At 44.0% G+C, this 262,520-nt stretch overlaps 2 protein-coding genes and 1 long non-coding RNA gene across 4 annotated transcripts; 1 reads left to right on the top strand and 2 right to left on the bottom strand.

Annotated features, from left to right (window-relative positions):
- Positions 1-22,846: 22,846 nt before the first annotated feature.
- On the bottom strand, positions 22,847-24,054 carry LOC150060001 (uncharacterized). Its single transcript, XR_016536489.1, has 3 exons — positions 23,896-24,054; positions 23,121-23,282; positions 22,847-23,014 (listed from the first exon to the last, which is right to left on the bottom strand). It is a non-coding gene; the product is annotated as an uncharacterized LOC150060001 (long non-coding RNA).
- An 8,546-nt stretch (positions 24,055-32,600) lies between these two features.
- On the top strand, positions 32,601-192,092 carry Col19a1 (collagen type XIX alpha 1 chain). The gene is made up of 47 exons (XM_090337719.1): positions 32,601-32,659; positions 40,884-40,958; positions 41,502-41,601; positions 55,338-55,461; positions 57,876-58,151; positions 59,640-59,717; positions 64,866-64,928; positions 68,232-68,285; positions 69,656-69,700; positions 95,151-95,204; positions 99,859-99,912; positions 101,987-102,022; positions 115,789-115,842; positions 133,922-133,975; positions 141,751-141,804; positions 146,488-146,541; positions 148,336-148,371; positions 148,462-148,515; positions 149,554-149,607; positions 150,503-150,556; positions 151,216-151,305; positions 152,414-152,458; positions 152,537-152,614; positions 153,876-153,911; positions 154,021-154,074; positions 154,158-154,211; positions 155,807-155,848; positions 158,707-158,778; positions 158,856-158,909; positions 159,986-160,039; positions 167,121-167,174; positions 169,116-169,169; positions 171,234-171,278; positions 173,463-173,513; positions 173,600-173,644; positions 174,210-174,236; positions 175,976-176,029; positions 178,361-178,405; positions 179,700-179,744; positions 179,827-179,889; positions 181,562-181,597; positions 181,733-181,777; positions 183,400-183,561; positions 185,307-185,373; positions 188,296-188,424; positions 191,421-191,498; positions 191,622-192,092. Exons 1-47 carry the CDS (start codon positions 32,605-32,607, stop codon positions 191,756-191,758), a joined length of 3,144 nt encoding a protein of 1,047 aa, XP_090193845.1. The 5' UTR covers positions 32,601-32,604; the 3' UTR covers positions 191,759-192,092.
- A 10,470-nt stretch (positions 192,093-202,562) lies between these two features.
- On the bottom strand, positions 202,563-251,528 carry Col9a1 (collagen type IX alpha 1 chain). Of its 2 annotated transcripts, XM_090338492.1 has the most exons (35): positions 251,444-251,528; positions 247,707-248,103; positions 241,333-241,416; positions 240,377-240,397; positions 239,280-239,354; positions 238,821-238,856; positions 238,608-238,670; positions 235,124-235,177; positions 234,852-234,887; positions 232,837-232,860; positions 232,460-232,513; positions 231,035-231,088; positions 230,394-230,426; positions 229,512-229,568; positions 227,338-227,391; positions 225,982-226,035; positions 224,063-224,116; positions 222,773-222,826; positions 220,146-220,199; positions 220,009-220,062; positions 219,853-219,906; positions 219,256-219,309; positions 218,125-218,169; positions 216,702-216,755; positions 216,564-216,617; positions 214,525-214,578; positions 213,211-213,282; positions 212,530-212,565; positions 211,687-211,731; positions 210,601-210,633; positions 208,742-208,888; positions 208,466-208,520; positions 207,700-207,888; positions 205,405-205,482; positions 202,563-203,047 (listed from the first exon to the last, which is right to left on the bottom strand). In XM_090338492.1, the coding sequence occupies exons 2-35, from the start codon at positions 248,046-248,048 to the stop codon at positions 202,863-202,865; spliced, it is 2,412 nt and encodes an 803-aa protein (XP_090194618.1). In that variant the 5' UTR covers positions 248,049-248,103; positions 251,444-251,528; the 3' UTR covers positions 202,563-202,862. The 2 variants fall into 2 exon arrangements, with proteins under 2 accessions (XP_090194618.1, XP_090194620.1); XM_090338494.1 differs by lacking the exons at positions 240,377-240,397; positions 241,333-241,416; positions 247,707-248,103; positions 251,444-251,528 and adding an exon at positions 240,432-240,584.
- Positions 251,529-262,520: the final 10,992 nt, after the last annotated feature.

Genomic DNA, 262,520 nt, shown 5'->3' with positions numbered 1-262,520 from the left:
AAGACTTTGGGAAGATGAGAGACAAGATTGTAATAGAATGACATAGGCTGGAAGATAATGTCACTAAAATTAATCTGACATAGAAATTGGAAGAATAAAACATTGGAAGTGTTAAAGAAGAAAGAACAGGTGTATGGGAATTTTATGTCCAAAGTAATTTATGAGATCCGAAAAAGGAATTATTTTATCAAAAGCTACAAACAAGTCAGGCACTGGTGCCTCACACCTTTAATCCCAGGTACCCAGGAGGCTTGAGATCTGAGAATCACAGTTTCAAGCCAGTCCAGGCAGAAAAGTCCATCTTCCTCTTACTTCCAATTAACCACCAAAAAGCCAGACATGGATGTGTGGGCTTAATTAGAAGAGTTATGTGAGGGAAAACCCCACAAAATCACACAAAGGCACGGAGACTTCCCTGGAGTGGAGCTGAAGACTAGGAGGTGGGAGACTCAGGCTGGAGGGAGGGGCTGCAACTGGACCCACTCTGGGGGTTACATATGGCAGCCTTGAATACCAGGCCAGGCTCAACACACCATGGGAGAGATAGCATCAATTGGTGTCGCTTCTGTGAAATGGTATTTGCAGCACAGTTTCCTGTGCTTCCAAACTCACTCTATGCCATGCACCACTGGATATTGTTTCTTTTTTCATTTATTGCTGTTTGAACACTGAAAACATTAGACTGTGCAAGCTTCTGAATTTTATTTTTAGCTTCTGAATTTATTTTTAACCCATTCTGTCTCTACATATTGCTCCTTGAAAATCCTCCTCATTAACAAATTTCAAGCTCTTTTCTTTTGTTCCCTTCAGTACTGGGGCTTGAACTCAGGGCCGTGTGCTTTTATTGGTGTGTTTTTCTTTTGCTCAAGGTGAGCAAGTTAGATTATGATGAGGCCCTGAAATCAAGCCCCAGTACTGGTGCACGCACACACACAGCCCCAGTATGGAGATAAGAAAACCTCAAAAGAAGGGATAGAAGAATAGGGGATGCTGTACAGAAAAGGAAGAACTGATCCACATGCCAGAAGTCCCAGGCCACAGGCTCCTGGTGATACAGCCATTTTTTCCCAGATTCAATACACTTTCTAGCAGTAGAGGAAAAAGTGCTATTGTAATTTTTCTCGTAGTTAATGAGAAACTGACATTTTTAAATAAAAAAAGGTCTAGGGGCCTTGCTTATTTTTCATTGTAACAGCAACTAACGATATTTCTGATTTAGAGAAGATTCTGTAATACAGTTTTCTCATTTCAAAACTATGAATAAGTTAATGTTTTATATATATATATATATATATATATATATATGTATTCGACAATAGGCAGGGTGCTTTCTGGTGGCTCAAGCCTGGACTTGTGGCTCAAGTCGTAGAGTGCTAGCCTTGAGCAAAAAAAAAAAAAGCTCAGGGAAAGTTTCCAGGCCCTGAGTTCAAGACCAGGACTGGCACAAAAACAAACAAAAAAAAATTCTAGCATTGGTTAGATTTAGCCCTAAAAATATAAAAATATTAATCCATACCAAAGGAGATAGGCCAAGTTCAAAAATCAAAATATGGTATCTTTATATATGAAGCTAAGCCTAAAAGACACATTCATGGTACATACCTACACATATGTGTATGCGTAACTATACATGGACAAACAAAACAAGAGACTAAGGAAAGACTTGGACAAGGGGGAAGGAAACATGAAAAATAGAAAGTGAAGAATCCTGAAATGTATTTTGGAAGAGTATGAATATTGAAGTAGATTGTTTGCAGCTATGAAAATTAGTGAAAACTTGAAATTGCTTTGGGTAGGGGAAGAAGGGCAAGGGAGAGCAATAGAGGAGTGAGGTTGATTGGCTGTGTCTTAAATGTGGAAATGTAACAAAACCAGCTCTGTATTATAATGTTTAAAAAAAAAGGTTGTGTGTGTGTGTGTGTGTGTGTGTGTGTGTGTTACACACAAGTCCTGAGACTTGAATTCATGACCTTGTGCTCTTACTTGCCTTTTTTTGCTCAAGGTTGTATTCTACCACTTAAGCCATACCTCCAATTTGGCTTTCTATTGGTTAATTGGAGATAAGAGTCTCCCAGACTTGTTTTTGGGGATGGATTGAAATGCATTCCTGAGATCTCAGCCCTCTGAGTAGCTAAAATTACAGATGGGAGCCAGCTTTCCATTTGACTTTGAAAGGAAATATTTGTTCATTTAAATTTTAGAATATTCCTCTCTGATGTAATTAATCAAGGCTTGAGAATCTAAGTGAGCTTAGATAGACCAATTCTGTGTCTATTGCAATTCTTTTGGGTTGGTTGTGGGGCGTGAACTCTGGGCCTGGGCACTGTCCCTGAGCTCTTCAGCCCAAGGCTAGCACTCTACCACGTTGAGACATAGCACCACTTCCAATTTTCTGGTGCTTAATTGGAGATAAGAGTCTTATAGACTTTTCATAACCTGGCTTTGAACTATGATCATCAGATCTCAGCCTCCTGAGTAGCTAGGATTACAGGCATGAGCCACAGGCATCTGACTCTGGTGCATTTTTTTATTTTATTGCATTTTTTTTTGCCAGTCCTGGGGCTTGAGCTCAGGGCCTGAGCACTGTCCTTGGACTTTCTCAAGGCTAGAGCTCTACCTCTTGAGCCTCAGCACTACTTCCGGCTTTTTTCTATGTATGTGGTACTGAGGAATTGAACCTAGGCAAGCACTCTACCACTAGGCCAAACTCCTGGCCCTCTGGTACATTTTTAAAACTCCATTTCAGTAACCTTTAGCTAGTAGACATTAGGAAATGTACAAAAATGAAAGCTAATATATCTACAAACAAGACCTTAGGGAAGAGAATACATAACAGAATACCAAATTTGGGGTTTAAAAGTTACTTTCATCAATATATAATCATGTGAAACACATGTCCCTCTTCCCATTTTTTTTTGTTTTGTTTTTAGACAGTCTGTCTATATATCTCAAGTTGGCCTGAAACTCAGACTTCTCCTTCCTCAACCTTGCAAAACCTAAGATTACGGGGATGAACCATCATACCCTGCTTGGAAGATGACTTTGGATGTTAGAATTGATAGAAACCTTTTAGAAATATCCTTTGCATCTCTTATGATAAGAACCAAACAATAAACTTACTTTCCTTTGTTATCATACCAAGTAATATCTGACCAACGTTTATAATGCTAAAGTATATGTGGTATTGAAATACAGAGCTTTATACAAAATAGGGAACTTCTGATTGCTGACTTTTTCTCATCTGGAATCATCTGATAACTGTATGCAAAGTCTTCTTTGTTGTTGTTTTGGTCAGCCTTGTAGCTTGAACTCTGGGCCTGGGCGCTATCCCTGAGCTCTTCGGTTCAAGGCACAAATTTGTTTCCAGGACTATCTTTGTTGTAGGATTCTGGGGTTCCTCAGAACCTAGTCTTACTCAGATTCAGCAAAGCATAATTAGCGGCAAGTGAAATCTGTGTTCAGTCTGTTGAGAAATTATTTCAGGGTAATTTGGTTAATTAAGCTGCTTCAAAATCTTTCTACACTTTTCTCTTACTCGTTCTCACCTGTCTGCAAGGGCAGGCTTAATGGCATGCTGCTAACAAACCTCAGGTTTAATGACCCATGTATGCTTTGCCTTGATGTGTCACATGGTTCTAGGAGGTTTTGTTTCGTGTATGAATGCGCCAGTACCAGGGCTTGGTTTCAGGGCTTGGGCACTCTCTTAGCTTTCTTGTTCAAGGCTGGGGTCCTATAACTTGACATACCACTCCACACCTGGATTTTTGGTGGTTATTTGGAGATAAGAGTGTCTTGTAGCTTCCTGCCTTGGCTGGCTTTGAACTTTCACCAAACTCCTAAGTAGCAACGATTATTGACATAGGCCACCAATGCCTAGCTCCCCTTTCACCTTTTTTTCTAATCAAGAAATCACTTTTATATATTTGCCATCCAACTATATACTGCAAGCAACTGCTCAGATGGTGTTTTAAATGATTCCAATGATTCAACCTATGCCTACACAAAGTTAATTTACATAAACTTAATCATGTAAATTAATTATGTAAAATTACTTTGAGAACTCAACTATTACATATTATTTTGTTTTGCAAAATAGAATAATCACAGGACAGCATTAGTGGTTCATGCCTGTAATCCTAGCTACTCAGAAGATTGAGATCTGAGGATTGTAAGCCAAAGCAAACCCAGAAGAGAAAGACCATGAGACTCATCTCTCCATTGACCACCAAAAAGCTGGAAGTGGTGGCCTAGTGCTGGAACACCAGCCCTCAGTGAAAGCACGAGGCTCTGAGATCAAGCCCCCTTTCTGGAACAAAACAACAAAAAAGACAAAAGTGAGCCAAAATGTAATCAGCAAGAACAAACTGGACACCAGAGGAAGGTTGTAGGGGAGCCCTGGTGCACGTGCCCCGAGAATCTGAGCAACTCTCTCAAAGTCTAGGAAGTCAGGCCTCCCTGAGAAGAGCACAGGTCCTCTTGGAGGCCATGGCTAATGTTGCTGGACCCCGAATGAGCTCCACATGTGCTGTGCTCATTTCTACATAGAGCCTTTTGGTAACATCCGTATGACTTGAGGCAGTCTCCTGGCAACTGCCTTTGTGACAAGAACTAATTAATAGAGCCTTTAAAATAATTGCACAGTGCTGCATTGGCTCGGATGTGCCCTATTGTGTTCTATTACAAGAGTCCCATCACTTATCTGTTTCCTCCATATGCACCTCTAGGCCTGAGGCTATTTACTCATCATTTCTTACCAAGTGAACAAGGGAAATGATCATTCCATAAAAGCTAACATACACATGAAAGAGGTTTTTTTTGTTTTTGTTTTTTGTTTTTTTTAAAGGGGAATGGCTGGTACCAGGACCTGAAATCTGGGCCTAGGTGTGATTTGTCCCTTAGTTTTTTAGCTTAAGGCTATTCTACCACTTGAGCCATAGCCAGTTGACCATAAAAAAAGCCAGAAGTGGAGCTGTGGCTCACATAGTAGAGCACTAGCTCTGAGTAAAAAAGCTCAGGGACAGCGCCTAGGCCCTCAGTACAAGCCTCCCTCTCTCCACCCTCCCTCTCTCTTTCTCTTCTCTCTCTCTCTCTCTCTCTCTCTCTCTCTCTCTCTCTCTCTCTCTCTCTCTCTCTCCCTCTCTCCCTCTCTCCCTCTCTCCCTCTCTCCCTCTCTCCCTCCCTCCCTCCCTCCCTCCCTCCCTCCCTCCCTCCCTCCCTCCCTCCCTCCCTCCCTCCTCTCTCTCTCTCTCTCTCTCTCTCTCTCTCTCTCTCTCTCTCTCTCTCTCTCTCTCTCTCTCTCTCTCTCTCTCTCTCTCCAGAAAACAAAAAAGGGCACCATGTCTTTGGTTTTTGGTGGAACTCGGTTTTATGAGTTTATTTGATGTAGCTGGATTATTTTGGTTTGGTTTATCTCCTCATGAATGTATTTGGTCTTCCCTTTCCCTGCAGTCTCTTGTGCTGGTTGTCTTTCTTTCTGAGTGTATTATAGAAGAGAGCGTTATCTCTGGATGTGATATCTATCCAGCTTGTCACTCCCACACATCCTGGTTCTGAGCCAGCTCCCAGCTTTGGTGCCAAGCACCATACAGCCTCCCCCGCTATCCCATGCCATCTGCTAGGTTTGCCTTTTTGGGGTACTCCAGCTGCTGCCTTTCTTTTTTCTTTATTCTTTCTTTTTCTTTTTTTTGGCAGCATTTTAGGTTGAACTGAGGACCTCATACTTATTCAGCTTGCTCGCTTGGCTGGTGCTCTACCACTGAAACCACATCTCCAGCCAGGATTTTTGCTGATTGTTTTGAGGATGGAGTTTTGTAAACTCTTCTGCCCAAGTTGGCTTCCAACTGAGGTCCTCCAAGATCTCTTCTTCTTGAGTATCTATGATTAAAGGAGTGAACCCTGAACACCCAGATCCACTTTCAATTCTCTGGACCATAGTCTGCTTCCTGAGCTCCTCTGGTTACTACCAAGTGTGGTCCGGAACTTCTAAATTCCAAATCACAACACCTATGAATGAATCACTGCTTCCCATCTTTCCACTTCCCAATGTGGCACAAATGCGGTGCATTGGTTATAATCTTCAAGATTTTGAATTCCAGCCCCTTGTCTTGGTTTCCATCACAATGCATCTCTCCCAAGGCTCACACCTTCAGTCCTAGCAGCTCAGGATGCTGAGGTGGGATGGCAATTGTTTAAAGCCTACCTAGGCTTCAAATCTCCACTTAACTAGCAAAAAACTGGAAGTGGAAATGGGCTCAGGTGAAAACGTACCATTCTTGAGCAAATACACCAAGTGAGTGCAAGCCTCAGCACTGATGCAAAACAAAAGAACATTCACAGAAGTATACCTCCTAAAAAGCTCTAGCTTACCATTCCTCTGAAAAACCTCATGCTTTCCTTCTTGGAGCATGGTTGTAATGGCTGCTGTAAAGTTCTGTCAGATATTTCAAACATCTGAATTGCCTTAGAGTGTCCATTTCTTGAATTTTTCCCCTTGAAAATTCACTATGTTTTTGTATGTGAAGTAAGTTTGCATTAGAGATGATGCATTCTGGAACCTGGTGAAACTCTGTATAATGTTGATTTTGTTTGGTTCCACAAAGTTCAGCTCAACCTTTGTATGCAACCTTGGTACAAAGTTAGGGCAACAATTTTGTGGTCTTCTTTATGTCTGCTCCTTGTCTGAGCTACTTAGAGGTGAGACTTGTATTTCAGCTGTGACTCATGTTTGAATTGTCAGTCTTAGTCCTGCTTCTCTTTGGCTGAGACTTGTGTTGAACAATCTTTCTGCTCTCCAGAATGTATCCTTCAGTCTCTGGCTTCTAAAGATTCCCAGTTCTCCTGGCCAAACACTTTGGATTCTCCCAACATTTTTATGTCATCAGACATTAAGTCAAAACAACTTTGGCATGACATTTCAAGAAATTAACAGAAGCCAGGTGCTTGTAGCACTTACCTGCAATACTAGCTGCTCAAGAGGCCCAGATCTGACAATTGAGATTTGAAGCCAATCGAGAAAATCTGCATGACTCTTATCTACAATTAACCACCAAAGAGCCAGAAGTGGAGCTATGGCTCAAGTGGTAGAACACTAAGTTTGAGCCAAAAAGCTCAGGGACAGCATCCAGGCCCTGAGTTAAAGCCCCAGGACCAGCACATACATGAGTGTGTTGTGTGTGCAAACACACACACATACACACACACACACACACACACACTCAATTAACAGAAAATAACAGGGATTTCTACCCTTTATTTTTTGTAAATATGGTGGATTTTCACTTTTTCCCTAGTCTTTCTGCCCCAAATTCCTTATCTTTAGTGACCTGTTCTGTGATTTCACACATACAATGGATGTATTACTGTGTTATGCTATAAAGTTCATCACAAATTTCAGATGGATGCTGTTGAGTTCTGTAACTAGAGAGTCTTAGCAGGGCTCAGGTCAAAATAAGAAAACTAGAATTCCCTTCCATCTCTGGTGCAGAATGAAGCTCAATTTCGCTGCCCCCTGTTTAGAAATGTGGGTGCTCTTGAGCCAAAAATTGTTTCTTTATTCAAAATTTCAGACCTTAACAAGTGAAAAAGATGTGTGCAGAGTCTTGTCTGGACTCTGCACCTAAACCATGGGATAATGCAAGTTCAGTGTGGTGTGTGTATGTGTGCTTGTGTGTGCATGTGCCAGCATGTGCCATGCCTCTGCCCACTTGAACTCAAAGGTCCTGTGCTCTTTTTCAGTTTGCTTTCTTGCCTGGTATTTACCACTTACACCATGCCTCCAACCTAACCTTTTGCTGATTCATTGGAAGTAGAATCTCATGCATTTTTCTGCCTAGGCTACATTTGAACGATGACTCTCCACATCTCAGCCTTCTCAGTTAGTTAGAATGATAGTGTGGTGTCCATTGCTTCCTTATGTAACTTTTCCCTCACATGCTCTATTTAGAATTTCACACATGATGTACTTGGCAAGTGCCTGTGAGCCATTTGCATAATGCAGAGCCCAGATATTTCCTGCTTCCCATATTATTTCTGTGACTCTGTAGAGTTCATAGCGATATCAAGTTCCTTTTAATAGCTAACATTCTTCCTGCCATAGCTTATTTATGTAATTATTTCTTGGAACAATGCAGTAGAAATCTTTCTTGCTCTCACAGAATATGTTGAGAAATAACCACATTCTTTGACAATGTGGCAATACTGCAAAATAAATTCCAAACACATTTCTTAAAGATTTTAAATATGAAGCATAATCTTGTGACATTTTTGCATTTTAGAAGTCAGTGTAATTAACTTCTATTGTTTGGTTTCTTTCAGATAAAGTCTTTTACTTTGATAACATTTCATTACAGTTGACATATTGTGTATATTAAGAGATCTCTGCTTGTGAAGGAAATCGAAAGTATTCTCTTTTTTTACTGATATATTTTATTGTTATTGTAAAGGTGATTCATGAGTCAGGTAATGAGATCTTGAGCCATGTCCCCCCCTTCCTTTGCTCTCTCAAAATTTTTCCCTCTCATCCCCACCCACAAGTTGTATGAAATATTACCTCTAATGGAATTTCTATTTCTCACACTTCACATTCTTTTATACAACAAATGCTGTCAGGATAGGAGTATTTGTTTAACAAAGAGTAACTCACTTCATACATAGAAGAGATTTCATATTCATTCTGAATATTAGTCAGAGGTACTGGTCCAGCCAGAAAGGTCTAGGGATACAAATGCTCAAAAAAGCCTCTAATCATCTACCTGCTTTTTCTACATAGATTCATTGAAACGATTTAATTTGACTCCACCTGTATGGCCTGTATGCTCCCAGGGACTCCAGGGTGGGGATTCCTGCTGCTGGGGGAGAATAAGGTTTGGGAACGTTGAGTCTGGAAAGGCAGTGAGGGTGGAACAGAAGCGTGGGTCATGTCCAGGAGTAGCTGCAGGAGACAAGCTTGGACACCAACCCCAGAGAGCCGGATGGGTTGGCTCACTCTCCAGAAGGCTGGCGAAAAAAGCAAACGATGTTACAACAAAAGAGAGCCCAGTGTGGTGGCTCACGCCTGGAATCCTAGCTACTCAGGAGGCTGAGATCTGAGGATCAAGGTTCAAAGCCAGCCCAGGAACAAAAGGACCTGAGACTCTTATCTCCAATTAACCTCTAGAGAAGGGGAAGTGGGGCTTGGCTCCAGGGTAGGGCGGTAGCCTTGAGCTGAAGAGCGCAGGGACAGCGCCCAGGCCCAGAGGTCAAGCCCCACAACCACCAGCAACATCAGCAACAATCATAATCATAATAAGAGAACCACAATCACAGAAAAGCAGGCGCCTCCGGGAACTGCAGTGCAGAGGTTGGTCAGAGGCTGCGCCAGCCCCGGGGTCCCCACACTGCTAGCATGGGTGCTCACCGGCCAGCAGGCCGGGACCTTGGCTTAAGTGAGCTGAATCCCAAACCCCTCCACCTCAGGTTCCATGGTGCACAGCAGATGTGCACCCCTGAGAAAGACATGTGGAGATGCTTGGGAAGGGCCTGGACATGCGGGGTGCTGGTGCCTGCAGAAGCAACCGCTATGATTCCAAGAACATGGGCACAGGGCGCCATTGCAGAGGCGGCCGGGCCTCAGAGTAGCTGCAGTGACTTCTGCCCAGTCTTCCGGTGCTTCACAAGAACGTTAAGGAGCCAGAATCCTTCATACTTGAGAACCTTTCTGTTCTTTATTTTGTTTTCTTTGCAGAGGTACTGGATTGAACTCAGGACCTCTTGGTCTTGCTTGGCTGGTGCTCTGCCACTTGAGCTATGTCCCCAGCCCTGCTTTTCTCCAAGATGGAATCACATAGACTTTTTTCAGCTTGGGCTGGCCTCAAATCATAGTCCTTCAAGTCAGCCTCTGAGGAGCTAGGAGAGCCGCTAGAACCAGGCTGAGACCATGTTCTTCTCTGGCATTGGATTTATCAATCTGTTTCTTGTAACTTCTTCTGCACAGCCTCCAGAGACAGCAGCTTGAGCCCCGGGGCCTTCCACTGATCTGGCAAGTGACGAAGTCCTCTTTCCTACACAATACCGGGGACAGGGGTCAGCTAATGTCTGAAGCACACACCCAGTGAGACCCATCTTCCTGAGACACTGCCCTGTGTGGGGACAGTGCCCACTGGAGCGAGCTCCCCTCCCTGTAGTCTTGAAATGCTTTTCCGTACCTTGTTCCAACTTCATTATTTCACTCTGCTTTCTTTTTATTGTTTTCTTTTTAGCTGGGGTTGGGACTAAAACTTAGGGCCTTGGGTTTTTGCTTATCTTTGCTGCTCAAGGCTAGTACTTCAATGCTTGAGCCATACTTGCACTACAGCTTTTTGCTGGTTCATTGGAAACAAGAGTCTCCTGATTGTCTACTGGGGCTAACTTCAAACCTCAATCCTCAAATCTCAGCCACCCGAGGAGCTGGGATTACAGATGTGAGCTACCAGGGGCTGATTTCTTTTTCCTTCCTTCCCTTTCCTTCTTTCCTTCCCTCCTTCCTTCCTTTTTCTTTTTAATTTTTGTTGTTACTAGATAAACCTCAATTCTGGGACACTGAAGTTCTGATGGAAGATATATAAACCAAGCAGAAATTAAATTCCATTGGATAGATTTGGCTTTTTTTCTAAATCTCAGCATTTTGTGTCTTTTCTTTCACGAAATTTATTTTTATAGCAAAGATGAATATCATACAGAAAAAGGCTCAACTAGAATACTGAAGCTCACTGCCTGGGCTAGGGATGAGAAGAAAAGTCAGTGTAAAATGGGTCTCCCTCGGGTACTCCAGCACCCCCGCCCTGTGCCAACATTCCCTGCGTTTTGCACACTCTTTGTGGTGGAGGCTAATGTCAGAACTATGTCCCTTAGCAGATTCTTCTCTCCCACTTATGTCACTCTTCATCGTTGTTGGGTATGCCACCACACGATACATCCCACCAATTCACACTCGAATGGCTCTGTCATTGCAAGTATACACGCTTCCTTGCAGCAAATTCCATCTCCAGACACCACTGAGACAATGGCCACATGTGATGGTGATATACAGGCAGACTCAGTCATCATCATAAAACCCTACTAGGAAATTATTCAGGCAAAAGGGCTGGGGACATGGCTCAGGTGGTAGAGCCCCTGCCTTGCATGCACCAGAGCCTGACTTCAAATGTCCCCCACAATAAAGAACATTTTCTGTTTCAAAATATGTTCAGAGAATTACAACTAAGTTCTTTTTTACTAAAATCAAAAGATGCCTTTTAAATCTTAAGTCTCATTGTTAAGATGAATGAAATCTCATCCTTCTAATATTAATATCTTTATTAAAGTTTGTGTTTCTACACAAAGTGAGTTTATCCACGAAGATTACATGTACACGGTAAGGGTATGCAGGACTTAATGAAAGCAGAGCCTTGAATGCTGCCGTCCCCAAGTGTCTCAAGTGTGCATGAAGATCCTCATCTCTCCTGAGAAACTAAGTAATGTGTCAAATGGGAAACAGACTTTCATGGAATGTTTATTTTTCTCTGGGACCATGGATGCAGCAACTATAATTTAGAATTTTTAAAAGTTATAGAACTGAAAACACTAAAGCCACCCCCTCTCCCACTGACTTTCCCCTACATTAATCAGAAAACTCAGCTACAGTTCCAGCGCCCAGAACTAGATGGCGCCCAATAGCTGTCAATCTTCCCATCAGCCCTACAGCAATGAAGGACTCAATCAGGACTTGACTTTTCTCCCTTTCTTCCATAGACTGTGGAGGGGGAGGGAGGGGGGAGCACAAACACATGCATGTGCCCTATGTCTCAAGGGAGCCAGGGCCTCCCTTGGCTCTTGGCTGCTGCTGCACTGCTTCAGCCACACCTCTAGCTCTGGGTTTTTGCTGTTGAGTAGAGATTAGAGTTGTGCAGAGGTGTTTACTGGGGCTGGCTTCCGACCTCCATCCCCAGACCTCAGCCTCCTGCGGAGCTAGGACTGCGCTTGCCTAGCCAGAAAGCCTGATTTATTCCCTCCTGTTCTTAATAACTTACTGAGAAAGGCATGTACAAGGAGCTATTCACAGAAAATTTGTGTGTGAGAATGTGTAAAACTGTCCCAGGAACTGCAGGAGACTGAAGGAAAGCTAAAGGCAAGGCCACTGACCAGGACTGAGAAACCCTCACAGACCAGGCCCTGCAGAACCAGGCTGGGCTCTATGTGGACACTATCTGGTGAGTCCAGTGTGCTTGTGAAGGGACTTGCTTCCATACAAGGCACAGATGCAGAACACTGGGCAGCAATTCTGAGCTCACCACAAGAGGGGGCCTCACCACAAGAGGGGGCCTCACAGGATAATGTGAGCTGCATGGCTTCAGCATCTGCTGTGCTTTGCTCTCTCACCAGGCAAATGTGGAGGCCTGCACTCAACCCAGAAAGACAACACACATGGATTGAGGTAGGGTAGCCTCATGCAAAGATGTCCTGCATACACGCAAATAAATGCAGGGTGTCTGACATCTCAAGTTCTCAGCCAACATGGTGGATTGTTATTATTTATAGATTACAGAAAATGCAGTATATTTTGTTCTATTAAATCTTCCTCCTCCTCCTCCTCCTCCTTTTTCTTCTTCCTATTCTTCTCTTTTCTTTTTTCTGTACAGGCATTGAGGCTTAAACTCCACTTCTGTTCTGTTTGCTTAGATTTTGTTGTTGTTGTTACTTGGAGATGAGAATCTCACAGCCTTTTCTTCCTGGGCTTTTTTTTTTTTTTGGAGGGAGAGGTCATGGGACTTGAACTCTGGCCTGGGCGCTGTCCCTGAGCTCTTCAGCTCAAGGCTACCACCCTACCCTTGAGCCAAGCCCCACTTCCCTTTTTCTAATGATTAATAGGAGATAAGAGTCTCTCAGCTCTGTATTGCCTGGGCTGGCTTTGAACCTCGATCCTCAGATCTCAGCCTCCTAAGTAGCTTTATCTCCAATAAATTACCCAGAAAAAGCCAGAAGTGGCACTGTGTCTCAAATGGTAGAATGCTAGCCTTGAGCTCAAAGAGCCCCAGGGACAGCCCCCAGGCCCTGAGTTCAAGCCCTAGAACAGACAAAAAGCAAACAAAAAGAACCACATCTTTTCCCTTTAGATTCTTTAAACTTTCAAATTTCACTGAGATTAGTGTTTCTCTTCATATATATATATATATATATATGGTATATTGTCTCCAATATGTATATTGTCTCCAATATGTAGCAATATTTTTACATCAGGCTTTTTAGGAGGTTTAGTTCCAGCCTCATTCTGAATTCTGTCTGCTCTACCGGAGAAACTCATTTATTTTTGCTTTAGGAAGCAGCTCTGTCCATTTTACACTGGGGCTGCCTGTGCAGCTGCATGCTCATCCCAGGAATTTCAGCAATCTAAAGTTCCACAGAGGAGAATAAAAGCTGAAATAGTACTTAGTAATCAACGCTGTATTGTCCAGTCTGTCCAGCTCCCTGCTTCTCCCGAGCACTGCGTATCCTCTGTAGAAAGAGCTGAAGGGCCCTTTACAGAGCAAGTCTCAGTTTCCTTATTGTGCCTGAGAACCTTGTGGCTCTGCTGCATGCATGAAGGCGTGATTGTCTGCAGGAACGTGGCTTGGTTGTCATGCTGTATGAGCACATGGCTCTCATCAGAGTCTACAAGACTCGTATGGCTGATAAAAGACCTCTATCCACATTCACGTCTAATTTCATTTCCTTCCCTTCTTGCCATTGTGTACTCTGAAATAATTAGCACTGGTGCTCACCACTTAGTCATCAGAGGCCACATGGGTATACCTGCATGCATACATACGCACATACATACACATGCATACATACTGTTTGTAGTGTGTGTGTGTGTGTGTGTGTGTGTGTGTGTGCGCGCGTGCGCATGCACGCTGGTATTGGGGCTTGGATTCAAGGCCTGGAAACTTTCCTAGCACTGGAATTTTCCCAGTTGAGGCACATCTCCTTGTCTGGCTTTTTTGGATAATTGGAGGTAGTCCAAACGACGTTGCTGCCTGGATGTTGAACTGTGATCCTCAGACCTCAGCCTCCTGAATGGTTAGGTTAATAGGCATGAGCCACTGGCCCTTGGTTGTAAAATGATATGTTTTAGTCCTCTGTACTAATAAGGAATCTTGGTTTGCAGAGATACTGAAGAGGTCATTCTTAGATAGCTTGGCAAATGTCACCATAAGTCTGGGCAATGCAGGAATAAGTTCCAAAAAAGGAAAAAAAAACCTATTCCTTAGATATCTACCACCTCTATTAAAAGCATAAATCATACATAGATGTATTCCCTAATCCCAGCCGTATCCATTAAGGATAAAGATTTATAGTCCTTGTAATTTTATCTCAGGTCTAGAACTGCTAGTTCTATTTTTGGCTATATAAATGTGTTACCATTTTTTTCTTACTGCCACAGAAGTATTTGCTTCAATGTCTTCCAGCCACTGAACTCCACCTGTGAATTTTGAGATTTAAAACACAAGAAAACTGCATAGTTTGTTTTCTTTACTGACCTTTTAGGGTTTTTTTTCATCATACTATCATCATTTCCCCCACTGTTCATTTTTAAAATTTTTTTGTTATATATTTGAACCTGTTTCCTTTTTTTTTCCTTCCATTTTTTTGTAATGCCAGTACTAGGGCTCAAACTGAGGGCCTCAAGTTCTTGCGTGGTTATTTTCACTCTAGGCTGGTGCTCTAACATGTGAGCTATACCTCCACTTCCAGGGTTTTCATTGTTAAGTGGAAATAAAAGTCTCTCAGACTTGTCTGCCCACACTGGCTTCAAACTGACGTCCTCTCAGATCTCAGCCTCAGTAACTAGGATGACAGGCCTTAACCATTGGTACCCACTGTAGCATGTTTTGAGGGGGGAGCGGGCTCACTGGGGCTTGGGGGTCGGGGAGCTGCTGGGTTTTGGAGGGACCAGGGCCTGCTTCCTGCCCCAGCTCAGTCCTGAGCCTGGAACCACCTACTCCCGGCCTCCAATGTCACAATAGGATATATGTGTCTTTAGATACTTAAGCTACATAAAGAAAGGTTCTGTTTTCTCTCATACCTCTAATTAAAACAGAAAGCCAAATGTTCGACTCTTGCTAATGACCAAGGTATTAAGAAAGCCAGAGGCACCCTACAAATGCCCCTTGTTATACCTGCCAGCCTAGGCATGTTTTCTTCCTGTATTATATAGATTCTGAGCACTCTTATTCCACCTCTCCTGTGTTTTATAGTATTCGATCTCTAGGAGGGTTCCAAGCCAAGGCAGAATGCATTCAACATTCTCCACAGAACACACATGCTCACACACACATATTCATGCACAGATGAATTACTTCATAGAGATTTCTTCTCATGTAGCATGTGGTAAATAATGCAATTTGAGGTCTCTGTGTTATAAAGTACCTGTAGCAGAGATTGGAGATTTAGCTCAGCGGAAGAGCCCTTGCCCGGCAAGTGCAAGGTCCTGAATTCGGTGCTCAGCCCCAGAAAAAAAGAAGTACCTGTAATTGGGCATCAGCTGCTCACACCTGAAACCCTAGTTACTCAGGAGGCTGAGATCTAAGGATAGAGGCTCAAAGCCAACCTGGGCAGAGAAGGCTGTGAAACTCTTATCTTCAAATAACCAGAAAAAGGAGCTGTGGCTCAAGAGGTAGAGTGCCTGCCTTAAGAGAAAAGTTAAGAGCCAGGGTTCAGGCTTTGAGTTCAAGACCCCAGTACCAGCACTGGCATAAAACAGCACCAAAACCCAAACCAACCAAAGTCATTTATATGGGAGCCAGAAGAGAACCATGGATACATTTGGTAATATTATTGAGTAAGACACATGTGAGCGAGGTTGCCTCTAGATGAAGCGGCGAAGAGGGAAATTAGCAAATCGGCAGGAGTTGCCCCTAAACGTAGAGGATGCTGGATTGCTGGTCAGCGGTCCCTGGTCCTTTGGCTCGGATCCCAAGCAGGCCGGTGGCTGCCTGCGGCCCTGTCTTTGCTGGTCTGTGGGTCCACTGCAGCTGCGTGTGGGGCTGTGACGCAGGAGTTTGGCTGCCTGTCTGTAGTGGCGTCCCGTAGGCTGGCTTTCGTTCCTGAGGGATCTGTGTGGAAAGGAAGGGTCTGTGCTGCCCTCTTGCTCCTCCATGAAAGCCTTTTTGTGTCTGGGACAGAGGTCAGCTCAGATCTTTCTCCTTGCCAACCGCACCCATAGAGTTCCATGGGGATCAAAGACTTGAGCACGGATTGGCTTTTGTGATCACGTCAAAAGCAAATGAATTAGCTTTTGATCACATCTTGCTATTTGGAAATAAGTATAGAATTATGTTTTTCTGTGTCTATATAAAGATGCTAAAATGTGAACATATTTTTGGTTAAATTCTTCTTATTTCCAGAGTTTTAAAAAATATACTAGATCCTGGCCAGGCTCTGAAATCATCTCAGTGACTCAGGAAGCCGAGGTCTGAGGATCAAAGGTCCAAGCCAGAGGGGCAGAAAAGTCTTCCAGACTCTAGTCTCCAGATTAACCATCAAAAACCTTGAAGTGGAACTGTGTGGCTTAAGTGGTAAAGAATAAAAGCTCAGGGATAGTGCCCAGGCCCCGAGTTCAAGCATAAGGACTGGCACACACACACACACACACACACACACACACACACACACACGTACTCATGCACGCGTGTGTGCTACCCTACATGTATAATATATTCTACCTACACACTACATGCATAATACGTAATATACACAATATGTTTATAACAATTTATATACACACTGCATGTACAATATACAGTGTATGAGTGTGTGTAGTATATACATATATATTACATGAAGTACTCATTGCTCATAGCTAGTTGAATATAACTCTCCCTTCTCCCCCCTCAAAGCTTTGCACATGCTACTCAGGTGCTCTACTTCTTCAGCCATGCCTCCAACAGTTTTCTTACACTTTGCTCTGGCTATTTTTTTAAACTATTTTTGTGCCAGTGTTAGGGCTTGAGCTTGTGGCTTTGCACTTTTCCTTAGCTTTTCTGTTCCAGGCTTGCACTCTGCCTTTTGAGCCACAGCTGTGCTTCTGTTTTGTTTTGTTTGCTAGTTTACCAGAGGCAAGAATACCATGTACTCTACTGCCTTGGCTGGCCTCACACTGGAATCCTCCAATCTGAGCCTCTTGAGTGGGGAGGATTACAGGTGTGAGCCATGGTGCCTGGCCAATTCTGTTAGTTTTGAAATAGGCATGGCTTTCTGCTGGCTTTCCCAGCTGGAGCCATGGCCCTTCTGTTTCTACTCTCCACCCTAGCTGAGGGGTGGGAAGTGTGAGCTACCATACCTACCCTTTTCTGTTGAGAATGGGTCGATCTCTCAAATGTCTCCTGGAATGGGCTGAATGCCTCTTGCCTGGCTCAGGGAAGCTATTTTGGAACTGTAAAATATCCAGCCATCAGTGCCCAGATTTCCTTTTGTATTATAGGTAAAATTAATTTATTGAGTTAAACCAATAGCTTACCTTCTGCACTTTAATTCATGTAAACCCCGATATTTTGAAACAAAATATTTACAAACAAACCCTCAATCTCTTAAACATTGAGGGATTATTTAATATACAAATGCATGATGGGAAAATGTCTATTTTCCTAGCAGTTGCCAGGTCCCAAGAGTACTCCTGCAACACTGAAGGTGTTCCAGTGAGTTTAGGTGAGCCCGTGAAGACTTAATCACTGCGCTACTAAAACTGATTTTTTTTTTTGCCAAGTCCTATGCAAATAGGTTTAGTCTAAAAATCCCTTCCCACTGGAACAACAGGCCTTTTTAAGTTGGATGTATTTTCCAAGCTCCTAACTCTCTTGTCACATCTGAAATGTGAGTTGAATTTGTTTCCTTCTTACCTCCTTTTGCTACCATTCTCCTCACAGCCCAGACACAGTAGCCTCATACGTAGACTATTTCTGTGCTTGTCTTTCCCCAGTCCATCAGCAAGACAGAGATTTTTTTAAATGAGTCCAAAGTATTTGATTAGTGAAACTCCCAATACTCACTTTCCTTCCTTCCTTCCTCCCTTCTTCACTGCCTTGTTTCCTTCCTTTCTCTTTTCCTTTTTCTTCTCTTTTCTTTTCTTTTACCTGTCCCAAGGTTTGAACTCAGGGCTTCACACTTGCACAGCTGGAGCTCTACTGCTTGAGCCATACCTCTAACCTGGCTTTTTGATGGTGATCTTTTTAGGTGGAATCTCTGACTTTCTTCCTAGGATAGCCTCAAACTGTGATCTTCAGATCTCAGCCTCCTGAGTAGCTAGGATTACAAGGAGGGAGCCACCAGTGCCCAGACAGTGAAGTAATTTTCAATGAAAGGATATGGACTTATAAAATGTTAATGTGGTTCTTGAAACACTAGTAGTTCTTATGAAGATTTTATTAAACATCCAACGGCTCTAGAAAGGAAAAGAGAAAAATTCTGTAGTATTTAGCTATCATGTGAAATGATTTCAAGTATGTGTAGATTTATGATCTGTCCCTATTTTCTTTCCTTTCTTTATTTTATGGCTTCTCATAATTACTTGAAAGGAGTTTTCATAAACATAGACTTTTATATTTCAGATGGGTTAAAAATGCCTTTGGTAAAAGAATTCAGAGCAAGAATGTTCTCAAAAGCCAGAAGGACAGGTAGATTTGACAGCAGACAGGGAGCCAAGTCTGGACAAGTTCATATTACTTTGCCTTCTTTGAATATTTAGCTAAGCAAAACTCTTTGTCCAGTTTTCTCCCTTGTATTTTTTTTTCTTAAAAATCAGTACGAACAAAGGCATTGTTGGGGCACAACACTGGACTAAATAAAAGTTTTAGGCTTAAGAAATCCATGTCATAACATTAATTTCTGTCTTGAAAGAGGGTTTTATATCCAAATTTACTGTATCTATTTTCTAATTTTTTTGTGTGCTGTGACTGGGGCCTCATCTCATGCTCCTGCTTGGCTTTTTTGTTCAAGTCTGGTGCTCTATCTCTTGAACCATCCTCCTCTTCTGGCTTCTTTCCTGGTTCACCAGATGTCAGAATCTTGTGGAATTCCCTGTCCAAGCTGGTTCTGTTGTACTGAATGCCCTGGGTGTGTTACTGAAAGTGAAAAGACAAAATTCTAATCCTGGAGGAGCCCCAGCCGAAGCAGGGAGATATCATGGGCCACGTGGAGGGCAGGTGGTCCCCTGTGGGGTTTCAGGGGTCTCTCCCCATTTCAGCAGGAGGCAGCCTGCCTCAGTGGGCCTCCTGCACCACTGGCAGTGGCATGGTGATGGGAAAAGTCAACTGTAAGGTGGGTTGAAATGACCTTGCTTAATAGGCCTAGGGTTCCAGGAAAAGAATTTAATTCTGCCGGAAATGAGAAAGCTTCTGTCTTCATCATTCTTCATTGGCATTTTCAATAACTATTTCACAAATCATTATTTCCAACCTTCAGCCTCGCTATTGGGTTCTGTGAGGTGGCCTTTATGTACATTGACTTGCAGTGACAGGACATAGATGTATTGGACTACTGAGGTTTTTTATTAGTATACATTAGTGGTGCAAATGAGGTTCACAGGACTTTTCCACAGCTGCATACAACATAACCCCATCAAATTCACTCCCTATTGCTCTTCTTTAGCCCCTACCCTCTCTTAATATAATTTCAACAGATTCATTTGCTTTATTTTCATATGTGTGAACAAAGCACATTCATCTCCTGCTGAAAATTTTGTTCCAGATGCTACAAGTTTGAATATGATCTCTTACTTTCAACTCTCTTAGTATTTTATATCTACCTTGCCTATTGTAGTGTTGCATTTTCTTTTTATATTATAGTTATGTGTATTATCGTATGATTTTTTTCGATTACCAAACATGAAAGGTACCGTATTGAACTATTTCAGTGTACTTCACTATAGAAGCACTTGATATTAAATTGATGGTTTACTCTCTACTTAGTAAAATCACTAGATTCTATAAAAATAGCTTAAGTTGCATCGTGCTTTTTGCCATCCAACTAGTATTCTAGTTGGATGGCCAATTTCTTTTCTCACTTAAGACCAACCAACATTTTTCTTTATGCCAGGTAAAACCCCCAGGTGTCATATGTGTTACATTTTTATTACAATCATGATACATATTTGCTGTAGAAACTTTGTGCTATGGATAAATAAATTGAAGAAATCATGATCTCTATAGCCCTAACAATTACAGTGTGAAGAAATTTATGATTTAGAGTTTATATGCATCTTTAAACTTTTAATACACAGGGCTTAATATCCAAGTTGGCTTTTCAAGATTGAATTATTTTATGCCTGCAAGTCTGTGAAGAATGGTTTTTTTATGAACGTGCATTTTGCATACTGATTAAATCAAGTAGGTTCTCATGCATTTATTGACCTTTAATTTCCTCTGTAAATGAATTATATCTCTACTTTCTAGTGTACCTATTTTTCTACCAGTGAGTTTTCCTCTCGCTGTTTTTCAAGTGTGTTAGCAATAGAACTACCTCCACTCCCCGCCTGGCAGTCATCAGCTTTCCTTCTCTGAGTGTTCTCCAGTGTCCTGGGAGGCCAGGAGAGGGGCCTCGCGTGGATCGACGTCATGAGCATGGGAACGTGTGGGGTGAAGTCACGGGTATGGGAGGGCTGCTGAGTGACATCATACACGCGGAAGACACATCAAGTGACGTCCTATACCTGGACAACACCTGGAGTGACATCACAGAGGTAGGGTGACACAAGTGACGTTACTGACCCGGGTGACACGCAGTGACACTGCAGACATGGGGGTGACATGCGAGGTGGCCTCACACACCTGGGTGACCTGCAGAGTGAGGTCATACACCTGGATGACACACTAAGTGATGCCACAGACCTGGACGACACGCGGGGCTGGGAGATGTCACAGACGTGGAATGACGCACGAATGATGTCACCGGCCTGGGGGACCTGCAGGGTGACCCCCGCGCACGCCCCGTGCCCGTCCTGTGTCCGGGAAGGCTGTCCTCCCTTGGCCAAGCACGTGGAAGGAGGGCGGAGACGCTGCACGGATTCCAGTGCCAGGCGCTCACACAAGGATTTGGTGACCTCGTCTCCACAGGCACCCGTGTCAGTGTGAGCCTTGGCATCTCAAAAGATGTAAGTATTCAGGCGCACACACGCATGCACATGCGCAATAACACATGCGCGCACACACACGTGCACACACGCACATGCACAACGGCATATGCGCACACACACGTGCACACGCCAGTGCGCAACCGCAGAGGCGCGCACACATGCACACATGCACTCTCAAACACACATGCCTGTCCGTGGTAAGGTAAGTACAGATGGTCAGTGAATGGCTCTTTCTACTTCAGATCACTTTAAAATTCAATGAAAAGAACTTGATAGAGCACCAAGACCTGAAGAGAACAATAATTGATTACAAAAATAGCCAAGATTGGGGCCAGGAGTTTAGCCTAGTGGTAGAGTGCTTGCCTAGCATGCACGAAGACCTGGGTTCAATTCCTCGGTACCACATATATATATAGAAAAAAGCTGGAAGTGGTGCTGAGGCTCAAGTGGTAGAGCTGTAGCCTTGAGAAAGTCCAAGGACAGTAAGGACAGTGCTCAGGCCCTGAGCTCAAGCCCAAGACTGGCAAAAAAAAAAAAAATAGCCAAGATTCAAACGCTTTCCTAAAAGCGGTGGAAAGATACCTTTATTGGCCCACAGATTTTGGGTATTCAGAATCAGAGAAAGCAACAGATACTATATATATATACTATATATGTACTATATATATATATACTATATATGTACTATATATATATATTATATATGTATATAGTGGGTCATGGGGCTTGGACTTGGCCTGGGCTCTGTCCTTGAGCTCTTCAGCTCAAGGCTACTACCCTACCCTTGAGCCAAGCCCCACTTCCATTTTCTAGAGGTTAATGGGAGATAAGAGTCTCAGGTCCTTTGGTGCCCGGGCTGGCTTTGAATCTTGATCCTCAAATCTCAGCCTTCTGAGTAGCTAGGATGACAGGCATGAGCCACAGGTGCCTGGATAATAATTTTACTTTATTAATTTTTCATTCTCTTCTGAAACATTACCGGGCTTAGGAAAATTTTGCCAAATAGGAAAAAAGAGGGGCATCTCAAGCTGAAAACAAAAAGTATGCATTTATTTTTTTTAAATGCACGTCTTAAAGATTATGAAATTTTTTAAAATGGGAAAATAAGCTAGAATGGGCCACTTTCCTTATATTAAAAGCACAAAGTAAAGGCAAAAAGGTCGACTTCTGATGAGGTGTTTTTTGAAAGCCATACTTTAAATAGCATTGATTATAAACGCAAAAAAAATACATGCAATAGAAAAATAAACCTCGGATCCTCTTAGTTCAACTGAGTTTTATTTTTTTAATTCAGCAATTTAAAAAGTAGATAAAGCTTCACTGCTTGGTGAGAAAATCGGAAACAGAGGCAATATTTGAGAACCCGGTAATGATGGCTCTCAGTGTCACGAAGGGCTGTGATTCATGGTTTTCAGAAGGTGTCCAATGACTCATTGGACAACCTCCCTCTCCCCTTCCCCTCCTTCTCAGGCCCCTGCCTTCCCCCTCCACTCTCCCCTCTCTTCTCTCTCCTCCCTCCTTGGCCTCTCTCCTAGGCCAACAACAAGAACAAAATCAGTGATGGGAGTCCTCTGAGAGGAAGCACACCAGCTTGTTTGGAAACCTGATGAGAAGGCAGAACTCTGGAGCTGCGGGGCGGTCATGAGAAGTCAGGGCGACCCCGCGTCCGCCCCGCGTCCACCCCGCGACCGCCCCGCGCCCGCCCCGTGTCTACCCCGTGTCCACCCCGAATCCACCCCCGCGTCCACCCCCGAGTCCACCCGGTGTCCGCCCTGCGCCCGCCCTGGCTCCTATTCAAAGTCCCCTGGACTTCCATTATTGCAGAGCCTGATTTGATTTATGCCTAGTGGCTGACGCCGAGACCCCAAACTTCCTCCCGAGGTTCTAAGTTCATGGTGCAGGGAACGGGCTTCACCACTGTGAATCAAAGACGCGATTTAGCTTTTGCTCTTTTTCCACTAAGGACGGCAAACGTGAACTCGAAAACACTAAACGGAATTAGGTTTTCTAGTGATTGGCTTACTTTCTGAATTCTACAGTCGTTTATCCCATTTTACAACGCGGGTCTGCACACGCACACGTGTGTGCATGCATCGGTCACGCGTGCCTGCGCACGCACACACATCTATCACAACCCATGGACGTACGCATTCTCTCACTCTGCACACGCCTCGTAAGCAGAGATCTGTAGGAAAATATCTGTAGAAAGTGTCTTTCATAATGGAAGAATCCTGAGATCCGCCCCAGACGTGCAGCCCCATCCCCGGGAAAAGTATTTTAAACATCACACACACTCCTTTGCAGCGAAGCCGAGTCGCTGGCCCTGGCTCGCGGGGAGCGCTGGCTCCAGTGGGGAGGAGGGCGCAGGAGGGGCGGACACCGCCCCCCCCCCCGCCCAGTTGTCCACCTGCGGGGCCCAGGGCGCGCGGGGCTGGGGACGCGGTCAGAGCCGAAGGACGCGCCTGCCCCCCCCCCCCCGCCCCGCCCGCGCCGCCGCGCACCCGCCAGCGCTCCAGACCCGGACCCGAGCCGCCTCCCGCCAGACCCGACCCCGGCCGGCCCCGACCGCAGCCGCCTGCCGCCAGCTCCAGCAACCTCGCGGTCACCGAGAACCGAGCCGGGCGACCCCGCGGGCTCCGCTCCGCGGCTCAGGTAGGCGCGCGCCCCGCGCTCCCCGCCGAGCCCGGGACCGCGGTTCTCGCCGCTGCGGCTCTCCCGGAGGCTGCGAGAACCGACCGCTCGCCCCGGCCTCCGCCCCGGGCCCGGGCAGCTCCAGGTGAGGGTGGACGGAGCCTTACTTGGAGGGATCTGGATGGGTCCGGTAGATCTGAACCCTGCACTGCGCCGCGGCTCGCGGACTCGGGGTCCGCAGGTCCCCGCGGCGTGGTGCTGTGTGGTGCGGGCGGCGCGCGCCCGGCTTTAGTCCTGGTGCTGCGCTGTGCACCAGGGGCCGAAGTCACCGCGGCGCCGGGCAGTGAGGACTCAGGGCGGGGGCGGGGGGAGGACGCGGGACGGGGGTGGTGGGGACGCCAAATCCGGCGATGGGGAGGGCGCGGGACGAGGCGGTGGAGGACGCGGGGCACTGGGGACTCACCTATACCCAGATCCCGCATCGCGGGTCCGGAGCAACTCAAAACTCAGCCAAGCGCGCCGGGGCCTTGCTCCTGGGCTCCGGGAGGCCGCCGGGGGACCCGGGTGGAAGCCGGGATGCAAGCCAGGGTCGGGGCCAGGATCGGATTCGAGGTCCCGGGGCTAACGCCCCCGCCCCCACGGTCCCTGGACGTCCACCCCGCACCTTCATTACCCGGAGCCGCGCTGCGGTCCCGGCCTGGAGACCCCGCCAGCCATCCTAGCCCGCTCCCCTGCCGCAGCTCCCTGCGGGGTCCCGAGGAAGTTTGAGGGTCAGGAAGACCACGTTTCCTCAGAGGGAGAAGGCACGCACGGGGGTTTTGAGGGACGGTGGGCTCAGAGCCCAGGGGGCAGTTTCGGTGGAGGGGGCAGCTATGGGGGAAAAGTAAAACCACCCAGAAACTGAGGTGAGGGGCTTGGAGCCACGCTTGAGGTTCTGTAAAAGGAAAGTGATGAGAGCCCCCAGTTAACCCCTACCCTATGTACCCCTACTGCACCCCAACCCGGCCTGCCTGGTGCACACTTTACCCTACATACCCCATTGTTCCCGCTAACCCTGCATACCCCCACTGTACCCTCAACCTTTCCTGCCCCGTTACACCCCAACCCCACCTGCCCCTGTTGCGCACCTAACCCTGAGAACCCCGCTGCACCCCTTTACCCCCAGTTCCAAGCTCCTTTGTCCCATCTCCTCCAGGGAGGGAGGAAGGTGGCAGCCAGGGTGGTGGGGTGGTCTCAGGGGGTTTGCACCTCAGCTTGAGTTTGGAGGGGCTGAAATAAATGTACTGTACCTCTGATCTGCACTCCACCAAGCTCGGACAGCCAAGGAACAGCCACAGCGCGTTCTATTCGCTCTCTGCTCCCATGCTGGGCTTTGGGAGCCTTGGTTGCTGGGGACCCCTGTGTGGGTGAGGCAGGCCTAGCACGTGCAGGTGCTGTGGAAGCAGATGCAGCTCCCTGGGTGACAGCTGTGTTCCTTGGGTAGCAATGGTGGCCTAGAGTGGAAAGGGAAAGCAGAACCAGCAGAGGAAATCAAGATCCTCCCTAGGGGAGCAGAGGTGGAGAAAGAGATGGATGGCAAAGCACAGGCCTGTAATTAATCCTTGCTACTCATGGGCTGTGATCTGGGGGTCGCAACTGGAAAGCCAGACCAGTCAGGAGAATTTGTGAAACTCCAATTAGCCAGCCAAAACCTGAAAAATCAAGCTGTGACTCAAGTGGTAGAGCACTAGCCTTGACGGAAGAAGCTCAAGGAGAGCACCCAGACCCTAAGTTCAAGCCTCAGTACCAGCACATGCAGGTGCTTGCAATTGCGCACATGCACGTGCACGCACAGACACACGGGCACACACACACACACACACACACATACCAAGTAAGAACATAACACATACACACATAGAAGACAAAGAAACTGCCAGGCACTTCTATGAGATTTTGTGCAGGCTCAGCTATAAGTGGAAGGGTTCTAAGTGCAGTTTCCTGGCAGGGTTCTAAGGCAGTACACAGGAGAGCAGGCTTGGCCTGGACAGGTAAAGGAAAGCCAAACACGATTGTATTTGTATCTGAAGTCTTGTTACCCTAGGAAACCCTCCAGAACAGATGGAACCCTGTGGAATTCCCTAGAAATAGAGATTTTCCCATCTACATCTTTTTGGCTTCACAGTTTAAATCTCTCTTGCTGCAATGGTAATTCAGTTTCAGGGTGGGCAGAAATGTCCAGTACACCTGAATAGATATAGGGAGATGGAGACCATGAAGGAGAGGTAATTGGCATGAGTGGAATTCAAGTGAAGGATGAAAAGTTAACAGGAATGTAAAGCTGTAGACTGGAGAGACGCTAATACAGAACTGGAAAAGTGTTCTGGAAAAAGGACAAGAGGCAGCCGGGTGAGGACAGGGGCCTGGCAGAACAGAAGCAGGGGAAGCCTTCCTGCCAGAAGCAGCAGTGAGAGAAGCCCTAACAGTGACTGGCCTGTAAGACAGAGACCAAGCACAAGCATAAGGGGGATTGAGGGGTCATCTGAGCTGCGGTCAGCAGATATCCTCTGTCAGGGATAGACTATGGAGAAGACACTGAGGGACAATGAATCAGTGTGTGTGTGTGTGTGTGTGTGTGTGTGTGTGTGTGTGTGTGTGTGTGTGTGGTGTGTGTACTGGGACTTGAACTTGGGGCCTTGCCACTATCCTTGAGCATTTTTCCACAAAGCTGGAGCTGAACCAATTGAGCAATGCCTCCACTTCCACCTTTTTGGTTGTTAACTGGAGATAAGAGACTCACAGACTTTCTGGCCTGGGCTGTCTTTGACCTGGAATCCTCTGACCTCAGCTACCTTTGTAGCTAAGATTGTAGGTGTGACCATTAGATTCATGCTTTTCTGAGTTGCAGAAGACCTCTGCACTCTTCCCATCAGTGATGAAATGCTCAGCTTGCCTGCCATCTACATGTGAGCTCCTCTGTACAGTTGTCCGATTCTCGGCTTAGGTTTTAATCTGCGTGTTTGTCTTCTCAGCTGTGTTTTTCTAATTGTGTGTAATCTATTGTAGCTTCTCTAAAGATGGCATCAAGGTGGGTGAGGAGCAGATGAGCAGGCCCTTATGCTTTCCTTATTGATGGTTTTACTTTGTAAAGTGTCACAAGCTGGTCCTGGTGGGCTTCCTATCCCCCTGGAGTGCAGTCAAAGGTGAAGTGAAAATCAACTCATCCACTCATGCAGCTTTTATTTTCATAAAGAATGCCAGCACACAAGGCTTCCTTCAGCCAGTGCACAGGCCACTTCTGCTTTCCTGAAAGCTGAGAGACTACTCACATGTGGCTACGTTCCCATCCATCTCTTCCTTCTCTTCTCCCACATATAGTTCTCTCACAAGCTTCCACTTTGGTGTTAGTGCTAATCCTCCAGCCCTGCACATGTTGTGCAGTGTAAGACAACTGTTATATCCCATGAGACGACTGTTACACAGTGCGAAGTGACTTATATAGTGTGAGATCACCTCTATGCACCATGAGACAACTGTATATAATGTGAGATGACTTATACAGTGTGAGATGACTGAATACAGTGTGAGATGACTATTATGCATTGTAAGACGGCTGTTATACCGTGTGAGATGACTTAGACGGTGTGAGACCACCTCTATACACTACTAGACAACTGTATACACTGTGAGATGACTTATACAGTTTGCAATGACTGAATACAGTGTTAGAGGACTGAATAAACTGTGAGATGATTATTATACATTGTGAGATGGCTGTTATACAGTGTGAGACCACCTCTATACACCATAAGACAACTGTGTACAATGTGAAATGACTGTATACAGTGTTAGATTACTGAATATAGTCTGGGATGACTGATAGTGTGAGATGAGTATTATACAGTGTGAGATGACTGTAATATAGTGTAGATGAGATAAATGAGACTGTGTAAGATGGCCATTACACAGTGATAGATGACTATGACATAGTGTATAATGAGCTCTATACAACGTGTGATGACCATTATACTGTGTACATTTCTTCATATTCCAAAGATAGATTTGATTGGGTTCACTTGAATCTTGCACTGACAGACCTCTGGTGGTTTTATCTAGAAAGCCCACCATTCTTTATATTGTCTTTTTTCCCTGCTCTCCTGCTCCTCCCACTGTCTCTGGGTCAGAGTTTGAGTGCTGGCATCTGCTCATTTTGCTCAGAGCTGTCATAGAAACCTCTACTCCATACATCTACTGTTCTGACTCGGGTGCCCAGCGCACTAGAAGACTTTCCTGTTTAGGAAAGAAAAATTAAATTGCCGATTACCTTTTGTGTTTCCTGCTCCTAAGCATAAACTTAAGAGGAATATTTAAGCTGGGCACTGGCAGTTCATGTGTGTAAACCTCACTACTCAGGAGGCTGAGATCTGAAGACTGAAGTTCAAAGGCAGCCCAGGTAGGAAAGGCTGGAAGGCTCTTATCTCCAGTTATTCACCAAAAATGTCAGAAGTAGAACTTTGGCTGAGTGGTAGAGCACTAGCCTTGAGCAGAAAACCCTAAGGAAAAGCACCCAGGCCCCGAGTTCAAGTCCCAGTGCCAGCACATACAAAAAGGAGGATTTTTAAAAAACATATATCTTAATTCATAGCTTCAATGGTAGCCTTGATTTTGAGAGGTTGATTATGGAAGCTTAAGGTGAAAGTGGCTTTTCTCTTTTTCCTTAACTCATCAATATCCAAAACTACTCTGTTTAACAAAGCACACTGAGAATTGTGGGTCAGGGCCAGACACAGTTTGAATCTTGGTTGTCATGGCAATAAGAAGTCCCTCACAGGCAGGGTGACCGTAGGTCTAGAAGCTTCCTGGGCTCTGTCAGGGGCTCTGTGGGCTCTCTCACACTCACACTCTTCACCTGCTGGGAAGGAATAAAGAACTGATTAGGACCAGGTCAGGACTTCCACTGGTGAGGACACACTAGTCTCTTGTCTCAGTAAACACCACAGTTCAGTGTCACAGACTTTAGTCATAAACACCTGGACCTAGATCTCAAGATCTGGGATCTCTGCATGGGCTTTAGTGACCATGTCCACAGAATTGGGGCTGGGTTCCTTCCAGAGCACTTTGAGGCCTGGGGAAGAAGGCATGCATTCTGAATCGCACCTTTGAAGGGACACGGAAGTGGCTTGCACCGGTGCACCTGCTCTTGTGGTCAGGACCCGTGGTGGGCTGGGTACAAGACCAGACACAGCCCATGCTCTGAGGCGTGTTCTGGATCCCCAATACCCTGGAATTTCCTGGCCAGTGACCGCTTGCCCAGCAGGGGCCAGGCAGCATCTTCTTCCCTTCATCACTAAAAAGACAAGGCTAACATTGCCAGCAGAGGACAAGTGCTCTACCCTTGAGCCAAAGCTCCACTTCTGACTTTTGGGTAGATTATTGGAGATAAGAGTCTCAAGGACTTTCCTGCTCAGGCTGGCTTTGAACCATGATCCTCAGATCTAGGCCTCCTGAGGAGCTAGGATTACAGATGTGTGCTTCCAGCTTTCAGCCTAAAGCATATATTTTACTATGAAGAATAACACACTGAATTGTGATAACATTGGCTTAGGTGTGTCACTAAAACTATATTGATTACCATTTAACTCAACATGAGAGGAATTGGCCCAATCAGGATAGAGGAAGTTTGTGGAAAGCTAAGAATGGGGCGGGGGGACATCTATGGAAGGTGGCGGGCATCCAGGGTGACAAAACACCACCCGAGGTTGGCATGTGTCTGAGGAGCATGAGAAGAATCAGGAAAGGAGAGTTCAGAAAGACTGGGTTGCTGGGCACTGGTGGCAAACGCCTGTAATCCTAGCTATGTGAGAATATGAATCTGAGGACCTAATTCAAAGCCAGTTTGGACTGGAAAGTCAGAGACTCTTATCTCCAACAACAAAGCTAGAAGTAGAGGTGTGGTTCAAAGGGTAGAGGTCCAGCCTTGAGGGAAAAAGCTAAGGGACAGTGCCCAGGCCCTGAGTTCAAGTCCCAATACAGAAAAAAGAATGTAAGGAAAGCAGGAAAGAAGGGAGGGAGAGAGGGAGGGATGGAAGGAAGAGAAGTAAAAGAGACTTCAAGGGAAGTCATGCATTTGGCAGTTTCGCTGGGGTTGATTTTGAGAACACAACAGAGACTAAGGATTATGGCATGTGTTCTCATACATGTTTTACATAATGGGATTTACAGGAGACTTCAGTGAAGACTTTCACATGTCCCCAGATTAGCAGTGTAAGTTGTCATTTGATTCGAGCCTGAGAAAGTGAAACAGTAAAAAAGTCCAGAACTGTGTAGAAAGAATGTTTATGCTACAGACCTGCCATGATTTAAGAATTATAAAAGAAATATTAAATATCACTAGTATATTTTGGTGTGTCCTAAGATTTATAGATTGGCAGTCTTTTACTATTTCCAAGTTGAAACCAGTAATATATAACTGTATTCCTAGAGATCTGAGGATTGTGGTTTGAAGCCCACCTGGCAGGAAAGCCTCTGAGAGACTGGAAAAAAAGCAATGTAGATCTGTGGTTCAGATGGTAGAGCTCCAGCCTTGAGGGAAAGAGGTAAGGACAGTATCCAGGCCCTGAGTTTCTCTCTCTCTCTCTCTCTCTCTCTCTCTCTCTCTCTCTCTCTCTCTCTCTCACACACACACACACACACACACACACACACACACACACCTGCTCACATGTTTGACAAGTGTTTCTGTTAGTTTCCATTTTTATAGGTACTGCCTGCTAGGCATGGCAGTAGAAAAGACAGCCAGAATCTCTGATCCCCGGGCTCAGAGTTGAGTATGCACAAAAATGCATGTACACAGGCAAGACTAGGTTCAACTAGGGAGGAGAGGGGTGAGGCACCTCTGAGGGGGGTGAAGGGTGTTGACAGATGAGGGGTGAGCAGGTCCCAGGTCCCTCCCGCAGGCTGGAGGGAGACACAGATGCTCACATTTAGGCAAATTATTGTTCGCTAATATGGTAACCAAGCTGTTATAACACAATGTCAAGGCAACATCATCTGCTCTCTCTATGCATTAGAAAATGTGCATTTGTAGATCAACAAATTGAGTTTCAAAAAAGCTCTATCATGTGTGTTCATAAGTGACTGAGCCTAGGATGAAGCCCTGATTTTGCAGAGGCTGTTATGGTGATGATTTATTAACTAATAGAAATAATCTCAGTTAAAAATATAACTACAGATTTCTCAGAAAAATGCATGTATTTTCTGTGTGTGTGTGTGTGTGTGTGTGTGTGTGTGTGTGTGCGTGTGTGTGTGTGTGTGTGTGTGTGCGCGCGCGCGCATGCCAGTACTAGGGTTTAAACTCAGGGCCTGAGTGCTGTTCCTTATCTTTTCTATCAACGTTGGTGCTGTGCCACTTGTGCCACAGTTATACTTTTGCCTTGTTTGCTGGCTAACCGGAGTTAAGAATCTCATGGACTTTCCTGCCAAGGCTGGCTTGAACCATGATTCTCAGTTCCAGCCTCTGGAGCAGCTAGTATTGGCATGAACCACCAGTGCAGTTAGAGCACTAGACTACTATTTGTCAGTTCGTGTATTTGAAATGGAATTGATATGTTAACAGTTACCAGCTGACAAGGGATAATAGCTCAGGTACGGTTTGCCAGGTCACACGAGGACCAGGATTCTCTCAGGACGAGGAAGCTCAGAAGGAAACCATGAAAGCAGCTGTTTGGTATTTAGAACCACACATACAGTTTTAATATTGCAATTGCTGCTGCTAGCTATTTATCCAGAAATATCTAAAATCTTGAATTAATTTTAAAATGCTGACCTTCAGGAATTTGGCACATGAAGCATATGAAAGATGGTGGCTTAGTGGTTTAGTTTTCTTCAAAGAGAAAGAGTCTGTTTTGACACTAGTGTACAGAATTCTTTCATATTTGATTCTCCACTAAATTGTGGGTAATGGAAAGACTGGTATGACAGTTACTTGCAAGTTTAGAACTCTCTCCCTCTCCCTCTCTCTCTCTCTCTTTTTTGCCTGTCCTGGGGTTGGACTTTCTCAAGGCTAGAGCTCTACCACTTGAGCCACACAGTATCACTTCCAGCTTTTCTATGTATGTGGTTCTGAGGAATCAAACCTGGTCTTCGTGCATGCTAGGCAAGCACTCTACCACTAGGCCAAACTCCCAGCCCGAGGTTTCAAACTCTTGAATAGCTCTTCTTATAACAGTAAAAGATACTGAGGACTTAAGATATTTTGGTTGCAATTGATTTCTATTTTGGTTACCTTACTACAATGAAGTTAAACTGTGTGCTTTCTTTTTATTATTATAGAAACGTAGTCTTTTGAGTTTTTCATGACAGTACTTGTAGAAGGAGAATGTACAGTAGAAAGAGTTATGTAACACGTTTAGGTTATGATGGGACATGTTAATGTTACAGTGATGTTAAGTACGGTGTGGAGTGATACAGCATTACACATGGGTGTATGGATGCATGATTCGAATGCATTGCATGGATCCATGTTTCTCTCTACATAGAAGGCATGATGTGTGTGTGTGTGTGTGTGTGTGTACACACACATATATATGCTAGTACTGGGGCTTCAACTCAGGGCCTGGACACTCTCCTTGAGCTTTTTCACTCAAAGCTGGTGCTCTACCATGGCAACCACATCTGGCTTTTTGCTTTGTTAATTGGAGACAAGAGTTTCTTGGATTTTTCTGCCTGGGCTGGCTTTGAGCTGTGATCCTCAGATCTCAGCTTCCTGAGATGATGACAGGCTTGAGTTTGGATGTGGTTGGACAGAAAACAATATATTCAACTTGTCTTTTTTCTCATGCAGGCCCAAGGCTGCGAGCACCATGATGCTCACTGGCTCCTGGAAATTCTGGCCTTGGATGGTGATGCTTCTGCTCCAGGCCTCCACCCCTGAGATGGTCAGAGAGGAACCAGGTATCAGGTCACCCCAGTCAGTCTGGTTGCAAAATGTAACCACAGTCCTTAATATACTGATACAACCAATCGATCAAATCTTGTTCAGACTGCCATGGTGCAGATGGAATCCCCCATGCAGAACAAGCAACCTTCCTCATCAGCAACCTTCACAAACAGTGAATTGAGAATTCCTGGAATGACCTCGTTGTCATATGTGCATTGTGTGTGACTAGCCTTCCCTTTGTGTCCTTGGTGTTTGTAATTGCATACGTGCCCGCTGTGTTGTGGATGTGTGATATTGTCTTGCCTTTTTCCCTTTAAAAGTGGCTTGCTCAAGTTGTAAGTATAGCAATTCAGTACTAATTAGGATGAATGAGAACATGTCTCATCTTAATTAGGGAAGGTGAAAATGGAATGGGAAGTGTAAGGAACATGCGGCTTAATTGTGTGTCAGCTTTTTAGTGTCTCCAGTGAGGAAAACAAAAGGTGACATGTTTCTGAAGGACCTTTTGAGTGAAGCTGACATTATTTATTTGCAGCTGTTCATAGTCTCCTCATATACATTTCCAAAGCAGACGATGTCAGTGTGAGACAGCTACATTTTGCCTGTATGTGCGGGAAGGTTCTGGGGCTTGCACACAGGGCCTGGGCTCTGTCCCTGAGCTTTTGTGCTGGAGGCAGTGCTCTATCACTTGAGCCACAGCTGCACTTCTGGTGATTAATTGGAGATGAATCTCATGGACTTTCCTACCCAGCCTGGCATTGACTCTCCTCCGTTCTCAGCCTCTGGAGTAGCCAGGATCTCCAGTGCATCCTAAACAGTCTCCCTTTCTCCTCATGCTCGTGTCCACCTCTCCCTCCTCCAGCACATATGCACACTGAGTGCTCAGGTGCTGATGCTCCTTGTCCCCTTTTCCTTCTCGAGGACGCACGCATGAGGGAGAATATGCAGCAGCGGTCTGTCAGGGTCTGGCTTACATAAATTGCTTAGTGTGATTTTTCTAGAGCTTGTGCTATAGTATCTGGAAGGTGAATCAGGTTTTACTAAGTGCAGAATCACTATCAAAATGTCTGGCTCTTGGTTCAGTTTACCAAATCAACCCCTCTGAAATGTGAGTTCCAAATCACAGACTGTTGCCTGTAATCCTACCTTCCCAGGAGGCTGAGACCTGAGGATCACAGTTGAACGCTGGTCCAGCAGGAAAGTCCATGAGACTCTCATCTACAATTAAACACCAAAAAGCTGGAGGTAGAGCTGTGGCCCAAGGGGCAGAGCACCAGCCCTGAGCAATGAAGCTCAGAGACAACACCCAGGCCCTGACTTCCAGTCCCAGGACTGGCACACACCTAAGATGATTGGAAATGGTATTCACAGCACCAAGCCACACTGAAGGACATGCATGAAGAAGACATTTCTGTTGACTTCTAGCTCCCGTTGGCACTCAGGGTGTGGGAGAATAGGCTCTGAATGTCCCCCAAGGACACCACCCCCAATGCTGGCATGTTGTCTGCATTGTTGGTGATGTCAGCATGGTGGCACAGGCCCAGGAACCCCAGAGGACATGAGGCTGGGTGGATGGAAGGCCCTGTCTCCATCCCATGTCTGTGCACAGGGCAAGGCGCCCGTTTCAGTTTCCTCATGTGCAGACCTGCCCTGTGGTCACTCACATTTACCGGAGGGAAGCGATTACATCTAAAAATAAAATATAGCAAATCTGAGGGAGAGGCTAGGGTTTCAGCTCTGCACGCTGAGTTTGTCAAGAGTGTCCTGCTAAAACTTCATGTGCAGAAGATAACCGAGCCTTCCACCTGTTTCAGGAGTAATGAGGGATGATTCACTTGTCACGTGAGTTTTCAAACACTGAAGGGTAATATTTAATTGTTCTTGTTATTTTAACAAGTTTCCTTTAATATTGACATTATGCAGTAAAGCATAATGTTTCTGTACTGCCAATAAAAATTCAATTTGAATGTCATGGTTTTAGTTCAATTATTTGTCCAAGAAAAGTGAGGAAGAAAATTGTATTAAAATCCATATAGAGCCTGTATCAATGGCTCACATCTGTAAATCATGGTTCAAAGCCAGCCCAGACAAAAAATTCCAAGAGATTTTATCTCTACATAACCAGAAAAATACTGGTCTGGAGGTGTGGCTCAAGTGGTAGAGCTCTAGCAAAGCAAGCAAGCTGAACAAGCTCAGGGAACTGGGTTCAAGCCCTGGTACTGGCACCAAATGTGTACATGGGTGCTTGTGCAAGAGCACGCACATACTCATGCATGCACACCCCCCCCACACACACAATGCTACCTAGAAAGTCTGTTTTTAAAATATAGTTTTATCATTATTTTTAAGGTGTTGTACAGAGAGGTTACCATTTCACAAGTCAGGCAATGAGTACATTTTTTTCTTTTTTCATTTCCCTTGTTCCTCTTGCTTGTCCCTGCCCACAAAGCTGTGCAGTTTGTTTCCACATAGTGTTCACTGCTATGATACTGAATTTTTCATCCCTCTCCTCCCTTTCTGTGCCTCCCTGTTGCCCTCACCCCCCAAAGACAAGAAAGAGAAAGAACAAAAACACCACAACCACCACTACCAATAAAAAAATGCTAGAGAATCTCAAAACTTGATGTAGTTTCTTGATAGTTTTCTATATGACAGAAATCACATGAAATAATAATTATTTTCCTGAATGGGTCTTTTTTTTTTGCCAGTCCTGGGCTTGAGCTCAGGGCCTGAACACTGTCCTTGGACTTTCACAAGGCTAGAGCTCTACCACTTGAGCCTCAGCACCACTTCCGCCTTTTTCTATGTATGTGGTACCAAGGAATCGAACCTGGGTCTTCGTGCATGCTAGGCAGGCACTTTAACCACTAGGCCAAACTCCCAGCCTGAATGGGTCTTTAAGTAGAAGTATTAAATGATCATGTTAAAATACAGAAAACCAGCATAAAATACTAAAATGATGCGATACAAGAATTAAAATAATGAAAATCAGTGTGAAATATTAAAGTGATGAACATTAAAATGATTTTTTTCTTTCTTTTCTTTTTCTGGTCCTGAGGCTTGAACTTAGGTTCTGGGCATTGTCCCTGAGTTGCTGCTCGAGCCTAGCACTCTACCCTATGAGCCACAGCTCCACTTCTGGCTTTTTCTGTGGTTAATTGGAGATAAGAGGCTCACAGATTTTCCTGCCTGGGCTGGCTTCGAACCTCTTCAGATATCAGCCTCCTGCCTGAGTATCTAGGATTACAGGCATGTGCCACTGGTGCTTACATATATATGTGTGTGTGTGTGTGTGTGTGTGTGTGTGTGTGTATACACATATATATATATATATATCTTAAAGCAATGTCTTATGTAGACTACCTAGTTGAAATGATTATCAGCTCAATATATGATAGGAGGGAGAGGTTAACTAGGCATTTGAGTCTGGTGCTGAAAGGAGGCAGATGATTATTAGATATTTGGAGCAAAGCCAGGCACTAAAGTTGCTTTCCTGAACTTTTGTGACCCCATTCTTAAAATAGCTGGGCTCCCTTTTTTTTCTCTGTCCTTTGGTGACTTTTTCATGTAATTTTCATCATATTCTGGTGCAGAGCCCTTTGTCTATCTGAGAAACCCTGTCTTCCTTCAGCACAGCATTGTACCCTTTTGTCTGAGGTGCTGGATAGGTGTGCTCGGGCTGGAGGAGCAGGGACCCAAGGGCCCTCCATTCAGTGGGAAAAGTCCGTTGTAGTCATTGGAGGTTCTTCCTTTTTTCTTTCAGGGCCAGGACTTGAGCTCAGGGTCGGACACTTTTGCTCACAAGCAGGCATACTACCAGCCTAGCCATGCCTCCAATCCCTGTCCCTCTATTAGCTTTTTTTTTTTTTTGCCAGTCCTGGGCTTGGGCTCAGGGCCTGAGCACTGTCCCTGGATTTTCTTAAGGCTGGGGCTCTACCACTTGAGCCACAGCACGACTTCTGGCTTTTTGCTATGTATGTGGTACTGAGGAATTGAACCTGGGCCTTCGTGCATGCTAGGCAAGCACTCTACCACTAGGCCAAACTCCCGGCCCTCTGTTAGCTTTTGAAAAGGCAGAACACAGGCCAATTCCTCAGTACAACATACAGAAAAAGCTGCAAGTGGTGCTCAAGTGGCAGAGCACTAGCCTTGAGAAAGCTCAAAGACGGTGCCCAGGCCAAGTTCAAGTCCCAGGAGTGGCAAAAAATTCATTCAACTATAGATCCAAGTGGTATTTTCCTTTGCCTCCTTGCATGCTATAATAAATTGAGGGCTCTCATGTGAGTGGCATAGAAGATACCAGACAATGACATGGAAAACTGGGGTCAACAAATGTAGGGCCTCCTGCCTGTGATGCCAAACTGTTTGTCTATTTTGGATTTTGTTTCCTCTGTTTTGGAGATCATCTCCAAAATGTCCCTGCTGCTCCCTATTTATACATATAATTTTTACATATTTATGTAGCATTTGGAAATATACTTAAGGCGACCTTACTGGCAGACATAGAGGGTAAAGGACTAAGAGATTCAGACAAAAGGTGATATGTGTGTGTGCCTGTGTATGTGCAGATTTAACTTTAAGCACATGTTTAGAATAGACTGGGAGCAAATTTATATCTGCCAAAGGATGATGAGTTGGATGTTGGTGGAACATACCAGTAATCCTGCCTACTCAGAAGACTGAAATCTGAGGATCACAGTTCAAAGCCAGCCTGAGCAGGAATGTCCATCAGACTCATCTCCAATGAACATCAGAAAGCCAGAAGTGGCACTGTGGCTCAAGTGGTAGAGCACCAGCCTTGAGTGGGAAAAGTCAAGTGAGAGCTAGATGCCTTGAGTTCAAGCTCCAGGACTGGCACCAAAACATACATGAATTTCAGAATATGCTACTGCTTAATTAAAAACAGGTCTTTGAGAAGAAATGATGAACACAGAGGGGGAAGCAGGTTTCTAGGAACCTTGTATCACCCTGACTTTGTCCTGGGCAGCTGTTACGAGGAACCTTGTCTCTCCTGACTATCCCTGAGCAGCCATTTCAATGAACCCCATCTTCCCTGACTGTCCCAACCGGCTATTTGGTCCCCCTTTCGTGGACTGTTCTCTTGCTCATGAGTCTGAAGTATTGAAGGAGTGAGGGGTCAAAATCTTGAAAGAAGAATGAGTTTCCTTTGTGTGTGTACCAGGCTCACTCAAAGCCCAGCTGCCTGTCCATTTCCTGTGCCTCTTCCAGTACCATTCAGCCTGCTAAGCTGCCAGCCAGGCCCTTGAAGTCAAAGGGTACAGGCCTGCCATGCCACCAGCATCTGCATCTCGGCATGGGTTTATTAGGGACATTTCTATGTGCTTTGAACATAACCTGATCCGTAAATCTTCAGGATATGTTAATATTAAACTGCATATTAATAGGCTTAATTTAAATAAATTAGTATAACCTGCACTTCTACTGCAAACGATTTAAAAAATCTGTGCATTCAGATCCTTGTGGCTCCAATCTTGCTGCCCAGAGAATTAACATTTAAGTTGCTCAGCTTTTCAAACAAAGCATGTGCTCTAATGATGGAAAATGACATTTGATTTTCCTGAATAAAATACTTAGTGTACAAACGCATGGATGTTGCTGCAAGAGCTGAGTTTCCATCATTTCAAAGTGACGGGTTTGTTACTTTGGTATTACTGGGTATTCCATAAGTCCTTGGAAGAATTTAAGTAACTTGGAAAGCAGGCAGCAGACTTTCCTACGTTCCTTCTTGCTGCCTTGAGACTTGTTTGATCTTTATCTACTGAGATACAGACAGACGGACAGTTGATAGGTGAGAGATGATAGATGATTGACAGCTAGATGATACACAGATGACAGCTGATAAGACATATACTATATGAATGTACAATTGATCTTTTAGCCATGCATGGTTCATAGCCCTAGTAAAAAGGTAGATAGGCTTTGGGTTCGGGGAGGGTTTCCTCAGGGAGGGGCCCTTGTCTCTCTCAGTAGAGCTGGGCTGCAGGTCCACCACAGTCAGCAAAGGTTAAAGCATCTGGCCATGGCCCACCTGTGTGCTCATCTGTCCTGTGCTCACTCAGATCAAAGTGAGGATTCCATAGGATGCATGCAGTCTTCCATTCCAGCCCTTCCTCACCCAGCAGTGGAACCACTGCGCATGTAGATTGGTTACCTAGGCTTTTATAAAGGGAATAGAGCTGGGTGACTTGGAGGAAATAATATTTATCAACTGGATGTATGTGATTGACATCCATCCACTTGCTGATATACCCTTAGTTCACTCTTTCTTTGTTCATTGTATTCAACAAAACTTAATCTCTTGTTGATAAACATTCTTGGTTGTTGGTCTTGGGGCTTGAACTCAGGGCCTGGGCGCTGCCCCTTAGCTTTTTCACTCAAGTCTAGCACTCTACCACTTAAGCTCTACTTCTGGCTTTATGCTGGTTCACTGGAGTTAAGAATCCCATAATCTTTCCTGCTCAGACTGGCTTTGAACTGAGATCCCCAAATCTCAGCTGTTGGGTGGCTAGAATTACAGCCAGGAGGCATCCATGGCTGGCATTAATTTTTTAGGTGGTTTCCAGGTTTAGACCACTGATGAGGGATGCTGTCATGAAAACGCTTATCTTACAGGGTCAGTTACATTCATCCTTCGGCTATCATTTTTCTGGAGTGGTTTAGTTTCCAAGTCATGGTGTTTGCGTGTACTTAGCTTTGGCCCTGGTTTCCGGCAGCCTAGCCATCCAGGACAGCTGTCCTCTTGGGGACCCTTCCACAGCTGCAGAGAGCTTTCCTTCTAATGTGCTAGCACCACCTCCACACCTGGCTCTCACATGGTCTTTGGACGTGGTCAGTGGCTGCCGTGATGTCTCTTTGTGGTTTACTCTTGCATTTCTGAGATTTCCAAGTGATATTGAACATTTTTTAATATATAGGTTGGATATTTGGATATCCTCTTCTGTGGAGTGCTTTTTTCCCGCAACACATACATTTAAAGCAAGATTTCCAATCTTTTTTTCCCTGTTGAGTTTGGGAGCTCATCTTACACTGTGGATGCAGTTCACTGTTTGGGGTACACACGTTATAAATATCTCCTAATCTTCCATTTTCCTTTCAGAGCTGAGTGTTATGAAAGCCTTCTCCCATGCTGCCATTTTTACTCCATTGATATCTTTTGATTAACATTTTAATCTTAATAGACTACCTTTTGTCAACATGTTACTTTTGGAATAATGCTTTCTCTGTCCTTTTCACAAAAACCTTCAGTGCTTTAAGTACGTGAAGATTTTAAACTTTTTTACTTTTTATATTTGTGAAAACTTGTAATTCACTTTTGTGCAAAATGTGAAGTATGAGTCTAAATGTAGCTGGGAGCTGCTGGCTCACGCCTGTAATACTAGTTACTCAGGAAGCTGAGCTCTGAGGATCCCGGTTCAAAACCAGCTCGGGCACTAAAGTCGGTGAGACTCTTATCTCCAGTTAACCACCAGAAACCGGAAGTGGCACTGTGGCTCCAAGTGATAGGAGCCATCCTTGAGCATAAATTGCTCAGGGGCCATGCCCAGGCCTTGAGTTCAAGCCCTATGATAGACAAAAAATAGAGCAAATGTTCACTTGTTTCTCCTCTGTCAGAACAGATGTGGAAAGTTTAATGATCTGTTAAAGTTAGCTGCATTCCTAATTAACTTCAAATATGTAGGAATAAACAGTGTGTTGGAATAATGGTGACCATAGCCAAGATAGCTAACGCTACAAGTGTGTGGCCTCATGCCAGCCACACTATAAACTGGATAAGTAAATGCATGAAGTCCTGTGAAGGCAGGCCACAGCTATGTCACACCTGCAGAAATTTAGTAAACTTATTAAATTCATTTTTATTTTTATTTTAATCTTAAGTTCCTTCCCTCCCTCACTCCCTTGTTTCCTTCCTTCATTTTTTCCTTCCTTCCTGGTTTTGTGCTTACTCAGAGCCTAGGCATTCTCTCTTAGCTTTTGTGCTCAAGGCTACTATGCTACAATTTGAGCCACATCTCTACTTCTGGCTTTTTGTTGGTTAGAGATGATGTGATGGACTTCAAACTGTGATCCTCAGATCTCAGACTCCTGAGTAGTTAGGATTATAGGTGTGAGTCACTAGTGCCCTGCTAATCCTAAATGACTGATTGATTATATGATAAGATTTTGTTTATGAAAATGTTGGCAGAAAATATGCAAATAATTAATCTTCTTTTCAAACAGAAAAGACATGTCCTGTACTGAAAACGGAGGGATATCAGTTTATACAAGTCAGCAGAGAGGAACTTAACACTTCAGGTAAACATTAAGATCTTTGCAAAGTAGCATTTCATGTAAAATTATCACTAAGTATGCAACACACTGTAAGTGATTCTTTGGCATTGCAAAATGAGAGAATAATATCATCATAAAAATAAAAACACAAGTCAAGCCCTGGGGACCCATACCTGTAATTCCAGCCAATAAGAGCTGAGATCTACAGATTGTGGTTCTAGCCAGGCTAGCCAGGAAAGTTCCTGAGGCTTTTGACTCCAGCAAAACCACCCAAACGGCCTGAAGTGGAGCTGTCAAGGTGTAAAGTACTAGTCTTGAGCGCAAAAGCTCAGAGAAAGCATCCAGACCCTAAATTCAAGCCCTAGAAGACCTAAAAAGGGGGGGGGGAGCGAAGGGAGGGATTGAGAGAGACAGACAGAGAGGTGGGGGAGAGAGGAATTTTGCTAATCTCAAGCAGCAGGGGTTCATTTGAAACCATCAGTTTATATATAAGGACAAAAACAATGTTGTTAAGATAGTCAGTCTTTCTGTGCAATTTCCACACTTTGAAAACTCGGTGTATTGCAGGTTTTGATATGGGGGAACGCTTTTCCCTTCGGAGGGCTTCTTGTGAAGGGGGAAAAACCTGCTTCAGATTGGGGCGTGCACCGCTGATTAGAGAGACCATGTAAGTAAAATACTTGCTTCTAATTACATATTTTAAAGTACTATAAAACTATTTCTTTTATAATGCATTTTATTGTTGTTGCAAGAGTGGTTACGGTTATATAAATCAGGTAATGAGTACATTTCTTTTTGAAAAACCTCAACCCTTCCCTCACTCTCTCTCAGCTTTTCTCCCTGCTCCCAAGTTGTATAGTTGTTTCAACGTGGTATCTGGTGAGGGCCACTGCTGCATTTCTTACCTGTATACAAAGACAGTAGTTGGATTATTTTCTAACCATACTCTCATCTCGTTTGGACTCCCCAGAAACAAATTTCCAAAGCAACAGGAAAGTTTCTGGTTGGCAATGTCTTTGTGTGGCGAATCACTGTGTATCTCTGGCATGGTCCAGGGTCTGGATACTGGGGACATTGGGAAGCTGAGCTATGGTGGTCACAGGGTGGGCAGAGGCACTGGCAGCCATTCACCATGTTGTGAGGACCCCGTATCCCTCCTGGATGTTCTGCCACTCTGTGTTAACCCAGTGTCCAGGAGGCTTGCAGTGCCTGTGTTGTTTCTCCACGGTGAACTCACGCTCCTGCACACAGAAGCCGCTGTGAGCTTGGTCTGCCTGGCTCAGGGTGGGTTAGAGCTGGCAATGACCTCCACTCTGGCCTCCAGGCTGGCCTTCTCCCTCAGTTGCTTTCTAGCCTGGCCATGGGCTGTGCTGCCATGGACCTAGCTATGGACCTGGCTGTGGGCTGCACTGCCGTAGACCTGGCTGTGGACCTGGCCATGGACCTGGCCATGGAACTGGCCGTAGACCTGGCTGTAGACTGCGCTGTCGTGGACTTGGCCTCCATGCACCGAGTTTGAGGTCGGGCTTTTCTGCCCTGCTGAAGACAGGGCGCAGAAACTTGGTCTCTCCTCTGGCAGCGGTGGGGGGCATTTGGCACAAACCCAGTGGACTGCTCTGCCTGGTTCTGGGGAGGATGCAGGACTTGGCCGGAAGCTCCTGCCCGTTCTCTGGCCTGGGTGGCCCTTATGCATCACTCTGGTCACATTCCATTTCCGTGAGTCTCTGTGTCCCTCAGAGAAAACCCGGCTAGGGTCCCCACCACAGAATTCTCTCATTCAGGAAAACTACAAAACTATAGCTCTTAGATACAACAGAATTTCAAGATTATCCTTACTTTAGGTTTTAAAAAATTGTATAGAAACATGATTCCATAATTCACAAAACGTACCTTTCATTTTTCTAGAAAATGCAGCCATGTGCCCTGGTACCAGTAACAAGTTGCTTGGTTCAGAAATGGCTACTAAAACATGAAAGTATTTTTTGTTAAGGTATATCTCATAACTTGCCCTGCATTGAAGCACGTTGCAATTTAAGGTTTCACATAACCCCAATTATTTTGAGAAAAGTAGACAGTATCCACATTTGATTATAAGTTTATAAATTCTATCACTATTGATACTTTACTTAAGGACTTTGTCTTGAGTTTGAACATTTGTTCTGCTGCCTAAAAAAAAAAAGGAATAATTTTGTTTTAAAAGTGTAGAGATACTTTTTGTATCTGTGAAAACTAGTAGAGAAAAATCTTGCAAAGCTAAAATATTTTAGTTTTACCTGAGTTGTAAATAGAGAAGCTGAAAACGGATTTCTTGGCCTAATATAGACTTATTCTTAGTATTTGCTAGTAAGTACATTAGCACTAAAGTTAACATTTAAAGCTAATGTAATGTTAATTACATTAGCAGTGATTAATAATGTTATATCAATATAACATTTAAAATATATTGCTACTATAGTTAATATATTTAATATTACGATTTATATACAGTATCAACTACTAAATATAATACTATTAAATCAAGAAACAATTATGCCTTCATCATTGCCTTCAAGGAGTCAATTTCAGCAATTTAATTACCAGAAAATCCAGATAACTGCTAATGGCTTATGCATGTAACCTTAGCTACTCAAGATGCATAGCTCAGAGGATTGTGATTTGAAGCAAGCTCAGAGAGGAAAGTCCCTGAGACTTATATCCAATTAACCAGGCAAAAGCCAGAAGCAGAGCAGTGGCTGAAGTGGTAGAATACTAGCCTCAAGAGAAAAGGCTTAGGGACAGATATCAGGTTCTGAGTTCCAGCCTTAGCAGAGTCTCTCTCTCTGTCTCTCTCTCTCTCTCTCTCTCTCTCTCTCTCTCTCTCTCTCTCTCTCTCTCTCTCTCTCTCTCTCTCTCCCTCCCTCCCTCCCTCCTTCCCTTCCCTCTGATGCACACACACACACAAACACACACAGAGAAACTAGAAAGAAACAGACAGCAAACTTAGTCTTCATTCATCTTCAATTGCATTTGGCCCATTAAAATACTGTGAGGATTGACTAGTAAGTAACCTGGTTGCTTTTTTTTATAATGGCTGCAAACCTACAGAGAAATAAGCATGTCCTTAAGCTTAGGAAACAGCCCGAAAATGTATCACAATCATACATGATTATTGTACTAGTGATTCATGGCAACTTGATAATTCCATAGAACTGTTTTGGTAGGTTGCTATAACCCAAAATAGTCAGAAAATGTCATAATTTCAATAATACACTTAGAAACTTATGCTGACCAAGAAGGAGAAATTGTGCCACCTAATATCATGGATTAGGGCTCTGAGGGCTATTGCCTGGGAGTTCACGTGGAAAGCCAGTAATCTGTGGCTGGAGATGGAGCTGGCAACAGAGCCCTGCCTGTGCAGGGCCCACCATCAGCACGCAGAACTGAGGCAGGAAATATATATATATATATATATATATATATATATACACACACACACATTTCTGGTGTTAATAGTTGATTGGTGTGTGTGTGTGTGTGTGTGTGTGTGCATGTGCTTGTGTGTGTGTGTGTGTGTGCACATGCACAGGCACCTAGACCAGTACGAGGACTTGAATCCAGGGTGCTCCATGCTCTTGTGTGGCTTCTTCACTCAAGTCTGGTGCTCTATCACTTGGTCCAGCCACATCCAGCCCTTTACCAGTTAACTGGAAATAATATCTCACACACTTGCCTGCCTGGGCTGGCTGCAAACTTCCATTGTTGGGCCTCAAACTGTAATTTGTACTTCCTGAGAAATTGGGATTGCAGGTGTACCCCACCAGTACTTGGCTTGCTATTGTTTTCAAATCGCTTCATCCAATTACTTCTCTGCCTTGCTGAGAGTCCTTTCCATAAAAACAGATCCAGCCAATTTCATCTTCAGTCATCAGCTGTCAGAGATGCACTTGTTCCTGCTCACCAGGAAGTGTGTGTGCATGCAAACACACACATGCAGACACATGTACACACGTGTATGTGTACACACAGGCTTAGTGGCAAGGTCCTAACATCCACTGCTGCAGCCCTGCCTGGCTGCAGACCCCTGCAGTTTCTGGCCTGCTTCCTCTTATGGGGCTCAAGAGCCATAAGATGTGGATGCCAGGAAGTTCCCTGTATTGCTCTCCTGTCCCTGGCTCCCTGGGTTTACTGGCGATAGGACAGAATATTTCCTTTACTGAAAAGAGGGCTGTGGTCTGGAGCAGGACTCCAGGTGTTCAGCAGGTGGAGAGCAGCAGGATGCTGTTGACCCATGTCAACAAAAAGTGACCATGGGGGCTGCACTTTCACCCCACTATGCAGGGTGAAGAAATAAGAGAGTCGTAGTCCTGGCCAGTTCTAGCAAACATTGAAAGCCATATCTCAAAAATAGCTGGAGGAATGTGACTCAGGCAGTGTAGTGCCCTGCCTAGCAAACCCCTCGTGAAGAATTCAGACCCAACCAGAGAAAAAGGGCTACAAAGAATATTATATGACATATTGTCACCTTGAATTCACTTTGATTTAGGAGTTTTTAACATTCAAGCCTTATTTATATCATTTGCCTTTGATTAGTCGAACAAGGGGTGTCAATTCAACATGTCACTATTGTTATAAGTTCAACTTTGACACCAGTGAAAAAGAAGCATTTCATTCCATTTCCAGAGGAAGGCACACTCACTGTGAACTCAAGGGCTGGGATACACAAGGCTAAGGTTCCTGTGGGGTGCTGAGGAGTCACAGGGTCTCCTGGAGGAGGAGGGGGAGGCTGGTGGAGACCAGAGGAGGCCAGGGAAGGCCGGGGGAGGCCGGGGGAGACTGGGGGAAGCAGAGGTGTGCTGCAGACTGCCTGTGTCTGAGGGCTGCTGCATGTGTTGTGGCTGTTTGAGGGAGTCTGCTGGAAGCTCTTGAAGACAAGGCCATTTGGGAGACCTGGGGAAGTCCCGTGTGGTTAGTGGACCCCAGTTTGGGAGTGTCTGGAGGCAGTGGTGTTTGCATAGGGTCCTCGGCGGGGCCTGTATGCTGGCCACGGATTGAACTTTGTGTATGCAAGTGAAGGCCTGGGAGGCAGATCTAGCAAATGTTCAGAACCAATGCCCACTGACTGTGTGCCATGTCATCAGCTTCCCCTGGGCCTCCCCTGACTTCCCAGAGTAGGGCTGGCCTCCCCGACATCTCAGAACTCAAAGGTGCCCCTGGAGCCGGGCCTGGGGGGGGTCTGAACGGGTCCTTTGGTCTCCTTACATTGAGGATCATAGAACCACACACTTCCAAGAGGCCCTGGTTTGTGAAAAGCAGGCTTTCTGATGCCCCAGGCAGGCTCTGCATTCTGAACAGCATAAATCGGTCTGAGGGCTGGTTTTGGTAGGACTGTTGAGATTCGGCAATGAATGTGCTGAATGGAGACCTGAGACATCCCAGCAAGGCCCCACCTTGCATTCCCTAAGCCCAGCCACCTGTCTGCCAGACCCCCAGCACCCACACAGGCTAGGCTGTGAGGGTCTTACTGGTGGTACCCACATCCCAGCTGGGCAGGGGACATTGCAGCCCCAGCCAGCCCCAGCCAGCCCCAGCCAGCCCGCCAGGCCACTGGGTCCTGACAGGTGGTGGAGATGTCATCTGGGAAGGAAGCCACTGGCCACCAACCCCGAGCGTGTCCATTTCACTCCCAGGAAATGTGGCTGATATCGCGTTCCTCCCTGGAAGGCCTTCAGCCAGCCGGGGCGCCGGGCACTCGCAGGTGCAGAGTCTTTCGCACGCTGGCCACACTCACTCGGAGGGGAGGGCGAACTTGGAACCCGGCTCTCGATATTTAAAAATAGACTCTTTCCATGCTACCATCAATTTTAAAAGCAAAAAGATAAACAAATGTCTGTCTTGTTAAATAGGGTCTGGGAAACTCACTCTAGCTCTACCAAAATAGAACTCCTCCCCGCCTTTTTAAAAAGGGCTTTGCTTTTCAGACTTGTGCTAGAACCACACTGAAGAATTGCCTTTGGGCTCTTGAATCCACAATTCAACTTTTGAACACTCTGCTATCAAATACATATTGCAACTGATTTATGAACCATTCTTTACAGCAGGAGACTTCTCTGGAGTAACCATACGCTGTGGTTTATGTTAGTGTTCTCTCTCCCCCCCCCACACCCTGCCTGACTCCCTCTATATTTCTCCCCTCTACTCTCTCCTATTTTACTGCCTTGCCTTATTATAGCATGAAGTAAAAGACCAAAGAAGAATAGATGGCTTGTGTGGCACCTTCTGTGACAGCTTGTAGAGTGCTCACTGGTTTCTCAAAGCTAGAAACATACATTTGTTCTTAGAATTTCTTTAAGACGCTTGCTCTTGGATTTTTTTTTGGGGGGGGCAGTAACATTTCAGACCTTGTCATTAACCTGCTTTAGAATTGCTTGGCTCTGAATGAGTCTACATCCTCTGCTTCCTGAGGAGTGGCCAGACACAGTGCTGTGGCCTAGGCCAGGCAAACTGGCCCCACATTTACTCCCCATACAAGTGCTTCACACCCGGCCAACCAGCTGCTGCAGCAGGTGATTCCTGTGAATATAACCTAGATGGTGGACTTCAGACCACGAGTCTGCTAGGGCCCAGTTTTCAGAAATCATTTTATAGTAGTTGCAAAGAGGCAATAAATATATCAGTTCATCAATTCCTGCAAAATCATGTAGTTACAAGCCTATGAAGAAAATTGAGCAAGGTAATGTGGGGCAGTGACTGGGCAAAGACAACTTTAGACTGTGGAGAGGATATGACATTCGAGCTGAGCAGTAGGAGATGAGGACACGGGAAAGACACTCCAGGAGACAGGGCAGGAAGCACAAAGCTCCAGCCTCAGGGAGTGTGTTGTGCTCTGGACAAAACCCTCATCACTGTACCTGGGTCCGCGCCACCCAGAGACTAGGATGGCTCAGGCTATGTGGGAGGCCTACGGGTTATCCGGGACAAGGTAGACAGGCTGTATGGGAGGCCAGCCTTGCCAGGCATGATCAAGGCAAGTGTTTTATCCCAGGAACCTTGTAACGCCTTTAAAAGGTCAGAGGTAGACGGCACCAGTAGATCAGTCCTGTAACCCCAGCTACTCAGGAGGTTGAAATCTGAGGACTGGGGCACAAAGCCAGCCCTAGCAGGAAAGTCTATGAGACTCTTATCTCCAATAAACCATCAGAAAATAGGAAGTGGTGCTATGGCTCAAGTGATAGAGCATTAGCCTTGAGCAAAAGAGCTCAGACAGTGCTCCAGCCCCAACTTCATTATCCACGACTGACAAAAAAAAAAAAAAAAGATTGGAGGCATGGTCTGGTTTAAAAAGTCCATGTAGCTGTTGTGTGCTGGCTGTGCTGGGAAGGGGAGGAGAGGGACCCAAGGACACTGAACTCTGGAGCCCTGGGGGAGAAGGGCAGAGGGGGAGACTCGCCAGCCAGCAGCAGCAGGCAGGACAGGAAAGGTGGCTGTCAAGTGGGACCCCTTCTCGAGACCCATGCTTGGGTGTGGGGACATTACACTCAGGTCCGGTTTCCATAATGTTGGAAGCAAGGTTTATCTTGGTGGCTTCCCCTCTCCGACGCCTGCCCAGAAGATCTCTCTCACACTTCCCAGCCTCCCCTGCCCGGTCCTGCGGTCATGCATTGTGGCCTTTCAGCTTGGCCCAGCCACTCGAGTGTTTCCTGCTTTCAGTTTATTTCTATCTCCTCCATTTATACTTCCTTCCTTTTTGATAATCCAAGCAGAACTCTGCCCAGGGTTTTCCATAAGAACTAATTATTGGATGATTTGTTAGTCATCTATGTCTTAGCTTTTGGAGATGATTTTAAGGTTAGCAGAGCCTGCATTTCATAAGCATAACCATTTTCTGGAGAGGAAGAAAAATCTCCCAGTGGACTGTTAGGTGTTCCTGCTCTTAGTGGAAGCACATCATAACCAGGGGAATGCTGGCATTGGTGACACTTTCTGAGTGCAACCCACAAACCCACAAGACTCAGGATACACAATCTTACTTAATAACAACTAAGATTACACAGAGTGATTAAATACTTCCTCTATCTCATGCCAAGGTCTGAAACCTTTCAGAGTTCACTTTATTTGCACTTGTTAATGGTTTTAAATAATTTTGATTAAGAAAGATGTTTTCATTAATCAGGTGTGGGGAAAAACACCTAGAATATTCAGTCAATATAAAAATTTGGCAAATATCATTTATTCTTACAGTCCCAGCCACTGAATTCCTCTATGGCTAGTAAAATGTTGATTTTTATACAGCTTCACAAATTTTGTAACAAAGACTTTATAAATAGCTATTCCATTTGAAGTGTATGGAGAATATACTGAAATAAGTAAATTTTCATTTTAAGTGCTTCACACCTTTTCTTAGTGATTCAGCATTAAGCTGTGTTGGTGAGACTTACAGATTCCAGTCACTTTTGTATTTTGTGTCTGTGATGATGGAAAAGAGTCTTTGTGAGTCTTTCCTAGCGTTTCAAAGCTCAGCTTGACAATTGGTATGGAGGAAGATGGTCTGTGGGGGCAGAGGGGGGCCAGGTCTGTGCAATTCTTCCTCACGTAGCTCCTAGAAAAACACAGGGCCAACTTCTAGGTTATTTTGGAGATAAGGGTTGTTTCTCCCCCCTCCTCCCAAATTGAACCAGGATACTTCTCTTTGTTTTTGGAACTGGGGTTTGAACTCTAGGGTTCACAGATGCTTGCTGGGCAGGCTTTCTACCACTTGAGTCACACCTCTGAACCCTTTTGCTTTAACTTTGCAGGTAGACTCTTTGCCTTTCCCCTCAAGGCTGGCCGAGACCCAGATCTTTCTACCTGTGTTTCCTGTGTAGTGGGATTTATAGACATGGCCACAGGCCCTTGAAGTTTTATTACTTGTTTTAAATGATCAGTAACAATCCGTTTTCCTTATGAAAATTGAGAAGTATGGAAAACATAAAACAATATGAATATAATATAAAGAAGTTGGGAGCGTGGCCTAGTGATAAAGAGCTTGCCTAGCATGCATGAAGCCCTGGATTCAATTCCTCAGTACCGCACACACAGAAAAAGCCGGAAGTAGCACTGTGGCTCAAGTGATAGAATGCTAGCCTTGAGTAAAAGAAGCTCAGAGATAGTACCTAGGCCTTGCATTCAAGCCCCAGGACTGGCCAAAAAAAAAAAGATAATATAAAAAATATAAAGAAGAAAGTGAAACAACTCCAACATAGAGAGAGAATATTCCCCTGTTAACCTCTGTAGAACATGTCTCTGATTTGAACATTGCATTCTGCCCATAGCCATTTTAGTGCAGGGAGGTCCAGTTTTGATCCTCAACCACTTCCCCAATGGTTGGCACCTCTTCCTTCTTGCAGTGGGATCGTAGAGCCTTTGGAATAATAATTAGGAAAGACTTTTACAGTGTGCGTGCGTGTGTGTGTGTGTGTGTGTGTGTGTGTGTGTGTAACAATGTATATATGCACTAGGGCTTTCTCCCTTGGTGCTTGGCCACTTGAGTCACAATTCCACCTCCAACTTTTTGTTGATTAATTGAAGAGGTTCATAGACTTCCCTGACTGGGTCGGCTTTGACTTGCCATTCTTAGTTATTAGCCTCCTGAGTAGCTGAGTGTGTGAACCACCAGCACGGGGCCTCATTTTAAAATATTGATCTTTATATTGATAGTTGTCACTTTTATATATTTATGCCTTCACATGTCCACGAATATTTAGGAAACTCTTATTAATATATAGAAAGTAGACATTTAAGTTTCACTGAGCCTAACTGCTTCAAATATAGGTTAACAATAATGTAAGTAGATAGTTGCATTTTAAGACATTGAACTAGAATTAATGTGTTTAAAATTGAATGGAGGCAAAAAATATTTCATTGGGAACTCCCAACTCTGTGTGTGTGTGTGTGTGTGTGTGTGTGTGTGTGTGTGTGTGTGTAAGTGTACACGTGCCTACATGAATTTGCAGAGTACAGATGAACTGTATTTTTCTTAATGGGAGTATCACTGATGAAGTGATGGATACAGTTTCTTGTAGGAAATTACAGTCCATTCAGAAATATTCAAGCATGGTCATCCTGGACAGAGCCAGCTGTCATTCTATCTCTCTGGTAACAGACGCCTCTTCCATTCTGGAAACGTTGGCAAGACCTAGAAAAATCACTGTGCCACATCATGGTGTACGGAATAAACAAGCATGGTCAATGGGAGAAGTGTTGTTTTACATGGTATTTTTAGAACTCAGAAATGGTTCTTTAAAAATTAACCTGCCAGTGTGTGTGTGTGTGGGGGGGGGGAAACGACAAAAAAAATTAGCCTACCTAGGAAAGGAAAATATTTTTAAATTGAAAGCAAAATATAAATCTCTGAAATGAAAATTGGAAGTTATAAGAAATTTCAACCACAAACTTGGCTGAAAAATTACTCTCAATCTAGACTAGTTAAGTAATTTCGATGTATATTTTAAGAGCAAAATTATTACTTGTAAGTATTGACTCTATAACTACATTTACTTTGGAGGGTATTTTAAGAGTAGAATTGGTACATATTGATATTAATTATGTCATTTTGTCATAGAAGTATTCATGAGCTACAAAATATTTTAAATGGTAAATGAGAAAGTACCTCAGAGAAGGAGATTTGATTGTGAAGTGTTAAGTTTGACTTTAAATCAATTATCTTTAGAGTCAGGATATCTTTCTCTGAGCTTTTAAGTATGGATAGTGGGCTCTGTGCCATGGTCACTCTGGCCCTCAGGGGACTCTGTGGCCCACAAGGGATGCAGTCACCCCAGCGGGGGGCCTTCAAGGCTTCTGTGGAGGAGTTGGGGTTGAGCATGGCTGTCTCCAGGCAGAGAAGGATGAGTGCAGGGCTATGTTCCTGCATCCCGCTTTGCTACACATCAGTGCAAAATCAAGTGAGTAAAAGTGATCCAAGGGTTTCAGAAAAGCTTTTCCGCAATGGGAACTAGAGGCGAATGTTGTTGAAATCGTACTTCCCGAAATCTCTGGGAGAGTCAGATTTTTGTTGATCTGAGGAGCATATTCAGGAGCTTTGTGCTGCAGGTTGACCAGCAGGTGTGGTGGCATTTCAGAGGGTTTCCATTAGCCTCACAGCCCAGTACCCGGGTGGTCTTGAGAACTCCAGCCGGGCCTCGTCTAGGGTCTCAGGGCCAGGGCCGGGAGTCGTTGAACGCCCCATTCCCCACAGGATCCTCACTATGTTATCTGACTAAGCTCCCTGGTCTCCCTTTTCCTGCAGCTGGATGGAAACCCAGGTGAAACTGCAGGTGGACACATCAGGGTCAGGGGTCTAACACCTGGTGCAGGGCTGGAGGAAAGGCAAGGGACGAAGCCTTCCACAGGCACAGGGGCTTGTCACACTCTCCTCCTTTTCCCTTCCCTTTTCCCCTCCCTCCTTTCCTTTCCCCTCTCTCTCTTCCTCCTCCCCTTTCTCTCCCTCCTCCTCTTCTTCCTCCTCTTTCTCCCTGGTCCTCTTCTCTCCTGTTCCTCCTCTTCCCTCCTTTTTCTTGTATTGAGGACAGAGCTCAGGGTCTCTACCCCTTGTCACCTTGGTTATTTTCAAGTCAGGCTTTCACTTTAGGCTCAGACCAGCCTGGGTAGTGACTGTCCTGTCTGTGTGACCTTACATTGCTGGGGTAGCCAGTGTGTATCACCCCACCTGTCACCATCCCAGCCTCAGCCAGGATGGCAGGTATGCACAATCAGGCTTAGCTGCTGGTGCAGACAGTTCCTTACTCATGACCCCTGATCACCCTCCCGAGTGGCTGATTCACGTCTGGAAACCCCAGGGCCCCTTGCACAGCTCTCCTGTTAGACCGAAGGCTCTTCAGAGGGTCAGCGGGTACAGAGGCTCTAGAGTTCCTCACGTGTAGAGATGTGGTCGGTCAATCCCTGTGATACGAACGGAAATAAAGTTCAGGAAATAACCCATGAAGAGGAAAGGTGGTCACAGCCAAGAGGGAAGAAATTCTGGGGAAAGGATTGGTTGTGGAAATCCAGGCAGCACTGGGGCTCGAGAGGAGGAGGACATCCAGACATAGAGCTTCTGGGAAGTCTGCATTCTGGGCATTTCAAAGCTTATCTGTCCCATGCCTCTTTGAGTGGCTTCTATCCTTTCCTCAGGCCTATGCAGTGTGTGTGTGTGTGTGTGTGTGTGTGTGTGTGTGTGTGTGTGTGTGTGTGCATGTGCCAGTACTGTGACTTGAACTCTGAGCCTTGTGCTTTCACTTTCTCACACGAGGCTGGTACTCTATCACTTGAGCCACATGTCCAGTTCTGTGATTTTGCTGGTTAATGAGATAAAAACCTCACAATTTTTCTGTCTGGGTTAGTTTTGAACTATAATTCTCAGATCTTGACCTCCCACGTAGCTAGAACTACCCGCGAGAGCACCAGGGCTGGCTATGCAGGATTCTTGTTAAATTATTCGTTAATTGAAAGATCTCCTCCATGGAGTTCACTCTGGTGCACTGTGTGCTTTAATCAGTGAAACGTGTTGAGCATGCTCCTCCACATGGGCTTATAGGGGAGGCTGTGATTTGTCTCTAAGTCCATATATGACAGAGAACACATGTCCTTTGTTTGCCTGGGCCTGGCTTACTTCTCTCACTGGTATTTTCCAGAGTCATTTATTTTCTTGCAAATAATATGATTTCATTCTTCCCCTGGCTACATAAAAATCTATCTATCTATCTATCTATCTATCTATCTATCTATCTATCTCATCTATCTACCTATCATCTATCTATGTAGAGACAGAACTGTTTCTGTCTAGATACCTCCATCTCTTTACCCCCATCTCCATCTCTGTCTCTGTCACTGTGTCCCCACACTATAGTGAGTGTGTATTTGGCCTCCTGATTCCACAGCCAGCAGGGCCTGGGCTCCCTACTGTCCCTGTGCACTGAGAAGTGTAGCATATTGTGTATTATGAGTCCAGAATACAGCAAAGTTCAAAGTAGTATTGCTGTGATCTAAGTTCAAAGTAGTGGTGTTTCTTCTAAGCTACTATAATTTATACCATGTGACACCAAACTACCATGAAGTCAGATCAGAAGTGGGGTGTGCCGTTTTCCTCTACAGACACATGCACACATATGCACACATGTGTGTATAAGCATACAACTCGTGTGTGTGTGTGTGTGTGTGTGTGTGTGTGTGTGTTTGTCCTGTCTAAGTAAGTAAAAAACTGGCACCTCAGGCCCACCCTGCCTTCCTGCATCTCCTGAGTGTGACTGTAGCTGGCACAGAGAGCAGAGCAAAGTCCCTTGGGCTTGTGGCTGCTGGTTCCAATGGCTCACAGTATCTGCAGAGTTTAGAGCAACATTCAAGCTTAGAAGTTACCATCTCAGTGCATACTGGGTTTGGTGTATATATGACATCTTCTAGCTCATTGTTATCCAAAGAAAAGCAGGAGTTTTACTTTATCAAAGTATTTAATGAAAATAAATTTGAAAGTCAGCTTAAAGATATGTCAATGAAGGTTAGATTTAATGTATGAATGTCATGGACTCTTTTCTTGAGTTTCTTTATGTTTATACAGAGATCAGTACTGAAAAATGAGACTGTGGGCCGGGTATTTGGATTGCCTTTTGCATTATATCTATTAACCAGAAATATCCTTTTTTTTTTTTAAAGAATCTGTAGGAGTGACAGATCGAGCTAAAATCTCTTTATTAATCTTGGTGTCATCATGAATTAGTACTAAGAAATCTTGTTTGCAAGAGTTTCATATGATAAACTTTGAAATATTTACATTATTTTTAAATCAGCAGTGTGTTTCAACATTCAAATCCAGAGGGACTCTTTCTGTCCAGGTGATCTCTACTGTGTGTGAGGCAGAGTGAAGGCTGAGCTTTCTCCTGCTGGAATGTCCCCTGAAGGAATAAACATAACCATGTAGACTGTAGTCTCACCATTTAGTAGTCCTGGGGCTTGAACTTAGGTTCTGGGCCCTGTCACTTAGCTGTTTTGCTCAAAGCGAGTGCCCTACAATTTGAGCTACTGCTCCACTTCTGGCTTTTTGGTGATTGATTAGAGTTTCAGGAATTCTCCTGTCTAGGCTGGCTCTGAACCACGATCTTCAGATCACAGCCTCCTGAGTCACTAGGATTACTGGTGTGAGCCACCAGCACCTGGTTTCTGCCCCTTATTTTTATGTGTGTCAAACTTCAACTCCACACCAGATGATTACACAAAGGGAGAGGGAGAGAATAAACCTTGCCTAAGATACAGACACAGCTGCTTCCATATATCTGTTGGCTGCACTATACAGTCATAGAGAACTACTATGGCCGAGGCACTGTCTTGCATGTTGCATCACAGCTTGATTCTCTCCTGGTCATGCTTGGGCCTTCACAGTAACTCCTGGTTTCTCCCCAGGGAGATATTCCCCCACGGCCTCCCCAAGGAATTCACGGTGGCAGCCGTGTTTCGAGTGCGGAGGAGTGCCAGGAAGGAGCGGTGGTTCCTCTGGAAGAGTTTGACCCAGCAGCACGCACCGCAGGTAAGAGCCCGAGGGCTGCTCGCATGCCTCTGTGTCCAGTCTGGGAGCTCTAGGGCAGATGTTGTATGTCCGAGAGGACTCAGAAGGACATGGCTGTCTAAACATGGGGTGGGAAGCTGGTGGATGGGACAGGTGAGATGCCTCCTCGCTCTTCTGAACACTGAGCTTCCCTTCCCTTCTAAGCACTGCCATTTCTCACTAACAGTGCCAGTCATATTACTTTGTGAGTGACTGTCAGTCCTTGATAAATTAGATACTCTTAATGCTTAATTAAACATTTATTTCACTACCTACACATGCTATTTCTTAGGTCATGACAAGAATAAGAAACACAGAAACCAGAATCCCTGCCTTCAGGGAGCAAAGAGTGTAAGGGGCAGGTGTCTAGGAGAGGTGGGATATGAGGGACGGGGCTGGCAGGGGTGGGGTGTAAGAGGCAGGCCTGACAGGGGTGGAGTGTGAGGGGCAGGGCTGGCAGGGGTGGGGTGTGAGGGGCAGGCCTGACAGGGGTGGAGTGTGAGGGGTAGGGCAGACAGGGTGGGGTCTCTAAGGAGGGATCAGAAGAGAGCTCACAAGCAGGGTTAGTCTCTGGAAGCTTGTGGGAGGGGGGAGGCCCGGAGGGAGGAGGCCCAGTTGCATCTTGCAAGTGTATCACTCCTGTGCAGTCACAGAGACTCTCTTAATGCTGCAGGGTTGTTTTTCTGTTTGTTCATTTTGTTGTTTGTTTTTTTGGCTTTTAATACAGGTACAGTTTTATAAAGGGAAGGTTTAACTGAGGCTCTGTTCACTTACATTAAATGTATTCTTTTTTTTATTAAAGAATTTATTAACATTTTTTGTGCCAGTCCTGGGCTTGAGCTCAGGGCCTAAGCACTGTCCTTGGACATTCTCAAGGCTAGAGCTCTACCACTTGAGCCTCAGCACCACTTCTGGCTTTTTTCTATGTATGTGGTACCGAGGAATCGAACCCAGGTCTTCGTGCAGGCTAGGCAAAGCACTCTACCACTAGGCCAAACTCCCGGCCCATTAACATTGATTTTTTACATCGTATTTCAAATGTCATGTTTAATAAACAAGTATTTAAGAAAAGGAATCTGTGTATACAATCACTGGCACTTAGGTTTTATAGCATAATTAAAATGAAGCTGAGGGTTTGTATGTCATAGATACATATTAATCTATGTAATAAAACATTATGTCTATAGAGTATACAGCCTATCATATATTTTATGTCTATGTAGTTATGTTTATATCTCCAAGACCATGTCCATAACCTTGGGTACCCAAATATTGAGTCAGTGCTCTTGTACTGTTTGGATTTAATATCCACATATTAAGGATACCATGTGCCTTTTGTTCCTTTGGTCTGGACTTATCTCACTCAACATGATTCACTCTAATGTCATCCACTTCCCAGAGAATGCCAGTATTTTGTCTTGTCTTTTGTCTATGTAGAATTCCATTGTATATATATATATATATATATATATATATATATATATACCACATTTTTTGTATCCATTCATCTGCAGTAGGGCATCTGGGTTGTTTCCGTCGCTTAGCTATTGTGAATAGTGCAGAGATGAACATAGCTGAGCAGGTGTCCTTATCATATCCTGGGTTATGATGCTCAGGGTAGATGCCCAGGAGTGATATGGTGGAATTGTAGGGAAGGTCTATTTTCAGTTCTTTAAGACACCTCCAAACTGCTTTCTATAGTGGCTGAATTTGTTTAAAATGTATTCTTTTTACCAGGCAAATTATCAAAAGATCAAAGAAGATGATGTCAGTTTCCAGGCAAAATAAAATTGTATCTTTAATCTATTTATTTATTTTTGTACCACATTTTCAGCCCTGCATCTTTATTCTTAAGTCAGTAGACTTGACTCCTTACATAAAAGAATAATTTATGTATAAGTGAATGTGTGTGCATGTACATTATATCACTTAAGCAGTATAGCCTGAAGTAGTGGATTTTATTTTATTTTATTTATTTTTTTTGCCAGTCTTGGGCTTGGGCTCATGGCCTGAGCACCGTCCTTGGGCTTTCTCAAGGCTAGAGCTCTACCACTTGAGCCTCAGCACCACTTTCGGCTTTTTTTCTATGTATGTGGTACGGAGGAATCGAACCCAGGTATTCGTGCATGCTAGGCAAGCACTCTACCACTAGGCCAAACTCCCAGCTCTGGATTTTATTTTTATTTAAATTTGCATTTTTATTTCACAAAGGAATAGGCTGACCTTCACCTAACTACCACACTTCTGAGCCATTTATGGGTTTGTTACCAAACTCAATGAATGCCCTAAAACATTCCTCAGTGATTCAGTTCATGCATCTGAGCTTTTATTTGGGTGTGTCAATAATTTTGAAACTTGACTCTTAAAACATGGACAGATAATCTTCCCTTTTACAGATTTCTATTGCGGTTGATGGAGGGAAGAAGGTTCTAGAGTTTATGCTCCGGGCCCCTGAAGGAGACATGTTGATCTACGTGTTTAAGAACCGGGAGCTTCGCCCTCTGTTTGATGGCCGCTGGCACAGGCTGGGCATCGATGTGCAGCTCCGTGCATTGTCTGTCCACCTGGACTGCAGCCTGATTGCAAGCCGGCAAACCCGAGTCCAGGCCACAGTGGATGCACAGGGAAGGACAGCCATTGCCTCCCGTGCATCGGACGGCAGACCCGTGGACGTAAGTGGTGGTGGAGCTGTAAGCTAGGGCCCGGCGTCTCGTCCCATGGTGGCTCATCACTGCCCTTGCCGCCCAGCACGCCTGCCCACGGGGGAGGAACTGTTTTCTGGCATGGTGGAACCCAGGCTGGAATCTGGGCTCCAAGTTCCCTTAGCTTTTGTGCTCAAGGCTGGTGCTTCACTTCTGGCTTTTTGCTGGTCGATTGGAGATAAATGTCTGGGATTTTCTGGGCTGGCTTTTGAACTACAGTCCTCCGATCTCAGCCTCCTAAGTAGCTGGGAGGACAGGTGTTAAGCCTCCGGTGCAGCCCAGATAACCATTTCCAACCACATGACAACCTGTTGTCTTCTATTTTATTTATTTCTCTTCTCTAGGGACAAAGCAGAACTCAATGTGATCATTGTTTTCCATAAAAATAAGATTATTAAATGTAACATAGTAAAAATTACAAATATAACTCAAAAAATAAGTGTCTAAAATGCCGTATGTTTCAAATACACAGGACTAGACAAAGATGAAATTAAAGGGTTCCAGATTATCTGCTGTTTTCATTTAAGAACAATCAGCTATTTATATTCAAAGTAGCAATTGTGTTGTGTGGCAGGCCATTTTCCATGCCTGACAGTAGTTTTTGGGGTCCTGTTGAACAGAAACAGTCACTAAGTGTCAGTAGTCATTTGAATGAGAAAAAATGGCTTGAAAGAACTCAGATGAGACTTTTTCTAGAAAACAAATGAGATTATCTAAGTTAAAAAGCCTGATGTTGCCAGGTGCCAGTGGCTCACGCCTGTAATCCTAGCTACTCGGGAGGCTGAAATCTGAGGATCTCAATTCAAAGCCAGCCTGGGCACAAAAGTCAGTGAGACTCTTACCTCCAATTAGTATCAGAAAGCTGGAAGTGGCGCTGTGGCTCAAGTGGTAGAGTGCTAGCTTTGAGCTGAAGAGTTCAAGGACAAGGCCCAGACCCAGAGTTCAAGCCCCCACTACAGAGAGAGAGAAAAGGAGAGAGGGAGAGAGGGAGAGAGAGAGAGAGAGAGAGAGAGAGAGAGAGAGAGAGAGAGAGAGAGAGAGAGAGAGAGAGAGAGAGAGAGAGAGAGAGAGACAGACAGAGAGACAGACAGACAGAGAGACAGAGAGAGACGGGGGGGGGGGGGAGGGAGGGAGGAAGGGAGGGGGAGAGGATGTTTTCCTTAAGCAACAGCTCCACTTCTGGCTTTGTGCTGGTTAATTGGACATGAGAGGCTCATCAGCTTTTCTCCCCAAGCTGGCTTGAAACCCTGGTCCTCAGGTCTCAGCCTCCTGCACAGTTAGGATGGCAGGTGTGAGCTACCTGCACCCAGCTTTCCAGTCATTACTTTCAAAGACTCTCTTCTGAAGGGGTCTTTACATATACAGTGAGATATTTTCCCTTAGAGATGAGGCTGGGCTTTCTGCCTAACTGTGACTCGTGGGGAAATTGACATGTGTATTACAATTATTTTTTAATAGATAGAACTTCACCAACTTGTAGTCCAGTGTGACACAGACTTCTCAGCTGGAGACCCGCGCTGTGAGGCTAATGCTGTGGTGAGTTCACTCTGTGGAGTGTGTGTGAGTTCACTCTGTGGAGTGTGTGTGAGTTCACTGTGGAGTGTCCATGAGTTCACTGTGGAGTGTGTGTGTTGGGGGGGTGTGCAGGGCCATAGTCTTTGGCTTGGATGGTCTGTGGACTCCTCCCGTGGCATCTGAAGAGTGAATTCTTACATGTAAGGAGGCACTCTTCCCACCTTCCCGTAGTTCTTGTGAGTTTAGTCCCAGTGAATTCCAGGGATACCATTTCTCTCTTTGGACTCGGCAATATGGAAGGGTGGTCTTAGTCTTCCTACCCCTTGTTCCCTCTGCCCCAGACACAGGCTGTCTGTTTAGGCCAGGCCATATCCTCATGCACTTCCCTTCCCAGGCCTGTCACACATGGCTGGGGCTCTTCAGATAGAAACAGATGAACAATATGTCTGTGTGCGCATATGCTTGTGTGTATCCTACCATAATATGCACATGTATGTAATTCCTGTGACTGTCGAATGGGGTTTCCTAGGCAGGCCTACGTAATTGAATCTGGCTGGTCCAGCCCTGCATTGTACACACCAGCCAGCTAGAGATCCAGAAGCTGGAAAGCTTGAGATTGGCTTGAGACCAGCTGGAGGCTGGAGGCCCCTGCATTGAAGTCTCAGTGGAAAGGCTGAGGAAGCTGGGGTCTGACGCCAGGGACTGTGGCAGGCCAGGGGCCGAGTGACACCAGGGCCATGGCAGAGGTGGTGGCAGCACACATCCCCGGTGGGGTGGCAGCAACCAGTTGTCTGTCTTCCCATCAGTTTTATTCCATCTGGGACTGGGCTGGCTGGACAGAGCTGCCACGGTCAGAGCCCACCTTTCCCCTGGCTGTCCCTGTGTTGTGTTCCATCTGGGACTTGCTGGCTGGACAGGGATTCCACGGTCAGAGCCCACCTTTCCCCCTGGCTATCCCTGTGTCAGTCACTTCCAGAACCTGCAGGCATAGTGTCGCTCAGCCTATTCAAGGTTCATGGCTTCATGGCACTCCCATCCAGCTGGTTTTCCTTTGTGACAGGTTCTTCTTTTGTATTTTTATCTTTTTTCTTTTCCTCTTATTGCCGAAGTCCACTCTACATTATGCCTAGACTTGTGTGTCATCTACCACTGTCCTTTCCAGCTTCCACCATTTTCTTTGGCAGCATCACCAGGGCAGGTCTCTGCACCAGAGCTCTGGGCCTCCATCTACCATCTTCCAGCAAATATTATTCAAAAGCACTGCCATCGTAGAGCTCATGCCAGTGGGCAGAGCCAGGAAGCACGGACACATGGAATTTCTCCTTCATGCCTTTGGTCAGCTCTGAAGGCAACAAAACATAAGGCTAGCTCCTGAGCCTCCTTTGAAATATTCTCAACTCAGCTATACAACTTGTACTTTCTTGTGTCTATATTTTGTTCCAAGCAAAGTAATGATTCTGTACTTTCTATAGCTCTCACAGTGTGCTCTGATATTACTATTTATAATTACATATTTTAAGTGCAATTTAGAGGAGGTAAGGGAGGCTTTATATTTATCCTCCTTTTGTTTTGTTTTGGTTTGTTTTTTTTTTTCATTTCTAGTGCTTCATTTTTAGCAAGTAGCCAGAACACTGTTTCTTGTTCTGTTGGTTCATCAACAATTGAAGGCAGGGTGTTTGGAAGGGAGTAAGTCTTAGAAATCTACCAAGAAGAACTGAGGAAAGCTATGAAGGAGTGAGAGGATGAGTTCTTATTTGGACCTTAGATTTCCTAGAAATTTTGCACCTGCCAGGAAATTACATGCAAAATGTAATCAACAACTTATAATTCAAAAAATGGAAAACTTCTGTCCTGTACTTTGGGTTGAAGAACAGCATAGACCAGCTGACACAAAGTGGGGCCAAGTGTTTCAGATACGATAACTTTTGTTTAAGTGACTTAGCTGAATGGGGCACTGCCTTCCCCGTTTATGCCTCCCATTCCAAGCAAAATGAAAGTCAGCCAAATGCCTTTCCAAAAATACCCAAAAAGATGACTCAGGATGCCAATCTACAGACTTGAAATACCAAGACTTCCTGGAGCCATACATTTCAGTGTTGGGGGTATTATCATTCCAAAACTTTCTCTTAATTTACTATGCTTGTGTGATACAAGGGCTCATAATATTTTTCTTTGATTGGAAGATGATAAGATGGTTGATATATTTAAGCAGTATAATTTTTGACTGACTACACCCTGGATCGTTACATAATAGACGTTTCCAGCCTGATTTATGCCGAGCTATTTATGGTATTGGGTGACAGATAGGAGGAAGCAGTTCAGTAATTAAAAGCTGTCGCATGACCTTACACGTTGTACATAACATTTAAAAAATAATATTTGTGGAGGATGATTACAATTAAAATAGATAGTTTGTAATGATGAAAACTGAGCAAGGAAACATGCTGACTGGCTTTAGAAAAGCATGGAATGGGAAGGAGGGAGATGGTGAGACTGAGCTAGCATCTTGATGCCTGGAATGTCACACCCCCTCCCTTACCACAAAGGCAAGCTAGGTGAGACTGGAAGAAGACTTGGGAGTTAGTTGTAGAGCAGGATGTAAATTAGGACATTATCCCAGTGGTGGGACAAAGTAACCAAAGGCTATATTTTTCCTGCTGACAGTTTCATTCTGTGGGGGTAGGAAGTACACACAGGCTGCGCTTCACAAACAGAAGTGTAAGCAGGAGAAAGACGGGTCAGAACCCATCATACCTCTGACACCAACCACGTGACGGTTTTGCTGTTTTGCTAAATGTTGAGAAAAATTTACTGTGTGATTAAAATTCTAACTTTATCCTGGAGTTTCAAGTCACATGCACTGTGGTGTTCACATTTAGAACAGAAAGCAAATTAGGACTTTATCTTCAGGGTAGAATAAAGGTGGATTTATTTGAGATAACCTGTGTGTGTGTGTGTGTGTGTGTGTGTGTGTGTGTGTGTGTGCAGTGGAACTTGAACTCAGGGCCCCCTGAGTTTCACTCAAGACTAGAGCTCTGCCACTTGAGCCACGGCTCCACCTCCAGCTTTTTGCTGGTTAACTGGAGATGAGAGTGTCAGGCACTTCTCTGCCTGGGCTGGCTTTGAACCTGGCTCCTCAGATCTCAGCTCCCCAAGGATCACAGGGATGACCCACCAGTGCTCCATTTTTTATCATGTCTTTAGATGTAATTCTTCAGGTATATTAAATATCGTTTCAGTCTCTTAAGCAGTCAGGGGCTCTTTTTTGAAATTTTTTTTAATTGTCAAGGTTACAGTTACATTCGTCAGGTAGTGGGTGCATTACTTCTTGAACACTGATACCCCTTCTCATGTTTTGTCTTTGTATTCATAGTAGGTTTCAAACTCAGGGCCTGAGCTCGTTCCCTTAGCTTTTCCCCTTCAGGCTTGAGCTGTATACCACTTGAGCCACAGGTCCATTTTCTGTCTTTTGGCTTCTAATTGGTGATAAGAATCTCATCTCACAATTCTCCTGCCTTGGCTGGTTTTGAACCATGACCCTCAGATCTCAGGCTCCTGAGTGACTAGGATGACAGGTTGGGTTGCATATGACAAAGATGTGGGCATTCTCACACACCAATGGTGGCTTCTCCAGCCAGAGGAGGCCTGGCAGGCTGTATCCATCATGGGTGGGGTGGGACCCAGTGCCGGAAATGGACCCCATTCCTCCAATTCCTTCCTTCCAGCTTTAGTGCTCAGAGCAGGCAGGCTTGGGAAACCCTGTTGCATCATCAGTAATGGCTCATGCCAGCAAAACTCCTCCAAATCTCCTGCCAACTCAGGAGCAGAAAGACCTGTGCCACTGTTTGCCAGCTCTCAGACCAGGCATGTGGCTCTCACACCAGGTGTGGGGCTCTCAGATCAAGTGTGTGATCTCTTAGGCCAGGCATGGGACTCTCAGGCCCAGCATGAGGGTCTCAGATCAGGTGTGTGGCTCTCAGATCAGGTTTGTGGCTCTCAGGCCACAAACTGGCTTTGCTTCACACTGAGGATGGCTCAGGCCGAGGTTTTCTTGACCTCACCTTGGCTCCCTTGTCCTTGGGTTTGAGGGATCAGGTCTTCCATCTCCTGTCTCCACTGGTCATGGAAAGGCAGATGAAGATGAGGTTTTTGGGCTTTTATTGGGGTGTGTGTGTGTGTGCGCGCCCCTACTGGGGCTGAATTCATGTGTTTTTGTTCAAGGCTGGTGCTTTATCACCTGAGCCAAAGCTTTACTGGGATATTGTCAGTCTCTCAGACCTAGGTATGTGAGAACCATCCAACACATAGAGAACACTGTGCAGTATTTCTCTCTCGCATGATGAGTCTGTGTCCAGGATCCCCAGCTTCTCTGCTGGATATCTCTTCCAATGATGTGTGTGTGTGTGTGTGTGTGTGTGTGTGTGTGTGTGTGTGTGCATGTGCGCGCGTACAGGTGTGTTTGTATGTGTGAATGTGCATACGTATTATGCATGTATGTGTACAAGACTATCTGTGTATGTTGTGTATGTACGGGTATGAACATATGTGTATATGCATATATGTAAGTGTATATGTGTGTTAATGCGGATGTGTAGATGTGCAATGTATTATTCATGTATGTGTATATGTGTACATATATCTATGTGCATGCATTGGATATAGGTGTGTATACGTGTATGCACGAATGGGTGTATGTATTATGCCTGTGTCATATGCATATGTGTATGTGCACACATGTATGTAGATGTTGGGGTATTATGAACATATGCATCGGTGTACATGTTTTATGCCTGTGTGTGTATGTGTGTATATATATCTGTGCGTGTGTGGATGCATATGTGTTTGAGTGTATGTTGGTTCTGATCCCCTTACTGGCAATCATGTAGCTCCTCTCATGAACAGCACCAGAAAACACGCTTACTTGTAAGTTCCAGCACAGGTGAGGGAGGGAACCAAAGCCAAGGGGCAGCTGGGTCCCTCAAGGAAGCGGCCTGAGGAGAATGGCTGTGGCTCCGGATGGGCCTGTGGAGAGGGAAGGGAAGCCCAGAGGATGGTGTGTGTGGCTGGGATGGTGGGGCACTAGCTTCATGTGGGGCTGCAGATCTGGCCCCGACGCCTTGGAGCAAGGAGACATGACATCTGCTAACGCTGATGCTCATCTCTGCTCAGGGAGAAGCAGGACTGCCAGCAACTCCGAGTTCTCCCAGGCAGAAAGGAGAGAAAGGAGAGCCGGTAAGTGGAGCCATGTCCTGTGGGGACCACGGGGACATGTGACTGCAGGTCCTGGGCCTCGTTTTCCTGCCTGCATTGTGTACGAGTGCCTGTCTACAAGATGATAGTAAGATGCCCGTTCCCATTGCTGACAGACAAGAGCCAATCTCCTCATCTCTTCTGAACTCATACTAGAAGGCTTACTTCACATGGAAAAGATCTAGAACTTTCAGCATGCACACTGCCTGCTTTCTAAGCCACCATCTCCTTGTCCCCATCCTGAAGGAGGCCTCCTAGGGTGAGGGTGGTCTCAGGGCATCCAGCGCTCAGGGCACAGAGGTCCTGGTGCTCTAATCTGCTGCGTGACCACCAGGATTGAACAGCAGCGTCTTGGGTCCAAGGAATTTTGAATCTTGAACTCTGAATTTGCGCTCAGTGTCTACCCCCTCCACAGGATGCTAGCCTTTGAAAATTTCTGCCAGTATTAACTCAGATGAGTGAACTGACCCAGGGGTTGAGATCCGAGGATCGCAGTTCAAAACCACCCTTGGTAGGAAAGTCCAAGAGACTTCAACTAACAGCAAAAAATTGCAAGCGGAGCATCACCTTTGAACAAAAAAAGGTCAGGGACAATGCCCAGGCCTTAAATTCAAGCCTCAGGACTGGCAGAAAAACAATTACCATCCCATTGCCATTTTTATTTTAGCATTTATATTGCTGCTTGATGCATTATTATTATATATTCCCATCACTGATATGATTTGGATAAATTCCACACAGAGAACAACATATAATAGGAACTAAAAAATATTGCGAGAATAAAAGAATGAATGCTATACCTAAAGGAAAGTCTAAGTCATTAAGTCAGCTGTTTCTAGAAACTGTAATTTTATTTCCTCATTGCCTGGGAGACTTTTCACAGGACAGAATCATTGTACAAGGAGCACAGAAAGCTCACAGGTGGCTCTAACCTCTTCTATATGGATTGAATAATGAAGAACCAGAAATGGACAGAAGCAGTTCCAGCTGGGTGCTGCTGGCTCCTGTCTGTAATGGCAGCCACACAGGAGACAGAGGCCTGAGGATATAGGTTTGATCCTGTATCTTCTCTCTCTGCTCTCTCTCTCTCTCTCTGATTAACCAGCAAAAAGCTGGACATAGAAGCGTGGTTCCAGTGGTGGAGTGACAGCCTTGAATGGAATAGTCACATGAGAGTATGAGAGAAAAATATCCTCAGGTGTTCATTTATTCTTTATTATTTATATACAATGTGATATTTTCTTAGTATGATTTTTCTGGTTTTGTTCTTTTTTTTTTTGCTTTTTTCATTAAACTGATGACTGCTTGCCATAGAGTCATACCACTACGTGCATTTAAACACACAAATGTGATAAGCAGTCTCTATCAGGACTCCTAATCAAACTCCTACTGCTCTGCCCTCTGCCCAAAACTAAACTATGGCATTACTTGAAATAATAATGAATACCTTTCTTTCATCCAGACTCAATTGTTATTGTTTCCTGAATTTTGAATTCCTTTACTGGCAAATACAGTTTGCATCTTAACTACTTAGTAACCACATTCTATTGTGTTTCTTAAAACCTCATCCACTCCAGAGTTGAACTTCTCTGAGTTTAAGTATCAGCTTTTTAATGCCCGTACATGTAAGGGAGACTATTAGCATCTCCAGTTAATTTCCCCAAGTGCACTGGCTTCATGAAGTAATTGCTTGCAGCAAAGTAGTTATATACTTTGAGAGAAACAAAAACACACTAAAATTTGTTAACTTGTGGGCAAATAAGTATTGGCTTCTTTTCTTTCCACTGCCCGTTGCCATTAGGGGTCTCTAGTACAGCGAATGTGCTAACCCAGAAGCTCTGAGTGATCTTCTCTTATTTTCTTTCCCACCTTACAGCAGTTGTGAGCCACTTTTGAGCCATACCACACTCATAACAAATTAAAGTACAGCCCCAGTAAAGAAGAAGCACCCGCTAAACTCACAGATCTGGGTTGGGAATGCACTTCTGGCATCTTTGCATGGTGAATGCAAGAATGGAAAAGTCTCATCACTCTTTCTCCTTCTGTACTAAATTTGCATGATTGGTTGGCAGGTCTTTCTCTATCTATTTAATCCAATCTGATAGAATCTCATCTAATCTACAGGGATTTGAGGGTGAAAGGTGCTCCGTATCTTAAATCTGAAATGAGCAAACAATGCTATCTTAAGGATAGATTCATAGGCTCCAATAATTTTATTACTTGATCTCTGCCTGGCATAGTGACAGAGAACTTCATTCCAGATGTTTGTCCTGTTTCCACTCATCTCTCTGCTATCCAGAGTGACCTAGAGTCCCATGGCTTCCCTGGGGAGACTTCCCCCCTGTCTTGGCAGTGCGATGGGAGAGGAGGGAAGGGGTGGGCAGATGGGAGAGGAGGTCAGAGCAGATCACCACAGGATTTTCCCAGAGCACAGGCAGAGCAGTCAGGCTAGCCAAAGGCTGCTGATAACATTGGTGCTTTCCAGCTGAAAGTATGCAATGGATGGGACTTGAGAGAGGAACTGAAAGGGCAGTCAAATCATTTCTAGTGCTAATTGAAGTAATAATAGAATCATCCCTCACTGATAACCAAAAAGAAACCACCAAGCTGAAGGATAGGAGTGCATGTGTACATAATACCTTGCTTTTAAGTTCTGATTATTTCATTCATCTTGACATTCATAAATGGTGTTTTCACATTTTATTGTCAAAAGTCTAACGAATGGTGCGCAATCTGAGAAAAATAAAAACTTGAAGTATAGATTTTCATAAGGAAAGGCAATTCAGGTATGAAATGACATTTCCTCCTAATACTATGGCTTGAACTCAGGGCCTGAGTGCTGCCTGGTGCATTATTTTGCTCAAGGCTGGTTGACTAGTACTTGAGCCACAGTTTAGTATCCATTAGAACTAAGAGTTTCAAGGACCTTCTTGCCTGGGCTGGTTGCAAACCTCGATCCTCAGATCTCAGCTTCCTGAGTAGCTAGGATTACAGGTGTGAGCCTCTGGCGCCCAGTGAGAGATCTCAAAAATTTTAATGAGGCAAGGACTGGTGCTCACACCTATAATCGTAGTTACTCAGGAGGATGAAATCTAGAGGATTCCAGTTCAAAGCCAGTCTAAGCAGAAACGTCAATGAGACGTCTCCAAAATAACCAGCCAACAGGCAGGCGGCTCAAGTACTGGAGTGCTGGCTGAGTAAGCAAGCTGGCAACTGCAAGCCCCAAGCTCTAACCCCTTACAGCACAGTAAGAAAAATCCCTAATAGACAATGTATATATTTCAGGGTACGGCCGGTGCTAAAGGAGAGCTCGGGGCTCCTGGAGCTCCTGGGGAAAAGGTAGGTTGGTTTGGAATTTGATTGTGTGCTGTGGCTGTTTTATATAAAATTGTATCAGACAGAATGAGGGGAATGAACGGAATGAGTTTATAGTGCAGAGGTTGGTAGGCTGTGGTCCTGCATGGGCATGCAGAGGCACCACTGTGTGATCGTGTAAATCACAATGTCATGTATCTCTGCATTTCTCTATGTGTTCTGAGACGGTGCCTCATAGCAGGGCACTGTGTGACTCTGTACATCACAATGTCACACATCTCCATGTGTTCTGAGACTGAGACACACAGCAGGACTGTGTAACTATGGCAGTAACAATAGGTCCAGCTAGCATTTAAAAATTAAATTTTTTGAATAACTGAATAATTCAGTATACTTTCTTTTTCTCTTTCTTTCCCCTCCCCTCCCCTTCACTCCACTTCCCTTCCCTTTCCTTCCTTCCTTCCTTCCTTCCTTCCTTCCTTCCTTCCTTCCTGCCTTCCTTCCTTTTTGAATCCAAAGCCTTGTACTCTCACTCAACTTTGGCCTTCTATTACTTGAGCCACATGCCTACTTCTTATTTTTGTTGATTAACTGAAGATAGGATTTTAATTTTTTTTTAATTTTTAATTTAAATTTTTTTCATTCATGGAATTTCTTAAATTTGTTTGCCTGTGCTGGCTTTGACCTTGATCCTCAGATTTCATTTTCCTGAGTTGCTAGGATGACCAGGGTAACCCACCAATGCCTGGCTCAGTATAATCTTTATTTAACTAATTTGGAAAAAGATTGCCAACCCTTGGGGAAGGCATGGTGGTGGTGGTGGTCAGTGCCAGGCCTCGGGGAAGGCATGGTGGTGATGGTGGTGGTAGAGGGCAGTGCCAGGCCTCGGGGAAGGCATGGTGGTGGTGGGCAGCGCTAGGCCTTGGAGAGTGCATGGCCAAGTTAGGAATATGTGGTAGCAATAAGGAAATGGTGGATGCAAAGCCATAGCAGCCTCACTTTCCAGCTCAGGAAATCCTACATGCTGGGTGCCCAGCCAGGTCTGGAACAGCTCCAAGCCTCAATGTCTTTATTTTTAGAGGGACAGTGATGGAGGGAGGAGACCTGCTTCATGTACCCCATGCACACCTGAGACACAAGGCCGGGGCATGTACGGAGGGGTCTGGGAGAGAGGGGAGAGCAGGCAGCATGGCATTGACCCAGAAGCTCATAGACTCACATGTGGAATTCAAACCCCTTTATGCAACTATTTAAGGATAATTTATTTTGGAGACGTGAGCCCCAGAATAGATTGTGTTTAGTTCCCTTTTCCAGTGATGCTAGATCATACAAATATTGTGTCTATTTATTTTCTGTTGTAGCTAATAAAATAGATGTTATGTATTTCTTTTTAGGGTGAAAATGGTTTACAAGGTGTCCCTGGCTTACCTGGCCAAAAGGTAAAGTGCGTTTAAACACTTTGCATGAACCAAGAATGTTAATGTCTTGACAATCTCATTTGCACACATAATGAAGTAGAGACTCAGAGACTATTTTGGCAAAACTGAATTCCATACAAGGCTTGGAGAAAGCTGTGACCCAGTTTTGCTTTGTTTTGTATTTCCTCTAAGAAAGCTTTGTCATGGGCTGGGACTGTCGTATAAAACACGATGGGCCTCTGTTCCTAGTGGCAGCTTCCTGTGCTTGGCCCAAAAAAGGCAATGAGGCTGCCCTGGAAGCTTCTGGATTCCTCTACATGGTTCTAGACAAAAACCTGCAGAGCCCGCAAGCTCTATCTGTAGAGGAGATGGCAGCCAGGGATGAGCAGATTTATGTGCTAGGAAACTGCTTTGGACATTCCAGCTGCCTCTGGCGGTGGCTGGATCAGGCTGGCACTAGGACTGATATGCTGGAGGCTTGAGCAGCTTCAGCATCAGCTTGAATGAACAGATGGAGTTAAGGCCTCTAATTTTAGAGGAAAAAAAATGGTAGAATGGTAGATGCATGGTCTCATGCATTCAGTGACAAAAATCCTCCCTACAAACTTCTTTCTTTTGTTGGTAATATTTTTGACAATAAATAAAGCAAAACTGTATTATTTAATCATATGAATGTATATATACTGTACATATGTATTTTATTCTGTGTATATATAAAACTATATTTACAGTGAATATGTGTACATGCATTAAAATATGACATTTTCATTAATTTGAATTTTAATTATACCAAGGGTCACCTTGGTGAAGTATTACAGGAAAATCTGGAGACTAAAAAATGTCTCTCATCTGGGTACCAGTGCTCAGGCCAATAATCCTAGATACTCAGGAGGCAAGATCTGTGGATTGAGGTTCAAAACCACCTTGGACAAAAAAAGTCCATAAGACTCTTCCAAGGAATCAGCAAAAAGCCAAATGTGGAGCTGTGGCTGAAATGGTAGAGTGTGGAAAAGCTAAGGGACAGTGCCCAGGCCCTGAGTTCAAGTCTCAAGACCAGCACAAAAAAGGAAAGAAAAGGTGGGGGAAGGAAGGGAGGATAGGAGGAAGGAAAGGATGGAGGGAGGGAGAGAGGAAGGAAGGAAATAAGTCTTATTCCTTTGAATTCAGGAAATGTTTGCTGTTACCTTTTATGCAAAGGCTCTCCTCAGGTACTGGCTGACTCTTATCACTTGCTCTCTGCCCCTACCACTCCCTCTCTGCCCCCACCACTCCCTCTTTGTCCCCACCACTCTCTCTTGGGTGCTGACCTCCCAGGATTAGCCTTGATTCAGACCAGTGGAGCAGGGATTCACATTCAGCTAGGTGGCCAGGTTAGTGCCAAGGCCCCCTTTTTCCCAGTGCAGTTCCTCTGCAGGGACAGCCAGGAGCCCCTGGAGGTGGGGGAAACCAGAGGAAAAGTATATCTCCCTCCTAGGGCACTGGTGAAGGTAGATCATGTTTGTTAGACTTTATTAGACTTTGCCAGAAAACTATATGGACATCCAGGCATAAAGAACAAAGGAAAGTTAATTGCCAGCAAAGGGACGGAAAGACCCCCTCTCACAAGAGACAAGTGCTGGCTATTGTCTGAGGTAACCTAGGAGGCTAGGAGGCAGAGACTCAGATGTGGACCTGTGGACCAGGGCCTTCATAGACTTTATGGATTCTGCCCACGTGGCAGATAAAGGGCCCCCAGCTGCCCCCGACCTGAAGGTCACCTGTGAGTGTCTTGTTGCCTTACATGGTTGCAGCTGCCCAAAAGGCTACCAGCTCCAGGTGGAGCCTGAGGAGGCTTGTGATTTTCTGCCTATAAAATAGGGGCCTAGTGTTGCCTGGGAGAAGAGCATGTTAAGCTAGGGAGAGGAGGCTGTTGGGCTAACAGTATTCTTGGAAATATCTAATATCTTCAAAGACCATATTAGCCTATTTTGATATCCTATCCTATCCTAGAAGTCAACAACTTTATAGAAAAACTAAAAAGATTTGCTTTAATCACAGAGAATTTATTGGTGATTGTCAGAAGTCCTTCAACATTTACTCGGTGGTAGTTTGGCACCGTCACAGTCATCCCCTTGCTGTATGAAAGATGCAGATGTTTATTAAACAGGATCTCATTATGATGCCACCATACCTCTGGGGCTGAGTCTTCAAATGCACACAATTGGCTGATTGGTCGAGTTTTTCCCTAAAGGAATAAACAAGCACTTGCTGTGCTAGGAAAGAGTTTAATAAAAGGAGGATTTAGAAGGTATGACCAGAGAATGTAAGAAATGCAGAAGCATCTGTGGGGTTCTGAGTCTAGTGGACTGGTGTTTACAGATGGAACAAGAGAAACCACACCCAGGAAGCTGAGGAATAATAAACCCCTCCCTCTCTTCTTCCCCTCCTGCCCCCCCAGTCCTGAACCCCAAGCCACTCCCCCTCTCCTTCTCCCTTTCCCCCCAGCCCTGAGCCTCACTGCCTGAAACAAACCCAGAGCCAGACAGGGCCACACAGAAGCTTCCAGGCCAGAGCAGGAGGACAGTGGGGACCAAGGGCGTAATCCAGCTCCTGACCAGTGTGTCACCTTGGGTCACCTTTTGGTACAATGGAATCCTGGGTTAATTTTATATCTTAAGGTGGTACTTTATTGTAATAAATAACCTCAAATCATTTGCTAGCTCTTGAAAAACATCATTGCTTCACCAACGTACAGCTTATTGAAAGTGCCAAGAATAGAAGTGCCTAGACATTCAGAACTGCCCTTTATACCCCATGTAAGTCTGTCTGCATCTCAACTCCATCACTGTGTTTTAAAATAAGTCAGACGCAATTCCATTCCCTTGTGTCATAATTCTTATGTATGTCAACCGTCAGGCAATCAGCAGGAAGGAAGGCTGGGAATATAACAAGATCATCTCAGATTAGACAGGATTGCTTGCTTAGCTTTCTTGGCAGTCATTAGTTATTCACCTCTTCGTTAAGTATTTCTAGAGACAATGAACATCTACTGCAATAATATGATGAAATACACTGTTGTGAGCTACATGGTAATTATTTTTCTCACTGAACTGTGAGAAAGAAAAAAAAGAGCCCAGTAATAGCTATGCCATGGAAAAATTCCATGGAATTAGAATTATTTTAAAAGTAGATCTCTTTTCTTAGAAGTCCTCAACAGTTCTGCTTTGGAGTAATAGTTGTTGTAAGAGCATATTTTAAAAATGAATATTTATGCATGTAATAATAATGAGATTATATCTTTTGGCTAAGTGGAACCACATAAGGCATGTACACTTCTGTCTGTTATTCAGCCTCTGACCTCTGACGCACTTGAAGTTTAAGAATTTATTTCTTCAGAGTTAAACTGGCCCTGCTGAACTTCACAGAGAAAGAGAGGGAGGGGAGAGAGGGAGGAGGGGAGGAGGCTAAGGGAGGGGATGAGGGGAGAAGAGGAGATGAGGGGAGGGGAGGGAGAGGGACAGAGAGAAAGGGAGAAGGGGAGGGGGAGAGAGAGAGGTAGAGAAGGGGAGGAGGGGAGGGCGAGATACAGAGAGCCCAGGAGATACATTTGCAAGCCCAGTGATATCATGTGTTCCTGACTCATGGCCACGTGGTGTGGCTCCACCCACGAGTGACATTTACACCCGACACACACGTGGCCACACATTTGTGTGGGATCTCAGCTGTGGATTTTTCCACATGGAGAACTAAAGTGATCTTGACTATGAAGGTCTTTTTAGGGCTTAGTGAGCTTAGAAATCTGTCCAGTGAGCTTTGCCCAGTGCTGTGGGGCCTGAGGGCCTCAGGGGCAGCCGAGGGCAGCGCAGGACATGCATCCTTTCATGGGAGCGGTTGTGGCTGGTGGGTGGCAGCTGCACCCAGGAGGTCCAGGCCAGGTGACCAGTGTTCCCTCACCTCCACCTTCATCTTCACCGCTTTTGCTCCCACTCAAGGTTAGACCAACAGCCATGACCACAAAACCACGCAAGCATTCAGTGACCCCTTAACTGGTCTCTTAAACTACTACTAAAATATTAATCAAGTGAGAAACCAGCACCAGCCCTGCTTTTAATTAATTAATTAATTTATTTATTTATTAATTAATTTTATTTTATTTTTTTGCCAGTCCTGGGCTTGAGCTCAAGGCCTGAGCACTGTCTTTGGACTTTCTCAAGGCTAGAGCTCTACCACTTGAGCCTTAGCACCACTTCCGGCTTTTTTCTATATGTGGTACTGAGGAATCGAACCCGGGTCTTCATGCATGCTAAGCAAGCACTTTAACCACTAGGCCAAACTCCCGGCCCCCTTGCTTTTAATTTATTTAAAAACACATTATTTAATTTGGTTTAAAATGTGATATTCAAATGAGTAGGAATTTACAGCTAGATTATAACCTAAAGTGTGTGTCTGCATTACTAAGCCATGTACACACACTTTCCTATTTTTTTTCTCAGAAATCATCATCAGGTGACATTCAAATGACACAATTCACATGTTCATGTGCCATACGCATACAAGATCTACTTAGGTTTAGTGATGTTATTGACATGGAGGGTGTTGGCATTAAGTTTGTGGGCAGTCTTTGCCTCTGGAGGCTGCTCTAGAAGACAGAGCAGCAGGAATGGAGATGCCTCTGGGAGCCGTACTCAGGGCGTCCTGTGTCCTGTGCACATGTCCTGTGGTGGACAGATGCCAAGCATCCTGAGTCCCGTGCATGTGTCCTGTGATGGACAGATGCCAGGCCAATATGCACCATGGGTAACTTCCTTGGTAGCATTTTGTTCATTTATTTCAAATAAATTCAAATTTTATGTTTAGCTCATGACCAAAGTGATATGACCTCATCTTTCCACCAGTACTAAAACACTCTGCTACTTCCCAGTAGGGCACTTAAGTTCTGGCTCCCAGAATGGGATATCATGAGACTATATCCCATCCCTAAATATCATGAGGTTATACCCATCACTAGATGTCACAAGATAACACCCCATCAGTAGATGTCACAAGGTTACAGCCATCACTAGTAATGATTCACCCTGGGGAGGAGGAATTCTGGGTTCAAATCCATCAGGACCTATTGTGTAGGGAAATTCTCTCCTACTAATCAGCTTCTCATGTGATTGGTGTTCTGGTGATGACACCTAGAACTGGAGATGGGAAAGCTAGACTGTGGTCTTGCCACGTCAGACTAAGTGAAAAGAGGAGGTTGAGCGAGCAGTTTTTCAGGGTGTTCTAGACCATCACTTACTCCATTCCCTGGGTGGTTCTAGAGCATCATTTACACCTTTCCCTGGGTGGCTTTCCTTCTCTAGATCCTGTAAGAGTCGGTTAGTATGTCTCCATGCCAGCGGGGGGAGGGAGGGGGTCGTTGCCACACTCAAACCACAAAATCCGGATCCATTGGAGCCTCAGTTCTAATCCACGCAGCGTACGTGGGTTTAGCTGTCTTACAGAACTGCAGTGACCCACACCATCCGTGGACTCACATATTCTGTGTTCTAAGCCAGCCCCACTGAGAAGGTATAAATCCAGGCACATTCCTGGCCTTCTTTATCCTGGTCTTCTCTTATATAAGATCAACTCCTACTTGTCAAACTATGAAAAACAATATAAAGTATGAATATGCTGAGAAATTAGATTTGATGTCATGATTGTATTTCAACTAGAAGAAAACACATGGGCTATTCTGGATGCAACAAAGTATCTTAAAACAAATAATCTTAAAGCAGCACTGGCTCACTGTCACTCTCTCTCTGGCTTGAAGATTTATGTTGGCTTGGCTCAGTGCTGCTTTGATCGGGGCTTGCTCACTCAGCTGTCTCCTCTTGCAGGCAGATTGGTTGAGATGGCTTCTACCTGGCAGGGGGTGCCTTGTGTCACCCTCCCTCCCCAGGGGCAGGGAGCTCCAGGTGATCTCTCCCAAGAGTTCTCCAGACCTCTCCTCTGGGTGAAAGCTCAATGCAGATAGTGCACAGGGTGCAGAAGGCCTCTGTGGCCTGGCTCAGAACAAGCAGACCATTGCTTTCTCCATCCTAACCCAGCCTACATTCAAGGGCTGGGCCAAGAGACCTCCACTTCTGACAAGAGACTCCTCATTCAGCCTCATGGAGGAGACAGAGCAGACTAGAAATGAGAAGACTTTTGTAACAAATGAGCCAAGAACTGGTGGCCCACACCTGAAACCCTAGCTACTCAGAAGGCTGAGATCTAAGGATCATAATTTGAAGCCAGCCTGGGCAGAAAAGTCCATGATAGTCTCATCTCTAATTAACCCAGAGAAAAGCTGTATGCAGAGGCATGTCTAAGGTACAGTGCTATTCTGGGAAGGTTGGGTTGACATACCAACTCTTCCTCATTCTCTTGCCACCTGAGTATAATTGTGTAACTCGTAGTTATGTTCACTTAGTGAGATTAGGAGAGCATGTCAAAAATATTTGCGAATTTGAGTGATAGAATGGCTTTTTATATGAAAGGCAAATACCATAAAAGAACAAAAGTTGTTCCTGTAATAATAATTGAGAATTTCAACCTGTCCAACAAACAGAAGCAAGGCGATGTAATTTTCTCGTGTTTCTTCATTTTGGCCAAAATAAAATGGAGATGACAGTGAGTGGGAAACGCAGGCCAGAGCTGCCATGCATTTTGAGGACTTCACCATTAAAGCTTGCGTGGCGTGAAGCCTAGGTCTCAAAACCCCCACAAGCCTGTAACTGCTGTTGCGCCACGCCTGCATGGTCCCCTTGGACCCTGTAGCAGTGGCCGTGCGTCCTCCCTCCATCTACCATTAGTGTTGCCAGGACCTGCTTTTATGTCCCACCAACAGGAGGAAAACCTCAGCAACTTTTAGAAGGACTTCCATGCTTGATTTGACAGCCAAGTTTAAGCAGAACTGGAAAGAACAGATGGAGTGCGTGTGATCATCACTATGATTTCAAATATCAGGGCGATTGATCCAGGGCCACTGAAAATTGGCATGGAGTCACCATTGGCCCGTGGTGTCAGGCAATAGAAAAAAGCAAGAGTAATGCCAACCCAGAAATGTAGTGTCACCCGCTCCAGGTCCTGTGGTTTGCTTGGTTCTTTGCAGTGCTAGTTAACAACTAATTATTGTGAAACATGTTTAACCATCCGTGATTGCTGTCCTTCCTAGTAATTATAGAAAATGTCATATATTGACAAAAGACACAAATAGGAGAATAATGATCAAGAACTACAATGTCAGGAATATTAGCCAAAGTATTTTTTTTGGTGGTCGAATTATATTTCCTATATAACATCTCATTCTTCAGTTCCCTTGGAAATTTAAGCTTTTTCCTGTGTAGCCTTGGTCACTTTGGCTAAGGAATTTTGGTGTAACAAGAGGGGTAGAAGCTGCAGAGAGTAGGCGCTGGGCCCTGCTGTTTATGCCTGTAATTCTAGCTATTCAGGAAGCTGAGATCTGAGGCTTCATGTTGGAAACTAGCCTGGGCAGGAATGTCTTGTCTCCATTTAACCAGCCAAAAGCTGGAAGTGGAGCTGTGACTCAAGTGATAGAGCGCCAGCCTTGAGCATCAAAGCTAAGGGACAGCGCCCAGGCCCTGAGTTCAAGCCCCAGAACTGGCAACATATTAAGCATTACAACAAAAAGTACATTTAAAAAGACTGAACTGTGCAGCGTTGATGCTTGAGGCACATTTTCTGTGATGTTATTTGAAACATTTGCCCTAACTTGGCCTATGCAACTTGGGGCTTCGGCTGAGTTTGCCAAGGCCATGTGTGGTTTCCTGTGCACAGATGAATATGTTGGATTTGGTGTCTTAGGGAGAGCTACAGGACTGGGTGTAGCCACACAGGTTATGTCCTTGTTGGTGAGGGGTGAGTGGAGTGTAGGGAGGAGCACGCAGCTTAGCTATGGTTTTAGCAGGAGATCTCTGGTGGGACCCCAACGGCTGTGCTGCTGTCCTCACTGGGAAACAGGTGCTCAGGAGTCCTGGGGTGCCTGTGGGGTGCCGGGGGAGCCTTGAGATGCAGGTCTTCCCTTCCACTGTGTCAGGCAGACGCTTCCTTGAACTAGATTGCAGGTGTTGGAACTCCTAGGTGCTAACTTTTATTTTGAAACCCTTAGCTGAGCAGTCTTTTCTCTCCATTTCCCTTTCTTGCCTTTCTCCTTTCTGCTTCTTCTTCTGAGGGTCCTGGGGTTTGAACCTTGGCCTGGTGCTCTCCACCCACCTCCACTTCCATGGTAGGTGGGTGTGGCACACTTTGTGTGTGCCGGCCTCAGGCTGCTCCTTTGTCACCTATGCCTGCCCTGCATTCGTCCTTGTCTTTGCCTCAAGGGCCACAGAACTGTAGCAGCCATGGTCCCATACTTGGCACCCTGGGTCCTAGGAAGGAGTTGGAGAGATGAAGCTGGGTGAGGACTGACCCCATCCAGGGCGCACCTGCCACCGCAGGCTGGGCTGCAAGGATTGAAGGGCTCCCGCTGCCTTCTCCCTCATGCCCCTTGCAGCATCACCATGTTCCAGGGACTTGAGTTCAGCTTTTAGCTTGGCATGTTCCAGAATTTGTTAGGCTTCCTGTTTTATTCCTTCTGGAAGTTTATAGAACAAGGCATGTCAATCTGATAAGAAAAGTGAATTGGGTGTCTCGTCTAAGCTGGTTCTTCTAGCAAGGCCCCAAAACAACTTAATCCAAGCTATGTTACCATTTTGTTCCTTAGGAAAGGAAAAGAAAGCTGCTTCTTTTATGAGCCAAATAGGAATTGAAAGTGGTAAATTCTGGCTTTACCCAGTAAAAATAACAACATAACAACCATAACCATCTGACATTAAAAAAGACTATGGATCTAAATTCTAATATTCACTAGATGGACAGGCGTTTTCTGTGGTCTTGCTGCTCTGATTGTCCCAAGAATGCTCAGGGACACCTGTGCCAGTGCCCTTGCCAGCGCCAGCACCAGCGCTCTGCACGGTGCCATTCCCTCTTGGTCCTTGAGGAGAAAGAACTTTCAGGTATATGTTGAGCTGGAAAGCTAGGCTACTACCGCATGTCCACTGAGGGTGAGTGCAACTGCGGAAAAATGACCAGAGAAACAGAGAAAGAGAGTGAGCAAGAGAGAGACAGAGTTTGATATTTTGACTAATAAATAATTTCTTTTGGTACTTATGATTCCTTGACAAAAAAATAATTAAATTCAAAAAAGCTGACATTTGGACAGATGCCAGTGTCTCAAACCTGTCACCCTGGCCTCTCAGAGGGCTGAGACTTGAGGACTGAGGCTTCAGGCCCAACCCAGGCAGGAAAGTCCCTGATTATCTCCAGTTCACCAGCACAAATCCCAAAGAAAAGGTGAAGCTCAAGTGGCAGAGCCTTAAGTGAAAAAGCCAAGCAAGTCTTGCTTGGCTTCAACTCAGGGGGCCCTGAGTTCAAGCCCTAGGACTGGGACACACACACAGACACACACACACACACACACACACACACAGACACTTTGCAAGAGGCATTCCTGGATCACAACAGAGATAAATTCAGAAAACACTAAGTAACTCCTAACCAAAAACTAAATGAAAGAGCTCAAAGTGCAGGAAAATCACAAAGCACATGGAACATATCAAAAGCCAAGCACTGAAATATAAAAATAAAGCAAGTTTTATATTATATAAGACATAATAGCCCTGAATGAACTATTAAAGGGAATTAGTAAACATGTTCATTAAAATCTATGAAGTAGAACACTTAAAAGGCTATAAAAAGGAAAAATGATAAATGAGTAATAACATGAACAAATAAAAACTAGCTAAGGAGGCATAAAGTAGTCAACAGAAAGAAGACAAACTAGGAACAAGAAAATATGACTGCACAAGTGGATGGGAGAAAGAATCCCAGGAAACTAGGGTGTGTAACTGTCAAGTACACATTTGACAGCCTAAGGACTGTGTGCCACTGCCTCTGGACAGCAACAGAGCCTGGAGCCCTCACTGCTCTGCGCAGTGCAAGGAGCCAGGGTCTGCCAGCAAAGAAACCAGCAGAACGAATTGGTTTTCAGCAGGGCTTTCTCCAGCCAGTGTTAGCCAGACTATCTTAGGCCAAAGAAAAGATGGACAGCTTCCAATACATTGGGACGCTTTCGTACCAAACCTCATAAAATTAAAAATAAACTGCAACTGCCTCTTTTTGTGAGTGTAGACACAAATATACATAAATAAAATGTCAACCAATAAAATTCAACTACTTAACAAAAGACCCAATATAGCAATGCTACAAACTCAAGGGGAATTCAACTAGTTAAGGTCTAAATATTTTGTTTAGTTGACAAAATATTTTAATAAATTCAACAGTAAATTTTATCCAAAAAGGGTACAACTTGATTAGAAACAAGATGTAGGGAGGCATCTTGCCACCTCTACTCTTTCACAAGAAAATTAAAGGACATATAGTATTGGAAGAAGAATCCTAACTAATACTTGCATTTGCTGAAGATTTCTCACCATGGGCAAGAAACTCAAGAGAATTTAATAAAAAATATAGTAATTGATAAGAGCATTTGATCACCTTGATTCAGAGACATGATGAAAAATAACAGATGTTCTTTGTTAGTCACGACTCTCTAGAGATGCAAACGGAAAATCATCTATTAAGTGTAAATTGTAAAAGCAGTGAGAAATCTGGGAAAAGTCAAATGACATACAAAAACCAAATTAAAAAATGTGAAATAATATCAAAAGAATCCGTGTTGATGTAGTTTTCTTAAAATGAAAATAAACTGTTTTAATCATTCAAAATTAATAGAGAATATAATATAAATAAGAATTCCAAAATGGTTGAAATTTATTGAAAGTTGGATATTTCCCAAAGCTTCAAAAGATGAATAAAAATTTGAACATTTTTTAAAAAGTAGAGAAAAAATACAAAAGATTGGTTTCCAGACATTACAATGTTCTATGGCATTGCGTGATAGTAAAAATATTATACAGTTTAAGATTGGGAGAATCAAATGGAGAGTTTGCTGAGAATTTTCATGAGCTCAATGATCTCCGCACCCCACACAGTCAGTGGGGAGCGGGGATTAGTTCAAAAATGTTCTGACCATGTACAAATAATACTGTGTCAACACAAGAATAAATTCAGCCGGATGAAGACCCAGGCAAAAACCCAGCCAGCCACTTGTATGTTTTGCCAACCAGAAGGCTGAGATCAGCTCAAAGCCAGCCCAGAGAGAAAAGCTCTTGAGACTCCATATCCAATTAATTAGCACAAAATAAGGGTAGAGGTGTGGCCCAAGTAATAGAGCGCCGGCCATTCAAGTAAGCCAGTGATGTGTGAGGCAAGCTATGGTACCAGCAAAAAAATAAATAAAATAAAATAAACTCAATATAAATTAGTGCTTTATATGTACAAAATCTAAGGACAATTCAAAGATTTGAAATGCAAAACCTATAAAGTAAAAGATGTCTTTAATACGTTAAAAAAAATGGAAGCCTGGTGCTGCTGCCTCATGCCTGTAATCCCAGCAACTCAGGAAGCTAAGATCTGAGGATCTCAGTTCACAGCTAGTCTGGGCAAGAAAGTGATCTCCAATTAACCACCAGAAAACCAGATGTGGAACTGTGGCTCAACACTGTAGAGGGAGAGCACTGAGCAAAAGAGCTCAGGGACAGCATCCAGGCCCTGATTCAAGCCCCACGACTGACTAACTAAATAGATAAAATGGAGCATTCCGTTGGTTTAAAGAACCATAATCAACTTGAAAATGATAGTTTGGATGCAATTATAATGAACAGAAAACCAGTTAACATTTGTGCTTTTCAGGTTTCAAAAAGGTGTTGATACAAGTCAACTTTTCAAATGAACCAAATGTACAGATAAGCATTTCCCCGAAGAGCAAACTCAGCAGGTTAGGGAGCACACAGAGGCCTTGGGTTACCACAGTGGTATGTAATTGAAAGCAATTATGAGCTGTGGCCCCAGCCCCACCCTGCACCTGTCGCTGGATGTCACCCGGCAGAAGCATGCCTACACGTCCCTCCGCTATGAGCAATTTGGCAGTGTCTGTCCAGAAACAGATAAAACTGTGTAATCCTCTTAACAGCTAATCACCTTCTTTTCCCCATGCAGGGGCTGGGCTTGAACTCAGGCCTGGGGACTGCCCTTTGGCTCTTTGCTCAAGGTTGGAACCCTACCACTTGAGCCCTACTTCCACGTCCTTATTTTTAGTGAATATCTAGAAATAAGAGTCTTGTGAACTGTCCTGCCTGGGCTGGTTAGAACCACAGTCCTTCAGCCCTTCAGCTCTCAGCTTCCTGTTTAGCAAGGATCACAGGTGAGCCATCAGTGCCTGGCCTGGTCATGTCATGAAAATTTTACCCATGAAGGGGTCACTATAAATTACACGATGGTGGGGGCTTTTGGTAAATAACATAAAACCTTAATCCAGCTCCTAACACAAATACAATCACATTTAAACACTGAGTTCCTGAGACAGCTGTGGTGAAGCTGGCACACAGACAAGGTCACACTAGCCGGCAGACACAGAGGGCAGGCCTGGGGAGGGGTCTGGGGGATGCCAGCCTGTTTATCACTGCAGTGAAGACTGGAAATTGCTAATGTCATGATCAAAAAATGATAAGGGAATTGTGATCTGTAGCACTGAGTACTGTGGAAATATTTAAGGAAATAAATTAGGACTATAAAAGCATAATCCAAATTGATACCTTATAGAAGGTAACATGGAGGGAGAAAACAGAACTTCAGATCTATGTACACTGTTTGAAAAGCCAAAAATCCAGATGATTGGGGACAGGGAGGGAAATGGGGAAAAATATGAGAATGGGTATCAGTGTGTGAGAAGTAATGCACCTACTATCTGTCGAATGCAACTATAATCCCTCTATGCATTACAATAAAAAAATTTAAAAAAGAAAAGAAAGAAAAGCCAAGAATCTGCCAGACGCTGACGGCTCACATCTGTCATCGTAACTAGTCAAAAGGCCAGGATCCGGGGCTTGCAGTTTGGAAAGTCCATGAGATTCTTAACTGCAATTAACCACTGCACATTAACTTTTGACAGCTTTGAGCAAAAGTTATGGGGTTGCCTAAATCCTGAGTTTAAGCCCTAGCATGTGTGTTCACACACACACACACACACACACACACACACACACACACGAATGTATATTGTACATGTGTCTAGTTATGGTTATGAGTTTAGAGAGAAAAAAAGGAAGAAGGTATACAAATGTTACATAACGTCAATACAAACTTAAATAGTGAAGACTATGGATGTGGCTCAGGGGTATGGTGTTTGCCTGGGGAGAATGCACCGTCAGACAAGTGCTCTGCCACTGCATTGTGTCCCCAACTAATACTTTAGTTTTTTTTTAATATTTTTTATTGTAATTAGTAAAAGGGTTACATGATATTTGCCAGATAGAAGGTGCATTAATTCACATACATTGATACCCTTTCACATGTCTTGGTACCCATTTCCCTCCCCCCCACACCCCCCATCCGTCTTGGTTTTCCCCCCTTCCCTATCAAATTTCAAATAACCAAGTACAACTAAATTCAATATATAAGATAACAAAGTGAGATACTGTAACAATATGAGATGACCAAGTGACAGCAAAGGAGATGAGAGACAACATAGTACATTAAGGACAACAATCGTTCGTTATATGGCTTTTGTTTCAATATCCTGGAGGTCCTTTCAATTAGCTTCACATTATATGGCCTTATGTATCAGGATTTTGCTCTTTTGCAGATCTCTGGTAGTAGAGCCCAAGGTTTCTACTGATTATGACAAATGAGGGAAACCATTGAGCCTAAGTTCCTTTGAGTCTGGCTTACTTCACTTAACATGATTTTTTCTAAGTCTTTCCATTTCCTAACAAATGGGGCGATGTCATTCTTTCTGACAGCAGCATAGAATTGCATTGTGTACATATACCACAACTTGTTGATCCACTCATCAACTGAGGGACATCTAGGTGGTTCCATATCTTTGCTATGGTGAATAGTGCTGCAATGAACATTGTTGTGCTAGTATAAGTTTTAAAAATGGCACCAAAGGGTGATATGCACTAACACAAGGCTGTAATCCTGCTACTCCGGAGAGGAGGTAGGAGATTCATGAGTCTGAAGCCCTAAACACCAAGTTACTTGACAACCACCACAAATTCAAAAAAGCCAGATGCTGCAGGGCCTGCCTCAGTGGTGGGACATGGCCAGCACATGAGGCCTGGCTCAGTTACCAGTACTGGAAGAAAAGAAATTGCCCAGAAAAGCCAACAGAACCCCAAGGATTCTTGTGAAATTATTAATTATTTTGCCTAATTGGTTTGTTTGGGTTCTTCCTGAAAATGTGAAAATGTTTGTTCTAGGAATGATATTAATGGCTGGAGTCCATTAAATTTTGATTCTTTTTTGACAGTATCCATTGAGTTCCTTCTCAGAAATGGTGCATTTAGGGTATTTCTAGTTCCATATCATAGCCAACTTCAGTGAATTATTAATATGCTCATCGCTGTTACACAATTTGGTTTTACAAACCAGTTTAAATTGGTTTTAAAGATAATCTTTTCACGGCTCGTTGCAAGCTATAAAGAACCTATTGTATGTGCATTGCAATCTTCTGCTGGAAAATATATACTTTCAACATTTCTCAAAATTTTTATTTGTATTTTCTCTTTTACCTAATTTATATATCTTAATTTTAGTCCTACAACTAAATGCAATCTATGCTTATTTATTGCATTATTCTCTTGAGTGGCTATTTGTACTTGTTACTTCCCCCAAAATTCATGCAAAATATAAATGCAAAATACATTGTGCCTCTTAGCCTGTGCGGGTGGTTTACATCTGTAATCTTAGCTATTCAAGAGGACAAGATCTGAGGATTGTGTTTTGAAGCCAAACTGAGAAGGAAATCCATGAGATTATTATCTCCAGCTAACCATCAAAATAATCCAGAAGTGCCATTGTGGCTCAGGGCCCAGAGCACCAGCCTTGAATGAGACCCTCACAGGGGCAGTGTCCAGGCCCTGAGTTCATGCTCCTGCAGGAAAAGCAGAGTCCACCTGGCTGGAAACTGGGAACCCCGGCTCCAGTCACCATTACTGAACGTTTTCAGAAGCTCCTCAAACTTTTTATTTTTTGTCCAACTTGTGAAATTGATTTCAAAGCATTCACTCAAAAATTCTCTCCAGAGAATGTTTGAATGTTCAGATCATTTAAAATGCATATTACTAATTTTACTGAATTAATTGCATTTATTAAGGGATATCTTAAAATGCATATTATCATAAAATGATTATTTAGGGGCTTTTGATCTACATGAATTGGATTTAATGGATTATAAGGACTCCAGGGGCTAGTAGGGTTTTTGGAAAACACAGTTCAAGACTTGTTAAAGCCTACCTTCCCATCGTGGCTTATTCTACTTAGATACTCAGAGCTGCAATGCTTCTGTCTTACTTAGCTGTTAAAACTAAAATTAGGAAAGGGATTTTTCCGGTAATGTAACTCACTGGATCAAGAAAACACATTTTAAGTTAATTGTATTTTTTTTATTGTTTTTAAGTTATAGAAAAGAGTCACCTAAAAATAATAGCTGCCAGTAGAAACATACATGAATAACTGGTTCTGCTACGATGTTGACTCCTCCTTTTCTTGCAGGTGGGAGAAAGGAGGGCATGCCTGGGGCAGGGGGTACAGGAGGCATTGTTAACTGGCAGTGGTTATCTTTAATAAGAAGTGATAGCTACAACCACAGGCTACATCAGACTGCTTTGGGTTTATGAGCTCTGCCAGCAATCTGTTAGATTGGAAATCCAGAAACTTGTGATGTAACCAATACCCTGAAGATCCTGGTATAAGAAAAGCTAAAGACAAGTTTTCACTTTGACCAATCAATCTCTCCATCTCTTCTTATCTCTCGCTCTATCTCTCTCTATATGTATCATCTATCTTTCGATCTATATGTTTACCATTTATCATCCATACATACACACCGAGCAGCAATCTTTGGAATTGTAATATGAAATAAACACTGCACCCTGGCTGTACACATTCTTACAGTGAAGTGTGTACAAGAAGTAAGTGTTTCGCAGGCAGTCCTGCACCCCATAGCCTGCCTGGGCTTAGGCCTTGGCTTAGGAGGCATCACACAGATTATGGAGCTGACTCTCCGCCATGCAGTGTTGAGGTTCCAGCTCATCAGGAAGAGACACTGGGTTCAGAAGTTCTCTCCACTTATGAGGTTCCTGGTATTTTCTGAACTCCGTGCTATTGGGTGGGAAGCAGAGCCTTGGCTTGCTTGGAGCCCCCTCCCAGGGAACTGTGCACCAGGGCATGGCTGCCATGCCCACACGGCACTCCTTTCTAAAATGTGGACCCATGCTTTCTAAATTCCTTTTCCTTGTTTTATCTTAGAGAGGCAAACCACAACTCCTTATTCCAATGAACATTGTACATATCTCTGGCTAGACACTATACTGGAGGAAAGTGCACAGTATTCTACTGAGAAACCTCTGCATTCTCACAGTGGAAATACGTTGAGGATGAGTTGCACACTGCACTCTGCACTCTGGTTTTTGCTGCCTCGCCTAGAGCTTTGCGTGCTCCTGGTTTGCAGAAGTTTGGGATCCCCTGGTCTCTGCTCCTCTACTTCCTGGCTGCAGGGTCTGGAGTCTTCTGCCACAGCTCTCAGCCATTGTAGTTGGTGGTGGCAGGCAGTGTGTGGGGCTCCCCAGCTGTGCTCTCTGAGCCTCGGCATCTGCCTCCTCTTGAACAGGGCTGTTAATTCCACAGAAGTGCCCTGAAAATCTCTCAAGTGCCAGACTTCTCAGCCCCAGAGTGTGGAGGACAAGGGAAAGGCGGAGAGTTTGACACTAAGGACAAACACCCAGCACTGATACGGAAAGAAAAGCCCAGCCTGGAAAAGAGAGGAGCACTCAGATCCTTACACTTAAAATCATCTGGTTCACAAAGGCTCTGGGAAAATCTCAGAGAAACAGAGGTCATTTGGAAGTTGTAAATTTAAGTGAGAATCATTTAAATACATAAAAATACACTCTACTGGAGTCTTTCCTCTCCGTCTCTGCAAGGTCATTAACGACAGCACTATTAGAAGTTGTAGAATGAAGGAAGCAGAAATCATATCATTTCCCTCGTATCTGTCATCTCACCTGCTCAAGAGGCTGAGTTCTGAGGACTGAGGACCAAAGCCAGCCTGCTCAGGAAAGTCTGTGAGACTCTTGTTTCGTCCACTGGAAGTGGACCTGTGGTTAAAATAGTAAAGTGTTAGCCTTGAGTGGATTAGAGTAAAATAGATGACAGATGATAGACAAAGAAATGAGAATTCCTCAGTAAGTCATGACACCACCTCTATGAAAATAATATAAGCCAGAAGACAGATAAATATGTGGAAGAAAAGTGTTTAAAGTTAGAGCAAACAACAAGACTCAGAGACAGGAGCTATCTCAAAGACAAAGGCTATGTTACAGAACGTGCGCGTGGATCATCTCGCCCGGCCACCTCTTACAGAGCCTCCCTGTCTTGCTCAACTTATTTGCTCAAAGCCAATGCTCTACCACTTGAGTTGCAGCTCCACTTCTAGTTTTTTCCAGTTAATAGAGACTAGTCTCAGGAGTTCCTGCTTGGCTGACTTCAAGCAATGATCCTCAGATACCAGCCTCCTGAGTAGCCAGGATTACAGGCACGAGCCACCAGCACTGGCTAAGGAATACCCAGCAGCTTCTGCTCTGCCTGTTTGCTCTAATCGACTACAGCTTGAGAGACCCAACCACAGCCACCTACAGTGCCATCCTTGTCTCTGTGTGTGAGGCTGTAGGTATGTGGGGTCCTTTGGAACTTACCAAGTACTTTCTACTCCCTGGCCCAGTGCATGGCATAAAGCCTGGCATTAAGTTGTCTGGAATCAGCTGATTGCCCAGCACTGAATTATTCAGGGGATTTAAAATTCTATGAACTTTCAAGAATGTGATGGGAGTAACTGCTTATTATGGGGTGTGTGAGTCTAAGATAGTTTCTGGTGTTTCTGGTCTCACATGTACAGCTGAATGAGTTTCTTCAGTTACTATATGGTTAGCTGTTAGTCACAAAATTTATAATAATAATAATACTGAAAAATAGTCCTTTAGAACATTATATTAACAATGATTTTTAAATGTCAAAAGACTGTAAAAACAAAAATAGAAGTTTACACATTTAGGATAGAAAAAGTACCCATGCTTTCTCACTCTGACTGTAGCTTAAATGATCTGAGCATGTTTTTACAATGTATATTTCTCATTGTTACTGTACTGGTGATGTACAGAGGGGCTCCAGGCCTACAGGTCAGGCAGTATGTACAGTTCTCCTGTGAGTATTTCCCATGACGAAGGAGCTCTCTCAGCAGGACTCCCACATAGTTTTCAGCCTACATCAGATGAGATTTCATTAGTTAAAACATGGCTCAACTTCTACAAGAACAGGTGATTTGGGGAGATTAGTAAAAGCCTTTCACAGGTAACAGCTCAAACAAATGCCAGGGGATAGAGTATATGATTCACCCAATTTATGTAGAGAAGGGAGCTATAGCTCAGAAAAGTTGAGGTTTAACTGATGGGAAATTCTTGGTTCTTACTATCTGGACAGCTGTAATTGAATGAAAATGCATGGGAAAGGTTTTAGACTTACTTCCAGAATAAGCAAAGGAAAAAAAATGTTCTCTAAGCCATCCACCTTGGTTTATCAAGGAGCAGGTTGGAAAGCGCCTCAGGGAGCTGGTGGCTTCCACCTGTAATCCTCGGCTTGCACATTGAAAGGGCTGTGGCTCAGAGCCAGCCAACTCTTCCAGCCAGCCAGGGGAGGCAAGGCTGGAAGTGTGGCTGAGTGCTGGAGGATGAGCCCTAGTACTGGAGAGAGAAGGAAGAGAGGAGCCCGAGGCTTGGGTGACACTGTGCTGGATCCCACAGATGAGGCCACTGAATGGCCTCAGAGGGGTAACACCTTGTCCCTTTCCTCCTTAGGAGGGAAGGCCTACACGTCCTTGCTGCACAGCATGGTTCACATGCAGTCACGGTTCACTGACCTCACGTGATGTGGGCAGACATTGGTTAGAGAGTGAAGGTCACACATGGAATTCTTGGGGAGAATGAGGTCATCTCCCATGGTGGTGGCAGGGGTGAGGGGGAGGTACAGGTGTGACAGCTCAGGATGTGTGCATCATTTCCTGTGACACCAGCCAAGCCTTGCTGGGGTGTCACCAACCCTGGAGGACCCAACCAACATCCCCCACTCCATCTTACTAGCCAATGCTTAGCACTCAGTCATCACCCCATCCTCCATCTTCTCAACCAACGCTTAGTACTGGTTTACCCATTCTCTCCTCCACCCCTTTCTGGAAGTAACCCTGTGTCATTGCTTGTTCTTGGAATGTGGCAGCAGCATGGCAGCTCCTGGGCAGGAGTTCTGCTGGCTGTGTATGTGTATGTGTGCACCCCTGCAGCCTCTGGAGGGCTCATCACAGTTGCTCCATGAAAATCACTCTTCTAGGCAGCTGAGTCCACTTTTCAGAGGCCGGGTGTTGTAAGCCTGGCTGTCAAAGGTGAGCGGCCCTGCCAGCCACTTTCCAAAGGGAGCCTGGAACTCTAGGGCTGTCCAGGCAGTCACCAGGGAATGAAACAATTAAGAATTGGAGTTTCACTAAAGCTGCACATCTGTAACTAGATTGATGCCCCAAGCAAGGTCTAAACCAAGGCAAAGATGGCATCTCCCTGGAGTGCAGTGGCCACAGGAACGTGCAGGTACACAGACATTCGCAGGTAACACAGTGGGTAGGGTGCTCCGATTGGATCCAGGAAATACTTTATGGTACAGCCTGCTTCTCTCTCCTTTTCTGTGCCAGTACTGTAGCTTGAACCCTGGGCTTGGTCGCTGTCCATGAGCATGTCCCCTGGGACGCTACCATTTGAGCCACAGCTCCACTTCCATTATTTTGGCGATTAATTGGAGATAAGAGTTTCTTGGACTTTGGATCTCAGCCTCCTGAATAGCTAGAGTTATAGGCGTGAGCCACCATCAACTGGTACATTGTATTTCTGGAGGGAAGATGCATTCTTCATATACAAAATATGGCTGAAGTTAAATCTGTACTACAGCATCTAAAATTCCAGTAGCCGTATGTGAAGCTGATTTTCTAGACATTCTTCTAGTTTTCCCCCTTTGGAGAAAGAACTTAATTAGTTCATGCTGGAGATATACTTAGGTGAGTATCTTGACTCAAACCAACGATGGATAAAAGAATGACAGCTTGTGCTAGAATGAAGGATACCATACAGTCTGGGATAAGCCCCTCCACGGCAGGGTGCTGTGGGTCCCTGGTACGCTGGGACAGCAGCACAGGTGTTCTGCATGGGGGCCCCTGGTGTTCGTCCTCAGAAGGCCATGGTTTGCAAGCAAGGAAGTGCATGTGACTCAGACTGCAACCCTTTACATCTAAATTCTATTTTTAAAATCCTGGCATTTCAGCAATACTCTTTGGATATGCTCAGGAGTTATTTATAGCAATTAAAGATCACAAGACCAAAGCCAGACACTGGTGGCTCACACCTGTAATGGTATTGACTCTGGAGGCTGAGACCTGGGATTGCAGTTCAAAACCAGCCTGGGCAGGAAACTCGGTGAGACCCTTCTTTCCAATGAAAAGCCAGAAGCAGAGGTGTGGATCAAGTGGTAGAGTGCCAGCCTTGAGTGGAGAAAAGCTAAATTAGATCTGAGACCCTGAGTTCAAGCCCCAGTAGAAACACCAAAGGTGTACAAATGCACAGACCTAATGAGGCCATTGCTAGCAAGACAACTCGAGGTGCTGTGGGCTGACAAGACTGGAGTCAGCTCTTCCACTCTCAAGCACAGGGACTCTGCTCTCAGTATCACACTACATCTGGATGCCTGGGGCATATCAGCCCTCGGCCAACTTTCTGGGTATCTGCAACCCGGGCACAGAGATCCACACACGTGAGCCATGTTCAGGTGCTGACAGGCGTCACGCACTTAGAAAATGACTTCTTGCTTGGAAAAGGAGAGTTCTGCTCATAAATTCCCCTGGATGCACCAGCTGGTATGTGAGGGTAAGCACACTACATACTGTCCATGTGGTCATAGTTACAGCATTTGGGAAAAGACGTTCTGCTTAAACTGTACTCCCTGCTGTACTGACTTCTTTTCTTCTTCGAGTTCTGGGGCTTGAATTCAGGGACTTGAGGCTGGGGAACTCTTATGTAGTTCTTTTTCGCTCAAAGCTGGTACTCTACCATTTGAGCCACACCTTGATTTCCAGTTTTTCCAGCGTCTCGTGGATGGTGCTGTCAGGGCTGGCTTAAACCACAATCCCAGATCTCAGCCTTCAGCGTAGCTGAGATTACAGGCATGAGCCACATGCCTGTAGCCACATGCCATGTAGCCACATACCACTGAATAGTGGTTTCAAGCCGCATCGTTTATTAGAAGGATCTTAAGATACAGGAGTGATGGGGGAATAAGGTAGGAAACCAGAGAAAATGAATTCAAGGTTACGTTCATTCTTTCTTTTGGCTGTTTATCTTTGTGCCCAGTTGAGGCTCAGGCCTTTTGGGGATAGAGAACTTTCCCCTGTGGACCTGGGCCCAGCCCTGCTCACCCTTCCTCGTGGAGTGGGTCCTGGCCTTAGTCACGGCCCCCCATGGAGCGGTGCCCAGCTCTGGGTACCCTCCCTCTTAGATTGGGCCCCTGCCCTGGTCACTTGGGTTGGGTGAAGGAATGCAGCCTGTAACACCAACTCCTCTCTTCCTCCTTGGCCACCGTGCCAGAGCTGGAACAAATTCCTTGGCTGAAAAGAGAACACTATGGACAGAAAGTTTCTGGTATTCAAGATACCATAGAGAATGTCCACCACATTTCAGCTCCACTGGAAACCAAAGCAGGCCAGGGCACGGGAAGCAGGGACGCTGATGGAGGGTTGTGTGTCCTTACTTTAACTGGCGGTCACCTGGTGAGAGGCTTTCACTGGGAGAGTTTCAGCATCCTCGCACCTTGTCAGCAAGCACAGGTCGGGCATCGCGTCACATTGCCACCGCTGGACTGCAAAGGAACCCTGGCTCCACGGACCATTGGAGACAGAGTTAAGTGTCTCACATGGGGCACACAAAACAGTGCTCCCGGGCTATCACAATACCTGGTATGACTGACTGTCCGTCAACACTGCCTTTGGGAAATAAGGGATTTCACTCCCCGCCTGAATGCAACATTCTGAAGGCCAAGGCCCTGCTGCTTTGTTTGGAAAGTCATTAAATCTTTCACAGTTTTAAAAATTAGTTTCATGAATGATGGATACTGGGGGAAATCTTTAGGTCTTTTTGTTTTGTTTGTGCTGGTCTTGGATTTGGGATCTACGCACTGTTCCTTAGCTTTGTTTGCTCCAAACTGGAGCTCTGCTACCTGAGCGACAGCTCCAATCCTTGTGTTTCAGTGCTTAACTGGAGAAAAGAGTCTCATGGATTTATCTTTGGTTGGGTTCGGAGTAAGATTCGAGGTTCTGGGCCTCCTGGATAGCCCTGATTACAAGGAGGAGATGCTAGTGCCTGGCTGGGAAGATCTTAAATCTAATCTAGTCCCCACGTGTCCTGTAGTCTTTGTATTTAGGTTTCTACCAGACTAGAATAATTCATATTTCTGAAGAAACCTCCTCAAATGGTCTATTGGTTTTATTTTTTAACTATTTCCATCACTTGAATTTGCACAAATATCAAGAAACAATCTAAGTACATAGTTGGACATCATCTGTCAAGCAAGTTTTCTCTAACTCAGAGTAAATCCTTAGTGCTGCAGTTTGTTTTCACACAGCTTCTTTTCTGTGCACGGAAATAAGCAGCTGGTTACTATTGTAAAATTTCTTTTGTTCTGGATTTATTAAGTATGCAACATGAATATACTTATTTTCTGGCCTGAATAAAGAACCCTCCACTTTTCTCTCAAAGACTTTTTATTATTATCTATTAGTTGCATGTGGAGTGGTTTCATTGTGACATTTCCAAACGCACATACAAAGCACCCCATTAAATTGATCCACCTAGCTCCCTGTCCCTCCTGAAACAGCAGCCGACTAACACTTGTCTATAGAGTATTGCAGCCGAATTCACCTGTAGGAGAGAAAAAAAATAGAGAGGCAGACACGGGGGAGTGGGGGGAAGAGAAAGAGAGACAGAGAGACAGAGAGACCAGGTTATCGCTTTACTGGTATTAATTCATTAGGATATTTCTTGGTTAATTAATATCAGTAAAGATAACACAGACTGTCATCTGTGGAATATTGCCAGACATCTCTATATCTCTATTGCTCAACTACCAGATGGATCTTTTCCTTCCTTCCTTCCTTCCTTCCTTCCTTCCTATCTCTTTTTCTTTCTTTTTTTTTTTTGCCAGTTCTGGGACTTGAACTCAGGGTCTGGGCATTGACCCTGAGCTTCTTTTGCTCAAAGCTAGCACTCTACCTATCACTTGAGTCACAGTATTACTTCTGGCCTTTTTTGTTTATGTGGTACTGAGGAATCATACGTGCAAGGCAAGCACTCCACCACTAAGCCACGTCCCCAGCCCAACCTTTTCTTTATAAATGTTAAAAAATAACTCACTAAATATTAGCTATCTTAAGTCATTAATTGATATATTCTCAATTTGATATTTGTCTTTTAATTTCATTTACAATATATCTGTATTGATAGTATTTTTCATTCATATAATTATTTCCTTTGTTTCATGCTGATAGAGGCAATATGAATTCTTAGCTATACTCATCTGTAGTTTCTTCTAATTATTTGATATTTTACAAGTTGATTCATCCATTCAGAATTAACTAACATGAAATTTGCATGTTTTATTTTATGTTATTTAGTGTATTGTTCCAAGTGACAGAATAGTCCATAAGTGTGTTACATGAGTGTTCATGAGATCAATCTGTATTCTCAGCTCAGGGTAAATCTATACCAATAAGTTTGTCATTATGGAAGATGTTTTTGCCTGCCAGCACTGGGGACTGCAGGGAGGGTGATGGGAGGCTGTGGTCCTGCCGAGGTTGGGTGGCCTGGAGCTGGTGATGGATAGTGTGTCCAGCCCCAATAAACAGCAGCCAGCCAGGCCCTGAACCTCAGAGCCTATAATCCCAGCTGCTTAGGAGCTGAGATCTGAGGGTCATGGTTTGAAGCCAGCCCAAGCAGGAAAGTCAGGGAGACTCGAATCTCCAATTATGTTACTAGAAGCCTGAAACAAGGGTGCAGCTCAAGCAGTAGAGCACCAGCATTGAGCAAAAAAGCCAAGTGAGAGCACAAGGCTCTAAGTTCAAGCCCCGGGAGGTCAGCCACATTACTTAGGCCCAGTCTTCAGTTTCCTCACCTGTAAAATGAAGATAGCCCTGAAATACTTATCCTAGCTCACCAAAGAATTTCAAAATGCTTATATAGTGCCTGGAAAATGTCAACATTATACAAGTGTTTGATAGGAATTACGACGGTAGAGCAAATCACTTGTTTTTCAGTGAATTGCATTTATTCCTAAAATACATTAAAAGCTATTTTAATATCCCACTGCATACTTTTGTGAGGTATTACTTGTTATTGTTTTATTATAATAAAAAGTTATTATTAGTTGTTACTAATAATGCTACTATTTACCTTTAAGAAAAGCCAGCCAAGCTCACAGATTTCCTCACAGGAACATATCCCTTTAGCCTAGAGGATGCTTATTTTTTCTATTTACTGGGGCTGCCATTTTTATTTAATTCTATTTTGGAGTGTGCTGGAATTGAACCCATGGCTTTACACATCCTAAGCACATCCACTGAACTCTGACTTTGACCCACTAACCATTCTGAGAGTTAATCAGCATTGATGGAATCAATTTTGTCTTCATGTGCAAACAAATCTTAATTCATTTCATTAACTTGTGCAGTCTCTAAGCACTGATTTTTGAGAGCCAGAGAAACATTTTCTTCTGTGGCTTTATGGATCATCCATTCTCTGCATCTCCATGACTGCCTATCAGCTCCCCATTCCTCTGCCCCCATGCCGGGCCTGTGGCGTCCATCTTCATTGCTTCCCCCAGATTCATTCCTACAGGGACCCCACCGCCTGAGAAACAAACAGACTCAAGATCCTTGATACGGATTGCCAGATTACCCTCCAGAAAGTTCTCTGTTGCTTACAGAAGAATATAAATAATCTTTGTTCTACTTTAATTCCTTAATCCCTCTTAAGCGGCCTTTATTGGAACCATTCTATTTCTCTCTGGTTTTAAGACTCAAAAGTGTTTTTCAATAAATGTTTCTTTCAAGGGATTAACAAAGCAATGGCAATGTTATAAATATTCAAACAATATAGCTCTCTTGATCTTCCTTGGCGAAGGTTTTCAGTCAACATTTTTCGCTAAATAAATGGTTTCTTTCTAGGGTGAACTTGGAGCAAAAGGAGACCCAGGTCTGCCTGGCTTTAATGGGCAAGAGGTAAGCCACTCTTCTTTTCTTGAACATTCGGTTTACACTTGCTGCTGAAATATGCTATCCAGTCTTAGGAGGGCTGGGCTGTCCTTGGCAGAATCAGCTACAATCAGACACACTTTCGCACCAGGCTGGCTCTTCCATGGTCCTTGGCGCAGTAGAGTGCTCGGCCTCCGGACTGGCCGCTCAGTGGCTCTGGATCCTCATTCGTGTGTGGCCCCCAGCAACTCCTGGAAGTTTCTGGCTTATAGAGAAGATCCCTGCTCAGGAGACTAGGAATGGCCAGGCTCATAGCTGCCACCCAGCTGCATGGGAGGATGAGATCTGAGGACTACAGTTCAAAGCCCATGTAGAAAAGTACAGCTACCTTCAGTTAAGACACCTAACTTAACTATCAAAAGATGAGAAGTGGAGCTGTGGCTCAAGTGGTAAATTGCCAGCCTTGAGGGGAAAAGCCAAGCAAAAGTTCAAGAACCCAATTTCAAATCGAAGTATCAGCACAAAACCTCTTCCTTTCTCCTGTTCTCCTTACTTCCTCTAGTAACCCCACATTGCCTTCTGGCCCAGTCCTGTGTGACAGGGCCGCAGCCTTGCAGAGGAGTGGAGGGACAGAGTGGGTGCTGTCTGGATGCCCTCTCCTGTCCTCCTGTTCAGCCTCAGAACCTGCAGCCTGTGGCCCCCAGGTGTCTAGCCCATCTCTTCCTGGGCCCTGGGCCCATGCCATTCCAGCTCTTAGGGTCTTTTTGATCTGAGCCTGAAGCTGTGCTTTCCCACAGCGCAGTCCCATGCACAGCCACTGCCCCTCTGTGGACTCCAGATACATGGACTTCACCAGGGAACAGCCCAAACATGGGGACTACGCTTTCTTCATTTGTAGAAATGCAGTTTTGCTATGAGTTGAAAGCCACAGGACTTGCTCTGTGGATACAAGAATAGCCTCATGCAGTGACATAGGACTGTACTGTTTCTAACGGCAGTTAGGCAGTGGCTGGAGCTCTTCTACTTGAGCCACAGCACCTCTTTCAGCTTTTTGGTGATTATTTGGAAACCTGTCTGGGCAGGTTTTGAACTGCAGTCCTCAACTCTTGGCCACCTAACTAGTTGGGATTACAGGCTTGAGACACCAGTGCTCAACTATGCCCATTATTAACATGTGAAAAATGCAAACACCTTGAAATAGGGCCAATGATCTCTGGAGAGGGAAGCCTAGGGCAGAGGGAAGTGTGCAGCTTGCAGTCTCCAGGCCAGCGCTGCTGGGGTCCCAGTAGCACCATTTTCTCCTCAGGGGCTGGCCAGGGCAGATAGCACATTAATGGTAAGCTGATCACTAAGCATACGCTAAATGTCAACAAAGCCCAGTTCACCAGATAACACAGAGAAATAGACACTTCTATAAACACATCCTGACTCTGTGTGGTGTGTGTGTATGTCTGTGAATGCATCTGCAGCTGTATTCAGGTGTGCATGTGTGTGCGTGCATGTATGGGCTATTGAATGTGTGCGTGTGTGCATGTTTACGAGTGTGAGTGCATGTGTGTGCACGCTTTTGGTTGATCTCCACAGTATTAATAAGCATAATCCCCTTGAAGGTGAAACAGTGGACAGCCATCAGGCACTGTCATTGCTGCAAGCTTGGGGATGTCGAGCCTGGTCTTCCATTTACACCTTGCAGTGTGCTATTCAGTTGTCCTGCTGGTGGTCTGCCCGCGGGCATCTCTCTCTGGTGGTCTGCCCACAGGGGTCTCTCTTTGGTGGTCTATCTGGGCCTGGCAGGGGCTAACACCTGACTGCCCGCAGGTGCCTCTGGGGTGTGGAGAATGCGTGCCCAGGCTGCGGGAGGGAGCCAGGCACCCACAGGGACTGTGTGGAGTCCAGGGGTGGGCAGACGCCTGTGGTCAGGGTGGGCATAGGGGGTACATGGACAAGGTTGGGGCAGGTGGGGTGTGGGTGTGTGTGGCCAGGACAGGGGTTCCCCCTGTGGGGACTGCGGGAGGTGTGGCCCCGGTATGGAGGTGCTAGCGTGGAGGACCTCCCCCAACCCACACCATGCAGGGAGAGTGGCACCCACGCTCCCCGGGATGCACAGGGCTGAAGACATTGAGCGCAGGCGCAGCTCTCCCCGCTTGTTTTCGTAGGGTTATGCAATCTTAGACAAGTGGGTTTTAATCACTGAGCTTAGTCCTCCCTGCGTTTGTATTAGGGTCTTTCAAATCAAAATCATGGCATGTGATGTTTCTAAAATAACCGTCTTAATCTCCTTACCCAGTGCTGTCTGTGGGGAGGGATAAAAATACTGAACTCTTTGGAACAGAGTATCTGACAGCTGTCACACTGCTCAGAAACAAACACAGTCACAGAACTGGAAGAGAAATTAATTGATAGGTTAAACATCTTTAACAAATATCATTATTTTTTCATCAGCTGATTTAGAAAACTTTTACTAGCATAAATTAATTCTATAAGGCCAGGTACTGGTGACTCATACCTATCTATAATCCTAGCTACTCTAGAGGCCGAGATCTGAGGATCACGGCTCAAAGTCAGCCCAAGCCGACAAATCTGAAAGACTATTGTCCCCAGTTGACCTGCAATGCCCGCAAGTAGAGATGTGGCTAGTAGAGCACCAACGTCAATTGAAAATGCTTGAACACAGTGCCCAGGCCCTTAGTTCACGCTTCAATATGAGCAAGAGAAAAAAAGAACTCTAATTATGTATATATGTATACGTGTACGTATATGTATATATGAGGAGCAGCAGTGTAATGTTTCCATACACATGCAAAATGACTTGATCAAATTCATTCCATCTAGATTACTCTCTCTTATCTCCTGTTTCCTCCTCCCCCTTGGGAACAGTTTTCAGTGGCAGTCATTTTTCTATTTTTATAATGTTCTTTTATCATCTTCACCCCCATCACCCTCTCCTTTCCAGTCCCTCTGCTTCCTCCCAAGTAATCTCCCTTCTGTAATCATATAAGCATACCTATGGTTTTTGTTTGGTCCTGGGGTTTGAACCCAGGGTCTTGTACTAACCAGGTGGGAACTCATCCACGGAGCTACGATTAAACCCAAATCATCTGGTTTTGAAGGAAACTGCATTCTGTGAGTGCTAACTCTTGCAATAAAACTGTTGAGGTCTACTTGCTTTTCTTACAATTCTCATTGTGACATTCTTCCTCCATTTCCCTTTGTCCTTGGATAAGACTTCCTGTCTCCAAATTACTTGCAGACTCAATGTTTGGGATCTTTTTATGCATAAACTTCATTGAAGAATCTTAATTCTAGATATGTCACTCACAGTTCAGGGTCTCTCCCATTGGGGTGAGCACTGAGCCTTTCTCCCCAGCACCCACTGGCCACTGAGACTGTCACTAGTGGGACAGGAGAAGGAAGCACGACATGCCAGTGGGGTGGTTTGGAGCCTGCACATGACTGGCAAGGCACGGCTGCTCCTAACTCAGCATCTGAGTAGGAAGCAGAGCAGAGGACAGACGATGACCACCCCTGCCCCTGTGCTTGAGAAACAGAGCAGTGGTTTCCACGTGCCTGCCTGGTGCTGGATGTCTTCAACCACACGAGTATCAGGATGACTCATTAACCTGTTACTTAGAATGGTGGTATGGGGGTGCTTAACCCACCCCAGATTATACATGGAATGTCCTTCTGCACCATTTAGTACTCAGGGACTCAGTGCTCAGAGGTATTTAGTACTCTTAGGGCTGAGTAGTCAGAGAACTCAACACTCATAGGACTCAGTACTCACAGGGACTCTGCTTACAGGACTCGATTCTCATTCACTCAGTGGAGAAATAGCTGGATTCGTCCTCTGGGTGCAGTCAGAGCCTAGACCCTGTTCATGACCTGGCTCAGCCACCCTTCACTCCATTATTGTTCCATTCTTTCCTATTGGCTGCCTGGCCAGGACGTGTCTGTCTGCTTCTCTCTGCCTGTGCTATGAGTTTGACTGCAGACAGCATGCCTCCTCCATGGAGGCTACCTGGTGTTCTGAAAGCTCTCATTCTGGGCTCAGAATGAAACAAACACCCAAGGGTACAGGGGATTGGGAGAATCCCCCAAGCTTCTGTCTGCTTCTCAAATCCACATCTTCAAGGAGGTGAATTAGAAAACTAAAATATATTCGAGAGCAGGAAAGGTACTATGTTTCAGCACTCACATTGAAGCTGATTTTTCTCCCACTCTCTGGACTAATCGGAAAAGAATGCGTCTTCTGTGCCATCTCCCACAATTGCATTTCTTGATAAAAAAAATATCAAAATGTTTTTGATTTAACTCTTGATCTTCTTGGCAAGCTTTATAAAGGCCAAATCAATTACCAATCAGAGTTATTTACAACATCCACAAAGTTATTCTAAAGTGGCTATGTAACGCTCCTATAAATCTACATGCTGCTCTCCCAGGTGGTGAGTCAATGCGATTTCAGCAGGATGCAAAGGTGTGCTACTGAGGATTGGTGCTGATTTACTTTATCTGAGCCCCGCACAGATGTTGCTTGTGTTTGAGAGCCAGGCATCTTTATTTTTTTTCAAATGACAATGAGAGAAGGCAGGATTTGAGGGTTCAGGGAGTTAGGGTGTGCTGTCATTAATAGGGTGTTGGGGAGTGGAGTATGTGTGTATTCATGGCCGTGTTTCTTCTGCAGGGTTTGAAAGGTGACGTGGGTCCTGCCGGGCCACCTGGACCCAAAGGAGAAAAGGTACTGTGTCTGTGTTGTGTCTTCCACACCACGTTAGCCTCCCCTGGACTTCCTTGTGGGTCTAATTGTCAACGAAACATTGTGGGGATTGGGAGTTTTGCCTACTGGTCAAGTGCTTGCCTAGCATGCATAAAACCCTGGGTTCAATTCCTCAGTACCACATACACAGAAAAAGCTGGAAGTGGTGCTGTGGCTCAAGTGGTAGAGCTCTTGGGCTTTCTTGAGAAAGCCCAAGGACAGTGCCCAGGCCCTGAGTTCAAGTTCCGTGACTGGCAAACAAACAAATATTGTGAAACAAGCTGGGCACTCTTGTCATTCAGACTACTGAGAAGGCTGAGATCTGAGAATCATGGTTCAAAACTAACTGAAGAAGGCAAATCTGAGAGAGTATTGTCATCAATTAGCCATCAAAACGCTAGAAGTGGAGCTGTGGATCAAGTGGTAGAGCGCCAGCATTGAGTAAAGAAGCTCAGGGGCAGTGCTTGGTTCTGAATTTAAGCCCTAGAACTGGCACAATGTTTTAATGAATCAAATCCTTTTCCATTGAACACATTAGAACCAAGTTTAAATTTAATTAGTCTGCAAGATGTAGAGGCAAGTTGTCATTAGCACGTTTGTAAGATTTCCCCTTCCAGATCTCACTCTTCCCTGATAGTGTGAAGAACTCAACCCCCAACTTAGCAAAGGTGTCAGGGGACTCAGCCAACAGCACCAAGCAGCTAGCTTCCTGGTGACGCAGGGGTGTAGGGAGGGGCTGCCTTTATGTCTCCATCTTGTTGTGAAGGCCCCATCCCTGGCATTCCTTGGCAGGAGAGAATTAAGGCATAGCGGAGCCAGGGTTGTGTGCATACTCATGACCTGCTCTCATTTCGAGGAAAATTGGGGCTGTGATTTTCACAGTGCTTTGCTTTCCACTCATAACACACACACAAATTCTTGTCTTTCTTCAACATTTATTTCTTCATGAAAGAGACAGGGTAAATTGATCTTTCATGATTGATTTCAGCTACACCAATGTTCCTTTATCAATTATTGATTACTTTAATTAATTGTTCCACAAATAACACATGCATAGTGCTAAATCTTAACTTTAAAGATAGTTACATTGGGAAAGAACAGAGGTAATTCTAAAGACAGTGTGGCCATGCCACTCAGGCCAGATGGGCCAGAGAAGGAGGGCTTGCCCACAGGGAGGGATCAGTGGTTTCTTTTCTTTTCTTTATTTCTTTTTTTCTTTTCTTTTCATTTATGTCTGTCGTAGGGCTTGAACTCTGGGCCTGGGCGCTGCTTCTGAGTGTTTCAGCTCAAGGCTACTTCTTGACTACTTGAGCCACAGTGCCACTTCCAGTGTTCTGATAGTTAAATGGAGAGAAAAGTCTCAAGGACTTTAGTGCCCTGGATAGCTTTGAACCGAGATCCTCATATCTCACCCTCCTAAGTAGCTAGGATTACAGTTGTGAGCCACCGATGCCCAGCTGATCAGTGCAGTTTCTAAGCAGAGGAGCGCACAGCTCTTTAAGAGAGCTTGAACATTTGGCGTATAACCTGGGCATTTGTCTTCACATAGACCAGCATAGCAGTGGTATCATTGGGGAATAGACAAACGCAGGCAAAGCCTCTCTCTGATGGTGACAGCACGTGGCTGGCTCTGTGGGACTAGGCAGTGGGATGGGGCCTGGCAGCTGGAAGCAGCTCTGGAGAGACCCACTTATTTGCTTTCCAGTCCTCATTTGAACATCAGTAAAAAATTATCTGTCACCACCATACTTTCCAGCTGCCACCTTGGCAAATAACCATATTTGAGAAGAAATTACTTCTTCTAATTTTGGATGTCAAAAGAATAGAAAATTAGGCAATTTTAGTTTTTCCAAACAAGTTCTCTACTGAAAAATTGCATTTTTCTATTATTAGAATACTAGAATAAGGTTTTTCATTGTGCCCAGACTTAAGACGAACTCTGTATTGGTGCCCTTCAAACTTTATCTATTTATATTGTTTCTATAGACTCCAAAATCGATAACTACTGTACGAAGCAGGGTTCCTGGAAATTGTCACTTTTTTCTTCTTCCTTTAGGGTGACAGAGGGCCTCCAGGACTCCCAGCCTTAACTGTAAGTATTTCTGGAATAAAGCTTCAAAACTGAAATCTGTTCTTCATGCCATAGAATGGCTGAGTGAGGACTTAAATCCTACAGACTTTCAGGCTGAGCCCCAGCACCTCACCCTGTAATCGTTGTTGCTCAAGAGGTTGAGATCTGAGGATTGCAGGTTGAAGTCAGCCCAGGCAGACAAATCCAAGTCCTCCTTATCTCCAACTAGCCTAAAACAATTAGAAGCTGAGGTGTGGCCTACGTTGTGGTAGGGAGGACCAACCTTGCTGAGTTCAAACCGTAGTTCTAAACACACCATAGGAATACACACACACATCACATGCACACACATACACATACATCACACACGTGCACACACATTACATGCACATACATGCCTTTGGCTGTGGTACTGGTGATCAGGGTCCTCTAAAGCTGCTTTCTCATAGAAGCCTTCACAGGCTTCATTCTGTGTCCCTTCAGTGTTTGGTACATGTTCTTCTCCTTCAGAAGATGACAAATGACAGTGGTTTTATTTCTTGCAAAACTATAAACAAAACCGCCACCATGCTCATCCATTGGGTACAGGACTTCCTACCATGATCCGCTCCTGCTCTTCCCGAACCAGCCCAGCTCCTTGCCATTCTCCTTTGACTTGTAAGTGACAATATGACAGTGTTTCCATAATGAATTTATGAGAAAAGTTCCTAGTGTGCAAGCACTGGGGTTGTTCCCAATTAAATGGTAAATCATTTATTAAGCATTTAATCATGAATATACAATGGTTTTGTGTTTAGATGCAATTTACTTTTACATATTTTTTCTTGTCCCATTAAAGTTTCTCATTAAGTTAAAAATTTGGTCTGGGATTCTAAGCTTAATAGACAGGATACTCATTTCTTTAAAAAAATATCATTTGTAGCCTGAGGTCTCTCAAATTTTACCTAAGGACACACATTAAGCATTGAACATCGTCAGAGTCAAGCATCCTTAAAGCTCTCACTCACCAGAAGCACAAATGTTGCCAGGCAGGAATCCCATCGGTGAAGGTGATAGGAAATGCAGGTCTGAGGTCTGAGGACATTCCAGCAGAACAACTCTCACGCCCTGCCAGCCTCTTACCCCCAGCTCCAATGCCCGGTATCGGGGCTCCAGTGCTCAACTGGTGTGGGCAGAGAACTTGTCTTCCTGTTTCTGTTAGTCAGGGGCTTTATCTAGACTAGAAGTTGAAGGTCTGCATTCTTTTGCTGTGTGTGCCAAAGCATTCACACTCTTTCTTCCTCAGTACCCTCCTGTGGTTTGGAGTTGTGGTGTACAGTATGCTAGTATGGAAAACTTTTTTTCATATATAGGTTTTATTCTAGTTAAAAGAAGGGTTACATTATATTCACCAGATAGAAGGTGCATTACTTCACAGACATTGATACCCTTTCTCATATTTTTGGTCCTCATTTCCCTCCCCTCACCCCAGCCCCTCATTTTGTTTTCCTCCCATCCCTCTTGGACTTCAAATAACCAAATACACACACACACACACACACACATATATATATATATATATATATATATATATATATATATATACAATATATCAGATAATCAGATGAAATACTGTAACTATATGAGATAACCAAGGGACAGCAAAAGAGATGAGTGACAACATAGTACATTAAGAGCAACAATCACTCATTATATGGTCCTTTCATTTACCTCATTCTATATGGCCTTATGAATCTAGGTTTTGTTCTACTGTAAATCTCTGCTAGGAGAGCCCAAGGTTTCTACTGATTATGACAAATGAGGGAAACCATTGAGCCTAAGTTCCTTTGAGTCTAGCTTACTTCACTTAATATGATTTTTTCTAAGTCTTCCCATTTCCTTACAAATGGGGCAATGTCATTCTTTCTGACAGCAGCATAGAATTCCATTAAGTATAAATACCACAAATTGTTGATCCACTCATCAACTGAGGGGCATCTGTGTTGGTTCCATATCTTTGCTATGGTAAATAGTGCTGCAATGAACATTGTTGTGCTGGTGGATTTAGTATGTCCTTGTTTCTGGATGATTGGGTAAATGCCAAGTAGTGGAATTGCTGGGTCAAAGGGGAGTTCTATGTTTAGCCTTTTGAGGCACTGCCATACTGCTTTCCATAGTGGTTGAACGAGTTTGCACTCCCACCAACAGTGTAGTAGTGATCCCTCCTGGCCATATCCCCTCCAGCATCTGTTGTTATTAGTTTTCTTGATCCTGGCCATTCTAACTGGAGTGAGGTGGAATCTTAGAGTTGTTTTGAGTTGCATTTCTTTTATGACCAGAGATGTTGAGCATTTCTTCATGTGTCTATAGGCCATTTTTGTTTCTTCTTCAGAGAAGACTCTCTTTAAGTCTTTGGCCCATCTTTTAATGGGATGGTTGTTTCTTTGGAGATTAGTCTTGGAGTGATTCAATTTTTTGAGCTGTTGATATATTTTAGATATGAGGCCTTTGTCCATTGTATGGTTGGTGAAGATCTTCTCCCACTCTAGGCTTTCTATTTAATTTGCTAGCTATGTCCTTTGCCGTACAGAAGCTCTGCAGTTTAATGCAGTCCCACTTATCCAGACTTTCTCTGATTTGTTGTGTTTCTTTGTCCTTATTGAGAAAGTTTCAACCTGTGCCAAGGAGACCTTGTATATCTTCTGTTCCTTCTTGTAAAGATTTCAGTGTACCTGCTTTTACCTCCAGGTCTTTGACCCATTTGGAGTTAATCTTGATGCAGGGTGACAAAGAAGGATCCAAATTTAGTTTCCTGCAGGTGCTTAACCAGTTCTGCCAGCACCACTTGTTAAAGAGGCTGTCTTTCTTCCATTCTATTTTTTTTTGCTCCCTTATCAAAGATTAGGTGGCCATAGGTCTGTGGGTTAATATCTGGGTCTTCAGTTCTATTCCATTTGTCTTTAGGCCTGTTCTTGTGCCGGTGCTAAGCTGTTTTGGTTACTATAGCTGTGTAAGAGAGTCTAAAGTTTGGTATTGAAATTCCTCTTGTGTTGTAATTTCTGCTAAGAAGTGTTTTTGCTATATGGGGTCTTTTATTATTCCATATGAAATTTTGGATCGCCTCTTCCATTTCTTTAAAGGATGACAATGGGATATTGATGGGTATTGCGTTGAATTTGTGGATAGCCCTTGGCAAGATTGCCATTTTCACAATGTTAATGCTTTCAATCCAGGAGGATGGGAGGTTTTTCCATTTCCTCAGTTATGCTTAAATTTTCTTTTTCAGGGTTTTAAAGTTTTCATCAAAAAGGTCCTTTACATTCTTAGTTAAGTTAATTCCAAGGTACTTTATTTTCTTTGAGGCTATTGCAAAAGGAGTTGCTTTCCTGATTGTTGCCTCGTTCCTCTCATTGTTGGCATAGAGGAAGGTAGTATGGCAAACTTTTATGGCAACTTTTATGTTTCTGACTATGAACCCTGCTGACCCGGGATAAACTTCCCTGGGTTGTAAGGAACACCTTTACTACATGCTGCCCAGATGGGTTCTTTGTGCTATAGAGGTTCCTCACTCTTCTGGCCCACAAGAAATGCGATGAAGGCAGTGGTCATTCACTATGCCCTGTAAGCAACAGGCCATTCTTCATAGGCAGCTTTCAATGTTCGTGTGTGTGCATTTGCGAGTGTGTGCACATGGGTGTGCGCGTGCACGTACATGCCAGGACTTCAGCTTGAATTCAGGGTCAGGGCACAGTCCTTTAACTTTTCAAGACTGGCACTCTATCATTTGAGCTACATTGGCTCTTGGGTAAATTGACTAGAGATAAGAATCTCATGGACTTTTCTTTCCAGGCTGGCTTAGAACTAAGATCCTCAGATCTCAGCCTCCTGAGTAGCTAGGCTTATAGATGTGAGCTACCAGTACTGGCTGAAGTTTATTTTTAAAAAGTAAGTAGTGCCTGTTTCATTGTTGCTGCTTTCTGTTTCTTCAATTCATCAAGCATAGTTTTCTTCTTGATTTTGACAATACTTTTTTTTTTTTGCCAGTCCTGGGCTTGAGTTCAGGGCCTGAACACTGTCCTTGGACTCTCTCAAGGCTAGAGCTCTACCACTTGAGCCTCAGCCCCATTTCCGGCTTTTTTCTATGTATGTGGTTCCGAGGAATCAAACCCGGGTCTTCATGCATGCTAGACAAGCTCTCTACCATTAGGCCAAACTCCTAGGCCACTATCCCTTTTTAATAAAATTTAACCCAAACTCCCTGACTAGAGGCCAGTCATAAATCTGGACAGTTTACATGCTGAATACGGGACTCTACATAATGTGATGCTATTTAAAGTCCCAATTCCAGAAAGTTTCAGTGAATCAGAATTTCCCAAAAGCTAGTAGGCTGCACCGTCACTGACATTGTTAAGTACTGAGACACAGTCGTGACAAAATAGAAGATCTACTTCTGAGTGACCTGTTACAGCATGAAGATTTTCTTGTTTTTACTTTGTGTTATCTTTAAATGGTTGTACAAAGGGGTTTGCATTCCGTATGTGAGCTGATGAGTGCAGGGCATCTAGATCAACATCCCCCTTCCACCGTTCTCCATCCCTCCGAGCCCTGCCTCTCCCCTGCAGTCACCTGCACTTGTGTTCTGCTTGTGCACTGAGTGCTATGACAGCTTTCTCCCTTCTTTCCTCTTTCCATTCCTTATTCCCCCTCCACTTGACCTCATGCCCCTCTGACAAAAACACATTTTAACTTCCTGGGAAATGGTTTGGGCGGGGTGGGGGGTGATGGTCATGGGGCTTGAACTTGGCCTGGGTGCTGTCCCTGAGCTTTCAGCTCAAGACTACCACCCTACCCCTGGGCCTTGGCGCTGTCCGGAAGCTCTTCAACTCAAGATTACCATCCTTCCCTTGAGCCAAGCCTCACTTCCCATTTTCTAGAGGTTAATTGGAGATGAGTCTTGTCGTTTTGTGCCTAGGCTAGCTTTGAACCTTGATCCTCAGATCTCAGCCTCTTGAGTAGCTAGGATGACAGGCGTGAGCCACCATGTCCTGCTTTTATATAAATTATTTTAAATAATGTAAATAGTAGTTTTCCTGACATACTGTATTCTGATTGCTAGAAAACTATGTTATTAATGGTAAGATGACACTGAGCCAGTAAATTTCTGGTGAATTTCAAGCATTTGTGTACTGACATTTATAAGCTGCAAAGCATATTTACATGCACAAAACCAAAGCAGCATTTGGGCCTGGTGCAAAGTGCAAGGTGGCAGGCAGCTGGCCCTGTGGCCTGTTTGCTCCTCCTAGGGGGTCCTGTGAACTGTGTCAGAGGGCACAGGTGATTGAGGGGGTGATGGAATAGATCCACTAATTTTAATTCTCAGGAAGATGGCTGCATTGTCTGGCTCTGGCTTTTCAGGGAGTTAAGAAGTCATTGTCCAGATGGCCCACATGCTTTCACTGCAGCCACAGGTTGGTTGAGTCCGCCAGTGGCTGCAGTGCCTGAGACAAAATGACAGAGGAGACCTAATGTCAGCTCCAGGGACCCCAGCTAATTCAGTTTAAGAGAAAACAAGGTGCAGAGACAGAGCACAGTTTTCTTCCTAAGAAAACTCTCTTAAATACCCAGAGCAAATGAGAGAAAGTCTCAGCTGTTCATTTATGAATCAAGTGACAATTCACAGCTGGCCCTAGTGCAGGGAAGACCATACCATGTTCCACATGTGCAAGAGAGGCTGGGTAAATGGCTCTGGGAAAGACAGTGGCCAGGAACTGGGCCAAGCACTGAGAACTCAGAAATGAACCCTCCCCAGGGCCACTGACTTCCACTGAGTTAAGCAACCAATGAGTTCATCTTGCTCATTTCAAAACATATTACTCACAATTAGTATATAAATAGTTTACAAATATTTGTACAACTCCATGTATGTTGACTTCTCAAACATCTACTTATTTTAAAGAAAACCACCCTGCTGGAACTTTGTATTTCAACATAGTTATTTACATTAGAGTCATAGATTAACCAATAAATAATCCTTTTATAAAGTTTCTAAGGAATCCATTGCCAGTTTTTTTAAGGTAGATAGAAATGTTCATGTTATTTGCTCACAAAGATAATTCCTATTTTGTCCTGTGTATAATAAATTATGAAATGAGCTGTACATATTTGTAAGTGCATATCATACATATTTATTGGAACATATAAGTATAAGTACATGTTGTACCATGATAATTAGGAGACAATTCAATCTAATATAATTTTAAATTCCTCTCATATCAATATCTGAGCTATTTGTATATTCTGTCTGTGAGTTGCCTAAATTTAAACCAATGCTACTACCTTTAAAGCACTGCATGATTCATATTTAAGTCATTAACCTTCTGCAATGAATCATCCAACCACATATTGGCACTGGATCAACAGGAAAACAAGCAGTCATAACACTTTGACAAAATTGTCCTTTTCTTTACTTGTGAGCCAAAGACTTAAATAAGTGTGTTGATAAAATCAGGAGCTGCTTTTTCAATGTAAGGAAATAGAGGCAAGTTGATGCTTATGGCCTTAGAAGATTCATGTTTTATCCTCAGAGAAGATAGATGTTTTGGAAATATCACAGTCAGCTCATTCAACTTGGATATGATTTATATATTTTTCACTAGATGACTGCTCTTCTTTTTATAGTTTGCTTCTGTTTTAAAAGTCATTTCAAACTGATTTCATCCAGTGTCTAAATTATACATTTTAAACCTCAGGAGTGTACTTACTTTCCTAAAAGTACAATTCATGGGCTCTGTGAGACATTTAAGATATAGTTATTTATTTTGTGTTGATGTACTTAGAAATCCAGAAATAAAATATATCTCAAATGCCATTAGAAAATTGCAAAAATGGTAAACCTTTTTAAAATTTTACATGCACCAGCCTGACACTGGTGGCTCACGCCTGTAATCCTAGCTACTCAGAGGGCTGAGATCTGAAGATCGAGATTCAAAGCCAGCCCAGGCACTAAAGTCCATGAGACTCTTATCTCCAATTAACCAACAGAAAACTAGAAGTAGTGCTGTGGCTGAAGTGGTAGAGTACTAGCCTTGAGCTAAAGAGCTCAGGGACAGAGTTCAAGCCCGAGTTCAGACTGGAAAAAATTATATACACCAAAGCATGTTTTTATTTACACCATAAAGCTGCAATAAAATTAGTTCAATTCCATTTTACAAATCTTTGTGGTGAGCTCTATATTAATCTATAAAGTGATCCTGCCCCCAATGGCCATTTTCTAACAAGGAATCGAGTCATACCTATGCCAGTTAACTTTCTAGTCCTAACACACCCCAAACAGATTCACCCAGTGCTTGGCTGCTCAGGTTTGAACCTGGGTGTCTTGCTGTGTTTCCTGATCTACAAAATGCAGCAATAATGTCATCTATGGTCCAGTGTAGTGGGTAGACTACCTCCAGCCTCAGAACGCAGCAGGTATAAGGTGAATTGTGGGGATTTTCCTTTCTTCATCCAGGATTCTCTCCAGAGGACAGGGGCCTTGTCTGCCATGATTAGCATAGCATCCCAGAGACGAAACCCACTTGATGAGATAGAGAGTCTCAGTATGAATTTCTTCTTGTTGTTTGAGTCTCCCTTCTCCTTTTTTTGATTAATCTTGACAGGGGTCTGTCAATTTTGACTCTTTCAAAGAATCAACTTTTTGATTTATTAATTTTTTGTGTAATAGATCTTATTTCAATCTCTGATATTTCTGATTTTGTTTTTGTTATTTCTTCCTTCTGGTTGTTTTAGAGTTAACGTTTTCTTGCTCTTCTATGTGCTTCAATTGCTTCCTTAGGTTGTTTACATGAATTTCTTCTGTTTTTTTTTTGTTTGTTTGTTTTGCCAGTCCTGGGCTTTAGCTCAGGGCCTGAGCACTGTCCTTGGACTTTCTTAAGGCTAGAGCTCTACCGCTTGAGCCACACAGCACCATTTCTGGCTTTTTTCAATGTATGTGGTACCGAGGAATCAAACCAGGTTCTTCATGAATACTAGGCAAGCACTCTACCACTAGGCCAAACTTCCCTCTTCTGTTTTTTTAATGTGGGCTCCCATGCGATAAATTTTCCTCTTAAAACTGTTTTTGCTGTGTCCCATAAGTTCCTTTGGAATGTATCTTGTCATTACATTCAAGAAAGTTTTGAATTTCTTCTTTGACTTGTTCTGTAACCCAGGAGTTATTCAGACGTGTGTTATTCAGCTTCCAAGTGTTTGAATATTACTATGTTGTTTAGAACTAGTCTGATTCCAATGTGATAAGATGGAATGCTTAAGTTCTTTGTGTGAACTGTTATATGATCTACTTTGGAGTATGTTCCATTGGCTGCTGAGAAAAATGTAAAGTGTTTTGCTGTTGGGTGGAAGACTCTGTGTGTATCTGCTAAGCCCATCTGGGCTATGGTGTCATTTAACTCAGAGGTGTCTTTGCTTATATTTTGCTGAATTGATCTGTCTTTTGGTGAGAGTGGCATATTGAAGTCTCCCACTATGACTGTGTTTGAGTCTATCTTGTCCTGTAACTCTAAGAGAGTTTGCTTGACTTACTTAGGTGCTTTCATGTTGGAGGAGTAAATGTTTATAACTGTAATATTCTGGTTATGAATCGTACCCTTTACTATTATGTAGTGGCCACCTTTATCTTTATGTACTGATTTTACTGAGAAGTTAATTTTGTAAGAGATTAAGATTGCTACTCCTACTTTTTTGCACTGTGCGTTGGAGTGGAAAATTCCAGAGTTGTAAAAAATAAATAAATAAAAATGAAAAAAGAGAAAGAAAAAACTCAAATTTTCCTATGAAATGCTGAAAATAAAAACATATTTATCTGGCCCTTGTGGCGTATGGCTGTTATCTAGCTGCTTACGAGGCTCAGATCTGGAGAACCATATTGCAAGGCCAACTTGGACAGAACACATGTAATTGAAGTTAATGGGCTTAACTTCCTGGGTTGGCTTCAGATCATGACCCTCCAAACTCAGCCTCCTAAGTCCTAAGTCCTAAGTCCTCAGTGTTTTGGGAATTTACCTTGGTGTTTACTGCCCACCTTTTTCTTATCTTCTCGCTGTCTCTTGTTTACTGTTAGGACCCTTACTCTGTTCATGGTTTCTAGGCAAACTGAAAATGACTCTTTTTCAGAAGTCTTGCGAATTCTTGTTTGTAGTAGTTTCCTCACAAGAGGAAATGATGACAGTCTGCCATCACTGCTTCCTCTTCATTCAAGTAAGCAGAAGGAAAGGACATCTTCTATGACAACTTTCTGACTGAGCAAAACTTCCATTAAGTCATCTCTGTGCCTCTTGATTAGAAGATGCACTTTATGATCAGAGGCAACTTCTCTGCACTCTGATTGGGTAGAGCTACCATTACATCACCTCTTCTGTGTCTACTGATTGGTGGATACTCTTTATGATCATTGGTGGCATCTCTGCTTGCTGATTGGGTAGGACTGCCATTGCATCACCTCCTCTGTGCCTCCTGGTCAGTGGAAACAGTTTATAGTCAATGAGCCATCTCCTGATATGTAGGGATGAAGCAAGTGATACTGGAACCCTCACAATGCTGTCTCAGAAAAACAAAAACAGGGGCTAGGAGAATGGCCCAGTGGTAGAGTGCTTGCCTAGCATGCACGAAGACCTGGGTTCAATTCATCAGTACCACATACATATAATATACAAAGCTAGAAGTAGTATTGTGGCTCAAGTGGTAGGGTTCTAGCCTTGAGGAAAAAAAAAACCTAAGGACAGTGCTCAGGCCCTGAGCTCAAGCCCAGGACTGGCCAAAAAAATAGAAAGAAAAAAATCTCTGATCTGTTACATATGTCATGTCATTAAATGACATATGTAAAGTTGACATATATGGTTTTCCCACTTTTTATTTCTCAACAGAATTTCAAATGAGCATGGAAATGGAACTTTTCCATTCAATAGGCTAAAGTTAAAATTAAACAAATCGATACAGAGCTTTCCATAGCCAAAAATAATTACAACAGTGAAATTATCAAAATATGAAGTGTTTATGATACATAAAGGAGAGCAAATTAGAAAGAACCAAATGTGAAACTACATTATTTAAAGTAATATAAGCGTGGCCGGGAGTTTGGCCTAGTGGTAGAGTGCTTGCCTAGCATGCACGAAGACCCAGGTTCGATTCCTCGGTACCAGATACATAGAAAAAAGCTGGAAGTGGTGCTGAGGCTCAAGTGGTAGAGCTCTAGCCTTGAGAACGTCCAAGGACAGCGCTCTGGCCCTGAGCCCAAGCCCAAGACTGGCAAAAAAAAAAATAATAAAATAAAGTAATATAAGCATTTCTTGGTTCTATTTCTTACTATTGATTTTTATAGATACTTTAACTCTTTAGTTTATGTTATCTTTTATTTTAAAAAGTAAATACTTAATGCTTAATCTTTGCCAATGTGAGATAAACTTGAGAATGCAAGCTTCGTTTTTTCCTCTAATGTTTCCCAGCGTCAATGTTTTGGAGACATGACATCTATTTTACAGTACTGCTCATAACAAGTAAAAATACCTTGAATTAGTTTGGTGCCAAGTGGGATTTATGGATGAAGAATATAATGATCTAAATTGAATTTTTTGTAGTTATGGCAATTACTCTCTCAGGACTGCAGAAATATCAAGCAAAGTGTGAATGGTCAGAATCTTAGTACTCATCCACCCACTCAGTGCCTAGCAAATACAAAACAATGTGCTAGTTAATGTGCAGAGTGAAAAAGAACGGAGGATTCATAAACAAAGGATATGTAAGCTGGGCCGGTGGCTCATGCCTGTGCACCTAGTACTCAGGCAGCTGAGGTCTGAAAACCATGGTTCAAAGTCAACCTAAGCAGATTAGTCATTAGATTCTTCTCCAATTAACCACCAAAAAAGATGGAAGTACAAGCCAGGCACGGTGGCCCACTCCTGTAATCCTAGCTACTCAGGAGGCTAAAATCTGAGGATCAAGGTTCAAATCCAGCCCAGGCACAAAAGGACCTGAGACTCTTATATCCAATTAACCTCTAGAAAGCAAGAAGAGGGTCTTGGCTCAAGGGTAGGGTGGTAACCTTGAGCTGAAGAGCTCAAGGACAACGCCCAGGCTGAGTTCAAGCCCCATGACCCACCAAAAAAAAAACCCAACAAATAAACAAACAAAAACCCTCAAATGAGAACAAATGAGTTCAATCAAATGTATTTCTTGTTCTCAATGTTAAAAAATTTACTGACTCTGGAGGGTGTGTGTGTGTGTGTGTGTGTGTGTGTGTGTGTGTGTGTGTGTGTGTGTTATATTTGTAAAACAAACCATAGAAAACCACATAGTAGTATTATATACATTCATGTCAATTCAGCTTAATCATAGGTTTCAAATCTAGGAAGCACATTCTAAAGTAATAATTATAATACTTAAAATGTACTTTCTGAATAATACTTTTGGGAATTAGGTTTTGTATGGATTGCAGCATTCCTGGAGAGAGTGCAAATAAATTAAAATGAAACTTCTCTATTTCACTTTAGCTTGTTCCCTGGAATGAGAAGTTATGAATATATTTGCATCTTTTCAGAAATGAAAGTGTTTCCAAATTCAATTTATCTACCTTACCAACCCTATTAAACCTCCTTGCTCTATTTTTTAAACAGTTCAAAATTCTGCTTGGAGCCAGTTAATTCTAAGTAAATTTTCAGTTAAATATTTACATTGGTTTCCATAATGATAAATCCAACTTTTCTTAAATAATCAGCATATTGTTCTTGGAGAGCTATATGAAATGTAACACATTGTAGTAGCTATCACTCAGGAGAACTTAAAATGATTTAGGTGCCTTACACTTTTATTTGCATACTTTAACCTCACCAAGAGAAGCAAAATCCTCATGAATTCACTTTATAACTCTTTCTGGGCAGTTCTTGGATCTCAAATCAGGGTTTCAGCCTGCTGGCTATTACTCTGTCACTTGAGCAATGCCTCCCGCTGTACTTTTTGCTGGTCATTTTGCAGATGAAGTCTAGGAGAATATTCTGCTTATAGCTGGCTTTGAATCATGATCCTTCAAGTCTCTGCCTCCTGAGTAGCTAGGATTTCAAGCATAAGCCCTCAGTATCCAGATTCTTCATCAACATTTTTAATATTCAGAATTAAAATGGAACAATATTAATGCTAGTATAGATGTATGCAGATGTTTATATCATGAAAATTTTGAGTATATTCTCAAACTTCAAACTTCTCTTTCACAGAAGTGATAAGTCAATAGGTTTGTAAAATTTAAGAAATAATCTAGTTTAGTTACTTTTACTAAATAAAGGGTAACAGGGAAAAAAACCCAATAGCGATCCTTTGGCAAATTAAGTCAAAAAGAAAATGCACAGAACACATGTGGCCAGCTTTCTCTTACTTGGAGGACCAAGTCTGCTTTATAATGACCCCACGACCAGCAGAGCAGCCATACCCATTGTCGTCCCCACTGGATGCCCAGGCACCCACTGGGACCCTGTTGGATGCGAGGCCAAGGAGGAAGGCATTGGGCTCGCCTGGGGCGGTCACCTGTAGCGGGCCAGTAGACCATGGGCCAGTCCAGGCTCTCAAGCCAAGGAAGAGCTGAGCCTCAAATTTCACTCCTCCACCTTGAAGTGAGGTGCAGGGCCGCTTGCCTGCATCTGTAGTTTGCGTGGCTGGAGACAAATCAACCCACCACCTGACCTTAGGAGAGAGGCATCACACTGCAGCAGGGCCAGGGAGCCGGGGTGGCTGCAGGTTCTGGGTGAGCCCTGCAGCAAATGATCCCATCAGGATTTTAAACTATTGCCGTTTTTTTAATCTAACTCCCAGCCAGGTCCTCCATTCAGCAAAAGTAATGGGATTCGCCCTGTGCACAGGCAGAATGAATGAACGCTAGCTGTTTTATGCAAGAAAATGAGTTCCCTGAGGATACACAGAAAAGGTCTTCACAAATGGGTTGTTTGTGTGTATTCCAGTACTACTGAGACTTGAACCTGGGTGCTGTGATCTTGCTCGAATTTTTCCCTCAAAAAGCTGGCAAACTTCCATTTTGAGCCACATCTCCAGTTCTGGCTTTTTGCTGATGAATTCAAAATAATTTTTAGCCTGTTGAATACATTCCAAATAAAATTGACCATTTTTGCATTCTATCAACTTTTGTTACCTTTTTATGTGCTTTGGAACAACTTCACGGTACCAAAACACATGGAGTCTGTGTTTTACTAGATGAACGCAGGAATACAAACAGTGGGATGAAAAAATGGACATCATATCTGTAAAGAAATCATGTGGCAAGATGTATAATCCAGGAAAAGTTGGCTAATTAGGCCAACTTTAGGATGTGCCTAGTGTTTATCAGAGAAACAAATGGCTAAGTCCAAATACACTGTTCGTTATAATGCAATGGCAGAGACTGCCATTTTTTGTAAGACAGACGTGTTCTTGGCTGGAGATTAAACTCTTCTTTCTTGCCCTTAGGCAGACGATGATCATTTCACAAATAGTCAAATAGCACGTGCCACGTCTGATATTCGTCCAAACGCTGACAGCTCTTTACGTGTTTTTAAACACGAGTTACTAAAACACACACACACCAAATGTCCCCAGAGGGGCTCCGTTCTGAGGAGCAGGGGGGCTCCGTTCTGAGGAACAGAGCACCACAATTCCCACAGCGCCTGGGCTAGCCTGTCAGCACCAGCTGGCTCACCCAGTCGGGTTTAACCAGGGACATTCTTTCTGAGGCAGGGGCACCTGAGCAGTCCGCTAATCATGTCTTCTCTTCCTCCTAGGGTTCCGAGGTACTTCAAGGTCCCCAAGGCCCCCCTGGGAAGGAAGGTCAGAGGGTAAGTGTATCTGAAACAACTCATAAGCATAATCAACTACTCAGGACCTGGCTATTTCCGAACACTAAGAATTAAATAAACCCAAAATGTAGTGAGCATATGGGCCTAATGAGAACACAGCTGCTCAAAGGCAGGAATTTCCACTGAAGAGTTTGACAGGTATCTTTCCAAGGTTGACAGCTGGAATGTGGAGGTGGCTCTCTTGGTAGAGTCAGTCAGCCTGAATTTGGTCAAGGACACTCAGGTCATGGTTTCCATTTCTGACCTTATGTTAATATGTGTCTTTGTGGACGTCCAGCCTGCTTATGGATTCTGTAAGACTTGAGGATATTAAAGAAAAAAGAATTGAGGATATTAACCAACTTGGTGGACAAATTAAATTCCTGATGTTAGTGACTCTCAGTAATGGCTCCTGTACTACTGTGAGTGGCCTTTAACCAGGATAAACCTGAATTTGTGTGAGCTTTCCACGCTTGGTATTGGCCACGGCTCCATGTGAGCTCTGCACGTCCTCTTCCTGCAGCTGACCATTATCACTGCTTTTCAAGTCTCTACAATCTTGGGATAATTTTAAATACTTCCTCATATGATCACTCATAAAACTCTTGTGATGATAGCAGGACTTAAACTTGGGGCCTAGGTGGTGTCCCTGTGCTTTTTGTTCAAGGTTGATACTCAACTGCTTGAGCCACTGCTCCAGCCACAACTCGCTCTTTGGTGGTTCAGTGGAGATGAGAGTCTCATGGACTTTCCTCTCCAGGCTGGCTTCAAATTGCTTCCCAGATGTTAGCCTCCTGAGTAGCTGGGATGGCAGGCATGAGCATTTGTACCTGGCTCAGTGGTCCCAGCTCTGGAGCAGCAGAGATGGGGGTTCTAGAATTTACCTAATCTGGCCTTCTGACCCTTGGGCATTGGTTTCCTCTCTCTCTGCTCGTATGTTAACCCAAGCTCCATTTTGGAGGTATTCATCATCTTCAATTAGTTCCTGGTTACATATGCACATTCCTTCCAATACATCAGAGTCTTTCCAATACTGGAAAAGTAGTCTCACTGAAGTGTGGTTTTACCAGGTTAACCACATCCCAATTTTCTCAGGTCTCTATGCTGTCCTGTGGCCTTCCACAGCCTCTGAGGGGATGTCACCCAGCTTTGAAGGGTCAGGATTGGGCTTGGCTCAGTGTTCTCACAGAGGACATGATAATAAAATATGCAGAGTCTCCCCCCACCCAACAATGAACTGCTACTGTGCCTGAGGCTGAGTGGCTGGGCTGGTGTCCCAAGGGTTGAAGACTGACATGTGGTCGCCAAAATAAGTCCTTCCCTGTGCTTGTGCCAAGTCCTCCTGTGTGCTTGAACCAAGTCTCCTGTGTGATGTAGGGAGCGCTCTTCCCCTCCACACCACCGCTTCTGCTGCCCCTTCTTCAGTCTAGGAGTAGGAAGAGACCAGGTGAGACTTTACCTTCTGGATGTCTCTGGGTCACCTCAGTTATCCCTTGGGCATTATTCTGCCATTGTAAAGAACTTGAATTCTGTTGTCCAGTGAAATAGCGCCCAGCTTTCTGCCACTTTAGAATTGGATGGTCTTACCCATGTTCTCGTTCAGATTAGTAGTGCAACTCGGCAGCGTGGAGGAGGACAGCCCGGTGTGGACACCCGGTACACACTCCTCGTGTGGTAACCAAGTCTGGCCCAAGCGCCTGGGGATTCACTGCTCTACTCACACATCTTAATGTGGTTGGGAAGGCAAGTGTGAGAGATTTGTCAGATTCTAGCTAAAATGAAAACTTATTCAAATGAAGGTTTTTTCTTATAATTTTTATTGTAATTAATAGAAGGGTTACATTATATTTGCCAGATAGAAGATACCTTAATTCACGTACATTGATACCCTTTCTCATGTCTTGGTCCCCATTTCCCTCCCCCCCACCCCCACCCCTCATCTTGTTTTCCCCTCTTCCCTATCCAATTTCAAATAACCAAATACAAATATAGCCAATATATCAGATAACAAAGTAAGATACTGTAACAATATGAGATGAAGTTTTTTTAAATAATTACTATGCTTCAAATGAAAATTGTACCCCATCAAAACATGCATTTCAGAAGATAGGTTCAGGAGTAAATAAGGGTTATGTAGTTTTTCTACCATGGGGGCAATCATTTAAATTATAAAGCTGTGTTGCTATTTTATACAAACATATTCTGCTGACACATGTGTAGGGTCCAGAGATTTTCATCTTCCTCTATTTTCTTTTGTGTCAAGTGGAGAAGTGTCAGGCAGTGGAAGTTTGTTACACATGCATCTTCCTTGTCTCCTCTCCCTCACCACATTTGGAGAAGGCTTTGTAGACATGAGCCACGTTCTTGGAGGGTCGCTAGATGTTCTGGATGACTAGTTTTACTGCATACACTATGTGAATGAGAAGGACGTTGACTCGGGAATGGCCATTTGTATCCAACACAATAGGATCAGTGCCACCCCTCCGTCATTCTTCCCTACTGCCCAACCCATCCACCCCTGTGTATATTAAAATTTTAACTCCAAGTTTTTCTGTTTATAACTATTGTAGTTAACTGCAAACCTCAATAAAAGGAGACTTTTATGCCTGAGACTATGCAGATTTGTACATGTGTGCATCTACCCATTTGGAGGTGCACCCACACAAATGGGTCTTCTAAAGAGTTTGGCATCACCCAGTGGGTACCCTTCCCTCTCCTTAAGGGTCAAGCCACACTCAGCCTTCCAGGCCTGGGTGCTGCCTGGCTGCTCTTGCTACTCAGGGCTGGTACACCACCCCTTGAGCAACAGCTCCAGTTCTGGCTTGTGGGTGGATAACTGGAAATAAGAGTCTCACAGACTTGCCTGCCTGTGCTACTTCAGACTACAGTCTTCAGTAGCTAGAATGACAGGCAAGAACCACAGGCTGCTGGCAGGAGAAGCTTTAATTAAACCCAAGAAGAGCTGGAAGATGGGGTACAGGCACTGAGATGATATGTATACAGTATAGGTCAAGCATTGGTTCAAGCTCAGCCACATTTCTTCCTAAAACTCAAGCATCACTGGGCACTGAGCATGTTCTAGAAGCAAACATGAACCATCTCATGGAAACTTCCCTCTGAAGTCAGGTGACAGTGGCTCGCTCACACATGTAATCCTACCCACTCAGGAGGCTGAGATCTGAGGATCACAGGTCAAAACCAGTCCAGATAGAATTTTTTTTTGTGGGTCATGAGGCTTGAACTCTGGCTTGGGTGCTGTCCCTGAGCTCTTCAGCTCAAGGCTACCACCCTACCCTTGAGCCAAGCCCCACTTCCCATTTTCTAGAGGTTAACTGGAGAGAAGAGTCTCAGGTCCTTTTCTGCCTGGGCTGGCTTTGAGCCTTGATCCTCAGATCTCAGCCTCCTGAGTAGTTAGGATTACAGGAGTGAGCCACCCCGCACCTGGCTCCAAAGAGAAAATTTTGTGAGACTCTATCTCAAGTGAACCCACAAAAAGCCAAAAGTGGAGCTGTGGCTCAATAGGTAGAGCACTAGCCTCAAGTGGAAAAAGCTAAGAGACATCACGCAGGCTTCAGTACTGGTGCGAATGTGCAAGCGTGCAAGCATACACACACACACACACACACACACACACACACACACACACACACACACACCCACCCCAGAATAAACAAGTAGCAATAGCCCAGCATGCCTTTCTCACTGCTGGCCCATTTGGGAGGTCCCCCTTTTTGGGAGGTCCCCACAGCTGGATTAGACACAGCTGCTGAAGCATTGGCCAGGACATGGAGGAGGGAGTGAGCCCCTGTGTTAATGTGGAGCAAATGTCTCCCATGCAGCAGCAGAGGCTGAGAACCCTGTGTGCTTGTCTCTTGTGCTTTTCCTGGAGGGAACTGTGCATTGAAAAGACAGATACTGGGAGATGACTTCTCACACAAGCTAACTAAAATCAGATGAGAAAGAGACAGAGCACGATGTGGCCCAGACTGTGTGAGACCGGAGGAGTGGGACTGGAGGAGTGAGGTCGCAGCCAGCCAGGGCTGTGCACCTGGACTGCTCAGGGACCTGTCACTACCGAGTGAATCTTCAGTGTATCTAATGCAGAAGAGCCCAAGCCACCAGGAAACACTCTCAGTGAGGAACAGGAAGACAGATTGCCCGCTACACTTTGTCCCAATGACTCTTCTAGAGAAACCACAATGGTCTGAGCTTAGGACCTTATTAAACAGAACACCAAATGACATTATTTATATTAGAACAATATAATTTTACAGATTATTAGGATGAGCCAAGCAGAAATGTGTCATAGCCTTCTTCGTGCTAACAGATAGAAGAGCTGGACAAGAGGTTCAGAGTCCCTGGGCTTCTTCAAGCAGGACATCCCTGGTGTCTGGGATCCAGAGAAGCCTGAGCTTCCATGGATGGGATGGAAATCCCAAACTGCCACATTTCACAGCACAAAGGGAGGTGAGGTGTCATTCCAGTCCATAAGATAAGGAACCTGAGGCGCCCAAATTCAGTAGTTCTCCAAGGTCATTGAGGGCCTTTCCTGTATGTAATAAGAAAAATTATCTGCTCTACAGTCTCACACTAAAACCGGAGTTGTTTATCTTAAAATTGGAAAATATGTTAGGCACTCAAGCTTATAATCTTAGCTACTCAGGAGGCTGAGGTCTGAGGATCTCAGTTCAAAACTGGCCCAGGGAAGACAGTCTAGCACTGGAGACTTATCTACAGTTAACCAGAAAAAAAAGCCAAAGGGAGAGGTGTGGCTTAGGTGGTGGAAATCTTGAGCAAAAAAGCTAAGGAATAGCACTTATGCCCTGAGTGCAAGCTCCAGTCCTAGTGTATGGGCCCACACAAAGAGAGAGAGAGAAAGAGAGAGAGAGTGAGAGAGAGAGAGAGAGAGACAGAGAGAGAGACAGAGAGAGAGACAGAGAGAGAGAGACAGAGAGAGAGAGACAGAGACAGAGACAGAGAGAGAGACAGAGACAGAGAGAGACAGAGAGAGAGATAGAGAGACAGAGAGACAGAGAAAGAGAGAGAGAGAGAGAGGAAAGAGATGGATAGAGGAGGAAAACCAAAACCAAAACCAACAACATTTCTATTTTGAGGACAGCTGCTGACATTAATTTGGGGGAAAGTAGGCCAGGAGTCTAGCCCAGTGGTAGAATGCTCACCTAGTATGCACAAAGCCTTGGGTTCAATTCCTTGGTACCACATACACAGAAAAGGCCAGAAGTGGTACTGTGGCTCAAGTGGCAGGGCACTATCCTCAGGCAAAAATTATCCAAGGACAGTGTCCTGAGTTCAAGCCCCATGACTGGCAAAAAAAAAAGTACATGCAGACCCACCAAAACATACTGTGCACAAATGTAGAAAGTGGTGAGGAAATGCCCAGCCACACAGCCTGTGTGTACCAGTGGAGATGCATACCGCCTTTGTATAGGCATCTTGTACAGAAAGAACATTTTCAGAGCAGTACGCTTTATAAAACCCCTTGCTGTTTGCAAGAGGCCTTGTTCTGGGGAATCAGGTTGAGCTTGGCTATCCAAAGAATAAATGTGTAGCTACTGATTTTTTTCTTTCTTGAATGGCAAGCCCAAGTCAGAAAGGAAAAAGCAAAGAACAATATACAAGTTTAGAATGCCAGACTAAGAAAAAATAGAAACAGGCAGAGAACTGGAGACAGAAGTGTCCCTTGAAGTGGAGAACTAGAGAAGGAAGTATCCCTTGAAGCCGAGAACTGAAGGAGTGTCCCCCAAGGGACACAGAACTGGAGAAGGAAGTGTGCTTTGTGCAGAGAACTAGAGGAGGAAGGGCCCTTGGGGTGGAGAAATGTGTCCCTTAGTGCAAGCTGGCAGTTCTGGTTTCTTCATGCTTTCAGTAGACATTTGGCCTTTCATTTTACCTCGCTTAGCTGTGTATCCTTTCTGTTAGAAATATCCAGTGGTATCTGAGGAGAGCATTTCTGGTTCAGCTGATAGTTTGAATTAATTTCTTTGCTTTTGTAAATGTACTTTTTCTAGAATATAAATCTAATTTCTTAGAAAACTTTATTGGTATAATAGAAGTCATGTCAGAAAAAATATTGTTGAAATTAAATTGTCCTTATCTTCATTGCTTTGGGCAATCTCACATTTTGTATCTCTGTACACATTCTACAAAATATCATTTATTTTTTTTCTCAAGTGATATAACATTTCTGAAGCATACTAATTGTGTTCTCCAATCTCAGAAGTGTCAGTGGTCTGGCTTTCCACAGAAGTGACTACCTGTCATGAGTCCTCATGGCTGTAGTTATGAATCTTTCCATTGTATTCAGGAGCCAAATATGGTCAGCTTCTTTGTAATTATTGCCATGGAAATTAAAAAAAAACCTTCCAAATTAAAATGAGGATGACATAAAATAACTAACACAAAGGTTATACTCCTAATTTAATCTTGACTATGGTAATATGTTTTATTTCTTTCCATTTTAGATTCTGTTCAAATTACCTAACTTGAGTGTGTCAGATTTAGTTTTATTAGATACTTTCTCATTTATGAAAATCAGAAGCAAAATTTTAAAAAGCAGTGGGTTAATTCCCTACAGCACTTAGTCAGCTCCGGCTTTCATTTTAATTTCTTATTCTTAAAATTTAAAACATTCCTCATTATCTCCCCCACACCCCATCTCCATAATCTATCTTTACATTTTTCTATTCCATTTCAAGCCTAATCACTTACGAGTCTTCTTACAATCAATTCATTTGCCTTGTTTTTTTACTGTATTATTTCTATTAAACATGAATCCTAATAGAAATAGGAACAATGCCAAGAAACTTTTTCAGACCTTATCATTCATGTTTACAGTTTGTTTGGTAGTTTTCCTTTGAAAACTCAAATTAGTACAGGCTCAGAAAAAAAATCTGTGAGTAAAGATTATTTTCCTTAATAATCTGTTTGATTCTATTTTTTGAAATAATGTCACCTGTGTCACTTTCTAGAGACAGCTACATGCGCTGAGCCACCAGAAAGAGGAAAGGTAGTGGGAAGGGAAGGGCTAGCCCTGAGAGCGCTCTGACATCCCAGCACTGAGTCCTGACAGGGATTCAGGGAGGATTATTCCCTTTCAGTCTTTAGTCCTTGGCTTCTTTGATGCTGAGGCCTTTTGGGGAAATCTCCTCCATACTGACTTCCATAGTGGTAGTACTAGCTTACATTCCCACCTGGAGGGCTTTTGTTTTTCTACCAGTCCTGGGCTTGAGCTCAACGCCTGGGCACTGTCCTTGAACTTTCTCAAGACTAGAGCTCTATCACTTGAGCCTCAGCACCATTTCTGGCTTTTTTCTGTGTATGTGGTACTGAGGAATCGAACCCAGGTCTTTGTGCATGCTAGGCAAGCACTCTATCACTAGGCCAAACTCCCAGCCCCTTGGAGGGCTTCTTCACTGACTGAGGTGTGGTAGAATCATAATGCAGTTTTGATTTGCATTTCCTTTACAACGAAGGATGTTGAGCATTTATTCTTCCTGTCCCTAACAGTCATTTGTATTTCTTTTTTTTTAACAAAATACCATTTAATAGATTGTAGAGTCATTATCAGGATATTCATCTGTGATATTTTATAAATAGTTTTAGTATAAAATATATGCCTCAAGAACTGAGTGTTCATTTGCTTTTTTCCCATTTACTAACTGGATTATTTATTGTTTGATTTTTACATTCTTTGCGATTCTGGACATGAATGTTTTATTTGTTGAAAAGCTAGTGAAGATTTTCTCACATTCTGTGGGTTGTCTCTTGGGTTTCACACTAATTTATGACAAAGTACTTCCAGTGAAGTTTTTCACTTATCATCATAGCAGATGGAAGCTGATGGGAGATAGCCTAGGTAAAAAGCCCAAGGAAGACCGACATTGTTGATTCTAGTTTGTTGGGGAGGTCTGATTGCTCATACGCTGACTTCAGTTAATGCATGGAAACATATGACATCATAGCATTTGGTTTTAGCATTCTTTTGTGTACTGGATAATAAATTAATGACACCATGAAAATGCAAGGAACATGCATACACAAAATTGAGGTAAATTCGAAACCAAAAAAGTGTGTGTGTGTGTGTGTGTGTGCTGGTACCAGGGTCTGAACTCAGGACCTCCTGACCTCCTCTTAGCTTTTTCACTCAAAGCTAGCATAACTCCACCGAGCTTTCTGCTAGTTAATTGGAGATTGGTCTGACAGACTTTTCTTCCCAGGCTGGCTTTAAACTTCAGTTCTCATATCTCAGCCTCCTGCATAGATAGGATTATAGGTGTGAACCACCAAAGCCTATTTGAGAGTAATTTCCTTGATGATTTAATTAGTGCTACAAAACTCAGAGGACACGACTTCTGAAATCTTGCAGACATGGATGAACCTGCATCTGTGATTCAGGAAATGTTACCCAGTCTCTCAGGGTCTCTAATTCTTCAACAGAACCAGAGCCCAATGTCATGACTGGGGATATATAAGTGCCACATAGCTAGCTAGAGTCTACATACAGCATTTGGAGTTACTATAATAACTTATCATATCTGAGATCAATTTAGCCCTCAAACCATGGAAAGATTGAGCGGTGTTTAGAACTCCAGAGGCTTTGTGGATCTGTCACCCAGCACAAGAGTGCAGGTGTGTGGCCAGCCAGCAGCCCCTGAGCAGTTGCTGCCCATCCTGCATCCTCCACCCAACCCTGGTGCCAGCGCGGGGATGCAGCAGCCGGGGCCAGCCTTCTCATTTTGTACATGAGTACAAGATCTGCTACCTGGTAGCCCAGGCTCCTGGCCACAGAAGTTGCACTGTGTCTTGGCAGTTGGGAGATAAAGGTAGTAAAGTTAGTAAAGTTCCATACAAATAAAAGTACGTAACTGGCTCCCCTGAAAGTATTGGTGTATCGAGGGGCATGCTATTATAGTTTGTACCTTTCTTCTGTTTGACTTCAGATAAATGTCCACAAAGCCAGTGACACCTTAGGACTGAGCTATTTATAACAGGATGACAAGATACTTCTGGAAATGTTCTGTGGTTTCCAAATGCTCCATGAAGAGGCTTTATTCTTTCTCCTTCCATTCCTTGACACTGAAAAATGTCAGGTCACCATATATCCAGGCTCTATTTTAAGCCCAGAGAAAGCGACCCTTTGAATCAGTAGACCCAGATTCAATTTCACTTCTTCGTGTGTATTTCCAATTCCCTTTAAAAGTATTTGCCCTTGTGCTATTAGGGAGAAGTCTAACATAAGACAAGATTTTACATCTTAAAAATTGGAAAGAAGGAAGCTTTGCTGCTCTAACACCACATGTTAATAAATGGAGTCGACATTTTTGTCGGGTAAGATTTACCTAGCCAAGAAAAATGTGACAATGCTCAGATTTTTGATTCCTTAGTAGTTCTTTATTGGGTAAAATACTTGAGCGATACTGGAACTCACAATGGACCACCTCAAAAAATAATTGACACTTTGTTATCTAGTAAGATGAAAAATTGTAATTTTTGTATATGTGTTTTTCTTCTTGGGCATATTTCTCTTCCTTTTTTTATGCCATTACTGGGGCCTGAAATCAGGGCCTAAATACTGTTTCTTAGCTTTTTTACTGAAAGCTGGTGTTCTACTGCTTGAACCACAGCTCTACTCACAGTTTTTTGTTGGTGAATTGAGAAGTCTCAGGACTTTCCTGGTTTCAAATCACAGTCCTCAGATCTCAGCCTCCTGTGTAGCTGGAATTACAGGTGTGAGCCACTGGCACCAAGCTCAGAAATGACCTTGGTGAAAGCGGACCTGTGGAAACCTGGCAGAGTTCTTTCTCAGAAAAGGGTGGAGACAATGCAGAGCTCTATGCAGGAGTTTTCAGGTGGGTGTAGAGAGGGACGTGGCTGGAGTGGATGAATGGAGGAGGGCGAAGGCCTGGGAGGGGCGGGGCCTGGCGGCCAGTCAGGGGTCAGCTTTCACTAGAAGGGCCTTCCTTGTCCATTGTGAAATACACATGATTTGGATCATGTGTGAACAAGTCAACTTCTGCCCCTGCCAGCGTCCTGCCATCCACCAGACCCTGCTCCTGGAAAGTCATCTCTGGGGCCCTTTCCCCCCAAGTTTCCATGTTGATCCTAGTGCTAAATTCCAGGCCAAGCACTTCGGGTTGGTCTTGCAGAAGCATAATCAAGCCAGGGGACTGTGCACAGATGGATGGCCCCTCCTCCAGGCCTTCCAAAGCCAGAGGCCTGTGCTGGAAGAGCAGATGGACTTTTACAGACACTCGCTCGTTGCTGGGCCCTTCCTGCAATCAAGGGAAGATAGTCGAGACCCCTTCAGGCATGAAGCCCTCTCAGGTACCATGCCAGCCCACTGCTTTAGGCTGGTATGGTTTTATTCTTTGTTGTTGTTGTTGTTGTTAGTCATGAGGCTTGAGTTCAAGAACAGTGTGTGGTTTGCCCTTCATACAGGGTGTGGTCTTTGCTATATTATGGGGTTTTTTTTAATTGTTCAACTAATGATAAATTGTTTTGCCTATTTGCCTCAATGTATTTCTTTCTAAAATATAAATGATAACCAAAACAATAGGAATACCACTTATTAAAGTATGCCCAAATAGGAACATAGAGACTGTAACCCTTCGGGTATGTCTTTAAAAGTGAATGTCTCCTAGACATCCCTGCTCAGACTGGCATGACCCATGATCCTCAGCGCTGAGTCTCCTGAGTAGCTAGGAAGAAAGGCATTAGCTGGCCAGCCTTAACTTTTGTGTAAAACAGATATTCAAATGCTTATCGGCCCTTCAGTGGCAAGAACTATATACATTCTCTCTTTAGTCCCCAGTAACCAGCATACAGTCTGCACTTAACAGACGCTCAGGTATTTGTCACCAGCAGGAGTTTCTATTGTCTATTTCCCAACTCTTTGTGAACCTTTCTGGCAGATGTTTCCTCACTAAAGCTGTTTAAACTGTGGACCCAAGGATTCTATTGACTGATCATAATACAAATGATACTACAATCTGTATTCGCATCTTTCTCTGAATGGGTGCCACCATCCTTCCCTCTTGTAAGGTCTTTGGTGTGAGTTCAGCCAACAGACACACTTCTCATTAGTTGTACATCTTACCTGGAGCGGTTCATATTCAAAACCTAGCCTATCACTCTGTCTATAAGGAATGGTTCTTGTCTTCTCAGTGTGATGGCTTGTGCCTCAGACAGTGCTAATAAGGTCTTTCTCTGGAAAACTCATCCTGACAGGTTCCAAGAACATTTTCTCCACTGAGTACAAGTATGCTGAATTATTAATGTCCTGTATAGGTTTTGTAGGGTTACTTATACAATGCATCTTTCTCTATGAAAGATGAAATAGCTCTTACTTCTCCCTTTTTTCTCTCCAAGGAAATATAATTGATTTTTCTCTAATAAAAATCAATATTATATTCAGTCACATTATAAAATGTAAGATGAAAAATAGTTTTGCACATAAGTAGATAAAGACAGGTGGTGGCTCATTCCTGTCATCCTAGCTACTTGGAAGGCTGGCTGAGATCTGACAATCAGGTGGAAAAAAATCTGTGAGACTTTTATCTCCAGTTAACCAGCAAAATCCAGAGGCAGAGGTATGGGTCAAGGGTAGAGCATCAACCTTGTCGAAAAAAGTTCTCTTAAAACAACACCCAGACTTTGGGTCTGAGTTCATTCCAGGACTGGCACGTGTACACGTGCATGTGTGTGTGTGTGTCCACACACACACACTCACACAATCTGACTTTGAGAAACCAGTATACCACTTGCTTTTACTCACTATGGAAGCTAAAACTTAGATTTAAAAAAAACTATAATAGTGATTCCTATTGGCTAGCACAGGTAGAGGTGCAGGGAGACAGGCTGGGTGACTTGAGGGGCATTGGCCTACAGCAATTCATTTCAGATTCTGAATAACCTGAAGACTAGAACTTAAGAGCCTGGAAAAAAAAACACTTGATAAATAGACATGCTAATAACCCCGACCTGATCATTGCATGCTGCATCTATGGATCGTATTACCACACTAGGCCCACAGCTACGCACTGATGTTAGGTCAGCTAAAAAAAATTATGGTTGGGGAAAACAAATGAAGAGAGGAAGGAGGGAGGGTGCAGTTGTGATACTCAAAGCACACATGTGTGAACCCAAAGCCTGTCATTCTGTATTAATGAAGTAACATCATTTATTTAGTTGTAGCTGAGTGGATGGGAAGTTAGGTGGTAATATCATAAATACCTGTTCTGAACAGCCATATTGGTGACTTTGAGAGTCCATGTAAAGAAAAGATGGGAACAAAAAAGGGAAAAAGGAAAGAAAAGAAAATGAATCAGAAGGAAGAGAAAGGAAAAATCAAATGATGCAAGGAAAGGGTAGAGAAAGATGATTTGAGAATGTTAATTGCCTAACCGGGCCACAGGAGGCAGCGTGTAGATTCCTGCTCCCATCTCCGCAGGTGTTTTCCGGGGCTAGTGGGGAGTATGTCCTCCCCTCTCTCTCATAGGGCTGGGAGGCTCACCCTCCACGCTTGCTGGCCTTCTGCTGTTCAGCCCTCTTAGATATCCATTAAGACATAAACACTCACTTAGGAAATTATGAGTTCCTATGTAGGTCACTGATTCCTCACATAGATCATTGATTTCAAAATAAGGTAAGCCTGGACAACATCAGAAATCTTATTTCCGTTTCATGATGTAAGAAAAGAGCCCTAAATTTCCCAGATCATCTGTCCCATGTTCCTGTGTAATGAACACCCAGGGCCCAGCTGTGGGTGCCAGTCAAGGCCAGTCTCCTCTTCCCTGTGGTTTCCTTGTGGCCTGGCTCAGCTGGGAGTGTGTGAGGGCCGGGAGGCGGTGAGATGGAGCCAGCGGTGTCCGCAGGCCCAGACCACAGAGACTGACTCCTCAGATGCTTGCTTCAGTCTGTGGTTTGGGGCCGCATTCCATCCATTCCTTGAGTCTTGTTACAGCTGCGGCCTCTTCCACACCCTCGTGGCCACTCACAGCAGCAAGCAGACCATCTGTCAGATAAGTAGTACCCAGCCACAGCATGGGCCTTCTCTGCTTGACGATCAGGGGCCACGTGTTGATGATGAATCATGTCTACATGAAGACACTCGTGCAAAGCCCTCTCGGAGGGGCCAGGTCTTTGTCACTGTGGAAGCTCGTGAGTGGCAGTTCCTGAAATAGGTCTTCCTCCGTTTCTTCTTCCTGATAACCACGCTGTGGCCTTGAACACAGCAAAGGTGGTGTGGGAGAAATCACTGACTGGCTTAAATAAAATGACTCTATGGTAAGGACCTCATGGTTTCATTTTTAAAGTTTTATTGAATACAATATACCGCAGAAAAACACATGTACCACAGGGTACTGATGATGCTGCAGACAAAATGAACACACTTGTAACCAGTACCCCATTCAACACATGAAGCATCAGGAGACTTCTTGGCAAGGAACAGTAGTAACCCTGGCCACGCAGGAGACTGAGATCTGAAGTCCACAGTTCAAAGCCAGCCTGGGCAACGACGTCCATGAAACTGCCATCTCCCAATAACCAGCAGAAATCCAGAAGAGGCTCAAGTGCTAGAGCACTGCTCTTGAGCAGTACAGCTCAGGAGCAGCACCTAGGCCTGAGTTCAAGCCCCAGGACTGGCACAAATCACCATGAATTGATGAAATGGACTTTTTCAAAGGATGCACAGTATACATTTCAGAAGGTTTCATAAGACATTACCAAATATGGAAAATCAGAGAGACATGGGAGAAGGAGGAGAGGGAAGAGTAAGTGGGAGAATGTGGGGAGGGAAGGGGAAGTGGGGAAGGTGGGAGGGAAGGGGAAGTGGGGGAAGGTGGGAGGGAAGGGGAAGTGGGGGAAGGTGGGAGAGAAAGAATTGATGCTTCTTGCTGTCACCAAGTACCAGCCATTGTGGTGGATTACAGCTGTGCACACAGCTGTGGTATCTATGTTTAACTGTGCAGTTTAGCTGTGCTAGGTGCTCACACTTTATGTCACATACCAGAAGCAAACATTCTGTGTCTGACTCTGAACTCAAAAACAGTGGATATGGAACATGGTGCATTTTATATAATGTCCTCAGGCATCCTCCATGCTGCACCATGAGACGACAGCCCTTAAGCTGCTGCCATGTGTGGACAGGATTTTATAGCAGAGAAATCTTGTAGATAAAAGCAGGGATTCAAAATGGTTTCCCTCATTTGTCATAATCAGTAGAAACCTTGGGCTCTCCTAGCAGACTTGCAATAGAACAAAACCTGGATACATATGGCCATATAGTATGAGCTAAATGAAAGGACCTCTAGGATATAGAAACAAACACCATATAATGAGTGATTGTTGTCCTTAATGTACTATGTTATCTCTCATCTCTTTTGCTTTCCCTTGTTATCTCATATTGTTACAGTATCGCAATTTGTTACCTGATATATCAGATATATTTGTACTTGGTTATTTGAAATTGCATAGAGAATGGGGGAAAACAAGGTGAGGGGTGGGGGTGGGAGGGAGGGAAATGAGGACCAAGACATGAGAAAGGGTATCAATGTATGTGAATTAATGCACCTTCTATCTGGCAAATATCATGTAACCTTTCTATTAATTACAATAAAAACATATGGGAAAAAAAGCAGGGATTCAGAGCCAGGTGCTTCTGGATTTGACAGCGAATATTTTTGGAAAGTTTCACATCATCGCACACCAGTTGAATTCTTTAGTTCTGAGCCACGTTTTCGAGGCACAGAAGCCTTGCAGGATTTTCTGACTTGCTGGAAATGCTGATTCCAGGTCTCACCCCAGACTTTTTCAACCAGAAGCTCCAGAGGGGTTCCCATGCAGGCCAGGCCGGGGACTGGGCTGAGGTCAAACTGTTGTGCACCATCTTTTCACTGGTACCAGACAGGAAACTCTGGTGTTGAGGGAAACTTACCAGGGTCAGTCAGTTCCTTGCACCGCACCCATTTTAGGAAAGTGTCGATCTAGCCAGTGCTTCCCTTTGGGGCTTTGTGTCCATTAATTCATCAGAGATGCTTTAAAATAGGAGAAGAGCCTGTCCCAGATTAGCCGTGTTCCTGGCTCTGGGCCTTCCGCGTTCCACAAGTGTATGAGACACACCACAGAGGTGCACAGATTACTCCCCGGAATGAGGTGACTTGATCTGAGTCACAGAATGAAGACCATGAACAAGAGCAGGGTCCTAGAATAAGCTCTTGCCTGTTCCCTGGGTGTCACTATTAAAAATAATATACTCCTCAAGTTATGCTGCTTCAGTAAGAAAACACCCAGCCAGACATTAACAAGTACTGTTAGGCTGCCTTTTTCTTTGCGGCAATGTTTTTACATGAAAAGATCCTGTTCAACGTTTTTAAATGCCAGTCCTGGAGCTTGAACTCAGAGCATGGCTGAGCATTTCTGCTCACGGCTAGCACTGTGCCTGCCTTGTGACAAGTGGCTCCACTCACAAGTGAGAAGATCCTCTGGAGGAAGGGAAGATTACACAGATAAGACAGTTCACAGCGGGCAGGGTGGAGGGGGGTGGGATGTTCCAGGGGGAGGCCACACTACTGGGGTGAGCTGTGGCCCCAGCCCCCCTGGAATGCTCTGGGGATCTGGTCTCAGTGCTCCTCAAGTGGCCTTCCTTGTGAGGCTGTGGTCCACCCCCCAAGCTCCAGAACCCTCCCCCAGGCTCCAGGGCTGTACCTGCACTTGCAGTCCCCCACCCAGCTCCAGGACATTGCTGAGGAGGGGGCCACTGTGCACTCTGCAATGCACATTTTGAAATATGTTCAAGTCTGCTTCAGGGAAACCAAATTTAAACTGAAAACTGGTGCTGGCTAAATCAGTCTAATATAAATACACTACATTAAAGTAACAACCCAAGCCTTCTACTTGCTTATCTGTTCATAGGCCGGGCACTGGTGGCTGACATCTGCAATCCTAACTATGCAAGAGACTGAGATTTGAGGATGGAGGTTCAAAGCCAGCCAACTCAGATAAATCCAAGAACCTTTATTTCCAATTAACTAGCAGCAAGCCAGAAGTGGAGATGTGGCACCACAGGTGGTGAAATGCCAGCCTTGAGCAAATAGCTGAATGAACGTTCAAGTCCCTGAGTTCAAGTCTCAGTATTGGCATAAAAAGAAAATAGGGGGCCAGGAGCTTGGCCTAGTGGTAGAGGACGCCAGCTCGCCAGCGAGAGAGTGTGGGAAATAAATCATGTGCTTCCAGTAGTGTCCATAAAAGACTGCCACCGGCCAAACCTGGCCTCAAAGATCCTACCATGCACAAAGCCTTGGGTTCAATTCCCTGGTACCAAATACATAGAAAAAGACAAAAGTGGTACTGAGGCCCGAGTGGTAGAGCGCTAACCTTGAGAAAGCTCAAGGACAGTGCCCAGGCCCCAGGACTGGCCAAAAAAAAAAAAAAAAGGAAAAAGAAAAAAAAACAAAAGGGAAAAGGTGAAGGAACAGCACGCCCTGTCTGCAGCAGCCTCTGACGGCAGTGAGGCTGGCCCGGCTGGCGTGCACCAAGGGAAAGGCAGGAGTACCTGGGGCTCTGCCTTCACGCTTTGTTCTTCCTTCCAACATAGCTCCATGGATTCTTGCCATATTTGACCCCTGGTCTGTTGTAAGCATTAACTCTGTGATAGAAATGGACCCACAGTCAGCCTGCTTATTTTCCTCCACTTCTCACCTAAGTCAATATCTGTCTACGTATCTTTTGCTGGTTATGAGCTTGGAATAGCTGTGTGTGTGTGTGTGTGTGTGTGTGTGTGTGTGTGTGTGTGTGTGTGTCCTTTGAAGACAGGGGAACTTATATAAACCGGACTTAACCCTCCAGTTCTACCTCAGCCTGACACAAACCTAAAGGAAGAACCATCCCTTCTTAGACACATTGATTTTGTTCGCCTGTGAATTGATAAATTACAGTTCTTCTACCTTTTGAGTAAACCTCTATCACTGATTAGGCCTCAAAGGCTAACAGAATTTCACATTTACTAAAAGATCCAGAGATTGAGATTTCAGAAAATGTAGACTGTAAGACTAGAAATGAGCATGTGTATAACTTCAAAAATACATTATTATTATTAGTCATTTTAAGTAGCTATAAGAAGGGGTTTCAGTTCATTATGTCACTTTGTGAATACAGTGTCTCTTGGTCAGTGTTACCCAGTTGTGTAACTTGCAGCTTTGCCTGGCACTTTAAGAGCAAGGAAATCATCGAATAAAGGGAACCTTTCTACATTTATATTTGTACTTCTTGAAGGAAAAAAAACATGGAAAAGACCAACCTGATGTGTTTTCTATCTAAGCATCACTGAGCCTAACTGTGTATAAATGTTCTATCAAAATGGTAAGCAAGTGTGATTACTAACCAGAAAGTAAAATGACAATATTTAGAAAGCATGTGCACAGATATAAAGGCTTTTCATTCAAAAGATATGCTTTTGAGCATAAGCTTAGCTTCCAACTTTGGAAAAAGACTTTATAAAAAATAACTAAACAAAATGTTTTTAAATAACATTAGACCCCCATTACTTAAGCAGGTTGCCACCAGTCTACTTCCTGGCCTCGCAAATGGGATGTAGCTAGTGGTAAACTGGGAACCTCCAGTGAGTTAAGGTCCAGAGTGCTTATCACACAACAACAGGCTCAGCTAACACCTACAACACATAAGTGCACATCCCTCTGTGAGAAATGATATTATTTGTTTAATCCATATTGTTTGTCTTATTTCGTCTGAAGCCACAGATTTAGCAGCTAACATGCTAATCTTGGGTCATTGATCCATAGGCTTTGTAATGGACAGAACTTGCCTCAGAAGAGCAGATCTGTTTATTCTTCATTATAGATGTGAATATCTGGTCCAAGCTTGTACAGTTCATTGATGGTCAGAGTCCTATAGCCTTTGAAATGTTATTTAACTTGTGTGTGTGTGTGTGTGTGTGTGTGTGTGTGTGTGTGTCTGTCTTCCATAGTACCACTTATATTGTTGTGCTTTTTAAAATGAAATTAAACCACTGGATTTATTTTGTTTTCTTTTTTGTTTCAAGGGAAGACGAGGCAAAACAGGACCCCCGGGAAAGCCAGGACCCCCAGGACCCCCCGTGAGTAAAGTGGGAGTGCCATGCCCTGTGTTCCCCAAGGGTGAGCATGAACTATCCACAAGATAGCTTTCAGTGCTTGGTGGAGAGCCTACCTTGTCCCTACAGATAGTAATTACATGCTGTCTGACTCCAATGAGGGAACATTTCCCTAATTTTAACACTATGTCTGGAGCCATTCATGCCCCGGAATACTAAGAGAGATAAGAGTTGGAAAAGTTGGAAGGGACCAAGGAAAGGCAGCTACTTGGAGCCTCAGAGGCTTTGCCCCCTCCAGGGCCTCAGAAAAATGCTCTTCTGTTCCTCCCTCAGGGATTGGGGACATTGTCTAAATCAAAGGTGTGCTGTCCTTTAGAGGAGTGTGGATAAAGATGAAAAGAAATGGAACTGAGCTGGAAAAATCTCTCAGGGCCTAAAGCAATTTAAAGCAATTAAAAGGCTTTAACAATTTTGTAATTCTTTGTTCCAAGGCCAAATATTTAACTTCCACTTTCTTAAATTTCTGTACCAAAAAGTCAAGTTGTTTGCAAAAAATAACTTTCTACAACTTTCCATTTAGCTTATAAGGGGTGTGTGTGAGAGAGAAAGAGAGAGGACAATTGCATGAAACATTAAATGGTTATGTAGCAAAAATAAGAGAATGTTTACCCAAAATAAATTAATGTTATTAAATTGTCTTTGACTCAGAGTTTCATAAAAGGTTTTATATATATAACTATATTGCAATTATGCATATATAACTACATAACTGATAGAAATACATTTATATTACTCAAACTAGCTCTCCATTATTCAACAGAAACACCATTTTTAGGGAAGATTTTTGGACTTAGGAAAGCTTAGATGGTGTTTATACACATATAATCTGCATATAATAAAATCATTCTTAATCAGAATGCTTGGAATTAAGGAACAAGCTGAAGTGGCAGCTGTAACTGGCAGGTTATAACCCCCAGTTTCGAATGTATTTTCATGGAATGTCGATCCACTTTTCTGTTTAAAAGTAGAATTGGTCTATACAGGAGGAAAGCCTCCTAAATTCTCCCCAGTGCCTCCTGCCATCTCGTCCTGCAAATATTCTTTGTTGCACAGTGCATTTTCTGTGTATATGGCTGATTGCCCAAGAGAGGGTAATTTATAGAAATAGTTCTATATTCACCTGGCAGATCCCAAAGTCCAGGGGGCCGGTGCCCACCTGTGAGCCCCTGGTGGGCTGCGATGCAGGGGGTGCGGGGCTGGACTGGCAGAGTGGGCTCAGGTCTTGGCCTACTTGGGGAAACACAAGTTGTGTCATGGAACCTCATTCCCGGGGAACCCTCTAACCTCAGTCATTTCCCAGAGCCCCTCCAAGCATCTGTCCCATGAATTTGGGGATTTCACCTCCAACACAGAATCTGGGAGGAAAGTTGAAAAGAGATATCTTAGGTTAGTGAGGCCTCTGAAAACACACCATGATTGAGAGCAGAAAAGCAACTTGCTCAGCAAGGACATAGATTCAGAAGAAAGAGGGATGGACTTAAAGCTGGTTGCCTTTACTATAGGCCTCACTCTATGTTAGGTACTTCAGTGGTTCATGGAACCCTCAGAACTCTCTGAAGAAGCAGAAATTGTTCTCATTTGTGTGTGTGTGTGTGTGTGTGTGTGTGTGCCAGTCCTAGAGCTTGAACTCAGGGCCTGGATACTTTTTGCTCAAGGCTAGCGTCCTGCCAGTTGAGCCACAGCACCCATTCTGGCTTTTTCTGAGTATGTGCTACCGAGGAATCAAACCCAGGGCTTTGTGCATGCTAGGCGAGCACTCTACCACTAGGCTAAGCTCCTGGCTCCCAGAAATTGTTCTCATTTTGTATTTGGGTGCTTAGAAATACCGCATGACTAAGGATTCTAGAAATAAGACCCTGATCCCTAAGTTTAGCTGACTGTCTGCATCTCCAAAGCAACTTCTGTGCTTTGCACTCTAATAAAAATTCTTTTCTAAAAAGTTTTCCATTGACTTCTGTATTATGACAAAGGGAGTTAGAAAGTCTCCAGGCTTGGAAGGCCTTAGTACTTACCCAAGTACTTTCTTCAGAAAGGGGGAGCAGCTGGTGTGGATTACGTTAGCCGCCTTACAGGGGGCAGCGCTGCCCAGGCGTTCTTTCACTCTCATCCATCATGCCTTTAAGATGTGTTGTTATTCCCTCCTATTGCAGGTGAGGCATGAGGCTTTTGGTGGTCTTTTGCTAGTGTTTATTTTGTGCATCCTCTCCTGGTTGCCACGTGAGTGTCACAAATCAGGTTGAAAAGATTCCAGTGCTGCAGCTCGGGGCGGCAGCACCCCCTGGTGCCATCTTGGATATCTGCAGGGCAGAGAAGGAACTTCAGCAATACTGCTGATTCTGTGTTTGAGACTTAATTGGTATATATCGACAATATTTTCAAACTTGATTTTTTGGGGTTGTGGTATTTTCTGTTTGTCTTGTGGTCAAAATGCACATAGCATCTCTTCGAGTTCTTTTCTTTTGTGGGGGGAGGGGAGTGGTGTCATGAGGCTTGAACGCAGCCTGGGCATTGTCCCTGAGCTCTTCAGCTCAAGGCTACCTTTCTACCCTTGAGCCAAGCTCCACTTCCTCTTCTAGACATTAACTGGAGATAAGAGTCTCAGGTCCTTTTGTGCCCAGGCTGGCTTTGAACCTTGATCCTCAGATCTCAGCTTCCTGTGTAGCTAGGATTACAGGCGTGAGCCATCCTGCCAAGCTCGAGCTCTTTTTGCCACCAGCTTGGAAGGTGGTTGAGGAAGAATTTCTTGGTGAGCTTCAGCCTAATGCCAGGAGTCATAATATGGGACAGTACTCCACAGCGTGGATGCACAGCGACATGGGCACACATTCTGTGGAAATATGCACAGTCCTATTAATCCCCTCTCATCTCCCTCTTTGTGCCACCACTGGGCTTGTACTCAGGATCTGAGCACCATCCCCGAGCTTTTCTGCTCAAGGTGAGTGCTCTACAACTTGAGCCACAGCGCTATTTCTGGCTTTGTGGTGGTTGGTTGGAGACAAGTCTCAAATCTTGTCCTGGCTGGATTTGAACCTCAATCCTCAGATCTCATCCTCCTGAAAGGGTAGGATTACAAGAATGAGTCACCACTTCCCAGTACAAGCCAGTATTCTAAAACACAGTTTAGACTAAAAAAATAAGGCAACTAACCTCTACCAAGGTATCCTAAGTGCATGTGTGAGGCTAATCGTGTCTTGATGGGAACCCAACACATACTCCGGGCTTCCTTTCATGATGTGATTAGAGCTTTTGTTTCTAGTTTTCCTTTAAGTAGAACCCTAAGTTTATTAAATGACAAAAGGCTATGCCCCTTAAAGATAATACCCTGCCATTGACTTGAGTCAGGGAGTAGAAATTTCGTTTCTTATTAAAAACAAGATAACACCCTCAGATTTTAAATTATAAACACTAAAGACTTAAGAAGTAGGGACATGACCAGCTAATTATTTTTATTGCCACTTGTCCCCTCTTGGGGTTATAGCCCCAGACAAAGCAGCTGTTGTCAACATAGCTGAGATTCCAGCTCCCCTGTGACCACCGAACGCACGCTGGGACGTGCGTGGGAGGCAGAGGCTGAGATGCCATTTCGTAATGACATCTCATGATCTCCATGAACAGAAGCAATGAACAATTATAGGCATTTTCTGGCTTCCTGAGATTTTTGTCCATTCTGGCTCCACAGCAGGACTTTTATCTTCATTCAGCCACAGACCATGGTTGCACCTAAATGATGTTTTTAAAAGCAATGATGGAAGCTGGCATGGATGGCTCATGCCTGCCTTCCCAGCTATCGGGAAGCTGAGATCTGAGGGTCATGGTTCTAAGCCAGCCTTGGCAAACAACAACAACAATAACAAGCCTCCTGGCCCCCAGTTCTCCTCTCTCACTTCCCACCGTAACTGGGGCAGCAGGTGCCCACCAGCATTCCCAGCCTCTGTGCAAGCGATGTCTCCTGAGCTCACCTCGCCCAGGTTGGCCTCAAACTGAGACCTTCCTCATCTCCATCTCTGGAGTCACTGCCACTATGGGCATAAACTGCATCTCCAGGCAAGTGCAACTGAAGCCCCCTGACACTGTTTCTGAGGGCTGGGCTTCCTATGCCAGGCACAGCTCACATTCACTCCAGCATGCCAGGGTGCTTGGGCAGTAGAAACATCCCAGGATCCCACACTGGGCTACAGGCACACCAATCAAATGAGAGACTACAGAGCCTTGTCACTCATAGACTTGTACAACTGTGATTTCTGTGCAACATGTTGTGGGCCATGTTCAGAGGAAGCCACTGGGACATTTTTCCATTCTAAAAGGATGCTTTCAGTGCAAACTTAAGAGAATGTGGTAGCCAGAGTCAGGTATACCTCATACTTTGTGGCCCAGGAACCTGTCACCAACTGCACATATATTTTTTGCCAGTCCTGGGGTTGAACTCAGGGCCTGGGCACTGTCCTTGGGCTTTCTCATGGCTAGCGCTCTACTATTTGAGCCACAGCACCATTTCTAGCTTTTTCTGTGTATATGGTACTGAGGACTTGAACCTGGGTCTTTGTGCATGCTAGGCAAGCACTACCATTAGGCTGCATTCCCATCCTCACAACACACTTTTAACTTCTCCTTTCTCAGAGTTGATTCGTGGAATATGAGATGGGCAGCTTTTACTAAACCTGGAAACAAATGGCCCTCTGAGTCTTATCCAGACATGGAACAGAAAACAGGAAAGGACGGGATGTGTATAAACAAACGTATGCATGTGTATAACTACCACAATGAAATCCTTTTGTTCATTTAATTTATGCTAATAGAAATGTAAAATGGAAATGCATAAAAAGGAAACTTTAAAGTAAAAAGGAATATAAACTAGAAAACAAAGTGATTGTATAGGAAGCCACCAATTTTAAAACTCCAATGTCTACATTGTTTTACAACCTTAAACAGAGCATATAAACACAAGTAATTTTATCCATACCCACTGTCTCCTGCTTTGATTGATACTGTCTCTTTCTGATAGTTTTTAACCAATCGAGGACTGTTGCTTTGATTTCAGAACCCAGTTAGACACAGACCTCGCCAGCTCTCTGCCAGTGTCTCCTTGTAGGGTTCCTGAGGTCTCTGAGAGTTTGTATCCAGAACTACCTGAAGTAAATTCTGAGCTGTCACTTTCCATTGCATTCATCTTGGGATTTATGGCACTGGAAGTATCTAAAACAGAATGAAGATGTCATCATACAAACTGATCACCTCACCAGGGAGCACCCACTTCAGACGAAGCCTTTCTGAGCACTATCTTGTAACACACAGAACAGAGCTTACTAAGTCTAAAGGTCCCTTTTTCCAGTGTCTCCTGGGAGACCGAGTAACACTGCCCAAACTCCCCTATTATCTCCCGGCTCTGCAGAGTAGGTTGTGTGCCTGGGCCGGCTGCACTGAGCCAGCCAGACTGTCCCTTCAGCCCCCAGGGTTCAACTCAAGACCAGGCTCCTGGTGACGAGGGGATTCATCCCCACCTCTGCAGCGTGTACCAGCGCCACGGCTCTTCCTCACATCCCCATGGATGGGCCATGAGATGTCATCGCGTTTCTCCTTGTCCCCATTGCCACACAGGGTCCCTTTGGGAAGCCCCCATCCACCCCTGGTGCTATCAGGCTACTGCTCTCTCCATGTGCACACACAGCTGCATCGTGAACACCACAGTGCTGTGGAAATGTTCAGGCCCAGCCCTGACTGTGGGCTGAGAGAAGACATGATGCCAAGAGATGAGAGGTCCGCAAAAGTGGACCGCTTCCATCAGCTGCACAGTTCACTCGAAAGCAACATGCTCATTTCTTCCCTCCTGTCCCAAGTACAGTACTGGCTTGTTAGAGTACTCAGTACACAGGCTGTGGATGGGAAAGCTTTTGGCATGGTGAGTAGACCATGAAACACATAACTGTGTGTCTCCTACAGCCTTCCTGCTAACCTGGTGGAACCAACACTGACAGTGCTATCATTCCATTCGGCCCACGGTAGAACCTTGGCCCATTAATTGTTAAACTCCATTCTCTTCATCTTGGAGTCAGAAATAATGATTCCTATGGAATCACTACAAGGACTTAATAAGTCCACACGAATAAAGCCATGCTATCATGTCTGCTGCCCGCACCACAGCACATTGCTATTGGTATGTGATTGATTTCTCTGCTCTACTCTGGATTATGGAATGTTCTGCCACATTTAGGGGCCCAACAATTAAAGCTCTCATGTTCACTAGAAAAAATGTCTGTGACGCTAAAGTGGCATGCCCCATCACAGCTCTTTGTCTGAGCACCCTTGATGCTCAGAGAGGGCCTGCTAGACACAGATGCCTCTTTGACTAACTCCTGACACTCCCTATCATGCTGTCAACATTCCTCTAACTCCCGTGTATTTGCACAGGGATCAAGACACAGGAGCCTCACAACTCCTGAGTTCACGAGAGAGTTCCTCACTTCCATGCTCTTGGCTATAAGCTATACCACTATTGCCATCTCAATAGCTGTTCTTCTCATTCGTTCATCCAAATGAGCCTAGAATGCTTTATAGGAAGCTAGCTGATGGGAAAGGAACATGAAAAATATATAAAATCTGAAATACTGAGAGACTTCTTTTCTGACATCAGCTGTTTTTATTTCACCATCGATTGTCTTTCTAATAACATCCAACTCCACTACCCCAAAAAACCTGATTTACTTGCCCAGAAGTTACATTGGCCAAAGCTAGGCATCGTCCCCTCCTGCCTGGCACCCTCCCCTCACCCTGGGTCCCCTGTGCCCGTGGCACAATGCCAAGGCTTCCTCTAACAAGAGCTGGTTAGCCACAGTCTTCCATGAAAAACACCTGTCTAAATGTGGGCCCGTGTTTTTTGCTTTCTGTGTGCCTAGGGATTGCCTGCAGCAAGGAATGAAGCTAGCAATTGCTTCTTCCATTTTCTTCAAACCTGTAACTCCCTTTTCAAAAAGAGTAATCTTGCATAATGATGTTATTTGATTTGTTCATCCACCCTCTTGTCTTCCAAGAGAAAAGGTGGGGGACTTTGCCTCTCTACCATGTTCTCTCTTTGGTGCTACTCTCTCTCCTCCTCCAGTCCTGGATGAAGTTTTCTCTCTGTTTTCTGAGACAGCTCAGTGAATCTTGGCTCAGTCTACTTGATCTAAAGTAACGCTAAGCTCTGTTTCCTTGTGGCTCTCTTCCCAACATGTCACCCTGGAAACTGGAACACTTCTCTGTATCCCTTCCCAAGGCCTCGGTGCCCAGAGCCCTCAGGTCTCTCCTCTCTTCTCTCCCAAGAGCCTCTCTGCACAATGCCCTGGTGGTACCAGGGCAGTGATAGCCCACCATACTGAAATGTTAATGTCTGTGTTTTCAGAGCAGACACCATTATTCTGCCCCAGAATCCACACACAAGTCACTTTCATATACCGGATTCAAGGGTAAATAGAAAAAAATCTCCCCGTAGCCTCTAAGTTCCACATTTCTGTAATGCGTTCATCAGAGTCCACCCTTCTCCTCCCAAGGCTCCTCTTTGGAGTCATGCAAGATTTGTTCTAGAAAAGCTTCTATGAACCTGACTGTATGTGGATGTCTAGTGATTAGTGTTTGACTAAATAGACTCCTCTTTTATCTGGGTTTTCTGTTTTCTTTTTGTCTCTTTGACTTGTAGAATACTTAGATACACTGTTTAAACAGATGTCTGATGTATGCTTGTCTGCGTGTCTTTGTCTCTGTCACAGGGACCTCCTGGTTTACAAGGGCAGCAGCAGACCTTTGGCGACTATTTTAACAAGGTTTGACATCTTTATTTCCTACTTCTTGTATGCAGAGAGATTGTAAGTGATTCTGTTTTTGAAGGGCGAAAACTTTTATATTAATGCCTAATTTCTCAGACCTCAAGACATGATCCTATATACTCAAATGTCTTTCCATATTAAAAGCTGTTTCTGGATATACATTTTTTCTTTTGCCAGTGCCTGAGCACTGTCCTTGAGCTTTTGTAAAACTAGCACTCTACCACTGAAGCCACAGCACCACTTCTGGCTTTTTCTGTAATAGCAGTACTGAGGAATCAAACCAGGGCTTCATGCACGCTAGGCAGACATTGTACCAGTAGGCTATATTCAGGCCCTGGATATAAATATTTTAAAATATTTTAACATGTCATTATAAACTTGGAGTTTTATTTCTATTTTTGTTGTTATGTTATTTATTTGTTGCTGGCACTGAGGCTTAAATACTATTGCTTAGCTTTTTTGCACAAGGCTGATGCTCTACCACTTAAGCAGTATATCTGATTCTGGTATTTTACTGGTTGCTTGGAGATGAGACTCTTACAGCCTTTTCTGCCTGGGTTGGCTCCAAACCATGATCCTCAGATCTCAGCATCCTGAATAGCTAGGATTACGAATGTGAGACACTGGTGCTCATTGATGGGCAAAACCAAAATGTATTTGCATATTTGCTAATGTAAATAAAATTGCTTCCATCCCTAAAAATGGCTTTATCTAGGTTCTCTAAGGACAGAAAAAAAAAACCCGCTGGCTACCATGAAGCTCTGAGTGAGAGTCAGGAGGTAGATTTCTTATCAAAGCTACTCGCAAAGGCTCCCATGCCAGCTGATCAGGGCAAGAGCAGTGTCAGCTCCCAGGCCTTTATCTGGAGTAGTGGACAGCTGACATGGAAAGCACCCTGAATGGCAGAGGTTGAGTCCCATCCGCCTCGTGGACCTCAGTGTGTCATTGAGAGGTTTATCAACCAGTGCCCAGTGCATGGGGGCTGACCTGAGGGGACCCTGGGAACTGACCTGAGGGGATCCTGGGGACTGACCTGAGGGGACCCTGGGGACTGACCTGAGGGGATACTGGGGCTGACCTGAGGAGATAGTAGGGGATGACCTGAGGGGACAGTGGGGGATGACCCAAGGGGACACTGGTCAGTGAACAGACACACAGCTGGGCATCTTTGACACCTTGTACCATGGGGAAAACTGGAGACAGCCTCCTCTCACTCTCCCTTTGGCTCCACGCCAGTCCCCCTTTCTCTGTTTTGCTTCCGGTCACTACTGTTGCATGTGTATTTATGAATCACAAGGGAACTAAAGACTCCCAAACTATTCAATAGTAAGATCATTAACACAAAATCTCAGTTCTTTGTTCACCGAATTAACATCAATACCACAATGTATGTAATTAGAGATGCATCCATTTAAAATCAGCCAGGAACTGGTGGGTCATGCCTGCAATCCTAGCTACTCAGGAGGCTGAACTCTGAGGATCATGGTTGGAAGACAGTTTGGAAAAAAAGCCCATAAAATTCTTATCTTCAGTTAGCTACCAAAACGCTGGAAGTGGAGCTGTGACTCAAATGGTAGCGTGCTAGTCTTGAGCACAAAATCTAAAAAATAGTGTCCAGGCTCAGAGTTCAAGCCCCAATACTGTACACGTGTGTGTGTGTGTGTGTGTGTGTGCACACACATGCACATACACACAATCTTGCAAAGCAAGTGAATAAAAGCTTGCTTTGACATTCTGAAAGAAAATCTAAAAGTGACTGCATAGCACTGTCAGTCACTTCTGTGTGTTAGATTTTGCTGCCATTGTATGTAGACAAAGTTCTGGGACCCAGCACTTTTGGTGGCGCCCCACCCTCAGGCACACATTGTGTAGCATCCTGAGCCATCACTCCTGTACACTTGCACTCTGGGGGAGGGAGGGAGGGAAGAGAAATGGCATGGCCCACCCCACAGGCTGGTGGGGCACATGTCCCATGGCACAGCTGAGCCCGGGAGAGTGTGATGATACATTCAAGGCATTTAAATGACGATGCATTTCTCGAAACAAAACAGCTGGCTCCTGCTTGTGCTCTTCCTCAGGAAGCACGTGCTACTTAGGAATTCTCAAGACCTCACCCCTGAGAAATCTGATTCCCAGAAACAGGTGTTCATCAGGCACTGAGGGCCTTCTCAATTGCTCCAAATCTTCTCTAATTGCTTCAGAATCTTAAGTGGAATTAGAAAAAGCCAGTGGCATGGCTGTTTCTTCCTCCCACCCAAATACATAGCTCAGAAGAATCTATGGAGAGCATGTAGGAAGGAAGGCTCTAAAAGTTCATATTAAACAAGGAAAAGACTGCATGCATAAAATAAAACTATAAATATAGAAATTGCCAGAAGAGTGAAACCACCTTACTTAACCATATCAACTTTGTATCTATTCTGTATTAAAGTAATTGTTTTCAAAAATACATTTTTTTATGAGTCATCAAGTCATCACATCTCAAGTTCTCTTGCACTGTCTCACAGATTCTTGCTGGAACCTGTGTGTTTTCCCAGCTGTCAAAATCCCAACTGTGTAGTACAATTACATGGAAGCTTTTAGAAAATAAATCTGGATGCTGATGGTTCACAACTGTAACCCTGGCTACTTCAGAGACTGAGATCTGTGGTCTGTGGTTCAAAGCCAGCCTACTGAGCACAAAGCTAGAGGCAGAGCTTTGGCTCAAGTGGTAGTTTCAGCCTTAAGCACCAACACTAAGCAAAAGAACAAGGTCCTGAGTTCAAATCCTAGTGCTGGCATACAGAAATAAGGGGGTAAGGCCAGGAGTTTGGCCTAGTGACAGAGAGCTTGCCTACCATGCACAAATTCCTGGGTTCAATTCCTCAGTACCACTTACATGGAAAAAGCCAGAAGTGGTGCTGTGGCTCAAGTGGTAGAGCTCTAGCCTTGAGAAAGCCTGAGGATAGTGCTCAGGCCCTGAGCTCAAGCCCCAAGACTGGCAAAAAAAATTAAAAAACAAAGAAAATGGGGGAAAAAGAAGGGAAGAAGGAAGAAAAGAAAATGATGTTGAGCAAAAAAAAAACCCAATTCACAGAATGTTAGAGATTTGAGTAAAAAGTATGCATTATATAGAATATATTCTATATAATACATATTATATAGCATAATGAAACACATCAAAAGAAATAGCCTTAAAAGAGAAGCAGATGACAGAATAAGAAAAAATAATAAGATGGGTAAGTTTGATTTCAGTCCATATATGCATGTGTGGCAATATCTTTTGGTATAATTAATGCTAATTTTACAAAGATAAATTTCTTTATGGATATTGTGTTAAATACTTAGATTAACATATTGTTTATAATTCCCCATGCCCAGGAAAAGTATAAATATGTGGACTGAGCGGTACATACTAAATTCACAAGAATGGGAGAATAGTGGGAAACATAGAATGTTTCCTCTGTAAATTTGCTAATCTCTTTCACTTTAAGCACCTTGTTATGAAGGCTTGGTTCCATCTTTGTATCTATTGATACAAAGATGTCTGTGCAGAAATGTAAAGGAGAAGGTCACTTTGCAAACACTCCTGCAGCTGGGAAGTTGTCCTGTGTGTCTTAACCGTCACATTCTGCCATTTGGTTCCTGGAAGGCTCTGAGAGGAAGCTGGGCCCCAGTCCATTGTGGCAGAATTCCTTTCTGGGGGGATCCCACTCAAACTGTTTTCTGAAAATGCTGCCTCTGTGCCACATACAGACCCCTCTGTCCCATGTTTGAACAGAACTCAGAAGACATTTCAGACACCTGCTGCCCTCCATTGGCTAGAATGCCTTCCTAGTTGGTCTGAGGTCCTCCAAGCAGGGATGTGGGGCTTCAAGAGGCTCATTTTCTCCTTCCCTGTAATAAAAAGAAAGAAGCGGGGCCAGGAGAGTGGCCTGGGGGTAGTGTGCTTGCCTAGCATGCACAAAACCCTAGTAACTTGGTACCAGATACACAGGAAAAGCTGGAAGTGGTGCTGTGGCTCAAGTGGTAGAGTGCTAGCCTTGAAAAAGCCCAAGGACAGTTCCTAGGTCCTGAGTTCAAGCCCCAGGACTCCGCAAAACAAACAAACAAGCAAACATTTTTAAAAAGAAAGAAGGCTATGAAAGAAAAGATCACAAAAAGATCTTCATTGTATTTGATTTACCAAAAGTATACTTTGTTCCTACACTAAGATGTAGGAACATGGAGTTTCGTGTATCATGGAATGTTCAGGTCTGGGAAGAGCCAAAGGCACTGGGGAGTGCCCATAGCACATTTTGATGGCCTGGCCCAATTATCAGATGATTTTGTGTGGGGAGGACGTGACAGCCGAGCAGTGTCAGTCTGATGGCATGTAAACATCTCCTGCAATCTTAGCTACTCAGGAGGCTGAGATCTGAGAGCTGAGGTTCAAAGCCAGCCTGGGAAGGAAAGTCTCTGACATCCAACTCACCAGCAGAAAGCCAGTAGTGGAGATGAGGAGTTGTAGCTTATGTCACAGAGTGCCAGCCTTGAGCACAAAAGCCAAGTGAGAGCTAGAGGCTCTGAGTTTAAGCCCCATATTGGTATGGGTGCTTGTATGTGTGTGGACACACACACACACACACACACACACACACACACACACACACACACACACACACACACTTAAAGATTATGTTTCCTCTTGCTTCCTCTTAGGGTGAAACTGAACTGCCAGGGTTCCTGGGGCTTAAAGGACAAAAAGGAGAACCTGTGAGTATTTTAACTTTGAGCACAGAGAAAAAAAGGAAAAAATATTTTTCTAGATCAACTACAATTTTATAGTCTGTGTTGTCCCTTCTATTTGACCAGTCTGATCAGAAAAAAAGACAATCTTTGCTCCTGACCTGCTGGCCAGTGCACAGGTAGACTACCAGAGAGTTCAGAGCCACAGAGCAGCCTGGGTCCTCAGGCTGGACCTTCACACTGGTGGAGATGGAAGAGAGCCCACGGCTTGCAGGGGTGGGGGTGTGCTGCCCTCCCAGCAGACTTCTGGGGTCTGAGCCAGGCCATTCCAGGCCCAGGGCAGTGAAGGCCCTTCCTTAGCCCCCACCATGCCTCCACCATGCCCCGCTGTTGCATGGAAGGCCATCACAGCTGGTGGAAACACTGGCCACCTTTGCTGGCATAAGCTCACCCTGCCATTGCCGCCCTAGGATGGGGACACAAGATCCAAGAATGGCTTCTCCTGGGCAGGGAGAAAATCCACCACATCTGAATTCTGCCTTCCCAGGGGTCCCTTTAACCCCAGGTAGAACGAGTGAGAGAAGAGCAACATCTGTGCCACCACCACTCATCTGGGCCTTTCTGCTCCTCACCTTCTCCTTGATCTCTGTTAGAGTCTATTTAGAGTATAACAGATTTGATATTCTTTTTATAAACAGGCTTTAGGGGCCGGGAGTTTGGCCTGGTGGTAGAGTGCTTGCCTAGCATGCTCGAAGACCTGGGTTCAATTCCTTGGTACCACAAATGTAGCAAAAAGCCAGAAATGGTACTGTGGCTCCAGTGGTAGAGCTCTACCCTTGAGAAAATCCATAGGCAGTGCTCAGGCCCTGGGCTCAAGCCCAGGACTGGCAAAAAAAAATTTAAAAAAACAGGCTTTAGGAATATTTTGCCTTTTCTTTCTTCTTTTATTGTAAAATGTGTTAGGCGATATTATGGGACACCTCTTTAAGCCTTGGTTGTGTGAGGCAGGGATTTTTAGCCATTGGTATGAGTGACAAGGTGTGAATGTTCCACTCTGAAACATTACACTACAAACTTAAAATAGTTGATGCCTTTTGTCAAAATTCTGATAGGGATACAAATTATGTTTATCAAATGGGTGAATGTGCAATGGAAAATAAGAAATGCAATATTGTGTTCTTGGATTATCTTACTATTGTTCTATGTACTTACAATTAAGCATCTATTCCTGACAGAAGGACCACCAGCAAACATTACCTTAGCACCTCTTCCCCAACCCCAATCTGAAGCTTTGATTCTCTAGGAGGTGTAATTAGATGGAGGTCAATTGTCATGATATCAGCTAAGCCAAGAATACAATGATTGCTACTCAACCATGGCAGCTGTGTGTGGTGGCTCACGCCTATAGTATTGGCTACTTAAGAGGCAGAACTCAGGAGGACTGTGATTTGAGGCCAGCGTTGACAAAAAGTTACCGAGACCTTATCTCAATCAATAAGCCAGACACAGTGCTGTGAGTCTGTGGTCCTGGCTGCCATATGCAGGAGCTTGAAGTCTGGGCCGGCCCTGGGGGGCAAGGGGTTATGGGAGTGACTTGAGTGGTACAGTGTGGTGCCAAGTATACTTAGGGCTATAAATTCAAATCCTAGCATCAAAAACAAAACAGAAAATGTCCCTGGGGCAGGTAGAAAAAGTAAAATAAAGAATGGCTTGTTTGTTGGCCCTAAAAGTTTTGAATCAGGTCCTACAGCCCCCCCTCCTTGAGGGAGCCTGGGAGCTGTCAAGAACACACAGTGCTCAAGGCTGTCCCTTCCTTTACAGGGGGAGCCTGGGGCAGGCCCATCCCCAGGAATGAAGGTAAGCACCTGGCCTCCTCCCTGTGGCCTCACCCAGAGAGCCCTGGAAAGCAGCAGTAACTCTTGACTTTTCCTCCCACTGGCATTTTAGGGAGACCCCGGTGATGCTGGCCCCCCTGGCTGGCCAGGAAGCCCAGGACTGAAGGTATGGGGTCGCTGAGAGGGCTCACAGCCGGGGAATGGCAGCCGCTCCCTCTCCAGCTTTAAAGGAACCAGTAGGGTATAGGTCCTTTCCAGGCCGATTTCCCTATCAGGCTTTATTCATCACACATATCGTAACCTAGCCTTTTGGGTCACCACAAGATTTAAAATTTCCCTTTTCAGAACATATTCACAACAACATCCATAAAAGGCTTCATAAGTAAATAATGTCCGCTAAATGACGACCCTGAGAAGCATTCATGGAAGGAGCAGGATTCAGGATTCTGTCTCTAAATCACAGTTAGGCAGCATCCTGAGATGCTGAGGTGTCCCGAGCTCCCCCTACAGGACGACCTGAGGCAAAGCTGTGAGAGGGAGGGGCAGGGGAGATTTGTGCTGTGGCTCCCAGCTATCCCTGCTGGTAAATCCAGAGCCACTAAGTGAAACATTTAGATCCATCTTAGTTATGTCCCCTGAGGAGATGCCAGCATTGGGCACAGAATATGAGGTTCTGAGAAGCCTATAAAGATCCTGTTCTACAGATACTCAGGTATACAGAATGGGCGTGATGGTAGATGACTGTGATTCCCATCCATTCAGAAGACAGATAGGAGAGTCCCACATGTGAGACAATTCTGGGCATACTTTGTAAGACCCTCCCTTCAAAACAAAACAAAGGGCTTGGGATGTGGCTCAGTGTTAGAGTGCTTGTCTAGCGTATATGAAGCCCTGGGTTCAATTCCTCGGTATCATATAAACCAAAAAAAGTCAGAAGCAATGCTGTGGCTCAAGTGGTAAGAGTGTTAGCCATGTGCAAAAGAAGCTCAGGGACAGTGCTCAGGGCCTGAGCTCAAGCCTCAGGACTGGTAAAAAATAAATAAAAACAAAAAATAAAATAAAAGAATAAGGGGCATAGCTCAATTGGTAGAGTACTTAGCAAGTATGAGGCCCTAATTTCAATTCCCTGCACCCCACCCTCCAAAAATTCAGGAATAGTCCCTATCTATACAACAAAGTTAAATCATGTCACTTTCTATTTCAGGGCCACCAAGGACCACCGGGTGCTATGGGGCCTCAAGGGCCACCCGGAGATTCTGTAAGTACAGTTGTTAATACTTGAAATAAGACTGAAATTAAGATGGGGGTGTAGGCAGTCATGTAGCCAGCTTGTGCTACATTGCTCAAGGCAACCCTGGGGAGCCCCAGCACACCCAGTGTCCAGGGCTGCTCGCATTGCCCCACAGAGTTCCTGGGGAGTCAGCCTGGTAAAGTGGTTAACTGAATGACAACCTTGGCTGTTCTTACAGTAGACAAACAGAACCACCAGCGTATAAGGAAAAGGCAGGAAAGAGCAAGTGTTCCCAGTATGTGTGCTTCTTGCATGAATCCTCACCTACCAAAAACACTGGCAGCTTCTACTGTCTTCTGCCCTCCCCACCAGAGACCCCCACTCCATGAGAACAAGTGTGAGGGCTTAGAGATTTCCTGTAAGGGCACCAGAGTGACCTGGGTCTCTGTCTCTCTTCCCTCTGCCTCCCTTCCTTTTCTGCTACTCCCCTCTTCTCCTCCCCTTCCACTCCTTTTCTTTCTTTTCCTTCTCTTTGTTTGTGTGTACATTGGAGAGAAAAACAGGCTTGAACTCAAGGCCTGGGTGCTGTCCCTGAACTTTTATGCTCAAAGCTGGAATTCTACTACTTGAGCCACAGCTCCAATTCCAGCTTCTTGGTGGTTAATGGAATGGACATAATTCTCTGTTTCTGTCTCTGTGTCTTTCTCTCCTCGCCCCATTCACCCCCCCCTCTCGTCCCATTATATCCAGTCAGCTTCACTTAGAACAAATATCCTATTTCAACTGTATTTTTCCTACCAGGCCAAAACAAACCCATCTCTCAGAGAGTGTTAAAATTCTGCTTTGGAGCCAAGTGATGATCAAGAGAATAGATGTTCCCTTGCATGCTGACTGCATGTCCCTTGAATTCTGAATTTTCTAGGGACTGCCAGGGGAGCAGGGGACTCCAGGAAAGCAAGGCGATAAAGGAGAGAAGGTACAATCCACACTTCACTCTGCGTGTGAAGCATGCAGTCACACAGTGGGGAGGAGAGGCACATCCCCAGGTCAGGGAGGGTCCAGGATGGTGGAGGGGACAGGTCTGGGGTCCAGGGGAGACATCTATACCTAGTATGACCTAGACAAGTGTGCTGCAACCATATACCATGGCTGTCCTGGTTCTGCCCAACCTTCATGTGCCAAGAAGAACAAAGCCAGAGATGAAGACATAGGTCAGGAGGTGTCATGTAGGATGAGGACACAGGACAGGAGATGTCACTTAGGGGTGAGGACACAGACAGGAGCTGTTATCCAGAGGTGAGGACAGAATACACAAGGTCTGTCCTCTCAGGCATCAACTCTGTAAAGAAGTAAAACTCTCAAACTCTAGGATTCATTGTTGTCTGTGTTGTTGCAGCATGTCCACCCTGACTGACTGTATGCACACCACAGTAGACAGTCTAAATCTGTGCCATGTTTGTGCATGGACTGTTTCATAATTCTGCTGACCTTATGTCTGGTAACTCAGTATGAATCTGAAGATGATGAATCTGAGAGATGGGTGCCTGAACTGACCAGCCTTGGCTAGCGTGTGAGGAGCGAGTCGCCTGGCCACTCTTCTTTATGACCCTGAGTAAGGTTGTCTTGTTTCCTCAGGGGGATCCAGGTGGGATCACAGGCCCCCCCGGGCTTCCAGGTCCGAAAGGAGAGGTCGGACCTCCAGGGAGAAGCCTGCCTGGGGAACCGGTAAGGCCAGCCTTCTCCTAAGAGCCCCTGCCAAGTTCCCTGGCTGCAGTTGGGGGGGTCTGGTTTTGAGCATGAGATCAAGTGTCAGCCTGCTAAGAAATGGCTGGAAACAGCTCTGAAGGTGTGCTGGAGAAGAAAGTAACACACAGGACATCTCAAATATGATTCAGAGAGGAATTAGGGTCCTTTGAATCCTGTGCATTGATTCCCCCTACCTTTATGCCAATAATGAAGTTTGGACTCAATCTTGTTCTGTTTGCTGGTTCACCTGGTGCTCTATCACATGAGCCATGCCTCCAGTCTATACTTTTGCTGATTAATTAGAGTGTGAAGGATATTTCTGCCTTGTAACCTTGATGATCTGGATCTCATCCCCTAAAAAGGTAGCATTACAAGTGTGAGACACTTGTGTAAAACCCCAAACCTTCTTTCACTGCCTTGAAACAAAGATGAGACTTTCCCCTGGGGTAATGCAAGGAAGGCACTGAAATCTTGTTGTCACACTTGCCATGCCAGGCATTGTCCCACAAACCCACTTGTACTTATTTTATGATTTATTTTGGTAGTACTAGTGTTGAGATTCGGGGCCTCAACCATGCTAGGCTGGTGCTTGCCCGGGGGTTGTACCCGCAGTCCTAGTTTTTGATGGCTGTTTTTAGGATAGGCTCTTGCTTTCTGCCCTGGGGTGCAGTGAGCTACAGTCCGCCCTCTGTGAGCATCCAACATTGCTGGAGCCACAGGTGTGTGCCAACATGTACCCTTTTAGACTTCTCCCAGGACTGGCCTGGAACTGTGATTCCTCCCAGCCTCATCTTCCACATAGCCTTGAGGTGAAGTGAACTTTCCTGCCTAGACAAAAGCAGCCTTGAACCCAATCCCAGCCTCCCAGACATCTAGGCCTACAGGTGTGAGCTGGCCTCCAGCGCCTTTGAAAGGAGCTATATGAAAACCTCTGACCTATGGAGATTGGTCTTCTAGTCCTCAATTCTTTTTGCAGAAGGGGGCTTACTCAAGTGAGATGAACCACAATGAAACCTGGTTTGGGATTTGGTATGCTAGGCTGTTTTTAATGAGAAGTTATCTGTCTCTTTTGTTCCCTCTCTTTTAGGGATTAGATGGACACCCTGGAGTGCCTGGGCCACGTGGGCCAAAGGTAGAAAGCTCTCATAGCTGTATAAGGAGCATTAATGATGTGACAGGCCTTGTACTGACACCCCTCCTCTCCCCACAGGGTGAGCGAGGGCTTCCTGGGGCCCACGGCACCCCAGGGGACACGGGGCCCCCAGGGGTAGGAATTCCTGGCAGAATGGTAAGTGTGATCCACTCAAGTATGTTTATTTATTTATTTTTGTGACAGTACTAAGGCTTGAGTTCAGGGTCTCGTGCTGTCACTAGATTTTGTCTCTCAAGTCTGGCGCTCTACCCCTTGAGCCACAGCTCTGTTTCTGGCTTTTTGCTGGTTCACTGGAGATAAGAGTCTCACAGACCTTTCTGCCCAGGCTGGGTGTGAGCCATGGCCCTCAGATCTCAGCCTCTTGAGCAGCTAGGGTGACAGGCGTGAGCCTCTGGTGGGCCTCTTCAGGAACCTGCAAGGCTGACTCGGAAGCCCCCCCCCGCCCCCTGCTGGACTGCTCCTCACAAGGCATTCACACAGTAGTTTAGGGATTCATTTGCAGCTCCAGAACTTTAAGGGGACACCTCCAACCATGACAGCAAAGCCAGAAGCAACAATTGAAGATGGGAAATTGCTAAACAAAGAAACTCACTAATACATTTAAAGAAAGCAATCTAGTAGGGTCACAGGGTAAATAGGAAGGGAGCAAAAGGCTTTGACAATAATAATAGCAGAAAATTAAAAAAAAAAAAAGGAAAGAAAAAGAAAAATCAGGGACTGGGAGTATGGCCTAGTGGTAATTGCTTGCCTAGCATGTATGAATCCCTGGGTTCAATTCCTTGGTGCCACATATACAGAAAAAGCTGGAAGTGGTCCTGTGGCTCAAGTGGTAGAACACTAGCCTTGAAAAAGCCCAAGGACAGTACCCAGGCCCTGAGTTCAAGCCCCATGACTGGCAAAAGAAAAAAGAAAAGAAAAAGAAAATCTATGCTGAGGTATTTCCTTGGCATAGGCTACGAATTCCTAACTCCCTCATCTTTCAATGAAATGAAGACAGAATCAATGTTGTTATAGTCTCTCATGATCTCAGCTTCATTTAAGTTTGCCCAAATTTTAGTTTTCTAAAAGTAGGAAATAAGAACAGATACATTTTAACTCATGTCCTGTGATTTCCTCAGTGAGAAAGAACACAGGAAAGGATATGCAGGGTCAGGTCAGGTCAGGTCCCCACTGGCAGTTTGTGACCAGATAGAACTCAGCCTCTGTCCCAAAGCCCGGGAGTTGCCCCAGAGATCTGAGCAAATCCAGGATGCCTCCAGCCACAGGTGTGTGGTGGAGTGCTCACCTGCAAGGGGAGACAGGGCTGAGGGACAGTCAGATGTTTCACCAGATAAATGACAGGTGATGGGTTGAGAGTCCTGGGAGAATTCTCATAACTGTGGCTCCTTTCACACAGGGTTCCCGGGGACCTGCTGGAGAGCCAGGTGTTCAGGTAGGCCACTCCAGCAAATTGGCAGCACAGCATAGCTGACATTCTTATTCAGAGCAAATATATGAAGGATGGTCCTCTTAAGAGACTCTTTATTTTCTTCCATCTCCAGGGCCCACGAGGTCTCCCCGGGCTGCCAGGAGCCCCAGGGACACCCGGGAGTCATGTAAGGCTCTTTTTTTACTGGCCTCATGCAGTACGCTGCCACCAGCCAGCACACAGGTCTGACCTCCATGCCTCTGTTTGCAGGGAGCCCCAGGGAGAGACGGGAGCCCAGGCCTGCCAGGCCCGCCAGGAGATCCGGTACGCAGACCTCTGATTTGTTTATCTTTCATGCATCAGGAGCCAAAGGACCTACCTATACAGCAGGTTGTGCCGTCCAAACTAATTAGAACGCTCCATGACTGTACTGTCCAATTTTGCCTAGGGCTAAGCCTTAAAGTCTAATGCCTTAGATGCATGGAAAACAAAGATATAATATATGCCCCAACTTCTCTTCTTCCTAATGCTTGTACATGAATTTCATTCTTCTAAATGAAAGTTTGTGGGTCCATTTTCTATGGTAAGGTACATGTCCATTGGCTCTGTGACTTTAAACTTCTGAGATGGCTACACTATGAAACTGGCTCAGACACCAAACATGTGTTCCCAGGTTTCATTTTAAATGAAGCCTTGTTTTGAGTGACAGTACAAGCCTTTAAATAGCCTCAGAGTGTGCCAGGATCACTTGGGAGGCTGCGTGACCACGAGGTTACTTCAAAGTTTTGTTTGGGTTGGTTTTTTTTTTTTTTTGCCAGTCCTGGGCTTGAGCTCAGGGCCTGAGCACTGTCCTTGGACTTTCTCAAAGCTAGAGCTCTACCACTTGAGCCTCAGCACCACTTCTGGCTTTTTTCTATATGTGGTACCGAGGAATCGAACCTGGGTCTTCATGCATGCTAGGCAAGCACTTTAACCAGTAGGCCAAACTCCCGGCGACTTCGAAGTTTTGTATACTAAAATCCACCCTGGCCTCTGGGTTCTAGGCCTCCCCAGCCCTTCCCTAGGCTGGGCCTGTGTGGGTACGCAGCACAGGGCCCACTGTCACCAGCACCGCCTCCAGGCCCAGGGAGGCCCCAGCAGGGCTGTCTGGGCACCGAGAGTCTTGGTGTCATTTAGACACAGAGGCCAATCGCAAGCCACACTAGCTGTGTTGGTGTTCTCCCACATGCAAGCCATTTAAATTTCTTTGAACATCTATGAGAAGCAGCTAGAAGGCAAGTTCCTTCATCCCATCGTCTTTACATTCCTCCATAGCCCAGCAATAGACTTGGCAAAGGACAGCACTCATTGTTTTGATGAGTTATTTATTATTCTTTTGATGTGTGCTGGTCCCAGGGCATGAATGCAGATTGTGCTCCGGGCCTGGCTGCTTTCTCTGCTCAAGGCTGGTGCTCCATCATTTGAGCCACAGGTCCATCCCTGGCTTTTACCTGGTTAACTGGAGAATCACATGGACTTTCCTGCCCTGGCTATCTCTGAACATCCATCTTCAGATCTCAACCCCCTGTCTGGCTAGGGGTATAGGCATGAGCCACTGGTGTTTCGTGGATTTATCTTTATACATTACTGAAGGGCAGTAATATGGTTGGAAAGCATACAGGTTGCTCTGTCATGAAGCTATAAAATGATGATACAGAGTAGAAGCAATGTATAAGCTTACTTGTACATGTACAAGAAAGGGAATATTTCTCAGAAAGTTCTGAGTCTTGGTATTGCACGTGTCATTTCTTGACATGGAACTGTGCTAAGCCGGCGATCTGGAATGATGTCCGGTGACAACCACCTATGTCATCTGTAGCATGTGCTGTGTGCACATACATCCCCACACTCTCTCACTCTCTGCTCCTCCCTAACCACAGGTTGCACTGCCTCTCCTGGGAGACATCGGAGCCTTGCTCAAGGTATTCTGCAACTGTGGAAGAAATATTAGTTAATGTAGGAAAAGGAAGGAAGGAAAAGTTTACCAGAAATTGAGACTTAATTGCTTAGCTTCAACAAGAGAGTTACATTGTTAAATGGCAGAACATTAAGACAGAAAAAGGCCCATAGATTTCTGTAAATTGTGCCATTCTTTCTCTTCAGTCTCCTCCTTCTCAGTCTCTCTTACTGGGCTTGGAGGTGGGGGGTGGTGAGCCACGGGAAAGTAGTAAGACATACTATCACAGTACCCCAGTAGGTCTGTGCCTCTCGGAACAATGGCCATTTGCCCACATGTTTCTGCCATGAAGCTCCAAACCTCTGGAAAGGAGAGGGAGAGGGACAGAAGAGGAAGAGGAAGAGGGAAAAGAGAGGAGGGAGGTAAAGAGGTGAAGGAAAGGAAGAAGAAGAGGAGAAAGAGGGAGGAGCAAAGGAATGGAAGAGGGAGAGGGAGGGGAGAAGGAGAGGAGAGGGGAAGAGGTATGGGAGAGGAGAGGGATTTCATTTTTATGATTTTATTTATCAATGTTATGCCAACGCTGGGGCTTGAATTCAGGGTCTGGGCACTGTCCCTGAGCTCTTTTTCTCAAGGCTGGTGCTCTTCCTATTAAGCCATAGTTCCACTTCTGGTTTTTGGCTGTTAATTGGAGACAAGAGTCTCGCAGACATTTCTGTGGGAGCTGGCTTTGAACTGTGATCCTCAGGTCCCGCCTCCTGAGTGGCTGGGATTACAGATATGAACACAGGCACCCATCTTATGTACTCTGACTTTAAGAAGTGTCTTCATGAAGAGCTGGTTTCAGCTGACAGTTCTGGGCTGTTTGCTGAAGTATCTTCTCTACATCATGAACACTTGTGCCCCCAAGTGGACTGTTCTGTGAATTAAAAATATTAGATTGCAAATAGCCTAGGGTTTTCTAGCTGGCTTCCTCTCAAGGGCCAATTTCAATGCCCTTTTCATGTTTAAAAATTATTCCCTTTATTGAAAAAGTTGGAAAAATAGGAATCCCTAGTCTCAGCCTTCTGTCTCCTTGACTTAGTGGCCCTAATTATATGTCTTTGCCTTTGTGATCACAAACTTATTACAAGCAAGCCTTTATCAGGGCTTTTCCCTCCTGCTGTTTTCCTTGGAGAGAAGTGATAAGATTGAAGTTTATCTGAAGAGCTCAGGCACTTAAGTCTCAGAAAATCTGCTAAAAGTTATGGAGAAGATCCTAGAAAGGCAATTCCACTTATATTTTCTATCTCCTGGATCTGACATAAGGGTCAAGTTCTGGTCCCTGATGACAAAACGTTTAGAACTTTGAAGAACATCACAATTTTGCTTCCAAAGGAAAAATCTTTTCCTACCAGTTTTTTTTCTTTCTATGACATTTTCTGTCTTATTTTATTGTAGTATAAGCTCTTTCATAGCTGTTTATCTCAACCTCCAATATTAGCTCCCCCACCTTTTGGGGGATTTTTCTTGGCAGGGCAGTTGTTCCTAGGGCTTGAACACAAGGCTTGGGTGTTGTTCCTGAGCTTTTTCACTCAAGGTTGGTGCTCTACCACTTGATCTGAAGCTCCATTGTAGGCTTTTTTTTAATTGGAAATAAGAGTTTCACAGACTTTCCTGTCCAGACTGATTTTAAACCATGATCCTCAGATTTCAACCTCTTGAGTTACTAGGATTCCAGGCCTGAGCCATTAGCACCTGCTATTTCTTAAAAATGTTTTACTGCCAGTCATAGGACTTGATCTCAAGCCTGACTCTCTTGCTTAGATTTTTTTGTTTAAGACCACCTGGTTCTCCACCATTTGAGCCATGGCTCCACTTCCAGATTTTCAGTGGTTAACTGGAGAATCTCATGGACTTTGATGCCTTGAGCTGACTTTGAACCATAGTCCTCAGATCTCAGCTGCCTGAGAAGTTGGATTACAGGCATGAGCCATAGGCATCCAACTAGTAGCTCCTGTTTTAAATGTTACTCAGCAATAGAAATTTAGTTTATATTTTTTGAGGCACAGGGTTTTTTCTTTGGAAATCTATCTTTTTTAATATATTTTTATTGTAATTAATAGAAGGGTTACATGATATTTGCCAGATAAATGGTGCCTTAATTCCCACACATTGATACCCTTTCACATGTCTTGGTCCCCATTTCCCTTCCCCCCTCCCCCGCCCCTCATCTTGTTTTCTCCCGTTCCCTATCCAATTTCAGATAACCAAATACAAATATATCCGATATATCAGGTAACAAAGTGAGATACTGTAACAATATGAGATAACCAAGGGACAGTAGAAGTGATGAGAGATAACATAGTATAGTACCTTAAGAAAATCTATCTTTTAAATGTCATCTGAGATATATTTGAATAAGACTTCATAAATTCATAAGGATATATTATTGATGAACTTTGTAAAACTAAAATTCCTCAAAGTGTCGTTCTTGTCAGATAAATACATGTGAGAACAGAGACCTCAAAATTGCTCAAGCCTCATGGGCAAGCCACACTAGTGGTTCTCACCTATAATCCCGGCTGCTACTCAGGAGGCTGAGCTATGAAGAAGTTCATATAGGAAGCTCATAGCTACCCCAGGCAAAAACTTTTTGAAACACTTTTTCTTCACTTAACCACCAGAACTTCAGAAGTGGAGGTATGGCACTAGTGGTAGAGCACTAGTATTGAGTGGAAAGAGACAAATGAGAGCATAAGGACCTAAGTTCAAGCCCCAGTACTGGTATGCATGTAGATGCACACACACATGCACACACACAAATACACCCACATAAATCCCCAAACCCAAACCCCATTTATAATTTGTCTGTGAATCTCTCATAACTGACTTTATTCTCACTAGAACTTCTGTGGTAACTGCCAAGCCACGGTCCCTGCTGGAGAACCTGGGCAGGATATGTCTGCGGCCAGGCAGGTAAGGGACTGACCCAGCTGAGGACCCCTCCCCTCATAGACCACCTGCTCTCAGTTCTTCCCTGCTCTTTCCTCCAGGACCACATTGGGCCAAGAGGGCTTCCTGGAATCCCCGGCCGGGAAGGGCCACAGGTAATAAAGCTGCGCTGGCCTCCCAGGGTGTGTGGAAGCTTCTGTGGAAGTCTCTGTGGACTTTCAGTGTGTGGGGACACCTCTGTGGACCCTCACTGCATATGTGGAAGCCTCTGTGGACAATCAGTGTGTGTGTGTAAATCTCTGTGGATTCTCACAGTGTGTGTGGAAGTCTCTGTTGACTCTCATACGTGCGTGTAAGTCTCTGTGGACTCTCACTGTGAAGCCTCTGTAGAATCTCAGTGCATGTGTGTGTGTGTGTGTGTGTGTGTGTGTGTGTGTGTGTGTGTGTGTGTGTGTAAGTCTCTGTGGATACTCACTGTGTGCGTGTAAGTCTTTGTGGACTCTCAGTGTGTGTGCGTGGAGCGCCATATGTGTGGACACTTCTGTGGATACTCACTGTGGGTGGAAGAAAAGGAGAAATGTACTATTTTATAGTGTTTAAAATACAGTCTTATTTTGCCAGTCCTGGTGCTTGAACTCAGGGCCTGGGCACTGTGCTTGAGCTTTTTCAAGGCTAATGATCTACCACTTGAGCCACAGGGCCACTTCCAGCTTTTTCTGTATATGTGGTGCCGGGGAATTAAACCCAGAGCTTCATGCATGCTAGGCAAGCACTTTACCACTGGGTCATGCTTCTGGGCCCCCTAAAATACTCTTTTAAGCTGAGTGCCAGTGGCTCATGCTGGTAATCTTAACTACTCAGGAGGCTGAGATCTGAGGCTCGTGGTTCAATGTTGGCCCAGGCAGGCAAGTCCATGACATTTTTATCTCCAATTAACTACCAAAGAGGCAGGAGTGGGGCTGTGGCTGAAGTGGTAGGGCATCAGCCTTGAATGCAAAAGGTCAAGGACAGTGCCCAGACCCAAGTGCTGGCACAAAAATCATTATATATACATATATATGATATTGTGTGAAATGCAAGGTAGAGATTTGCAAAGATTATTATTGGTTTGCTCCTGGACTCTGTCCATATTACCTTGCCACAGGGTTCTGATGGAGGATTTTTTTATATCATTTCAAAAAGTGAAAACTGGGGTTATTGGAGCTTCTAGCTGAACTACCTGCCTTTTCAGGGAATCAAAGGAGAGCGAGGCTACCCTGGAACACCGGGGGAGAAAGGTGATGAGGTAAGAGGCCCCCGCCCAGCAGACGCCTCACTTGAACAACTTCCATTTCTTTACAGCTCATGTCAAGTGCCCAAACCAATACAAACAGAGGCTACATGGGTCTTTGTTTCCATATTAACATACTTAACATAAGTATATGTCCAGGCTTGTCACCAATGATCCAAATCTGCTGACAAGTGAACTAACGCAGAGAGGTGACACGTCCAGGATGCCTTCGCAGCGTCACACAGCAGACAGTTCTAGCATTGCCACAAGCAAGTGAGAGAGTGGAGGGAGAGGAGCTCCACCACAGGGGACTCTGGGCTAGCTCTGAGGGGTGGCAGGCAGACCTGTCACTCAATAGGCTTCCCTAAGACCAGGTACCAGGCTGCCGCCTACGTGGCCTTGGGCTGCATGTCCACTCAGGAGAGCTGAGAAGGCCCTGTCTGGATGGGCTCAGAGGAGCTGCTCCACATGGGATGCAGGACCCATGCCACACATGCTTCTGAGATCACGGAATCATCCCCCTTCTCTAAGCTGCAGAATGTTCTCCTGCGTAATTCATGTGAACTCCTAGAAAAACCAGTTAGAAGGATGGATTGTTAGTTTACCTGTTTTTAGAAGCAGGTACTGGAAAGGGCAGGATGAGGTCGGCAGGGGAGGAGAGGGGGAGAAGACAGCGGAGAATCCAGTGTACACACACCATACAGAATTGAGAGTGGGGGAGGGGTGGATTGGGAAGGATGGATGAGAATATGGGAAGGAGGACGTTGATCAAGACACACTATTCATAAACTGCTTTGTTAAATGGCAACTCCTTTAAGATAACAAAATAGTTATTAATGAAAGTCAGCCATCTGGCATATGCTAACCTTGGTGTTAGTGTATACAATTATGACAGCATAACGTAGATTTAATTTTCTAGCTAGATTTACATTTCACTTTACAAATTGCCATCATGTGCTATTGTTTTTAATTAATATGATTGCGTTCTAGAAAACTAAGGTCTGGCTTTTTTTCCAGTTTAAATATGAAGGAATGAGAACATTTATTTTCATCTCTAAATAAAGCATTAAGACATTTTTCCTTTGAAAGTGAGCATGAATAAGCTACTGCTTTCTGCTGAGGGTTTCACCAACACCCAGCAGTGGTGGACTTCAGTAGTCCAGCAGCTTTCAGCTGCCTACATCCAAGACATCTTCAGAAGCCACTGAGAGGCCAGAGCAGAGAGGTCAGGAAGTGACTGGAGGTCAGGCAATAGTGGAGAGGTCAGTAAGTAACTGGAGGTCAGACATTCTGATAACTGACTTAGTTAAATTCACTAGCAGTTACTTTTCATTGATTCTGACCAATGCTTTGCTCTCTGGCAGAACAGAAATTCATTGTTTATATTCTCTATGGTTTTAGGGTGCTTATTCAGTAGTCTATATGACAAAGAATATCCTTGTCCCCAAGCTTCTGGAAAATAGTTAAAAGGGAATGATCATCTGCAACAGGATTTCCTGTCTCTTGATTTTTTTAAAAAGCTGTTACAAAGACCAAAAAAAGTGTTCAGTCCAGAAAGCAATTTAACAAGTGTCAGTTTGATAATTTTATTCAGTGGAATGTGTGGCATCACTTTATATGTGTGTGTGTACACATATGTGTACCTACATAGGTGTGTGTGTGTGTGTGTGTGTGTGTGTGTGTGTGTGTGTGTGTGTGTGTGTGTGTGTGATGGTCCTGAGACTTGAACTCAGGGCCTGGGCACTGTCCCTAAGATTTTATGTGTTTAAGTCTGATGCTCTACCACTTTGAGCCCCAGCTTCACTTTGGGCTTTTTGGTGGTCCTATGGAGATTGGAGTCTCACAGACTTTCCTGTCTGGGCTGGCTTCAAACCCTGATCCAGCTCCTGAGCAGCTAGGATGACAGGTGTGAGCTAGGAGTGCTTAGCCCATACAGATACTTTGGTGTGGAATACCCAAAAATGTACACAAAACTCATTATATGGCGAGGTCCACCAGTTTCGGAAGGTTCTTTTTCTTTGTCTTTTTTTTTTTTGTCAGTGTGGGCCTTGAACTCAAGGCCTAGATGCTTTTTTGTGCTCAAGGCTAACACCCTACCACGTGAGCCACAGTGTCATTTCTGGTGTGTGTGGGGGTGGTAGGGGAGTGGAGGGGTGTGTTTTGAGCAGTTAACTGGAGATAAGAGTCTCATGGGGACTTTTATGCCAGAGCTGACTTGAAACCACTATCCTCAAATCTCAGCCTCCTGAGTACCTAGGATTATAGGTGTGAGCCCAGCACCTGGCTTTGTCCTTGTTTTGACAAAACAGAAGGAATATGGATATGGAAGGACTGACATATTGACCGAGTTTCAATATTCAGTGTCAACTCATGTTGACACCAGTCCTTCAGATTTTGAAACAAGAAAAATTAAAGCAGAAAGCAAATGTATCCAAGGTAGTTTCTCAATTTTCATGTGGCAGATAACAAGTCTAGCTTTATCATGATCAAAGAGAGGGGGAGGAAGAAGAAGAAATTCATCAAAGAAAGTCCCAGATTCTAAGAGAATTGAAGGACTAGTTGACCCTATGCCTAGAAATAAGAAAGAAGAGAGGGTGATAAATATTTTGTGTCTCAGACAATTCAATGCAATATCAACAATCATGTATTCTCCTTGGGTTCCAATATTCCATGATTGTGAATTTAAGTGAATAAAACTTAACACAGGCATTCTTAGGTATATTATCAAGAGCATATGCATTTCCAACTGGCCAGCCAGCTGTGTTGTTGACACATGCATGGCTTTCATCTCAAGAAAGCACCCATGTCTGTTCTTCGTGAACACATGCAGAGATGGCTGCCTCTTTGAAGACTCTTCTTTATTTAAAATCCTTTAAAGTCAGCACCAGTGGCTCACACCTGTAATCCTAGCTACTGGGGAAGCTGAGATCTGAGGATCACAGTGAAAAACCACACCAGGCAGAAAAGTCCCCTTCAGACTCTTACCTCCAATTAACCAGAAGTGGAACTATTATGGCTCAAAGTGTAGGATGGTAGTCTTGAACAAAAGCACTCGGGGACAGTGCCCAGGCTCTAAGACCTATCTCCTGCCCCACACAAAAAATCAATTTAATGTTTCAGAATTTAGAAGGATCAACTGTCTTCTTAGAGAAGTTGCTGCCCATGTTTTTTTCACAGACTTAGTTGTACAGTTCCAGGTAGAATGTACAAGATGCTATCACTCCTGGTCAGAGAAAATTCTTGCTTGAAATGGAAGTCTTCTGACAGTATTTAAGGATACTAATTGATAAGCAAGATGTGAAAAATGTTGTTAGTCATAAATTACAGTAATAGAAAAATTAAGCATTCTTAGCTATGATTTGCAAGATCAAAATAACAAAGTAGGGAAATAATTGGGTCGAATCATTTTGAGTACACACACACTTATACCTTTCATTTATATTTTATTTGACACTGTACACTGAAATGACTGCCCTGGATTCATATTTATCCTCTCTAAGGACCATCTTTCTTCTAGAATTACCTCCTTGCAGTTTTTTGCATCTGGAGTAATTTTATCCTTACTATAGAATTTTGCTTATTCAGAGAAAGACTGATAAGATTTTTTTTAATTTGTGGACTAGGGCTTATTTAAAAGTTTAATGTGGTCATCATAAGTTAATAAGTTATAAATTAGACTGCATAAAAACTCACTCAGGGGCCGGGACTTTGGCCTAGGGGTAGAGTGCTTGCCTAGCATGCACAAAGACCCGGGTTCAATTCCTTGGTACCACATACATAGAAAAAAGCCGGAAGTGGTGCTGAGGCTCAAGTGGCAGAGCTCTAGCCTTGAGAAAGTCCAAGGACAGTGCTCAGGCCCTGAGTTCAAGCCCAGGATTGGAAAAAAAAAAAACAACTCACTCAGCATCTCTAAACTGACACAGTATAGACTAAAAGTAATTTTTAAAGTGCATATGCATTTGTATATGTTACACATGTATATATGGAAACAACTTTTTGAAATTTATAGTATAACATGTATAATATGCATTTATTGAAAATTACCATTCTCCACAGAAAATTTTTCCTTTCCATTTACAAAGTTATAAACTCATAAAATTAATGAATATGAAATACAAAGTCCCTTTCTCACACACAGAGTATACCAATGAAATTTATATAATCCTAAGGAAAAATAAGCCTACTCATTTTCTGTAAGTACCAGAGTTTGAACTAAGGGTTTTGCACATTTACTCAGCATGCTTCCTCAGTTGGTGCTTTGCCACTTGACCTACACCTCCAGCCCAGATTTTTGCTGATTAGTTGGAGATGAGGTCTCATAGACTTTTCTGTCCAGGATAGCCTTGAGCCACAATCCTCTGGATATCACACTCCTGAGTAGCGAGGACTACAGGCATGGGCCCCTGGTGTCCAGCAATGTTTTTGTTCTTTAACACAGCGCACATGTGCTTTAGCACAATACTTATTACATGAGAAACAGCATCTCAGCATGTTCACAGAGATTCTTCTTGTATGTCTCCATAACCTATTGCACAAATAAACCTGAAATAACATCTCATTTTATTGGATGGACAGGCTGAGGTTTGTCTTTGATCCTGCTCACAATCCTCTAGAACTCTTAGAAACAATTATTGCAGTAATGTCACTCTGGCCACTTCAACTAACTGTGTATAATGTGTATAGAAACTCATATTGCATAACAGTAAGGCACACAGACATTCCATTATAAAAATATCTGGACAATGTAAGAAAGATCTTTTCTCAATAAGAAAAGAAATTTTGGAAGAGCAAAGCTCTTCACTTGAGAGCATGGCATGTTTTTGGCCATGCATGACATTGAACCCAAAGCCTTTGGTATGATAGGGCAGGGCTATGTCCCTGAGCCAGGAGAAGAAATCCACTCATTTTCATGTATTCCTATCTCTTCAGCCTAGAACTTGATGAATTTCAGATTTGTGTGGAACAGCTAACAGGGTACTCACTTTATCCTGATTGTAGACATAACCTAACTTTACTACATAAATTTGGAAATACACAAAAATGCCAAATAAGACTGGAATTTTTCCTCCTCCAGTGCACTGCCCAGGGTGGATTGTGGTGTATAGTAACAGAACCTTTCAGCCAGGCTACAAATCCAAAGAGCCTCTGGAAACGAAGAAAACAACCCACATTTACCGAAAATCATCTGACAGCAAATTCTGACCTAAACTTCCATGGGATGGCTCTATCAGAAAATCACATTTTTGTTACAGAAATATTTATGTTTATTTTTAAAATGCTGCTATTATTTCTGGGAATATTATATAATACTCAAAATGTGCAGCTTCTTCTTTAATAGAGATGTGGCTCAAGTGGTCGAATGCTAGCCTTGAGCAAAAATGCAAAGCCAGATTGCAAGACCCTGAGTTCAAGCTCCCAAACCTGCGCACGCACACACACACACACACACACACACGCGCGCGCGCGCACACACACATGCACACTCACACACACACAGAGCTAGTCACAAAAAAAAGAAATCTGAAAATTAAAAATTCTGAAGCTTAGTGGACACCAAAGTTCCCAAAGAAAACCTTGATTTGCTTGTCATGACAAGACAAGAAAAATCACCACCACTCTTGTATATTAGGAAATGAATTTGTAATTGCTTAAAAAACTCGGATTGTGCTGTATAATGTCTGTGACTTTTATTTGTCTGAATTATATCCATGATTTCATAGCTGCAAAACCTGCCATCACCCCAGCTCCAGGGAGGGCATATGTTGGCAGTCCTGAGCAACCTGGGAAGGAGAAGAAGGGCTGGGGTGTGGCTCATGTAGGGCCTGTCAACAAATAGAGGCCCTGAGTTCAAACCCCAGTGCACAAAGAAGGAACAAGTTGTAAATGCTTTACATTATGGATTTTATGTAATTTATTTAACTAATCTGTTCTTTGTACACTTGGTAAAGAAACTAAGTTAACTTCATAAATTGACTAATTTACAAATTCTTCATGAATATATATATTAATTTTACCTGTTATAATTTTAAAATGTATCTCTTATAATTATCCTACAAATACAGAAAGGAGGAGAAACCTATTTTTATGCTTAAGCCATAAAAGGCATTCTACTGGCCTGAATTGCATGTTTGTATGTTGTGTATGTTGATGTATGTTGGCATGGGCATTTTGTATATTCTCAGGGACAGAAGGCAAAGTGAGCCACAGCACAGCCTGGGTAATGTTTGTCACAGACTCCAGAAAGACATAGACTTGACTGGACAAGCACCCTGTTTCTTGATTAGCTAGTGTATACGTTTAAGTCTTAGTAATGAACATATTTCCTATTTATTTATTTATCTATTTATTTTTGCCAGTCCCAGGGCTTAAATTTAGAGCCTGGGCACTGTCCTTGGGCTTTCTCAAGGCTAGTGCTCTACACTTGAGCCATGGCAGAACTTCCAGCTTTTTCTCTTTTTGTGGTACCTGGGCATCAAACTTAGGGCTTTATGCTAAGCAAGCACTCTATCATTAGGCCTTGCTCCAGGCCCCTTCCCATTTATTTTTACTTAGTAACTTTAGGTGGTTGCACAAAGGGATTTTTAAATCAACATGTGAGTTTGAATGCAAATGCATTCTGATCAGCTCAGCCCCTTCTGCCTCTCTCCTGTGTCTCCCAGCCCATCCCAGATCCTGTGGCATGGACCTCTGCTCACATGTGTGTGCATGGCGTGTCTTGACTGCCTTCTCCCCCTCCTCCCTCCACTTTTCACTCATCTGCCCCCTCCTCCACCTCACTGATTCCTAACAACACTGTCCCCACTTCCTGGTACTCATTGTGTTAGGCTGTAGGCTAGTTGTTCAAAGGAGTCCCACTACTGGCATCTGGCCTTATGTGGACCATCCATCCTTTTGTCAGTTGATGTGCATATAAGTGCATGTGACCCTGGTGTGTTTTCATGGATGTGCATAATTTAGATTTTCCACACGTGAGTGTCCTTTGTCATTCTAAGCCTGACTTACTTCACTTAACACTCCATCAACACTAAAAAATACCTGATTCACTAAAATTCCAGTGCCTGTAAGGGGTTTTTATGGTGGCATCTGTCTCTCCTAGGGACTCCAGGGAAGTCCGGGCGACCCTGGCATGCCAGGCCCAGCTGGACCTCCAGTAAGTACTGTCTGACCATGGTCCTCCTCTGACCATGGCTGCCTCTCCCTCCATCCCCACCCCATCTCCACTTCCACCTCCAACTGAATCTCCAGCCCCACTCACCTTCACCCCCACGCTATCTCCACTTCCACCTCCTACCTGCACCTTCACCCCCACCCCACCTCCACCCCAACCCCACCTCCACTTCCACCTCCACCTGCATCTCCAGCCCCACCCACCTTCACCCCCCACCCCATCAACCACTTCCACCTCCACCTGCACCTTCACCCCCACCCCACCTCCACCCCTGCCCCCACTTCCAGCCCTTATGCAGTCACCTCAGACCCAAGCTGCAGAGAGACCAATGAGACAAGGAAGACAGAATATAAAATTTGGTATTTCTTGACATTAGCCTTCAGAAGTGATGTTCTGATGGCAAACAGGCTGAGAATTTATTTTGTAAGAGAAAAAAAATGGAACAAAGATGATTGAACTTATTTGTTCCTGTATGTAAACTGTAAAACTATTTTGATCAAAGCTCTGCTGCTCCCCAAAACATATCATTGTGGCTGCTGTCTTTGGTTATCCATTTTTATCCTTTTCTGTTTACTTGTCTCTTCTGGGGTTTGAACTCAGGGCCTCACTCTCTCACTGGGAGTTTTCATTCAAGGATGGTGGTCTACCACTTGAGCCATATTTCTGCTTTCGTCTTTTTGCTGATTAGTTGAAAATAAGAGCCTCAAGAATGTTTCCTCCCTGGGTGGTTTTGAATTATGGTCCTCAGATCTCAGTCTCCAGAGTTCCTAGGATTATAGGTATGAGCCATTGGCACTTGACTTTTTCTTTTCTTTTCTTTTTGTTCCAGTTCCAGAGCCTGAACTCAGAACCTCAGGCTTCCACTCGACTAGTGAACTATCTGAGCCACACCTCCGGCCATGCCATTCTGTCTTTCTATAAGGATTTTTCTTTCTTTTTTTTTTTCACCTGCCAAACTTAGCCATTTACTCAGAATTTATTCTAGGTAATTATCCAGTCCAACACAAATAACATACAGTTACATTTCAATTTCACATTAGCAAATTCATTTTTTAGTTTGTTTCTTGCAAATAATGTTTTATTGGCTAAATCTAGCCATCTAATCATGACTCAAACTTTGATCCTTTCCCTCCTGTTTCTTAAACTTCTGAATGATAAAATTATTTTTGTGCCAGTAGGAGGGCTGGTACTCAGTGTCTTGCTCTCTTTGCATGGCTTTTAGTCCCAGGACTGGAGCTCTACTACCTGAGCAACAGCTCCATTCCTAGGTTTTGGTGGTAATTGAAAACTCACAGGCTTTCTGCTTGTCCTGGCTTACAACCCCAGTCCTCATCCCAGCCTGTAGAGTAGCTGTGATTACGGGAGTGAGCCATCGGTGCTGGCATAAAATCACATGTTTATCATTCATGTTTTCACTCAAGATACACAGGAAATCTAGCTTTAAATTAATTGTTACGAAAAGGAGTTGTGATAAGAAGCAGGAAAATCATGGCCAACTCTATTTTCAAAGAATTCAAATTCAATTTTATTTCCCAATGGCTAAAGTGCGGATCACATAACTCAATATGCACACTGTTAACGCTACAGTATCTTGGCGTATTTAACATGTTTATTCCTAGTGAAGTCTTAGCGCATTTAGAAAGGCAGGACGTTATGCAAACGACGAGCTAACAGCAAGGCTAGCTTCTTCCATGCACCCAAGGGCTCCAATTAGGATCACGAAGGCAGCCGGCTGGGGGGAAGAAGTGTCTACCAGGGCAGGCGTCCCCCTCTGGGCTGCGCCTCAGGGGTGGCTGCCCGGGCGCCTAGCGGTTCCATTAGAACCAAATGGCCTTCAGAGGAGTCAGAAACCCAATTCCAAGACCCCTTGGCCGTTTTCTGCGTTTAAATGCACAAAACAACACTTGTTTTTCTTCCTGCCAGGGCTTGCCGGGGAGAAGTGGACATCCCGGTGCCCCCGGAACCAAAGGCGACAAGGTGCGGAGCCGGCTCAGGGCGCGGGGCGCGGGGCCGGCAGTGTGGGGCTCCGGGCATCCGAGCCCCGCGGGAAGGAGTGCTGGGTGGGGACTCTAACCGGCCTTACTCGGGTCTTGGCCTCCCCAGGGCTGGGTCTCCCGGGGAAGCGGGAGGTGGTGGGGCTGAGCTGATCTGGGCACAGTGAGTGGTTCCTGGATGCGGAGCCTGGGCGGAGGCCCTGGTGCAGATCGGCCAGCACGGAGATCCAGGCTGGGTCTTGGGATCTCAGACTCCGGCCTCTGTCAGCGAGGTGGGGCCCTGCGGAGGAGCCTCCAGGCTCCCATCCCATGTGGCCTGGGATGCTTAGGTGGTGGGAGGACAGAAGCTCCAGCCTGGCCTCAGCAGGAACGCCTCGCTGGTCCAGGCCCAGGCACGGCCAGGCAGGGGTCAGGCGGGGCCAGGCAGGGTGCAGGCCCCTACATGCCAAACACCTGAGAGCGCAGCCTGGCTGTGGCCCAAGGGTCCTCCTGGCCAGCACAGATTCCAAACACCACTTCCAGAGCAACAAGACATTACTGGAATGTGAAGCAAGCAGTGTGCCTGTCGCCCCCTCTCCCCACCTCTCGCCAGCCTGGCCTTGTCCCCACGGGCAGAGGCTTGCACAGTCAAGAGCCTGTTCTCCGTGGAAACGCTCAGTCACGCTGGCCTGGCCTTTGAAGCTATTGGGGCACAAACGGGAAGGAAACTGGTTTCTTGTATGCAGAATCAAAGGCTTCTTCTCAGTGGGTACACAGGGTCTGGTGCCTCAGAGACATGACAGAACCCCTGCAATCCCAGTGGTGACAGGCCTGGGAGGGCCTGCCTTGTCAAAGCACTTTACCCTGAGCCTGGTGGCCTGCCCTCGTGGAGGCAAAGCAGAGGAAACTCCAGAGTTTCTTCTTCCTGTTAAGCATACCCTTTTATCCTGCCTTGTTTTCTCTTTTTGTGTCAGTACTGGGGCTTGAACTCTGGGCTTAAGCCCTATCATTTAGCTTTTCTGCTCATGGCTAGTCCTTTACCACTTGAGCCATAGCCCCACTTTGCACTTCTTGGTGGTTAATTGGAGATAAAAATCTTATGTACCTTCCTGCCTGAACTGGCTTTGGACCACTATCCTCAGTTCTTATCCTTCTGCCTGGCTAGGATCACAACATGAGCTGCTGGAGTCCAGCTATCTTGATTTCTTGTGTTAATAGAAAATGAGTGGGTATTGACATGAAGCCCTTCATCAAATTTTGGAAGCGGACTGTGTGTTTTACTGACACTATTTTTTTTCATAAACCATTTCTTGCATTGAGACTGAAATAGACTTAAAAGACTTTGTGAGGCTATTTATCAAAAACAATGCAAGTATGTACACAACTGGCTAAAGACTGAAAAGGCCACAATAACCCCATCAGTGCTGATGGACCTTCTGGACTCCGAAAAACATTTTTCAGGTTTCAACTGCATTTTGCAGAATGCTAGTTGCAGCTTTTCTTTTCTCTCGAGGAAGGCTAATGCCATGTGCACTGTGGGGACTGCTACTCTTCCCGCGGTCCCGCGGTTTGCAGAATGTGTCTGATAGGGTCAGAAAGTCTGGCACTAAGGAGGGAACACAGCAGTGTTCCTCCCACCGACCCAGGTGGGCTGCGATTTTCTACTCCAGTCAGATCACATGGCTGGTGCTGCTGGTTTCCAAGAGATGACAAGGGCAGAGATTAGGCCCCTGGCGCTGGCAATCCAGACAGCACTGCAGAGCCACCATCTCTCCACCTGCAGTGCTCACTGGGCTTCCCAGGCTCTCCAGAGGCCAGAGACTCCTCTGGCAATGTTGAAATCGAACCTTGTCCTGGAGCTCACAGAGTGCTGACGTGCCAGGGTATAGGATGGGCACGGTCGGGTACCTGGAAACCATTGCCAGGCTGAGGAAGGAACTGCACTGCTCCAGTGTGCGGGCCTGAAAGGAAAGTGGGCAATCACATTGGGCTTCAGCTATGACACTCTGAGCAAGCAGTGCTAACCTACAATCCCAGTGGAGTGATCTGGGCCTTTGTTTCCTTTCAGGGAAGTGAAGGCCCCCCTGGGAACCCTGGACCTCCTGGACCACCTGTGAGTTCTCTCAAGGTTAAAATGTAACAATTATGTGTTTACTCCAGATCTCTCAGCGCTAAGTCTCCAGAGACCTGTGCCTGTATGTAAGTGGCAGCTACAGCGAGACCTCCTCTGGCCTCTGTAGCTCAGCCCCAAGCTTCAATGCTCACATTCACCTTCTCTGGCCTTCCCAGAGTTGCCTTGGGTCTGGGGGACTTGGGAGAGCATCAAGCCTCCCTTTCGTGAAGGGAGCTTAAAAAGTAGAGATCCTCTCTGACAAGATGAGTTGGCTCTTAAATACGGCATTATTAATTGCAATTAGAAATCCAACATTATGGTGTATGTGTTTGGCCCTGCATGGTGTCAGAGGCGAGAGCCAAATCTACCTACACAGCACCCAGAGGATGGATCAAAGGCACCCTGATGGCTGCAGCAGGCCTGGGGGCCACAGCAAGCATTGGGACAGTGTCTGAGGGCTGGAAGGAGGAAGGAGCTACTCTGTGAGCCATGTCTGCCCCCTCGTGGGGTCACACTGGGATGGTAGCCCAGCAGAGGTAGAGGTCAAACATTGCTCCTTTCCATTCCTGGGGGATTTCCAAGGGAGAAAGGGAGTTGTTTTCTCGACATGGCAGGGTGCGTTAGGAGCCTGTGCGCACTTGCACATTTTTACACACGAAGAGATGAGATCTCCACTTCACCAAATTTGTTCTGGTACGTCTTCCTCCTTTGTCTAAAAAAATCAAGGCAGAACGTGCTTGGAGTGCAAGCTCTAATATACTCTGGAAGATCAGTGAAACAAATCAGGGGCTCATGGAAGGGCCCCAGGAGTTTATAATGTCTTACAAAACGTACATTTGTCTTATTATCAATTTTTTCCAAGATGTATATTAAGTACAACCTCGGGAAAAGGTAGGTCCTCTGCAATCACAGAAGTATCCTTCCTTTAGGGAATAGCAGGTGTCTAGTAATTTTCAGAGGAAGGAAAATAACAGAATACGTGAGGATTTTTTACTCTGACTAATGTTTTGAAGATGTGCAAACTGTAGTGCCTGAGCACGAGTGTGTGTCATCAACCAGAACGGTGACATGACAGCTCCGCCAATTTTACAATAGAGTGGGAAAATTATGACAAGGATAATAGTTTCCTGAATGTTCCAAAGATCCTTTATCCCTTTTAAACAGTTCAAAACTAGCATTGTTATATGCCATACTGGGTGCCATGGCTGCTGTCCTGGAGGTTACCCCGGAGGCTGAGATCTAAGGATCTCATTTTAAACGCAGCCCAGACAGAAAAATCTGTGAGAGTCTCATCGCTACTGGACCAGCAAAAACCTGCAAGTGGAGGCATGGGTCAAGTGGTAGAGTTTGGCCTTAAGTGAAAAAGTCAAGCAATAACATAAAGCCCTGAGATCAAACCCCAGTACCAGCACACAAATAAAACCATTTCCAAATGCCATATTTTCCCTAAATGTTGAAATGTAGGATCATTTAAACTGAAGAATGAATTGTTATTTAAGTGTGTTGATTACTTGGGGATTTTATTTTCATGTGTCTCTTCTCTGAGGAAGTCCTAAACCTGTTTTTGTAGAAACAGCCTCACAGGGTTGTGAATTTGCCTCATTTCCTATTTGATGTGAGGAGAAAGAGAGAAACCTTGGTCCCTAGGGCATCCCCCTCCCATGCACCAGCCAGTCCCAGCAACAAGACTGCAGGCTGTGGACACATAGCATGCACTGATGATCTGAAGCTGAATTTTAATGAGCAAATAATATTTTCCCCAAACGTGGCTTAGAGTCTCCTCTGTCTGTCAGGGATGACCGCTGTTCAAGCTGTGGCTGGAAGCATGTCTGCGCCAGGCACTGTTCTCTCTTTCCCTACACCAGCTTTGTAGCAGCTAATAAAAGTGTATCCAATCCACTTCAAAAATAGAATAAAATAAAATAGGAAACAAACTTTAAATGAAGAATTCCAGGTTGAGGTGGTGGGTGGGCTAGGAGTGGAGGAGAGCCATGGAAGGGCGACATGGATCAAAATGCATGGCACTCACAAACATCCAAATCTTGTTGCTCAACTATTTAAAGGTGATAAAATAATTTTCTATGGAAAATAAGTGACTTGTGCTATGAGAAATGAGAATAGGAGACACCATTCTGTGCTGGGAGGTGGGACTGCTACAATAACCTGCCTCTCCTTTCTCCCTAGGGCATGTACCTGAGTGACAGCAAGGGCATGGGAAGCTTGTATAAAATCCAGGTATTGACTCGAGTGAGCCTGGCCTGAGATCATTTCCCAGGCAAGATGCCACACTTTCTTACCCTCTTCCTCCTCCTCTTTTTAAGGGAGGTGTGAATGTTCCCAGTTTTCCAGGTCCACCCGGCCCCCCGGTGAGTCTTGCCTTTTCTCTCCTAGCACACATTATTATTATTATTATTATTATTATTATTATTATTATTATTATTATTTTCTGTTCCTGTAGCTTGAATTCAGGGTCTGAATTCCTTGGGTTTTCTCAATGCTAGAGCTCTATCACTTGAGCCTCAGCACTACTTCTGGCTTTTTCCTATGTATATGGTACTGAGGAATCGAACCTGGGTCTTTATGCATAGTAGGCAAACACTCTACCCCTAGGCCAAATTCCTGGTCCAGCATACCTCTTATGTTCACTGAAAAATACAAGTAACAAGGACCAAATGTTACCAAAGGAGGAAAGGAGTAAAAGGACTGGTAATAAAATGGGGAAAATAACGCAGTCAAAATGATGGACACAACTTAGTATAGTGTCTCTCCTTGTAAGACAGTGTCAGGCAGTCTTGTTAAGTGGTTTCTTAACCTTCACTTTCAAATCCAAACTAGCAAAAGCAAACCTTGGCAAATTGGACAAAAATGCCTTGTATTCTTGTCATTTTGCTTGACATTATTTAAAAATGACTTTACATATATTTCTTACAGGGTCCAAAAGGAGATCTTGGCCCAGTGGTATGTATGCTCCCATGCTTTGTGTCATTTACAAAATAGATCCTTACATGTTGAAAGATGAGCATCAGGCAGAGGGGCCCTGCCACTGTGACTCCTGTGAGAAACAGCATACCAGCAACCACAGATGAGCCAGCTGTGTTCCATTGTCCATCCTTCCTTCCTTCCTTCCTTTCTCTTTCCTTCCTTCCTCTTTCTTTTATTATCTTTAAGTAGCTGTACAAATGAATTGACACTTAGCCAAGCAGCTTGTGAACACACTGCATCTTTTTTCATATAGTTTTATTGTAATTAATAAAAGGGTTACATTATATTTGCCAGATAGAAGGTACATTAATTCACATACATTGATACCCTTTCCCATGTCTTGGTCCCCATTTCCCTCCCCCTACCCCCACCCCTCATCTTGTTTTCCCCCCTTCCCTATCCAATTTCAAATAACCAAATACAAATATATCCAATATATCAGATAACAAAGTAAGATACTGTAACAATATGAGATAATCAAGGGATAGCAAAAGAGATGAGAGATAGCATAGTACGTTAAGGACAACAATCACTCATTATTTGGCTTTTGTTTCTATATCCTAGAGGTCCTTTCATTTAATGTCATACTACATGTCCTTATGTATCTAGGTTTTGCTCTATTGAAAATCTCTGCTAGGAGAGCCCAAGGTTTCTACTGATTATGACAAATGAGGGAAACCATTGAGCCTATCTTCCTTTGAGTCTGGCTTACTTCACTTAATATGATTTTTTCTAAGTCTTTCCATTTCCTAACAAATGGGGCGATGTCATTCTTTCTGACAGCAGCACAGAATTCCATTGTGTACAAATATCACATCTTGTTGATCCACTCATCAACTGAGGGACATCTGGGTTGGTTCCATATCTTTGCTATGGTAAATAGTGCTGCAATGAACATCATTGTGCTAGTGGATTTAGTATGTCCTTGTTTCTGGACAATTGGGTAAATGCCTAGTGGAATTGCTGGGTCGTAGGGGAGCTCTATGTTTAGTCTTTTGAGGAACTACCATACTGCTTTCCATAGTGGTTGAACAAGTTTGCACTCTCACCAGCACACACTGCATCTTGATCAATATCATCCCTTTCAATTTCTCTCCCAGCCCTCTAAACACATCCTTTCCCTCTCTCTTCTTGACCTTGCGTGCACTGAGTTCTTGATTATGTGTTCTTTATTGTTGATTTTGCAGACCATACATTGAGTCTTGACTGTGTGTTCTTTATTGTTAAGATGAGTCAGCTGCAATATTACTATTGTTGAGCTTTGTCTCTTTATCAATGTGTTTGTAAAGCCACCATGCGCATATAAGAACAGATTTTATTCTCAGACTACCTTCAAACTATATCAAACTATCCTATACCAAATGTAGTAAAGCATTGCTTGAAAATAGGTCATACCACCAGGCACTGGTGACTCGTTCTTGTAATCTTTCTACCTCAGAATCTGAGATCTAGAGGATTGAGGTTTGAAGCCAGCCTGGACAGAAAGTCTATGAGACCCTGTCACCAAAATCACTAGACTAGAACAAGTGTGGAAGCATGGCTCACATAGGAGTGTACCAGTTGAGTATGAGGCCTTGAGTTCAAACTCCAATATCGCCAAAAGGGGAGGGAGGGAGGAAACAGAGAAAACCATTTATTTGTTAAATTATCAATTAACATGTAGCCAGTGTTAGAATGAATTAAGAAAAAAAAATGCTTCTGATTTTATTGAACAGGGAGAGCCGGGTGTCATGGGGCTGCCAGGACTGGAAGGGTTTCCAGGTGCAAAGGTAAGCACAGAGGTTAGAAATGATCCCATTCAGCATTTAGGGGGGAGGGAGTGCGGAGGGAGGGAGAGAGGTAGAGGCAGAGACATACAGACAGGGAGGGTGGGAGAGAAGTAGGAAGGAGAAAGAGGGAATTGAAGTGCTACAATAATGTCTTTCAATAGCCAAGAGGAAAGGAGGTGAAGGCAGCATGTTCAATAGCTCCTGGGAAAGCAGCATGTTGGAGAAGAGATGATATGTGGAAAGACAGAGTGGGATACTGGGGGCTGAACGCATGGCCTAGAAGTACAACTTTAGTATGGTCAGTTCTGAAATATTATTTCTCTTCCTTATTCTTTTATTTCACATTTGTACAGAAAATGTTTACTTTGGTTTGGACTGACAGATTGCCACAAGCAGAGCTAGCACTTTTATAGTTTTTATTTATTTGTTTAGTGCTGGTACTGGGGCCTGAACACTGTCTCCTAGCCTTTTTGTTCAAGTCTGGTTCCCATCACTTAAGCCACAGTGCTACTTCCAGATTTTTTGATGGTTCATTGGAGGTAAGAATCTCATTGAACTGCAATCCTCAGACCTCAGCCTCCTAAGTAACTAGAATTACAGATGTGAGCCACCAGTGCCAGAATTTAAAAAAAAATATTTTATATCATTTTGTTTTTATCTTTTATGTCATGTGGAATTTGTATGAGATATGATGCAAAGAGAGAAATTAGATACTTTCAAAGAAGTTATCCAATTATTAATCTATCCATTGAGTGATACAAGTCTTTCTTTACTAAAATCTTATTATGAATGCCAGCTTCTTTCTGAGATTTATATTCTATGAAGGCGATACACTGGTTATTCTTCTGCCAGTATGTCATTTTAATTATTAATTATGTAATTATTAAATTATTATTAATTATATTATATTATATATATTATATAATTATTACATGTTTATATATTAATAATACTGCTTTTTATTATTTTTCTTTTTATTATTTCATTTATTATCCCAATAAATTTTTATATCTTTGGCTCCAACTGCAATTGTGTAACCATTTTTTTATTAAAGAATTTATTAACGTTGATTTTTACATCATATTTTAAATGAAAAATTTAACAAACAAGTGTTCAAAGAGGGAATCTCTATTTACAATCACTGGGACTTAGTATTTAGAACTTAATCAAAATTAGGCTAAGGGTTTGTATGTCATAGAAACATATTAATTTATGAAATAAAACATTATGTCTGTAGAGTCATAGGTTTTTATGTCTATATAGTTATGTTTATATTTCCATTACCATGTCCATAGCTTTGGGTATGCAGTTATTGAGTCCTCGCTCTTGTACTCTTTGGATTTAATAGCCACATATTAAGGATACCATGCACCTTAGGTCTTGACTTGTCTCACTCAACATGATTTGCTCTAGATTCATCCACTTCCCTGCGAATGCCATTATTTTATCTTGTCTGTTGGCTATGTAGAATTCCATTGTGTATATATACCACATTTTCTGTATCCATTCATCTGCAGTAGGGTATCTGGATTGTTTCCATCGCCTGGCTATTGTGAATAGTGCAGAGATGAACATAGCTGAGCAGGTGTCCTTATCATATCTTGGGTCATGATATTTAAGATAGATGCCCAGAAGTGGTATGGCGGGATCGTAGGGAAGGTCTATTTTTTTGTAACCATTTTTACTAGCTTTATAAGTTATTCAGACAGCGGTGACACGTTCACAAACCGTCTTTTCTCCAAGAGCAAAGCATCTTTCCATCCAATCAGATCTCCTTCCAGACTCTCGGTGAAGCCCTGAAGTTTCTTTTTGGTGTGGGTCTGCCCCAGCAAGGTTGCATTTCGTTGATCAGCAGTATCAGCCATCTCTACAAGGCTCTACTGCTTGAAAAGGAATCTGCTTTTCCACAATTGAACGCTCCAGAAGAGGGGACCAAGAAAGTCTGATTCTAACTTTTATTCTCATCCTACACAGAAACAGTTTCAGTTGGCTCCCATGTACTGAACTCTCCAACTGATGATTTGTTTGAATTGCTTTATAGAATAAAAATAGTGACTAATTCAGCAGATCTTATTGAATATAGGTCACAGAATTATCATGATTTTTTCACTCCAACTATTATTTGATTTCAGTGGAGACAATGAAAAGACATCCAGCAGAGTGGGACGCTTACTTTGTCAAGTTCCTACCTACACTCTATCTTCATGTCAGCTCATATTATAGTATTTATCAAATTCAAACAAAAACTTAACCAAACAAAAAACTGTATCTGGACATTGACTTTATAAGAGATACCATTATGAGTGGTGTTTTATACTTTTAATCCCACAGGGAGATCGAGGCCCAGTTGGGCCCCCAGGAGCAGCCGGGGTATCGGTGAGTTCACACAAGGATGTGTTACATTACAGCTAAATCTCTGCTTGCACAATTCACCCTCCACCATCCATCACCACAACTCCACTGGCAACAGATTGCTAGTACCTCCAATTTTAAAACTGCAGGCCTCTCCCAGGTTAAGAGTGCGGTCTGTGCGTGTGCATATGTGGTGTGTGTGTGTGTGTGTGTGTGTGTGTGTGTGTGTGTGTATGTTGCATGTGTGTACATTTGTGTTTGTATGTGTGTGTGTACATGTGTTCATATGCAAACATTCAGGCCAGTACTAGGACTTGAATGCAGAGCCTCACACTGTAGCTTGATTTTTTTCACACAAAGCTTCTACTTCCTGCTTTTTGCTGTTAATTGAAGATGCGTCTCAGGGATTTTTCTTCTTGGTTAGAATTCGAACCTCCATCACCAGGGGTCTTAGCTTCCTGAGCAGCTAGGATTACAGGGGTGAGCCACCAGTGCCAGCAAGACTGCTGCTCTTTGTTTTCACCTTTAAAAACAGTTTTTGGATGGGGCCGGGAGTTTGGCCTAGTGGTTAAAGTGCTTGCCTAGCATGCATGAAGACCCTGGTTCGATTCCTCTGTACCACATACATAGAAAAAAGCCAGAAGTGGTGCTGAGGCTCAAGTGGTAGAGCTGTAGCCTTGAGAAAGTCCAAGGACAGTGCTCAGGTCCTGAGCTCAAGCCCAGGACTGGCAAAAAAAAAAAAAAAAAAAAACAGTTTTTGGGCCGGGAGTTTGGTCTAGTGGTAGAGTGCTTGCATAGCATGCACAAAGACCTGGGTTCAATTCCTCAGTACCACATAACATAGAAATAGAAAAAAAATAGCCAGAAGTGGTGTTGAGGCTCAAGTGGTAGAGCTCTAGCCTTTAGAAAGTCCAAGGACAGTGCTCAGGCCCTAAGCTTAAGCCCAAGACTGGAAAAAAAAAACAAAACACACACATAGTTTTCTTGCCTCAGGTTACTTGCCTGGAGCAGGAGGTATCCACAACTCAGGACCATACCTCAGAGTGAGCTCCAGCTCCAAACACTCCTGCCCTCTAGTCTGATCGAATTTTCAAGGCTTCTGCCATCTGGGGCAAGCGTCACGGGATTGTAGGGTACATGGTGGGCCCCACAGCTTTCACCTGCAGCCCCAGCCACTGATAACTGAGCAGCACAGCACGGTTCCAAGCCAGCCAGTGTAAGAAGCCCGTGTGGCCTGTACCTCCCGTGAACCAGCAGAGGGCAGGAGGTGGAAGTGCAGGAAGCAGTCTCCTGACATGTCTCTGCTTTGCTTCACCAGGGAAAGCCTGGCAGCCCTGGTCCTCCAGGAGTCCCCGGCGAGCCGGTGAGTGGCCACGACCTCTGTTGTAGGCATGCCATATCAGAGCACTGCTGGCCATTGATGTTTTCTGGGGACACCCTTGCAGGGCCAGAGAGGACCCGTGGGAGACGTGGGCTTCCCTGGACCTGAGGGACCTGCGGGAAAGCCAGTGAGTATGGCAGCCTGCTGCATGGATTCTAGCACTGCCTCCCCGGACCCCTTGTGCCCCACCCCCTTGGAAATCATGAGGCTTAGGAAGAAGAGTGCCTCGGACAAATGAATGGGCAAGGGGGTCTCTGGAGTGGCTGGAGTTCTGTGCTGTGTCTTTATGTCTCACTCTGTGGTGGACAAGGTGATAGATTTAAGTGCAGAGAAGTTGGCTCATTCCTTCAGTCGCAGTGTTATCAGCAGAGTTAAAAAAAATAAGATAAAACATAACAATCCCCAAACCCAAAGACAACAGCCCTGGGACTCTGCGGGGGAAGCAGAAGCTCTTCTCTCCAGTCCCTTCCCACACACCCAGCCTGCTCCACTTCGTGGTCAACATCACCCAGGTGGCCATTCCTGGCTGGGCATCCTGACATGAAGGCTGAGGGCAGTCAAGTTCTGCTCTGTGCTGTGCACCTGCTCTGCGGTGTGCATCTGTTCTGTGTGTGCACCTGCTCTGCGGTGTGCATCTGTTCTGTGTGTGCACCTACTCTGTGGTGTGCATCTGTTCTGTGTGTGCACCTACTCTGTGGTGTGCATCTGTGTGGGTGTGCATTTGCTCTGTGGTGTGCATCTGCCCGCCCCCCCAGATGCACTGAGGGAAGAGCACTGAGCCCGGGTGGGCGCCAGGAGTACAGTTGGGGGGAGTTCAGTGGAGGGGCCGAGGACCTGAGGTGGGGAGCATGCTAACCAGGTGTCTGTAAGTCCTCTGTATACCAAGTCTACAGTAACAATAAGAATAAAAATAAATTTAAAAAATTAGGGTCAGGGAATTGGGAGAGAGCTAAATGGGGCCAGGCACTGTGGTTTATGCTGTAATTCTGGCTACACTGGAGACTGTGCTCTGAGGGCCTTGATTTGAAGCCAGGCTAGGTAGAAAGAGGGAGAGAGAGAGACTAGATGGAGACTGTCTAGTAAAGAACAGAAATTGGTCTCACCTCAGCAGAGCCACAGCCCTTTCTTCCTGATACAGAGTGAGGGGCAGAAATGCAGAAAATGGGCTAAAAATGGTTGTGGGAGCTGGAAAAGAAAAGACGAGAATATTCTTCCCTATTTATTTTCCCTAAAGAAAAGAGCTGATATTTTCTGGCAAAATGTGAGGAAGGGGGAGTTTCTTGGCAGGAATTTGAAGCAATAGGACAACCTGTAAACTTCTTTCTCCATCTCCGTCTCTATCTCTGACTTTCTCGTTCTCTCTCTGTGTGATGTGTCTGCCTCTCTCTCTTTTCTGCTGGTATTGGGGCTTGAACTCAGGGTTATATTCTTGTTTGGCTCTTCTGCTCAAGGCTGGTGCTCCACCACACCTCCACCTTCAATGTTTTGTTGGTTAATTGGAGAGAGGAGCCTTCTTTCTTTTGCTTGAGCTGGCTTTGAACCCCGTTCCTTAGCCCTCGGCCTCCTTATTAGCTGGTGTTATAGGTGTGAGTTGCTGGTGCTACTGAGATTTGGTGTATGTGCCCAAGTGTGGAACTAGCAGATGACAGTCAGGCTTGAACTCAGAGCCCTTTTATTGTACTGACTTGTCAGACCCTCATAAACAGTACAAGGAAGGAACTGTCCTTAAGATGACACCCTTGTGAACTCATGTCTGTCAGTGCAGAATTAGAAATACAAATCACTTTTGTCTTTTATAGGGAATGAATGGAAAAGATGGATTACCAGGTTCTCAGGTATGGAAAACTCATTTAAACTGTGAAGTACAAAATCTCTTCTGGATAAGCTTTTCTAGAACATCTGCCAACAGCATGGTAAGACTGACAAGAAACCTGGCTAGGCGTGACTTTCCCTGTCCATGTCTTTTCCAGGGTATCGCAGGAAGGCCTGGAGACAGAGGCCCCAAAGGAGAGCGTGTATGTATTTTACTGCTGTGGTTGCCATGCATGTCTGTGTCTCACCCCGCTGTCTGGGTGCCACCATTGTGCACACCCTCCAGTGACTGGGATGGCAGCGCCACTATCTGGGCCATCCATTTCATTTCTACATGGCTTCTTTTTCTCCTCATCCCAAGATCCCTAATGGTCCCCTAATTTCCATTGTTTTTAATTCAAGACAAACACAAAAGTAATCACAGTGAAAAATACTGGGCCGAAACAAGCAGGGTTTATGCTTGCTGAGGCCCTCACCTCCTGGGCCTTTGCAGCTGGTCAAACACTCCGGGCTACACAGCAAACCCTGCCCTTACCACCACCTCCTGTGCCACTCCACAGGGACACATTGCAGCATAGAGGCTACAGGAAGCTGAGTGCTGGTGGCCCATACCTGCAACCCTGGCCACTTGGGAGGGGGCTGAGGTCTGAGGACCAGGGTTCAAAGCCAGCTGAGGCAAGAAAGCCCCTGAGACTCTTGTCTCCAATTAGCCAGCAGAAAGCAGAAGTAGAGCTGTGGTTCAAGTGGTAGAGTGCTAGCCTTGAGAAAAAAGCTAAGAGAAAGTGCCCAGGCCCTGAGTTCAAGCCCCAAAACCACATACACATACCACCACCAACAACAACATTAAAGAAATTGTGCTGTCAGATACAGACACATGCAATGTGGCTTAATTCCTAGATTCTTCTGACATCTTACTCCACAGACACAATAGTTCATTTATACGATTATAAATAACAATCTTATGCTATTAGTAGAGAGTATACTATTATACTAGTAAAATACTATATTCAATCACTCTATATACTATATACTATAATATATATACTATATACTAATAAACCAATATACTAGTATTCTAATGTATTATTTTACTAATATACTAGTATACTATTAGTGGGCATTATTATTATAATATTTAATAGTATAAATGAATGATAATATATTAATTTATAGTGTTAATTATAACTTAGAAATAGTATAGTTTGTTTGCACCTGTTATATACTATCTAGTACTATTGATAACTAGATAGTAAAATGGGCCACTATCAACAGATCTTAGGTTATTTTAAGATCGCCATCTTTGTATCGATGCTATTGCTAATTGTCTCAGACACCTGCATTGGCCTTAACACTGCCTCTCCTTCCTCCTTAGGATTGTCTGTATAGGACCCACATGGATGGGTAAACAACAGCATGTGCACGCCCATGTGAACATGAGTTCAGGAAACGAAACCTAGGGGCCCAACAAGGCCCACTCCAGGGTTAGGAGAGGTGTCCCCAGTGATTCTGTACAAGGAAGCCGCCCAGGAGGCCCCTTCATGACCAAGTAGAGGCCCAGGCCTGCGGGTGGATGCTGGTAGAGGCAGCAAACATCTGCTCCCCAAGGGAAATGGCACTGCGCTCACTGTCAATGACACGTACACCGAAAATGACTCCACGGCGCCTGGCATTTCCTAAGCATTTTACTTGAGTTCATTCATTCATTTCTCAACATTGTGCTACATAGTTTAAGTCAGTATCCAATGCCCCACAGTGAAGAAAGACTAGGATGCATGCAGACACTTCCCAGAAAAGGTCATTGATTGCTTCTTCTCCCCCAAAACAGGGTGACCAAGGGATCCCAGGAGACCGAGGGCTCCAAGGCGAGCGAGGAAAGCCAGGCCTTGCAGGCACGAAGGGGGCCCAGGGGCCCATGGGGCCACCTGGAGACAAGGGCTCCACAGGACCCCCCGGCCACCAAGGTCCCCCAGGGGCCCCCGGCACTCCGGTAAGTGGTGCCAGCAGCCTCAGTGAGCCTGGCTTCCATTGGCCATGCAGAGATGTATCACCCAGCTGCAAATGTATTGCTCCAGATGTATCACACCTGCTTCTGCACCTCATTGTTTCACTGTCCACGGGCAGATAGTCAGCTGTGCACTGCAGGCATTGTATTGAGAATGATCATGTTGCTTGTATACTTAAAGCACACCGAAACTGGTGGTTGAAGTTCTTTGCCACACTGGCTTTACCTCATTTGATCTCGTTCCTCCCTGCTTTTATAAAGGCAGAAAGTGCTGACTTGTCCAATGTCAGCAACTGACTAAGCAGGTGAACCAAGGTCTAGCTAACTCTAAAACCCACTTACACGGTGCTGTGCACACAGTCTCTCTGTCCTACAGGAAGCCAAGTGTGTTTGTTGCTCATGTTAGAATACATCCACCCTGATGGCGCTTAGAGAGAGAAAGCATGTAGTCAAAGCTAGTGTGTTTGGATCCAGCAGCCTGGAGCATTGTTTATATACAACTCTCCAGATTCAAGGTTGTAGCCCTTGCTCAGAGGAGTTCAATCTGAAAAATGCAGGAGAAGATAGGAACATACCCTGATCCGATCTGATATATAAACAGCAAAACCCCTTCCCATCATTTTTGTGGTTTATTTTTTAAATTTTTTATTGTAATTAATAGGAGGGTTACATTATATTCGCCAGATAGAAGGGGCATTACTTCACTAACATTGATACCCCTTCTCATGTTTTTGTCCCCATTTCCCTCCCCCCTTCCCTGTGGTTTATTTTTAAACAGTTTCCTTATCTCCGCTCACATAAAGCTTTACACACTGCACATTCGGGCCAACAGTTAGTATGAAATGCATGTACTCATGCTCATTTTTCCCAAGAGCAGGGAAAAGGCAGGCTTTCAGTAGGGCATTCTTGGAGCCATGCTGTCCACCACACCATCTTGTTTAGATTCTTGCATTCCAAGTGAACTGGCTGCTGCAAATAGATCAGCATCATCCTGTGAGGAACGGTCATGAGATTATGGTCCAGCTTCACCATCATGTTAGGAAGGCCATAAAACTATCATCACAGTAACACACTCAGTGTGGAAACCAAGGGAGGAATTTGCAGTGAAGAATGGTAGAGAATCTACCAAGATATCAACTTTTATTGTTTTAATTTAATTTATTTTGTTGCCGGTCCTGGGGCTTGATCTCAGGGCCTTGGCACTGTCCTTGGGCTTTTTCAAGGCTAGCACTTTACCACTTGAGCTACAGCTCCACTTCCACCTTTTTCTGTATATGTGGTACAGAAGAATCGAACCAGGATCTTCGTGCATGCTAAGCAAGCACTCTACCACTAGGTCACACTCCTGGCCAAAGAACGTTTATTAGAAGTTGATTTGTGATCATGATGCTAACTTTTGGATAGTGCCAGATGGGTTCTAGAACATTCTAAAGTGAAATAGCAGAAATGTCTTTCCTAACTACATGAAGCTGTCCTGCTTAGTTAGCAGGAAAAATGTTCATATAGCTGGTCCAGACTCCAGGCCAAAGCTTTTAAAGAGATTATGCCCTTCAACTTACTCCCAATATCCTTGGCAAAAGATATTTGACTTCACCTTAGAGCCCAGTGACAAAAGCATTTTGCTGGCTAACTGTGTTTCTACAATAGTTAAGTATATAGATTTTGATATTTCTGGTCTTTATTCCTTTGTGCTCTACGCTTTCTTGTAACACTATTCTTTCCTTCCTTAGGCTGATGCTCTATCATATGAAGAAATAAAAAAGTATATTAATCAAGAGGTCCTGAGGATTTTTGAAGGTTAGCTTTGCTTTGTAACATTTCTGGGTCCCCATCTCCTCTCTATGGTGTCCACCTCAGTCATGTGCTGGAAAGGTGACCTAGGAGCAACCTTTCGAGAAAGCACCCTTAGGTCCTCTGGGAAGAATTTTTCCTTACCCCAAGTTAAGTTCACTCCCTGAAACTTCCTCTCCTCATGCTTGAACTGCATAGGGCAGTGTCTCTGAGTCTTATGACTATCCTTCAAGTTCTCTCCAAGATCCCTAAGACCCCTAATTTTCTCTCATCTGTGGAGTGAATGTATCTGAATCCTCACCTGATCCTTGTGAGAAGCTTGATTTGTAAGTTCCTTCCTTTATCATGATTTCATGACTAAAATGGACTGTGATCTGGTCCTAAATCTGCAGATGATGGCCTGATAGCTGTGCCACCAACCACAGGTGGAGAAATATATGCCTATACGTATACATACATACATACATACAAACATACATACATACATACATATTTACATGGTGCTGGAGAGTCCTTCTGCAGGGCAGCCTCACCGTGGACTCACTGGTTAGAATGATGGCTGTGATTTTTGCCTGGGCAGGTGGAATGTGAGTGTCTGGTATATACATACTTGAATATGAAATTTAATTTGCTGTCTCATTAAAAAGCATAGCTAAAAGGAGATTAATTGACTAAACATCCCTGAAAAAGGAAGCACAACTAGGACTTCTGAATTTCATGTGGCTGCTCAGACACTTTCCACGCTGGAGGATTAGGGATAGGCCTCAGAGGGAGGTAATTAGCCTTATACAAAATGACTATTTCTTAGAGTATCCTAAAGCCGTTTACAGCTTTAAAATAATTTAACTTTGCTAAAAACACCTTTTTTTGTTTTTATTTTTTGCCAGTCCTGGGCTTGAGCGCAGGGCCTGAGCACTGTCCTTGGACTTTCTCAAGGCTAGAGCTCTACCACTTGAGCCTCAGCACCATTTCCGGCTTTTTTCTATGTATGTGGTACTTAGGAATCGAACCCGGGTCTTCATGCATGCTAGGCAAGCACTTTAACCACTAGGCCAAACTCCCAGCCCGCTAAAAACATTTTTAAACAGCACAAAGAGTGCCAATAAATTCTCACATTGGAAAGAAAACACTAGTAATGTGAATCTTTGTGTTTAGACAGTGAAGTATTCAAGGTATTCAAATGAATAGAACTTGTATGGAAATAGCTTCTCAAGAGCTATGCAAAGTTTCAAATTGTGATTACTGCATTTTATATATTTAAATCAAGTACTACTTTAATATCCTGTATGGAGGATGTGTTTACAGTCACTGTGATGGTGTGACAGCCCTGGCTCCCCGAGGGTTACACAACTGCTCTGTCTGTTAACTTGCTGAAGCAAGGGTATTCACTCCCACTGTGTCCAGGCAGATGGGGGAGAGGTGTGTCACTTCCTCACTCTGTCTCTTCATCCCTTCATGGCTGTGGTGATTAAGGCATCCATGGACACCCCCACATGGCCCAGTCTGTCCAGGCTCAGGCCTGTGGATGCTGTGGGTCTACGCTGCTTGTTTTATAACAGGAATGCCAGTACGGGACTGCTTAGTCTGTTTAACTCAGCTAGTGTTCACTATCTGTTGCAGCTTTTCCTTAATTTTATTTGGGGGGTAAATGGTTACTTTTTAAAGCTGTCTAAGGGTGTGCCTTGCTTTTGTTTTATTTAATGCTGGCATTGGGTCTTAAAAACAGGGGTTTGTACTGTCATCTGGCCTTTTCATGCACTATTGGAGCTCTGCCACTTGCACACTCCATTTCCGGTCTTTCACCGTTTAATTGGAGAAAAGAATCTCACAGATTTTCCTGCCCAGCATGGCTTTCATCCTCAATCCTCAGATCTCAGCCTCCTGAGTTGCTAGGATAACAAGTATGAGCCACTAGCATCAAGCTAATAATGTATCTTGATCATATAAATGATTTAAAAATATTGTATTCTCTATTCATAAGAAATGAAAGGTCAAGCCATCACTGAAAAAATAGAGGAATTTGGCCCCAACTGTTGGAGAATTTGTGGACATATTTCAAGTAGCTACACAATTACAACATCAGTGGAAAGTGCCATAAATTCATTTTTAAAACAATTTTGCAAGTTAGGTGCTGGTAGTTAATACCTGTAATCCTAGTTAATCAGAAGGCTGAGATCTGAGGATCATAGTTCAAAGTCAGCCCAGGCCAAGAAATCTGTGAGACTGTTCAATTAACCACCAAAAAGCTGAAAGTAAAGCTGTGGCTCAAATGATAGACCACCAGTTTTGAGCAAAAAAGCTAAGAGAGAGCTTGAGGCCCTGAGTTCCCCCGTACCAGCATAAAAACAAACAAAATAGATATTTATAATGAGAACTTAAATTCTTTCCACAAAACTCATAAACAGTCATTCCAGTCTAGATGGCTGCAGCTTAGAAACAATTTCAGACCCTCTGAGCAATGCAATTCTGTCTGTACAATCTATTTTGTACGTCCCACTACAAACAGCACTCCAACCTCCTGGTAAATTGTATGTATTTATATTGGGCTGATTTTTTTCACTTTTTTATTAAAGAATTTATTTCAAATGACGTGTTTAACAAACAAGTATTCAGGAAGGGAATCTCTATATACAATTACTGGCACTTAGATTTTAGAACATAATCAAAATTAGGTTGAGGGTTTGTATGTCATAGATTCATTTTAATCTATGTAATAAAACATTATTTCTATAGAGTCATAAGTTTTTATGTCTAGGTAGTTGTGTTTATATTTCCAGTACAATGTCCATAGCATTGGGTATGCAACTTTTGAGTCCTTGCTCTTGTAGTTGGGCTGAATTATTTTTAAAATACCTGTCTATTGTTCTGAAAAATCATTGACATAAAAATATTTCTAGGATATAAATTGTTTTTCTTTCATACATGAAGAGAGGATGGCTGTGATCCTGTCTCAGCTCAAGCTACCAGCAGCCATGTTGGCTGCTCAAGCCCACGGGAGGCCGGGACCACCAGGAAAGGATGGACTGCCTGGGCCCCCAGGAGACCCTGGACCGCAAGGTAAGTCTGAAGGTGGAAGAAAGGTGAACTAATTTCTGACCTTCAATACATGCCAATAACCATTAAGGGAATATATCTATATCTATGTATGCCTAATATATATGAAGTGATTTAGTACAACGTATGTGTCCATGTCTGATTTTCTAGCAGCTACTTCATGTTAAAACTAATTAGAAAGTGCTACTGTAAATATCTTTAATATCATAACAGTAACTGTAAGACTCATCATCTTAGAATCTCAAAGAAACTAAAAGAAGTATCATAGACAATCGTAGTACAAATAATCATTAAAATCTGAAGTATTTGGTGGGGTTATGATCTTTCTGCTGTAAACATTAACTTTTGAGTGTGTGTGTGTGTGTGTATGTGTGTGTGTGTGTGTGTGTGCGTGTGTGTGTGTGTGTGTGTGTGTGTGTGTGTGTGTGTGTGTGTGTGTGTTCTAGACCTGGGGCTTGAATCTTGGTCAAAGATAGTGCTCTAACACTGGAGCCACAGCTCCACCTCCAGCTTCTTAGTGTGGAGTCTCATGACTTGGTTTCCCAGGCTGGCTTGGAGCTGCGATCCTCAGACCTTACCCTCCTGTGTGGCTAGGATTAGAGGTTTTTGAGCCCTAATGCCCTGCACTTTTGACCTGGAAGGGGTTCTTCAGTGGGGAGCCCGAAGGAAGAGGGAGAGACAAGAATTAAGGTTCGTCATACTCACAAGCTCATGTATGGAAGGGAAAGCCCTCATATAACTTCTCAAAGATGATTTTTAAAAGGAATTCTTCATACAATTTCTCACATTTTATTTATTTTATTTTTATTTATTTATTTATTTTTGCACCGGTCCTGGGCTTGAGCTCAGGGTCTGAGTACTGTCCTTGGACTTTCTCAAGGCTAGAGCTCTACCACTTGAGCCTCAGCACCACTTTTGGCTTTTTTTTCCCTATGTATGTGGTACTGAGGAATCGAACCTGGGTCTTTGTGCATGCTAGGCAAGCACTCTACCACTAGGCCCCACTCCTGGCCCAATTTCTCACATTTTAAAGCCACAGTTATGCTTGCAAGACAATTTGTTGCACTAATGACAGCTCACCAGGCAACATGATCTTACATTTAGCTGGACTGAGTTCTTCTGACAGTCACATTGTAAGAATTTGGCTTACTAATCACAGCAAAGTGGCCAAATAGGCCTGGCATTGAATTCGAGAACCCTGGCCCAGGAGTTGGCTCTCACAAGAGACAGAGCAGAGAGGCTGGGCCTGCAGGGCTTGCCCCTAGCCTGGGAATTATAGGGCCTTTTTCATTGGAGCATTTGAATCAACTTTGTATCTGGAATCCACTGTCAGGCACCATCTGTTAGAACCAGCCAGCCACCCTGCTCCTGAAGCCCTGGTGGCCCCCGCATGTGTCCACATGGATGGATAGACACACGGACTCTGGTAAGGGCACCCAGTGGAGGCCGTGCCCCAGGACTCATCTGTCTCCATGCTGAGCCTGACATAGGATACAATGTCTAGATACAGGAACTGTGCTCCCAGGCCAGGCCTTCTGTCCAGCCTCAACAAATTACAGTTAAAAAATCATACTTGTCCTATTCTGGAAGACAAAGTTACACGGGTTTTAACTAGTCTCAGTGCACAGCTTGAAAAATCACTGGAAGAGTAACTTTCTGTCCTCTGTCTCTCCCTTGGTTGCTCTGGTGCTTGAACTCAGGGCTTTATTCTTGGTAAGCGACTGTCATTCTACCATTGAGCCACATCCCAGCCCTTTCTGCTTGGGTTATTTTTTAAATGGAGTCACACATTTTCTACTGAGATCCCCTGTTTACATTTCCCTCATAGCTGTGATGACAGGCGTGGAGACACCCAGATTTTCACATGAACTTTTTGCCTGACCTGGCCTCAGATCATGATCCTTCTTATCTCTACCCCCAAAGAAGCTAGGATTGCAAGTATGAGCCACTATACCCTGCCACTCCAGCTTTATTAATCATGTGTGCGACCTTTTTTAGATTATAAGGAATTAGTCAGTTGGAGTAGAGTTAGGGTTTACCTTCTATGTGTACACCATGGCCAGAGGGCTGTGCTGGCTGTTCATTAGTCTAGCTCACTCTGAAGTCAGGCCACATGGAGCTCATGGGAACCAGGAGACCTGGAGATCCTAGCCAAAGACTGATGATGCTCCAAACCAAGAACAAGCACCTATCATACCAGTGTGTGTGTGTGTATGTGTGCTGGTTCTAGGGCTTGAACGCAGGGCCTGGGTCCTGTCCCTGAGTTTTTATTTTGTTTTTATTTGGTGGGTGCTCTACCATGTGAGCCGCAGCTCTGCTTGAAGATTTGGACTAGTTAATTAGAGAAAAGAGTCATTTTTCGGGTTTGCACTGTGATTCTGAAATCTCAGCTTTCTGAGTAGCTGGGATTACAGGCGTGAGCTACTGGTGTCTGGCTGTAGACTTCCTTTATTTACCTTGAACCTGGGCACCTGTGAGAGCAATTTCCAGGGTCATAGCCACAGACAAGAAGCTATGACTGGCCAGAGTCATCTCACTACAGAGAGATGACATCACCTGCCAGGCATGGTGGCTCACACCTGTCATCCTAGCTACTCAGGAGGCTGAGGTCTGATGATCGAGGTTCAAAGCCAGCCCAGGCACTAAAGACCATGAGACTCATCTCCAATTAACCACTAGAAGTTGGAAGTGGCACCGAGGCTCATTGGGTAAGATGGTAGCCTTGCGCTGAAGAGCTCAGGACAGTGCCAGGCCCAGAGTTCAAGCTCCATGATCAAAAAAAAATGACACCATCAAAAGTTTGACCTGCTGGGTATTTTATGATGTTTTGTACTTTAAAGGTCCCCCTTACTAGGCCCTATCTGATGCTTCAGTATCACCACAGATCACCAATTCATGACTCATGCTGTGAGGAAGTCACAAAACGGCCTAAACTTGGAAATGGTTCTTCGTGTTTCTCCAGGACAACCTTCCCATTTGTGTCTCTGTTTCTCTCTCAGGCTACAGAGGACAGAAGGGTGAACGAGGAGAGCCTGGCATTGGGCTGCCAGGGAGCCCTGGGCTTCCCGGGTCCTCAGGTAATGGTGATGTGTGCTTGGTACCAGCAGCCTCTCACACAAGGATGCAGGCTGGAATCGGTGGGAGGCTGGAAGATGGGGCCATGGCTGCCTAGCCTTCTGACAGACCTTTTGTTCTATTAGCTCTGGGTCAGCCAGGCTCACCAGGTGCCCCGGGACCCCAGGGCCCACCAGGCCCCAGTGGGCGATGCAACCCAGAAGACTGCTTCCGCCCTGTGCCACAGACCCAGCAAGGACAGGTGGGATTCAGGCATACCTGAGCAAGACCCACTTCCCACAACTCAGCCTGGCCATTGGATCAGTGTCAAAGCCATGAAACTCTCCTCATCTGTGGGCTGCTTTTCTTTCCTTCTTTTTCTAAGTGTGTGTAAGCCAACATCAAAAGCCACAAATTGAGTGTTATTTCTATAGCAATTGCAAATCAACATTATTAGATTTCCCAAATTCATTCCATATGTTCTGCTTTATTGTTACTATTTGTGTGTGTGTGTGTGTGTGTGTGTGTGTGTGTGTGTGTGTGCACATGCCAGTAACTGGGTTTTAAACTCAGAGCCTGAGGGCTATCCCTTAGCTTTTTAGCTTCAGGCTGGCACTCAACCAGCTCTACTTCTGGATTTTTGATGGATTTTTATGTAAGAGTTTCATGGTCTTTCCTGCCTGAGCCGGCTTCAAACCTCCATCCTCCACTCTCAGCCTCAGACATATCGAGGAGTACAGAAATGAGCTACTGGCGCCTGGCTTACTATGTTTTTTTTATTCAGAATTTTATACGTGACTTGCGAGCAAATCTTGTCACTGATTCTTCTTCAAAAAGAAACTGCACAGTATCATTTGGTGGTCTGACAGTGATGTACAGTGTGTAGACAACTGCCTGCAGTTGTACTGTGGTTTCTGAATTTTAAGGGTTCAGACTCACCTTGAAGTTATCATTGAGTTTAAAGTCACTGTCATTAGTAAACATTTTGTGAACTTTGAGTTAGTGCATCATTCCTGACGAACAATTTTTTTTCACTCTTTACAAGAAGAATTCTTCCACTGTCCTACATCCAGCCCGATGCAGAAAACAAAGATGGATAGGCAATAAGAGCTCCACTTACATTTTGGAATAAAAATATGGGAGACTATTTTTTTAATCAAGGAGCCCCAAAACTCTCAAGCCTACAACTGAAATGATTTTGTAATGAGCTTAATCGGAAGCAATTGCTACTGGAATAAATGCATACTGCAAGTGGGGAAAAGCAGGAACAAATGAACACTTCCACAGGAGAGCTACCCTTCTGTGTTGACTGAATTTCTCCTCTGGCCAGCAGAAAGCTGTCTTCCTAGGAGGTGTTTGTTTGGGTGGAGACTTCCCCCAAGCTGCCTTTGGTTCCTGGAAGCCAAATGAGCTTATTTTGCCAGTTCCTTGGGCCACATTCGCTTTCTGACCTCATCCTCAGGCTTTCCCACACAACCTACTCAATCACCCAAGGGAAGGATGGATTTGTGTGGCCTGGAAAAGTCGCCTGCTTGCCTGTGGAAAAGAATTGGGGTGCCAGCGAAGACAGGCCAGAAGGAGCCTGAGCAGTCCCCACAGGGTGCACAAGAGGCCCCAACAGCCAGAAGGCGCACAGCCCTGCACCCCAAACAGCCCACACTCCAGTTGGCCAGGGAGAGCAGGCCATGGTAGGGTGTGTCTAAGTGCTTCCATGACTGAGCTGGTCTTCACTTGAGATGAGTGGCCTGCTGGCCAGGTACTATGTACGTGGCATGCATATATATTCACATATGAGTCATAGGGAATTTTGCTGTGCATTTCAAATCCAAGTTTTATTTATTTTCCAAGTTTATTTTACTTACTGGGTTTTTATTTTTTTAGCATTAAATAGATTTCCCTCATTTTCTTTCCTGTGCAATACCTACAGTGGTGCTGTGTTTTTACATTACTCAATTGCAATATGCATATGTGGTTTGCATATGTATCTTCTCAGTAAAGTAATTCACCCACAAAAAGTGTACATAGATTTAAAATTTGGTGCTATGTGTATATCTTGAGATTTTAATTTGTTGAATTTTCTGGGCAGTTATAACTTCTTTGACACATACTAAATTTACTTGAATTTGTCACAAGGCTAAGTTTTTATATGTTTTCAAAGATTATTTTTTCGTATTAATAAGTCACTGATCTTTTTACCTCTTGATTAATTCAAGGATATTTATTTTGCCATTTTAATGTTTCATAGACATTTTTGCTGATGGTTAAGTTTATTTTTTTACTTTTTTAGTTGAAACTTTCATATATATATATATATATGTAAAGTTGTGATTTATTTTCTTATCTTATAATCCTGTTCATTTGGGTTCTACAGACTATGTCAGTACTGTTTCTGACTAACTATATAGCTTGGGATTTTTTTTTTCTGTGTCATAACTGCTTGACTGGTGTGTTGCTGCTACCAGGAGTTGGATTTTGTCTGGTGATGTGAGAGGCAGGGTAGCCGTGATGCTCTGAGATGCAGGGCACTGTGTGGGACTCCCCAGTGACTCACGCTTGTTTCCTGAGGAAGGCACAGGGCACAGTCTGGTCTACTCCAAGCCCAGTGTATGCGCACAGGCCCTCCCCTCCCACTCCCTGCAGGCAGCCCTGCCTTCTTGCCTCCGCTTTGCCCAGGATGGCAAAACCCATGGGCCAGCTGAGGCTGCACTCACAAAAGACGGGTCTCCTGGGTGCTCATTCATTCATCAGAAGCCAGTGGATGATTGACGTGGCCTCCAGGCCAGATGAGAAGTGTCCCTCCAATCCCTCCATTGCATGACCTGGTAACTCAATGGCCCTGAGTTCTCTAGAAACATTTGGTTCCATCCCAAACCTTTTTATCTCCGTGTGGAACCAGAGATGACCATATCCATGGTAGGGGGAGAAAATGACTCCACTCCTCTCAGGTGCACTCCAGACAGCATGTAAGTTCAATGCTTCGGGGTGGTAATTACAGTAAATATTGAAACTGCTTTTCCCACATACCAGCAGGGGGAATTGCAGTCTTAAATTTTATCCACAGGTCAGTTCAACTTTGAAAATGAAATGTCCCTACATAAAGAGTAAGGGCTGATTTCAGTGAATGTTTGTGTCTCTTGAAATCTAAAAAAAAGGAAGAATAACTCACATTGAATTCCTCCCAACCCCACCTGGCCTTGGGTCAGGCATTTTACTGTGTGTTGTCTGTAGCACCTGAGAACTTCCCCTCCCTGTTACCCCCTAATAGGGTTGTGACGCCCTCTAGGCCCTGTCCCTTTCAACTGAAAGTTACTTGTGAGCATTTACCATTACAGCCAGTCTTAACTTTCTAAACTTCTCACGTTGATCAAAGTGATTTGATGACTTACCTCCGAGGCTTATTTGAGTACTTTATGATGTTGTAATTTTTAAAATTTTAGTCACATAGAGAACTTAAGTGTTTTAGGACATGTTGTCTGTAAACATTTTCATTTTGATGTTTGGTATATGAAGTAATTTCTATGAATTCATTTTAGGCATTGAGTAAGCCTTTCTGTAGTCTTTCTCGCGTGGGGGCTGTGATGTACCTCCTTCTGTCCACACGAACTCACACCTTGGTCTTTGCACTTTTATTTTACTTTTATTAATCATTTTTTTCATGTTTTATTCATTTTGTTAATTTGTGTTTTTTCTAATTTTAAATATCTTTGTGAAGCAGGCACAGGACCTTTGTTTTGTTCCCTGTTTCAATTTCATTTCTTCAGTGCACACACACACACACACACACACACACACACACACGGTCAACATGCACATGAGCCATTTGTGATTTTTTTTTATTGCAAACTGCCCTATTTTAGTGGAAAATGCAAAGGCATTAAATAACCACCCTGCCTTTTAGACAGGACAGAGGCTTTTCTGAAAGAAAAGCAAAAAGCATTTAGCTTACCACAATAAGTAGACAATTTACGGAATTACACAATGTCTAAATGCCATGTTATTCAAGTAAAATTCAACATATTTATCATGTCTGTGTTTTCTAGAACGTACTATTTACAAATGATAGGAACACTGTCGTTCAAAATGCTATTTCCCCTGCAGGCTGGTAGTGCTATTTTGAGACTGGGCGTTCCTAAGTACCACGCTAATGTTATCTCAGGAAATTTGTTCAGGCCAGTTGCCCGTGCTTGGTCTTAACTTATTTAACACTGTGGTCTGCATGTAAGACACGCATTTCCCCCCTGCCTGTGCTCTTGGGCTGTGTCTTCATGCTGGAGGGTTGAGCTCAACTCTGGGTCAGTACCATACCTCACCCTGCTTCTCTCCCCAGAGCTACCTGGACTCAGGCATGAAGGAACAGCATTGGTCACAAAGCATATACTCACAAACTGACATGTTGACTTGAAGCCCCTTTGTACAACTTATATTTTAAAATCTGATTTAAATAAAAATACGATTGATACAGGAAAAAAGTGCCCAGACTTCTAAGAGAAAAGAATTCATACATTTTTCTACCAAATTCAACATGATTCTACTGAATTGTCTCACTTGTTAAATAGCTGTTGAAAGTAGCATTTACTACACTAATAATGTGATTATCTACTGGGATAGCTATCTTTGCTTTTATTTTGATGTAGCTGGAGCTAACATCCAGACATGTCACTCAAAATCATGCCAGAAAAGTAGGTTATATTTGATGAAATGGAAGATAGTGCTGGGGCAAATCCAGCAAAGGTTTTCATTCTGACCAGAAGACTAAGCAAGAGAAAAATTATCTAGGGACATGACAATCTAATAAAATCCAGACAAAGGAAAGTTCCAAGTGCAAATGGGGGATGGTGCCACTCAAAGTTAGCTATTGCTTCAAACTTGTCAAAAATGAATACTAATGAAGCATAAGGTTTTACTAAGTTATGGGTAGTAAAGAAAATCTACATAAATGTGTCTGCATGTGTTGTGTGTGTACGTGTGTGTGTGTGTGTGTGTATACACTTGAACATAATAAGCCTATGATTGTAAAAATGATACTCTTTATTTTGCTTATTTAATGTGTATTGAGGAAGAAAGACTTTAATGTATTCATGTATTTAAATTGAAATTTTATCATGGCGTATTTTATTACTATTTATTGTAAAAATTACATTTGTGTTGTATTCTCCTTCATTTCTTTTGGTGCTGTATCTTGCCTCAACCAACTTGTTTAAGGTTTAATTCACCATACTCATGTTAAATGGGACAGCTCTACTTCTGTTTAAAATCAAGTGGATATAATTCACAGAAGCCTTCATTTTTATATTTTCCTTATGCATAATGAGCTTGTGGCTTATCTGAGCAATAAAAGAGTTGGCACTAATTCAGGGAATCCTACAGAGCAGTTGCTAACCATGTATCCAGTTCCATGCTTTTAGGTCACAGCCTCAGCGAAGCTACAAAACCATCCTCACCAAGACTAATCCCATCCCACTGTCAAGTTTATACCTTGCTGATGACATTTTATTTTTTATTTTTATTTTTTTGCCAGTCCTGGGCTTGAGCTCAGCGCCTGAGCACTGTCCTTGGACTTTCTCAAGGCTAGAGCTCTACCACTTGAGCCTCAACACCACTTCTGCCTTTTTTCTATGTATGTGGTACCGAGGAATTGAACCCGGGTCTTCATGCATGCTAGGCAAGCACTTTAACCACTAGGCCAAACTCCAGGCCCTGACATTTTATTTTTAATGAATCATTGCTTAACTTGTAACAAATTCCCAACACAGTTCTCTGGTAACAATTGAAAACCCTCAAACAACAATTTCAGCGGAGAATTAGCAGAAATGAGACTCAGTGTGGAAAGGCCCTTAAGAGCTCTGTGTTCCAACACAACAACCTCAATAAAATCCTGGGAGACTTGTTATTAAGGTCCTGAGTGAGATGAGCTTTCTAATATTCTCAGAAGACAAAAGGCAATAAGTACTTTGATATCGAGCATGTTTTCCTTTTTCTTTTCTTTTCTTTTTTTTTTTATTGCCAGTCCTAGGGCTTGAACTCAGGGCCTGAGCACTTATATTGGGCTTTCTCAAGGCTAGAGCTCTACCACTCGAGCCACAGCACCACTTCCCACCTTTTCTATGTATATGATAACGAGAAATAGAACCTGGGTCTTGTCCATGCTAGTCAAGCACTCTACCAGTAGGCCACACTCCTGGTCCCAGAGCATGTTTTCTTAAGAGAAATTAAACCAAAACATGCAGTCAGCCCAGTGATGGTGACTCACTCCTGTAATCCCACTTACTCAGTAAGCTGCATGGAGGATTACTCTTTAAGGCCAGCCCTAGCAGAAAAGTTCGATGGACCTATCTCAAAAATATAAAGAGAAGCAGGACTGGAGATGTGACTCAAGTGGTAGAGCACTACCTTGTCAAGCACGCAGCCCTAGGTTCAAACCTCAGTACCACATATATCACCAACAAACCAACTTGCTGTTGGATTTACACATTTCTTGAGGCTAAGCAATGATACATGATTTTTAACTATTCTTTTTTATTCTTTTTACAAACTAACAAGGTGCTCTCTAAGGAATGCTATTGCCTTTTCACATTCACATTTTTATTTTGGAAGCAAAATAAGTTGGAATGTGTGAATCTAAATTTAAATCTTAAAAATCAAATTCCTTACGTCAATTTCCCTCATTGGTGCTTTCTCCAGTAATGGACAACTTGAAGTTGACAGCAAAATAGAGAGGCATGTAAAACAAAAAAGCATGAATTGCATTTATTAGCCTAAGATTATCAGTAGGCAAGGCCTTCCTGGTGAGCAACTGTGTTGCGTTCTGTGCATGTCTTCAGTGAACCCTCTCAAAGCACGGAACACACGTGTCTATGGAGTGTTACCATTAGCCAGTCTCGATGTCAGATTTACCAGCCACTGGATTCATGCCCATACCCTCATGTTCAACATTAATTCATTAAAACAGTGTTGAAGTACATAATCAAAAGTACTTATTTTACCTTATTTAAAGTGACCTATATTTCTCAAACACACATTTTTTCCTTTTGAGAAATTTAAAGTCATTTATATCTGTTGCCCATTTATAAACAGCAATACAACTACTTAACCATTTCTTTTCTTAATACTGTTTTGTTCACTACTTTTGCCAGAAATACCAGCATATTTCATGTTTTAAATTCCTTGATGTTTGGAATGGTTTTCTACTTATTTTGGTTTATTTTAAAAGAAAGATTTTATACCTCAAAAACACTATTATAACCCCCAGAAACATTATTATAGGCCAAAACCCCCAGATAATCCAGTTAGAGGTGATTCTGTAAAGCATGGATTTACATGAAGTTCACATCAGATCTCACCAATGAGATTTTAAAAAAGGTGGACTTGGAAATGGAGGTGTGGCTCCAGAGGCCAAACACCAGTCTGCAGCAAAGAGGTGCAAGGGAGAGCACCAGGCCTGAGTTCAAACCCAGATACTGCTACAAAAAATTAATATAAACAATTATTGTTCCAAGTCAGTCACCTAACTTTCTATAACATTTTTCTACTAGACAGAAGACAATGGCTCTGAAATGACAAGAAATTTCTGTGCTCAAATTGGTTAACATGCTAAAATGAATCATTTCTTAAAAGATTAATCATTTACAGGTACCTCTCTTAACTGCTACCTTAGCTGATGCTTTACCTAAGGTTTTAATATGTCTCAGAGGATTTGGAGAGTTCTATTTTGCTAGAAAGACAGTCAAAGCAATGTTTATGTGCTGTCTGGGTGAGGATTTGCTAGGCATTTTTCTTTGCTATTGCTTAGCAGCAATGTTTCTGAATACTGTTTTTTTTAACTGAACTTTATAGAGGGTTGATCTATGGGTTGGCTGTTTGTTCTTTTCTGAATCTGTGGAGTTTGTCATATAGTCTTGATATAAAATGGATGGGTGAACTGATCTTTGAATTTTTTTAAAAAAAATTCTATGGATTTCTTTTAGAATTGACATGTTTATCTGATTACTTTTTGTTGGAGTTCTATTTGGTTATGTTACTCCAGTTGCAAATAAAAGCACCTTGGTGGAAAGATCATTTCTTATCACTTTCTGACTAACATTATCATAGATCTTGAGGAAGTCTAAGAGCTTTATAAAGACTGTTAAAGCTCTCTTCACGGGGGAGCAAGCTTCTATCCGGGCAAAGCAGCCCTGACAGAGCCAAGCAGGGGAGACAGTCCTTCTCCTTGAGCACAGTTCAAAGAGACAAGAACACACACTAGAGCAGTTTGAATAAAATTCAAATGAAGACTATAGAATGACTGGTATAACCAACCACCAGAGGATAATTTTAAAGCATATAGAAAGTGAACACAAGAAAAAACATGATAGCACAAAGTATTAGGACTTTCTCCCTGGACTTGAGAAAATTGAGTTTTATAAACTAACTGAAGGGGTTAATAAGAGAACACAGAAGAGAAACTTGCCTGTGGTCCCCTGTCCCCCCCCAATCCAACGCCAGGTATGTGGTCCCATGCCCCATTCCTGGAGCTGGGTCTGTGGTCCCCTGTTCCCCTGTCAGAGAGCTTGAGGGTTTGTCCAGCAGTCACTGTGTGCCAATGTGATCCCAGCTGTAGCTGCATCCCCATGACACACGGCCTGCAAAGGCCTCCCTCCTGCCAGCATTTCAGCTGAGAGAATTTAACCCAGATCCAGCCACAAATGCCTCCTTTTTGTCCTCACTGGGTGCCGCCCACTGATGAAGAGGAAAAGAAGAACCTCCCATCACCCCTGTGCTGAGCACTCACAGTTCACTAAAGTCCAGGGACAGAATCTGTCCAGGCCCTACCCGGGCAGGTTCCATTTTCACTGTGAGAGAACAGAGAGGGAGGGAGCTCTGGAAAACTCTCTTCACAAAACCAGCCTTGTCCTGATTCCAAACACAAGATACAGCAAAGTTAAAATGCAGACCCCCTACCCCTGGTACCACAGACAAAAAACTTCTCAGTAAAATGTGAATTTGCTGCCTTGAACTATCATATATAAGAATCCGATGGGACTTGCCTCGGGGAATTTCAGGGCAACTCACACATCCAAATATCCTCATGTCAGTCTCTGTTCACTGAGACCTCAGGCATAGGACCCCAAGATCTTCCCAGCCCCCTTTCCTCCCACAAGCTACAGAGCTATGGGTGTCATTAAAACAGAAATTAAAACAGAAATCCTATCATATGCAGCAACATGTTCAACACAAGGAAGCAGACCCAGGAGCAGCCCAGCGCATGCTCTTGTTCTTTATAGAAGAATGAACGATGGTCACTGGATAGTGGCCAGGACAAGAAGTCAATCAGGGACTCCAAAGCACAGCTTCCTCTTTTAGCAAAGGAGAAAAAATCAGCTAAAACAACATATGATGCTTTTCAAAACAACTCAAGAATACAAAACTCTCGATATACAAATAACAGTTGACAAGATGGAAATATTACCGAGTTGACCATTACACCTTGTGTATAAGCACAGAATTACCATTAATGATGCCCTAGGATGAATTATGTCTGAAGAAAAAAAAAAGGAGTGCAAAGCTAGGCACAGTAGCTCATACCTGCAATCCCAGCTATCAGGGAGGTTGACATCTAAGGATCCCAACCTAAAGCCAGCTGGGCCAGAAATGTCCCATGAGACTCTTCTCTCCGATTAATCACAAAAATCCAAAAAGGAAGCTATACCTCAAGTGGTAGAGTGCTTGCTTTGAGCAAAAAAAAAGAAAAGAAAAAAGAAAAAGCTCTACGTTGAACACAAATCTCGGAGACAGTTCTCAGTCTCTGAGTTCAAGCCCCAGGACTGGGAAAAAACAAAACAAATAAAAAGAAACAAAGACAGAAAGAAGGAAAAGAGAAGGAAAAAAAAAAGAAAGAAAGAACAAAAGAAAGAAGAAGGAGAATACAGTGCTACAGCTAAGCTACTTTGTGAAATGTATGGGAAATAGTAAAACATAGGTCAGTCTTTGCAGCAATGAAGTTCTGAGGGGGAGCTAATACACCATTGAAATAAGATCAGAAGTTCAGATTAATTGAAGCTAGACTTAAAGACAGCCATGAAATCTAAAATATTATGCAGAAATGTGCACATACAGCTATGATTTTTCTGGGGAATGGGTTTAAAAGAGTCTATACAGTCCTACACATGTGTGCTCACATACACACGATCTGTCTCATACATACACAGGCACACACAATCCATCACAAATAATTCCTGCTATAGAATGTCTTAGAAAGACTAAATCACTATTACTACGTATACCTATAAAAAGCCAATCATTAAAAAATTCTTAATATATCTAAATACATTAAAAATTAATATATTAAACATTATTTTAAAAAAATGCAAGAGATTGGGGCCAGGAGTTTGGCCTAATGATAGAGTGCTTGCCTAGCATACACAAAGACTCATGTTCAATTCCTCAGTACCACATACATCAAAAAAAGCTGGAAGTGGTGCTGTAGCTCAAGTGGTAAAGCACAAGCCTTGAGAAAGCCCAAGGACAGTGTTCAGGCCCTGAGCTCAAGCCCAGGACTGGCAAAAAATGCAAGAGATTAAGAAATTATATTTATTGCTTCTTTGGTACTGCCAGCGATGTTACTTCAAAGTGTTGAATAATCTCAGGTCCAGGATGTTATACTTCTGTCTTTACTACAGAGGAACTCAAAATGTCGGTGGCTTTTGGTGCACAGTACATTTAAAGAAAAGCAAGTCTAAAGCCTGTTCTTGTCTGCCAAGCACATGGATGGGACCAAAAACACCAAGTCTGGGACTGGGAGTCTGGCTTAATGGTAGAGTGCTTGTATACCATGCATGAAGACCCAGGGTTCAATTCCTCAGTACCACATAATAGAAATAAGCCAGAAGTGGTGCTGTGGCTAAAGTGGTAGAGTTCTAGCCTGGCGAAAACCCAAAGACAGTGCTCAAGCTCTGAGCTCAAGTTCAGGACAGGCAAAACAAAAACAAACAAAAACCACCAAGTCCACTGAACATTGTGGTCTTTCATTGTGATGTGTCTAGTAATACTCTGTATATTGGTCTATAATCTGAGAACAAGCTCTGAAGTGAAGCTGGGCAGAACCACAGCAATTGAGGTAAACCAGTTGTTTCAGTTTATTGGCAATAGCCTGGATACATCACATGTGGAGCACATGTGAGTGCCAGCGCTTGAGAGGAGGGTTATACTTTCATTTACATGCATTAGTTTTGATGACAACATGTGTTTTCTCTCTGAAGAGAAGGGATGGGGATTACCGAATAGCACCATTGTTTCAAATCTGATTGTCAAGTCAGGCTCCTGTCTTTGTGAAGGAGGTGATTCAGGTTGTCTTTGCCCAGCTTCCAGTCTTTCTCTGCCAGCTGTTGTTTATGAAGGGGGTACCCAGTCTCTCACTGATCAGGCCCTTTGCTGAATGCTCGTTGGCCAGCCTGCAGGGTGCAGGAAGCTGGCTCGCAGAAACCTGCAGGCCCGGGAGGCCCTGGGGGTCCAGGCACTCCAGGGATCCCTGCAGTGCCTGGGGGCCCTGGCTCGCCATCCCGGCCATTCCTCCCATAGCTGGCAGGGCCTGGATCACCTGAAACACAAAAGGTTGCCCATGTGAGCAGGGAGCTCTCACAGCTACAAACCAGCACCCTGCAGCAGACCCTCACAGCCACCACTGGGGGTCAGGGGGTTAATCCATGTTTTCAGAAATGGTGGATGATGATGCACACAGGGGAGAAATACCCTTATTGGAATTGGATTTCAGAGAAATTTACAGCAGAGAGAGAGCCGGGTATTTACACCCCACATTTCCACCAGTAAAGTCATGCTGTGCAACATTCAACCTTCTACTGGAGAACAGACATGTCTATTGAGTGGCAAGATGTGGTGAGCCATGATCTGTAGTTCTAAGACAGGGCTGCACAATGAAAGAGTCTTTCTAACCAGTGAGCCAAGAAAACTACATCTCAGCTTACAACGGATGTGCAGAGTACAGTAAAATGAGAACCTTCACCTGATTTACCCTGCTAGAGCTCAGTGCCTCAGCAATCCACAAAGCACCATGTTTCCATTTCTTCTTATCCCTACACACAACACTACCATTTCCAGGCTGGCAGCTTCTGACTGGTTGGTTAATTGGAGATAGGAATCTCAGACTTTTCTGCCTGGTTACCTTTGAACCTGGAGGTTCTCAGTCTCCTGGGTAGCTAGGACAATGGCTGTGAGCCACCAAAGCCTGCTCTGTGTTTAAGGCAATTACTGCAAAGGTCTGTTTTCCCCTGACAAGTTCTTTATGCTGAGATTATAAATTGCGACAGAGCTCTGCCCTGCCTCACCAAACATACATGTTCAATTATAACTTGTTTAGACTTACTTTTCTTTCTTTTCTCAGAGGTTTTCATTTTTTCTTCATTTTAGTGGTCTCATTACATATGTCCTATTGTAGAGACCTTGTTTTATTGTATATATGTCAATATATGACACATATATGTATATACAATATATATACTAACTGCCTATTAATACACAGTTTTTTACATTTCAAGAGCCTTATAAAAACATTTCGGATTCTAAAAACATGAATATCCATGTCACTCTCCAGGTTAACACACCAGGGGTCAGCCACGTAACAGAGACAGAGGTAAGGCCTGTCTGGACACTTCAGTGAGTCGTAATAAGGCAGAGAGACTGATCTCAAGTATAAGCAGGGGCCCTTGTTTATTTGCCAACAATTAAAATTTAGCATTAAATCGGCTGATGAATCTGCCAATTGGTCTGTAAGTGGTATGTAAAAAATGTTTCTTCCACTGAACTGACTTTTGTGATGTTTGACAGAGCTGTATCTGCTGTTTTGTTCTGTTTTGTGCCTATCCAGCACTGTCCCTGAGCACTTTTGCTCAAGGCTGGTGTTCTACCATGTGATCCACAGCTCCTTTTCTGGCTTGTGTACTTGTTAACTGTTGATAAGAGAGAATTTCATGGACTTTCCTGCCCAAGCTGGTTTTAAACTAAAAACCCCAGATCTCAGCCTTCTGAGTAGCTAGGATTGCAGGCATGAGCCACCGGTGCCTGGCTAGCAGCAGACATCTTAATGAAACAAACCCACCCAAGAAATAACACTAACTGGTTCCTGAGGGTATGGGAGCAACTTAGACCAAGTGCCAGAGGCACCCAATGTCATCCACACATCTGGGGAGAGACACTGAGGATTCTTTCCTCAGGAGAGATAGGAAGTTAGCCAGTGTCCAACAAACTGCACACAGAAGTTCCTCTAGGTCCAAAGCCCAAAGCCTTGTAATAACAACAACTGTGTTGGGGAGGTACCACAAAGCACATTTCTAGCCATGCTTCATGGTCTGCCAGGAAATTGAAATACAAGTGGTTCAGAACCACTACACTGGAGGCTGAGATCTAGAGGATCATGGTTCAAAAGTTCTACCACTTAAAGTAGCTCAAGGAGTAGAGTACTAGCCTTGAGCTCAGGGACAGTGCCCAGGCCCAGAGTTCAAGCCCCACAATCAACAACAACAGCAGAAAAAGTTCTACCACTTGAGCCACGGCTCCACTACAGCTTGGTGATTCATTGGAGATAAGAGGTGCTTTTCTGCTTAGGCTGACTTCCAGCTGGGATCTCTGCCTACTGAGCAGCTAGGACTACAGTGGTAAGCCACTGTGCTCAGCTGACACCATGTTCCTTAAAGCATCCGTTTAAGAAATTAATATTTCAAACCTTGACATTCATTTCCACACAGAAGTTATACCTATGACTTACATTCATTTAACTCTTCATTGGGGCTGGCCCCTATAAACAAAAGATCTATGCCAGCAATTATAATCATTGATATGTTCAAGTGAGCTGCCAGCTCCTCCCTTCCCCCAGAACACCATCCAACCAGCAGCTCCCACCCTACTCCTACTCCCCACCTCCTGTCCCCCCAAACCACTCACCTGGGAGACCAGTAGCTCCTGGCAGCCCTTTGGGACCTCGTCCAGGAGGGCCACGCTCCCCCTTTTCTCCCAAGTCACCTGCATTTCATAAAAGAAATGTTATTCTTGCATATGTCTTAAATCATATTCTGCATTTTAAACTTTAAGCCAAGCCAAGATTCAGAAACCAAGGGGCAGGATCTTGCAGCAAACATGCAGCAAGCTAAGACTGCAGCTTATCCCATTCACAAGGCCACAGAAGAAATGCACTGGGGCTGTGGCATTGACACTGGCACCACATCTCACAAAATGAATGCGTATTCCTGGTAAAGTATTTGGTAAAATAAGAGTGGAAGGGAACTTGCTTCTTATGACATAATAATCTCAACCCAAAAGCTAGCTTAACACTGTGCAGCAAACACTCAAGCAAGCGGGACAGAGCAATGAGCATGCTCACTAACCCCGGGCTGCTTCTCCACACCCGGGGTTAAGGTCTTAAAACCATAATCACTCTGACACCTGGACACCGGTAGCTCATGCTGACATCCCAGCTACCCAGGAGGAGGCTGAGGATCAAGGTTGAAAGTCAGCCCAGGATGCCAAATTTCTAAGACACTTCTCTCCAGTTACCAGCAAAAAGCCAAAGTGAATATGTGTCTCACAAGTTGGAGCAGAAGAGCTAAGTGAGAGCTGGAGGCTCTGAGTTCAAGCCCAGTACACACACACACACACACACACACACACACACACACACACACACACAAAACCACTCTTTCTTTCAGTTGACATGAGTATATATTTTTAAATCAGAAAATCAGTTTCAAAGCAATTACAAACAACAAAAAATTGAGTAAACTTGCAGGGCTCAAAATGAACATTAATACCTGAAAATCAATGATTTTCATAGGTACAAATGACAGTTATAAGACATGATGTAAGAGAGGTATCACATATAATAGAAATGAAAATGTTAAGTAACTATGAATAAGTTTGATTGGAAAAATACAAGTGGAACAAGAAAGAAACTGGGGTATTTCTAATGCATACAAAAAGGATTGCAAATGCCTTAAATTGGAATGACACCTCTATAAAAGACTGTCAGTCTTTCCTAAGGTAAATGACCATTGAGACTCTACTCCCCACCCCCCCCCCACACACACAAAAAAAATCCCCAAGCAGAAGAAATTGTGAAGTTTGCTTAGAAAAGCACTATAGTCAGAATAGCCACACAGCCCTTCCTCCAAAGAAAGGTAGCAGCCGAGTCCTGACTCCTGCCAGCTAAGAAAACAGAGCTGGTTGTGAGTCTGGGAGACTAGTAGAGCAGAAAGAGGGCAGACCCAGGCATGTGTTCTGATAAGGGTGGGGACCTGGGTAGGAAACAGTGGGAGGTCAAGTTAAAGGGAAGTCAGAGCTGTCCCCTGTGCCTCCACCATCAAGAAGGAATGACAAATAGATTGAATATTTAAGCAGCAGAAAGAACTGGGGAAATTATTCTGTAACTTTAAGTTGAATTTGGACTTTATCATTCAAAATATGGCAAGTAGTCAGGTGCCAGTGGCTCATACTTGTAACCCCAGTTACCCAGCAAGCGGAGTCTGAGGATCACAGTTCAAATCTAGCCCCACAGAAGAGTTTATGATATTCTTATCTCCAATTAACCCCAAAAGCTGGAAGTGAAGCTGTGGCTCATGTGATAGAGGACCAGCCTTGAACATAAAAGCTCAGGGACAGTGCACAAGCCCTGAATTCAAACCCAAGAACTAGCACATTAAAAAACAAAAAAGAAAGAAAGCAGAATAGCCCCTAAGGTGTTATGGACAGGAAGGGGATGGACTCCTGTTTTCTCCAGGCCAGCACTTGGCCTATGGACACAGGGAAGGCCAGGTTGCTATCTAGGAGCTGGGTACAACAGATCCCTCCCTTGGCAGCACGTTTCTTAGAAACTGGCTCCAGATGAGTGAGGGCCACAGAGGGCACAGGCGGTGGGGGGAGGGAGACTAAGGAGAGAGATGGGACCTCTGCATCTCTCCCTACCTCTCATTTGTTCCACTTCTGAAGCTTTGAAATTGTGCCAGACTTAGAAGAAGCCCCAATTAAAACTTATTTTTTCACATGCAGTTCTGTACATGCCAAAAATTGTAATTAAATAAATGGTTCCAGCTGAGGTGTGGCCAGCCAGAGGCACCAGTGCCCTCTTTACCCCTTTATGGACCCACAACCAAGCCTGCTCGTCCTGATCACTCACACCATGATTGTGTCCCTAACTGGAGCACTGTGAGGGTGTGGCTCTCGTTCCCAGCTGGGAGAATTACTTACCTTTAGGTCCTCTCAGACCAAGAGCCCCTGGAGGGCCTTTGATCCCTGGGAGACCCCGGACCCCCATCTGCCCAGGGAAGCCGTTCTCTCCAGGAGGGCCTGGGGGTCCCGGGGGGCCAGGCCGCCCAGGGAGTCCTGAGACACCCATGTCAGGGCGCTTCAGACTGGCAGCCATCTGGGCAAAATGCTCTGGAAGACAGAAAATGACCCAGCACAGTCAGAAACACAGCCGTCAAAGAGAAAGAGAGAGAGCGCGCACTCCATAGGCACACTTGGTAAAACAACAACATAAAGAAAAGCTAACTCAGAAAAGCAGTGTTTATTATGAAGCTATAAGCTATTATAAATGATAATAAAACAACATTGGCATTGATAATATTCAAAACCAGGTAGATGTGTGTGGCTTATGCCTGTAATCCTAGCTAGGATCAAGGTTCAAACACAGCCTGGGCAGGAAAGTCTGTGAGACTCTTACCTCCAAGTAACCACCAAAAAGTTGGAACGGGGAGTGTGGTTCAGTGGTGAAACACGAAGCTTGAATGGAGAATCCTTTGGCTAGTACCAGAACCTGGAGCTCAACCCCTCATGCTGGTGTGCGTACACCTGCCCACACATCCCCCCACGGGCACACATGCACATAAATATTATTCAGATCCTCTCCCTTTGAAAGCGCAGGCCCTGTGTCTTCGCTGGGCATACTGCAAGGATTGAGTCTTAGGCTACAGCAGCTAGTGTTGGTGGCATTCAATGGCTGTGGTGTACTCACCCTGCATAACTCTCATGCAGACCTGCTTGATGTGCTGGTCTGTCGGAGCTCTCCCCTGTGCAGGAAGGAAGAGGCAGTTCATCACAGAAAGTGCAGACATTGAAACCCAGAATCCACAGCCACAAAGAATTCACAAGGTGGGATTTCAACACAGTTCATGGCTGCAGAGGGCCTTCCTGCAGAGGGGCATCTTCCACAGGGCTGCTCACCATAGGACTGCCCACCACAGGGCTGCCCACCACAGGGTGACTGCCCACTGCAGGACCATCTACTCACCGGAGGGCCCTGGATGCCAGGCAGGCCAGTGGCACCCTGCTCTCCCTGCACACCCCGAGGTCCAGGCGGTCCTCTTGGTCCTTCCACTCCTGGAAGCCCCCGACTTCCTTCAGGCCCTCTCAGGCCGGGCTCCCCAGGGCTACCAGCCTGGAACAGAGAGTGCAGGCACAAGCAGGCCAGACACAGTAAGACCCTGCTCAGCACCAGCACAAACACCTGGTCTTCCCTGGGGGCCGTGCCTTCTCTGGTCAGGAGCTACCCCAGGGGGAGCACGTGCACACCCCCAAAACTTGCCAGCCTCCTGAGAATGTAAAATGTGTATGGTTACTATCATTTTAAAGTCTTCATTGGAATAATACTGTTTCCAATTGCTTTCTCATACCTAAAGCTAGTCTCTGAGATCTGCTCAGTGGCAGGGGAGGGGGGTGGTGTTGTTTTCTTTTTGTTACTTTTGCCCCTGGGGGGGGGGAACCCAGAGCCTTGCCAGACACAAGCTCTGAGTCTGAGCCTAGCCTTGGTGCCACACTTGTCCCAAGGCTTCTTAGAATGTTGTGTCCATAATAGAAATACCATGAGTTCCTCTAAGACAGGCTATTTGGACATCATTAGTGCAACAAATACAAACACACCTATTTCAAAAAATGAATGTTATTTGGCCTTCATATTTTTTGTTAATTTGGAGATCTTAGACATTAACCAAATCTGAATGAATGCTTTTAAAACACCACATCTAAACGCTGCATATAAAACACTTTGCCAAGCTGCCTACCAGTGGCTCACATGTGTAATCCCAGCTCCTCAGGAAGCTGAAACTGAAGGGTCCTGGGTCAAAGTCAGCTCATGCAGGAAAGTCCAAGAGACTCATATTCAAATAACTCCCAACAAGCCAGAAGTGAGCTGTGGCTCAAGTGGTGGAGTGCCAGTCTTCCGTGAAAAAGCCGAGGGCCAGCACCCAAGCCAGAGTTCCAGCCCCAGTACAAGGAGGGTTTGCTATTGCCTCGGGGGACATTGGCCACCATGCTGACAGCTGGCTGTACACATTCTGAGAACTGGAGAACATGCCAGGAAAGAGGCACCAGGAGCCCTGCTCCCTTGCAATTTCTTAGTTTCTCACAGTGTTAGCATACATTCCTTTTATATGTGTACCTCACTTAAGAATTCCTATACATTGGATCTGAGCTAACCTGTAAGGACACAGCTTAGTCTCTATAAAATGACAAATAAAATATGCTAATCGGGTTCCATTCTAACTCTTACATGATTTTATGCTTATGCCACCAGCTTACTTCCTTGACTGGGTCACATGAGATTAAGAAACTCACTGGAATATTTTACAATACTGTAACTGCCAAAGAAATTCAGTCATATGATCACAGCAAAACCCAAGTCAGTTCTTTAAGAATGACCCATTCAGTGAGCAGAATAGACCCTGTCATGTAACGTTCATGGAGCTATTTACAGAGTTTAAAGAATTCCACCTGAAGTAGGTAACTTAGAAGACAGACCCAAACCCTGGCATGCTGGTGCATGCCTGTAATCCAGCACTGGGGAGACCAAGGCAGGAGGACCAGCCTAGATGACATAGCAAGTTCCAGGCTGGACCTTGCTATGTAGTGAGATGCTGGGAACAAGGGGAGGTAGATCCATGTATATTGCTGTGGATTGTTTTGTATGCACAAAGACTGGAGTTTGATTCCTCAGTACCACATATATAGAAAAAAACCCAGTGCTGTGGTTCAAGTGGTAGAGCTCTAGCCTTGAGAAAGTCCAAGGACAGTGCTCAGGCCCTGAGTTCAAACCCCAGGACTAGCAAAAAAAATTTTTTTAAATTTTAATTAAAAATTGTTGATTATACTTACAGATCCCTTTGAACCAGGCAAGCCCATGTCTCCCTAGTTAGTAAAACAAGATTATATTACAACAATATACTCACATTCAATAGTTTCCCAAAACATTAAAAGAGCTATTGTACTACTAGAATACAGAAAACTATAAACTCTGGCACTGCAGAAAAATATTGGACTCAATATCTGGATTTTAACTCCAATTCTGCTGCTTGGCTCTGGGGCCAAATTAGACCAGCCCCAGTCTGGCCATACACACGGCTGGACCCAAAGCCCATCTAGGTCTACTTTTAACACAAATTATTTTAAATTCATTCCCTCAAAGTCTAAACAAAATATGCATATTTTTAAGCTTTGAAAAAAATTAAAATCTTCCCATCATAAATTCTAGATGAATTCAGCTCGTGTTAGCATATCAGATATCTCTATTATAAAAGAGTGATTTCAAGCATTCTCTTAGCTCAAACAATGAATAACTTTAACAAAACGTACAGAATAATCCTCACAAATTTACTTTATTATTAGAATACCAGTCTGCCCAATTCAGCTGTTCTGTCTACATTTCTTCTAAACCTTGAATACGTGAATAACACATTACCAGAATTTTGTCTTACACTAAAATTTCCCAAAGCGATTTCATGAACAAGTGCTCATCCTGACCCCACAGGAACAAGACCTCAGTTTCCAAATTTGGTTGTGCTAGTTTGTGCTAGTTTGTCTCTAAATGTTCACAAGAGGTGGTGCCACGTCATCTCTATGCACTCATGTGACCCCCTCCATGGCTGGAGCTCTGACAGTGTCATCCTGTGCAGATGGAGGTGACTTCGTGGGAGAGTTTGAGCCACACCAAAACCTCAGAGCTGACTAGCTGCCGTCCCTGCCTGGGCTCAGCTCTATGGTGCCTGAGAGCCACTGCACATGCGCAGGAGGAGGCCAGAGGCAAAAGCCAGAGGTGCTTATACTGGGGTGTGTGTGTGTGTGCGCGTGTGCGTGTGCATGCGTGTGTGTGTGTGTGTGTGTGTGTGTGTGTGTGTGTGTGTTTCTAACAGAATTCAAAATTTATAAAGCTCCATCATTTTTAAGAAAGAAAAAAATACTTACCAGGTCACCTCTTTGTCCTGCTTCACCCTCCTCACCAGAGGCTCCCTAAAAATTATGGTAAAATGTCACTTTTTGGTCTTGGTTCCCTGGGTTATCTTTACCCAGTCAACAGTGATGTGCCCTGAGCACCTCCATTAGCCCCAAGGGTGTACAGAAATAAAATACCTTCAGTGACATCTCAGTGTGGGAGGACAGCCCAAACTAAGCCCAGAGGCCAGAAAGAGGCCACAAGGTGAGGCTGGCATCTAACTATTAACAAAGTGGAGTCTAACCCAGTTATTTAAAACTAATGAGCATAGCCAGTAATTTTGTAACTTGGCAAGCCTGAAAGAGGGCTTTCAGTAGGAAAAGAAGCCTAGAAATGAAATTAAATTGGAAGGCAAGTGTAAGTTTCACTGGCTGCAATAACAAAACAAACACCAGAAAGGGAGAGTAAGTTGGGGGGAGGGTTGTTACCCAGGGGAAGGCAGGAGAGAAGGGAGGGAGAATGTAGTCATGTTCTTTGGCATATGATTGGTCCTTGGGGGAGGGGGCTGGGAAATGGGGTAGACACAGAAGAGGTGACATTGACCCAGACACATTGCACTTAGAAGCTGCGGTTTTGAAGGGAGACCTCTTTGGACAGCTAACTAAAGATAATAAGGAAGGACGAGATAGACAAAGGGAGGAGGCTATGAAGGAGGGAGGGAGAGAGGAAGAAAAGAAAAAAGGGGAGGTGGGAGGGAGGAAGGGAGGAAAGAGGATGAAGCACCATGAGAGAAGCTGGGAGCCTCCATCCATTAGCTCACACCCCTGAGTGGGCAGTGGCCGCACTGTTCAGCTCCTGTCATCCTTTGTGCTCACCTGCTCTCCCTTTGGGCCGGGCTCACCAGTTGCACCCTGTGATGCACAAAGCAGAAACAATACCTTTTCAGTACTTTTTCAGTATTTTGAGATACTTCTGTTTATCCAGCTCCCCCACCCTACTTGCTGGGCTGACAAGAATAGAATAGGAGGAAACCTGTTCCCCATGGACTCATGGGATGCCACAGGGTATCCAGAGGCTCTAGTGACTTAGGCCTCCTCTGGATCCATGCACAATTTAGAACTAAATAGATTGCAGCTGAAATTCTTAGACTTCTGATAAGTCCGCAGATATGCTACTTCTTTTATGAGTGTCACTACTGGGGTTCAAACCCAGGGCCTGGGTGCCACCCCTTGGCTTTTTCTGTTCAATGCTGGTATTCTGCCATTGGGACACAGCACCACTCCTGGCTTTTTGGTGGTTAATTAGAGATCAGTGTCTTAAATATGTCTCCCAGGGCTGGCCTCAAGTGAGGTCCTCAACCTCAGCCTCTTGAGGAACTAGGATCACAGGTGTGAGCAGCTGGCATCTTGTTCAGCTCCTCAGAGCTTGCACACACCTGTCTGGGTGGACTTTTCTGGCATACCCTAGAAAACATCTTCACTGAGCCCAAAGCAAACTTGGTCTGGACATGCACCCCACCCCCTCTCCCATAAAGGCCCACAGGTCTGTCATCTTACCCGGTCACCTTTCATTCCGGGGAGACCAGGGGGCCCAGGCAAGCCAGGGAGGCCAGGGCGGCCCAGTGGGCCCTGGAAAATAAACAGAGTGCCTGGAGTGAAGGTATCTGAAATGTGGAGAGAACACAGACAGACACAGGGACCATGCATCCCAAGGCTAACCCACAGACATGTCCTACCTCCACACGTGTACCACCTGCACATGTACACTAACTCCACACATACACCACCAACAAATATGTACCACCTCCACACTTACACCACCTCCACACGTGCACCACCTCCACACATGCACCACCTCCACACTTACAACATCTGCACACATGCACCACCTCCACACCTACACCACCTCCATACCTGCACCACCTCCACACGTGCACCATCTCCACACATGCACCACCTCCACACGTGGACCACCTCCACACTTACACCAGCTCCACACGTGGACCACCTCCACACGTGCACCACCTCCACACATGCACCACCTCCACACCTGCACCACCTCCATACCTGCACCACCTCCACACGTGCACCATCTCCACACAGGCACCACCTCCACACGTGGACCACCTCCACACTTACACCAGCTCCACACGTGGACCACCTCCACACATGCACCACCTCCACATGTGCACCACCTCCACACATGCACCATCTCCACACGTGCACCACCTGCACACTTACACCATCTCCACATGTGCACCACCTACACACGTGCACCATCTCCACACGTGGACCACCTCCACACGTGCACCACCTCCACTCGTGCACTACCTTCACATGTGGACAATCTCCACATGTGGACCACCTTCGCATGTGTGTCATCTGTCCCGTGGCTATCATCCCATGGCTATCCTCTACAGGTATACCACATGTCACGTGGGTACCATGCTTTCTATGCTACTGTACCCAGTTTTGAAATTCACATTTACATTTTTTACACAGTGACATAGCAGCCCAAATAAGAGGCCGCTGTTACTTGTTACTTTTCTCTTATGCTTTTTGTTTGTTCATTTCGTGCTGGTATTGGGACTTGAACTCCAGGCCTGAGTGCCATCTCTGAGCTTTTTCACTCAAGTCTGGTGCTCTACCATTTGAACCACAACTCCACTTCTAACCTTTTGGTGGTAATTGGAGACAAGAGTCTCTGTCCAAGGTGGCTTCAAATCTCGGTCCTCCTATGTCAGACTTCTGAAAAGCTGGGATTACAGGCCTCAAGCACTAGTACCTGGTTCATACTTATTCCTAAACTGGTACTCTTAAAAAAAAACTTGTTAAAATGTTTTTCAGAGAGCAGATTGGACCCTTACTTACCAGTTTGCCAGGTATGCCTGGGGCCCCCATCGGTCCCGTTTCTCCTCTACTGCCCTGTGAAACCACACACATAACTGTCAACTGGATATCTGGCCCAAATCAAAAACGCTTAAGTAGTATATAAATAAATAACATCCAGCTATATTTTTATTTATTTAAATATGAAAGTCATCAAAATATTCTCCCTTTAACTGAGGGCAGAGACAGTTGCCATGGCAGGAATTCACCTCAAGAGATCTAACAGAGCTTTCTATACAGAATGCACCTCCCCTTCTGAGCTCTGCATTCTTGCAGTTGAGGCAGGTTTGGGATTTTGCATAGGGTCTAGAGCACAGTCAATTTTCAGTCTTACTGAACACTTTAAAACATGCCTGGCAAATGACCTTTACCCACAAAGAGCAAGAAAGAAGTGCAGAGATGTTTGCCTGTGAACCACTTCTGCAACTTCTAAAAGGTACTGATCGTAGAAACTGATGAAGAAATTAGACTTCCTTTCACTCATTCTTGCTCTAAATAGGTCTTAAAGGATTAAGTTGGTGTAAGACATGTAATTCATTTATGAAGGTACAGAAACATTTATTTTATTTTGTGGTTCAATTTTACTTTTTTAAAATTTGAAATCTGAGTTTGCAAATTTTTGAAATCCTAAACTGGCAAAAAAAAATAACTTCTGGAAAAATCACATGCATCTATCAGCTTTGGCATTTGAGAAGTAGATACAGTCTTTTTATTGTTGTTGTTAATTCCAGTCCTGGGGCTTGAACTCAGGGCCTGGGCACCATCCTTGGACTTTCTTAAGGCTAACACTCTACCATCTAAGCCACAGCACCACTTCTGGCTTTTTCTGTGTATGTGGTATGGAGGAATCAAACCCAGGGCTTCGTGCATGCTAGGCAAGCACTCTACCACTAGGTCACACTCCTGGCACTGCACAGTGTCTTTGTCTTATGTAGTCTGATAAAAATTGTTTTATTTCTAACATGTTCAGCTAAATGGAACACTGAGATTATTAGCTAATAATACATTTCCTGAGAATATATATGTCTCAACATCAGTGACCACAACAGACTTGTTAAATGACAGATCAAGCTGCGTACTCCAGCAGCTGTGATGCTAAACCTGCACTCCGCTGGCATAGAAAGATTGTTTTTTTTGCTGTCCTTGATATCCCATTCTGACTGACAATAGAATCAGAAGGAACCAGAGTAAAGACAGAATTCGAATATCAAAAATGTAAGCTGGGAGCCTTACAAAAAGGCTGAAACCTAACGGTTGTGGTTCAAAGCCAGCCTGGGCAGGAAAGTCTATGAGACTTTTAACTCCAATAAACTACTCTAAAAAGCCCTGTGACTCAAGTGGTAGAGCACTAGAGTTGAGCAAAGGTCCACACTCTAAGTCCTAAGACTGCCAAAAAAGGAAAGAAAGAAAGAAAGAAAGAAAGAAAGAAAGAAAGAAAGAAAGAAAGAAAGAAAGAAAGAAAGAAAGAAAGAGGGAGGGAACAGAATGGAAAGGAAAGGAAAGGTCATACCTAGTCCTATGGGGTTTGAGGGTTTGGATGCTCTGTATTTTTACATACATCTCTGTCCAATCATCCCTGTTTAAGAAGTCAAATGCTGCTGGCTCATACCTGTAATCCTACCTACTCAGGAGCCTGCAATCTGAGGATAAGGGTCCAAAGCTAGCCTGAGCAGGAAAAACATCCATGAAACTCTAACCTCTAATTAATGAGTTAAAAGTTGAACTTGTGACTCAGGTGGTAGAGTTCCAGCCTTGAGCAAAAATGCTAAGCAAGAATGTGAGGCCCTCAGTCAAGTCCTAGCCCTGGCACATGAAAATATTCTTTTCAACCTGAAGTAAGAGTAGAAAGTCATTGTGCCTGTTTAGTCACCTTTCTCTGTACATCTGAATGGCAGTCTCGTTGTCGATTCACACAAACACCAGTGGGCCTTCTTGATGAATGGGTGCTAGGCAAGCACTTGGGGAAGGACTATGGGGATGAATCAGTGCTAAGCAAGTGTTTGGGGGAACGCAATACTCACAGGAAGTCCCCTGGGTCCTCTGGGCCCCTCCTCTCCTGCAGGCCCCTGCTGGCCCTGGCCCAAGAACAAGAGTAGAGGAAACGTCAATCAGTGTCCCTTGGTAACATCCGTGGATGGGAATGGAAGAGGGTGGCTTACCGGTTTTCCAGAATTCCCCAGCAGACCTGGCTTCCCTGGAGTTCCTGGGCTTCCCTGTAGGCAAACAAGCACTCAGAGCAGCCCTAACCACCCGCCTGCCCACACCCAGACCCTGGTAGATAAGCAGCCTGAACCATTTTTCTCTTTATATATTTTCTTTTGTAGAGTTTCTTTCTTAATGAATGCTTCCACATCCAGTAAGTATTGTCCAAGAAGTATATTAAAGGTGAAAAACTAAAATTTCTTTATGTAAAGGGATCCCTAGCTGGACATAGGTGGCTCACACTTGCAATCCCAGCTACTCAGCATGCTGAGATCTGAGGAGTGTGGTTCAAAGCCAGTCTGGTCAGAAGAGTTCAATTATCCACCAAATTCATCACCAAAAAGACAAAAGTAGAGCTGTGGCTCAAATGTAGAATGATAGCCTTGATCAAAAGAGCTCAGAAACAGCCTCCCAGTCTTAAGGTCAAGCCCAGAAAAAAAACCACGCATACACATGCACACACACACACACACTCAAGAATCCCTTTGGACTTGAAGATCTGTCTTCCTTCATAGTATTGGTTATAGCCATCTTTCCTTTTACCACTTATACTTCTGACTCATTTCCTTTGAGCCCTTTCACTTGTATTGATACTGGTAAACTAAGAAAAAAATCAAGCTGGCAGAAGAAAACAAAGGGAGGTGCTGTGGAGAATGCCACACCATCCTGCTTCTGGAAAGGCATGTTCCAGGAGAAGCCATCACAGAAAACTCATGGGCCTGCATGGGCCAGTGTGCTCAGGGCGCTGTGCCTGAGGCCAGTCCACAGGCATCACCACTGCCAGCTTTGCACTACCACATTTTACCTCTAATATTTTTTTTTGTCAGTCCTGGGCTTGAGCTCAGGGTCTGAGCACTGTCCTTGGACTTTCTCAAGGCTAGAGCTCTACCACTTGAGCCTCAGCACCACTTCTGGCATTTTTCTATGTATGTGGTACCAAGGAATCGAACCCGGGTCTTCGTGCATGCTAGGCAAGCACTTTAACCACTAGGCCAAACTCCCGGCCTACCTCTAATATTTCAAAGCACAGTTGCTTTTTCTCTCTTTTATTTTTTCATCTATTGTTGTTACTTGCTTGCTAGGTAAAATACATGTGCTGGTTGATATGGGCATAATTATTACCATCTCTTTCTTCAGTTAAAGGTAAATTATCTGAGTATCATAAGGTTCTATCATATAATGTCTGCCTCACTTTAAATAGTAAGAAATGAACATTCTCATGTAGGAAGCCTCATGTTCAAGTAGGAAAAGATTAGCATTTGAAGTTGTAAAACCTTTACTTTTGGTATTTCTCCCAGGAGTTAAATATAAAAGATAGAGTGGAGATGTTAAAATTATAAACTGTGTGTTCTTAAAGGAATAAATATTAGTTAAATTTACCTTTTCACCAGCAACACCCTTTGCACCAGGAATTCCAGGTACTCCCTGAAAAAGTGCACACAGAATGTAGTCTTAGTGAGCTCTGTAGGACTCCTGGCCCCAGTGGCCTGCCCAGAACTCGAGGAGCACCAGCACCCTCAGATGCATGGTGTCCAGGAGCAGGCACCTTGTTCCTGAGCTCGTCAGGTATATGACTGCACATAGTGCACGGGGCATTGCGTGTCTGTTATCTGGCTCAATTGGGTTGAACACCCTAAAGCAAATCCAAAGCCATCTGTGAAAGATGAGCCTCCAGGCTACGGTCTAGTACTCTGCTCAGGTGGGCAGCAGCCTTGAGGGCGGAAAAATGCTATACATCACATGGCTCAGGAACAGAGGAGCCACAAATGGGAGGGGCTTTGGAGCAGAAGAGAATGGCAGAAGGATGCCAGATTCAGAATCCTGTACCAGCACTCCACACAGTCTCATGGCATAAGAAGTCCAGATGCCAGCCAGGTGTCAGTGGCTCACACCTGTTATCCTAGCATCTGGAGGCTGAGATCTGAAGATGTTCGCTTGAAGCCAGCACAGGAAGACAAATCCTTGAGACTCTTATCTTCTATTAACCAGCAAAAATCCACAATGGGAGGCATGGCTCAACTGGCAGAGCAGCAACCATGAGCAAATCAGTGGAGCTAGATAGAGTGTGAGGCCTGTGCATTCAAACCCCAGCACTCAACCACCCCCCTCCCCACAAAAAAAGTGCATGTTTTGTAGTATGGGCCAATCCCTGTTATTATCAGATTTGTTCATTTGATAATTTTGCCTTCAAAGAGTCAAGAATACATGCAGTGAAATCCATATGAGTTTTTGGCACCTGCATGCTACAAACATCAATTTGAGTGTTCCATAGTTCAGAGAATCTATAATGTCATACACAGAGCCAAATAGTATAAGACCAAGACCCTAAACATAAACGCATTGCTTTTGTTTAGAGTGATTAGAGAAACTGCAAACTCTTTGGAGAAAAAATACAAAAGTACAAACTAAAAATAAATCATTACATCATCCTCAAAAATTACCACACACAGTCTCTCCTCTGAATTCACAGTGTGAAACTTTGGGTAAGCAGGTGAACAGCCAAGCACTCACCGGCAGCCCCTGTGCACCAGCGTCCCCCGGAGGCCCAGGCTTCCCGGGCTCGCCCTGGGAGAAAGCATCACATACTCAGCTTTACACACGCTTCTGAGAAACACCAGTCCTCATCTCCGTTAACTCACAGAAACATTGGCCTGGCTTCTAGGAGTACAGACGACCTTGTGTGCACTTGCCAAATGTTACTTAACTGGAGGGGGGGCGGCGAGGACTCAGGACATAAATTTAGGTAAGCACATTTTCCTCCAGCCTGCTTTCATCAGTGGAGCCACTGTATCGAGTTTTGAAAAGCAACCAGGAGAAAAATCTGTGTGTGACACTTGATTTAAAACTAAAAGGCCAGACAAACCTTCTGGTAAATACTATGATGGAAATTCTGTGTTCAGGTGGCTGGGGCAGAGATGGCACCATTCATCCCCAAACTCTCACAGTCACCCAAAGTGACCAGAGTCACATGGCCACCCAAAGTCACATCGTCACTTGAAGTCACATGGCCACCCAAAGTCAGACATATAGTCATCCTCAGTCACACAGTCACCTAAAGTCACAGGGTCACCTGAAGTGACACAGCCAACCAGGTACATGGTCACCCACCTTTGTTCCTGGCATTCCAGGGATCCCATCTCGGCCATCCACACCTGGCAAGCCCTAAAGATATGCATGAAGCACACAGTCTTAGACATACAAGCATGACTCTTTTAGTGCATTTGCGAAAGATTTATTCTGTGCCCACAACTACCAAGGACCTACCGCATCTCCTTTGGGCCCCGGGACTCCAGGCAGTCCTCTGGGGCCTTGTCCTCCCTGCAGGCAGAGGAGAAAACAAACAAAACTGTAGTGTCCTGAGGGGGGCATGCCCATGCAGTGTGCAGGCCGACAGTACTCACCCTGTCTCCCTTGGGCCCAGTTTCTCCTGGAGGTCCCCGCTGCCCTTGGTCACCCTGTGTGAAAGCACAGTTTTGTTAATATAAGCAAAAGTTATTGACTGGCAACTTTCAAAATTAGAAAACTTCACTCCTAGGAGCCAACCATTGCTCTGTCATTGACCTCAATCTATCACAGATGTGTAGGTTCAAGAACTCTTTTTATTATAATAGTTAAAGCCTTTAAAATTGACATTGTGAGCTAAGTGTCAGTGGCTCACACCGTAATCCTAGCTACTCAGGAGGCTGACATCTGAGGACCATGATTGGCCCAAGCAGGAAAGATCATGAACACAGCTCCCCTCCCCCCACTCCTCCAAAAGCCCGAAGTGGAGCTGTAGCTCCAGAGGTCGAGTGCCTGCCTTGAGTGAAAAGATCCAGGGACAGCATCCAGGCACTAAGTTCAAGCCCCAGAGCGAGCACACAAAAGAGAGTTGGTATAGCTGTCAGGACTGTGAAGTTTTGTATGGGCTTTGTTTTCACTTGAAATGCACGGCCCTGCTGTGGTGTATGGATGGAAGAAGTTCCAGACATCAGCCAGCAATCGGTGTGCTACATCTGCACGTAAGCCAACCTTGCTGACTGTTACTGTGACCCAGGTTCCAATTCTTTGCCATTATTGAATCCCCAGTCAGTAATAATGATTTCTATCCAACTTACTCAGTTCCTATTACATCTAATTTAAGCAGCCTCCCAGGGCAGGGGGATGGGGGTGCAGGGAACCCCATTTCTGAATAGTTTAACCACACCAACCCTTGGGTGAATCAGTGCCGAAGGTGCTTAGCTGGGCATTCCACATCCTCCTGCACAACATGGTTCCCCCTTGTCTCTTCAGTCTCAGCTCTGGGAAGTCTCTAGCTCTAGAAAGGGGCTGCATGTGTAGGACACTTTATGAAGCACATGTATGCAGTTCAATCCATCTGCTTCCAACCCAGAATGGCTCCCCCAACACATCTTCTGCTAAAGTCCTCTTGCATGAATGGCCTCGTTTATATGCTCTAGCACTTGACTCGTGTGTGTGTGTGTGTGTGTGTGTGTGTGTGTGTGTGTGTGTGCATGCGTGCACGCGCACACTGAGCTTGACCTCTGGACTTCATGCTATCACTTTATAGTTTCTACTCATACCACTTTTATAATTTCATTCTACCACTTAAGTCATGCCTCCAGTTCCAGATTTTTGTGGGTTATTTGGAGCTATGAGTTCCAAGGATTTGTCTGCTATAGCTGGCTCTGAATCACCATCACCACCTTCAACTGTCGAGCTTCTGATTAGCTAAGATTATAGGAATGAACCACCAGTGTTCAGATCTAAACACTAGATTTTTGTGGTTTATCAGAGTTACATTCTCTCTCTCCCACTAGACCACAGGACCACAGGATCTTTTTTTTTTTTTTTTTTTTCAGTCCTGGGCTTGAGCTCAGGGCCTGAGCACTGTCGTTGGACTTTTCTCAAGGCTAGAGCTCTACCACTTGAGCCTCAGCACCACTTCTGATTTTTTTCTATGTACATGGTACCAAGGAATCGAACCCGGGTCTTCGTGCATGCTAGGCAAGCACTCTACCACTAGGCCAAACTCCCGGACCTAGACCACAGGATCTTAATAGTGAGAAATTATGTTCTTATCTTGTCTACTTTTTCTGTGTGATTGCTATTAGATCAGTGTTTTGTCTATTTACTTCTCAGAAAGGCTTGAGGCAGTCTCATATAATGACATATGTACATACAATCATCAAAGTATGGAATAATTATTTGAGAAACCATAGGAGCAGAAAGTTAGAAAAGCAAATGACCATACGTCAGGAATCCTGATGTCGGAACAAAAGGACAGCATAGGAAACAAATGTTTAAGTGAAACACTTAAATACCTAAGATAGATTTTTAAATAATTCTTACTCCATACAAAAAAATCAAATTGGGGACCAGGAAGTTGGCCTAGTGGTGGAATGCTTGCTTTGCATGCATGAAGGCCCGGGTTTGATTCCTTGGCACCACATACATAGGGAAAAAAAGCTGGAAGTGGTGCTGAGACTCAAGTGGTAGAGCTCCAGCCTTGAGAAAGTCCAAGGACAGTGCTCAGGCCCTGAGCTCAAGCCCAGGACTGGCAAAAAAAAAAAATTCAAATTGGAACTGGGGCGCCAGTGGCTCATGCCTGTAATCCTAGCTCTTAGGAGGCTGAGATCTAAGAACTGCAGCTCCAAGCCAGCCTGAGAGGAAAACCCATGAGACTCTTTACTTAACCACTGAAAAGCCAGAACTGGAGCTATGGTTCAAGAGAGAGCACCAGCAAAAGAAGCTCAGGGACAATGCCTAGACCCTGAGTTTAAGCCCCAGGATGGGTGCGCGCACACACACACACACACACACACACACACACACACACACACACACACACACACACACACACATATGTTGGAGGTATGTATCTCTGTGCCCAAAGGAAGATTCTAATTTTTGAATAAATAAAAACTCTTCTGGCTGTGTTTCCATTTTTTAATCATTCACATATACATGCTTTTTGTGTGCACACACAAATGTATGTATTAGAATAACCCATTATTGCTATAAAATGTGAATAAAGGCCTTCACTCACCGGTGCCCCAGGAAGGCCCTGTGGTCCAGGCTCCCCATCCAAGCCCCGAGCACCCTACAAAGAAGTAGACAAAGAAGTAAAACTGATATTGGTCATGCTTGTATAATGAAGTCAGTCATGCATGTTAAATGAGATCAGTCATGTATGTTAAGTAACAAAGCCATTTTCTTAAAGAAATTTAATAGCCAGATAAAAAAAAAGACTTATGTTTTAATACAAATTGTATTCAGCCATGACCTTGGTGCACCTAATCAGACATGAAAACTGGCTTACATCTAATTATGTCACCCACAGTTCTTCAATAAAATATCAGCTACCACTTGGATACTTGAAGTTAACACTGCACCTCAACTACATTATCTAGGAACACTGTGCTCATTCATGGGGACTAATTGGGGCTTGGCCACCATCCTCCAGGCCCAGGAGTACTGGATGTGTTGAGTATTTCTCAATATGTTTCCTTTCTTTTCTTTTTTCTTTTCCCTCCCCCTCCCCTCCTCCTCCTCCTCCTCCTCCTCCTCCTCCTCTTTCTCTTCCTCCTCCTCCTCCTCTTTCTCTTCCTCCTCCTCCTCCTCCTCCTCCTCCTCCTCTTTCTCTTCCTCCTCCTCCTCTTCCTCCTCTTCCTCTTCCTCTTTCTCCTCCTCCTTTTTTTTTGGTGAGTCATAAGGCTTGAACTCTGGGCCTGGGCATTGTCCCTGAGCTCTTCAGCTCAAGGCTACTGCCCTACCCCTTGAGTCACAGCCCCACTTCTGGTTTTCTAGTGGTTAATTGGAGATAAAAGTCCCAAGGACTTTAAGAACCCGGACTGAGGAATGAGAAGGAAGCCACCAGAGCGTTAGATCACCACCCCAGGAGGCCCAGGTTCTCATCTGTCCTAAGAATTGAAACTACAAAACTTTTGACAGCAGGTTCAGACACAGAACCAAGGGCATGTGGCAAGAGGAGCAAAGGGACCACAGTGCCTTGGACCTCTTGGGCCCTGAGAAGTAGAGCCGAGCAGAGGCATCCCAGGGGAAAAGGGTTTGTAAGACCCAACAAAGAACTTGTGTTCATCATTCATCTTCAATTAGCGGCACAGAGTCCAACCTTTGCATGATGGAAATGGCTCTGATGGCCTTATACAATCCCCAATCCCACTACCACATCAGCACACACACACAAAAGGATGAAAGAACAAAAGGAGGAAGGCAGGGAGGGAGGGAAAGACAGAGAAAGATTATTTTAAGCGGTTTAACCTTAATCTTACAATACTTCAAACAACTTGTTATCACATTATCATCACCATCTTACTTTTTCTCCTTTGTCTCCAACAATGCCAGTGATGCCTCTCAAACCTTGAGTTCCCTGCAATGTACAATGAAGAATCGATTATTGTATTTAAAAGTATGCTCTTCCAAAAGTTCAAGTTTGGTCACAGAAGCTGATCCAAGTGTTGTTTTGGGTTTTTTGTTTGTTTGCTTGTTTGAATCATAACCAAGAATAACAGCACAGGCTGGGCCTGGCAACTTGCTTCTACCTGCCACCCCCTCACCAGGCAGAAGGTGGGAGCATGCAATTCAAAGCCAGCAGAAGACTCTTTAAAAAGAAAACTAAAGCAAGAACATCCATGGTATGATTTAGGTGCTATTAACATGGGGTCCTGAATTCCACCTCCAAATACCAGCAAAAAATAAAAACTAGGAAATGGCAACACTAAGAAAGAGTGCCATTCTTTAGATACATTTTTCTGGTTAATAAAGAAAAATGCAAGAATTTTTGTGGCATATTATCTTTTTATAAAATTCATTAGGCTTACCCTAAACCCTATGCCAATTGAGCTGGCACAACTACCAATGTCAAAGCCTATTTTACAAAAAAAAATTGTTTCAGAGCTAGACACTGGTGGTTCATACTTGTGATCCTAGCAACTCAGAAGACTGTGGTCAAAAAAGTCTGTGAGACTCCATTCACAGAATAACCCATAAAAACCTGGGCTGGAGTTATGGCTTGCATGGGAACACCAGCCAATTGGGCAAACTTTACATCCTGAGTTCATGCTTCAATGTGTTTTTTACATTGGCCACCCTTCTCTCCCATGGGTGAAATAAGCATCCAACTCTTAGCAAAGGCTCTGGGTCTGGCAGAAACAGCCCGGCCTCCTCCACAGCATCCTCCAACTTCTTATGATTGCTACATACAGAGGTGTCTTTGCTCATTTCCTTTAAACTCCTGGTTAGTGCCAATTTGCACACCTCTCTGAACCCTGGGTAGACACGCACTGTAAGCAGCATCAAAGTGAAGCCTAATAGACTCACTCTTCATGAAAACATATGGCTCAGCGAGACCACAGGCTCACACCTGTAATCCTACTCAGAAGGCTGAGATCTGATGACCAGCCTGGGCTCATGAGACTTATCTCTAATTAATGAGCAAAAAGATGGATTCAGTGGCACAGTTCAAAGTGGTAGAGCACCAGTCTTGAATGAAAAGCCCAGGGTTCAAGCCTCAGGTGTCTGTCTCTCTCTCTCTGTCTCTGTCTCTGTCTCTCTCTCTCTCTCTCTCTCTCTCTCTCTCTCTCTCTCTCTCTCTCTCTCTCTCTCTCTCTCTCTCTCTCTCTCTCTCTCCTCTCTCCCTCTCTCTCTCTCCCTCTCTCTGTCACACACACACAACACACACACACACTCAATCTCTCTTTCTCTCATACTTTTCTTTCTTTCTCTCTCTCTCTCTCTCTCTCTCTCTCTCTCTCTCTCTCTCTCTCTCTCTCTCACACACACACACACACACACACACACAGAGGCATGGTTAGGGGCAATTGCGCTTGTGCTAGCTGTAACACTCACATGTTGGACTGAGCCACACTAACCTGGTATTCTACACTTATTCCATTATTTCATGAATAACACTACAGCATACAAAAAAGACATCACTGTCTTTTGCTCAGTGTTTGCTATTTGCTTTCTATTTGCCTGGCTATAGAAACTACTATTAAATGTATCAATTATATGGAGAACTTTCTTTTGCTAAAAAAACAAAAAACAAAAAACGCTCAAATGTATCATGGGGACCTTTTCTTATTCTGAAAGGAAGTAGTTCTCCCAAAGATGTGTTAGTGGAAAAATAGAGAATATTATGTTCAGACTATGATTTAAAACACTATCTTGAAAATATTCCACATCATTTTTCACACATGTGTACACTGTAGATAAATATTGTTAAAAGCACTTTACTGGAGGGCCTTGAGCTCCAACTTCTCCAAGTTCTCCTTGGTCTCCTTCTTCACCCTGAAAAAGAGCACCGATGAACATAGACAGAGGCTTCCTTTCTCTGTCTGCCATTCAAGTCCTCTGAAATTCCCTGAATGATTCTACGACACTACACTGTATTTTAATGATCAAAGTTTCAGTGTTCATTTCTCCACTTATAAGCAAGTTTAAAATATTCCTTAGCCAAATGATAGAATAAATTCAGGACAAAGTTAGACAGTGAGTTCAGACTTCCAGCCTCCGGGCTCTGCATTATCATCTGCTCTGGGTTTAGGACTGGCCCATCTGAGAGCTTCCCCTGAGCTCATTAGGTTTGGTCCACCTGGGAGCCCCCACCCCCAAGTGACAGGCTCTATCCCGTCTTCTTACCTACCTTTCCAAGAGTACCATTTAAAGGTTGAAATGACAAAAAATGTGAAATAATCTGAAGAAATGTCATATTGTTAAATTACATTTTTTTACTGTGCTATTTCCAAACACTCTCAGAATACATTTCCCATTGACTACAATTACAGTTTTGGATGTCCAGATGACTTCCCTATATTGGCAGCAGAAATTCAGGTTCGGAGAGAGCAAAGTGTGCTTGGTGCCAAAAAAGGAGAAATCAGGTACAGAGGCCAGGAAGTAACTAAAGACCACTGTGGGCTCGCTCTGCGGAGCTCCTCGCAAGCATATGCAAGTGAGGTCACTCCACACTTGTCTTGTGTGGGTAGTTCAGATTCTACTATATAAATATGTCATATTTAATGTGACCAGCCACCTGTGATCAGACATATATTCTTCATACCTGTGTTCCCAGCACTTAGCACAAACCTTGGCACACAGCAATACTTGTAAAATTTTTGTTGTATCCTCAAAATTACAAATGTTAAGATTCTATGGAGGTATAGGCATGTGGAGAAATTTCCAAAGTACATGGTATTTTCCTGTCTTAGTCCAATTTAACATTAGAAACCCAGCATTACCTTCCAGATAAGGAAAACACCTCAATTATTCACAGACCAGGTAATAAAAGACTTTTAAAATAAATGTCAAACTGTAATAGTGTACAGAGAATTGGGTGATTTATCCTGCATATGTGGTATTATTCAACAGATTAATTTTAGGCAAGGAGTTAAAAGAATACTAAAGATTGATGACATTCCTAAATTGCCTTCCCAACTCTTCACTCCCAAAGAAAATGACTATACAGCAAATATTAGTTGAAAAAGAAGAATAAAATGTAAAAGATCACACCATTACTTCCTATAACGACTCCTTATAGTTATAATTCCAATGACTACTACTACTTAGTCACAATTTAACATTTACTTTCTTTACCTTGTGCCCTTGTCTTCCTGGTTCTCCAATTTCTCCCTTGGCCCCTTTATGACCCTAAAAATGCAAAAATCAATAAAATTTTGTGAGGCCTGGTACCAAAAGTAGTTCACAAAGGGGTCCTTACTCCCCTAGCTCTGATCCATGAACATCCTGTCACCCTACCTACTCAGGTGGCTGAGGTCTGAGGGTCTTGGGCTAAAGCCAGCCTGGGAAGACAAATCTAAGACTCTTATCTACAATTAACCAGTATAAACCGAACCAGCAAAAAAGTCAGAAGTACAGGCCAGATGCCCTACAATAGATAAATGGATAAAAAAAATTGTGGTACCTGTACACAATAGAATCTTACAAGTCCATTAAAAAGAACAACTGTAGCCAAGAGCACGGCCTGGTGGTAGAGGGCCTGCCCAGCACACATGAAGTCCTGGGTTCCAGTCCTCTGTACCACATACACAGGAAAAGCTGGAATGGTGCTGTGGCTCAAGGGGCAGAGTGCTAGCCTTGAGAAAGCCCAAGGACAGTGTCCAGGCCCTGAGTTCAAACTCCAGGATTAGGAAAAAGAAAAAAGTCCAGAAATAGAGCCATGGCTCAAGTGATAGATTGCCAGCCATGAGCAAAACAAGCAAACAAAAGGCCCTGAGTATACACACACACACACACACACACACACACACACACACCACATTGCTGCCTTACATGGCCTTATGAGTATCATGTGTATTACACAAATGTTATGTATGATACACCAGTATTAGTTTGTTGGAACCCCTGTGCTAAACTGCTATTGCTCCCTTAACCCATTGAGCAACTTGATGGGCAGGTATTTGCCCACTCCTCCTGAGACCCCTGTTTCCCAGCCTTACTCCTGCCAAAGCTGGGCTGAGCACAGAGTCTTCCATGCCCACAGCTTTTGGGAGCCACAACCCGAGCCCCTGTCTCCTTCTCTGATGCCTTCCTCCATTCCTGCCCTTTTCTGAAGACAAAGGAAAAGCTGGATTAGAAGTTGGACTCACTCACAGAAGCACAGCTTTCTGCCTCTTCCTATGCTCAGTGCTAAACTTAGGGGTTAATCTTTCCTGTCAAAGTAGTTTTTGGCCTAAGCACCACTACTATAAGGGTAGGTGCCATCTTATGAGAAGTTACTTAAATTAAATTGCAGCTAAAATTCAGCAACAACAGAAAGAAAACCCTTTACCACTAGCATTTGGCATTTATTCTTTTGACTTTATGAAATATCAGGAATAGAAAATGAAGTAATCAAGATGGCAAAGTAAGAGAAAAATATAGTAGTCTCTTTTTCTGCTTACTCTGTAGAGTTTTTCTACTTATTATGCCTAACAAGTCTCAAATAGATGATGTACAAACTACTCTCTTTATACTCCCATGACTAGTCCTCTACATGAAACTGACTTCTCTCTTGATTTTTGTGTTCAAGGGTCTCAATCAGTGTATACACACATGTGTACACATGTACACACATGCTAGTACTAGAATTAAACTCAGAGTTTGGCCCCATATCTCAGCTTTTTCACTCAAGGCTGGCATGCTACCACTTGAACTACAGCCCCACTTCCAGGTTTTTGATGGCTAATTGCAGGTAAGAGTCTCAGAATTTCCTGCCAGGACTGTCTCTGAACCATGATCCTCAAGTCTCAGCCACCTGAGTAGCTAGAATTACAGACCCGAGCCACCAGCGTCAAGCTAATTCAATATGTTTTAATGGCATTTCTTCCCTGAACTAAACACTCAATTATAATGAAGCACCACGGTCTCTAGGGCCTGGCAGGAAGAACAGTCTGAATTTCCAAATTGAATCTGTACTACAAATTAAGTAAACTCAGACTTGACCCTATCCAAATGGGTCTATACAAGAAGGCCTGTGCTTCAAGTAAAGGCTCCATTTCCTACAGACAGTTCCTTTAGAAAATAAAATAATAGGGGCCGGGAGTTTGGCCTAGTGGTTAAAGTGCTTACCTAGCATGCATGAAGACCCGGGTTTGATTCCTTGGTACCACATACATAGAAAAAAGCCGGAAGTGGTGCTGAGGCTCAAGTGGTAGAGCTCTAGCCTTGAGAAAAGTCCAAGGACAGTGCTCAGGCCCTGAGCTCAAGCCCAGGACTGGCAAAAAAAAAAAAAAAAAAAAGAAAAGAAAATAATAAGATGGTTCTCTTACCCTCATGCCTGGCAGGCCTGGATATCCTGAGTGACCTGGGGGACAGGAATTGGGACACTGCCGGGCGAGGGGGGGAAGGGGAGAGAGAGAGAGAGAAGAATAACTAGATTCTTACTTCACAACAAGGATTCCACATATAGTACATTAACTGAAAAGACCCCTTTCCTTATAAAATTGCACTTTTATGTTCAAATATTGTAGTTGACAGGAAAAAAATGTTGACAACACGGCAAATATGCTCCATCATAACCACCTACATTTCAAAACTATTAACATTTTTGCCATATTCACCTTAGATGAAATGATTAAAGATATGAAATGTTAGCTGGATGCTGGTGTCTCTCTCCTGCAATTGTAATTACTCAGGAGGCTGAGGTCTGAGAAATCGAGGTTTAAAGCCAGCCCAGACAGGAAAGTCCATGAGACTCTTATTTCCAATTCACCACCAAAAACCCATAAGCAGATCTGTGACTCAGATGATTCAGGACCAGCCTTTAGCACCAAAAGCCGAGGGAAAGTGCCTAAGCCCTGAGTTCAAGCCCCAGTACTAGCACCAAAAAAAAAAGTTTACCACAACCATCATATCATGGCCTAATCCACCTCCCTTCATTTCCCTTACTAAATGGCCAAAATGGCCTATATTATGGCAGCTATTATTACTGGGCTTTCAAGAAGTTAACAGAGGAACAAATCACTTCCATAAAGAAGATGTGCTATAGCCTGACTGAGAATCTGAAGTCCACTGCATCCTCATGCTACAAATCGTTCTGACATTTGCGGAAAGTAAAACACAGAAACACAGAACATTTTAATGGCAATTCATCTGACAACTACATGTCCTTTGAATTAAACCTACATTTTCTTCAAGGAAAAGTATCTTACCAGTGGATCACCATCATGAAATCCAATTGTTCCCTAAAGCAAATAAGATATTAAAGTTAAGACTATAAATAACTAACTCAGTCCTATTAATGTAAACCCCTATTGAGCAGTGCCATATAAATATATTTCATAAAATAAAAGGAAGAACTAGCAGCATGCAATATGCTCATGTGCTAATGACTCTCTGGTCCCCGTTAGAGAGCCCTAAATGGTGGCAGATGACCTCTTCAGAGGAATGAAATGAGAGGCCAGGCAAAAGAGCAGACAAAACTCTCAGGTCTAAATAAAAACACAGATTATTCCCATAATTCCTGTATTTTAAGCTTGTTACTATGAAATCTTGGTAAAAACTAGTTCATTCAAAACTTCCTTTATATAAGCATTTGAGAAACCTCATGGGTCAAAAGATGTCAAAGTCAATGAATAAGACTTGCTCTGTGAAAACCGCATTTTCATTTATTGTGTTCCTTCTGCTTTTCTGCCCCTAATAGGAACCATGCTCTGACTGCATGAAAATCTTGGTAGCCATTCCAGAAGCATAGGACAATGGCTCATTTAATACATTCTTGCATGTTTGGTTCTTATAGTTTTCCAACCTCTACACTCAGAAGCAAAGAGAAGGTCAAGCTTCAATGACTTACACTTGGCCCTGGAGGCCCAGGGGGCCCCGGAGGTCCTCTCTTCCCAGGTTCGCCCTAAAAGCAGTAGAGAATTATGATTGAGTAGCTTTGTAATGATCAAACACAAAACATCAAACCACCAAGACAGGAGAAAACCCCTTCAGAGTTCAGTCATGCAGAAAACCTGCCACCAAAGTCCAATGTAGTTCAACAAAACCAATTACAGGGGAGGTCTAAGATGGTGAACGTATAAAATAAAACCAAGAGAGATGCAGAGAAAAGTAAAGCCACCTTTTTTTCTACATGATGATTAATCTGCTCTGAAAACAAACCGAGAATCCTTTGTATTTCCCTAGTTGATTGGTCAGGAGTAGAGAACCCACACTACTAATGCCATCACATGGCTAGCGGGACTGAGATGGGGCAGCCGGCTTCTTCAGGAGGCCTGAATCTTGTAGCTGACATTCGCCTATTCCCTCACTCGCCTGACACTGCTTGTGATGCTTGCAATAGAAATAAATGCAACGAAGGCTACATTCAAATAAGCTGTTCACATAAAAATGGATCCCAAACCAAGTGTGAGGGGTTCAAACCTGTAACCCTAGCTACTTAGAAGGATCATGATTCAAAGCCAGTCTGGGCAGGGAAGTCTCTGAAACTCACAAGAAAGAAGGAAAGGAGCTGTGGTTCAAATGGCCAAGCACCAGCCTTGAATGAAAAAGCTAAGGCACAGACCCAGGCCTTGAGTTCAATCCTCTGTACTGATACCAAAAAGGGGCAAAAAATGAAGTGAAATCTGAATATTCAATGTTTACTGTCATTAGTAATATTACTCCTATTTATAGTTTTTCTTTTTGCTGCATGTCATAAAAAGCACAGAGCATCTTATAATTACTTTAAATATGTAATTATTTCATACCCATTAGCCTAGTAAGTGAATTTGCAAATAAGAAGTTCATGAGGAAAAGTAAGAAAAGTGTTGAGTTGGGTGTGTGGTTCAAATGGTAGAGCACCTACCGAGCAAGCACAGCACCCTGAGTTCAATCCAATGTGTTCAAAGCAACAAAAATAGAGCATGTAATATGGCACTCTGTCTCTAAGTGAGTTTTCAATTATCTATCTTCTCATAACATCTTCCATGAAAATAAATAGGCTACTTTGTATATCATGTGGAAAATCTAATGCAAGGCCACGGGAACCCAATCCAAGTGAAGAGTCTAGTAAAGGGCTACACCCTTATTTGGGAATAGTCTATCTGAAATTTGGCTAGACAAAGCATTAAATTCACTTGGTAGCATTTTCACCTCATCAGTATGCCGAGCTGGAATAAAATTCACCAGTCATCTTGGAATCTTCAGGCAGGAACACAGAGTAAGGTGACTATCCCTCTGTGGTACCATGTGTTAGCAAGTCAGCAAAGACCTACACAAATGCAGGTGTACTCACGATAGGTCCTGCACGGCCAAGCTCTCCGGGGAGGCCCGATGTCCCGGGAGGACCCTGAAATCAAAGTGACAGGTAACTCACAGCCTGACTACATCTGTGATAAACAGCAAAGGAAGAATTAATGAACCTGTGCCAGGATTGGTTTCCCGTGAAGCAACAGCATCTGAGCAAACTCTAATGCTAAAATAAAGTAGAAATCTTTTGTATGTATAAATATTTTCTTTAGCAGAATAGGGGATTATCATTACTAGCAACCTAAGATCACTTAGGAAACCCTATACACTTCACTGGTGGGAGTGGTAATAGCAAAGTCAGAGCAGCTTTGAGAACTAGGCCACTTTTCTAGACTAAATGATGAATGATGAAGTGATACGTACAGGGGGTCCAGGAATGCCTCGGCCCTGAAAGAGTAAGATAAAATGTTCATGGTAAGTGGATTATAGTCAAATACAGACACAACACAGACATAATTCAGGGTAAACCATAAGCCCTAACACTAAACATGCCATACTTAACATAAGGGAGCCCTGGAGAATGAGAGGCGGCAGCTTATCCTGCTCCTCAAGCTATGCTAAAGGCTTTGTGTGTGACTGTTTTGTTTTTAAAGACAATAAAAGTGAGAAAGCCACTGTCACAAAAAAAGGAAAGGAAAGGATAAAAAAACATATACTTCCCAGTTGACAGGTAGACCTATATTTCTAGACACAAAATCTAGAAATATTATTTTTAAAACTAGTAGCTATTTTAAAAAAAAGTAAAGGACTGCAATGCTGGAGTCACCTACACTGTTATTCTAATGTGACTATATTAAATGTATTTTTTATTTATTTAGTGCCAGGACTGGGGCTTGAACTCAATGACTGAATGCTGTTCATTAGTTTTGTCATTCAAGGCTGGCACTCTACCACTGGAGCCACAGCTCTACTTTCAGCGTTTTTGCTTATTAATTGGAGGGAAGAATCTCATAGATTTTTCTTCCTGGGCTAATTTTGAATCACAAACTCAGATCTCAGCCTCCTGAGTAGCTAGGATTTCAGGTGTGAGCCACAAGCATCCAGTCTATTTTTTTGTTGTTTTTTGTACTACTTTTAAGTAGTTGTATAAAGTGGTTTCAATTCCACATGTCAGTTTTTGAGTGCAATGTATCTCAATCAATATCACCCCTTCAATCAGTCTGTCCCAATTGGAATTTGGTTTTAAACTTAGTCATTCTTCCTTCTCTCCTTTGCATATGTATTCTGTTAATTCCCAAGCCCCAACCCCTAGCACAGAGCCTGGTCTGTTAAGGACTCTAAGAATTTGCTTGCTGAGCTGAAAACTGAACACTTGCTGATTTATCTCCCTTCAGAGTTCCAGTTTTAATTTCCCCTGGGGATTTCTTGTCATTCTTCTTCCTACATTGACTAGAATAGCATTTATTCACAGCTATTTGTTATCACCTTCCTGCTAATTTTCATTTCAGTCTTGCTTTTCTTCAATATCCATATGTAAAGAATCACCCAGAATCCACACATGGAACTGTGTTAGTGGCATTGTTCTAATTTTTTAGGCAACCAAAGCAAGAAAAGATTCATCTGAGCAGTAAGTAGCTTTCCATAGTAAGCCAGGCTTTTCAAAGCATTCTTTGAACTATTATGCATGTTTGAATCTTTTGTAACACATAGATCAATTTGAAAAACAAATGTTATGACTGAGTATAGTGAAGTAATTAATAATGTCATTTCATTATTAGAGACTTGGATGTTATTTAAGAGACATCTCTGTGATGTTGATATCTGAATTAAACAACCTGAAAGGTCAGAATAGTTCACTGCTGAAAATAGGCAACCAGTGCAAAAGTTAACAGGTGCTGAAATATGACAATGAAAACAGTACACATTGGGGAAAAAGGAGAAAAGACACAGATGAATGGCAAGAGCAAAAGAGAAAGAGGAAAGGAGAAGTACCACTGACATGCACCAAAAATGGAGTGTAAATCTACAGGATTGGGTGATGATGGAAAAGACCAGCCTGCGAATTAGAGCTGACAGCATCTCACTGGTTGAAATTACATTTGTGATCAATCCAGTTGTGAAGAGTGATATGAAGAATGGTCTGACCATTAACTCAGACCTGCTAATTTTATGCAGGGAATGTTCTCTAGCAAAGAGGTAGAGAGGATGTTGTGTACAGAGAAATACTAGCTGCAAATAGAAATATTCACTTCATACTATACATTTAAATATCTCTAAGATTTTAGTACTCATAATAGGAACAGGGAGCATACTGGATAAGTCATAAAGCTCTTTCTTAGGTCTTATATAGAATTCTGCATTAACTGTTGTTGTTCACAGTGTCAGAAGTTTACCTAAAGATAGGAGGCTTTTACTTCTGTGGTTTTATAGCTACTTACAGGAAATCCTCGAGATCCAGGAATGCCGGGCTCTCCCTAAAAATAATAAAGGGAGCTTTGTTGTACTTGGCTTATGTAGCATTAATATATCAACAGGCAAACTGCACAGGTATTGAAATCATTAAAACTCTCCACTTTGGTATTTTCAGACCCAAATTTAGTTGGAAAAGTATTTTTCTTTATATACTTTAGTTTAAAGTATTGTAATTTATTTGGTACAATAAGAGGATAGTTCAAGGTTTCACTACAGTGAACACCTGTGGCTCACTTACTTTTTGGCCTCTAGGTCCAGCAGAGCCAGGAGATCCATCAGGTCCTGTCAGTCCCTGACAAAGCAAGACCTGCTGTTAGAACCACCATGACACTACTAGGCAGAACTTGTTCAATTTGGTGAGTATCTGCAGGATGGTTGTGTTGTGTACAGTGCAAATATTTATGAATTATAAAATTATAAAAATTTATAAAATAAAAATTATAAAGTAATACTTCCCCAAGCTCTTACTCAAAAGTAACATTTGACATGAGATCTGCTTGCGAATTATTTTCTGTTTAAAAATTATAGCATGTTCCTAACTTTTAGTAACTATCCTTTGTCAGAAGTTCAATAATCCTGTGTTGTCTTCTGCGTCTGCTTAGAGACAAAGCATTATAAAAATTACAATGTCCTTATCCCTAAGTCTATTATTTATGGCTATAACTTTTGCATTTCTCTACACCACTTTCCTTAACAAATATATCAGAAAAGAATTTAAAAATGATAGCTACTGGAAACTTGCAGAAGATAAAAATATTGAGCATACATACAAAAGACTTTTCAAAAAACTGTCTTTGATTTTGAGTTGCTCTGGCTGGCCTATGGGTCTGTCACTTGGGAACAAGCCTGCCCACAGATGCTGAGCTCGGGGATGTGGTGTCCATCTCCACATTTCAGCAGAGCAGCCACACACTGCAGAGGCACCTTCACCACTCCTGCCCTCTAACTGCACCTAACTGCTACTTTCCAGCAGGTATCCCAGTCCCTGCTCTGCATACACAAAGCAATCTTCTTCCATGGTGACTGCATTAACCAAAAACAAGAAATGGCATGGCTGCTCTGTCTGGCAGTGTTCCCTCTGCATTCTAAGAAGGCAGAGCCAGGTAGCAGTTGGACTGTGTGAAGGCTGTATGCACGCGCTAAGCCCTCCATCAGATGTGGTGAGCTGGGTATGTCACTGAAAGGTTATCTGAATTAAAGTTGGACAGGCACAGTGGCATCAGCTGTGGAGAAAGGCAGTCCCACAGGACACGGATCCCATGCCTGTATCAGTTGTAGCACGCTGCCCAGCACATCACGTGCTCAGAACACAACACTGAATAGGATGAACATAATTGGCCACTAAGGTGTGTAGAGGGGTTGGGGTGTTACATTGTCCTCCTTCAGCATCTGTATTTTGGGTATTTGGAGTAGATCCTGACTGCTCCTGAGTGGCTGTGTGACACAAAACCTCAGCACTGTCCTCGGCCTGCTCACGCATTATCAGGGCTTGAGGACTTGAGCCAACACCAACCTTTTCATCTGTTCCTACCCTACTATTGAGTTTTTGTTTACTCAGTCACAACAAAGACTTAAAACAGTGCTTGAAAACCAGGTAGCAATGGTTCACACCTGTAATCCTAGATACGCAGGAGGCTGAGTTTGAGGATCTCAGTGCAAAGTCGGCCCAGACAGAAAAGTCCATGAGGTTTTTACCTCCATTTAATCAGCAAAATCCAGAAGTGGAGTTGTGGCTCAAGGTGGTTGGTATAGCACTAGTGCTAACCTTGAACAAAGAAGTTTAGGGACAATACCCTGGTGCTGAGTTCAAACCCTAGTACTAGTACACATACATGAGCTCTCTCGCCCCCCCCTCTCTTTCACACACACACACACACACACACACACACACACACAATCCACTCAACATAGGTGGCAAAATTTGTACTCTGCTCTTTCAGATTCTTATAAACATTGTCCAGTAGGCCATTTTTTTTAACATTGCCAAAACACAAGCTTTGCAATAAAGCAAAACAATTGGAGGTTTAAGATCTTTGAGTTCACCACCACAAAAGTATTTTAGAATCTTGTCAGCTTTCCTGGTTTCCTTATAGCCAGACATAAATCCAATAATCTGTGGTCTAGTTTCTATTTCCTTATTCTCTCAAAATGTCTTTTTTTTGTCAATCCTGGGGCTTGAGCTCATGGCCTAGGCACTGGCACTTGGGCTTTCTCAAGGCTAGAGCTACAGCACTTGAGCCACAGCACCACTTCTGGCTTTTTCTAAGTATATAGTAATGAGGAATTGAACCCAGGTCTTTGTAAACACTAGGCAAGTGCTCTACCACTAGGTCAAACTCCCAGCCCCATGTCCATTCTTAATTACAGAAAAATAAAATAAAATTTGAAATGTCAAATAGACCGAGGAGTAGAGGAACACATTTTTACATTCCAGAAGTCCTAGGTCACTTCAACCCAATAGTTGCAGTCTATAAAACATACCACTAATTACAAACATGATAAAATACCATTTATGAATGATTGTTAATATCCACTGACTTATCAATATCAGTACTATAAAAACCATTATCACTTTTCTTCCTATTTTCTCCAATTGTTTGTGTATGAAGAACCTCAACTTTATCTGCATAAACAAAAGACTGAACAAAAAAATTTACAGGCTAGGTATTATTTTTCTACCTTAGCCACCCAATAATTTTGGGTCCCTGAGTAAATCACTTGTTCTTACATTATTATTCTGTTTCCTTATGTGTGAAAAACATTAGGCCAATAACTCTTTGCAGATTATTATAAGTCTAAAGGAAATATTTGTGAAAACATTTGCCCCCAAAGAAACCCCTCTAAACAAATCCCAATAGCTAATTTCTGCCCCAGCTGTGTGGTGTGGCTGATATCCTAGGACATGTCTGGCTTTTCTCTTTTTCCTTCCTCCTTTCATTTCTTTGTTCCCTATCTGTACCCAGCGACAACATTAATGCCCTCCTGTTTTTCCTAGGGAATTAATCAAGCTCAGACCACTCACTGATCTGAGACATTTAACTCTTTTACAACTTTGTTTCATTTTATTTCATTTTTTTTCCAGTCCTGGACTTGGGCTCAGGGCCTGAGCACTGTCCTTGGACCTTTCTCAAGGCTAGAGCTCTACCTCTTGAGCCTCAGCACCACTTCCAGCTTTTTTCTATGTATGTGTACCAAGGAGTTGACCCGGGTCTTCGTGCATGCTAGGTAAACACTTTACCACTAGGCTAAACTCCCGGCCCCTCTTTTACAACTTTTAATACTTGAAATATGGTTTGCTTTGCATTGTGGGGCTGGAAATATAGACAAGGAAAAATAGTTATCATTGCTTCTAAAGTGTACTTTTACAAATTTAAAAGCACTGTCATTTGTTTTATTCTAAATTTCTGTTGAAGTGAAGCAGTAAGCAAAATCAGGAGCAGCCTTTTGATATTCTGAGGTGAGCAATGTGGTACAAGGCCAGAGTCTGTGAAGCAAGCTCTGAAGGCACTACCCATGTGGCGCTGTGAACCTGAGGCACTGTCTTCCACACCTGTCACCCAAGCACTCTGGAGGGTGTGTCCAGACAGGCAGTCCCCAGACACCTTCCACAAAAAGGTTCTGCATAGATCACACACACACACACACACACACACACACACACACACACACACACACACGCACACCCTTGGCTAGGGAAGGAGCTTATCAACCCTCTTACTCACATCTGCACCTGGTGTGCCAGGGGTGCCTGGTGCTCCTGGTTTCCCAGGCTCTCCAGCAGGACCCTGGTGGGAGGAGGGGGGAGGGGGAGGGGAGGGGGAGGGAAGGCAGAGAGAGAGAAATGTGTGGGGGGACAAAAATGAGACTTTTTGGCACTTGGGTCTGCAAAACACATCTAACCAAAAGGAGTGGGACAAGGCTTGCCATGAACTCACCGGAGGGCCTGGGGGGCCCTTTGGACCACGGTCACCCTGGAAGTACACAAGAAAAAGCAAGAACATTAGTGAGTGAGCCAGGCCAGAGGTTCCTTTGATACTTCACCTCAGATCTGCTCTTGGATATGACACTAAGAGGGGGTGAGGGGCAGAAGATGGAGGGCTGTGCCAGTGGGACGTCAGGGACAAGGGGAAGGGTCCATCTCTCCTCTGAAAATCCAGAAGGAGAGATGTCCAGTGGGAAGGCAGGGTCAAGGGTCTATCTCCTCTGCAGGATCCAACCATGGGCTTTCCATCCCCTTCCACTCCTACCCTATTCCCTAGGGGGAGGTGAGGAAAGGCACACAGGCTCCCTCTGAACACCCATCCCACCCAAGCAAGTGAAGGAAGGGTGGGGAAGCACAGGGCTGGGGATCCAAGAGGAAACACGGGACACGGGTCCTAGTCAAAGACACTTACATCGATGCCATCAATGCCTGGGACTCCAGGGGGCCCCGGGGGCCCAGGGGGGCCTTGTGCTCCTGGAGGACCTCGCTGGCAAAAACAGTACACAGGGTCAGCAGTGCCCCCCAGCAGGTCACCTAGCCACCTTCCCCCTCCTGGTACCCTCAACTTTTGAAAGCCAGCACAAAAGCTATGTTTCTAAGTTCACAGGGGTTTGGGTGCTGCCATGTTCTAAATGAGGTAAACTGTCCAAAACACAGGAGGAGAGCTCACTGGCTTCGCCTCCTCAGGGCACACTGAACAGAAGGAGGGCGTGAAGGAGGGTCCTAGGCTGGGAGGGATGGAGGCAGGGCAGCCTGGCCCAGAGCCCACCTCATTTCAGGTCTACCTACAGGGCTGGCCAGGCAAGGGGTCTTTGTGCCTACTGTGGCACCCCGTTTCAGATGCCGACCCCCTTAGCCTGGGCAAACAGCCACCTGGGAGAGAATCTGGTGTTTGAAACAACATCTACATTGCTTAGGGAATGGGCAATTTTAAATTTAAAAGTAAGAGAGTATGAGAAGGGGGGAAAGAAAAAGCTTCTTTCATCAAGGAAAACTTTGTTTTTCTGAACTCCCAAGACCAGACAGGTTACAATGGGTCTTTGTAAGGGAACTGGAATCTCCTGCTGGGCTTGCCCAAGCGCCCCAGCCCCCTACTCCACCCGGCCTGCTTCCCAGGCCCACCCCCCTACTCCACTCCCTGTCCCCCACCCCTGCCTACCCCCCTGCTGGCCTGCTCTCCAGGTTCCCCCCTCCTTGCCCACCCCACACCCCCCACCACGGAGGGGGCCTCCAGCCTTTAGGAAAGTCGCTGGGATTCTGATGGGATCCAGGACTGCAGGGCTCCAGGACCACCACAGGCTCCTGGCTGAACCACCAGGGCTAGAGGAGGAGGAGCAGCTCCAGCTGCTTTCCCCGCTCCCCCGCTGCCTGGACTAGGGGAGCCGTGCGGGCTGAGCCTGGACAGGGGGTGGTCCAGAGCTGCGGACCCTGGCGCGAACTCGGCCGGGAGCCCTGGGGCTCAGGCAAGCTCGCTGGTGTCCAGGTGTCCCCGCACGTCGGCCCGCTCACCTCGTCCGTGGTCCGGTCAGGCTGCGAACCGAAGGACAGAAATGACCCAACTTACTTGCGCGGCGCCCAGGCAGAGCGCGGACAGCAGCAGCGCGAGCGTCCTGCGCGCCCCCGCTAGCCCGGCCATGCCAGGGACACTGGGTCCCCCCGCCAGGCTCCCTCGGCGCCGAGTCCCCCCAGCCTCCAGCCCGGCTGGTCTGAGCGGCCAGGCCAGCAAAGAACGTAGGCTAAGAAGGGGTCCTGGGATGGGAGGAGCCGCGGGGACCCGCGGGGACAGCGGGGCGGAAGGTTGGCGGGAGGGCGCCCCTTAACCCTTTCCCCGCCGAGCTGGGCTCCAGGGAGCCTGGCCCCGCCCAGCCTCCTCCTGGACGCGCAAGAGGCGGGTGACTCCGAGACCCTGGGAGGCAGGGATGGAGACCCCACCAAGGGCAGACACCACCTGGAGGTTTCCACCTGCCAGGCAGAGAATCCGAGAATCCCAGCTGCAGAGAGTGGACCTCAGAAAACCCTGGAGGGATGGGAGGGGAGAGGGCGGGGGGGGGGGGAGGAAGAGAGGGGAACTGGGAAGGGGGAGAGGGGGGCAGGGAGGTTGGAGGGGGGAAGGGAGGGGAGAGGGAAGGGAGGGGGAAATGGGAAGGAGGAAGGGAAGGGAAAAGGGAGGAGGAAGGGGGAGGAGAGGGAAAGGAGAAAAGGGGAGGAGGAAAGAGGATGAAGGAAAGGTAGGGAAAAGGGAGGAGAGGGGAAGGGGAGAAGAAGGGAGAAAGAATGGGAGGGCAGAGGGAGGAGAGGGGAAGGAAAAGGAGGAGAGGGAAGAGGGAAGTGGGGAGAAGCAAGGGGAAGGGGAGGAGGAAGAGGAGAGAAAGAGGAAAGGAGGAGGGGGAGAGTGAACTAGGGAGGGGAAGGGGAAATGGAGGGGGAGGGGAGGGATTCCCTCCTGGGCTGGCCCAGGCACTCACCATGGCTCTGCCCTGCAGCTCATGGCAGGTCTCCCTCTGGGGTCGCAGGGGGTCACAGTGGATCAGCATCCACTGCAGCTCAAACTGGAGGAAGGGAGCAGTCAGTTAGTTCTTGGAGAAGCCAAGCCGGTCATTTATACATCTAAGGAGATGTCATGTAGGGCTCCCTCAACTAAAAACCAGGGTGAGGTCAGTGGACTCAGTGTATGGTTGGAAGCCAGCCACTACAGACAGATCGCCTACAGTGAGACTCCTAATTCCATTTAGCAATACGCCAGAAGTGGAGGCATGGCTCAACTGGTAGAGTGCAAGAAGAACAAAAAAAGCCAAGGAGGCCTTGACTTCAAGTCCCAATACTAGCACAAAGAAGTAATGGAGGCCGGGAGTTTGGCCTAGTGGTTAAAGTACTTGCCTAGCATGCATGAAGACCCAGGTTCGATTCCTCGGTACCACATACATAGAAAAAAGCCGGAAGTGGTGCTGAGGCTCAAGTGGTAGAGCTCTAGCCTTGAGAAAGTCCAAGGACAGTACTCAGGCCTTGAGCTCAAGCCCAGGACTGGCAAAAAAAAAAAAAAAAAAAAAAAAAAAAAAAAAGAAGTAATGGAATAGTAAAAGAAAGAAAGCATCCAGAGTAGTCATGGCCCATGGAGACAGGGCTAAAGGAAAAGAGGTATCAGAAAGAGTTAAAAAATTAGATTCTGCAAACTGCATTATTGTTAGACATAAAATTTAATGTGCTATGACAACTTGCAGTTTTAGTTCAGTGGAGGAGGGGCTGGGTGGGATAGGAAAGAAACAGAGCAAGGGCAGAATTGTTAAGTCTCAATCTAAGTAAGACAGCCTCAATGACAAGGAAAAAGAAGCAGCTTGGGGTTTGAACTCAGAACCTTCAGAGTATTAGACAGGTGGTAATCTTTCCCTAGTCGCATCCCCAGTCTTATTAATATTTTTCTCAGGCTGAGATCAAAGCCTGGGGCATGCTAGCCTGCCACTCCACCCCTGAGCTGCATTCATGCCCCACTGGCCTCCTTCCACTAAGAAGATTCTTTACTAAGACAATTCAAATCAGTCCCCCAGATCTTGGTCAGCAGATTGTACTGGCATTACAAAATATCTGGTTAGGCCATCCCATTTCCCATCTCCACAGGCCTTTTTTCTCATCTAATAGTGATTTTCACTCTTTCTCTCCTACCAAGTGAGTTCTAGATCTGTTGTCTCCACTACAAAATTGGATATTTTTTTTTCTACTGCTGCAGCTTATCCAGAGTTTAGGTTACAAGATGATGACTGAAGTTGAAGACAATGAAAGTTTTGTCTTTCTTTCTGCCAATAGAAGTAGGAAAGGTTTTTCTTCAGGCAAACAAGAGGTAGTAAACCCTCTTATCCTCTGTTGACAACCCTTCCCTCCCTGTGCTGAGTGACCTGGAGCTTTCCTCTTGATCCATTATTCTTTGGTTCTCTCAACCCTATCATACCTTTTCTCCAGAAAATGCAGCCATCATTTTACAAAATCTCTTGGCTCAGCCTTTTTTGCTCATGGCTAGTGCTCTACTGCTCGGTTCATACCTCCAGTCTGGCATTTTGCTGGCTAACTGGAGACATAGTCTTAAGGATTTGTGTGCTTCAAATAGGTTGAGTAACTAAACTTCCAGGCATGAGCCACTGACACCTGGCAAGAAAAACTAATTCTAAGATGGAAATTATCTATAATTCTCTGCTCCATGCTTACATAGTGGGGATGGTTGAGTAGCAAGATATAGAGGTACTTCTCCAACAACTGCACAGCTTCTTAAAATAAGAGGGTTTGACCAAGCACTTTCTATGAGAATGGTTTGGTTACTTAGGGGGGATTTTATTTAAGTTTTTGTTTTAGATTGCAGTGACATTTATAAGGAAGGGATGAAAAATAGAGCAGAATGATTTTTTCCTTAATGGCTGTTAATTATATTTCATATGACAAAGCTCACAGATGGGTAAAGTGAGATGCAGAGATTAACTCTCTTGCCACAGATCACATAGCAGAGCCATGCTTCCAAAGTTTCTGACACTACAATTGAATAGAATTTGATTCTGCGACTCTGCCTGTTCTCTAAAAATACACACTGCTCCACAGTGAATCCTACTTTCAAGTGGGCAAAGTCTTTGGTGATTGAGTTCTCTCATGTAAGATGAATAGAAAATAACTCCCAGCACTAGTGACTCAGGTCTGTAAACCCTACCTGCTTGGGAAGTTGAGACAGAGTGCCACAGATTGAGTCCAGCTTGAGCGGAAACATTCCTAAATCCTCTTCTCAATCCAGAGCTGAGTGCACAAGCCCGGGCTTGTGGTCCCAGCAATGACAGGTGGACTACAATTCAAAGGCATAATTGAACAGGAAGCAGAAAACTTATCCTAAAAGTAGTCAGCAAGTAACTGTGCTGGGTGTCAGGTACCAGTGGTTCATGCCTGTAATCCTAGCTACTCAGGAGGCTGAGATCTGAGGATCATGGTTTGAAACCAGCTCAGGCAGGAAAGGCCATGAGACTCCTATCTCCAACTAAGCACCAGAAAACTGGAAGTGGAGCTTGGGCTCCAAATGCCAACCTTGAGCACCAACCTTGAACACAAAAGCTCTAGAACAGCACCCAGGACTCCTGAGTTCAAGTCCCACAACTGACAAAAATACTGAGCTGGAAGCATGGCTCAACATCAAAGCACCAGCCTAGCAAACATCAGCAGACCCAGAGTTCAAAATCTAATATAGTCAAAAAATGTGAATATGAAATAAGAAATGGAAATGAACACATGCAAGCTTGTTTATACTGTCATCTAGAAAACTTCAGAGCTACAAAAAAAAAACCACTTCTATAAGATTTCATACTTTTCCATATTTCCTATGCTTGTTGTAGAAATGTATCTGGAAGCAAAATTACTAGTGTTACTACAGTTCCTCTAAAAATTGAGAGTTGTCATTATGTAGATTCATATTCAAGTACATAAAATTAATTCATAGCAACGATAATTATAGTTCTCTTTCCTCTTTCCCCAATGACTAGAAGAGAATTTTGTCAGGATAAGAAGAGGTGTACAGGGTAGGGAATGTGGCTTAGTGGTAAAGTGTTTGCCTAGCATAGATGAGGCCCTGGATTTGATTCCTTAGTATCACATTAACAAAAAATAAATAAAAATAAAATAAAAGGGAAATAACCATTTTTAAAGAGATGTAATTACCCTCAAAGTAAAAAAAAATTACACAATTTTATTCACCAAGAGAGTCCTTGACATCTCTGAGCAAGCATGTGTTGTATATGGGTGAGATTTGGGTTTTGAAAATGGGGAATTGCCCTGAGAAGTGTTATTATATAGTTTAACAAGAAACTATAACCTTAGTTTAGATATAGTTTGCTGAAGTTAATTTTCTGGAAGTGAAGTACTTCATCAACCTGTTTTCTTCCAAAAATATTATCCTCTCTGGAAAAACTGGCACAACTATTTAAATATGTGCAATGTCGCTGTGGCACTAAATAATAGGGGAATGCGGTGCGGTTCACCTGTGAGCATGGATAGGGTCTGGAAGAGGCCCCCCTTGGGATTCAGAGTCAGGAGCACTTGGGGGCCATGGATGCCATTGCTGCCCCAATAATCCCCCCTGGAATGCAACATGAATTCCAATTTGCATATTAGTTATTTTGAAGGAAGAGTGGTTGAGTGCTTCGGTTAAAGTCTCTTTCATTATACAGCTAAAATGCTAATCTCTGCACATTTCTCATTTTCATATCTGGAGTCCTTCTTGTTGTTGAATTCCACTGACAAAAACTATGTGACAAATAATTTAATCTGGTCAACCCTTTTGAAGTTGCAACATAAGCCATGCACTAAAGGAACATACCAGAAAACAGATACTCTTTTGCTGGGTGCTAATGTCATCACTTTGTAATCCTAGCTCAGGACAAAGAGATCTGAGGATTGCAGTTTAAAGCTAGCCTAGGCAGAAAAGTCCATGGGACTCTTATCTCCAATTAACCACCAAAAAGCTAGAAGTACAGCTATGGCTCAAGTAATAGAGAGCTACCCTTGAGCAAAAGGGCATAGGGTCAGCACCCAGGCCTTGAGTATTAAGCCCCAAGACCAACACACGCGTGTGCACGTACACACACACACACACACACACACACACACACACATTCCCCATTGACAATCAGTTTCAATTTGTAAACAATGAGAAAAAAAGAAAACATGTTATAAACTGTAAGCATGAAATGTCCTAGCAAAATCTATCCTTCTCAGCTTGAGATGCTACTCCATTTTCTGCAAGGAAACTGAGCAAGGAAACTGATGTCTTTCCAAATCCGTCATTTCCCAATGCTTTCCTACAGGACACCAGCACCCTAATTCCAGAAGCAACAACCTGGATAGCAGGCCCCCTGAAAACACACTTAGACAGCCTTATCACCAGCCTTCTGATCTTCTTTAACAGAACTACTGATTTCTACTTGCTTTGCTAAGCTTTGCCTTGATTTGTACTCACTAGATTTGGCCTGGGCATGGACATGTACTCACTGCATTTGATCTACCATCACATGGACCTGTACCCAAGAGATTTGATCTACTATCACGTAGACCTATAGTCTTTGCATCTGATCTACTATCACATGGATATGTACCCACTGCATTCAATCTACCATCACATGGACCTGTACCCACTGGATTTGATCTACCATCACATGGACCTGTACCCACTGGATTTGATCTACCATCACATGGACCTGTATGGAATGGATTCAATCTACCATCAAATGGACCTGTACACAATGGATTTGATCTACCATCACATGGACCTGTACCCACTGGATTCAATCTACCATCAAATGGACATATACGAAATGGATTCAGTCTACCATCACATGGACCTGTATCCACTGCATTCAATCTACCATCACTTGGACCTGTACCTACTGGTTTTGATCTACCATCACATGGATCTGTACCCATTGGATTTGATTTATGATTAAATGGACCTGTATGCACTGGATTTGATCTACCATCACATGGACCTGTATGCACTGGATTTGATCTACCATCACATGGACCTGTATGCAATGGATTCAATCTACCATTATGTGGACCTATACTCAGTGGATTTGATCTACCATCACATGGACCTATACCCACTGAATTCGATCTACCATCACATGGAACTGTACCTACTGGATTCAATCTACCATCACATGGACCTGTATGCAATGCATTCAATCTACCATTATGTGGACCTATACTCAGTGGATTTGATCTACCATCACATGGACCTATACCCACTGAATTCGATCTACTATCACATGGAACTGTACCCACTGCATTTGATCTACCATCACATGGATCTGTACCCAAGAGATTTGATCTACCATCACATGGACCTGTACCCAAGAGATTTGATCTACTATCACATAGACCTATATTTTTGCATTTGATCTACCAGCACATGGACATGTGCCCACTGGATTCGATCTGTCATCACATGAACCTGTACCCACTGGAATCAATCTACCATCAAATGGACATGTACACAATGGATTCAGTCTACCATCACATGGACCTGTACCCACTGGATTCGATCTACCATCACATGAACCTGTATGCAATGGATTCAGTCTACTGTCACATGGACCTATACTCAATGGATTTGATCTACCATCACATGGACCTGTACGCAATGGATTCAACCTACCATCACATGGACCTGTACCCACTGGATTTGATCCACCATCACATGGACCTGTACCCAAGAGATTTGATCTACTATAACATAGACCTATATTCATTGCATTTGATCTACTATCACATGGACATGTACCTACTGGATTCGATCTACCATTACATGGACCTGTACCCACTGGATTCTATCTACCACCATATGGACCAGTACTCACTGGATTTGATCTACCATCACATGGTCCTGTACCTAGTGCATTCAATCTACCATCACATGGACCTGTACTCACTGGATTCAATCTACCATCACATGGACCTGTATGCAATGGATTCAATCTACCATTATGTGGACCTATATTCAGTGGATTCGATCTACCATCACATGGACCTATACCCACTGGTTTTGATCTACCATCACATGGACCTATACCCACTGGTTTTGATCTACCATCACATGGACCTGTACTCACTGGATTTGATTTACCATTACATGGACCTGGACCTGGATTCAATCTACCATCGTATGGACCTATACTCAATGGGTTTGATCTACTATCACATGGGGACTTTTACCTACTGCATTTGATCTACCATCACATGGACCTAGACTCACTGCATTTGATCTACTATCACATGGAACTTTATTCACTGCATTTGGTCTGGCATGGCATGGACCTGTACTCACGGGAACAGATTCCTGGGGGTTGTCTGTGAGTTTTCCCAGCACAGCAAAGCCATCCACATCCACCTGGCCTCTTGGCTTTATGGGCAAAGATTCAATTCTGACACAGTCCACGAACAGAGTGGCGCTGGTCCTTTCCACACCAATCATGACCTTGTGCCACTGGGCATCAAACAAGGAAGGCAAGCCTGAAAAGGTTGCCATCTGGAGGTTTCCGTCTAATCCTTTATATGAAAACACAACCGACTTTGTCTGCCCATTGATCTTCACTCCAACTTGCTCTCTCCCCTCGAGGTCCTGGATCTGCCAAATATTCCAGTTCTTTCCAAGCGTGCTCCCAGTCATCCGGAACGTTGTTAAAAAGGAGTATTCTTCAGGCAGTCCATGGGGATACAAATGCCTGAGTAAAATGTGAAAGTAGTCAATGTAAGTCTTTTCCTATATTCATACATATTTAACTTTGTCCCTTTTATGCCTTTTTAGATTCTAGACCTGGAGAAAGGCTACAATGTGGAAAACTTTACAGTATTTGTGCTTTCTTGTTCATAAATACCTACCCAGAAATTCAATCATTCAATGTTCCCTCATGCTTGATCTTAAAATATAAAACCCTCTCACACTGCCACATAATCCCAAAAATATTACTATTTATGCTACCCAAAGAGCTACTGTTCAGAAATCTTGAACCAGCCAAAACCAACATTCTTACAAAGTTCTTGGCAGTATTGCTTTCACAATGAGCAAATAAATCACTTAGGGTCCATATTAGCTCCACTGGTTGAAACATTTTAGTTAAAGTAGCTTTTAATGTTTCTAATTGTGTGTAACATATTGAGATCATGTTCTTCTCACCTAGTATTCTTCCTCACAATTGTACTCTCATCCCATAGATTATTTCAGTTATCATTTGCAACTGTGCAGACTTTACTCACAACCTTCATCAGGCTGGGAATATTTGCCTTTCCCAGGAAAGTTTGAGTTTTATATAGCAGCCGGCTGCTGGTCACTGGATGTTTGACAAGTGGAGATGGCCAGTTCTTACTTTTCTCCTCCAGCACAGTTGTACTTTGACCCACCAACCAACATTGTGTTATTGCTGCTTCCTTAGTCATGTAAAGGGCAGCAAAAGCTCACTGTTGTCCCAAGCATCTCTAGAATATCATGGATGGCTACATGGTTTACTTTTGAAGGCAACTACTAAGGGTTGAGCACTGAACTTTGTATGTTTATTACATTTATTTCTTTATTCATTATTTTGGTACACTGAACTTTAAAACTCACAAGTGTCATCTTGCAAGAACTGAAATTATGATTTTTCTACCTTCCTTCTTTTAAGCTTAGAAAAAATTTCTGAATAAGGAGGAAATGGTCAGTAAACTAGGTATCAATGAATTCTGTTCGCTAAAAATATTAGCATTTCTGTAAACAATTATGAACTAGAACCCAGAATTTCAAATAGTCTTACTTCTAGTTAAACTCTTCTTCTATAGCTCCCTTCTTGTGAAAACAGAAATAACTATCTTGGTGGATGATGATTTTTTTTTTTTTGCGCCAGTCCTAGACTTGAGCTCAGGGCCTGAGCACTGTCCTTGGACTTTCTCAAGGCTAGAGCTCTACCACTTGAGTCTCAGCACCACTTCCGGCTTTTTTCTATGTATGTGGTGCCGAGGAATCGAACCTGGGTCTTTGTGCATGCTAGGCAGGCACTCTACCACTAGGCCAAACTCCCGGCCCATGGATGATGATTTTTATTTCATTATTTTATTTGTGCTTATCCTGGGGTTTGAAGTAAAGAATGGATGTGGTCCCTGAGCTTTTATGCTTGAAGCTGGAGCTCTACCACATGAGCCACAGCTCTACTTTGACTTCTTGTTGGTGAACTGGAGACAGACTCTCTAGACTTTCTTGCCCAGGCTGGCTTCAAACCACGATCTTCTGATCTTAGCGTCCTGAATAGCTAGGGTCACAGGTATGAGTCATCAGCACCCAGCTACATTCTCTCTCTCTCTCTCTCTCTCTCTCTCTCTCTCTCTCTCTCTCTCTCTCTCTCTCTCTCTCTCTCTCTCTCTCCTTCTCCCTCTCTCCTCCTCCCACTCTACCTCCCTCTCCAAGGTAGTTATTATCAAGGCATGATTTTTTATTGCTTGTATTAATAAACTATGTATGTATTTCTATAGACCTAAAACAATTTAAAAGTCTCACAAATCTCATTTGTAGAAATGTTAACTCACTGTCTTTTTTAATTCAATTCTTACATCTACCAGTAAGCCAAACAGTATACATAATTTAAAAGGAGCTGAGTCTCTAAATGATCTATGCTATTACATTTTTTACAGATTACCTTAAAACAACAGCCTAATTTTCCTACTCATCATTTTTATGCCAGTGTTGTGGTTTGAACTCACAGCCTGGGTCTCACAGAATTTCCTACCCAGTCTGGCTTTGAGCCTTGACCTTCAGATTTCAGCTTATTAGTTATAGACTTGAGTCCCTGGTACCTAGCCTTTTTCATCTTTTTTCTATGTATGTGGGCTTGAGCTCAGGGCCTGAGCACTGTCCTTGGACTTTCTCAAGGCTAGAACTCTACCACTTGATCCTTAGCACCACTTCTGGCTTTTTCTATATATGTGGTGCCAAGGAATCGAACCCGGGTCTTCGTGCATGCTAGGCAAGCACTTTAACCACTAGGCCAAACTCCAGGCCCCACCTTTTTCATCTTTTAAAGGAAGGTTAATTCATTTGTGAAAATGAATTAAATGTGTAATTATAATAATCATGTCTGTATAATAAAGTATATTCATAACAGAAAAACTAAACTAGTGAAGCATTTTTATCACAATGGTACTATTCAGCATTTACACAGACTCTCATGGACCTCAGTTATATATAATATAAAGAGCTTAAAGCTTAGTGTCAGAAAAGCATACCAATGAAGTGGAAGATTTATTCTACCTTTAGTATTTTCACCACCATGGTTCCTGTTATAATCACTTACTTTTCCTGTTTAGAGCCTGCCAGGAGCTGAGCTCTGGCCCTGTGCTTCTATTTCAGCACTGGGGCATTGAACAGCGCCCTTGTGTAGTTCCTAACCACACTGTGGTTCCTGGATAAAGTATGCCTCAACTCTGGCACTTTACACACAGGGTCCTTTCAGTCAAAACCAGACAAATTATCTTAAAAAAAAAAAACAAACAGAAAGCAAGGGAATAAGAACATGTCCTGAATCAATGTACCATAGTTTTAGTGAAGGACTTATTTTCCTGGAATGTAAAGTATACACTGGAAATAGAGCAGTATTCAAGCATTAAGCATTGATAAGTGAGTAAATTCCTTCCTCATTAAATATAACTACAAGCCAAGAAATGTAAATCATAAGGACATTTCTAGCATTACCTAGCTGCTGAAACCTAAACACATGTGAAGAAGATATATTTATCTCTATATCTATGTCTAAAGATATAGATATATTGCTAGTCCTAGGCCTTGAACTCAGGGCCTGGGTACTGTCCTTAGACACTTTTTTCTCGAGGCTAGTGCTCTGTCACTTGAGCTACAGCACCACTTTCAGCTTTTTCTGTGTATGTGGTACCAAGGGATCAAACTCAGGGCTTCATGCATACTAATTAAGCTCTCTACCACCAGGCCACACTTGTGCATGCTAGGTCAGCACTCTACCACCAGGCTACGCTCCTGGCTCCCGACAAAGATGATTTGATAAGGAATTTTTTTTAATACAATACCTAGTTGGGATCCTGAAGTCTACATTACTTCCTAGCTTGTAAGCCACTTGTAAGGCTGTTGACCCCACCACCCTCTGGACAGCTCTTCTAGAGGCTGCTTTGTCCACCTGGAACTGAGAAATCAGGTCAAACCCTACAGAAAGGGAACACACAAAAAAAAGTCAGAAATGGCACTGGCCTCATTCCTTGTTACAACTTTCCAAACCAAAGAACATAGCCAGTCTGGAAGGAATGCATAAAAGGATAGGTTGCTACTTGCCTGGCAAGTCATCTTGGCCAACCCTAATCCTGGGACAGAGTTCGTTCTCTCCATTGATGTTTGTGTTGACTGGGAATCCTGGAAAGAGATAGCCTGTCAGCCTACCCCATCTACTACCTCAGGGCAGGGCAAACAATAACAACAATTACTTTTAAGAAAGTTGACTTGTCAATGCAAGGAACACAGTAGCTTTATTAGTCTGTTCTGGAGAGATAATCCTTTGAAGGCAGAGTTAGAAATTTGTTCCTATGGGAGCCAAAGCTGCCCAGTGTCCTGAATGGCCTGGAATCAGAAGCTTGTTGGAAAGCTTTCTGGATGGTTTGGAGTAGAAAATATTCTTTAAACCTCATCAATTTGGAATTTCAGTGACAGTGAGTACAAGTTAGCTTTGGGCCAGTTCAATGAGATTTCTGGAAAATGTCAAATCCAGTGAAGCATAAAGGGATGATGTTCTTTCCAGTTATAGTTTGGCCTAGCAGTCAAAGTATACCAAACCTCTTCTTCCTATCTGACCTCACCCCATCTCCTCCACAGCCCCATCCTTATCCATCGGCCATGCATCCCCTCATCATCTGCTAGTCACTGGCTGAGTCAGGTGATGGGCCCAGGAGCTGACTCAGTTGGCCTTCCTGCTAATTGTGATCATAATCCAACTTCCTTTCCAGGCTTAGCCACCTGAGTATCTCCACGGCCCAAAGCAAAAGTGCAGAGGAAAAGCATGAAGGACCAGAGGCCACACAGTCTTCCCATCCACTCCTGCTTCATTTGCCACAGCTCTGGTGGTCTTTGGGGACAAATGAGTGTCAAAACACAGAAACCATGGGTCTTACTTGGGCGGCGCTTGGCAGCCGCAGATGCCCCAGGCCCCAGGTAGCTGCATATCAAGAAGAAAACAGGAACTTTCCTGAAGAAGAGGAAGGAAAATCATTGCAGCAGAAATCCCTCAAGAGGCCTACTTCCCTGTGTTTATGCTCGGTTAACTGTGCTCACACGGGTGATGAGACTCCAGTGCAGAGTTGTTCCTATGCGCTCGTAGACTGACACAAGAGACCTGGCTCTGCGCCCATGGCCTCTGTTGATAGAACTCTTAGCATCTCACTTGCTGGCTGTTTCTTTATCTATTTCTTGTCTCTGTTATCTTTTATCTTTGATTTCTGTCTCTCTCCATGGTGGCCTCCCCTCTCTCTTTTCTGTCTCTTGTTTTCTACTTCGAACATGCTTGCTCTCCTATCTTACCCCCGAACTTATTTATCTTTGCCTCTCTTCTCTTCTCATTGTAACAACACTGCAGAAAGAGACCCTGGATTTTGACAGACCCTAATGCAAGCTCCCCAATAAGGTTCTAAAGCCACAGTCTTACCAGCAGTTACGCATGTCCACAGTAGGTTCTCCTTGGTGGCCCACAGTCCCTATAAAGAAGGAACTGGAGGGGAGTCAGTACATCCAAGTCCCTCTTGCTGTCTCTTTTAGACACTGAATCCTGCCCTTGTGAGGGCTACAAGCAAAGGGAGAAACCCCAGGCTTCAATGACACTTTACACTGGAGCAGAGGAAAGGGGCGGGAACAGGCCCTGTAAACCCACCCCTGGCCACGGGTGTGGCCTCCCAGCTAAGCAGGCGCCAAGGGAGGGCTTCACAGAAGGGGGAAGGTTTGTTGAAAAAGAAAAAGTAAAATCAGGAGGTGGGGAAATTCACCAGAAAGATTCCAGCCAGCTGCTATAGGAAGACAGTGGATGCTTTCAGAGCTGCTATAGGAAGACAGTGGATGCTTTCAGAGGCCTGAAGACATCAAATGAGCTACCCAGAGAAGCCAGAGGTGGGGGAACTCACCAGAGCTTTGCTACCCCTCCATGCAGGCCTGAAGCCCATTTATTCTGCGCTTCCTAGCCATAGACCTTAGACAAGTTAGCTAAACTCTCTTACTCAACAGTCCTAACTATAAATGTGATGCAAATACTGACATAAAAACAATGATTTTGGTGGCTCACACTTGTAACCCTAGCTATAACCTACTACAAACTCATACCTGAGTTTGAGATCTAAGTATCAAGGATCTAGGATCTAGGGACACTCAAGTGGGAATGTCTGTGAAACTCTTCTTTCCAATTGACAAGCAAAAGTTCTAGACTGCCAGCACTGAGAGGAAAAAGCTAAGAGATTGTGCATAGGCCCTTCGTTCAAGTCCTAGTACCAGAAAATAACACATACAGACATACCACACACACACACACACACACACACACACACACCACACCACACACACACACACACCACACCACACACACACACACCACACACACACACACACACACACACACACACACACACACACACACATACACATACACACACCATTTCAAGAATTAAATGAGATTAGCAAAAGCAAGGGATATAACACCAAGCTCATTACTTGCCATCTTGCTGTTCTGATAGCTAACTCTTCATTCTGTATGGCCCTCTGTTATTTGAGCCTAATGGCTTTTTACTTCTGCTCACCCCACTATAAGGTAGGATTAAAATCACCCCTACTCAGAAACAGTCACAAATATTAGGTGATTTTTCAACACTCAATGGCTATGAATCTTGTGCATCCTCTCTAATTTGTGGCTGGAAGCTTTGATAAAATGTGGCATTCATCCCTAGTTGTTTTCTCTTAATCTTTGCAGTTGTTGGGGTTTTGAAGCTGCAACACTGTCTGGCTAGGAGTGTAGCATGGTGTGCTCACCTAGCATAGATGAAACCCTGAGTTTGATTCCTCAGTATCACATACACCAAAAAAACCAGAAGTTGTGTTGTGGCTCAAGTAGAAGAGTTCTAGCCTTGAGCAAAAGAAGTTCAAGGACAGTGCCTGGGCCCTGAGTTCAAGCCCCAGGACTGGCAAAAAAAAAATCTGCATACCATCCCCCAAACCATTTGGGAATGAGTTTGTGGAGCCCAGAGCTGAAGAGAGATGGGCTACACCACCAAAACTCCTGCCCAGGCCCTCTCTCCTAGGATAATGGCATAGGGAGAAGGTGGGCAGGCATGCCCAGGCCATGAAGACTGCCTGACTCTTGACCAGCTAGGGGAACATGGATGTTGAGTCTGAGGAGAGGGATGCATAAGACCCAAACTTGTATGGCCTATAGACACATGAAGAAATGCTCAACATCTCTGGTCATAAAAGAAATGCAAATCAAAACAACTCTAAGATTCCACCTCACTCCAGTTAGAATGGCCAGGATCAAGAAAACTAATAACAACAGATGCTGCAGGGGATGTGGACAGGAGGGATCACTACTGCACTGTTGGTGGGAGTGCAAACTCCTTCAACCACTATGGAAAGCAGTGTGGCAGCGCCTCAAAAGGCTAAACATAGAACTCCCCTATGACCCAGCAATTCCACTACTTGGCATTTACCCAACCATCCAGAAACAAGGACATACTAAATCCACTAGCACAACAATGTTCATTGCAGCATTATTCACCATAGCAAAGATATGGAACCAACCTAGATGTCCCTCAGTTGATGAGTGGATCAACAAGTTGTGGTATTTGTACACAATGGAATTCTATGCTGCTGTCAGAAAAAACGACATCACCCCATTTGTTAGGAAATGGAAAGTCTTAGAAAAAAACCATATTAAGTGAAGTAAGCCAGACTCAAAGGAACTTAGGCTCAATGGTTCCCCTCATTTGTCATAATCAGTAGAAACCTTGGGCTCTACTAGCAGAGATCTGCAATAGAGCAAAACCTTGATACATAAGGCCATATAGTATGAAGCTAATTGAAAAGACCTCCAGGATATTGAAACAAAAGCCATACAATGAATGATTGTTGTCCTTAATGTACTATGTTATCTCTCATCTCTTTTGCTGTCCCTTGATTATTTCATACTGTTACGGTATCTCACTTTGTTATCTGATATATTGGATTTATTTGTATTTGGATATTTGAAATTGGATAGGGAAGGGGGGAAAACCAAGACGGGGGGGGACTGAAGGGGAGGGTAATGGGTACCAAGACATGTGAAAGGGTATCAATATATGTGAATTAATGCACCTTTTATCTGGCAAATATCATGTAACCCTTTTATTAATTACAATAAAAATAAATAAATAAATAAATAAAATAACTTAAAAAAAGACCCAAACTTGTCATCGTTGCAACAAGTCACAGTATCAGTTTTTAAAGTCATTCTGCTTTATTGAAGTCCCTTTAGTTTTTTAACTGATTCCTTTTTTTATTTCATTATGTATTTTTTATTTTTATGTATTTTTATTTTTATGTAATTTTTTCTAAATTTCATCCCAGAGATGCAAGGTTAGTTTAACATATGTAAATCAAAAACATAATATATCACATCAATAGAGCCAAGGATCAGAACAACATGATCATCTTAACAAATGCAGAAAAAGACTTTGACAAAACCCAACATCTATTCATATTAAAAGCTCTGGAGAAGCTAAGGATAGAAAGACCATATCTCAAAATAATAAAGGCAGACCAACAGCCAACATCATACTGAGTAGTAAGAAACCAAAACCATTTCCTCTAAAATCAGGAAGAAAGTGAGAATATCTGCTCTCTACATTCCTCTTCAATATAGTTCTGGAAATCTTTGGCAGAGCAATAAGACAAGAAAAAAACATAAAAAGATCTGTATCAGGGAAGAAGTCACACTGTGCCTCATTTGCAAATGACATGATCTTACAGCTAAAAGACTCAAAAGACTCCATCCCCAAGCTACTAGAGCTTATCAATAACTTTGGCAAAGTAGCTGGATACAAAATTAACCCACAAACCCAGTAGCCTTTTTGTTTACCAACAATGTACATGCAGACAGGGAAATAAGGAAATTAGCACCATTCAAAATACCCAAAAAAATCTAGGAATAAACCTAAAGAAACAAAAGACCTTTATAGTAAAAACTATAAAAATTTGAAGAAAGAAGCCAAACACAACATCAGGAAATGGAAAGACCTTGAAAGTTCAGGATAGGTAGAATTAGTATTGCAAAAAATGGACATACTGACAAAAATGATCTACAAACCCAACACAATATGCCCATCAAAATCCCAATGATATTCTTTACTAGGATAGAGAAAACAAAACAACAAATTATATGGAACAACAACAAAAAGTAATGTGGGTATCACAATTACAGACCTCAAGTGCTACTAGAAAGCTATAATAATAAAAGCAACTTGGTACTGACACAAAAATAGACCTGAAGACAATGGAACAGACTAGAAGACCTGGAAATAAAACCACGTATACTCACAGTTATCTGATATTCAATAAGGCCTCCTCAATAATTGGTACTAAAAGTAGATCCCTGTGTGTCAGCACGCACTAATATCAATTCAAGGTATATGAAAGACCTCAACATCAGACCTGAATGAGGGAATAGGATAAACACTAGAACTCATGGGCATAGGCAGAAATTTTTTGAAAAGACTCCCAGGGGGCACAGCAGATAGGAGAGAGTCATGACAAATATAATTAAGTGAAACCAAAAAGTTTCTGCTGAGCTAAAGACTTAGTTACCAAACTAGAAAGACAGCCAACAGATTAGGAGAAGGTGTTTACATCAGACAAAGGCCTAATATCCAAAATAGGCCAGGGGGGTCAAGAAACTAACCCCTCCCAAAGCTAATAAAACACTAAATAGGAAAAGGAGCTAAAGAGAGATTTCTCAGAGGTAAGAATGGCAAATAGACACATTAAGTACATCAAGAAATGCTCATCATCCCTGGTCATAAAGGAAATCAAATGCAAATCAATGCAACTCTGAGATTCCGTCTCACCCCAGTAAGATTGGCCAGCATCATGAATTTGAACATCAAACAATGGTGGTGGGGATGTGGGGGAAAAGGGACACTATTGCACAATTGGTGCAAATGTAAACTAGTGCAACCCCTCTGATGAGCAGTCCAGAGGTTCCTCAAAATCCTAATCATAGATCCTCCCCACCACCCAGCCATCCCACTCCTGGGCATCCACCTGACCATCACAAGCCAGGACACCATGAAGACACCTGCACACCACGTTCACTGCTGCATTATTCACCACAGTGCAGATGCTCCAGAGTAGATGCATGGATCGAAAAATTATGGAATTTTACACAGCCATTAGAAAGAAAATATTATTATGTTATTGTCAAGGAAATGTATGGACCTAGAACAAATCATATTAAGTGAAGTAAGCCAAGATCAGAGAGACAAATGGCTCATGATCTTTCTCACATGCAAAAACTAGATCTAAAACACACCATTCATAGACAGTGAGACCAAAGGAGGACTCTTTTAGGAAAGGAATAGAAGGTGCAATACCTATGTGCATTTAATAATATAAAGTATCAAAAAAACCCCATAACTCCAGGAAATGGAAACAAGAGGGTTTTTTTTTCCTTTTTTTGCCATTTCTGTTTTCTTTTTGCTTTGTTTGTTCATGTGTATGTCTTTGGGAGTGTAAGGAGAGGCACAGAAATTGAAGGACAAAGGGTAAGCAAATGCAGATATGACGCTCACTGGACACCATGTTGAAAATGAACTTCATAACTTGTGAGTGGGATGGGAGGGAAAAACTCGGAGGGAGCGAGGAAAAGGGTGATATTGTCCAAAAGGAAATATACTCTTTTCTTCTTTCTTTTTTTTTGCCAGTCCTGGGGCTTGAACTCAGGGCCAGGGCATTGTCCTTGGACACTTTTTTGCTCAAGGCTTGAACACTTTGCCACGTGAGCCACAGCATCACTTCCAGCTTTTTCTGTGTATGTGGCTCCAGGGAACTGAGCCAAGGGTATGGGTATGCTACCACTAGGCCACCCTTCTGACCCATCTTTCCTTTTTCCTTTTTCATTTTTTTTTTGGGGGGGGAGATCATGTGCCTTGGACTGTGGGCCTGGCTGCTGTCCCTGAGTTCTTCAGACCAAGGCTAGCGTTCTACCACTTGAGCCACAGTGCCACTTCCAGTTTTCTGGTGGTTAATTGGAGATAAGAGTCTCAAGGACTTTGGCGCCCAGGTTGGCTTTGAACCACAATCCTCAGATGTCAGCCTTCTGAATAGCCAGGATTACAGACATGAGCTACTGGCACTCAGCTAACGTACAGTAGCCCTGTTGTTTAATATTTTTAATAAAAATACATAATTCTAGTTGTGCTGGCAGAACTGGTTAAGCACCTGCAGAAAACTAAAGTTGGATCCTTCTTTGTCACCCTGCACTAGAATTAACTCCAAATGGATCAAAGACCTGGAGGTAAAAGCTGACACACTGAAAACTTTACAGGAAGGAATAGGAGATACACTAGGCCTCCTTGGCACAGGTCGAAACTTTCTTAATAAGGACCAAGAATCACAACAAATCAGAGGAAGGCTGGATAAGTGGGACTGCATTAAACTGCGGAGCTTTTGTATGGCAAAGGACATAGCTAGTAAATTAATTAGGAAGCATACAGAGTGGGAGAAGATCTTCACCAACCAAACAACGGACAAAGGCCTCATATCTAAAATATATCAACAACTCAAAAAATTGAATCACTCCAAAACTAATCTCCAAAGTAACAACCATCCCATTAAAAAATGGGCCAAAACTTAAAGAGAGTCTTCTCTGAAGAAGACATAAAAATGGCCTATAGACACATGAAGAAATGCTCAACATCTCTGGTCATAAAAGAAATGCAAATCAAAACAACTCTAAGATTCCACCTCACTCCAGTTAGAATGGCCAGGATCAGGAAAACGAATAATAACAGATGCTGGAGGGGATGTGGACAGGAGGGATCACTACTACACTGTTGGTGGGAGTGCAAACTCGTTCAACCACTATGGAAAGCAGTATGGCAGTTCCTCAAAAGGCTAAACATAGAGCTCCCCTATGACCCAGCAATTCCACTACTTGACATTTACCCAACCATCCAGAAACAAGGACATACTAAACCCACTAGCACAACAATGTTCATTGCAGCACTATTCACCATAGCAAAGATATGGAACCAACCTAGATGTCCCTCAGTTGATGAGTGGATCAACAAGTTGTGGTATTTGTACACAATGGAATTCTATGCTGCTGTCAGAAAGAATGACATCACCCCATTTGTTAGGAAATGGAAAGACTTAGAAAAAAACCATATTAAGTGAAGTAAGCCAGACTCAAAGGAACTTAGGCTCAATGGTTCCCCTCATTTGTCATAATCAGTAGAAACCTTGGGCTCTCCTAGCAGAGATCTGCAATAGAGCAAAACCTTGATACATAAGGCAATATAGTATGAAGCTAATTGAAAGGACCTCCAGGATATTGAAACAAAAGCCATATAACGAATCATTGTTGTCCTTAATGTACTATGTTATCTCTCATCTCCTTTGCTATCCCTTGGGTATCTCATATTGTTACAGTATCTCACTTTGTTATCTGATATATTGAATTTATTTGTATTTAGTTATTTGAAATTTGATAGGGAAGGGGGGAAAACCAAGACGAGTGGGGGGGTGGGGGGGAGGGTAATGGGTACCAAGACATGTGAAAGGGTATCAATGTATGTGAATTAATGCACCTTCTATCTGGCAAATATCATGTAACCCTTTTATTAATTACAATAAAAAATATTTTTAAAAAGTACATAATTCTGCTGCTTCTTTTATGATTTGCTTATTCTTCAATCAATTTCTTCGTCTTCTGCCTCTATTTGCCTGCTGGAAGTCCCCTGATGAAGTGGAACAGACTGGCTTAGCTCATGGCTCTCTCCCAGCCTTTTGTATTCAAAGCCTACCTGTCTGGGTCCAGTCTCTGTTCACAGAGTGATGTTGCTTCTTTTGTCTCACTTGTACCTTTCCATAAGGCCTGGATCTTCTCTTCTGTCAGATTCCTCTTCCCTAAGGCACCCATCCTGGCTGGGGATAGAAATACAAATGGCCAGAGTCACAGTGTTCATTAAGTCAGGGTTTACTTGAATGAGCAGGAGGAACTGAATAGCAGAAGCCCCTCCTCATAGCCCAAAGTCTCACCAGGTGAGCCAGCTCTGAGTCATTTGGGAGACATTTCCCAAAGGTTTTCCATGGAAGTTCTTCGTTTACAATGTACTTCCTTACTCTGGTTAAAAAACACAGAGACGCAGATTTTCCTATATGACTAAATGCTTAAGAAATCCTTTTAAGTATTTAAAAATTCTTACCTCTGTATTTGTCTCTCCATATCCCACTTTCAAGAACTCCCCTCTTGTGAGGCAGAAATTATAAGGTCTGCACATTGAGGCTACCCCAGGAAAACCATTAGTGGTGTCTCCATCTCAGCAACTAAGCCAGGTGTGGTGGCTCATGTCTGCAGTCCCATCAGAGTGTGCACTACAGGTGGAGCATCACACAGAACTACAAGACAGGGGGAAGGTGACTATCCAACAAGGAATGTACTCATTACCTGACTGACAAAACGGCGACCTCTGACCAGCACCTTGATAATAATAAACTTGTATTTTTAAAAAATGCAATGCTCTATCTACAAAGTAGCCCAAGTGCCAAACGGGCTGAGGGAGTGACACATGTAATGAGCAGCAGCTTAGCAAGTACAAGCACCAAGTTCAAACCCAAGTACAAAAACACAAACAGAAGGAAAGAGGAAGGGAGGGAGGGAGGAAGGGAGAGAGGGACAGAGGGAGGAGGGAGAGAGACAGGAATGGAGGGATGGGAGGAATGGAGGGAGGCAGAGAGGGGAAAGGAAGGGAATTCGTAAAGCTGGTGAGGAAGCATCTTAATAAAGGATAAAGATTGGCCATGCGTGGATGACCCACACTTGTGGGAAGCTGATAGACAAAGGGAACCATTGTCCCTGTGGAAAGCCAAATCCTAGCTTCTCAGGAGGCTGAAATCTGAAGTGGGAAGCTGGAAGCCAGTTTCAGCAGAAAAGTCCTAAAGGCTCTGTCCTCAATTAACCAGCTGCAAGCAGGGCTGGAGATGTGACTGGGTGGTAGAGTACCAGCCTTACAAAAGCAAGCGAAGGGAGTGAGAGACATTGAGTTCAAGGTCCAGTGCTGACGCATGCTAGGCCAGAGGAGCCCCCAACCTGGCAGGGAACGCAAAGAGAGCGCCTCCCATACAGCCCGGGATGTCCTGGGATGGCCCTGCCTGGGAGAGGCCACAGAGGCTTCCTTGAGAGCCTTCCATAAGGAGTGTCTCCACCATTCCCAGGAGCTCTTGCATCTGGAAAACAATGAGACGCCCTTTGTGCCGTGGACCCTGAGCCGGAAAGACAGCAGAATGGCCTGTGCCCCTGCCCAGAAGACACAGGTGCCCAGGAAACGCCAACGGCTCCAGCTCCCACTCAGGGCCTCCTACCTAAAGCTCAGACCAGGCTCCCCGGAGGGCTTTTATCCACGAGAAATGCTGCTCCTACAGGTGTGGAGAAAAAGAGCTGTGGGCTGGCAGAGTATATGAAAGAACAGCTCCACTAAATTATTATTATTATTATTATTATTATTATTATTATTACTACTACTACTACTACTATTCTGTGGGTCATGGGGCTTGAACTCGGCCTGGGTGCTGCTGAGCTCTTCAGCTCAAGGGTACCGCCCTACCCTTGAGCCAAGCCCCACTTCCCATTTTCTAGAGGTTAATTGGAGATTAGAGTCTCAGGTCCTTTTGTGCTGGAGCTGGCTTTGAACCTTGATCCTTAGATCTCAGTCTCCTGGGTAGCTAGGATTACAGGCGAGAGCCACCGTGCCCGCCTTGCTAAATTATTTTTTTAATGAGTATCATTGTAAGCTACATGAGCTCCGGAGAACTTTGGGGCTCATGAAAAAATGCAATAATATCCTTCCTAGTTATCTATTTAGTGGATTTAGTTGG

The sequence above is a fragment of the Megascapheus bottae genome, chromosome 8 (assembly GCF_031878675.1).
Source record: "Megascapheus bottae isolate mThoBot1 chromosome 8, mThoBot2.hap1, whole genome shotgun sequence".
NCBI classification, from domain to species: domain Eukaryota; kingdom Metazoa; phylum Chordata; class Mammalia; order Rodentia; family Geomyidae; genus Megascapheus; species Megascapheus bottae.
Note: the sequence above shows the minus strand (reverse complement) of the source record. Positions and strands in the feature narration are given on the sequence as shown.

Coding starts and splice junctions, on each gene's coding strand:
- Col19a1 (XM_090337719.1), top strand. CDS start 32,605: ATGGTGATGCTTCTGCTCCAGGCCTCCACCCCTGAGATGGTCAGAGAG. Junction 154,212..155,806: donor CAGGCCCGCCAGGAGATCCG/GTACGCAGACCT, acceptor CCCTAACCACAG/GTTGCACTGCCTCTCCTGGG. Junction 178,406..179,699: donor CAGGAGCAGCCGGGGTATCG/GTGAGTTCACAC, acceptor TTGCTTCACCAG/GGAAAGCCTGGCAGCCCTGG.
- Col9a1 (XM_090338492.1), bottom strand. CDS start 248,048: ATGACTGGGAGCACGCTTGGAAAGAACTGGAATATTTGGCAGATCCAG. Junction 211,732..212,529: donor CCGGCCCAAAGGGAGAGCAG/GTGAGCACAAAG, acceptor CATAATTTTTAG/GGAGCCTCTGGTGAGGAGGG. Junction 208,889..210,600: donor TGCCTGGTTCAAAGGGATCT/GTAAGTATAATC, acceptor TCTCTGTTCCAG/GCTGGTAGCCCTGGGGAGCC.